This window comes from Lagenorhynchus albirostris, chromosome 13 (assembly GCF_949774975.1).
Source record: "Lagenorhynchus albirostris chromosome 13, mLagAlb1.1, whole genome shotgun sequence".
In the NCBI taxonomy this organism is placed as follows: domain Eukaryota; kingdom Metazoa; phylum Chordata; class Mammalia; order Artiodactyla; family Delphinidae; genus Lagenorhynchus; species Lagenorhynchus albirostris.
The window spans coordinates 37,004,136-37,292,493 of record NC_083107.1 but is presented as its reverse complement, the minus strand read 5'-3'; the positions used below and the strand labels follow the sequence as shown (position 1 = coordinate 37,292,493).

At 38.8% G+C, this 288,358-nt stretch overlaps 4 protein-coding genes, 1 non-coding gene and 1 pseudogene across 7 annotated transcripts; 2 read left to right on the top strand and 4 right to left on the bottom strand.

Moving 5' to 3' along the window:
• Window positions 1-34,595: 34,595 nt before the first annotated feature.
• On the bottom strand, window positions 34,596-65,985 carry FAM161A (FAM161 centrosomal protein A). Of its 2 annotated transcripts, XM_060169613.1 has the most exons (7): window positions 65,715-65,985; window positions 47,518-47,756; window positions 44,112-45,278; window positions 43,603-43,770; window positions 41,845-41,944; window positions 35,793-35,947; window positions 34,596-35,330 (listed from the first exon to the last, which is right to left on the bottom strand). In XM_060169613.1, exons 1-7 carry the CDS (start codon window positions 65,901-65,903, stop codon window positions 35,195-35,197), a joined length of 2,154 nt encoding a protein of 717 aa, XP_060025596.1. In that variant the 5' UTR covers window positions 65,904-65,985; the 3' UTR covers window positions 34,596-35,194. The 2 variants fall into 2 exon arrangements, with proteins under 2 accessions (XP_060025596.1, XP_060025597.1); XM_060169614.1 differs by lacking the exon at window positions 43,603-43,770.
• Window positions 61,693-61,799, bottom strand: LOC132532007 (U6 spliceosomal RNA). The gene has a single exon (XR_009544269.1). It is a non-coding gene; the product is annotated as a U6 spliceosomal RNA (small nuclear RNA).
• Window positions 65,986-71,988: 6,003 nt separating the features above from the next.
• Window positions 71,989-73,462, top strand: LOC132531261 (serine/arginine repetitive matrix protein 1-like; annotated as a pseudogene).
• Window positions 73,463-83,771: 10,309 nt separating this feature from the next.
• On the bottom strand, window positions 83,772-97,693 carry CCT4 (chaperonin containing TCP1 subunit 4). The gene is made up of 14 exons (XM_060168878.1): window positions 97,449-97,693; window positions 93,766-93,818; window positions 93,200-93,289; window positions 92,147-92,255; window positions 91,347-91,489; window positions 89,933-90,054; window positions 89,451-89,583; window positions 88,306-88,445; window positions 87,193-87,289; window positions 87,000-87,110; window positions 86,776-86,906; window positions 86,400-86,634; window positions 84,217-84,330; window positions 83,772-83,983 (listed from the first exon to the last, which is right to left on the bottom strand). Exons 1-14 carry the CDS (start codon window positions 97,573-97,575, stop codon window positions 83,969-83,971), a joined length of 1,620 nt encoding a protein of 539 aa, XP_060024861.1. The 5' UTR covers window positions 97,576-97,693; the 3' UTR covers window positions 83,772-83,968.
• Window positions 97,694-110,282: 12,589 nt separating this feature from the next.
• COMMD1 (copper metabolism domain containing 1) lies at window positions 110,283-261,144 on the top strand. Of its 2 annotated transcripts, XM_060168762.1 has the most exons (4): window positions 110,283-110,473; window positions 174,761-175,042; window positions 210,230-210,350; window positions 260,920-261,144. In XM_060168762.1, exons 1-3 carry the CDS (start codon window positions 110,297-110,299, stop codon window positions 210,299-210,301), a joined length of 531 nt encoding a protein of 176 aa, XP_060024745.1. In that variant the 5' UTR covers window positions 110,283-110,296; the 3' UTR covers window positions 210,302-210,350; window positions 260,920-261,144. The 2 variants fall into 2 exon arrangements, with proteins under 2 accessions (XP_060024745.1, XP_060024744.1); XM_060168761.1 differs by lacking the exon at window positions 210,230-210,350.
• Window positions 131,571-132,746, bottom strand: LOC132531177 (non-histone chromosomal protein HMG-14-like). Its single transcript, XM_060168789.1, has one exon. It carries the CDS (start codon window positions 132,651-132,653, stop codon window positions 132,348-132,350), a length of 306 nt encoding a protein of 101 aa, XP_060024772.1. The 5' UTR covers window positions 132,654-132,746; the 3' UTR covers window positions 131,571-132,347.
• Window positions 261,145-288,358: the final 27,214 nt, after the last annotated feature.

Below are 288,358 nucleotides of genomic sequence, written 5' to 3'. Positions count from 1 at the left end.
CTGACTCAAGACTACCCCCACTTCAGGTGCCAATTACAAGTCCAGGTTGCGACCTCTACTTCTGACCAACCAGCTATAAATTGACCTTCCCATGACTCCTTCCTCAGGTTCAAGAATTTGCTAGAATGGCTCCCAGAACTCAGGGAAATATTTACTTACGTTGGTTGATTTACTATGAAAGGATACACTCTGTAACAGCCACATGGAAGAGATGCATATGGCAAGGTAGGGAGAAGGGGCACAGAGTTTCCATGCCCTCTCTTTGTGCACCACCCTCCCAGAACCTCCACGTGTTCACTAACCCAGGAGCTCACCAAATCTCCTGTTTAAGAATTTTTTATAGAGCTTAATCTCTAGTCCCCCTCTCCCTTTCCTGGCAATCTGTGGTTGGGGCTGAAAGTTCCAGCCCTCTAATCACCTGGTCTTTCTGGTGACCAGCCCCATCCTGAGGCCATCTAGGAGCTCTCCCCTAAGTCTCCTCATTAGCATAAAATGTGTGCTCAAAAGGGGCACCTTCTGAGTAACAAAAGATACTATCAGTCAGGAAATTCCAAAGGTTTTAGGAGCTCTGTGTCAGGAACTGGGGACAAAGACCAAATATATGTCTTATTGTACCACAGCCTCATAAACTGGAAGTACCTCATCAATGGGAAGGTGTGGAAGGAAAGACCAGAGGATTGATTGAAAATCTGTACAAAGTAGTTAGACTTCTAGGTCTAGTTCACCATCCTTAGGACACGTAGCCAAGTTACTAGCTCACCCCTAGTCATTTCTGTGAAATACGAGGATTAGTTGGCAGAGAGTTTGAACCAGAGGAGACCCAGATTCAGGGACCTCATGTCAAGCAAAAAACCAGACTAAATGAAAGTCTCTGTACTGAATAGTGAGACCCACCCCTGCCCCTTTCCACTCTTTGCTCTCAGAGCACTGATAGCCATGTGTGTACACCCCATGAAGGAGATTTTTCTCTAAATAAATCTTGAGGTTTCAGAGGAAATAACCTCAAGGTGATATTTTGGGAGTACCCTCAACAAAATGGTTAGGTCCCTTAGCGCCCTCCCCAAGTTGACAGTAAAGTCCTTTAATTAATAAAATGCCCACATAAACAGATAGTCCAATCAACTTACCCTTTAATTATGAATGGAAAGCCAAGGATCACTAGACATTTAAAGAAAGCCTCCAAGATAAATACTGAGGTCCAAAACTATTCCTTTGAATATTTCCAGTGACTACCATTAAACCCAAAGGCTTAATTAGTCCTCATTCACCTGTTTATCTCATTTGATGCTGATCACCCACTTTTTTCACCCTTCGTCTTCATGATATAATATTCTATCCTTTCTAATTTTTTTATTTTAACATTCTTCACTCTTCTTTAACTATGATTATCTGAGCTGATGTCCTAGACTTTCTTTTTCTTTCTACCCTTCTATGAGTTCATCCAACAGGCTGTCATGTCACACGATTAAACTCTGACCAACCTTCAAGTCTCATATTTTCAGATTTTAGCTGATTTTATACCTTTTATATGCCACATGAGTAAAAAAACCAAATCCAAACAGCTTTCCAGTATCCCACTTGAATAGGTTGTAGAGTAGATGCTCTCTTCTCTGATGCCATTAGGGCTGGTTAATTAATTTTAAGTCACTAACTCAGGAAATCATTACAAAATTATATACACTGGCAGGGCCTGTTAGCTGCCTAAATAATTTTCATTCTTCCCTTCATCCTTACCAATAAAACTGAGGTTTCATTCTGCATAGGCAGTGTACTAACCAAAAGACATTTCTCAGCCTCCTCTGCAGTTAGAGCTGGTCAATGAGATATAAGTGGATTCTGTTGAGTGTGACTTCTGGGAAATAACTTTTTCATTCTTCTCCCTTTCCTCTTGCTTCCTATCTGGAATTCATTTATGATGGTCAGAGCCCTGGCAGCCATCTTATACGCCACTGGAGATGGCATAAAAGGAGCCTGATTGCTGATAACTTTGCTGCCAAACTCTCCCTATCTCAGGCCTTCCTTTCAGTGAGAAAATAAGACCTTGTGTGACTTATTACACAATAAGTGTGGATCTTGGATATTAGTAGTCAAGTGCAAATTCTAATTGACAGATGTATACTTAAACATTTTATTTTAACTTAAGATGTATGAATAATTATCTTCTAATACTTTGATGTAGGCCCAAGACTTTTTGAATTTGGGTTCTGGTTGGAGTTCCTCAGATAACCTCTATAAACCATACGCGTAACACATTGCCTATTGTTGCAAGTGTTAATTTTTTTTCATGTGAAGAACTTAAGGATACTCACAGAGCAATGAGTGTAGAATTCTAAATTTCTACAATTGTTTTCTTCGTCTTCTTTTTTTTTTGCGGTATGTGGGCCTCTCACTGCTGTGGCCTCTCCCGTTGCGGAGCACAGGCTCCAGACGTGCAGGCTCAGCAGCCATGGCTCACAGGCCCAGCCGCTCCGCGGCACGTGGGATCCTCCCAGACCGGGACACGAACCTGTGTACCCTGCATCGGCAGGCGGACTCTCAACCACTGCGCCACCAGGGAAGCCGTTTTCTTCTTTTAAACTTACTTTCATCTTTTAAACTTCTCTTGCCCTAACCTAATGTATAGTCATTGTATTAGTCTGCCTTCTGCCCCCCAAATTCATGTCTTTCTTACATGCAAAATACATTCATTCCATCCCAACAACCCCAAAAGTCTTATCTTGTTCCAGCATTAACTCTAAAATCTAAATTCCACAGTCTCATCTAAATATCATCTAACTCAGACATGGATGAGACTTGAGGTATGATTCGTCCTGAGGCAAAATTCCTCTCCAGCTGGGAACTTGACAAACCAAGCAGTCGTGTGCTTCCAAAATACAGTAGTGGGACAGTTATAAGATAGACATTCCCATTCCAAAAGGGAGAAATAGAAAAGAAGAAAGGGGAATGAGTGGTCTCAAGCAAGTCTAAAACTTAGCAAGGCAAATCCCATTAAATCTTTTTTTTAATTAAAAAAAAATGGAGATGTAATTGACATTGTATTAGTTTTAGGTGTACAACATAATGATTTGATATAAGTATATATTGTGAAATGATAACCACAATAAGTTTAGTTACCATTCATCACCACACTTAGTTACAAATTTTTTTTCCTGTGATGAGAACTTTTAAGGTCTACTTTCTTAGCAACTTTCAAATATACAATATAGTATTAACTATAGTCACCATGCTGTACATTACATCCAGGACTTATTTATAATATAACACATTATATATATAATATATAATGCATATAATATATATTATATATAATAAATATAATATATATTCCATTTACATATAATTATTATATAACTATATATAATTCCATTAGATCTTAAGGCTTGGGTCCAATGCTCTACAAGGACACCAGTCTGTGAAATCAAGGAGGAAGCAAGCTTGTATCCTGGGCTTGTGAAGGGAGTGGCAGCCCTGATGATCTCTGAACAACCTTCAGGGTCATTCTTCCCTTTTCTTGAAGGATAAAAAACATGTTTGCTGCAGCATAGCTCTTTCACCCAGGTCTGTAAAATCCAGTAAGTCCAGCAGCCTTCCTTCATTTCCTCTCGTTTTCTCTGTCCCCTTTCATTCTAACTGACCTTGTCTTTGCTGGTAGAGTCCCATCTCTATTCCTGGCTTCTGCTGAGGTGGCTGATTAAATTCATGGTTCACACCCGTATTAATCTCTTTACCAAATGGTTGTTCAGCCACACCCTTAGTGTTCTATTCAGAACAAGTTTTTTCATCTTTTGCAATATGGATAGGCTGAGAATTTTCCAAATTTTTAAGTTCTACTTCCTTTTTAACAATTCCTTATTCAATTCATATGTCTCCTTTTGAATTTCACTATTAGTAGTCAGGAGGACCCAGGCTGCACCTTCAACATTTTGTCTAGAAATCTCCTCAGCTAAATATCCAATTTCATTGTTCACAGATTCTGTCTTCCACAAAACATGAGGACACAATTCAACCAAGTTCTTTGCCACTTTACGACAGGGATTGCCTTTTCTCCATTTTTCAATAACTGTTCCTCATTTCCTTCTGAGACCTCACCAGAATGACCTTTAATGTTCAGATTTCTGTGAACATTCTGTTCATGACTATTTATATATTCTCTAAGAAAATGGAGACTTTCTTTCCAGCTCTCCTTTTTCTCTCTGAGCTCTCACTATAATCGTCTTTAATCTCTGTATTTCTACCAGCAATTCCTTCATGACAGTCCAGGCTTTTTGTAATATGTACCTCAAAACTCTTCCAGCCTCTACCCATCATCCAGTTCCAAAGCCACTTCCACATATTTAGGTATTTAGTACAAAAGCAGCAGCCCACTTCTTTGTATCAAAGTCTGTATTAGTTTGCTTGGGCTGCCATAGCACAATACTACAAACTGGGTGGCTTAACAAAAATTTATTTTCTCACTGGAGGAAATAGATCAGGCTGGAAGTCCTAGATCAGGGAACCAGCGTAGTAAGTTTCTGGTGAAAACTCTTCCTGGTGTGCAGATGGCAGCCTTTTTGCTATGTTCTCACATGGTGGGGAGAGAGAGAGAGAGAGAGAGGGAGGGAGGGAGGGAGGGAGGGAGGGAGAGAGAGAGAGAGAGAGAGAGCTCTCTGGTGTCTCTTGCTTTTCTTATAAGGACACTACTCCTACTGGATCAGGGCCCCCATCCTTATGACCTCACTGAACCTTAATTGCCTCTGTGAAAGCCCTATCTCCAAACATAGTCACATTGGTGGCTGGGGCTTCGACATACGAATTTGGTACCCCACAAACATTTGTCACCACATAAACATTTAGTTCATATAAGTTATTTTTGGTGATTCCCTTTCATTTTCATTTTCACAGAAATAATTATTTTTAGTTTATATTAGTTTCCTTTTCTGATATAAATAGAATTGTAATGTGTACTATGTGATAAGCCCTATGCTGAACCATAAGAATCCAAAGATAAGTAACACATGTTTTCTGTCCTTGAAAATATCAGTATAGTAGTATAATACTTAAAGCTGCACCCAAAGTCACAATTACTAGACATACATATCTTAACATCAAGGCCTAACTATAGTCTGTAAATAAAAATCACCAGGGTACCTGTTAAAAATGCTTATTCTCACTTTACCTCTGTGAACCTCCCTCAAAAACTTATAACCCCAGTCTAATCATGAGAAAAAGTCAGACAAATTCCAGTAGAGGTGAATGATACAATATACCTGACCAATATTCCTTAATACTGTGAAGGTCATCAAAAACAAGGCAAGTCTGAGAAAATGTCACAGCTAAGAGGACCCCAAGATGACACACCATCTAAATGTAACAAGGCATTCCAGATGGGATCCTTGAACATAAAAAGGACATTTGGTAAAAACTAAGGAAATCTGAATAAACTGTGGACTTTAGTTAATAGTAATGTAACGATATTGGCTGATTAATTGAAATGAATGTCCCATACTAATATGTTAATAATAATGGAAAATGTGTAGGGGGAAGGGTAGGATATGGGACCTATCTGTACTATTGGCTCAGTTTTTCTATAATTCTAAAACAGTTCTAAGAAATAAAGTCTATTAATTAAAAAAAGATACTCCTGTGCTTCACCCCTGGATTCAGTAATTTTAAGGAGGTGGCTGGGAATAATGGTTCTGCTCCCAATTCCAAACTGCTGGGGGGAATTTCCATACCACCATCGATTCCTGGATACCAGCTGGGTATCCTACAATTCAACTCAATTCTGAAACTACCCAGAGATAGTATCTGATCCCAGAGGTCAAGGACTCAGTTCTACAAGACTGAACACTAATTCCACCATGGTGGCTCCACCCTCATAATCCCATCTAAATGTCATTACCTCCCAAAGGCCCATCTCCAAATAACATCGCGTCGGGGATTAGAGCTTCAACATATGAAATTTGTGGGACACAAATAGTCAGCCCATAGCATCAAGCTTTCAAAATTTCCTAACTAGTACTTGAAAGAGACAAATACAGCTTGAAGGTTGAGGATGAAACATATATATTCAATTTACACTAGTGACTCACAGTCATGTAATACAGTAGTTTCTAAATATCTTCTGAATCAGAATCTCTAAGCAGATACACAGGAATCTTTAAATAAACTCATAATGTGATATGGGATCCATTAGAATCATTTTCCTTGTGAGTCTGGAAGAGAACTGAAGGAGGTTTATTTGTTGACATTCTCTTTCTTCAAGTGACCAGATGTTAAAAATATTTTTACACTTTCATTTCAAACTTTATAATAGTATTACAGAGAATAGAATGAAATTGTTGGGGTTATAATAGGTAATTTAAATTGCTTTAAATTTATAAATTTATGTTAAGTATTTACTATAGTCCTGAATAAACTGTGACAGTCACTGTAGTTACCAGAGGACAATGCTTTCTTTCCTTCTGAGCAATGTGGCATGAGGATGTGAAGCTTATAACTTCTGAAGACATTTTGCCATAAATAAGCTAACCTTATAATGAAGTTAACAGAGAAGGAAGCTAACCAGAAAAAGGGAAGGAAGTTGAGTCCATCATGACATCAAAATTCTCCTGAATCAAACTCTAAAGCTCCCTCTACCTCTGGTCTTTCCAGTTATATAAGCCTATATCTCTTTTTTTTTTTTTTTCGGTACGCAAGCCTCTCACTGTTGTGGCCTTTTCCGCTGCGGAGCACAGGCTCCGACACGCAGGCTCAGCGGCCATGGCTCACGGGCCCAGCCGCTCCGCGGCATGTGGGATCTCCCGGACCGGGGCACGAACCCGTGTCCCCTGCATCGGCAAGCGGACTCTCAACCACTGTGCCACCAGGGAAGCCCTATATCTCTTTTATTATTTATGCTAATTTGAATTTAGTTTTTGTTTCTTACAACATAAAGTTTTCTTAAGGATACAGTCCTGTCAAAGAATGCTTGTTGGCCCTCAGTATTCATTCTTCCCCTTTCAATGATAATAACTCTCAACTTCTAGGTGGGTATAGCTGCCCAGAATATAACTATATTTCCCAACTTTTCTTGTGATGAAGTGTGGCCCTATGACTATATTCTGTCCTGAGAGGTATAAACTGAAGTGCTGTGTGCAATTTTCAGGAAGTGTCCTTAAAAGAGAGGAGCCATGTGCCTTCTCCTTTACCTTCCCTTATTCCTGTGATGGCTGGAGCTGTCACAATGAGCTAATAATCATGAGATAATCATGAAGTAATCAAAGTCATGCATGGCAGAGCATCACGAAAGAAGGAACCTGAATTCCTGACACAGTGAACCACCATATCAACTTTGAACCCTTTACTTTCTACTTTATGCGAGAGCAAAATAGATATATATTATGTAGCTTACTGTTACTTTTGGTTTTGTCATTTATTGCTAAGCCAAATCCTAACTAACACTAAACCTTACATATGTTTCACCGTGTGTTCCCTTGTAAGTCAAATTCTGCGTGTGACTTAAGAATCATAAGTGAATTCCACACCAAAGTTCTGAGTTACTTGAATTTTTATGTGACATTTTTGATGGGATAAATGAGAAATACTAGCAAATGTGTTACATTGCAAACAGAAACACACACACAAAAAATGGAGGGATGAGCATGAATATATTTTTCTTCTAATACATTGAATGTTGGAGGCATAAACCCTCCAATTACTACAAGAGACAATTATGGATCCAGTAGTTCAAATTATGATATTAATACTTGTGCCCAGAAATCTCTCTGGTGGCGCAGTGGGTAAGAATCCACCTGCCAATGCACAGGACATGGGTTCAAGCCCTGGTCCAGGAAGATCCCACATGCGGTGGAGCAACTAAGCTCGTGAGCCACAACTACTGAGCCCGCGTGCCTAGAGCCCGTGCTTCTCTTGCTGCAACAAGAGAAGCCACTGCAATGAGAAGCCCGTGCACTGCAATGAAGAATAGCCCCCGCTCGCCACAACTAGAGAAAGCCTGAGAGCAGCAATGAAGACCCAGTGAAGCCAAAAATATAATAATAATAAAGGGCGTCTCAAACTCAGGGAAGAGAACCTTCCTCTCTGGTCAGAGTAGATATGCTCCCAAAACTCTGAAGTAGGACAAAACCTTTGTGTTTTTAAAAACGTCTGTTCCCCCACTGCTTAGGCCAGATACAGGCACCATCATAGGAAGTAAAGAGCAAAATGAGGTATATAAAACCCTAGCTTTCTGATCAAAGTATTGTAATAGGGAGTCCCATAGAACTGGAAAGAACCAAGGAGATTGAGTAGAGAGAGAGAGGAGCTCAGGAGAGCAGAAGTTGTTTATGACTTCTGGGCTAACCTCCAAGCTGTGCATGTGTGAATCTGACCCTCAGCATCATATCAAATGCTTTGAGAACTAAACTACAAGATAGAGCACTGCCCAGGAATTTGACTAGCTACTGGGTGGCAAACATACAGGACAGATGCAAGTAATGCTGTAACATCTTTGCAAAGACAACTGTTATTGAAATCATGACCTAGAAATTCGGCTTGGAACATACAGTCTAATCCCAGCCAGATGAATTGCCTACTAAAATAAAAATATCAACATTTTTATAGGACTCAGAGTCTCATAGCTTAGTATTCAAAATATCCAAGGTACAATCTAAAATCCAGCCTTCAAAAAACTAGGAAAATCTAAACTGGGAAAAGACAATCAAGAGACACCAATGATAAAATGACACAGATGTTGGAATAATCTGACAAAGACTTTAAAGTAGCTATTGTAAAAATATCCCAAAGACACTCTTGAAATGAATGGAAAGATAGCAAGTCTCAGCAAAGAAATAGAAGAATTCCACTTGTGGAAACTGGAGAAAAACACAATAACCAAAAAACTGAAAAACACAATAACCAAATTTAAAAGCTCACCAGATGGCTTTAAGGACAGAATGGAGATGGCAGAAGAAACAGTCAGTGACCTTGAAGGAAGAGCAATAAAAATTAATGATCTAAACAACAGAGAGAAAAAAGGATAAAAAGGATAAACCCAAAGAAACCTACACCGAGACACATCATAATCAAACTTCTTGAAACTAAAAGCAAAGAAAAGCTCTTGAAAGAGATTTTTGTCCAGAAATCCAGAAGTGTGTGTGTGTGGGGGGGTGACATGCATTATATAGGGGAACAATTATTCAAATGATGGTGGATTTTTCATTAAAAAACATAAAAGCTAGAGGAAGTCGAACATTTTTAAAGTGCTGAAAGAAAAAACAAATTCAACTCAGAATTCTATATCCAGCTAAAAAATCCGTTAGGATTAAGGTTAAAAAAAAAATTCTCAGGTAAATGAAAATGAAGAGAATTTGTTTCTAGCAGACTTGCTCTAAAAGAATTGCTAAAGCAAGTTTTTCAGGCAAAGGAAAATGATACTAAAAGGTAACTTAGAACCTTGGGAATGAAGGAAGAGCAACAGAAATGGTAGATATAAAATTACTCTTCTCCTCTTGTGTTCTTTAAAACATGTTTAATGGTTGAGAGCAAAAATTATAACAATATCTGATGGGGTTTTCATTGTATAGGGGTTTTATACATAAGACAACTACAACATACAATTGAGGTTATATGATAGTAATGTTTTTATAGTCCACTTTTAGTAGTCATGTATTGATTTTATGTAGGCAGTGAAAAGTATGTATATTATAATCCCTAGAGCAACCACTAAAAATCTGGACAAATAAATATAGTAAAAAAAATCTCAAAACATTAAAATGAAACACTAAAAAATGTACAAATAAAGAGCAAAAGAGGCAGGACAAGGGGAACAAAGGAATGAAAAACAAAGGGATCAAACAGAAAGCAAATAATAAAATGGTTGACCTAAACTTAAATATATCAGTAATTACATCACGTGTAAATGACCTATATATACCAACTTAAACACAGAGGTTGTCAAAATGGACCAAAATAAAAGTTATGACCCAACGCATGCTGTATATGAGAAACTCGTTTCAAATATGATTTAGAGATTCATTAATGAGAATGAAAGATATATTTTAAAAACTCTAATCAAAAGAAAATTGGAATGGCTTTTAGAAAAGGAAAAGCAAAATAAGCCCAAAGCAAAAAGCAAGAAGGAAAAAATAAAGATAGGAGGATAAAAATCAATTAAATTGAAAACAGAAAAATAGAGAAAATCAATAATCAAAAAGCTGTTTCTTGGGCTTCCCTGGTGGCGCAGTGGTTAAGAGTCCGCCTGCAAATGCAGGGGACACGGGTTCGTGCCCCGGTCCGGGAAGATCCCACATGCCATGGAGCAGCTAGGCCCGTGAGCCATGGCCGCTGACCTGTGTGTCTGGAGCCTGTGCTCCGCAACGGGAGAGGCCACAACAGTGAGAGGCCCACTTACCGAAAAAAAAAAAAAAATGCTGTTTCTTTGAAACAATCAATAAAATTGATAAAACTTTAGCAAGACTGACAAAAAAAGAGATGAAAGAGTCTACAGACTCTACAAACATTAAAAGGATAATAAGAGAATAATATGAACAACTCTATACACATAAACTCAACAACTTCGATGGAATGTACCAATTCCTCAAAAACCAAATACTACCAAAACTCATCCAAGAAAAAATAGAGAGGGACGAAAAAGGAACAAGCCTGAACTCATTTTATGAGAGCATCATTACCCTGATGCTAAAACCAAAGGCATTACAAGAAACGGAAACTACAGATCAATGTCCCTCATGAACTTAGACAGAAAAATCTTCAACAAAATATTTACAAATTGACTTCAGTAATATAAAAAAAGAATAATATATCATGACCAAGCAGGGTTTATTCTGGGAATGCAGGGCTGGTTCAGTATTGAAAAATTAATGTAATCTACCAACTTACTAGTCTAAAGAAGAAAAACAACATGACTGTTTAATTGAGGCAGAAAAATATTTTGAAAAAACTAAATATCAATTCATGATTTTAAAAAACCTCTCAGCAAACTAGGGATAAAAGGGACTTTCCTCAACATGATAAAGAGCATCTTCAAAAAATGTACAGCTGACATCATACTTAATAAAGAAAGGCTTACTGCTTCCCCCTAAGATCAAGAACAAGGCAAGGCTGTCTCTCTCACTACTCCTGTTCAACATCGTACTGGAAATACTAGCCAGTGGAAACAAGAAAAATAAATAAAAGGTGTACAGATTGGAAAGGAAGAAATTTGAAGATGATTGTATACAAAGAAAATCCCAAGGACTCTACCCCCCCACCAAATCTGCTAGAACTAGTAAGTGAGTTTAGCAAGGTTACAAGGTCAAGACACAAAAAAACAGTTGTATTTCTATACGTTAATAATGAATTGAAAAACCAAAAATTTAAAAATAATATTTATAATAGCTCAAAAAAGTGAAATATTTAGGTATAAATGTATCAATACATAGTCTTATTGCTCTAAAGTGGCAACTATTTTAATTTCTCTCAGTTCCATTACATAAATGATTTTAGGATCATTGAATATTTATGTTTTTATATTATATTACATTTACATTTTTCATATACATTTTCATCTAAAGTGATTGAGTCATCATATTTATCATTTTAAGGGCTGCCTAATGTTTTATCATATTGATACAGCAGCATAATATAGCAAGAAGAATGTGAGCTTTTTAAACAAGACTGAATTCAAACTCTAGTTCCCCAAATACTAGCAGTGTGACTAGAGGTAGGTAATTTTTCTCAGCCACAGTCATAGTAAAATGCCAAATTTTCAGGAGTGTTAGAGTTAATAAAGTGATATGTGTAAAATACCTGATACATGGTAGGTGCCCAACAAAGTAGCCATTATTAATACCATAATTTTAATCTTTCTCCTAATTTTAGACATTTATGATTGTTTCTTGGCAGAGTCTTTACGCTGGAGTCCAAGAATTATTATTGCTCCCTTTTTCAGGATCTTGATTTTCAGGCTTTTAAATCCCAAAACATTATGCCAATTCGTTAATAAATTGAGAAATACTTGTACTGGTTGCTTAGAATGCATTATCCTTAGTATTTTGCTGAAAGCACATTAAGTGATTCTTGCTTTCTGTTTCTTTATTTTAAACACTGTATTCCATTCCCTTCTGTTTACATCGATCATGAGTGATGTAACCTTGGTCACAAAGTATTCCAAAATCTCAATGTCAGTAGCTCATGTAGGAGGCATGGGAGCTGGGGGATAAATCATCTTATGAGTCATCCTATAGGCATAACCTCCAAGGAGGGGCTAGCAGTCCAAACAGAAAATCCCAGGAGACTCAGTGAATATGATTCCAATCGAGGAACAAGGGTAGTTAATAGAAGGGATCTTTGAGACGGAGAGCTTTCAGGTTTAGGAACAGGCCAGAGATATGGTGACAAGGAAGTCTATCCTAGTGACATAGGAAGAAACAGGTCACTGAAAGGCAACGGGGAAAAAAAATCTCTGGAGAAAGTATTGGCAAGATTTACAAGTCTGGGGTTCAAGGTCAGGCTCCAGTGTCAGCAGGGAGCCAAATTTGAAAACCAGTAACCAGGACTGAAGGTTAGTCAGGCTGATTGGCTACAACTTGAAAGAAAGCTACAGACTCTTTTTTTTTTTTAATAAATTTATTTATTTTTGGCTGCGTTGGGTCTTCTTTGCTGCCCATGGGCTTTCTACTCTTCATTGTGTTGCATGGGCTTCTCATTGCGATGGCTTCTCTTGTTGTGGAGCACGGGCTCTAGGCATGAGGGCTTCAGTAGTTGCGGCACGCAGGCTTGGTAGTTGTGGCTCATGGGCTTGGTTGCTCCATGGCATGTGGGATCTTCCCAGACCAGGGCTCGAACCTGTGTTTCCTGCATTGGCAGGCAGATTCTTAACCACTGTGCCACCAGTGAAGTCCCCAGACCCATTTTTCATAATAGCCCAGCATCTCAGTTTATCCACAGGACGGAAGTGCAGAGAGAGAAAAGAGTGCACCTCCAGGATAGGCTTGAGGATTGGGAAGGTTTTAGTTATAAAATATGCCATGAACAAGGAAATACCTCCATAACATGAATGTTATTGTGTAGTCGAATTGCAATGTAGAATTATGTTTCTGAGATTTCTTGTTCGAAATCAATACCATCTGTATCTGTCAGGATCCAGGAGACAGATGGTACTACAGACTGGGTAATTAAGGAGAGTTTAACAAAGGCAAGGTTTAGAAAAAATAAGGAGAGATGGTGTGGACCCCCGTGCCAGGAATAGCAGAGAGCTATTACTTGAAGGGGTTAGGGGAGGGAATGGTTTCTAAACCCTTGAGGGAGAACTATGTTATGAGGGCCACCTGACAGGAGTGGAAATTTGGCAGAGGGAAAGAGCCAACCTATGGCTGTGTGGTAGGGAGGGAGCCAGGAAAAATATCTCTTCTTCTCTCTCTTACCAATTTCCTACCAGTATCAGCCCCTTCCACATTGGCTGAAACCAAGTGGAAGCCAGAGGGCAATGGGGTCCAGTGATGCAGTCCATATAGGTCAGCCTCTCTGAGCATACAGTAGGCTGGAGAATGAATCTGAAGGGGAAAATAGATTATCTATGGTGTGTAAATTTTCATTAAATTTAATCAAAGTATCACTTTCCAGACCTGAGTATTTCAGCTTTTTCAACCTTTATTTTGCCTCTGTCATCAGTCACATCTTGGATTTTAGACTTCCCTTTTTGGAGGGCATATGGCCCTCTGTCTATCAAAGTCACATACCCTGTGGAAGGGTCAAAGTGTAATCATCTCAGCCTCTGAGGTGCCGTTTATTTCGATGATAGCCACAGCTGCCCCAGAAAAGGAAAGCTTGTTCCTATAAGTGGGACAAAGCCTGTAACTGGAACTCTTAACTCCTTTAAGCATGGTTGCCTGTACTTTAGTTGAAGGTATAGGCAGCCCTGCAAAGACCTTTGAGGAAACAGAAGCATAGCACTATGAGGCAGCCCTCCCCCAACTGAAGAAAGCGAGCATGTGGCAAACCTATCTGAGGGGGTTGTTATCACTCAGCCTTATTTTGCCCAACTAGGTAGAAGCTTCATTCAAATTTCCACTGGAGGGTAACTATCAGAAAAAATTAAAATCGGCCAAATGGAAGTGATACTCCATTGGCAGCTTTCTGCTGGTTTTTTTGTTTTTTCATTTTGGTTTTGTTTTTACTTTTACCTTCTTGTTTTTTAACACTTTTTGCCCTGGCAGAGTAAAAGATGTCCTTTTTTGCAAGATAAATTTTGGTATAGAGAGTTGGTCTATAAAGAATAAGCTAAGTATGTTACTAACACATTTAAATTGCTGTTACCAATGCCTTCTTTCATTAATATTAAAAACCAACAATTGTATCGTTGTAGAACAAATAATACCAGTGTGATGTAACTTCTTTATATTAATAGCCTATGTGCACATTTTCAATGAACACAGTATACAGCTTTTGTCATTCTTTTCCTTTTTTCTATGTTATGTTTGTTCTGATTACATTTATTGAAATGTAAAAATAAAAGTCAGCAGTTGATGCATAGTACATGAGAATTTAAAGAAAATCCTGAAGTGCTGCTGGTACCTCTTGAACATTTTGAGTTGTTTGAAAAAATGCCTAAGAATTTTAATTTACAAAGATAGATTAATATTACAAAGGCAGATTAGAAATACATAATCTTTAAGATACAGTCTTTCTAGTGATTTTAAGTAAGTTTAAGTAAGGGTAAATTTTTACAGTGCTTAGGAAAAGAATACATTTCTCAAATCGTAAATCAGAAAGATTTACAGCACTATTTAGTGAGTAAAAAATATTTTCATCCTTGAGTTAAACAAACTGTCCCTATTTGATTAGTCATATTTAAAATCAAAATTGTTAGATAGCTCATTGCTAGACAATGAATCTAGACTAGAACCTTTTTTGTACAAACAGTTGAATGATATCCAGAAGAAGTCATTTTATCCAGAGGACAAAAACAACATCGTCACCCTTTCCATGCTGAACATTTAATATCTTTCCCTTTTACGTACTAGCAAAGAGGCAAAGGGGGTATTTTACTTGCTGATACTAATGTATGAGTCAAGCTATATTCGAACTTTATATTATCTTCACATATTAATAAAAATCTTTAAAACTCATAGCAGATATTGTCATTTTGAAGAACATTAAATATTACGTCTTTACTTAGGTGGTTTTAAATTATACTTTCCCTGTGCACTCAAATGTTTAGCACAAATAGCTCCATGGAGATGACAAAATGCAGCTCAAACACAATTCAATTCCTTTCTTCTCCAGTATGTGTGATCTGTTTCCATGGAAATTTCATGTTGACCAGGAATTGTAAAAATACTATATGCAAACATGTCTCGGAAGCAAACATTTTTGGAGAATAATTGTGAGTTAATTTGAGTCACTCCATTAAAATTGTTCAAATAATAGAAAAGAAGACTGTTTTTTTCTTTAGCAGAGACCATTCTGCAATTTCCCTTAGCTCAATATATTAGTCTAATAGAGTTAGAGATTATAAGGACTTTAATTTGCCTTTTGATGAGAGTAAAATTAGATTTTAATGATTTAGGTAAATGTATTCATTTGAAAAAGATGACAGACATTATGAGCAAGGTATTGTTGGAGTGCTGAAAGAAATACAAAGATGTATACAACACACTATGGTATAAGATTAAGTGACTGCAGTAAAGCTGACAGTGTGCTTTGGTGTGCAGAGGAGGAGGGGAATGTTTCTAGTTAGGAAGATCAAGGAAATCTTCTTGGATGAAATGGCATTTGAACTGGATCTCGACCAATGAGAAAGTAAGGAGAGGGTCTTCCTGATGTGGGAAACCATCTGAGCAAGGGCACAGAGGTGGGAAAGCAGAGGGCATATTTGGGGAATGATAAGTCCAACTGACTGAAGTATAAATGAAACAGGGAGGTAAAATGAAAAGGTAGGCTGCAAATGAAAAGGTAGCTTTTGTAGGGCCTTGAATGCCATGCTAATTTGGATTTTATGCTCAATAGCAGTAGTGTTCATTTGGGCGATAATAATCTGTACTATCAACAACAGTTGAATATTGGGTAATGAGAAAGTAAGGAAGGGAGTAGATCGTTATTTTGAGAAGAGCGGCACTGAATGGAGTAAGAACAGCAAAACAGTTTGAAGAACTAGCAGGCTAAAAAATGGTTTGAGAGATATAGTAGCTTTAAAACATGTTCACAATTTTTTTTGAAATTCCTTTCTTTATGAGGTGGACACTCGGCAATAGAAATTAAAGCAAAAGTAAACAGATGGGACCTAATCAAACTTATAAGCTCTTGCACAGCAAAGGAAACCATGAACAAAATGAAAAGACACCCTATGGAATGGGAGAAAATATTTGCAAACGATGCGATTGACAAGGGCTTCATTTCCAAAATATACAAACAGCTCATATGACTCAATAACAACAAAAAAAACACAGTCAAAAAATGGGTAGAAGACCTAAATATACACTTCTCCAAAGAAGACATACAGGTGGCTAACAGGCACATGAAAAGATGCCCAACATCACTAATTATTAGAGAAATGAAAATCAAAACTACAAGGAGATATCAACTCACACCAGTCAGAATGGCCATCATCAAATAGTCTACAAATAATAAATGCTGGAGAGGGTGTGGAGAAAAGGGAACCCTCCTACACTGTTGGTGGGAATGTAAATTGGTGCAGCCACTGTGGAAAACAGTATGGAGTTTCCTTAAAAAACTAAAAATAGAGTTACCACATGATCTACCAATCCCATTCCTGGGCATATATCCAGAAAAGACGAATACTAATTTGGAAAGATATGTGCACCAAAATGTTCATAGCAACACTGTTTACAATAGCCAAGACATGGAAGCAACCTAAATGCCTATCGACAGATGAATGGATAAAGTAGATGTGGTGTAGATACACAATGGAATATTGCTCAACCATAAAAGAGAATGAAGTAATGCCATTTGCAGCAACATGGATGGATATAGAGATTATCATACTAAGTAAAGTAAGTCAGACAAAGACAAATATATGATATCACTTATATGTGGAATCTAAAAAATAGTACAAATGAACTTATTTACAAAACTGAAACAGACTCACAGACATAGAAAACAAACTAACGGTTACCAAAGGAGAAAGGGGCAGGGGAAGGGATAAATTAGGACTTTGGGATTAGCAGATGTATACTACCATATATAAAATAGATAAACAATAAGGATTTACTGTATAGCACAGGGAACTATATTCAATATCTTGTAATAAACAATAATGGAAAAGAATAGAAAAAAGCATATAGATATATACATATATATGTATAAACAAATAACTTTGCTGAACACCTGAAACTAACATAATATTGTAAATCAACTATACTTCAAAAAAATAAAATAAAAAAGAAGTGGAGACTAAATCTGCTCCTTTGACTGTGGGCTAGATTTAGTGACTTGATTCTAGCAAACAGAATTAGGCAGAAGTGATAGTCTGCCACTTCTGAGATTAGGTCATAAAAGGCATTGGCTTCCTTCTCAGATCTCTTACCTTCTGGGAGCGCTTGCTCTGGGGGAAGCCCCCTGGTGTGCTGTGAGGGAACTCAACCTTGGAAATGGATTCTGCAGCCCCAGCCAAGTTCTGGTTGACATCTTGATTGCAGTCTCCTGAGACGCCCAGGGCCAGAATGACCACCAGCTAAGCGGCTGATCTTATATTCCTGACCTACAGAAACTGTGAGATAATAAGTGTTTGTTGTTTTAATCTGCTAAATTTTGAGGTAATTTGTTATGCAGTAATAGATAACTGATGCAGAAGGTGTCGAAACAGGAGAGTCTTAAACATGTTTGCAGGTTGAGAAGAAGTAGCCAATGGAGACTGAGCGACTGCAGATTCCACAGGAGAGGGGAAATCATGGCTAGGTCAAATTCTGGAAGATGTACGTAGGGGAGAGGATCCTTAGGAAAGGGTGGAGAAGTTATTTTTGGAAAGGAAGAATGAGGATCAGAAAAAAATTCAGATTGGAAGGATGGAAGGTGAAATCAAGCCAGATGTCCTTGATTCCTGCAGCAAAGGGGGTCAGGTCACCCTCTGAGATGAAGGACCCTCTGGGACCAGGAGCTCCAGGAGTGTAGGAAAAATGGGAAGAGCTACTGTGAGATAGCACAAACAGAATCAGGTAGAGCAAAGAATATAATTCTCTCCAGCTGTGTGTAGCACTCTGGGAGAATAAATTGAGAAAGCAGAGAGCAGAGTTCACCTAGGATTGAAGATTGATAAGGCATATATGAAAAATCAAGTGGGCAAAGGATTCTAAGGTAATGATGTAATTACAATGGCTGGGCATAAAGTCTAGAGTGGGTACAAGGGCACGTGAAGCTATAAGGGGGTTAATGAACAGAGAATATGAAAGAGTGGGTCTTCTATAGCAACTATAACCTGTACCACACATTTCATATTTTATTCGTAAACTACTTAAATTATCATGTAACTTTTTTGGTGTGTGAGTCCCGGTGATATCATAAACTCCGAGTAGTGATCACGGTTTATGCATTTTGTACCCCCTTAGCAACTAGCACATTGCTTCTTAAGGACTCATACATTTGTGGAGTCAATGAATAAAATCATTCTAGTATTCTGTGTATTCTCTACTGAGTTTCTTCTTCCTTCACAATAAGCATCTGACTGAGGCTGAAGATCTGCTCCTTTTAGAGAGTTGAATGTGTTCCGGCCTTGTCTCTAAGGGCCAGGATTTCTGGATGCTTTTAAGAAGCATTATATAGTGATAAGAAGGGGGACAATAGCTGGTTGGCTAAAAATAATAAGCCTAATTATGCCTATGTGAAGCAACTTGAAATAAACCTTGGATGATTTCTCTTCAATCTGACAAAAATCAGAATAAAAGTGAAAAGGTTTCGGGGTAAAAAAAGAGAGATTAGCATTCTCCTGGAAAATCAGGGGAAGAAGAGGCCTCCGTGAAGAAGAATCTCACAGAAGCTTAGATCTGAAGTGGCTCCCCAGCCGTAGTGGACATTTATGTATTCTTTACCTGGTGCACTCTTCTTTCAATTGTTTTCCTGGAAACAGTAGGCTTGTTAAAGTCTGATAAAACTACTAAGAAAAAATTGCAAATAGGCTTCTAAACCACTGAACAAGGTGACTGATTGCAGTGATTCTAGGTGGTTCTTCATATCTTTACCACCTGCCCTTCTACTCACACCTCAACCCACCTTTCCCTCAGTTCAAGTTTTTCTATATCAGTTAATGAATTAACACTTTGAAATATATGGTAATAGAGCCAAGAGTTTCGGTTCAGTTTTGGAAGCCACTACCTTTGTTGATGAGTTTGTTTATGTAATTATTTGAATGTTTTATTCAAATATTGAATATTGAAAGTTAAATATTTGAATATTTATTTATTTTTATTAAAATGAGGAGAATCCAAAAATGAATGCGCTGATTCCAGTGAGAGCAAATTTAGGTTTCATATACTTAGCACAATTTAGACAAAGATGGAAATCATTTGACTACCTAAAAGGACCAGAACTTAGCCACAATCAGATGTGCATTATAAAGGAAAAGAAACCAATGAAAGAACCCTTATAGAGTGCTGGGACTAAATTACTGAAAATTGTGTCTGAAATTGAGGTATAATTAGGGATTTTATAATTATTTTTAGGTCTTATATCATGTTAGTCCTACTTTCAGCCAAATAATATTTGAGGACAAAGAAAAAACTGTCTGTATTGTATTGTTTTGTGTTCCAGGAGGCCACATGGAGGTGCCACAGAGGCTAAGGTAAGCAGAGCTGCAGGCTTCCTACCTCTGTATCGGCTTCTGCCAAAATGAAGTTCATTTTCTGATTTACATTCTGAATTCTGAAAAAGATTTCTTTCAAAGAAAGAGTTCCCATGCAACAAAAGTCTGAAAATCACTGCCCTATCCTGATACAGTGTTTATACAAGAACATATAGTGGTTCGACATTTTGGAGGGACTACTTGGCACTATCTGTTAAAATTTAAGCATTCATACTGTGTGACTCAGCAATTTTCCTCTAGCAATTGATCCTATACAAGTAATCACTCAAGGTTAAAAGGATATATGTACAGGATATTTACTGCAGCGTTGTTCATAATAGCAAAAGATTGAAAACAATGCAGATATTTATACATACGGAATTGGTTAGCATAATGATATTCGTGTATTGGGATATTACACAGTCTTTTGAAAGAATGAGATAGAAAGATGTCCAAGATATATTAAGCAGAAAAGGCAAGTTATAAAACAGTATGGTTCCATTTGTAAGTCAAATAATGTCAATAAAGAAAAGAAAACCATTACCTTGACATATGCAAATAGATAGCTATTACTTTACTTCTTAAAATTATTACTGAAATTCATAGGTTGAACTGTTTTAGTTTCTGTATCATTGGCATGATCTTTTCTTATTTAAGTACAAGGTTATCTTTATTCAACTTTGGAACTGTTTTCCATGATTGCTCTGTTTGAAATTCTAATTTCTTGTTCTGAGAAAGTGATTAATTAAACTTATAGTATGATGGGTTTTAGAGAGTGAAAAAAATAACTTATAAAGATTTTGTGTAATTTTACATGTTAAGATTCTCAGCATCAACTTATGGAATTTTGTTGCATGATGTGACAAAAAAAAAGTTGAACCCTCAAGCCCTCACAAACACAATATTTTAATCACATTCAAGAGAGTAATGATTTTTGCATGTTGGTGCAATAGGGATTTCCATAATTCAGCTTTAGAGAGCTGTTCTCTCTTCATTTTTCAGTCATGAGTTGGGTAGGCCAAAGATAACAGATTTTGCTCATACAAACATATCACAAGGAATTGTGAAATCATGAGACTTAGTTTGTTGTTGTATGTGTGATCAAGTCTTTTATGCATTAATTTTGAAGCATGGAAAAGTAAAAAGTGGATTTAACAGTGGAGAGCTTCCTTTCCTCCAGTTGACCTCAGCCTCAATACCTCCATCAGAGCAATCCACAGAAAAAAGGATGTTCAGTACACTGGATGTTTCCATAGACATGTGGGGCACAAAATGTCAGGGTAAATTTTACAAATCAATGAAACCGACAGTGCCAAAAATAAAAACAGAGAAATGAGAATTATAAATTTCTTAAGTCTCATTCCAAATCCTAACAGTGCTTTGTAAGCCCTTTAGAGACAGTCCCCTAGAAAACAGATCATGGTTTTACTTGCCTTCTTCTAAGTAGGAAAATTGCTGTCTCACTCTATACTTTGTTGATCCCCAGAGAGATCACAATGGTGAGACCATGGAAGGCATAAGGAGTGCTCATCATCTGGAAAGCAACTTAAAGCATAGGTTTTCATGCAACAGAGCTTGGGCAAATTCACAACGTCATAGACAAAGGAATGGGCTTAGCTAGGAACTTTACAAGCCAAGAGTCTGCAAGGGACGGCACAGGGGTCGCACAAGGGGCAGGGTTCTCTGTTGGACATGTCATAAGCGAGCATTCCAGTGAAGGGGCATTCTCTCTCTTCTTCTCGTGCTCTCTCTTATTCAAGACCAAAGTTGTAAACATCCTTGTCAGTGGGGTTCACACAGATTACTTGGTATCAGATTGTTTAGATGTCAACTGTCAAGAATTATCTGAGGGGGGGCTTCCTGGTGGCACAGTGGTTAAGAATCCGCCTGCCAACACAGGGGACACGAGTTCGAGCCCTGGTCCAGGAAGATCCCACATGCCACAGAGCAACTAAGCCCGTGTACCGCCACAACTACTGAACCTGCGCTCTAGAGCCCGCAAGCCACAACTACTGAGCCCACGTGCTGCAACCACTGAAGCCCACGAGCCTAGAGCCTGTGCTCCACAACAAGGGAAGCCACCACAATGAGAAGCCCGCGCCACAACAAAGAGTAGCCCCCGCTCACTGCAACTAGAGAAAGCCCGTGCACAGCAACAAAGACCCAAAGCAGCCTAAATAAATAAATTTATTTATTTTTTAAAAAAGAATTATCTGAGAGAGTCAGCTGCCTGTATCAGGACTCCTTGGGTGTCCATTGGGAAGTTGCAACCCCTCCTGATGGGAGGGAGGAAGCCACCTGTGCCAAAGAAAGGGGAATTTGGAAGAAATAGGGAGGCTGTTGGTCACAGCTGGTCCATTGTCCAGGCCACCCAGAGTGATCTCCTGGGGTCATCTGCAGACTATTCTATTTCACCCCTGGTACTGGTCTGACATCATCTTTTTACATAAAAAGACACAGAATTTAGTGCTCTGTTTTCATTAAAAATGCCTGTTTCTGCCACAATTGTTTGTTTTTATTTTTATTTTTTTTGGCCATGCGGTGGGATCTTAATTCCCCGACCAGGGATTGAACCCAGGCCATCCGTAGTGAGAACTCAGAGTTCTAACCACTGGACTGCCAGGGAATTCCCCACAATTGTTTGTAATCCTGAGAACCTTTTGTAGGCCTTTCGTTTTATGCCAATTTAAACGAAATTTAAATATTTTAAAAGTTGGCATTTAATTAAGAATTTTAAATATTCAGTGCCCTTCTGGCTTTGGCTCTGAATGGTTCTCCTTGGGGTTTTGTCACTTACTCATTGCCACCTGCTGGAGAAGAGAAGAAGTGCCGTTGAACACTTGCCTTTCCTGTAACAGACCCGGTAACCCTTCTCAGGATGCTCACTGAAGGAGGGGGGCAGTTGCCATCTGGCAACCACTGCATGGAGAGAAAAGGAAAATTGCCTTATCTTTTCAAAAGAAGTATTTTGAGATTTTAGTTATTAACAGTAAACATATTTAAAGCTTCTTAGTAATTATTTACAGGGAATGGAAAAAATTTTCTAGTTATGAGTGGAACCCAGGTTTTAAGGTAGGCTCTTTTTCTTTCTTTTAGGCATAGGATGTACTATCCAGGAAATTATAGCATTACTATACTTGGGATGCATGACAAGTAAAAGTTCAGGAAGGCTTGGAGGGGAAAGGTTAGTTGTTACTCCTGGGGGAGGGGAGGGGACCAAACCATTAAAATGAGGCATGAAAGGGAATATCCTGGTAGTCCAGTGGTTAGGATCGGCACTTTCACTGCCAGTGTGGGTTCTAAGATCCTGCAAGCCCCAAGGTGCTGCCAAAAAAAAAAAAAAAAAGGCATGAAGAGCACAACAGAATAGATGGGGTGGGCGGGAGGCTGGATAATGCCTGATCACAAGCTAATTGTAAATAAATGATATCATGTTGACTTCCTTTAAAATAATTTTTTTTTTTTTTTTTTTTGGCCACGCTGTGCAGCATGTGGGATCTTAGCTCCCCAACCAGGGATTGAACCTGCGCCCCCTTCAGTGGGAGCGTGGAGTCTTAACCACTGGACCACAAGAGAAGTCCCATTAAATATGAATTTATAAATGGCTGATCCTCTAGTTCCTTTGTAAGAACCATGGTAACTCCCATATCCAGGTCTAAACTGTATAAAAATCGTGAAAACTCCCCAGGGCTGCAGAGACTGGTTAACCTTGTTAGTGTGCTGAACCTGAGGGCCGTTGCCTCTCCTTGGCTTCCTTCTCAGCATCTTCCATGTTAAAAGACCCACCCAACAGTAAATGTTTTACTTACCTCTGCCCTTGAGTTGTAAAATAATTCTTACAAGTGAATTAATGAGAAAACAATGAAGATGATTACAAAATGCTGGCACATATGAAGCAATGATCTCCACATCACTCTACCTGGAGAGTACAGGGAATGCTCTTTCCTGTCAGCTTATCACTCTTGGTCTCCAGGACACCACGATCACCCCAGGACTGCACTGGCTGCTCCTTGTCAGCATCCTTTGCTGGCTCCTCTTCCTCTCCTTGACCTCTCAGCACTAGAGTGGGCCAGAGCTCAGGCTTCTGACCTCTTCTCTCTCCACATCCATTCCCTATGTGCTCGGATCCACGCTTACTACTTTACATACCTAGGTATATCTCCCCGACTCCCAAATGGAGTATCTCTAGCCCAGACCTCGGTTCTGAATTGCAATCTCCTATCCCACTGCTAATTCAAAATCCCTCCTTGGATTTCTCCAATAAGCAACTCAGACTTTGCATGTCCAAACCAGAGCCTTGATTCCCAGCCACCCCCATCTTAGTTTGGACTCCCCCAAAGCAGACTCTAAAACAAGGACTTAGACCAGTAGTTACCTTGGGGAGTCAGGGAGATGGGGAGATTGTTTGCAAAGATGTCCTCAACATTCTTCCCTTCCTGTGTGCCTGCAGCGTGACTTGGACATCACTCCCATGAAGAAGCGGAATTTCTTTCACCCTTTGAATCTGGCCTGGGGTTATGACTTGCTTTGACCAAAAGAGTGCATAGAAGTGACACTGTGAGACTTCTGACTCCAGGCCTCATGATGCTTTGGCGGCTTTGTGTTTCCCTTTGTGCCCTGAGAATACTACCCCGAGGACTGCCATGTGATGAGTCCCAGGCTAGCCTAGTGGAGGATGAGAGAGCATGGGGAGCAGATGAGCCCTCCCATCTGAAGCCTCTTAAATCAGCCAGCTGACAGCTAGCCTCTACCATCTATCAGCAGAGGTTCTCATAAACCATCTACCACCAGTCAAGCTGCCAGTTTTGTTGCCGCTAAGTGACCCCAGGCAAGACCAGCAGAAGAGTCACCCAGCTGAATCCAGCCCAAATTGCTAACCCACAGAATCATGAGCAAAAGTAATAGTTGTTTTAAGCCACTAAATTTTGGAGCGGTTTGTTATGCAGCAAAAGCTAATTTATGCAGGAGGTTACCCCAGGAAGTACAAGTGAGGAAACGGGGAGAAAGAAAGAGAAGGGAGAAAAGTTAACAAAGGGTGTTTTAAGGAGCAGGTCACTACTGTGGGAATTGAAGTTCCTTCGTACTGGATACCCTCTGAGGAATCTTGTAGAAGGCATCTCAGGACTGTCCCACCCAGGGAGAGAAGCTGGGTTATTTATCCAATAACTCCCTCCCCCATTTCTCACTGGTAGAGGGATTCCTGGAGTATTTAGGTCCCCAGCACTTTGGGGCTGCTCTGCAGCCAAGCTGAACAAGTTCCCCAGCAATGGAGAGGTTCCTGAGGCAGGGAAGTAGAGGGATGAGGATAAGCACGGGGTGGAAGGTGTCAGAGTGCATGGGAACTGTCCACTGCTACTTACAAGGAGGCCAGGCTCGTAAGTAAGCTCAGAAGTATGCCCAGGGGAGGCGGGACAGCGCATCAATAGCTTCTGCTAACTCCCTAAACCCATTTCTTCCTAAATCTTCCCCAGTTCAGCAAGTGGCAACTCCATCTTCTAGTGGCTCAAGTTAGAAACTTCATCCTTGGACTCATCAATTTCTTTCACACTCCACCTTAAAATCCTTTTAATGTCACCTTTAAAATATATCCAGAATCTGAGTATTTCTCATTATCCCGTCTACTATAACACTGGTCCAAGCCACCATCATCTCTCTCTTGGATTACTGGGTCATTGAAACCACCTTCACTGGTCTCCTAGGCAGCAGCCAGAGTGACCATTTCAAGCTCAAGTCCCTCTTCAGTTCTCAGCATTCCCAGAGCTCCCCATCTCATTTAGAATAAAGTACCAAAGTCCTTACTATGGCCCAGAAAGTTCCATGGAATCTGGCCCCTGCTATTTTCCTAACCTCACATCTTACAACTCTCCCTGTCTCTCATTGCTCTGGCCTCACTGGTTTCCTTGTAGTTCTTCAAAACCCCAGGCTCACTCCCACATCAGGGCCACTGTACTTGCTGTTCCTGTATCTGAGATGCCCTTCCCAGTTATCCACACACCTATAGCCCTTACTTTCTTCATGTCTTTCCTCAAGTGTCCTCTTATTGGAAAAGCCTTCCTTGACTCAAATTATGCAAATTCTCCCCAGTCACTCTTTACTGCCTTACCTTGCTTTATTTTTCTTTATTCATCAGCTGACATATAATTTTTATCACCTCCCACTAGAATGTAAGTTTTTACCACCTCCCACTAAAATGTAAGTTCCAGGAGAGCAGGGACTCTTTTTTGTTTGCTGATATGTTCTCAGTACCTAGATTAAGCTCTTGCTGACTGAATAAATTACTATGTATTATGGGGCATTCTGATTATTTTGTATGGATTATTTATAGGTTTGATCTCTGGTTAAAATAAAAGAATCAAAAGCTTCCAGTAAAACATCGCATACTTAAAGAAGAATGCTTAAATCCCATACTTTAAGAAGATGGTAGTGAAAACTCTTGAGCTATGCTCATATAAAGATTAGTGTAACAATATTAGAAAAATGTTATTCTTAGAGTCATACAGTGGAGATTGTTTATTGAAACATATTGTGCTCTATGATTATAGATCTATTCATTAATCAGTCATTCAAAAACACAGACTGAGCCTTTCCTGTATGTTGGCTGCCAGGCCAGCCCTGGGGATCAACAGTTGAAGGAAGGGACTTCCCTCGTAGCCCAGTGGTTAAGAATCTGCCTGCCGATGCAGGAAACAGTGGTTTGATACCTGGTCCGGGAAGATCCCACATGCCACGGAGCAACTAAGCCCATGCGCCACAACTACTGAGCCCGCACTCTAGAACCCGTGAGCCACAACTACTGAGCCCACGTGCCTAGAGCATGTGCTCCACAACAAGAGAAGCCACCACAATGAGAAGCCCGCGCACCGCAATGAAGAGTAGCCCCTGCTCACTGCAACTAGAGAACATCTGCGTGCCAACACAGCCAAAATTGACCCAACACAGCCAAAAATAAATAAATAAATAATGCAATAGCTTAAAAAAAGAAAGTTCTGCCTTCAAGGATCTTATTTTTATTTGCTGCTTTTAAACACTCCTCCTTTCCCCTTTTCTTAAAATTCATACTTTCCTAATGGTTCCAGAAGTGATGGCAGGTCAGAGAGCCTTCTGAGCTAGTCCAGCTACCCAGTTGGTCTGAGATAAGAAACTGGGGAAGTTAGAGAGAGGTAGAACTAACAGCAGAGCACAGAAGAACTAACAAGGAAATATTGGTTCAGAGTCTCCTTGTGAGAGAAAGAAAAACTGAGGCAAAATGCAATTTCTCTTCACTCCCATAAGAGTAAAACAAATTTACAAGATCTCATTAAAACAATGAGAGATAAACAAGTTCTGAAAATTTCTTGGTGAGTAAGGAATAACAAAGAAAATGAATTGTATGGCACTCATTATTAATTATGTATATGTATGTCCATAATGTCATTGATATGACCTTTATTTAGTGAGCTTGTTACAGAGTCCAAGCTCATACTGCTTATCCCACAACAGGCTAATAAACCAAGAGATGAGGTGCTGGGGCAAGGAGTAGTACCCTTATTCGGAAAGACAGCAGACCAAGAAGATGGTGGACTAGTGTCCCAAAGAACCATCTTACCTGACTTAGAATTCATGCACCTTTTATACTAGAAGGGGAGGGGGTGTGGCTGTTTGTTGTAAACTTCTTGGTGCTGGAATCCTTTGTTCTTGCAGCTGTCCATGTAGGCCTGGTCACAATGTTCCTATAAACTTCTAACAAGACAAATGTTATTCTCTCTTCTGCAACTTCTTACCTTGAAATGATGGAAAAAGTGTTATACCTTTAAAGGTCAGAGCCTTGAGAATGGGCTACCATTTCCAGCTATAGGCAACATTCTTTTACAAAGGTGCAGAGTCAGCATGACTAAGTACAGGCAACAGAGCACCAGGGTTAGAACTAAAGGAATAGGTCCGATACGAAGTCAGGTTTTTTCTTCTCTGTTACAGGCTGTTTTATATTAGTGAACATTTTAAAAAATGTACTTTTTTGAGCTTCCCTGGTGGCACAGTGGTTAAGAATCTGCCTGCCAATGCAGGGGACATGGGTTCGATCCCTGGTCTGGGAAGATCCCACATGCCACAGAGCAAGTAAGCCCATGCGCCACAACTACTGAGCCTGTGCTCTAGAGCCCACGCTCGGCAACAAGAGAAGCCACCACAAGGAGAAGCCTGCACACTGCAACGAAGACCCAACGCAGCCAAAAATAAAATAAATAATTTTTTTTAAATGTACTTTTTTCGGCTTCATCCTGCCATATTTTTGTTCCTGCCTCCACATTCCTCATGAAGTGTTTCAGTTTGTCAGCCACATGTTCTCTTGGCATGGTTTTCAGGAACATAACTTTTAAGGTTGGCAAAAGGATACTGTACCACACCCCATCCATCTGAACATGATTATGATGCCACAATATCACTTATTTCCATAATAAAATGTACCATGCTTCTTTTTATTAATAATTCAAGATGAACAGAAATATTGTTATTTGTTTGAGTAGAGCGCCACTGTTGTTTTTCTTTAGAATGTTAATTTCCTATCTTGCATTTCCTTCCTCACAGATAAATACAAGGAATATTTTTCTTCTTGGAAAAAGTGAGCATTCTTCAAAGACAAGTAAAAGATAGACCTCAGTGTACATGTTTAGCATAACAGGCACATGTAGTCTGTGAAAATTCAGAAATGTTACTTCTTTCCAAACTATGTTTAATGATGGGTTGCATAGAGCTCTTGAATTAGAAACTGTGTTTTCCTACATTTAATAACAACTCAAATGGCTGAGGCTTAAACAAGATAACACTGAGTCTGGAGGTTGGCAGTTTCTAGTATTATTTCTGTGGCTCAAAGGTGTGAGGGCCAAAGTTTCTCAGATTTTCCTTGGCCTTTCTCTCATGATTATAAGATGAATGCTGTGACTCTAACCATCACATTCAAGTTCCAGGAAGGATGAAGGAGGAAAAGAGAAAAGGCAAAGACCAAAAGGCCAAGCCAGCCAAATCTTTCCCTTCTAAAGACCTTTCCTGAAAACCCCATTTACTTCTCTCTGGCCAGGATGGTATCACGTGACCTCCTAGCTGCAAGGAAATTGGGAAATACAGGTTTTTGTTTTTGTTTCCAGCTGGGTATATTGCCACCTCCAGCAAAAGCAGGAAGGAAGAAAGGAAAAATAGTTGCTGGTCAAACAACTGGCAGTCTCTACCACATCCTTTTCCTGGAAAAATATTACTTTATTTCAAGATCATGTCTGCAACCCAATGGTTATTTCTTAATTATAAGATCAATAAAGAAGAACCTTTACAAAATTGCCACACTGCTGCTTTCAGTCCCTAATGGACTGAGTCATAAGTGCTGGTTTGAATTTCTCAATGCTATTATATTACTAAAGCTAGTCAGTTTTTCTTCTCTTGGGGGAATAGCTTCTAATGGAAAAATAAAAGAACTTAAGACACTACATATGCAAAACTGTAGTGGGTGGGTCTTAAGATGATTTTTTTAAAGTATATTTTCACGGCTCGTTTGTAATACAGCAGTTTTGGGGAAAAAATAACTACCCATACATTAGAAGTAAATCACCCTTATGACCACTTCAGTGCATAAGGTATAGTGATAGGAGAACTGGCTTTGAAATTAGACACACCTGTATTTGCAATATGGGTAATTAAAAAAGTCTCTGAGGGGCTTCCCTGGTGGCGCAGTGATTGAGAGTCCACCTGCCAATGCAGGGGACATGGGTTCGTGCCCGGGTCCGGGAGGATCCCACATGCTGCGGAGCGGCTGGGCCCGTGAGCCATGGCTGCTGAGCCTGCGCGTCCGGAGCCTGTGCCCCGCAACGGGAGAGGCCACAACAGTGTGAGGCCAGCGTACCGTAAAAAAAAAAAAAAAAAAAAAAAAAAGTCTCTTTAGTGACCTGCCTGTTTCTGCCCTTGCCATTTACAGACCATTCTCACCCAGCTGCAGAAAGACACTAAGTGATGTCAGATCACGTCACCCTTCTCAAAACCCCCAGTGGCTCCCCATCTCAGTCAAAGAAGCCAAAATCCTTACAATGGCCTCCAAGATCCTCTCCTTCTCTGTACCCACCTCCCCCCACCATGTCTTTCTGACCTCATTCCTGTGTCTTTTGCTCCTCTTCTCTCTCTTCCAGCCACCCTGGCCTCCTTGCTATTCCTCAAACATCTGAGCACACTTCGCCCCCCTCCCCCGCCCCACCGCCCCGTTGGAGAACTCAGCACTGGCTCTTCTCTGCCTGTAGCCCTTCCCCCCTGATATCCACAGGGCCCACCCCTCACCCTTTCAAGGCTTTTTTGAAGGTCACCTTTTCTAACAAGGTCCTTTAAATTAGCAGCACAAGCTTTCCCTCATCCCCCTTAATTTTCTGTATCAGCTGCATTTATCACCACCATCTTTTTATTTCATTTCATTTCGGTGGTAGAAGGGGGGCAAAATCTTTACTCCTAGTCCAATATTTTCTTTTAAATTATTTTTCTAAGTAATACAGTAAAAAAAAAAAATTCAAACACTTCAAAAAGTACACAGGAAAACTAAGTCTTGAGAATTTTCTGGGAAGATGGTAATGGTAGCAGTCTAGTGTTTGAATCATCCTGTATCCTCCCATTTAATGACAAGAACAAAACTCAAAACCCTCAGCTAACATCTATAATAAAATCAGGCGATACAAAGAGCCATAGATTCCAAAATGAGAAAACAAGATCCTCGTGGTGTCAGGAAAAATATGAAAGGAAGTACAGAAGCCAAAGGCAATTTTGAAGGCCCTGGGAATCCGAGAACCCTAAAACTACCATCAGGTGTTCTGAGAATTGACAATTGAGCAGGCTGTTCTGAGAACAGCAGCAGAAATCAAGACAGACTCTGCAGGCTCCAATATGCAGTTGAGTATGATGAGACTACGGAAAGGTCTGATAATGCTGAAGTGGTCTGGGGGCCCTGAAATGACCAAAGCACCCTCCTCCCAAAAAAGTCCCACCTTCCCTGGTGGTCCAGTGGTAAAGAATCCACCTTCCAATGCAGGGGAATGCAGGTTTGATACCTGGTCCAGGAACTAAGATCCCACATTGCTACGGGGCAACTAAGCCCACGCACCACGACTACTGAGCCACACACCTCAACTAGAGAGTCTGTGTGCAACACACTCCAGAGCCTGCACACCACAACTAGAGAGAGAAAACCCACACACCACAACTAGAGAGAAGGCTGCGTGCCACAATGAAAGATCCTGCGTGCTGCAATGAAGATCCCACGTACCAGAACTAATACCCGACACAGCCAAAAAATAAAAATAAATAAATAAAATAAATATTAAAAAAAAAAAAGTTCCACATTGAGGAGAAACTTCTATGAGTAGGGATAGCAGAGGCAAAGAAAATAGGAGATCCAGAAAAAAGGTGGTGGGTGAGCAACGTAGAAAATCTCAGAAAGTTCAAGACCATATTTTTAAAAAATCACATCATACAAACAACAGAGTTGAAAGCTGTTGGGGGAGGCCATCTGACCCAGGCCCTGAGAGTCCATGCACATTCTTGCTAGGTAGGCCAGAAGGCAATGTACTGACCACTCTTTAGCTGGGCCATTTTCTCAGGGTTTTGTTTGCAGCAAGCAACCTTGAGGGGTGAAGTAATGTCTTCCCCACCTCCACCCCAAATTACAGTCTTGTTCCCAAATACTATGAAAGTGGGGACTCTCCCAAGCTCAGTGTTTCCCTCCTATAACATAGCCCACTGGGTGTGAAGGCATCCATGGGGGTCCCTCTGCATCTCCCCCAAGGAACTTGGAGCCAGCACAAATGAAGAGCATGCTGACACTTCAACTACTGCTTTTACCATTAGTAACAAAGTCCTTTGTCTTTGATATAGGAGTCTCATGTCTTCTGTCAACATCCATGAAACTGTGGCATGCTAACTTGTTAACTTATAAATATGGTAAAATCCTAGACCCTGCACAGTTCTTGACAGAATCTAGAAAATCTGTCCTGGGCTGCTTCTCCCTTGTAGGAGTACAGTACAACTCATTCCACTTAAAATATGAGCAAAGAAAAAGGATCACAATTGAATCTCATTCAAAGTGTTTTTCTTCTTTGTTTCGTTTTGTTTTTTAAACAGGAGAACCAGAGAAGAATAATATCTGTTTGGACAATGAAACCATATCAGAAAAACATACCCACAAAAGGAAAGAAAACTATAGCTATCATAATACTTCAGAATTAGCTAAAAGAAAATGATAAAAACTGTAAAGGGAAATGTAAATTACAATGTGAAAAACTGAAATAAAGTGACTGAAAAAAGATTTTAAAAGAGGAGTAAAAAACCCAGGAAACATCAGAAAGAAAAAGTCATCTCAAAAATGAAGACTAGAGTGAATAAATACAACAAATAATGTCTTAAAATGAGGAAAATGTGAGAAATAGAAAAGAATTGGAGGGACCTCCCTGGTGGAGCAGTGGTTAAGAATCCACCTGCCGATGCAGGGGACACGGGTTAGAGTCCTGGTCCCGGAAGATCCCACATGCCGCAAAGCAACTAAGCCCGTGCACCACAACTACTGAGCCTGTGCTCTAGAGCCCACGAGCCACAACTACTGAGCCCGCACGTCACAACTACTGAAGCCCACGTGCCTAGAGCCCGTGCTCCGCAACAAGAGAAGCCACCACAATAAAAAGCCTGCACACTGCAACGAAGAGTGATCCCGGCTCGCTGCAACTACAGAAAGCCCGCGTGCAGCAATGAAGACCCAACGCAGCCGAAAATAAATAAATTTATTAAATAAATAAGCAACAAGGATATACTGTATAGCACAGGGAAATATAGCCATTATTTTGTAATAACTTTAAATGGAGTAGAATCTATGAAAATATTGAATCATTACATTGTATATCTGAAATGAATATAATATTGTAAATCGACTATAATTTTAAAAATAATAAATTAGTAGTAATATAAGTAGTAAATAAGTAGTTCAAATATTATTTCTAACAAAATAATATTTAAACCATTTCATATCTCACTTAAATAAAAGAATGTTTAAAGTTAAAAGTTTCTTGAGTAATATCCTGTCCTCTGACACTATCACTTGAATACCCTAGTTTACAAAGAGCCTTTCCATATACGATTACACCAGTTCTTCCTACAGCCACCCAAGATGGGTACTATTCCCATTTTTAAAGAAAACTGAAGATTGGTCCTGAAAGCAAGTCCCACACACTGCCGATGAAACTGAGAAGAAACAGAATGGGGAGTAAATCCTTAGGAAGCAAGTTACGTTTTGAACGTTACAATTTGTGGATTGTGTTTCACAGGTTCTCAATAAATTGGAAGAGAAATGTTTTTAATCCATGTGTACTCATTTTGAAGTAATTATAAGTAAAATTAAAAACCATATTCATCTACTTACTCATCCAAGTCTTTATTAAATACCTACTGTATGTACAATCCTGTGCAAAATATTAAGGAATAGAAAGATGAATTTTTAAGTTGTGCCAACTCACAAGGACTTTACAATCTAATGATAGTGACAAACAGTTTAACACAAACTTAGGAAAGGAGTTTATGAGTGGACATTTGCTCTTAATTGAGAAAAATCACCTCATGTTTTAATTTAAGGCATAAATTGCCAGTTGGAAGACACTGCTATTATATACACCTTTATTAGTTCTTCGTTTTTAAAGGTTTATTGTTTCTAGGAAAAGAGAACTCTTACCCAATCACATCTTTATGACTGGTTTGAGTTTTTAAAACAAAAATTTGCTCAAAGAGCAAAATGATGGATTCACATAATCAAATTAACGTCATGCACAGAAAGACAAGTGTGTCTGCAATAATGTGTAAAGAGTTGAGCACAACTGGGTCCCGTATTAAAGGGTCAAATCTGAATTATTCTGGAGACTTGCCTTGAAAAAGTTATTATACACAATTTCATCATATATAAAACAGGGGTGATATTTAACTCCAATTAAGGTTAAAACTCAGATGCTATAATTATTTCCACCTGTCTTAATACACAGGGTTAAAAAAACTAGTATAAAAGCTTTTCTAATAATTTATGTATCAAAAATAAATTGGAATAAAAGTAGGGATAAAAGAGAAAAAGTGATGATGGTGTGGCTAATTTAACAGTAACTCTCTCTTTGGCCTTGGAATTGCCACTTGGAGATTAATTTTTCTCCATTTTAAAATGGGCTTTGGGACTTCCCTGGCGGTCCAATGGTTAGGACTCTACCCTCCCAATGCAGGGGGCATGAGTTCAATCCCTGGTCGGGGAACTAAGATCCTGCATGCTGCACAGCGTGGCCTAAATAAATAAATAATAAAACGGACTTTGAAGCATGTGCCCTCCCTGGGTTCTGCACACCTTTCACAACTGGCTTCTGACTGGTGCAGCAGGTCTGGTGTTGCTTTAACGGTTGCAGACCAGGCTTAGAGTTTCTTTAGCAGTCCAGTCCCATCAAACTTTTAGAAGCCTTCAGGTGTATATTTAGCCACACTCAATTTGATGTTAAACTTACCCAAATAACAACTTTTCTTCCTTTTCTTTTTTATTTTTACATTTGAAAACTCTTGAGTTTTATTCGTTAGCCTCTATATTCTGACATCCTCCGTTATTTAGCTTAATGGCAGCTCCCTAAGGGCATATGAAACAATAGACTTGGATTTTTCAAAATAAAAACCAGTAACTCTCAGTGCATAAATGAATGTAAATGTGCAAGTTATCTATTTTTTCCTGTTTTATTACTTTTTAAAAATGGCTCAGATAAGAAATTTAAAATACCTAGTAAAATAAGTTTGAGGATTCATTTTGTGAGATGTACTGCAGAGAAAAAGGAGCAAGTAGTATAATTTAAAAATATTTATTGATTCATGCTTTCCAGAACTTTTTTTTCAAACCAAAGGCCAATACTCCCCTCTGCTCTCAATGCTAAGCAATTTTTTCCACCCAAAATGATAAAATTATGTATATTTTTATACCTAATCAGTTTGTGACAGCTGTGCTTCTCAAACACTTTTTAAAAATAGAAGTAAGATCAAAGTTGCAAACAGACCATATGTAGTACTTTTAAAAACTGTATAGGCAAAGCCTGACTCTAACTGAGCAAATGATCCATCAGCTGGATTCGGCCTTTTCAGGCTACACGAGGACTTTGCTCAAGAGACCTGCACGGGGCTTCCCTGGTGGCACAGTGGTTGAGAGTCCGCCTGCCGATGCAGGGGACAAGGGTTCGTGCCCCGGTGCGGGAAGATCCCACATGCCGCGGAGCGGCTGGGCCCGTGAGCCATGGCCGCTGAGCCTGCGCGTCCGGAGCAAAAAGAGACCTGCACGTTATCAGACGGGTTCCCATGGATGTCCTTAACACCACAGGCGCGGCTTCTGACACCCAATGCTGCCAACAACATCAGCGGAACAGAGAGGAGACCCTGTCGACTGATTCAGTTTTATTCTTCAACACAATTCTCTTCTCCACTCTCTTCATCAGCTTTACCTGTTTCCTTGCAAGAATCTTGGCTGTTGGTATCAGTAAGATACTTTTCTTCCCCATTCTCTCTTTCTTCTATTTTCTCTTCATTAAAGCTAGAGGAAGAAATTTATCAATCTTTCAAAGGAAAAATAATTTGGTTTAAAGGTAAACAAACCCTCTGTAATGTACGCCATCCTGCAGTTAGTCTTCCTCAAGTGTATAAGCTCCGATTTATCAAGAGAAGTCTATAAAAGTACCCATTGGGAAAGTAGATATTCTTCTGAGAAGTAATTTATTTCAAAACTTGATTGACTCAAACTTCATTTGAAAGCATGTTATTATTTTCATTATTTATGTCCGAAATTTAAATTATTTTACTTTAAAAACAAAATACTTCATCACCGTGTAATATTTTGAAGTGTCAAACATGTTAAAATGTCAGTATATCTTACAGTAGTTCACATGTATTCCATTAGGTAAAAGACCTTTTAAAATATCATAGAACAGAATTTTAGCTTTCCTGCAAGTAAGAATTTTTTCAAAGGTAAACCATTCAGACATCTTATATATGTTACCTTTCTTTATCTTCAGTGAAACTTTTCATCTCTTGATTGCTGAAGTACTCAAATATTTTTCCACTTTGGCCTTTCTTTGAAACAAACTCATCAGATATTCCTAGTGCTTTTAAGGTGTTAGAATAATGCTTTTCTGCTGCCATTCTTGCATTTTTCTATAGGAAAGACAAACCTTTTTAGATAAGAACAAAAGACTTTAAGTTTCCATTACAAATGTACGGGTTAAAAGCTCCTGTGAAAATTAAATTCAATGATCACAGTTGGTTGAAAAATATGCATACCCTCTGACCAGCAATTCCACTCCTAGGTATATGCCCAGAGAAACTCCTACATATCTGCCCAAGGAGACATACCAAAATGTTCAGAACAGTACTGTTTGTAACAACCCCAAACTGGAAACAACCTAAATATCTATCAGCAGTAGGATGGATAAATAAATTGTGACGTATTCATGTAACAGACTAAAATAAAGCAACGAAAATGAACTCTAGCTATATGCCACAACATGGACGGATCTCACAAGCAGCATACCACAAAAGAGTACACGTAGTATGATTCATTTACATAAAGTCCAAAAACAGGCAAAACTAAACTATGTTGTTTAGGGATACGTACAGCAGTGGTAAAACTGTAAAGAAAAACAAGGAAATGCTTATGTCAAAAGTTAGAAGGGTGGCTACCTCTAGGTGAGAGGCACACAGGGTTTCTGGGGTACTGGCAGTGCTCTAATGCTTTTAACCTGGGTAGTGGCCACATGAATTTTGATCTATAATTATTCTTTATACTGTTTCATGACTGTTCAAGGATATCTGAAAAAAATCAGTAAGAAAATAAGTTCCTGTGATAGTTGTCAGAGAGTTCTTTATGTGCCTACTGTAAATTTTACCCTTTACACGCCATATCTCTAATCCACCAAAGATGATAAAATCATCTATGTTGTTACCTTAATTCTGTAGAGGAAGCAAGAGATACAGCAAGAAAAACATGAATTTAGAACTGGGTTCAACTCTCCGGAATGTTACTTCCTGGCTTTGTGGGAGTTGTGATGACACTCTCATACCTAAAGCAAGTCAGTTGTCACAGTTCCTGAGGCCACAGGATTTACAGGGACATAAGATGACTGGGGTTCTCATTAGTGCCTTGGCTTTACTCCAATTTTATCTCCTATGAGTGGACATGAACTAGTATAGGGCCAAAAATCGTCATCTGGACCTCAAACTAAAGGAAAGGCCCGAGGAATGGCCCAGCCCCAATGCACCAATGGCATCCCATCCTGGAAAGGGTGTGGAAGAGCACCCAGTCTCACCCCAAATTTAACAAATAAGTAAGACACTCCCTCCACTCTTGCTGAGGTTAAGCTGTTTGCTTAAGGTCACAGGATATAGTGAGAGGGAAAACCAAGTCTCTTAATCCTTTCCTGAGTCTTCTCCACTCCACCATGCTGCTTTCTAAGTGGAAGTGGTTATCCTGGAGTTTGAAGGTAGCCTAAAGCCTGACTTCAGCAAATCAGTGTCAGATATTTTCCTAACCCAGGGATTCCAGCATAAGGAAGGACCATGGAGTCTAGTGTCCCATGGGAGAAACCAAAATGGCAAAGACTGATTACAATGGATAAAACTATCACCAGTGCATTTCCTGACATGCTAGAAAACTGAAAAAAGAAGCACTCAAACTGCTGCTAAAATGCACCCACTGTGAATAATAATAAATTTCAGAAAAGTAAGTAAAAATGCAACCAGAGGCTATGAACACAAACAGACAAGACTTGGGGAACTGAAAGGCACAGCAAAGTGAGATGAGAACTATGCCCCAAAGACTATAAAGCAGAATAAAGAAACCCCAAACGTAACCCAATGTATTAAGAAAAATATATTCTAATTTTAAGCAAATGAAATATAAAAGATTTAAATGATACTAATCAATGTTAGTGCTTGTAAGCCTTCATCTGAATTTGGCTTAAAATCCAATTTAACATCTATTCAGTTAATAAATCCTGTGATTTTCAAGAAACAGGAAAACATGGTTTGCTCTGTCCTGGATCACAGGCTTACTCTGCTAGGGGATAACTCAACAGCAGCAAGACCACAATTAACACTTATAAACGGGTAATGCATAAAGTTGTGAGTGAATTTATTAAATAACAGCTGTTAATTAGCAGCAATAGTCACTGCAAGAAAAAAAGAAGTTCTAATTTATGTTAACAAAACCAAAACAATGGTGAGTCACCCTCAGTCACCCTGTATATAGAATTTATTACCTTTTAATATTTTATATCAAGGTGAATAGTGTATAATTGTTCCTAATTGAAACAAACATTTCCCCCTTGAATTTCACAATGCAAAAGAATTGTAAAGACCATGAAATAAAAAGTAGTTAAAATAACTGTGTGGTTATTTTGTTTTTCTATCTAAGACTGCAAAAAAAACAAATTAACTTTGTTTCTTGAGGAAACCAAAATAATGAGGAATGATGAAAGTCTGTCTACAATCACTGCCCTAGTTTGAAGGGGAAAAATACTTAATTTTTATGAGCCTAAGTTTAGTTTATAGTAATTCTTTCCTTTATTTAATAATAACTGAATACTTATTTTGTGACAAGCCCTCACGGGAGGTAGAGGCTATATGGGGAAAGAGAACAGCATATGTGTGGGCCAAGGGTGGTGGAAGAAATATCAGCTATGAAACTAACCTATGTTTTCAATATTTAACATTTCTTTATGGGTTTAATTTCACACACACCACTTATTTTACCACATTTTCTCTGGTGCTTAGAAAGAGTGGGAATTCACAGCACGGTAAAACTGCTTGTTAATACTGAGGCTCATCACTAGTATTGTCAGGGTAGTGCTCTCAGCCTGGACTAATCCCAGGAAGAAACAGTTCAGTTTGGGTTCAACAAATGTTTCTTAACATCCCCTTTGTGCCATACATTGTCTTAGGTGCTAAGTGCTAGGAATACAAAGATTTGACCAACACCTTTAAAAGTAACTAGCTGAAAGAGAAGAGAGCATTGAACAGATAATTTCCACACAACATGCAGGAGCAAAGACAGAGATGCACAAAAGAGTAATAAGAGAACACAGAAGAGGACTTCCCTGGTGGCGCAGTGGTTAAGAATCTGCTTGCCAATGCAGGGGACACAGGTTCAATCCCTGGTCCAGGAAGATCCCACATTCCGCGGATCCACTAAGTCTGTGTACCACAACTACTGAGCCCACGAGCCACAACTACTGAAGCCCGCGCACCTACAGCCCGTGCTCTGCAACGAGAAGCCACCGCAATGAGAAGCCTGCGCACCACAACAAAGAGCAGCCCCTGCTCACCACAAGTAGAGAAAGCCCGCGCACAGCAACAAAGACCCAACGCAGCCAAAAATAAATAAATAAAAAGACTAAAATACTTACTTTAAAAAAAAAAAAAGGGGGCTTCCCTGGTGGCACAGTGGTTGAGAGTCCGCCTGCCGATGCAGGGGACACAGGTTCGTGCCCTGGTCTGGGAAGATCCCACATGCCGCGGAGCGGCTGGGCCCGTGAGCCATGGCCGCTGAGCCTGCGCGTCTGGAGCCTGTGCTCCACAACGGGAGAGGCCACAACAGTGAGAGACCCGCGTACCGCAAAAAAAAAAAAAAAAGCCTGCAGTTGGGAGCTGGAGATAACTACTTTGAGGCGAAAGTCAATCACTTTATGCTGAGTAACACAGAACAGCTTAAGATAATTTTTTTCCCCTAAAGTTGAAACTGAGATATGAAAAAAACCACCATCCCTTAAAATGAAAAGCATTACGTAAAATTATATCCAAATCAGTCAGTAAAGGGTTCCCATAACTTTGAGAGGCTGTAATATGTACATTTACCAATAACACACGTCCTTTGTCCTCAGTGAGTCACTGACATGGGCAGTCCTATAAGGACACTCATCTGTCCCAGACACTTGCTGGCAGGAAGCTCCAAATGTAACAGCTTGAAATTCACAACACAGCACCTGTAACCTCCAGTGATTTTGTCCATTGTTAAACCATGTCGCCCATAGGAGCCCCTCCCTCATGGACACAAAGGGGAAGATCATCTGAAATTGACAAATTTCTCTTAAGGGAAAGACTGTAAAACTGAGTATAAATCTAGTAAAATCAGAATTCATCGTCCATAGGATCAAAGTATTTTTTCTGATAAAAAGGAAGTGCTTCTCACAGACATAGAAAACAAACTTATGGTTACCAAATTGGGTGAGGAGGGATAAATTAGGAGATGGGATTAACAGATACACACTACTTTATATAAAACAGATAAACAACAAGGTCCTACTGTATAGCACAGGGAACTATATTCAATATCTTGTAATAACCTATAATGGAAAAGAATCTGAAAAAGAATATACATATACACACACATATACATATATAACTGAATCATTTTGCTATATACCAGAAACTAATACCACATTGTAAATCAACTATACTTCAATTTTTAAAAAAAGGAAGTCCTTTCGGTAATTGTAGATAAGACTAAAAATTATAGACTCACTTAAAAAAACTGATCAACAAAATGAAAAGGCAAAAATTTAAAAATGAAAAGGCAACCTACTGAATGGGAAGAAATATTTGCAAATCATCTACCTGATAAGGGGTTACTATCCAAAATACATAAAGAACTCATACAAGTGATTAGCAAAAACCAAATAATCAAATTTAAAAATGGGCAAGAGATCTGAATAGACATTTTTCCAAAGAGGATATTCAAATGACCAACAGGCACGTGAAAAGGTGCTCAACATCACTAATCATTAGGGAAATGAAATCAAAACCACACTGAGATATCACCTCATACCTGTTACAATGGCTAGTCTCAAAAAGACAAGACATAACAAATGCTGGTCAGGATGTAGAGAAAAGGGAACCCTTGTGTGCTGTTCGTGGGAAAGTAAATTGGTGCAGCCATTATGGAAAAAAGTATAGAGGTTCCTCAAAAACTTAAAAATAGAACTACTGCACAATCCAGCAATTCCACTCCCAGGTATTTATCTAAAGAAAATGAAATCACTATGTCGATTCACTGAAGCATTATAGACAATAGTTAAGACGTGGCAACAACCCAAATGGCCACCAAAAGACAAATGGATAAAGAAAATGTGATACACACACACACACACACACACACACACACACACACACACACACACAATGGAATATTATTCGGCCATAAAAAAGGAAATCCTGCCATTTGTGACAATACAGATGGACCTTGAGGGCATTATGCTAAGGGAAGTAAGTCAGACAGAGAAGGACAAATACTATATGATCTGATTTATGCGTGGAATCTAAATACACACACACACAACTCATAGAAAAGGAGATCAGATTTGTGGTTACTGGAGGAATTGGATGAAGGTGTCAAAAGGTACAAACTTCCAGTTATAAGATAAATAAGTACTGGGGGTGTGACGTACAGCATGGTGACCACAGCTAACACTGCTGTGTGGCATATTTGAAAGCTGCTAAGAGAGTAGGTCCTAAAAGTTCTCATCACAAGGAAAAATAATTTTTTTGGTAACAATACGAGGTGATAGATGTTAACTAAATGTATTGTAGTAATCATTTCCTAATATACGTATGTCATGATGCTGTATACCTTAAACTTATACCTGCTATATGTCAATTTTATCCCAAGAAAACAAACAAAAAAAAAACTGGCAGGAATAAATCTGATTCAATTAGCCATTTTGTTTCATTTTTAATTTTTCAAAGACTTCCAAAACTCACCTTAATATTTGGCCAAGTTGGTACTAGCCATTAAAAACAGGTTGTGAAACTATTATTTTGAAAATGATTGGATTAGCAGCATGTTCTTTATCAAGCTTACGAGCCTCATCAAGATTCAATGCTCAGATTTAAGCAAAACTACTTACTTGACTGATGTGATGAAGCTGTCACAGAAATAATACTATCTCAGTAAATTATATAACACATAAGAAAAATGGACCATAAAAATTAGGAGATAGAGATGTTAAAAAAAAAAGAACAAAAGCTGACAATAGCTCTCAAATTCCAACAAACACAACCTGAGCAACTCTTTCAAATAGCAGCGGCCTGTTTTTTAATTTTTCTTCTCTTTCTTCTAGTTCTCGTCGGTATTCTCTCATCCTTTCTTTTTCACTCTTTCTAAAATCAAATAAAAGGAATGGAATTTTTAAAAGAAATAAGAATTTGCACATATAACATTTAGTGTAGATGACAAATCAGAAATTAAGTCATGAGCACAGTTTATCACAATTTCTTTCCCAGACTGGTAAATTTTTATGGAATGCAGGATAAAAGTTCTAGGTTCTGAGAGCACACATTTTACATGCCGGGAACAGTCTGGGTACTTTGAGGTTCCTGAAATCTTCAAAGCATAATGGATTCAGTGGCTTCAAACTGGCCTGAGGAGATAAATGAATGCTCTCTTATCTCATTTATAAGTATTTATAAACCAAAAAAGTTTGGTCCAAATTTAGTATCTTCTCTTTAAGGAATTTCTTCTGAAAACAAGACCTTGCTCTTCTTTTTTCCCCTAAATGATATCTCGTATAGGTTGATGGCACAGTTAATTAAATGGGAGCAGGGGAGGGGAGAAATGGGGAGTATGGGAATACCACATAGAGAGGAACAGGAACCAAAATACACAAATTCACAGTAAGTATACTTACTATTTGAACCAGATCCTATAATAAATTAAATTATGCGACTTTCTCTATGTAAAATACACTAATTCTACCAAGATCATAAGACTTCATGGATTAGAAAAAATAATTATACCATAAAATGATAATTATGCTTAACTATACACAATTTAGCATTATGGAAAATCCCATTTACTTTCTAAGGATGACTAGTATAATTCTAACAAATATTTTGCTCAAGTTCATCAAATCAAGCTCCTTTTGTCAATGAATTACATTGATACACATTATAAGGAATGTATACATAACATCTGTTACAAAGGAATATAATAATTATTATACATAATATACATTTAAAAAGGAACACTCATAATTAAAAGCAAATCTAGATTTGGGGTACTTATAAATCAGATTAAAAATTAATAAATCATATTACTTACCCAGCTTTGAGGGAGATATTTTACTACTTAAACATGAACATTTTTATGTCGCAACATAAAAATGTTCCTCTGGAACACTGATTTTCAAACTTTGTACTGCAGAATTGCAGCATGTAATACATACTACTAAACCTTAACACACGTGTTAACTGACACACCACATAACTGATGTTAACATCAATGTGTTAATTTGTGCTATCAGATATCATGCAGACCTTAGAACAAAGCTCTCTGACATATCTGTTTGTTGAAGAATATTCTGAGATTACACGGCAAGCTATTAAAAAGAGCTTTATCTGTGTGAATCAAGATTTTTCTCAATATTGCACTGTGCAATAAAAAATAATATAAAGAAAAAGTTTAGATGCTGATGTAAGATTACAACTGTGAACCATGGCCACATGTTTTTCTGTTCATCAACATGGCGTCATGGTCCTGGAGTCAGTATACATGTTGGTTCTCACCACGAAGTGAGTGAGTATGAGTGTGTGTGTGTGTGTGTGTGTGTGTGTGTGTGTGTGTGTGTGTGTGTGTGTGTGTGTGTGTGTGTGTGTGTGTGTGTGTGTGTGTAAGTTAACTATAAGTAACTGATAGTAACTTGAATCCAGAAACTGAAATACTAATACTATTCTTAATTTGTTCATATATTGAGGGGTCCACTGATCCAAAAAAAGTTTGAAAACCAATGATCTGGAGGGTCAGGATTCTCTCATGATACCTGAGAGATTTTACTCTGGATTTAGACATTTGAGCTAAACTCTGATGTGAGTCATAAGCCTTAGCCCGGGTTGTCAAGAGTTTCTGCAATTCTTTCATTCTTTGCTTCTGCTTAGTTAGGATCCGATTTCTCTCTTCTTCCAACATTTTCTTTTCCTCAAGTGATCTCCTGAGGGCAACAAACTAAGGCTTAATTCACTTTAAGCCAATGAGAATGTTGTTTAGCAAAGACAACACGGGATAATTCAACGGTTGAAAACAAGGGGCAACCTTCTGAGAAGGATCTGAGTTGTAATTAGAAAATCAATAGGGTGACTGTAACCTTTTCTATCCCCAAAGATTCATAAAATGGAAAATACATTCATTTCTTAGAAGAACACCCTCTGGCAAAATGTTCTATATTATATAGTAAAATATGTTACCAGATAAAATAACGTCATAGTTTCAAATTCCCCAATACAAAATCAATGGAGCAACCACGAGTCAATCAGTGCTGTATCAGTTATTTACCTTGTGGCTTGTTCTCTTCCCCTGGAGGACACCGTGGGCATGGGAGGGTTGCAGCTACAAGGCACAGGTTTTGCATTTCTACTTCTAACTGGTGACCAGCGCCTTGGAGACAGATAAGGCCAACGTGTTTCTTTTAAATTTTCTTCATCTGCTTCAATATCTGCCAAGATTTTCTCTCTTTCAGTGGATGCATGTGAGGCTGCATGAAGGTCAGATGGTTCACAGACTGTCAGGGGTTTTGGACACTTCTGTTCTGAGTGATGTTTCTTATATCTCTCAGGAAGGTCTTCAGTATCAGCAGTCTGGCACCTAAACTTGTGTTTACACTTGGACTTTTCAGCCTGTTCAGGACACTTGGGCTTCCTTGTAGCATAACTTCTGAGAGCTGGACTACAAGGCAGAGGGGATGAATTCTGTAAAAAGTCTTGGGTTCTCTGCTGCGTCCTAATGTTTCTATAGAGCTCTTCTTCTGTTAACTTGTCATTGACAGTTGAACCATAAGTAGATCGAGGTATCGGTCTGGCTTTAAATTGGTTTGTTTTCTTTTTAGACTTAAAAAAGTCTTTCAGCTGCTTTTCCCGAATTTGCTTCTGTTCCTCCCTTGCAATAAACTTAAACGGCTTTTGAGAGGCCAAAAGAGCTTCTTTGTTTTTCTCCTTCATAGACCTCCTCCGTTCTTCATTTTGCTTGACTATATCATGATAAAGGGGGAGAAAGACGAACGCAGGAACTGGGTTGGCTCGGAATTTTTTCTTACACTCTGATTCTTCTTCTTGTTTCTTGAGCAGTTTGCGTGCCATTTCAATATCTGATTTAGATTTCATGTTCTCTTCTTTTTTCTTCTGCTCTCTAATCATCATTTGAAAAGGCTCAGGTACTGTAATCTTTGGCACCCATTCTTTTGGCTTCTTTTTTTTTTTTTCGAGTGCTGGCAAGTCAGCATCTTCAAACTGAATATAATCTTCAACAGAGAAGTTTGTCCACATGTTGTTGATGAGCTCCTTAGCATAGGTCATCATTCTGCTTTTCTCAGAATACTCTTTTTCTACATTGGGCAACTCATCTTCAGAGGAAGACACAATCAAGGAGGAAGACTGACCTAAATCAGGCTCTGAAATTGATGTCATTAATGAAACAGGATGATGGGAGCTCTTTTCTGATACAGACCTAAGTAAATGAGAAGAATAATTAGGTTACTCTTTCAGCTGCATGTGACCAAATATAAAAATTAAGAACTACATAATTTCTAAGATCAAGGCAAAATCAGTTAGAAAATAGGAGCTGGATAGGGCTTGTGAAAATTATCAATTTTTTTTTAGAACAGAGCCTGGGAGATGCCGATAAATGATCTAGTTTTACTCCCTCATTTTACAGGGCAGGAACCTAAGACAGAAGAGGCTCCTTGGGTCTAATCACTATTGAATTATCCACACATTTTCCAGAGTCACCATCTTAAAACATACATCTGATCAAATCACTCTCCTTCCTGAAACTTTCCAATGATTTGTCATTGTTACAAAGTCTAGATTATAGGGACTTCCCTGGTGGCTCAGTGGTTAAGAATCCGCCTGCCAATGCAAGGGACACGGGTTCGAGCCCTGGTCCGGGAAGATCCCATATGCCACAGAGCAACTAAGCCCATACGCGACAACTACTGAAGCCCGTGTGCCATAACTACTGAAGCCTGTGTGCCGCAACTACTGAGCCTGCGCTCTAGAGCCCACAAGTCACAACTACTGAGCCTACGTGCCACAACTACTGAAGCCCACACACCCCAGAGCCCGTACTCCACAACAAGAGAAGCCACTGCAATGAGAAGCCCGTGCACCACAACGAAGAATAGCCGCCGCTCGCTGCAACTAGAGAAAGCCTGTGCGTAGCAACGAAGACCCAATGCAGCCCCACCAAAATTTTTTAAATTGAAAAAAGAAAAGTCTAGATTTTAAAGCCCTTCAAGACTAGCCCCTGCCTTCCTTTCCAGTTTCACCTCTTGCCTCTCCCTACCCCGTCACCATTCTTAAGTGAGATCCAATCACAGGGGGCTTCCCTGGTGGCGCAGAGTGGTTAAGAATCCACCTGCCAATGCAGGGGACACGGGTTTGAGCCCTGGTCTGGGAAGACCCCACATGCCACGGAGCAACTAAGCCTGTGCGCCACAACTACTGAGCTTGCGCTCTAGAGCCCGTGAGCCGCAACTACTGAAGCTGCACACCTAGAGACTGTGCTCCAAAACAAGAGAAGCCACTGCAATGAGAAGCCTGCACACCACAATGAAGAGTAGCCCCCACTCGCCGCCACTAGCGAAAGCCCGTGCGCAGCAACAAAGACCCAATGCAGCCAAAAAAAAAATCCAACCACAGGGGACTTCCCTGGTGGTCCAGTGGTTAAGAATCTGCCTTCCAATACAGGAGGATGCGAGTTTGATCCCTGGTGGGGGAACTAAGACCCCACATGCCTCGGGGCAACTAAGCCTACGCACTGCAACTAGGGAACCCGTGCACCGCAACTACTGAGCTTGCGGGCTCTGGAGCCCTCGCGCCATACCTAGAGAAGCCCGCACACCTGCCACGAAGAAGAACCTATGTGCCACAACGGAGACCCAGCACAAGGAAAAAAAAAAGATCCAATCACAGAAGTTCCTCACACACACACGGTGATTTCTCACGGTGCCATGCTTGGCACACATGGTTCCTGCTGCCTAGAAGGCCACTCCTTGCTTCCTACATCTGCTTCAGCTATTTCTCCTTCAAGACTGAACTCAGATACGACACTCGATGTGCCTGTATCCCTCCACTGACACCCTGACATGATCAACTGCTCTTCCTCTGTCTCCATGACACTCTGTTACACCATGTTGTGTGTTTGGATCTCAGCTAGTCTTTGACCTCCTTGAGGGCATCTTGATTTTGACTCCTCGGTGCCCAGACAAGGTCTGGCACACAGGAGATGCACAATCAGAGCTGACCAACTCAAGTTTCAAAAGAAGCAAGTTTATGGCAAAAATGACTATTTTGAAAACTTAAATCGGATCTATGTCTTAGCTCTGAACCTTCTGTACTATATCTTTACTGAGCTCATATTAATCCACATATTATTTAAAAAGGGCTTTTAAAGTTAAATTTTAATATTCATCATTTGAAAATGGCCCAGACTAAATATTCTGATACATGTCTAAGAATGGTGGGTCAGACAGAAAAGAACAAAGGGCCACCAAATGACCCACAAGGCAAGAAGCCACCTAATAGGTTGATAAGCCATCAAACAATCTGAATAAAATCTCACCTCTGTATATCATTAAAAGCACAAAGGGATATTTGAAAGAAAATATTCTGAAATAATTTTGTTCTGCACTTTTAAGTATACATTTTACTTTACAGTCCACAAATAACATTATGTACAAACTTACCTGGAAGAGACACTAGCGGCTTCTTCCATGGTGATTGCTAGCTGAACTTCCTTTAAATTTAATTTATTCTGGTACATTTTCTCTAACTTTGCCATAGTTTCCATGTGGGCTGCCTTCAGCTCTTCTAGTTTCCTGAAGTACTCTTCATTAGAGTGGTAAATATCAGAAAGGTCCACAAAATCCTCACAGCTTATACGTTTTTGTTCATTTACCCCAGAAATGTTGGTGTTAAAATCAGCCTGGTAGGAGGAAAAAACCTGTTATATGATGTCTAGAATTGAAAGACAAATTAAGTTGACACTGGTTCCCAATGCTGCTTTTTAAAAAGTCCACTTAAATAGGTTATATGTTATTTGTGGACTATGTACATATAACAGATTATAAGTTACTTGTGGCCTATGCACATTTTCTCCTAATGACATTTTATTAAGAACAAGAGAGAGAGACCAAGTTGCCAGAAAATAAATGTTTAATCCATTTTATAAAGGATGGTTAGATTCCCAGATCATGTACTAACCCACACACTATAGTAGGATCAAGCCAAACCACCCTTTGTAAGGAGCCTCCTTCTGGAGGAGCTTCAAGATGGCGGAAGAGTAAGACGCGGAGATCACCTTCCTCTCCACAAATACATCCGAAATACATCTACATGTGGAACAGCTCCTACAGAACACCTACTGAACGCTGGCAGAAGACCTCAGACCGCCCAAAAGGCAAGAAACTCCCCATGTACCTGGGTAGGGCAAAAGAAAAAAGAATAAACAGAGACAAAAGGATAGGGATGGGACCTGCACCAGTGGGAGGGAGCTGTGAAGGAGGAAAGGTATCCACACACTAATAAGGCCCTTCGCGGGCGGAGACTGCGGGTGGCGGAGGGGGAAGCTTCGGAGCCACGGCGGAGAGCGCAGCAACAGGGGTGCGGAGGGCAAAGCGGAGATTCCAGCACAGAGAACCGGTGGCGACCAGCATTCACCAGCCCGAGAGGCTTGTCTGCTCACCCGCCGGGGTGGGCGGGGCTGGGAGCTGAGGCTGGGGCTTCGGAGGTCGGATCCCAGGGAGAGGACTGGGGTTGGCGGCGTGAACACAGCCTGAATGGGTTAGTGCGCCACAGCTAGCTGCAAGGGAGTCCGGGGAAAAAGTCTGGACCTGCCGAAGAGGCAAGAGAGTTTTTCTTGCCTCTTTGTTTCCTGGTGCATGAGGAGAGAGGATTAAGAGCGCAGCTTAAAGGAGCTCCAGAGACGGGCGCGAGCCACGCTCTGAGCGCAGACCCCAGAGACGGGCATGAGACGCTGAGGCTGCTGCTGCAGCCACCAAGAAGCCTGTGTGCGAGCACAGGTCACTATCCACGCCTCCCCTCCTGGGAACCTGTGCAGCCCGCCACTGCCAGGGTCCCATGATCCAGGGACAACTTCCCCGGGAGAACGCACGGCGCACCTCGGGCTGGTGCAACATCACACTGGCCTCTGCTGCCGCAGGCTCGCCCCGCACTCCGTACCCCTCCCTCCCCCCGGCCTGAGTGAGCCAGAGCCCCCAAAGCAGCTGCTTCTTTAACCCTGTCCTGTCTGAGCAAAGAACAGACGCCCTCAGGAGACCTACACGCAGAGGCGGGGCCAAATCCAAAGCTGAACCCCGGGAGCTGTGCAAACAAAGAAGAGAAAGGGAAATTTCTCCCAGCAGCCTCAGGAGCAGCGGATTAAATCTCCACAATCAACTTGATGTACCCTGCATCTGTGGAATACCTGAATAGACAACGAATCATCCCAAATTGAGGAGGTGGCCTTTGGGAGCAAAGATATATATATAGTTTAACTTTTTTCTCTTTTTGTGAGTGTGTATGTGTATGCTTCTGTGTGTGATTTTGTCTTTATAGCTTTACTTTTACCATTTGTCCTAGGGTTCCGTCTGTCCATTTTTTGTGTTTTTTTAAAATTACTTTTCAAAAATTTTTTCTTAATAATTATTTTAATAACTTTATTTTATTTTATTTTATTTCTCTCTTTCTTTCTACTTTTTCTCCCTTTTATTCTGAGCCGTATGGATGGAAGGCTCTTGGTGCTCCAGCCAGGCATCAGGGCTGTGCCTCTGAGGTGGGAGAGCCAAGTTCAGGACACTGGTCCACAAGATACCTCCCAGTTCCATGTAATATCAAATGGCAAAAATCTCCCAGAGATCTCCATCTCAACACCAAGACCCAGCTTCACTCAACGACCAGCAAGCTACAATGCTGGACACCTGATGCCAAACAACTAGCAAGACAGGAACACAACCCCATCCATTAGCAGAGAGGCTGCCTAAAATCAAAATAAGGCTACAGACACCCCAAAACACACCACCAGACGTGGACCTGCCCACCAGAAAGACAAGATCCAGCCTCATCCACCAGAACACAGGCACTAGTCCCCTCCACCAGAAAGCCTACACAACCCACTGAACCAACCTTAGCCACTGGGGACAGACACCAAAAACAACAGGAACTACGAACCTGCAGCCTGCGAGAAGGAGACCCCAAACACAGTAAGGTAAGCAAAATGAGAAGACAGAAAAATACACAGCAGATGAAGGAGCAAGGCAAAAACCCACCAGACCTAACAAATGAAGAGGAAATAGGCAGTCTACCTAAAAAAGAATTCAGAATAATGATAGTAAAGATGATCCAAAATCTTGGAAATAGAATAGAGAAATTACAAGATGTTTAACAAGGACCTAGAAGAACTAAAGAGCAAACAAACAGTGATGAACAACACAATAAATGAAATTAAAAATTCTCTAGATGGGATCGATAGCAGAATAACTGAGGCAGAAGAATGGAAAGTGACCTGGAAGATAAAATAGTGGAAATAACTACTGCAGAGCAGAATGAAGAAAAAAGAATGAAAATAATTGAAGACAGTCTTAGAGACCTCTGGGACAACATTAAATGCACCAATATTCGAATTATAGGGGTCTCAGAAGAAAAAGAGAAAAAGAAAGGGACTGAGAAAATATTTGAAGATATTATAGTTGAAAATTTCCCTAATATGGGAAATGAAATAGTTAATCAAGTCCAGGAGGCACAGAGAGTCCCATACTGGATAAACACGCCAAGACACATATTAATCAAACTATCAAAAATTAAATACAAAGAAAAAATATTAAAAGCAGCAAGCAAAAACAACAAATAACACACAAGGGAATCCCCATAAGGTTAACAGCTGATCTTTCAGCAGAAACTCTGCAAGCCAGAAGGGAGTGGCAGGACATATATAAAGTGATGAAGGAGAAAAACCTACAACCAAGATTATTCTACCCAGCAAGGATCTCATTCAGATTTCAAACTTTTTTTTTTTTTTTTTTTTTTTGCGGTAGACAGGCCTCTCACTACTATGGCCTCTCCCGTTGCAGAGCACAGGCTCCGGATGCACAGGCTCAGTGGCCATGACTCACAGGCCCAGCCGCTCCACGGCATGTGGGATCCTCCCGGACTGGGGCATGAACCCATGTCCCCTGCATCAGCAGTGGACTCCCAACCACTGTGCCACCAGGGAAGCCCCCTCATTTAGATTTGATGGAGAAATTAAAACCTTTACAGACAAGCAAAAGCTAAGAGAATTCAGCACCACCAAACCAGCTTTACAACAAATGCTAAAGGAACTTCTCTAGGAAGGAAACACAAGAGAAGGAAAACACCTACAATAACAAACCCAAAACAATTAAGAAAATGGTAATAGGAACATGCATATCGATAATTACCTTAAATGTAAATGGATTAAATTTTCCAACCAAAAGACATAGACTGGCTGAATGGATACAAAAACAAGACCCGTATATATGCTGTCTACAAGAGACCCACTTCAGACCTAGGGACACATACAGACTGAAAGTGAGGGGATGGAAAAAGATATTCCATGCAAATTGAAATCAAAAGAAACCTGGAGTGGCAATTCTCATATCTGACAAAATAGACTTTAAAACAAAGACTATTACAAGAGACAAAGAAGGACACTACATAATGATGAAGGGATTGATCCAAGAAGAAGATATAACAATTGTAAATATTTATGCACCCAACATAGGAGCACCTCAATACATAAGGCAAATACTAACGGCCATAAAAGGGGAAATCAACAGTAACACAATCATAGTAGGGGACTTTAACACCCCACTTTCACCAATGGACAGATCATCCAAAATGAAAATAAATAAGGAAACACAAGCTTTAAATGATACATTAAACAAGATGAACTTAATTGATATTTATAGGATATTCCATCCAAAAACAACAGAATACACATTCTTCTCAAGTGCTCATGGAACATTCTCCAGGATAGGTCATATCTTGGGTCACAAATCAAGCCTTGGTAAATTTAAGAAAATTGAAATCATATCAAGTATCTTTTCTGACCACAATGCTATGAGGCTAGATATCAATTACAGGAAGAAATCTGCAAAAAATACAAACACATGGAGGCTAAACAATACACTACTTAATAACCAAGAGATCACTGAAGAAATCAAAGAGGAAATCAAAAAATACCTAGAAGAAAATGACAATGAAAACACGACGACCCAAAACCTTTGGGATGCAGCAAAAGCAGTTCTAAGAGGGAAGTTTATAGCAATACAATCCTACCTTAAGAAACAAGAAACAACTCAAATAAACAACCTAACCTTACACCTAAAGCAATTAGAGAAAGAAGAACAAAAAAACTCCAAAGTTAGCAGAAGAAAAGATATCATAAAGATCAGATCAGAAATAAAAAGAAATGAAGGAAATGATAGCAAAGATCAATAAAACTAAAAGCTGGTTCTTTGAGAAGATAAACAAAATTGATAAACCATTAGCCAGACTCATCAAGAAAAACAGGGAGAAGACTCAAATCAATAGAATTAGAAATGAAAAAGGAGAAATAACAACTGACACTGCAGAAATACAAAGGATCATGAGAGATTACTACAAGCAGCTCTATGCCAATAAAATGGACAACCTGGAAGAAATGGACAAATTCTTAGAAACGTATAAACTTCCAAGACTGAATCAGGAAGAAATAGAAAATATGAACAGTCCAATCACAAGCACTGAAATTGAAACTGTGATTAAAAATCTTCCAACAAACAAAAGCCTAGGACCAGATGGATTCACAGGCGAATTTAATCAAACATTTAGAGAAGAGCTAACACCTATCCTTCTCAAACTCTTCCAAAATATAGCAGAGGGAGGAACACTCCCAAACTCATTCTACAAGGCCACCATCACCCTGATACCAAAACCAGACAAAGATGTCACAAAGAAAGAAAACTACAGGCCAATATCGCTTACGAACATAGATGCAAAAATCCTCAACAAAATACTAGCAAACAGAATCCAACAGCACATTAAAAGGATCATATACCATGATCAAGTGGGGTTTATTCCAGGAATGCAAGGATTCTTCAATATACGTAAATCAGTCAATGTGATATACCATATTAACAAATTGAAGGAGAAAAACCATATGATCATCTCAATAGACGCAGAAAAAGCTTTGACAAAATTCAACACCCATTTATGATAAAAACCCTGCAGAAAGTAGGCATAGAGGGAACTTTCCTCAACATAATAAAGGCCATATATGACAAACCCACAGCCAACATCGTCCTCAGTGGTGAAAAACTGAAACCATATCCACTAAGATCAGGAACAAGACAAGGTTGCCCACTCTCACCACCCTTATTCAACATAGTTTTGGAAGTTTTAGCCACAGCAATCAGAGAAGAAAAGGAAATAAAAGAATCCAAATCGGAAAAGAAGAAATAAAGCTGTCACTGTTTGCAAATGACATGATACTATATATAGAGAATCCTAAAGATGCTACCAGAAAACTACTTGAGCTAATCAATGAATTTGGTAAAGTTGCAGGATACAAAATTAATGCACAGCAATCTCTTGCATTCCTATACACTAATGATGAAAAATCTGAAAGAGAAATTAAGGAAACAATGCCATTTACCATTGCAACAAAAAGAATAAAATACCTAGGAATAAACCTACCTAGGGAGACAAAAGACCTGTATGCAGAAAACTATAAGACACTATAAGATGAAAGAAATTAAAGATGATACAAACAGATGGAGAGACAGACCATGTTCTTGGATTGGAAGAATCAACACTGTGAAAATGACTCTACTACCCAAAGCAATCTACAGATTCAATGCAATCCCTATCAAACTACCACTGGCATTTTTCACAGAACTAGAAGAAAAAATTACACAGTTTGTGTGGAAACACAAAAGACCCCGAATAGCCAAAGCAATCTTGAGAAAGAAAAATGGAGCTGGAGGAATCAGACTCCCTGTCTTCAGACTATGCTACAAACCTACAGTAATCAAGACAGTATGGTCCTGGCACAAAAACAGAAATATAGGTCAATGCAACAGGATACAAAGCCCAGAGATAAACCCATGCACATATGTTCACCTTATCTTTGATAAAGGAGGCAAGAATATACAGTGGAGAAAAGACAACCTCTTCAATAAGTGGTGCTGGGAAAACTGGACAGGTACATATAAAAGTATGAAATTAGAACACTCCCTAACACCATACACAAAAATAAACTCAAAATGGATTAAAGACCTAAATGTAAGGCCAGACACTATCAAACTCTCAGAGGAAAACATAGGCAGAACACTCTATGACATAAATCATAGCAAGATCCTTTTTGATCCACCTCCTAGAGAAATGGAAATAAAAACAAAAATAAACAAATGGGACCTAATGAAACTTCAAAGCTTTTGCACAGCAAAGGAAACCATAAACAAGACAAAAAGACAACCCTCAGGGGCTTCCCTGGTGGCTCAGTGGTTGAGAGTCTGCCTGCCGATGCAGGGGACGCGGGTTCGTGCCCAGGTTCGGGAGGATCCCACGTGCCACAGAGCAGTGGGCCCGTGAGCCATGGCTGCTAAGCCTGCGCGTCCAGAGCCTGTGCTTCACAATGGGAGAGGCCACAACAGTGAGAGGCCCACGTACTGCAAAAAAAAAAAAAAAAAAAAGACAACCCTCAGAATAGGAGAAAACATTTGCAAATGAAGCAATTGACAAAGAATCTCCAAAATTTACAAGGAGCTCATGCAGCTAAATATCAAAAAAACAAACAACCCAATCCAAAAATGGGCAGAAGACCTAAATAGACATTTCTCCAAAGAAGATATACAGATTGACAACAAACACATGAAAGGATGCTCAACATCATTAATCATTAGAGAAATGCAAATCAAAACTACAATGAGATATCATCTCACACCGGTCAGAATGGCCATCATCAAAAAATCTACAAATAATAAATGCTGGAGAAGGTGTGGAGAAAAGGGAACACTCTTGCACTGTTGGTGGGAATGTAAATTGATACAGCCACTATGGAGAACAGTATGGAGTTTCCTTAAAAAACTAAAAATAGAGGGCTTCCCTGGTGGCGCAGTGGTTGAGAGTCCACCTGCCGAAGCAGGGGACACGGGTTCGTGCCCCGGTCCGGCAAGATCCCGCATGCCGCGGAGCGGCTAGGCCCATGAGCCATGGCCGCTGAGCCTGCGCGTCCAGAGCCTGTGCTCCGCAATGGGAGAGGCCATAACAGTGAGAGGCCCACGTACCGCAAAACAAAACAAAACAAAACAAAACAAAAACTAAAAATAGAGCTACCATACAACCCAGCAATCCCACTACTGGGCATATACCCTGAGAAAACCATAATTCAAAAAGAGTCATGTACCAAAATGTTCATTGCAGCTCTATTTACAATAGCCAGGACATGGAAGCAACCTAAGTGTCCATCAACAGATGAATGGATAAAGAAGATGTGGCACATATGTACAATGGAATATTACTCAGCCATGAAAAGAAACGAAATTCAGTTATTTGTAGTGAGGTGGATGGACCTAGAGACTGTCATACAGAGTGAAGTAAGTCAGAAGGAGAAAAACAAATACCGTATGCTAACACATATATATGGAATCTAAGAAAAAAAAAAAAGGTCATGAAGAACCTAGGGGCAAGACGGCAATAAAGACACAGACCTACTAGAGAATGGACTTGAGGATATGGGGGGGGGAAGGGTAAGCTGTGACAAAATGAGAGTGTGGCATGGACATATATACACTACCAAACATAAAATAGATAGCTAGTGGGAAGCAGCCGCATAGCACAGGGAGATCAGCTTGGTGCTACGTGACCACCTAGAGTGGTGGGATAGGGAGGGTGGGAGGGAGGGAGACGCAAGAGGGAAGAGATATGGGAACATATGTATATGTATAACTGATTCAGTTTGTTATAAAGCAGAAACTGACACACCATTGTAAAGCAATTATACTCCAATAAAGGTGTTAAAAAAAAAAAAAAAAAAACCTCCTTCTGAGTGTAGGTTTACCTGAGATGAAGAACATAGTTCCTTGGGCTGCAAACCAAGCAACCGTAGCCCACAGGTGGGCTCTGCACTGTGGGCCCCCAGGGTGGGTGTTCCAATGGAGAGAAGAGCAGGGAACAGAAAAGTCAGGGGAATGCAAGAATGGAGGGAACAAGGTTCTCAGGGGCTCATCAAGGAGCCAGGGAAAAGCCCTCCAGGATGTCCTCAGGGGTATGGTACGGGAGGCGGGGTGGGGAGGGCGGGTACCTCAGGAGGGAGTAGGAGGGCCTGGGAGGAGGTGGGAGGGACTTCCGGAATAGCCGCTCCCGTGGGCACCAAGAGCAGTAGCTCCCACGGTGACGGGGACTGTGGGGTGACAACAGAACAAGAACACATAGGGTGGGTATTCTATATACATGCCTAGAAGGGCATGACTGATCTTTTCCCCTCATTCCTTTTGCATACCTTTCAAAGTTCTTTTAACTGAGGCAGCTAAAGAGGTAAAACCCCATATTCTCCACAAATAAAAAAAAAATTATATTTTCTCAGGTGAGAAACAACTGAAATTATTTATGATACTATGCATAAAAGGCTGCTGACCATGGCGTTAAATTTAGCTTAGTGCCTGAAATAGACTCAAAATGGAAAAAGCATATTTGCCAATGGAAAATTAGAGATCCAGTCTGATAAGACTCTAGAAAATAAATCTGAGTAGTGTCTCCCAACAGGAAAATTCAGAAGAGTCAGTTGTATATAATATTTATAGATATAATATTTTAATGGGCTAAAAACAGTGTACAGGAGGCCAGTGTTTTACCACTTGGGATAACTTAGAGAAAACGAAGGAAAACAAGTTTCCTTCAGTAGAAACAGTGTGCAGAAATTTATTTTCAAATAAATTGGAGAATTGCTTTATGAGTCATATAACTCAATTAAGAGAATTTTCTGATATCTTTTGCTGTTCCTGTATGTGTTCTTCACCATTACCTTCTTAGCTGTGGGAACAAGTACTTTGTTAATTTTGTCATTCATTCAATATTTAGAGACACCCAGCACTCAGCTAGCTGCTGAAAGATACAAATCAGATGAAAACTCCACCTTCGAGAAGCTTCCAGCTAGTTTAGGACAGGACATGTAGATAAATAATTGATAGCAGACTCTGGATGAGACAGAACTCCTGATTCCTGCCCACGAGTTGCTCCCAGCTGAGCAGGTAGACAGATGAGTGACCATGTATGTTACAATATCAGAGACCATGAGAGCTCACAGAAGGAATACCTAATTCTGACTGGGGGAAAGAAGAGACAAAATTTGCAGAGGTGAGCCAGACGGGAGACATAAGGCTGGATAAGGACAAAGTTTGCCAGAGCAGGGAAACAGTGAAAAACAGAGAAACTGAGGCACAGTGCTAGCACATTCATCATGTTACTTCATGATGATGCAACTGGCAGGTACTCTGTCCTCGGTGAGGAAACTGAGGCTCAGAGGAGTTAGGTGACCTGCCTATAGTCACACAGCTAGTAAGTAGAGCTGGGATCCAATCCCAAGTCTATTAGGCTCCAAAGACACACCACACTCCTCCCAAGGACAGGAGGGTTTTTAGCCACAGGAGGAAGGAACAGGCATGCTGTGCTCGGAGAGAGGTATATAGTCTGAGTGGGGGTGGGGAATAGGGCATATGGAGCACAAGAGGATGGGAAGCAAGGTGAAAAAGGCATGTCAAGAGCCCCAACCAAGGGACCTCCTTGGTGGTCCAGTGGTTGAGAATCTGCCTTCCAATGCAGGGGATGTGGGTTCGATCCCTGGTCGAACTAAGATCCCACATGCCATGGGGCAACTAAGCCTGGGCACCACAACTAGTGAGCCCACGTGCCACAACTACTGAGCCTGTGCTGCACTACAACTAGAGAGAAGCCCACGTGCCACAACGAAGAGCCTGTGCACTGCAACGAAAGATCCTGAGTGCTGCAACAAAGACCTGACACAGCCAAAAATAAATAAATATTTTTTAAAAAAAAGCCCAACCAAGAGTACCAAGAGTCCAGGGGGCCAAGCCACAGGCAACAGGAGCCTTAAAGGATGTGAGCAGAGGAGAGACATGGTCAGTAACACTCAGAAGGACTCTCTGGTAGCAAGTGAGGTGGAGTGAAGGGAAGCAAGGTTGGCGGCAGTTCATGGGCTACTGCAAGTGTCCGAGTTAGAGGTATTAAGGGCAGAATTAGGGAACAGCACCAGGAACACAAGAAAGGAGGCTACCTTGGGAGATTTAAGAAGCTGAATCATCAACTTGATAATAGCCTGGACTGTGGGCAAGAAATTGAAAAGGTTTCTGTTTGGAGTGCTGTATGTCTAGGTAGATGATGGGGCTTCCATTCATTAATATAGGGAATACAGGGAGGAAGAGTATTTTAGGGAAAGGAAACTAATCTCTGTTTTAGACACACTAAGTGTGAGAGGATAGTAGGGCAGCCAAATGTATAGGAAACAGGGGGGAAAATAGGTCTGGAGACGTGGTAAGAAGGCTGGGCTGCAGATGGAGATATGGGAGCCAGCAATGCACACAGAAGTGCAGGTGCATCCTTGGGTGTGGATAAGGCTGCCTGTGGGCAATGAGAGGCAAGAACCTGAGGATGGAAATGTTGGCAAACACCAGCATCTAAATAAGCAGTGACAGGAGGACTAACATGAAATGGACAGTAGTCATGAGAGATACAAAGATCTAGTTGAAACTGAGCAGAACCCTGTGGGGTCCTCCTCGGCACAGAAGTCTTTCTGTGTCCCCATTTCAAAGGGCAGATTCAAACAGTTACTAATTCGAGGAGTGAGGGAATGCAGAAACAAAGGAAAAACAGTCAAACAGTAGTGGAGGAAAGCGGAGGGTCCTGGTTCCTTCTCAAGGGATATACATAACAATCTGATACGAATCTCTGAGTTCTTCTACAGGAACTAAGACCCCCACCCAGGTGGAGGATGGTAACTTTAGGCTAAGCCTAAGCACATGGCCCCAGACTGGCTGGAACCAGAAGGCTGATGACTGAGATTCCTGGAACACCACCCTGTTACCTCCCCATCAACCAATCAGAGAAAGGTTACACACCCTGCAGCCCTCCCCCCTAATTCTGCCTATAAAAACTCTTCCCCATCAGGGGAGTTTGGGCTTTTTGAGCACAAGCCGCCTATTCTCCTTGCTTGGGGCTGCAATAAACCTTTCTCTGCTCCAAACTCCACTATTTTGGTTTGTTTGGCTTCACTGTGCATTGGGCACACAAACTTGAGTTCAGCAACAAAGTGATAAGGGTATTTAAAAAAGGGAGCTTTGGGCTTCCCTGGTGGCGCAGTGGTTGAGAGTCTGCCTGCCGATGCAGGGGACACGGGTTTGTGCCCCGGTCCGGGAAGATCCCACATGCCGCGGAGCAGCTGGGCCCGTGAGCCATGGCTGCTGAGCCTGGGCGTCCGGAGCCTGTGAGTCCGGAGCCTGTGCTTCGCAACCGCAGAGGCCACAACAGTGAGAGGCCCGCGTACCGCAAAAAAAAAAAAAAAAAAAAAAGAAGGGAGCTTTGGTTTGGTTTGAGTTTGGAAGATAAGGGGAGGCTTCCTAGAGGAGGTGATATGGGGGCTGAGTCAACGAATGGAAGAATCTGGAGGATCATGGAAAGTATTATATACGGGGAAAGAAGGAACAGGCACTCCAAAGGAAATGACGTTAGCAAAAGTGTTGGGGATGGGGGCGGTGGTAAGTGGTGGAAAGCAACGTGCACACAGCTGCAGGCTAAAAGGAAAGTAAAAATGCATAAAGCAATTTTGGGAAGCAAGCCTGGAAAGGGAAGTTACGGCAAGCAGGCGGTGGTTTCTGTTTCTTGGCTACCACTGGCTCCTGACCACTCACGCGTCACCTGGTTTCAGCCCCTTTACAACCCTTCAACGCTGAAAGGGTTTGATGAAAGTTAAGTAACTTTTCAGTTTGGAGCGTTCTCGTGGCGTGGGGAAAAGATTACAGACGTGGTGTCAGCATTCTCATTCATGCCTAGGTTCTGCACTTCTTAGCCATGTGACGTGGGCCCTAGCCTTTTGAACCTCAGCTTTACGATACATAAAGTATGTGAGCCAGGTGTTAAACTGGTGTCTCAGCTCCAAAGCCGTGCTATGTGATGCTGGGCTTGGGACTCTGCAAACCACATTTCCACTTTGCCAGCGGCTTCCCGCTAGACTCTGCTAACAGTGGGGCTACAGGGAGACTGCAAGGCTGGAGGAAGAAGCAGGGACTTATTCCTTCCTGTTAGTTCTCCATCTGCTAATCCGCTTGTACCGCCCCAGCAGGGTTCCTCGTCCATCCTGGCGGCAGGAGATCGTACTAGCAGAAGCGGCGGATTCCAGTTTGCAGTTTTTCCGAAGCTCACAGAATCAGCAAGATCACTTCAAGGGCTTACTGTTCCCTCTCCCTGCCTCCAGATATCTGAACAGCCCACCTGCTCACTCCTTCAGACCTTCACTCAAAATGTCATCTTCTCAGCAAGGCCTTCATTGACTACCCTGTTTGAAATTACAGCCCCTCCCCTGACTCACTGTCAGCCTCCCTTTGCTGCTTTCTCTCATAAGTACTCACCACCAACTGATATCTCTGCTGATTTGTGTACTGGATGCCTGCCCCCACCAAAAAGCGAGCATCACAAAAGCAAGCGTTTGTGTGCTTCGTTCAGTTGTGTCCCCAGTGCCTAGAAAAGTGCCTGGCCAATGGCAGATGCTCAATAAGTATTTGTTGGATGAGCGAATGTCCAGCTAAAACAATATTAAGTTTCTCCCAAGGGAAGAGGACAGGTATTCCCTCATAAAGACCGAATCAAAGAAATATTGGCTGCTTAAGAGTGATATCCTACTGAGTATTAAGGAAAGGGCTTATTTTCCAAAAACTACCATTGAAACACAGTGGATATTCCAAAGACTCGCTTTTAGGCAAAAGCATCCACGTGCTCTCCATTCATTCTTTTAGAACATTCCTTAAAACAAGGCCTTATAACAATCATTTTCACAGAAAGGATGAAGTTTATTTGAACCTGGAAAAACTGTTTGAAAAAGATATAGAAGGATGAGTAGCTTCTGAAGAGATGTGGCAAATGATAATTATACTTATGCACTGACTTTTGCACAGTATCCATTCCATTTCAGCTTAATACTGGTAACACTAGCCTGAACTTTTCGGATAAACTGATATCACAGTGTTTTACCCAAAACAGATAAATGGTTAGTAAGCAACTTCCAACTCTAATTTCATCTTAAATTGTCTCCACACAGAAGGAAACATTTAGTAGTTCAAATAATCTAGGCCAAGGACATTATTTTCCAAGAGCCTAAAATAGCACCCTTTCCCTTTAATTGTTGAGCTTTCTGTGGAATGTTGTTGTACATGCAGCCACTAGATTACAGGATAATCTTCCCTAGATTGGCTTGACCCAGTTAGATGATGTCTCCTTCCAACACATGTTGCTTCATTAGTAATCAGCACTCATAATTATTTGTGTTATAGTCGATCTACAATTATGGAATTTTTATTTAAAAAGTTTTTTGCATTAAAGGGATTTGTAAGGAATGAGGCAGATCTAAATGTACATAAGAGAAAAAAAGCAAGTGGCAGAACAATATGTATCTATAAAATGCTACCATGTATTAAAATATTATGTACACAGGAGACAGGAAAAAGCCCAGAATATATATCAGTTTCAAAACAGTGGCTACTGATGAGGAGGGAGGGGGGAACCAGATTTTCTTTTTGAGGGGAGAAGTGTTAAAAGGGCCTAAGCCTTATTTGTAACATTTTTTTTAACATCTTTATAAAAATATGGAACACTTCACTAATTTGCGTGTCATCCTTGCGCAGGAGCCGTGCTAATCTTCTCTGTATCGTTCCAATTTTAGTATATGTGCTGCCGAAGCAAGCACGATATAACATTTGAAATTTTAAAAGGAGAATGTGTTCATGTATTACTTCTATAATTAAAATGTAACTAAAGAAAAAGAATGTTTTGTGAATATTAATACTAAATTTAAAAATGAACAATTTCTCATGGCTGCTTGGTCTGCCTGGTACCTCCCGTGCTCCTTCTGGAAGTGGCTCTCACACTGCCCCAGAGATCCTGCCTACCTGTCCCTTGCTCTTCTACCTGCTCCCACCCCGACTCCCAACTGCCCATGATAATTCCTTTATTTCTTCAGTAAAAAAAAAAAACCGTCAGAGGGAAGTTCCCTCATCTTCCCATCTACAAAACTGCCTGCCTTTGTGCCCCTTTGCTCCTTCCCTCCTGCTTCGGGGATGAAATGTCCTTCTCTTAGCAGCATTTGCCCCTTTCCCTTAGCATTGAAACCAATGAATTGGAAACTTCCACACCCCTGCAATAATTCTTCTACCACTGTAGCTGGTCTTAATCTCTTTTGCCCCCTTTTTCTCTACCTGTTAAATGTCAAGGGTTTTAAGAGTTCTATACTAGGCCCCTTCTCTTCCTTCTCTGAAGTCTCCCCTTAAGTGACTTAATCCAGTGCTTCAAAAATGCTGAAAACTCCCAGATGGAGATTCTCCATCCCACACCCAACAGGACTACAGTTTCATAGGCCCAACTGCTTCCTACATCTTTCCACTTGGTAGTTTCACAGGTATCTCAAATTTACCATGTTCAAAACTGAAACCTTGATTCCCACCCAGCCCCTGAATCTATTCCTCCCCAAGTTACCCACAATTCAGTAAATGACGTTATCTTCTGTGCAGCTGGTCAAACCAGAAACGTGGGAATGAGCATTCTTGACTTCTTCCTTGGCCTTCACATCCAATCTAATCTAAGTCCTATGCAATCTGTCCATTTCTTGCCATCTCCCCTGGGCTCTAGGTCCAAGCCACCACTTCTGGCACCTGAATTACTGCAAAAGCCTCCTACCCAGTCTCCTTTCTTTGTCAAACCCTCCAATCATTCTCCACAAAGCCATCAGAGTCATCGTTTTAAAATGTAAATAGGAACATGTCAGATCTCTTAAAAGTCTTCAAGGACCTCTCACTGCACCTACAATAAACACTAAACTCCTTACCTTGGTCTACAAGACCCTCCTTACCTCTCCAATCTCATCCCCTCCCCTCTCCCCCTCTCTCTTCTCCAGTCCCATTGGCTTTCTTTCAGATCCTTAATCACACAAAACTCTCTCTCTTCCTATCTTTGGGCCTCTGCATATGCCACTCGCTTTGCCTGGAATGCTTTTCCCTCCCCCACTCTTCAAATGGCTGCTCTTTCTCATCAATCAGGCATTGGCTTAAATGTTAACTCACTGAAATAGGTTCCTTCCTATTTCTTTTTTTAATTATAGTAACCTGTTCATTTCTTTCCCAACATTTCCTGTCTTATAATCATTTGACTGTTCATTTTTTATTGTCTAACTTCCCCATCAGAATGGAAGCACTGTGACGACATGAGCTATGTCTGCTTCATTCACTACTGAATAGTCTGTGACTTGCACTTAATAAATGCTCAATATTTGTTGAAAAATAGAAGGCCATCCCATTAGGAAAGTCAGTGAAATTTTAACTGTGAATTATAGAATAGTGCTTTACCCATGTCATCATCAACCCCATAAAGGTCTATGAACTGTTATCTCCAACTGAGGCTAGATTCAAGAAATATGGCTTAGTGCCCTATATGGGCACAGAGTCCTGCAAGGGGTGTGCATGGAGCCAGCGGTGGGGCGGGGGTTGCTTTGGCAAACCAAAGGACTTAAAGGGGCCTACTGTGACAGTTGGTTCTCTAATCAATTTTGTGTGGTGATTCTGGTAAGCTGAGTTTACTCCATCTTATAGATGACGAAGTTGAGACAAACTAACCTTTAAAAAACCAAGGTGGAGGGACTTCCCTGGTGGTGCAGTGGTTAAGACTCTGTGCTCCCAATGCAGGGGACACGGGTTCGAGCCCTGGTCCGGGAAGATCCCACATGCTGCAGAGCAACTAAGCCCGTGCGCCACAACTACTGAGCCCATGTGCCGCAACTACTGAAACCCGCGCACCTAGAGCCTGTGCTCTGCAACAAGAGAAGACACCACGAGAAGCCCGCACACTGCAACAAAGACCCAATGCAGCCAAAATAAATAAATAAATAAAACAAATAAATAGAAGAATAAAAAACCCAAGGTGGAGACCAAGCCAAACTGTGAAGAAGGCAAAGCTTGGCTCCTGCACTCTCCTTGGCTTTTCAGTGCTTTGTCTGCCAACCCCATGTCCTCTGACCATCAGGCCTTCTACAGTGGCAGCTTACCCAGATTTGCTTTTGGATCCTTCAAGTACAGTGGTCTCAAAACAGTGTCAAACTCCAAACTTAGCTTCCTTTTTTTTTTTTTTTTTTAGTAGGACCATGCCCCTTGGAAATTAGCTCATTAAACTAACCTCTCCTAAGGTGACGTTTCTCATACAGATCTGCAGTTTACCAGGACACTCTGGAAGTATACCTGTGATTACAGAACTGACTGCTTCCTCCACCACAGCAAGCCAAAGTAGAACTTAATCTTTGCGAGAGTTGTTCAAATAACAGTCCCACTGGCAGTTGCTATTATTATTACTAATTTATACAAACTGTCCTTTAGCTATAACATACTCTCTCATTTGGTTATCATAATAGCCCAGTGAGACAAGAAAGAGAGACAGTTATTATAGTTCTTTTACAGATAAGGAAACTGAGATTGAAGGAAGTTACTTCTGAATATCAACTAGCAAATGAACAGATCCTAGCCCAGGACTCCAAATCCTTTTTCTCCATTCAAATCTTTTTCCAACATCAGTTTGCCTCCTTCGTTGGCTCCTGAAATTTGTGTTGAGGTGAAGCTTTACCATGAATGAATCTGGTCCTAGGTCACTGACCCTGGCTCATGTTCAGGGTCTCAATCTGCCTTACTCTGGATAACCTCAAGTAGTTTATCTGTTGGTAAAATACTGCCCATAAAAGGTGTTGCTACAGATTTTCTCATTAACAGTTTTAGTGTAGATTAAAGAGATTAGAATTCCAAAATATCCAGTAATTTCTATTAGCCCTAGACCACAATGATTTGAATCTGAGAAGCTTTGGACAAATGGTATTAAGAATCTTTGGGGTTAAGGAGGTTTATGTCTGCAGATTGCTAGTTAAAATTCAAGGTTCCCATCTTTTAAGTGAATAGAGCCGATGGCAGACTTGACTCTCTACCTGGTAGACAGGTGGTCACAACACATTTGACACTGAAAATTGATCAGTGAAAAAGCTGTCTCACCCCACCCTTAAGAGCCGAGTGGAAACATTGGAACCTCGGTAATTTGTTTCTCTGGAGGCTTAACTATATTTGTCTGATTTACCCAGCGAACTCTTGCTGGTTTTAAACATCATCTCTCATGTTCTGTATTAAAATGCACTAATAACCAAGACATCAAGATGACAACAAAACACACCTGACAGCACAGCTGATTCACTTGCGTTTTATGGGTTATCCTCTATGGATAGAACAGTTTTCCTCAAGTTGAAAAGAAAAAGAAAAGCAAATATCTACTCCCAACAGATGCTGGGGCATAAGGAGTAAAGTTCTGTACTTTTCACTCTCTGGAAACAGACTAACGTAAATGCTCTCCAAGAAATTTTTACAACAATCTCTTTAGTTAAAGTTAAAAGACTTTTCAACGCCTTGGTTTTGAGTATTTTCCGTGGGAGCACAGAGAACGTGGTGGGCCAGGCTCACCGGTAGGGAGGGATCTGGACAGGGCGCGCGTTTCCCAGCCCTCGCCTCACCAGCGAGGTCGCTGACCAGCCTCCAGCTGCACCCCCCGGGGCCTAGCCCCAGCCCACTTCCCGCCCCTGCATTACCGGCGCCCGCGCCAGCCCCGCTGCCTCTTCCTCCTCCTCTTCCGTCTCCTCCAAGGCCGCTGCCGCCGCCGACAGGGACTCTACGGGGTCTTTGCGTTCGTAACGGGTGACCCGCGCTCCGGTGCTGGGATTGACCGGGGTTTGGAGACTGCTGGCCGCCAGCTTCGCTGCTCGGTGCGAGGCGGCCATCACCACGCCACCGAGGCCTGAGCGCCCGCGCTGGCCCGGGGCGTGGAAGCCGGCGCGGCCGTAGGCGCCCGATGGCTCCTTGCTTGGGGAGGTGGTTACTAGGGGTCCGGTAACTAGGGACGCTACAGGTGCCGCTAGGGGCCAAAAGTCACTCAAAACCGGCGCCCGCTGCGGGAGGCCCGAAGTGGGGGCCTCCTGGATAGCGGGAATCAGTATTGAATCTTTGCTGGTTTAGAGGGCTGGTGGGCAGAATAGGGCACCTCTTCCCCTCCTTCGCGCTTCACTGCCTAAACGCAGGCTTCTCACATTATACTAATGAAACGACACGTTTTGTGAGTGAAAAAGCGCATTTTTATTCATTGAAATAACCTGTTAGGAGGAGACGGCGGCGGCAGAGGAAAGCTGGGGATGTTATCACGTTGCGGCCTCAGGACTGGAAGGTTTGCGTGCCGCTACCCAACATGGCTCCCCCGGAAGCCAGAGAATGGGAGTCCAGTACCTTCTACTCTGATTGACTTGAGAGCTAGCAGAAATCGACCAATCCGGAGGAGGCTGCTAGCTATCCCTTCTCGGCTGACCAATAAAAGCCCAGAGTTGGGTGGAGCCTGGTCCACCCACCAGTGAGTGAAAGTGCAAGTGTATGGACCGCGTGTTTGCTCCTTGGGTTGCTCAGCTTTATAGTGGTGGGGGTCGGAGGGCGAGAGCGCCCAGCAGTAGCCACAGACAAGTGTCATCTCCATCTCACCCCCATCAACATCTCCCACCTGGGATGTGGGTGCTTCAAATGACGCCTTCCCCCTACACCACGCGCCTGGAAGAGAGGCCTAGCTTTAAAATAGCAGGCGTGGTGCAGTCCAGGCACCTGATACCTAAAGCCCCTATCTCCTGAGGCTGAGGCTGCAGCAACCTTCCCCTCCCTTTCTTCAGCTTCCTCCCGCTCCCTGCCCTACAACCTGCCACCGCCACCACAAAAGTAGAGTATGCAGCGTGCGATGTCTAGAACCCTTCTCTGAGATCTGAGCCCTTTATACCAAGTCTTTCTTGTTCGCTGGTCTGGAGTGTGAGAACTTGCAAAATCCCCTATTCCCTCACCTTCTTCAGGCTGCTCTTTGTTTTGACTGAGCATTTGCTTCGACCACTGGAACAGATGCTGGCTGGATTCTGAGCAGAAGCCAGAGTTGGAAGCCCATGAGGTATGGATGCCCCAAGTGACCAGAGAAGGGACTTCCAGTCATTTGCATGCAGCTAGTTCTGTGGCTGCACGTCCCCCTCTTGGGATTCGTTTTAAGTCCGACCCAAAACCAGCAAGACAGGTCTACGTGCTGAAGCACTGCAAATGGAAGATTAGGCTACAATACGATAGAAGGAATGAGTGTGGAGGACACATTGTATGTGTTTATAGAAGAGCAGAAAAGCTTCCACTCATCAGCAGTATTCTAAATTTGCAGATATATTTTTAAAATTGTTTTAATTGAAATATAGTTGATTCACAATGTTGTGTTAGTTTCAGATGTACAGCAGTCATTCAGTTATATATACATAAATTTGCAGATATCTAATAATATAGCCTCAAAATATATACAGCAGAAATGGACAGATCTACAAGAAGAAAATGACAAATCTTACATCATCATAGGAAGAATTATTTTTGTATTGAGATGTAACATACACAGTGCAATGAATAGATCTTAAATGTATAGTTGGGAAACCTCCCTGGACGTTCAGTGGCTAAGACTCTGTGCTTCTAATGCAGGGGGCCCAGTTTGATCCCTAGTCAAGGAACTAGATCCCACATGCTGCAACTAAGAATTCACATGCCACAACTGAAGATCCCACATGCCACAAGGAAGAGCCCGTGTGCCGCACCCAGCACAGCCAAATAAATAAACATATTTTTTTTAAGTGTACAAAAAAATATATTGCTGGATGCGTTTTGACAAATGCGTACACTCATGAAATCATATTAAGAGATAGAACATTTCAGTCATCCTGGAAAAATCCCTTGTGCCTCTTCCCAGTCTGTTCCCCATTCCACATTCCCTTGACTGTTATAGAACTTCATATAAATGGAATCATACTGTATGTACTCCTTTTGCTCTTAACTTCTTTTGATCAGCATACTGTCTTTTGGGGATTCATCCATGTTGTATATATGAGTAGTCTGTTCCTTTTTAATTGCTGAATAGTATTCTTTGCTGAGATAATAGTTTTCCAATACTGGAAGAATTTTCCTCATTATTTTGTGCTATTCATAATGTAACAGTTACAGTCAAGGCATACTCTTAAATTTAATCCGTGCCATTAACATTGTCTTTATCACTTTCTTAAGTTTATTCACTCATTTATTGTTTCCATTTTTTCAGCTGTCAGTTTGGGTCCTTCAGGAAGATGATACCAGGAAGGAGTTAGAAGTGAAAGAGAGTTATTGGGGGAAGTTCCTGTGAAAGATAAAGGGACGGGAGTAGGAATGTTTTCAGGACAAGATATATTCTGACACCTTAGAAAAGAGAGGGAAAGGAGAATAATTGTATAGGTGAAGGTTGAAACTACAGTGAAGGTCTGAGAAAGTCTCAGCCAGGTAAAAAGAGAACTCCAGCACAAAGACTGTTCATAGAGGAGACATGGCCAGACCCTACCAGCCCTGCCATCTGAATCATTGGCTAGCACTCCCTCTGAAGAGCAAGTTCTCAAATGGAACACTGTGAGAAAACCCTGAAGTGCTGTGGTTGCTGGCTGTTGGCCAGTGTTATGCTGGTAAATGTTTGATGACTGGCTCTCTGGGAGAAAGTGTGTGTGTATGTGATTGTACTTATAAATTTTAGTAATATAAAGAATTGTAGCACACAACTTATAAATAAAACATACTCTTTACTGTAAATCCCTCACAATTGATTCTCCCAGAGTACTTTCATTGGTTTTTGCTGAACTCATATCTATAGCCAACCTATGGTTGCAACTGGTGAATGTAGTTCCAGCATGAATGCTGGTTGATATTTTTGTTTATATTAATGACTAAGATGAAAGTGAAACAACCAACATGTATGTCAGAATTTCACTTGTCTGCCAATGTGTGAGTAACTTTTTTTCTAGAATAAATACTTTTCTAATACTAAAAGAATTTTCCTTAAATTTTTGTGCTGTTCACAATGTGACAGCTACAGACACCACACACTAAGTTTTTTCTGTATTATTAGCATTTTCCTCATTGTTCTAAGTTTAAAAGCCAACCTGTAGCACTCGCTGATTTCCATGATGTCAGTACCCTCGCCAAGGCCAATTTCAAGTAACCAGTGTGACATCACTGAACATGAACTTGGGGAATGATGCCCAATAGGACACCATTATATAGTTTTTCCACCATACAGATAGAGTAGATGCAAATAATCTTGAGAGCCTAAGTATAAGTAAAATGTAGTAACAGAAGAGGAAGTGAAGAGTTTTGAGAAATTATCTTTGTTTTGAATATAATTTATTTAATTACAATTTAGCAAAACTTAATTTTTAATAATGGCTGTGTTTAACAAACAGTTTGCAAATACCCTGAAATTTTTACAGTCAGGTCTTTAAAGCCAGTACTAACAGGCCCCTGCACACTGCTGTGTCAATTGACTGCACTCCTCACAGCAGAGCCTGTCTTTAAAGGAGATCTAAGCAGGTCAGCTAGTTGACTGCCACATTTGCTATTGTGAATAAAGCAGCTATGAAAAGTCCTGTAAGTGTCTTTGATACATTTGTGTATACATGGAGGGATAGAAGATTTGAACAGCACAATTATAATTAGGTAACATATGTCTATTAGAAAATATATTTTTTCTAATATGTATATAAATATATTTTATATATTATAGAAATAAATTTATATAAATATATATATAACAATTGGAGAATATATATTATCTTAGGAACATTATAAAAAGAAACCACAGCACTCAGCCATAAAGCTAGCCTCAACAGACTTCAAAGCATTAATATTATACAGTTAACATTCTCTGATCACTTAATGCAATTAAGTTAGACATTAATTTTTTTTAAAAACTAGAAAAGGCTTTCAGTTTGGAAACTCTAAAATACTTCTAAAAAACAATTTATGGGTTACAGAAGGATTAATGACAGAAATTATAAAATATATAGTAAGTATATATACGTAAATTATATATGAAATAAATATATTTATTAATATATTAATATGTTCCTTAGAAACCACTTAAATGTATATTAAATAAATAGAAACCATATATTAATTATAATTAAATTTACATATTAATATACAAAATGTAATATTATATAATTATATTCATTTGTGATAGTATATTAATGTATTTAATAAAATATTTTAAGTGGTTTTTAAGCCATGTGTTAGAGTAATTTTTTGGGAGGGAGGGCTGCTCTGCATGGGCTGTGGGATCTTCGTTTCCCAACCAGGGATCAAACTGGAGCCCTCCGCAGTGAGAGCACAGAGTCCTAACCACCAGACGTCCAGGGAATGCCCTGGAGTAATTTTTTTAATGCAGAAATAGATAATTTGAACACTGGATTATCAGATAGCTTCCAAAATTCTTCAGATGACTCTAATCTTTTACAGGTTGGAGAACCAAGGCTCTAATTCTCTAGGATACCTAACTATTTGCTCAGTTCCATTTGCTCTCTGGTCCTCTGGCTCGCTGCTGTAGTAGCAAAGTAGCATCTCTTGTGCTAAAGCAATACTGCCTACACGCACAGAGGCTCTCGCCACTTACACCACTTCCAGACTCAGGTGAAGCACTGAGCTTTTGCGCTTCCCCAGCAGCTGACTGGAGGCACTGGGCAAGAATCAACGTGCTAGGATAAGCTTTGACCAATGAGAGATATGAAACTGGCAAATATATTTCTTTCCCTTCCTTTACCTGATAGACTCTTCTAAGGCAGGATGATTCTATGGAGACGTCTGGGCAAGTCACTGATGACAAGAAACCGATCTTTTTTTTTTTAAAGAAATGGCCAGCTTAGTAATTCATACCTTTGTATTTGTTTTCCATCTTTTGCTGTCTCATTTCCCTTTCTTCTACATTCTTGATGTCCTGAGATTGAATGACCCAATAAAATATTAGTAGATTTTTAAAAATAATAAAATAAAAAATAATATTACATAAAATATATATGTAACATATATTTATATAATGTATAAATTAACATATAATTTTATAATATAATTATAATACAGGTGGCTTCAAACCACTTAAAATGTATTAAATATATATATGTATGTGTGTGTGTGTGAGTGTGTGTATATATATATATATACATATATATATACATAATCTCCCATGCACCTTGGGATAGGGAGTGTTCTCAGAGCAATATGACTCCTGGATTCTTCCACAGAACAAGTGCAGGATAAGATCATTGGTTCAACAACAAACTACTGAAGTAGCTGAAATGTGCAGAATGCTTAGAAAAATAAGGCAGACATGGGAAAAATAAATTTTGAGGTTCAAAAGCCTTGGATAACAAAATGAGTTACAGAAATCCTTGGGTTTAAAGAGAATGTTATGGGACTTCCTTGGTGGTGCAGTGGTTAAGAATCCACCTGCCACTGCAGGGGACATGGGTTCGAGCCCTGGTCCAGGAAGATCCCACATGCTGCAGCAACTAAGCCCACGCACCACAACTACTGAGCCTGCGCTCTAAAGCCCATGCACCACTACTGAGTACATGCGCTGCAACTACTGAAGCCCACACGCCTAGAGCCCATGCTCCGCAACAAGAGAAGCCACTGCAATGAGAAGCCCACGCACTGCAACAAACAGTAGCCCCCGCTAGCCGCAACAATGAAAACCCAACGCAGCCAAAAATAAATTTATTTTTTAAAAAATAAAGAGAATGTTATGACTGAGTTTAGTCAACCAACTGGAAGTGAAGGGCTGAACCACGATGGAAATTATTCTTTGCATCTGAAGTGTAGTACCATCACCTTATTAGGTCACAACAGAGTGACCCAGTGTGGCTCTGGCCCAATTCTCTTGGCTGTTTTTGGAGAATCCAGGCTCTAAAATGATGCGAATCAACCAAACTGGCGTTTTGAATGAAAAAAAATTCTACAGAATTTATGGGAGAACTGTGGCCCCTCCACAAGAAAATATCGCTGGAATCCCTTTCACTTTCCTAGACCTGAAGAAAGAAGAAAGGAAACAGACAGATTGAAGAAAAATTGCCACCTATGAAAAAAGCAAGACAAAGAAAAGAGAGATAAAGAAGAAAAAGAAAGCAGTAGAGAGAAAAGGTAGAGATCTTGAAGTCTAAGAAGACTCCAGTCCAGATCTCCTACCCTAAAAGACAATCCTGCCCAGTCAGGACAGAGAGAAAGCACAATCATGTTCAGCCTTTCTCATCAAAGAACCAAGAGCCAGAGTCCTTCCTCTGCTCCAGAAAAGAACACTCCAGCACTCCCGGAACCTTCAGTACAAGTGACCACTTCTGACACTTAGTGATATCCTGAAATTTCCCCAGCCTGAAACTGTACCAAAGCTAAAGGACATTCTCTGGAAAAAAAAAAAAATTCCAAAAAACAAAAGGAATAGGAGAAGAATCAACCAAAATCTCACGCTTCTTCTCATACTTGATCTTGCTGGCGCTACAGATCCCATCAAGATCATATTCACCTAGAAGACAGCTAAGCCCAAGGAGGCAGCCATCACCTGGAGGAAGAACTCCACCAAAGCATAGACGGAGCAGATCTCCAGTGAGATGAAAAAGGCACTCATCAGCATTCTTGTCTAGGAGTAGTTCATTGTCCACTTTGTCTTGTGTCGGGTCACTGACAAAGAAGTCTCCCAAGAGGACCTTCAGCCCCCTTGAAAAACTGGTAGTGAAACAGGAGGGAAGGAGGCAGGGCACAACCTTTAACAGAACGGCATAGCCCGAGGACGTGACATAAACTGATTAGAACCAAATAGGTCCAAGATGGTGGATGAGTCGACTTCCACTAGCCCTTGAGCCTCAGTATACGCTCATTGTAACACATCAGCAAGCTAAATGACACACCCACAGGTGCCATGACAGTTCCAAGGCCAACCATAATGGTCAAAGAATGGGAGGTGGCCCAATTCCTGGAAATCCCCACCCCTTCCCCAAAATAGCTGGACCACTCCTCCCACTCATTAGCCTATGAAATTACCCACCCCTATAAAAACTGACAACCCCATACCCTGATGCCACTCTTGCCTTCTGAGATGGCCTACACTCCATCTGTGGAATGTGTTTCTCTCTAAATAAACCCACTTCTTACCTATCACTTTGTCTCTCACAGAATTCTTTCTGCAGCAAGACATCAAGAACCTGAGCTTCGTTAAGTCCTGAGACCAGGTATGTGATCTCAGTTAAAAGACCGTGGGTTCAAGTCCCGATCTGAGTTGCATGGTTTCAGCAGGTTATCTCCTTCAAGTCCTCCAAGGCAAAAGCACCAAACATCACCTACAGCAACTCTACCACCAGAAATTCATCATTCCCCAGCACCCAGCAGCAAAGCCCTACAAGAAAAAGTTGTATTTCTGTTTCTCCAGGGAGAACTTCAGGTAAAGTGACAAAAAGTGATAGAAGTGACAAAAAGTGATAAGAGTACTGAGAATAAAATAGAATACTACTCAGCCATAAAAAAGAATCTAAAAAAACCAACAAAGTAATGAATATAACAAAAAAGAAGTAGACACAGATAGAGAGAACAAACTAGTGGTTACCAGTGGGAGGAGGAGGGGCAATGTAGGGGTAGGGGAGTAGAAGATACAAGCTATTGGGTGTAAGATAGGCTCAAGGCTGTGTTACACAACATGGCGAATATAGCCAATATTTTGTAATAACTGTAAATGGAAAATAACCTTTAAAAATTGTATAAAATAGGGACTTCCCGGGTGGGCCAGTGGCTAAGACTCCATGCTCCCAGTGCAGGGGGCCCAGGTTCGATCCCTGGTCAGGGAACTAGATCCCACAAGCCGCAAATAAGAGTTCATAATAAGAATTCACATGCCACAACTAAAAGATCCCACATGCCACAACTAAGACCCGGCACAGCCAAATAAATAAATAAATATTTTTTAAAAAATTGTAGAAAATAAAACAGAAAAAGAAAGTACTGAGAAAAGAGGCTCCCTCATCTAGAAAAGTAGAGTTCTCTGAATCAGAGGACAAAGGTGGCAAAATGGCTGCTGCATTTTCTGTGCAGCAGAGACACCAAATCAGACGACAAAACCAGCTCCTCCTCAGATGATGATGGTGATGATAGACCCAGAAGTCCTACATGAGAAATGGTGAGGTAGGCAGGTAGCAATTCAGAATGCCTCTCTATCACCACAGAAGTGCCAGAAAGAGATTTTCCCTTTTAGGTAAGTCCCTCCCCACCACCCACCAGAAGGCACGGTTTTCCTTCTCTCACACCTCACTTCTCCTCAGCTCATGTAGCCCATGACACCACCATCATTAACCCCTTAACGACCATATCATTTGCAGATATTTTCTCCCATTCTCTAGGTTGTCTTTTCGTTTTGGTGGTGATTTCCTTTGCTGTGCAAAAGCTTTTAAGTTTAATTAGCCACCATTCTACTTTCTGTCTCTATGATTTTGACTACTCTAAGTGCCTCATATAAGTAGAATCATATAGTATTTGTCTTTTTTTTGTGACTGACTTATTTCACTTAGCATAATGTCCTCAAGGTTTGTTTATGTTGTGGCATATGCCAGAAATTCCTTTCTTTTAAAGGCTTAATAATAGTCCATTGTGTGTGTGTGTGTGTGTGTGTGTGTGTGTGTGTGTGTATCACATTTTGCTGATCCATTCATCCATCAGTGGACACTTGGGTTGCCTCCACATTTTAGCTATTGTGAATAATGTTGCTACGAACATGGGTGTACAAATACCTATTTGAGACCCTGCTTTCAATTCTTTTGGGTGTATACCCAGAAGTGGAATTGCTGAATCAAGTGGTAATTTAATTTTTGAGGAACTGTCATCCTGTTTTCAACAGCAGCTGTAGCATTTTACATTCCTACCAACAATACCCACGGGTTCCAGTATCTTGTTTTGTTTATCTTTTCTTTCTTTTTTTTTTTTTTTTTTTGTTGGCTGCGTTGGGTCTTTGTTGCTGCACTCAGGCTTTCTCTAATTGCTGCTAGTGGGGGCTACTCTTCATTGTGGTGCACGGGCTTCTCATTTGCAGTGACTTCTCTTGTTGCAGACCACGGGCTCTAGGCACATGGGTTTCAGTAGTTGCAGCACGTGGGCTCAGTAGTTGCGGCACACAGGGCCTAGAGCACAGGGTCAGTAGTTGTGGTGCATGGGCTTAGTTGCTCTGCGGCATGTGGGATCTTCCCGGACCAGGGATCGAATCTGTGTCCCCTGCATTGGCAGGCGGATTCTTAACCACTGCACCACGAGGGAAGTCCCTCTTTTCTTTTTTTTTGTTTTGCTGCGCCACGTGGCTTGCGAGACCTTAGTTCCCCAATCAGGGATCGAACCCATGCCCCCTGGAGTGGAAGTGCAGAGTCCTAACTGCTGGACCACCAGGGCATTCCCGTTGTTTTGTTTTTCTGATAGTAGCCATCCTAAAGGGTATGAGGTGATATCCTGTAGTTTTGATTTGCATTTCCCTAATTATTAGTGATGTTGAGCATCTTTTCATGTGCTTATTGGCCATTTGTATATCTTCTTTGAAGAAATATCTATTCAAGTTCTTTGCCCTTCTTTTTTTCTTTGCCCATTTTTAAATTGGGTTGTTTGTTATTTTGTTGTTGAGTTTTAGTAGTTCTCTCTATATATTCTAGGTACTAATCCCTATTAGATATGGGATTTGCAGATTTTTTTCCCTTTCTGTGGGTTGCTTTTTCCTCTGTTGATAGTGTCTTTTGATGTACAAAACTTTAAAATATTCATGAAGTCCAATTTGTCTATTTTTTCTTTTGTTTTCTGTGTCTTTTATGTCATATCTAAGAAGTGACATTGCCAAATCCAATATTGTGAAGATTTTGTTCTATGTTTTCTTCTAAGAGTGTTATTGTCTTAGGTCTTTGATCCACTTTCAGTTAATTTTCGTATATGGTGTTAGGTAAGGGTCTAACCTCATTCTTTTGCATGTGGACATCCACTTTTCCCAGCAGTATTTGTTGAAAAGACCAACCTTTCCACATTGAGTGGTCTTGGCTTGCTTGTCAAAACTCATTTGAACATATTTGTGTTTATTTATTCTATTTTACTGGTCTAAATGTGGGTCTTTATGCCAGTGCCACACTGTTTTGATTACCGTAGCTTGCTGTATAGCTTGAAATCAGGGTGCATAATACCTCCAGCTTTGTTCTTCTTAACATTGCTTTGGACATTCAAAGTCTTTTGTAGTTCCATACAAATTTTAGGATATTCGTTCCAGTTCTGTGAATAATGCCATTGGTATTTTGATAGGGATTACATGGAATCTGTAGATCACTTTGGATATATTGACATTTTAACAATATTCAGTCTTTGAATCCATGAACATGGGATCTTTTTCCATTTATTTGTCTTCTTTAATTTCTTTCAACAATGTTTTGTAATTTTCACTGAGCAAATCTTTCATTTCCTTGGTTAAGTTAATTTTTAAATATTTTATTTATTTTTGATGCTATTATGAATTGAATTGTTTTTGTAATTTCCTTTTCAGATTCTTGTTAGTGTATAAAAATGCAAATGATTTTTGTGTGTTGACTTTGTATCCTGTTACTTTGCTGAAATCATTAGTTCTAACAGCTTTTGTGTGTGTGTGTGTGTGTGTGTGTGTGTGTGTGTGTGTGTGTGTAATCTTTGGGGCTTTTTACATGTAAGATCATATCATCTGCAAATGTAATTTTACGTCTTCCTTTCCAATTTGTATGCCTCTCATTTCTTTATCTTGCCTAATTGCTCTGGCTAGAACGTCCATACTATGTTGAATAGAAGTGGTAAAAGTGGGCATCCTTGGCTTTTTTAAAGAAAAAGTTTTCAGTCTTTCACCATTGAGTCTGATGTTTGTTTTGGGTTTTTCATATATGGCTTTTCATTATGTTGAGGTAGTTTCCTTCTATTCCTTTTTTTTTTTATCATGAAATTGTTGTAATTTGTCAAATGCTTTTTCTGCATAAATTGAGATGATCATGTAGGTTTTTTTTTTTTTTAATTTGTTTATTTGGCTGCGTCGGGTCTTAGTTGCGTCGTGCAGGCTTAGTTGCTCTGCGGCATGTGGGATCCTAAGTTGCCTGACCAGGGCTTGAACCCGCGTCCCCTGCATTGGAAGGCGGATTCTTAACCACTGGCCCACCAGGGAAGGCCCCTCTTTTGTTTTTTTAAAAAATAAATTTATTTATTTATTTTTGGCTGCATTGTGCCTTCGTTGCTGTGTGCGGACTTCTCACTGTGGTGGCTTCTCTTGTTGCAGGGCACGGGCTCTAGGCACGCAGGCTTCAGTAGTTGTGGCATGAGGGCTCAGTAGTTGTGGCTCATGGGCTCTAGAGTGCAGGATCAGTAGTTGTGACACATGGGCTTAGTTGCTCCATGGCGTGTGGGATCTTCCCAGACCAGGGCTCGAACCCATGTTCCCTGCATTGGCAGGCAGATTCTTAACCACTGCACCACCAGGGAAGTCCCATGTAGGTGTTTTTCACTTAATTTTTTTTGCATTGATTAATTTAATGATATATTGCATTGATTAATTTTCACATGTTGAAACATTCTTGCAGTCTAGGAATAAAATTTCACTTGGTCATGGTGCATAATACTTTTACTATGCTGCTAAATTTGGTTTGCTACTAGTGAGAATTTTTGTATCATTGTTCATAAGGAATATTGGTCTGTAGTTTTCTTGTAGTGTCTTTGTCTGGCTTTGGTATCAGGGTAATGCTGGCCTTATAGAATGAATTAGAAAGTGTTCCTTCCTCTCCAATTTTTTGAAAAGTTTGAGGAGGCCTGGTATTAGTTCTTTAAATGTTTGGTTTAATTCACCAGTAAAGCCACTGGGTCGAGTCCAGGGCTTTTCTTTGTTGGGAGATTTTGATTATTGATTCAGTGTCCTTACTGGCTATAGGTATATTCAGATTTTCTGTTTCTTCATGATTTAGACTTGGTAGGTTTTGTGTTTCTAGGATTTGTCCATTCGATCCAGGTTATCTAACTTGTGAGCATACAAATTGTTCATTGTATTTTCTTATAATGCTTTTCACGTCTGGAAAATTGGTAGTAATGTCCTCACTTTCTTAGCACTGCTTTTGCTGTGTCCCATAGTTTTCGTATGTTGTGTTTTCATACGCATTCATCTCTAAGTATTTTCTAATTTCTTGTAGATTTTAGTAATTTTTTTTTCTTAATCCATCTAGCTAAAAAGTTGTTAATTTTATTCATCTTTTCCAACAAACATCTTTTAGTTTCATCAATTTTCTTTATTGTTTTCTATCCTATTTCATTTCTCTCTGTTCTAATCTTTATTTCCTTCCTTCTGCTAGCTTTGGATTTAATTTGTTCTTTTTCTATTTCTAGTTAAAGTTGTACAGTTAGGTTGTTTTGAGTTTTTATTTTTTAAAGTAAGCGTTTTATAGTTATAAATTTCCTTCTTAGCACCGCTTTTGCTGTGTCCCATAAGTTTTGGTATGTTGTGTTTTCATTTGCATTCAACTCTAGGTATTTTCTAATTTATGATTTCTTCTTTGACCCATTGGTTATTGAAAAGTGTGTTTAGTTTCCACAATTTTTTGAATTTTCCACTCTTCCCTCCGTTATTGATTTCTAACTTCATCCTGTTGTGGTCAGAGAAGATACTTCGTATGCTATCTACCTTTTAAAATCTATTGAAACGATTTGTGGCTTAACATATGGCATATCCTGAAAAATGTCCCATGTGTACTTGAGAAGAATATGTATGCTCTTATTGTGGAGCAGTGTTCTGTATGTCTGTTATATCTAGTTGGTTTATTGTGCTGTCCTCTATTTCCTTACTTTCTTGATTGTTTTGTCCATTATTGTGAGTGAGGTACTTAAGTCTCCAACTATAATTTTATATCTCCCTTCAATTGCCAGTAATGCTGCTTATGTATTTACCTTTATTGAGATCTTTATTTCTCCATACAGCCTCAAGTTACTGTCTACTGTCCTTTCACTTGCATGACTGATGATTTTTGCTTCACAGTATTTTGATGTCCTGTCATTGGGTGCATGAACATTTCTAATTGTTATATCTCCACAATGTCTTTTGTTTGACTTTTTGTAGGTTCTATTTTGTCTGTTATCAGTAGAGCCACTCCTTTCTTTTGGTTACTATGTGCGTGGAATATATTTTTTCCATCATTCCACTTTCAATATACTTGTCTTTGGATCTAGTCTTTATAGACAGCATATAGTTGGATCATGTGTTTATATCCATTCTGCCAATCTCTGTTTTGATGAGTTTAATCTATTTACATTTAATTACTGGTTAGGAGGAACTTACAACTGTCTTTTTCCTATTTCTTTTCTATATGACTTATAGGTTTTTTCATCCCTCATTTTGTGATTTACTGTCTTTTGTGTTTAGTTTTTTGTAGTGAATTGTTTAAATTCTTTTCTCACTCCCTTTTGTATATATTCTATAGTTTGTGTGTGGTTACCACGGGGATAACATTTAATATCCTAAAGTTATAACCCTCTAATTTGAATTTATAGCAGCTTAACTAACTTCAACAGCATACAAAGTTTGTAAAACTTAGACTAATTTTTTTTTTTTGCGGTCCGCGGGCCTCTCACTGTTGTGGCCTCTCCTGTTGCGGAGCACAGGCTCTGGACGCACAGGCTCAGCGGCCATGGCTCACGGGCTTAGCCGCTCCGCAGCATGTGGGATCTTCCCGGACCGGGGCACGAACCCGTGTCCCCTGCATCAGCAGGCGGGCTCTCAACCACTGCGCCACCAGGGAAGCCCCTAGACTAATTTTTTTCTTTAAATATATCACTCTCTTAAATCATATAGAAGACAAAAAGTAGAAACCGTTACAAAAACACTAGGTTTTATATTGCCCATGTAATTACCTTTGAGATCTTTATATTTCTCCATATGGCTTTGAGTTACTCTCTATTGTGCTTTCACTTGCATGACTGATTTTTTTTCGTTTTGATGCCTTCTTTTTAAAATTGAGATGTAGTTGCTATACCATATTATGTTACATGTGTACAATATAGTGATTCACAAATCTTTATAAAGGCTATACTCCATTTATAGTTATTATAAAATATTGGCTGTATTCCCCGTGTTGTACAATATACCTTTGTAGCTTATTTTATACCTAATAGTTTGTACCTCTTACTCCCCTACCTCTGTATTGCCCCCTCTTCTTCTCTCTCCCCACCGGTAACCACTGGTTTGTTCTGTGACTGTTTCTTTTTTGTTATACTCACTAGTTTGTTGTATTCTGTCGATTCCACATATAAGTGGCATCAGACAGTATGTCTTTCGGACTTATTTCACTTAGTATAATGCCAAGTCTATCCATGTTGCTGCAAATGGCAAAATTTCATCCTTTTTAAATGGCTGAGGAGTATTCCACTGTATACATATACATCTTTATCCATTCACATTACTGATGATTTTTGATTTAATACCAGACATTGTGAATTTTATATTATTGTATCCTTTAAGAGTTTTAAGCTTTGTTCAGATGCACAGGTATGTTGCTTGGGATTGGTTTGATCCTTTAAAGAAATCCTTTGCTATGAAGAGTCCACAGCAATCTTTACTCTAGGCAAATTTAGCTTCGCTACTAAGGCAGAACGCTTCTGAAGGCTCTATTCAGTCCTTGTATGTTGCAAGGTTTCTCCAATTTGGCTAATGAGAATTTAAACTATTCCTAGCCTGTTGTAAACTTCAGTCTGCTACTTTTCATTGGTTGTTCCTTGAACTCTAGTTTTACCCCCGACACAGAAATAAGTACTCAGCCAAATACTCAAGGCTACACCTCTACATGTCTGGGAACTATTTCTGTAAAGCTTCCTGTTTTCTAGTACTTCATCCCACAACTTCTAGTCAACTCAGTCTTTTGGAACTTTGATCCCTAACTCAATTCAACAAAACCGATGGAAGAAATATTAATCTGTACCACTAAAAACCTCAAGAAAACTGAAGGGGACCAAACTAAAGACACGATAGTCAAACTGTCAAAATACGAAGAATCTTTAAGTAGCAAGTGAACAATTTGAGCAAAATCCCAGTTTCACATTTGTGTCATTTCCTCAAAATAAGAAAGCAAACACAGGGACTTACTTCCCTGGTGGTCCAGTGGGTAAAACTCTGTGCTCCCAATGCACAGGGCTCGGGTTTGATTCCTGGTTGGGGAACTAGATCCCACATGCGTGCTGCAATCCTGCAACTAAAGATCCCACGTGCCACGACTAAGAACTGGCACAACCTAAATAAATAAACATTTTTTTTAAAAATTAAATGACAATTTTAAAAAAGCAAAGACAGAAAAATGAATCCATCTGAATCAAACTGCCCAATAACACACAAAACCACACACTTATACCTCAAAATACTGAGACATCAATTAACTTTTATGAGCCACATTCATCACATCAGTTATTACAACTTTGTCACGTTTCAGATAACCCTCCTTCTACTACTTTGCAATGACAGTAGCTCCTACTTCCGACAGCTACTTCTACAACTTGAGCTGTTTCCAAGTGGCATATTTAATATACTATGCAGTTGTTAACCATTTTAGCATCTGTAAAACTGTTTTATCAGGTTCCTTTTGCGTTGCTGATTAAGTTTTGGGGTTGCGCCTCAACCGCATTTCTGTAAGCCGTGATTTCTATTGCACCATTTTGCACACCATGATTTTTAGTTATACATGTTACAGAACTGACTTTATGGCAATATGCCGAAGTAGTTAAATTTAGGTGGAGGGTATACGGTGTTCATACTATTCTTTGAACTTCACTGTACTAAATTTTTTTCATTTTAATGAAAAGCTGAGGGTGGGAATTCCCTAGTGGTCCAGTGGTTAGAACTTGGGTGCTTTCACTGCCTAGGTCCGGGGTTCAATCCCTGGTCAGGGAACTAACATCCTGCAAGCCTTGCTGCGTGTGGCCAAAAAAAAAAAAAAAGAAAAGAAAAGAAAAACTGAGGGTGAGGAATAAATAGCACTCAAGAGGAAAAAGGTATGCAAAACTTTTGCCTCATTAGGATAGTCATCCTTCCTCATTGTTAAAAGCATACCTTTTAAATATTTAACAGGATACATTTCCCCTTCATTACTTTAGAATTATTTAACTGTATCAAACAACTATTTTGAATTTTGTCATTTGGGCTTCCCTTTCCTAAAACATAACTTATTTTATAAACTGTTGTAAAACCCGAGTCAAACCCTAAATAGTTAGTGGCTTAATTTATATCAAACTTAACAGAATAAATGACTAGGAAACGTTTGTCTCGTTAGAGTTCCCTTTACAAGGCTTTAAATATAAACTACTCATATATTTAGATACATAGGTATACCCTAAGACACAGACACACGTAAGGATACTGAATAACTCAATTAAAAGTTACAATATAAATAATTTTGGTTAAAATATTTTCACTTAAGAGTATTTAGGATAGGGCTTCCCTGGTGGCACAGTGGTTAAGAATCCACCTGCCAATGCAGGGGACACAGGTTCGATCCCTGGTCTGGGAAGATCCCACATGCTACGGAGCAACTAACCCCACGCGCCACAACTAATGAGCTTGCATTCTACAGCCTGTGAGCCACAACTACTGAAGCCCACATGCTCAGAGCCCGTGCTCCGCAACCAGAAGCCACCACAATTAGAAGCCCGTGCACCACGACGAAGAGTAGCCCCCACTCGCTGCAACTAGAGGAAGCCTGCGTGCAGCAACGAAGACCCAACGCAGCCAAAAATAAAAGTATTTAGTATATACGTAATTCAGTTGTTTTATGGTAGCTATAAAATGTTTTTAACAGCAAGCTCCTAATACCCACTAAAATGATAATCATTGAATTATTAAATTCCAGACTATCCAAAGAGTTATCTGAATTTACCATTTACCAAATTAGTCATTTTAATTAACTACCGGAGTTGTCAGACACAACCAAGCTTCAGGCTGGTCTGCTGAAGTTCTTTCTCCAGATGTGAAGGAGCTCCCCCCAGCTGCTTTCATAACACTTTTGTGAAATACACAAAAGAAAGGTGGTTGAGTGTGATACCAGATTACAGAGGCCCAATTTGTGGTCCACCTTAAGGGTTTGGCCTTCCTCCAAAGGCAATCAGAAGTCATGAAAGCTTTTATAAAGGAGTGCCTGACAAGCTTAAAAAGATCACTAGCTATATATATAGTGTATGCAGAATTGACTGGAAGGTGGCTAAAGCAAGGATGGACACTAGTTAGATTTTACACCACTCATGGTGCAAGACAATGCTTGTTGATCAGGGTAGAGGCAATAAAGATGTTTTAAACCACTGGAAAAAGACTTACTAGTTATGAATCCTTCTTGTACAAGTAAGATCTGCTTCATTTTTATTTTTAGAAGGAATCCCAATTAACACAACAGTGGTTATTCTTGGAGAAAGGGATTGGCACGAGAAAGACTTTCATTTTTCACTTTTCTTCTGTATTGTTAACTTTTCAAACAGCATATATATTATTGTAAGCAGGGATTTATCAGGGTGATGAGCATACTGGGCCATTTTTCCTTCTCAATACTTCTGTTAAAAAACTAACCGAAAACTTAAAAGTACCCAGGATTAAGCCCGTAAGGAAGTTAACAGGTAAGTGCGAAGTCTTCTTTCCCTTCCTATACAGATTTCTCAAGAGGATCAGAGGTAACAGAGGTTGTGAGGGCAGGGCAGTGGGGGTAATGCAGGAGCGCAATCAATTAATCTGCCCTTTGAAACCATATTTTTAATGTTTTCATCAAACTGTGTCAATACAATTTGAAGCAAATGCCAGCTGGAAAACCAGGCCCAGAAATTCATAAAGGAAACAATCTTCCAAACAACAAGGAATGCCAAGGTGCTCTTCCACTCCAGCTGCACTATTAGTGGCCATGATGGTACCAGTCAGCCAGTGTTATCCATGTTACCGACTGTTTACCTGAAAAGAGAAAAACTTAGATTTCAAAACCTGTAAGGACAGAATTTTAAGGATGGAAGATGTTTAAGGTGGTTATCCAAATCTCCCCATTTTTATAGGTGAAAAAAGACTAGAAGTATGAACTGTTTTCACCCAGACTAGCAAACTAACAACATTTACTGCCCCCCACCCCAACTCTTCAAAAATATGCCTTTCTGACCTTGTAGGGAAATTCACGACCTGTATATACTTACCACATCATCAATTTTCAGAATGCTCCGGACAGTTTCAGTTGCTAGAGTCAGTGCACTGACTGAAACCAGCAGAGGCTGGACAACCAGTTCCTCCAGTATGTTGGAAATACCACCCTGCAAACCAGTACAAGTTGCTTTTAGTGTTTGTAACTGATCCGTATCACCAACTACAGTTACCAGTAAACCTCAAGGCCTCTCAAACTTAGTTTTCCCTTAGTCTAGTCAAGAGTCAGATACTCTCTACTAAGCTCTTCTCTACACTGTAGCTTGTATTTCAACTAAAATTTGGAAAAATTGAATTCCAAGCCTAACTCCAAAACAACTCCTTATAAGCATCTTTTAGTTAAAAATACCCTGGCAAAGGGCCTTCCCTGGTGGCACAGGGGTTAAGAATCTGCCTGCCATTGCAGGGAACATGGGTTCAATCCCTGGTCCAGAAAGATCCCACATGCCGGCCCGTGCACTACAACTACTGAGCCTGCGCTCTAGAGCCTGTGAACCACAACTACTGAGCCCACGTGCTGCAACTGCTCAGGCCCGCGCACCTAGAACCCATGCTCTGCAATGAAAAGCCACCACAATGAGCCCGCGCACTGCAACAAAGAATAGCCTTCACTCGCCACAACTAGAGAAAGCCCACGTGCAGCAATGAAGACCCAACACAGCCAAAAATAAGTAAGTAAAAAATAGGGGCTTCCCTGGTGGCGCAGTGGTTGAGAATCTGCCTGCTAATGCAGGGGACACGGGTTCAAGCCCTGGTCTGGGAGGATCCCACATGCTGCGGAGCAACTGGGCCCGTGAGCCACAACTACTGAGCACGCGCGTCTGGAGCCTGTGCTCCTTAACAGGAGAGGCCGCGATAGTGAGAGGCCCGCGCACCGCGATGAAGAGTGGCCACCACTTGCCACAACTAGAGAAAGCCCTCGCACAGAAACGAAGACCCAACACAGCAAAAATAAATAAACTCCTACCCCCAACATCTTAAAAAAAAAATTTATTAAAATATAAAAAAATAAAGAGTATCCTGGCAAAAATTACGTAGATGATCATAGTTATTAAGAATTATGAGATTTGTTTGCTGTACACCTGAATCACAATATTATAAATCAACTATATTTCAGTTAAAGAAAAAAGTTATAAGATTTTAAATTATCTGATTCCCAATTCTGAATTTGGACATGTCTGCTCTATACCCTGCTTTTACTTCATTCTCACTTCCCACTTTTAGATTCCTACTGCCACTATCCTAGTCACCTTTATTCTAGGATTACTGGTGATGGTCGTAACAGGTGAACCTATCTCCATTCTTCCCTCCTTAAAATACTCTTTTCAGCACCTTAGCCTCTTGGTTAAAAAAACTTTAGAGGCTCCCAACTACTGGAATTAAAACACAAAAAAACACAAACACCCATGCCTGTCTCAACAACTTAAAGGACTCCTCATTCTAGCTTTTATCTGATCTTTCCAATCTTAAAGTCCACTGTATGACCATCATATAACCTCTGCTCTAGACAAAATGAGTAACTTCTTGGTCCCTCTTACCTGTAAACCACTGCTTCCCCATCTGAAACTTTTTCATTCCCTACCAACCAAGGCTGCAGCTTCATGAAACTTTCCCTAACCAGGTAGTGCCCTCCTTTGAGTTCTGTAACCATTCCAAAAATATCATCTTGGATTGTCAATTTTTTTCCATTACATATTATTTGTCATCTCGATAAAAGGAGACATAAAACATTAATACAAAAGGGGAAATTATTATTGTTCTATGTGTTTACCCTATACAACTACACTAGGCTGGTGCTCACAACAGCAGCAATGGTTGACTACACACCAGGCATCTTTGTAAGAACTTTCTAATTAGTAATCCATTTAATCCTCACAGGCCTATGAGGGAACTATTAATAGTCCCTGTTTTTACAACCAAGAAAACTGAAGCACAGACTACGTAACTTGTTAAAAATTGTACAACCATTAGATGGCAGACTTAATGAACAATACTTCTCACTTAAGGCATAATCTTCATTCTCACTAGATGGCATACATTAATTAACCTGCAGGTCTTATACTTAAATCCAAGGTTAACTCTATTTTTGATTACAAAGCCTTTCATTTGACAATTATGAAGCTTTTAGTATTTTATAATAATCAACATTTTCTGCAGTAACTAAAGATTAAATTATTACCTTTCGGACATTAATGCCTGTAGTTTTTTCTCCTTGGGCATGCCTGTTTCTTAGTTCTGTTACTGTAGAAATGGGATTCAGGCCAGCATTTTCAGCTAGTGTAGATGGAATGACCTCCATAGCATCTGCAAAAGCACGAACGCAGTAGGATTCCATACCACTCAATGTTCGTGAGTATTCAGTTAACCGCAGGGCCAGTTCTATTTCTGGAGCACCACCGCCTGCAATAAGAGCCCTGAAATTCACAAATATATTTTTAGCTTATTTTATCCAACAGAAAGCTATTTTTTAAAAGTAATAACTTAGTATTTATACCTTAATAATAAAAATACCCAAGTTTTTATGTTCAAAATGTTACACAGTAATTTAATATTACCTCTTCTTCACTAAACAGCGAATAACACATAGGGCATCATGAATGGAACGCTCAGCTTCTTCAATCACCAATTTGTTAGAACCACGAACAACGATTGTAACTGTTTTTCCAGGGCTTGCACAGCCTGTAATCTTTAGTAAACAAACTCCTAATTAGGTATTTGAAGGATTAAAACAAATAAAAAAAAAACCAGGCAAATAGAAGCTTAATTTTAATATTGCTACCTTGATCAGTTTGCCAGAACCATTTAAGCTGACTTCCTCAGCTAACTCAGCCGATCCCAGCATGTCAGCAGTGAACTGGTCAATATGAGCAACTGGTTTGGTTCCAATAGTCTGAGAAAAATAGTGGTATACACAAATTGAGAAGTCTGAATAGTGAACATTTTCACACATACAGATACTAAGAATATTTTACCTTACAAATGAATTCAATATCTTCTCTTTCAATATCCTTAACCACCATAATCTTCATTTTGTTCAGGAAATGTAATGCAAGATCACTAAGAGCATCTCTAAAATACAAAATCAGTGATTATGTCAATACTAGGTTAGAAAAAAACTTTGCTGTTCAACTCCTTTTTTACGGTTTTAGTAATTTTACTGTTGTTTAAATAGCCAATGATTTAAAAAATTATTTGTGAAGGAAGATGCTTTAAACAGCTTACCAAGTTTATGACCTCAAAATTCTTAAATAAGATTTCTAATGAATATTTAAAACATATCCCAACGACACCATTTGTAAAACACACAATAAAAATTATTTTTCTTAATACTAAATAAGTATAACTGATAATCGATGCTTTATGAATTTAGAAATTAAGTATGATGTAATTCAAGACTCCACAAATTTATACACTTTTACACAAATTACCTGCAATGATCCTCCTGACAACCCTTGATACTAAAGGGCAGATATTACTATCCTTGTTTTACAAATAAGCACACTGAGCTTTGAGAACAGTTTATTCAAGGTTACTAGCTATTACATAACTTGTATTTAGAACCAGGTATTCCAACTCTTCATCAAGGTTTCTATATCAAGAGCATCCATAATACTTTCTGGCATAACATATTAATATAGTACATGAGAATATGTCTACCTATTACAAGAAAACACTGAAAACACACAAAAAAGGGATCAGTTCAAACTTTGGAGAATTCTTCCAATCCATGGACTATCCAGCATTCCCCCCAAAAGAACTTCTAAAATTTCAAGGCAAGCTATTGCATGGACCTTTAAATAAATGCCTCTAAAATTTTAGCTAGCTAATTAATTTTAGACTAAAGTTAGGTTTTTACTTGAGAGTGAGGATCTTGGTCTAGAAGGATAATATATCCCACATTTAAATGATCATAACAGGAAGAGAACTCACTTTAGATCATTTACCAGAATACAACAATATCCTAAAATGCAGATTCATTCCAGATTTCTAGTGGTTTACCCACCTCGAATGTTTCTTAAAAAATTGCTAGAAGGGATCCAAAATCAATTATCATTAAGAGGTGAACAAAATAAATAGCCCCACACCTTAGAATAGACTTCTGTATGAGAAGAACATTACATCCTGTTTTCTTAATTTGCTTCACTAAATTTAGAATATAGGCTCTCTCCTCTCGAAGTACTCGGTCCATCTGGACGTAGTCAGAAACTACTATTTGATTGTCCATCTGTTCAGAAAAAGGACGTATTAATAATTTGCATTTTAAGAGTCCTTAAGCAAAAAAGTGAGACTTTTAATGAAAATATTATGTATAGTATAAATTCAACCAAAATCATACAAGAAATTATAGACACGCACAGAAAAAATTCAGAAAAAGGAGTATACACAAAACTTAACTCAGGTTTTTTACTTTCATCTATACAAATTGCTGTCTTATTTTTTACAAGTACATTTTTGATGATCATAAAACATAAGAATGATTATCCTATTTCGTGAATGTCAGTTCTTTTCATATGAATTTACGCATTACTGAAATATCAATAATTTCAGTTGCAACCTTTTTACTCTATGAATTGTTAAAAAAACTGGTATGCTGAAAGGAACTACGAAGGACAAATACTGTTATACAAAGACCTACAAAACAGCGTTTTTATGTGGGTTAAAATCTGGGAAACAAACGACTCAACAGGAAACTTGTATGCCAACACAATGTAAAATGAGAGCAAACCTGAATGAGATGACAAAGATCAACCACTCCTTCAGGGGATGGTACTTATGACTGATAGATATGGGAATAATAAAAAATGGTGGTTTTCGGAGTGTGGGTAATAAACTGGTTTTAAAATTCCATTGTGCAAACATAAAGACAAAAGATCTGCCTGCTAGGGAAGGATGGGTAAAGGTTTCTGTTCTCAGAAAGCTAGAAAGAATCTGGAAAGTCCATTTATACTATCACTTTCACATAACCTATTTTTATTGTTTCATAGACATCCCTATCATTATTTGTCTTCATTTGTGAAGTGAATGCTCAATTTCAGTAAATAGCCAACTGAGATTATAGATTTATCATGTGTGGCATCCAACATTTTCTACTTTTATCTAAATTTTACTAATTATTTTTAGATCCTTGCTTTTTATCACTGGTATGAGCATTTTCTATTTTTATAAAAAGAAAAATTTCATTATTAAAAAGTCAAACACCTAAGGAATCATTTCATTTGGTTTTACTTACATCTGTTTTGGGAGCAGATAAGCAGAACTGAATAAGCCCAATCTTAGCCTTTTCAACCCTGGTTATACCAGAATTTGCCACCTTTTGAGTAAGAACCAGACCTTCCACCAACTCACAGTCATCAATTGTCCCACTAAGAAAAAAGAAAACGAAATAGTTATGAAGGGGCGGAAGTCTTCAAGTTAAATAGATTGCTAACAGATTAAAAATCATCAGTCTGATAAAATGTGCTTCAGCCTCACTCACATTTATTAGTGCCCCATTCCTGAACCTCTCCAATCACACCACTGCCCTGCCATCATTAGGGAATATAAATAAATTCTTGAAATTCCCACATTAACACAAGTTGTCATGAAAACAAAACAACCAAATGTATGTGACTTTCACCTATGTACTTTTCATTTAACTTATTTATTTTTGGCAAGAGCTTATGTTTACTTTCAAAATTAATTTTTATTAAAGTTATAATTAGAGATGCTTACCCAAGTTTCTTAACTATTTTAACATCTCTAAGATCTACACTAGTAGCTGTGGCTGGGTCAATCACTTTCATCACTGCATTTACAGTCATTGGAGAAAGGAGACTTGAATATTGAGAGACAACCTAGAATTATTAAAAAAGAAAATAAAGTCAGTGTCGTAACACAAAAAGTCCTAGTTTTTTAATGATAAAGGTATTCAAGAAGTAATCTCAATCATTTTTTTGGCTGGGGTGGAGAGCATATGAGAAAACATTCCATATAAACTGTCTTTTCCACTCAGGTTTGTCAGTCACCATATAAAAACATATGCCTGTGTTCCTCTTTTATTAATATAGTAGTCAGGACTGACTAGATTACTAGTAATTCTACAGGAAATCCAAAAGAACAAGTTAATTTTCTGCTGAGGTTTCCTATCTAAAATGAATTTATGATCAGATGTTATATATGTGCACCCCTATTACTGAGGGGCTGACAAAAATAGCTAATGGTTAACATTTATTGAGCACGTATTATATGTCAGGCAGTGGTTTTAGCACTGTACATTCATATATTCATTCAACCTTCAGACGAAAAACCTGAAACAGCTTAATTAAGTGGAGCCAGCATTAAACCCAAGCAGTCTAGGTTCTATGACCAATGCTTGTAACCACTATGATATTCTGTTTATATTAGTTCTGGGGACATTTATCAATAATATTACTTAATATCACTAATACTATCTAGCTTTCCACTTAATATATAAATAATGCTGATGAAAAGGAAAAAGAATGGGGTGGGGGTGTGACACACAACATAACAGAAAACAAGTGACATGAGTTCCCAAGAAATTTAAACTTACATCACTTCTTTAAGTTTGGTAAGAAAAGCAGCATAGATATTAGTAAGAGATGGACCATGATGGGCAGCCCTATCTTGGGTTCAAATCACAGCTCTACCTCTTATTAGTGGGTCTTGGGTAAGTTATATAACTTCACTAGACCTCTTTTCCCATCTGTAAAATGAAGATACTACAACTTACCTGAAAGCCTTGAAGGAGTAAATTTTACTTGAACTAATTCAGTTACACAAATTAGCTACCTAGTCACTCTTGAGAGTTAACATTTATGAACTGTACAGCATCAAAAATCACAGTGTAGGGACTTCCCTGGTGGCGCAGTGGTTAACTGAGCCCACGTGCTGCAACTATTGAAGCCTACGCGCCTAGAGCCCGCGCTCCTCAACAAGAGAAGCCACCGTAATAAGAAGCCCGCGCACTGCAATGAAGAGTAGCCCCTGCTCGCCGCAACTAGAGAAAGCCAGCAGGCAGCAATGACAACCCAACGCAAAATAAATAAATAAAAATAAAAATCACAGTTGTGCTTCTTAATGAACCTTAAACTGTAATTTTACAATGATCCCATAGTGCTTGTCTCACCTTTGAGTTCAATGAAGTGGCTGCACTATTTAACAAAGTTTCTCTGTCACTCAGTTCCACAGGTCGAGACATGTCAGTCAAGATTTCAATACCCTTTTCCAAAGCCTTCTGGAATGACTCAGAAATGATGGTGGGATGAATCCCTGCCATTTGTGAAAGGTGAGTTATTTAATTGTAACAGATAAACTTCATATTTGATATGACTTAAAATTTCTCTGTTCATTAAAATTTCAAAGTAGTCATAAATTTTAAATTAATCTTAAATAATAATGGTTTGAATAACCTTAACCACTAATATGTCTAATATTTTTTAAATTTCCATTTAATTTGGAATAGATCAATTACATACTCCTATGATATTTAAGACTAAAACCGATTTTTCACTTTTCAAAACCCTACAAATCTACATAATAATTAGAATAAGTGACTGGTGAGTCACTATGACATTTAGGCACCATTTACCAAAGCAGGAACCCATACTTTTTCTCCTAAATCACAGTTCTCATTTATATCTCAAGTTTAGTACACCACCAACCAGTCATTTTTGAAAAGGAAAATTTTATCAAGTTCCATTCAAAAGGAAACCTAGCCAAAACAAAAACAAATAAGAACAACACCCCCCAAAACCAAACCCAGAAGCAAAAAGAAAAAAATTTCTAATTCATATGGTAAATATACCAAAATTTAATCTAAAAATTCCTGCTTAAAAAATTCTGCTCCAAATTAAGTTGTAAATCTCATATTACGTAATATTTTTTTGCCTTTATTCAGTAATAAAGCATGTCCTATGTTCTACCCACCTTTCTGAAGAAGCTTGGTACAGGAATCTAAGAGAGAGCCAGCAATAATGACCACTGACGTCGTGCCATCTCCTGCTTCTATATCCTGAGCCTTAGATAGCTCCACCAGCTAAGTGAACAGAACATGTCAAATTGCTCAATGAGAACTATGAGAACCCAGTAACATCTAATTCAAATATAACATCAATGACCTTCACCATGAGGTTCACATATAGAATTTGATTATTATCAAAACTGTAAGATTCAATATACTTGACTTCTGATTCGCTGTCCACCTTGGTCTCATTTAAAAATGACGACCTATATAGTTGTGGCATGCAAAATTCTACTTACATACTTTCTAACAAGCTATATTATGATTTCCAGTTCAGACTAAGGGTTGTAAATTTTTTCTTCCCAGTACTTAAGAGAACTATGGGTACCCTGTAGACTCAGAAGCTATGAAATGCAACATTCAGATCAGAGAATATTGTCAGTTTGAAATCCCTGGCCAAGTTTATCTAAACTGACCCTGCATGAAGCATAGTCTGATTCATTTTCAGTCATCTTTAACTAATTAAAAGAGACTTTTTAACAGATAGGAACTTCTAAGGAATTTGTTTTTGCTGAAATGGTGACTTCTCACTTGACACTGCAATCACTATTATGATCTGTAGTTGAATTAGAAACTGTTTTTAAAAATAAATGTCAGTGCAAGTTTAAACACAAGATTTATTTTGCAAACAATTAAAATGATTTTGCTCTCTTTCAGTTAACACCCATTGAACTAATAATTTGTACAATTTCATGTTTTTCTCCCTTCCTCATATGTGTGGCACACTGCTGTGAACAAAGACAAGGAGTCATGTTTTATTACAACTTGCAATGGAGAATATAATGCTAGACATACAATGTATCCTAAAAATATGCCTGTTTAGCATATAAAAGGAAAAATTTTCACCATGTTTTAAGCAATATCATGTGATCAAATAAGAAAAATTTAACTGTTTACCAAATATCAAACAATACACTTAAAAAACCCCCACAAAACCCTCACCTAAAAATTATACTTACCATTCTGGCTGCTGGATGTAACACCTGCATTTGTTTCAGAATGGTGGCACCATCATTTGTAATGGTCACATCACCTTTTCCATCTTGAATCTACAAAGTTTGGTTTTTTTAAAAGAAAGTTATATTTCAAAAATTTTGTTTTCTTCATCCAGTATTGATGTGAAATCCTAAAAGCTCTACTAATTTGAACACTTCTTGTACAGAAGTTAACTTATGTTTGCATAGTGCTTAACTTCAAATTGTTTTCCCTTACATTGGTATAATGATTTAAGAATACACACTAATATTCCAGCTTTGCAAATGAAATAGCTGGGTTTTTTCCTACTTAAAAGTGAAGGAACTGAGACACCAAAAAAGGGATAGAAACGGTATTATAAAGAATAATTATCATAAATAAAATATGAATTATAGTTAGGTCCCATTCATCCCAAAGTAATCTATCCCTTTCTGAACTCTCAAAGCCTTTCTAACACTTTACTTTTTAAACAGCACATCTTAACCCTCTATAGAGCGCTTGCAGTATGAACAGCAGCACTCAGTAAGTAATGAATGATTGAGCCTTTCACCATTTTATCCATTCCTTTCGGTCCAAGGCTTGTTCTAATAGCATCAGCAACGGCTGTAAACAGAAAAAAAAAATAAATCAACACCCTTTAAAGAGCATTTTTACCCTCAAATAATCATTTTGGACTTATTAGAATATGGTGGACAATTCACCATGTTCACTAAAGAAAATTCAATGTCTAATAATAATCTACCGGAAACAGTAATTATTTTACTCCTTTAATTATACAACGCTTCACTTTTTGTTGATAAAATCACTATACATAGCACTTGTACTCTGCATGTGGTAAAATAAATTTTGAGGGTTCACCTAATCTTCCTTTAAGTATCAAAATGGTATAACCTACTTATGCGCTCTGAATGAGGACTATATTATTTTCTCCATTCCTTAAAACAGGCCGCGATAATAGGACAACTATATAATTTGCTTATTTGTTTACTCTGTCTCTCCCAACTATAGTATAATTTCTGAGGGCAAAGACTTTTGTTTACTAATGTGAAGCTGGTATATGGATGGACCACAGTTTAAAAAACAGTAACAAAAACCCTCTTTGAACCCAAAACCAAATCAAACAAAAACCCCACAAAAAAACAAAACCTCAAAACCTTAACTAAATCTAAAATCATAGTATTTTTAAAAATTTTTATTTATTTAAAAAATTTTGGCCACACTGTGTGGCATGCAGGATCTTAGTTGTCTGAGCAGGGATTGAACCTGCGCTCCCTGCAGTGGGAGCACAGAATCTTAACCACTGGACCATCAGGGAAGCCCCTAAAATCACAGTCTTTAGACATCATTACTATGTTATGAACCATCTCTGGACATATAGTCTACCACTCCATTCTTCTTATTACTTGTCCACGAGCATGTTTCTATTTTATTGATCCACTTATTATTTTCTAAGAGAAATTGTAATTGATGTACTTGATCCCCTTTACTGCGACAGGTCCAGGACAAACGATTAAATCTCCCCACCCTTTTTTTAAAAAAGATTTAATTTTATTTATTTTTGGCTACTTTGGGTTTTCATCGCTGCGCGTGGGGTTCTCTAGTTGTGGCGAGCGGGCACCACACTTTGTTGTGGTGTGCGGGCTTCTTGTTGTGGTGGCTTCTCTTTGTTGCGGCGCATGGGCTCTAGGTACGTGGGCTCAGTAGCTGTGGCACGCAGGCTTAGTTGCTCTGCAGCATGTAGGATCTTCCCAGACCAGGGATTCAACCCATGTCCCCTGCACTGGCAGGTGGATTCTTAACCACTGCACCACCAGGAAAGTCTGCCTTCCCCTTTCTCATATACCATTTCACCCCATATACAAAGGGCTAAGATAGTGCCCTATTATTGTATACTCCACAACTAGCATAATGCTTCCCCTTCATTGTATAAACAACGCATAATCTGGACTTCCCTGGTGGTGCAGTGGTAAAGAAGCCCGCACACCCTAGAGCCTGCTCACCGCAACTACTGAAGCCCGCGCGCCTAGAGCTCGTGCTCTGCAACAAAGACAAGCCACCGCAATGAGAAGCCTGCTCAATGCAATGACGAGTAGCCCTGGCTCGCTGCAACTAGAGAAAAGCCAGAAAAGCCTGCGCACAGCAACGAAGACCTAATGCATCCAGAACAAAAAATAATAGTAATAATTTAAAAAAAACCATAATCTTAAAGAGGGTAAGAGAAAATATTTGGTATAGTTTAAGAACTATATTCTACTTAATTATTTCATAATTTGGGGCTGCATTTCCTAATTATTCAGCCATCCTTACCCTTTCAGGTGATTTTAGCAAACCCACATGGCCACAATTCTACAAGCAGACCAATTCATTTTAAGAATGCGCCCTTATATTCATCTATGTGAAGACTCTAGAAAGACACATTGTGCAAAAAATAAAAAAAATTCTAGACTGATTACCCCTCTGAAAGTGTTTGAAGTTTAACACACTGTGTAGCAGTACACAATTATATGTTAAATGACTTGTGCTGAATAGTACTAAACGACCACTACTACTTTTGTGTGTGTGGTTTTGATATCATCAACCAATGGTACTTAATATACTTTTTGGTTATTAGCAAAATAAAAAACTGGCTCCATGAATTACGCTAAAGATGCATCTGGCAAAACCTTTTCTCAACCAGTTTGTAGGGTTTTGCCTGACTTGGACAGACTACGAGTGGCCCTTAGTTCCACAAGCTCTCCTCACTTAAGATGTAAGGGTCATGTTTATAGGTAAATAGATGGCCTTTTCTTCCTATATGCATACCTCCCTCGTTCAGTTTTAATTCTCTGTGCACTGATGTTTCAAAAGCTACCAAAGTAAACGTCCCATCTTGTATCCTCCTTGTTTGTTGAAAATCTACCATATTATATAGCATTCTTGCCCACCCCCCTCCAACAGCCCCAGAATTTATCTAACATCTTGTTTCTACTGTAATAAATCTAAGTTTCAACTATGCTCCCTAGATAACTATCCACCAACTTTTATTTCCAGGTAAATATTCTCTCTTGAACTTCCAAATGACTCCTAAATTTACCCATCTGGTCATTCTGACCTCCTCAACTCATTTAGGCTCAAACGAGAACCTATTCTTTCTTCTTCCACCATCCTCCCTTCAGCGCACCTGCTTCTTTCAGCAGCAGCATCACACCCTCAGTCACCTAGACAAATAACCTCAAATATTTGTAAGGCTGTACTTTGTATACATCTGGCTCTTCATATGCTTTCTCATTTAATCCTCACAGCAACCCTCCAAGTTAGGTACTATCTCACTACACTTAAGAACAATCTGTAGCTGCGCGAGTTGTTTTAAAACCCTTTCCAAGACACCAGGCCCTTCCAGATTCGGACCGACTTTACCTTTCCCATCTCACCTCTCATTTCTTCATGCACCTTATGCTCTAACCCGAATGAAATACTCACTGTAGCAAATACACATAACGGCAAGATCTCTAAGCATTTGTTCTCACTTTTCCTTCCAGACTCTTCCACCTCAACCCGACTTAATCCTTAATCTTAATCCTCACAACTCCCTTTCTGAAAAAAAGGGCAACTTTCCCTCCCCGATTTTATAAGTAAGGAAACCTTGGTTAAAGGTCACAAAGCCACGAAGTAACGTAACTGAATGAAACCCAGGACTTCTTAAATTCCACCAAAGGCCAAACTGTTTTCTATTTGCTCGTTGCACGTGCAGAGAGGACATCAAAGCACAATGCGGCCTCATAATTATTCTCAAACAAGAGGGGTCGGTTGGTTCCCCACATCCCAGTACAATGGGCCCCGCCCCAATCTAAGGCGCAGAGAGTGTACCCGAATTCGTTTCAATAGCTGTACCGAAAGAAGCTTTTTAGTAAGAACAAGAAAACTGAAAAGTATTGTTCAAACATTCTACCAGTGGACCGCTGCATGCGGGCCTCGGCCTCTTTCTTAAATAGGATGAATGAATGCAGCACGGCCCGGCAAGAAAAATTATGGGCGTCTAAGACGCAGAATAGGGCAAGTCCAAAGGCCTCCATACTCGGGGTCGGAAATCATGGGCAGAGAACAGACAGGAGGATCCCTGCACTGAGCTTATTCTATGGGAGGCCCACAGGGGATCATCCGAAGGAACAGAAAACGAATCATGCCCATCCAAGACTGGGAGTGAGAATGCACAGCTAAGCCCGGAGGGCCACGGCTTAGGCCGGGCAGCGATACCTTTGGCCGCGGAGATGTTGCTGAAGCGGATCTGGGCCGGCTTATCGCGGTCCTGATAGGCGCTCTTCCCGCGGCCGCCGGCAGCCCCGGCGGGCGGCCCGCTCCGGGTGACTATGTTTTCCGGCATGGCAAGCTTGGACGGGTCTGCGTGAGCTCTGGAAGGACGGATGGACGCGGATTCCGGCTGGCCCGGGACTAACGGTAAGCACCCACCGCCTTCTCGAAGCTTCCGGAAAACTACGCCGGCGCCGGGAGGAGGAGGCGGGGAAAGGGGCCTCCCTGGAGGCCCGGCGCCGCCGTGACGTAGAAGGCTGCCCGCTGCATGCCGGGTACGGGGGTCGCGCCGCGGATCTTGGGGCTGTTGGGAGCTGTTGGCCTGCGGCCTAGTGGGCAGTGGGCGGGCTCCTGGGAGGCAAAAAGGACCACCTGCGATTGAATAAGGCTGGAGTTGGGACATCTCATCTCCTTGGCCCTGAGGTCCCTTCTGTTAACTCAAGCTGGACCTGTCCGCTACGTGTTGTAGCAGCCGGGAGTTACTCCTGGGTGGGTGGGGCAGGGCTGAGTTGGTTTTTACTGGCGGTAGACGTGTATTTTATTCAGTTTTATATATTTTGAAAGCGAGTTGGAAGAGAGGTTGGAAGGGGTGACTTCTTTCCCCCCCTTTCTTGTTTTAATTGAGGTATAGTTGATTTACAACATTGTATTAGTCTCCGGTGTACAACTCAGTGATTAAAAATTTTCATGGATTATACTCCGTTTAAAGTTATTATAGGGAATTCCCTGGTGTTCCAGTGGTTAGGACGCAGTGCTTCCACTTGAGGGGGCACGGGTTACATCCCTATTCTGGGAACTGAGAACCTGCAAGCCGTGTGGCGCAGACCAAAAAAACAAAAAAACTAATTATAAAATATTGACTATATTTCCTGGGCTGTACAATACATATATCCCTGTAGCTTATTTATCTTATATGTCCTAGCTTCTGCCTCTTAATCCCCTATCCCTGTTTTGCCTCTCCCACCCTTCCCTGTCTCCACTGGTAAACACTAGTTTTTTTTTTTTTTTTAAATATTTATTTATTTATTTTTGGCTGTGTTGGGTCTTCGTTTCTGTGCGAGGGCTTTCTCTAGTTGCAGCAAGCGGGGGCCACTCTTCGCGGTGCGCGGGCCTCTCACTATCGCGGCCTCTCTTGTTGAGGAGCACAGGCTCCAGACGCTCAGGCTCAGTAGTTGTGGCTCACGGGCCTAGTTGCTCCGCGGCATGTGGGATCTTCCCAGACCAGGGCTCAAACCCGTGTCCCCTGCATTGGCAGGGAGATTCTCAACCACTGCGCCACCAGGGAAGCCCACTAGTTTTTTAAAATTGTGTTATCTGTGAGTCTGTTTTTCTTGTTATATTCATTCATTTGTTTCAGTTTTTAGATTCTACATATAAATGATAACATATAGTATTTGTCTTTCTCTGACTCGTTTCACTTAGCATAATATCCTCTAGGTCCAATGCATGTTGTTGCAGATGGCAGAATTTCATTCTTTCTATGGCTGGGTAGTATTCCATTGTGTGTATATACCACATCTTCTTAATCCATTCATCTGTTGATGGACACTTACGTTGCTTCCATATATATATATATTTTTAAAGAACATTTATTTTATTTTATTTTATTTTATTTTGGCTATGTTGGGTCTTCGTTGCTGCACGCGGGCTTTCTCTAGTTGCGGGAGCTGGGGCTACTCTTCATTGCGGTGCGCCGGCTTCCATTGCGGTGGCTTCTCTTGTTGCGGAGCACGGGCTCTAGGTGCGCGGGCTTCTGGGCGTCCCTAGTTGTGGCTCATGGGCTCTAGAGCGCAGACTCAGTAGTTGTGGCGCACCTTGTTTGCTCCGCGGCATATGGGATCTTCCCGGACCAGGGCTCGAGCCTGTGTCCCCTGCATTGGCAGGCGGATTCTTAAGCACTGTGCCACCAGGGAAGCCCGATATCTTGACTAATGTAAATAATGCTGCTATGAACATTGGGGTGCATGTATCTTTTGGAATTAGTGTTTTCATTTTCTTCAGATACATGCGGAGAAGTAGAATTGCTGAGTCATGTTGTAGTTCTATTCTTTTGAGAAACCTCAATGCAGTCTTCCACAGTGGCTGCACCAATTTACATTCCCACCAACATGCCTGCCAATATTTGTATTTTTGATGCTAGCCATTCTGACAGGTGTGAGGTGATACCTCATTGTGGGGTTTTTTTGGGGTTTTTTTGCGGTACGCGGGCCTCTTACTGTTGTGGCCTCTCCCGTTGCGGAGCACAAGCTCCGGACGCCTAGGCTCAGCGGCCATGGTTCATGGGTCCAGCCACTCCGCGGCATGTGGGATCTTCCCGGACCGGGGCACGAACCCGTATCTCCTGCATTGGCAGGCGGACTCTCAACCACTGCGCCACCAGGGAAGCCCTCATTGTGGTTTTGATTTGCATTTCTCTGATGATTTGCTATGTTGAGCATCTTTTCACAAGAAGAATGTCCTCTATTCAGGTCTTCCGCCCATTTTTTAATTGGGTTACTTTTTTTTTTTTGGTACTGAATTGTATGAGCCGTTTATATTATAATTTTTGATATTAACCCCATATTGGTCATATCATATCATTTGCAAATATTTTCTTCCGTTCAATAGATCGTCTTTTCATTTTGTCAATGGCTTCCTTTGCTGTGCAAAAAAGCTTTTAAGTTTAATTAGGTCCCATTTGTTTATTTTTGCTTTTGTTTCCTTGTGACTGCTTTTCTTTGATTTAGATGTTGGAGTTGGTTGTTGAATATTGATTGATACTAGGTGGTAGTTAGAAATTTAAATATACACTGGTTAAATACCAGAGAATCTTAAAAGTTTTGGACCTGTGATTGCCTACCAAATCAGGACTGCCTGTCCAGTTAGTACAGTGCCTTAGTTTTACAGTATTTTCTCCTGCATAACATAGCCACTGACTCTTAGGGAGCCTGAACATTTTCATAACAATCATTTAGTTCAGTTATGTGCTAGTTGCAGTGCTAAACCCTTTACACGTTTCATCTCATTTAATACTCTCAACAATCCTATGAAGTAGGTGTCTATCTTTTTTGGTAGGAGATAAGGGAACAAAGCACAGAGAGAACTGAAGCCCAAGGTAAACCTGTAAATAGATGGAAGAAGTATTCCAATAGAGCAACGACTTCAGAGGTCATGAGCTAAACTGCTGGGCTTTTTTTACTTCTATATTTTAATATGAAAATAACGCAGGTGAGGTTCTTTCGATATTTGTTCACAAATAGTTACTTAGCATCCATAAAATGATGGATGCCTGGGATAAGTTCAAGGACAATTGTTCATAGTACTTAATCCTGTGATCTTTAGGAGCTTATACACTCACTCAGGTTACTGGCCGTAGAAGATGAAGCTTCTTAGGTGCTCTGAGATCCGTAAGTCTAGGGCTGATTTCTCTTTAAAGGAGCAGATTACTTCTATGCAGCCCACAAACATGCTATGATTATTTGTTAAAACAACTGGTGTAGTATGATGGAAACAAGTGTGATGATGATGGAAATAGCATTAATTTGGGGGCTCAAAGTTCTGGCTTGAGTTCCACTTCTGCTATGTATTAACTATGTAATCTTGGGTGAGTCATTTAAGTTCTTTGGGTCTCATTTTCCTCATCTATAAAATAGGAGAGTTGAATTAGATGGCTTCTAAAGGCTTATTAAACTACTAGTTTTATTAGTGTGAGGAATAGACCTGTCAGCCAGAAAGGACAAAGCAGAATTTGGAAGATGCCATTATTGGCTTTTGGGGACAGTCTCCATAGGTATGACAATTGCTTTAATTAGCTGAGAGGTTTCAAGTTATAAATACATATTTTTCTTTTTCTGTGACAACTGATATTGGAATTATTTTTCTTCCTAGGATTAAGCAATAATAAATGCTGAACATTTGATTGCTTAAAAGTATTGGTGTACACTAATTCTCTATTAGAATGGAATTTCAATAAGTATTAAAACATACAACTTTTGTAGGATACTTTATAGATACAAAGCACTGTTGCTAGTGAAGGATAGACATGTTGGAAAAATTCCTATTGTATCAGATCCAAGCACAGTTAAGACATATGTGGGAATGTTGGCAATAACAGTAGCCTTATAGAAGTTCTCTAATGATTTGTAAAATAGTTTTTATAAAACAATAATATTTGGCCAACCATCCAATTGAGGGTTCTCCTCTCTAGGATGGATGCTGAACCATGTGCTAAGCCCTCAATAATAAGACCAAGCCAGGCACCATTTTGGATTGGAAAAGGAGGCAGGAATGTGTTTAACTTTTCTCTCTTAGGTTTTCACTCCATCTCAAAGACATTTTTTTTTTTTTTTTTTGCGGTATGCGGGCCTCTCACTGTTGTGGCCTCTCCCGTTGCGGAGCACAGGCTCCGGACACGCAGGCTCAGTGGCCATGGCTCACGGGCCCAGCTGCTCCGCGGCATGTGGGATCCTCCCGGACCGGGGCACGAACCTGCGTCCCCTGCATCGGCAGGCGGACTCTCAACCACTGCACCACCAGGGAAGCCCCTCAAAGACAATTTTTAATTGTTATTTTTTATCCATATTTCTTCTCTTCCAAATCAGTTTATGTTGTTGAGACCACCATTAAGCTCTGTTTTCCTAAACCGTATTGTTTGCATCATTCTTTTTAAAAGTTTGGCTTGCAATATGTTAACATGAAGCAGGGGCCTGTTTTCCTTAAATACATTTTGATTTTTCTAATTTTCTCTGAAAGGTTTCTAGTTCACATTTTTATCACTTTGTAACCCTCCCAGTTATAAGATTTCTATCTGAAAATGGGAGAAGGAAAAACCAAAGGGGGGTGCTGGAAAACGTAGAAGTTTTGTGATCTATTATAAGTAAACAAGTAACCAGATGTCCTATCTAAAAACAGAAATGAACTAATATTTAATTATTGTAGTACTATCCAGAGCCATAGAAGTTGCAAATTTGTGGACAAAATTGATGACTGTTATTTTGGAGGTCTAGGGTGTGGAGGGACACAACACAAAAAGAGAGGCAGCAGACACTAGATACCTCCTGATGGAACACGAAACAAGCTGAACCTGAGTCTAATCAAGTTCCTAGATCTAACTACTAATTTACAGATTTGTAGGACATATAAGGATAGAAGAATATATTTTAAAAAAATGATATCATGAGGGTATAATCAATAAAATCTAAATTGTGGGAAACTCAGTAGGACAAATGATCTACAAATGAATTGCAAGAAAATGAAAACAAAAAACAATGAAGTTGGAAGGGGAACCTATAGGTAATTGCATTTGGCTGGCTAATCAACTACTTAAATATTCAGACAAACAGTTAAAAAATGTGAAGTTTGTAAGACTATCAGAAATTTGAATACTGATTGATATTCAATGATTGATTATTAAGAAAATATTTTTTCATTAGAATATGGAAAAATGTATTGTGGTGTTTTTAAGAGCTTTTAAGAGAAGCATACTGAAATATTTACAGATAAACTACTATGATATCTGGGATTTTCCAAATAAAAGAGAAGGGTGAAGTGGATGGGAGTAGAAAGGAAACAAGATAGGCAGTGTGTTGGTATTCTTTGAAGTTGGTGATGGGGACATGGGAGCTCATTATACTATTGTTTTTACTTTTTATGTGTTTGAAATTTTCCATGAGAAAATGTTTTTTAAAAATGTTTGGCTGTTCAAAAAGAAAACAAGACTAGATTTCTCCATGTATTTTCCATCTTTCTAAATTCAATCCCATTTAAATCTTTGAGTCTGAATTTGAATTAAAAATACTTTAAAATGCAGAATGAGAGTTTTGTTCTGTGGCAGTTTCATTCCAAATGCTTGCTGTGATAGTTATCTTGATTAACACAGCTCATTAAAGGATAAAATAACACACAAGATACATAGAGAGGTAGCCCACAAATAAATGAGCACCCGTATGCTCTGAACCATCATCTACTCTGTCACCTAAACCAGAAACCTGGGAGTCATTCCTTTCCTTCTCCCCTCATCCAAACTCTGCTAATTTTACCTCCTTTATGTCAAAAATCCATCTCATATTCTCCATCCTAAGTGCAGCTCCCTTAGATCAGACCCACATCATCATCAATTTGATTACTGTGATAGTCTAGCTTTTGGCCTCCCTTGCTCCTTCCGTTCGTTGCCACACCACTACCACAAAGCTCAAATCTGATCTTGTTATTACTCTTCTGCTTAAAACCTTTCAGTGACTCTTCAAGGACCAGATATAAAAATCAGCATTACATGGAAACTTTCCATCTCTATGACTGAGGCCCTGTCTATCTTTCCAGGTTTATTATCCTAGGATCCTGGTTCCACTTTGCTAGTGTAGGGGCGGAAGCTATATCTTTTTCTTTCTACCCTTCTAGGTGCTTGGCTGGGGCTCTGTAACAAAAGATAGATAACAGAAAAGCATACAGATTTATTTAATGTAAGTTTTATGTGGCAGGAGAGCCTTGATAAGGAAATTAAGACTTTGAAGAAGTGGTTAAAACTGAGTGTTGCTGTGATTTGATGAAGAGTGGAAAGTTGTGGGAAAATGTGATGGGACAAAAGGGTATGAGCTAAGGGTAGTCAACTGGGAAAACTTAGTAAAGCCTGTTCTTCTCTCTGTCTTTGGAGGTAAGAATGCTCTGGGTATAGGGAGGGTACCTCTCACATGAGGGTCTTATGACCTGCTTCAAGGAGAAGGGGGAAGTCAGAGAGTCCTTGCACCTGTCGTTTCTCAGGTTCCTTCAAATATTCAGTGTGCCAAGATGCCATATTTTGGGGTAGTGTGTCCTGAATCCTACCATTACACTATGAGGTTCCTAGTGTACCTCAACACACCACTATGTTTTGTGCTTGCATGTATAGGGACGTGCTATTTCACCCGCATCATACCTGGCTATTCACATTAAGCCTTTCTTTGGCTGATTCAAACTGAGTTAATAATTATTTTCTTTCTTTCTCCACCAATTCTGATAGCTACTTCTAGGCACTAAGTAGTAACAACCCTTAGTTCATTGCATTTAAATAATTTATTGATACAGAGGAGGAAAAAATAATTTTCCCTCCCACTTTTCTGTTCTGGCTGGGACCCCTGTATCAAAAGACAGATTAATGAGAAAAACAGAGGTTTATTAACGTGTATACCTCATGTATACATGTGACATACCCAGGGAAAAATGAGTAACTCAAAGCAGTGGCTTAGAACTCCTGTTTATATACCATCTTCAGCCAAAGACAAAGGAAAGGACCATGTCCAGGAGCTCATTTATGGAGAGATGACAGGGAAAAGCATGGTAAACAAGAGTAAGTTATCGCAGATTTAAGTCGGTGCATTCTCCATTGATAAGGGTCTAAAGTTGTCTTCTGGGATTGGTTTTTGTACTTTCTGGTAGACAGGGAAGGAGGGACACCTTTGAAAATGTATGTCCTGTTTTTAGGTGAATAGGAGAAGGGCTGTGAGCTTTCCTTGTATCTGCTTATTCTCAGTTGCCTTCAGCTCAAAAGAATCCTTATGCCAACGTGGTATATTTTGGGGTGGCATATTCTGCTACCCTTCATTTACATATTATTTTCCTTTACCAGAATGTAAGATTTTAGAGCAGAGTGTCTTATTCATTCTGTATCCCCTGGAGCCTAGCAGAATGATTGGCACAAAGCTCTCAACCAATATCTGTTGAGTGGAGAGTGAATGGAGATTAAAGTAGAACTGGAAAAGGCAGAGGAGAGACAGGGAGCAAGGAGAGTTTATTGCAAAACTTAGGGGCCCCTGTATTTCCACATTATTTCAGTTCACATTTTAAATTTTAACATTTTGCAGAGCTGGAAAATCTTATAAAAACATGTATTGCTGGCCTGAGACCAAACAGCCTGTAAGCCATAATAGGAGCAGTTTAATAGCGGAAGCGACTAGTTGCTTAATGAGACTTAGAATGGGAACCTATCTGACCACAATGAAAAGGAAACCTGTTTAGCAGAAGGGCCGCTAGTTAGATGCTTATAATTTCCTTTGAGCCAAGGCTCAGGGTATTTTCCTTGCTGTTGTCTCACAGCAATTAGGCAATTCTTTTAATAGGCCTGCGTCCAGGTTTATCATCTGCGAAACAGGTTGTGTTTTGAAATTTAATAAAATAAAGCTTGTGCTTTGATCCTTTTGTTTGAAACGCATTCTAAAAATGCGGCTGTTACCAGCCTTGAACAGTTACATTGGCAATAGCAGCCCCTGGTGGCACAGGGATGATTTTTTTTATTGGTCATCTTGGTGTTTTGGAACTTGTAGGCTCAAGCAGGCCCTGTGTTAAAAAACAAAATTCAACTGAGTAAATTTTAAAGATTTTACTGGCTTTATTCAGTGATTCATGAATCAGGCAACATCCAATCTAGCAAGTAGAAAGTAGCTCCAAGGAGCTGTACAAAATGAAAGACTTTTATAGACAGAAGGGAGTGGGAACATGGAAGTTACACTAGACAAAAAAGAAGGTTGGTTATTACAAGAGGTCACCTTCGTTTAGCGGATGGCAGGGATCTATCAGTTTACCTAACTGGTGTTGATTAGGAGATTCCCAGTTGGTAATTAAGTCTCAGTTTGGTGATGTGGAGCCTAGCGTAAGTGACTCCATTTTGGGCCTCCTTCCTTATTTTTAACAAGTGATATACATTGGAATAAAAGTTGAATAATGATAGTGATATGCAGAATTTCCCCCTGCTTCTAATAAAAGAGCAAAAGAGCAATCTATTTATTGTAAGGATTAATTAGAACTGGGAGTACTAAGAGAGAGTTCTTAGAACCAATGGAAAACTAGCAGGCTTACAGAAACTTCAGAGGGGTAAATTAACCCCTAGATATTGTAGACTACATTTGGTGTGTACTTGCATTTTGGGGAGAAAATATCTGAGGCCTCTATAAGATTCTGAAAGCATCTAATTTTATCAAAATGGTTATGAAACACTATGTAAGGTGTGTGGCTTTTCTCAGTAATGCAGAACACATGTTCTTTAAAGCTTTTCATTAAAAGAATTCTGATTTTAGGACACACATCTTTTTTTAAAACTGAAATACAGTTGATTTACAGTATTGTGTTAGTTTCAGGTATATAACAAAGTGATTCAGATATATATATATTTTTTCCAGATTATTTTCTATTATAGGTTATTATGAGATATTGAATATGGTTCCCTGTGCTATACAGTAAATCTTTGTTGCTTATCTATTTTATGTATAGTAGTTTGTACCTGTTAATCGCATATTCCTAATTTATCTCTCCCTTCCTTTCCTCTTTGGTAACCATAAGTTTGTTTTCTATGTCTGTGGGTCTGTTTCTGTTTTGTATATAAGTTCATTTGTATCATTTTTTTTTTTTTAGATTCACATATAAGCAATACCATATGATATTTGTCTTTCTCTGTCTGGCTTACTTAGTATGATATTCTCTAGGTCCATCCGTGTTGTTGTAAATGGCAATATTTCATTTTTTATGGCTGAGTAATATTCCATTATTCCAATAATATTCCAATATGTGTGTCTGTATACATATATATGTATATACATATATGTATGTATATATACCACATCTCCTTAAACCAATTGTCTGTTGATGGGCACTTTATTTATTTTTATTGGCTGTGCAGTGCGGCTTATGGGATCTCACTCAGTTCCCCCACCAGGGATTGAACCCAGGCCATGTCAGTGAAAGCCCGGAATCCTAACCACTAGGCCACCAGGCAACTCCTGATGGGAACTTTATCTTTTCATTAAATAACTTTTTATTACAACAATATTATATGTACACTGTAGACATTTAGAAAAATCAGGTAAGCAGAAAGAAGCAAATAAAAGCCATCTGCTCAGAGATATACTTCATAACCATGTTGGTAAATAACTTTCCAGACTTTTTTTAGGCGGGTTGATAGATTCAACTATATAAACCTAAGGAACACATTGCAATGTAAGTGACAAACATTAGTATTACTAATGTGTAAAGAGATGTTAGAAATCACTGAAGTGACAAACCTCTGTAGAAGGTGGACAAGGAAATGGGAAGAAATACAAGCAGTCAATAACTATATATAAAAAAGTCCTCACGTCGGTCTTCCCTGGCGGTGCAGTGGTTGAGAGTCCGCCTGCCGATGCAGGGGATACGGGTTCGTGCCCTGGTCCAGGAGGATCCCACATGCCGCAGAGCGGCTGGGCCCGTGAGCCATGGCCGCTGAGCCTGCGCGTCCGGAGCCTGTGCTCCGCAACGGGAGAGGCCACAACAGTGAGAGGCCCGCGTACCGCAAAAAAAAAAAAAAAAAAAAAAAAACAGTCCTCACGTAAAGGTGGTTGTTTAAAACAAGACAGCAGGCCCCAAATGGAGTCACTTATGCTAAACCAGTCCCACATCACCAAACCGAGAATTACAGTTTCACCTTTCCCAGAAATGGAATCTTAAACCAGCCAATCAGGAACCGCCTAATCAGCACTAGTTAAGTAATCTGCCTGATAGATCCCTGACGTCCCCTAAAGGAAGGTGACCTTGTAATAACCAACCTGCTTTTTTGTTTTGAGGTACAACTTCCTTATTCTCACTCCCTTCTGCCTATAAGTCTTTCATTTTGTACAGCTCCTTGGAGCACCTTTCTAGCTGAGATTGAATGCTTCCCTATTCATGAATTGTTGAATAAAGCCAATAAGACCTTTACAATTTACAAAGTTGAATTTTGTTTTTTTAACAGTTCAAAAGGTACAAATTCCATTTTTAAATAAGTCCTGGGGATGTAATGTACAGCATGTTAATTATAGTTAATAATAGTGTATTGTCTTTTTTTTTTTTGGCCGAGCTGTGTGGCTTGTGGGATCTTAGTTCCCCAAGGCCCTCGCAGTGAAAGCGAGGAGTCCTAACCACCGGACCGCCAGGGAATTCCTGAAAGTTGCTAAGAGAGTTAATCTTAAAAGCTGTCACCACAAGGAAAAAAAAATGTAGCTGTGTGGTGATGGATGTTAACTAGACTTATTGTAGCGATCATTTTGCAATATATACAAATATGGAATCATTATGCTGTACACTTGAAACTAACATAACGTTATATTGTCAATTATATAAATAAAAAAATTCACTCTCAAAATTTAAGAAATACATATTAAAACAATAAGATAGTATTTCTCATGTATCAGATAGCAAAGATTCTAAAGAATAATGCCAGTCAGTGTTAGTAAGGTTTCATGGAAATAAATGAGTACAGTCTTTCTGGTGGGTAATTTGGAAGTCATGTACTTAATAGTGCTTCCTATCCACTCACCACCCTTATTTTACTTTTTCCCTTACATGGACCATTCTCTGCAACTCCTGCAGGCACAGGATGTATTAACAGGATTAATTAATTAACAGGATGTATAGTTTATCTCTAGGTTTGTTTTTCTTGGAGTTCTGAAATCATCTCTGAATTTGCTTTTTAGAAAATTAATTCCTTTAGGGAAAGAACTATCTTATATCTTTTCTAGTATAAAGAATACCTCCTGACTTCAGGCAAATGCTGGATAAATATTAGTTAAAGTAGTCTAGATCAGTGATTCTCAGCAGCGTGGCACTACTTCGAAAGGGGTATTTCAGTTGTCACAATAATGGAGGGGGAGGAATGGCCGGGGCTGGACAGGCACCAAGAATACAAGACATCTTGCCATGCAGGGGACATTCGTATAGGTGAAAAACCTACCTGTTTATTATCGTCTGAGCCTGAAACGTAACATTTATACATTGAAATGCATATATTATAACTTTCTTTCCTTTTATTTTTATCCTAAATTACAGTTAGGTCATTATATTGATTTTTAAATTGTGATATAATTCACATACTGTGAAGTTCATTTTCTTTTAAAGTGTACAATTCAGTGGATTTAGTATATTCACAAAGTTGTACAATCATAGCCACTATCTAATTCTAGAACACTTTCATCATCCCCAAAAGAAACCCATTAACAGTCACTCTCCATTCCCCACTCCTCCAGTTGCTGGCAACCATTAATCTACTTTCTGTGTATATAGATTTGACTGTTCTGCACATTTCATATCAATGGGATCATACAATATCTGGCCCTTTCTGTTTGTCTTCTTTCACTTAGCATGTTTTTAAGGCTCATCCATGTTGCAGCATGTATCAGTAACTCATTCCTTTTTATTGGTGAATAATATATTGATTTTTGGAAATTATATGGGTAAGAAGTTATATTATCTATGCACTTTATTTTAGGATAGTAAAGAAAGTGTTAACAAAATATATGTTATAGAAAGGAACATTGGATCAGAGCCACTAATCTAGCTGGAAAGACAACACACATGTATGTAAAAAGGCAATTAACAACCCAAAAAAACATATTACCAGGGTATAGTTAAATTTTTCGTGGACAAAGGTGCACAGGTAAGGATTAGGCAGAGGTCAGATTTGAGTGATAGATGCTATTCAGTTAATGGATTGGCAAAGCTTGCAGTGAGATACAGCCATCCGAAAGTTAAACTGCCACCCGCATAGGATGCTACTCCGTCTAAAGTAATCTCCATTGAGCAATTTTTTTCTTCGACAAGCCGCTGGAGTGATGAAGGAAATAAGCGGAAGCAAAGTGAGCGGTATGGAACTTAATGGATTGATAGCTCCGCGGTGGCAAACCTAAGGGTTGGGTTTTGCAGAGCTGGGAGGGGCCAACACCGACCCCTGCTGGAACTCCGCCGCCACTTTCCTCTCGCGCCTTTGTCCAGCTGTTTAGGCCCATATCGGCTGCCGTGGCGGGGCCACGCTCAGCTGTTGGGGGGCGGGGCCTCCGCCAACTATGGCGGGCGAGCTTGAGGGCGTTAAGCCGCTGAGCGGGTTGCTGAGCGGCCTGGCTCAGGACGCTTTCCATGGGCACCCGGGCATCACAGAGGAGCTGTTGCGGAGTCAGCTCTATCCGGAGGTGCCACCTGAGGAGTTCCGCCCCTTTATGGCGAAGATGAAGGGGATTCTTAAGGTACCGCTACTCCCTGCAGCCTCCGCCGCGGAGTCGAATCTCTTCCCCGCCGCCCTCCGACTCGTCACCCCAGAAGCTGAAAGGCTCCCCTCCTCAGACCTCCGCTCCAGGGGCTCCACGTTACGCTCCTTCAGATCCCCTGCACTCGCTCTGTCCCTTTTCTCACTTTCTTAGGGCTCCCCGCAGCAGTGCTGACCGACACCCACCGGAGAAAACTTGGGTTTTGTCTCCAGACACTTCTCTCTTGTGTAGGTTACGATTTCGAGTTGCCTCGGCGGATCTGTGCGCTCCATACTTTTTAAAATTAAGAGCGATCAAGCTATCAGCTTTCACAGGCCGTGGAAGTGTTCAAGAATGTTAAAGTGATCATGTGTATGCCGGGATAAGGGGTGGGTTAGCCGGAGTGAACCCCAGCCAAAGCAGTCCACTGTATGGTTAAGAGAGCACGTTCACCAGCTTGAAGTCAAAGAGTAGCTCAGCCTGTCCAATAGAAATGTAATGAGAGCCAGACATGCAATTTTTACAATTTCTAGTAGCCACATTAAAAAAGTAAAAAGAAAAAAGTGAAATTAATTTTAACATTTTGTTTAACCTAGTATATCCAAAGTATTATCTCTTCACGTGTAATCAATATACAAAATATTAATGAGATTTTTAGATTATTTTTTTCACTAAGTCTTTGAAATCTGGTGAGTATTTTACACTTAAAGCACATGTCAGTTTGGACTAGTCACATTCCAAGTGCTCAACAGTCACTTGTGGCTAATGGCTACCATATTGGACAACACTGGTTTAGACTAAGAACTAGTGATAGGACTGAATCTAGTAATTAAGTGTACTCTAGAGATAACCTGTAAAAATTATTTTTGTGGGCCTCCTATGTGTTAGGAACTCTGTTAGACATGTTATATTTTATTTAATTTGTTTCTTGCAAAAACCTTATGTGGTGTACACCCATTTTAAAGATTAGGAAACAGGCTCAAGGAGTCTAAGCATTTAGCCTAAGCATTACACTTTGATTAAAGTCAGTGTTGATATTTCATCTGTTATCCGTTTGCAGTTACTGTGTTTCAAAATTGCTTATGATACCTTAAAAAGGCAGTTATTTATTTTTTTTAAAGATTTTGTTGTTATGGACCATTTTTAAAGTCTTTATTGAATTTGTTACAATATATGTATATTTTTACATCTTTATTGGAGTATAATTGCTTTACAATGCTGTGTTAGTTCCTGCTATATAACAAAGTGAATCAACTATATGTATACATATATCCCCATATCCCCTCCGTCTTGAACCTCCCCCTCATCCTCCCTATTCCACCCCTCTAGTTGGTCACAAAGCACCGAGCTGATCTCCCTGTGCTATGCGGCTACTTCCCACTGGCTATTTTACATTTGGTAGTGTATATATGTCCATGTCACTCTCTCACTTTGTCCCAGCTTCCCCTTCCCCCCAGCCCCCCACCCCCTAGTACTCAAGTCCATTCTTTACGTCTGTGTCTTTATTCCTGTCCTGCCCCTAGGTTCATCAGAACCATTTTTTTTTTAGATTCCATATATATGTGTTAGCATACAGTATTTGTTTTTCTCTTTCTGACTTACTTCACTCTGTCTGACAGATTCTAGGTCCGTCCACCTCACTACAAATAACTCATGTGCCACATCTACTTTATCCATTCATCCGTCAGTGGACACTTAGGTTGCTTCCATGTCCTGGCTATTGTAAATAGTGCTGCAGTGAACATTGTAGTACATGTCTCTTTTTGAATTATGGTTATGAATTTGTTACAATATTGCTTCTGTTTTATGTTTTGGTTTTTTGTCCACGAGGCATGTGGGATCTTAGCTCCTAACCAGGGATTGAACCCTCACCCCCTGCATTAGAAGGTGAAGTCTTAACCACTGGACCACCAGGGAAGTCCCCTATGTTTCTCTTTTCAAAACTGCTTTTGCTTAGAGGATTTGAATCTGGACAAAAGAAACAAAGCAATTATTTCACAGAAAGTAAATGGATTGTCTCATAGAAATGTAAGGAGTAATATCTCATATGTGATTCTAGACATTCTAAGTAATTTTAGTTGATATCATAAATCACTAGTGAATACCTTGTATTTCTATCTATCTAATATTACCCTTTGAGTGGTCAGAAAAGGTTTCCTAGAGAATTTGACATCTTACCTGAGTTTCTGAAGTGTTTGCTAGGTCTACAGGGGATGAGGATAAGGGACTGCAGGCCAAAAAGTAAGAACAGCACTTGTGTAGGCAGTGTCTTAGGATTTCTAAATATTGGGGGCTACTTCTCTCTAGGTGGCCCGTATTTTGATTCTTTTGTTTTGTTATGAGATAAAAATTGCAGTATACTGCGAGAAAAGATTGTCTAGAAACTCTCTGTCTTATTTTCTTTAAAATACATTGCTAAATAATATATAGGTCTTGCTCTCACTATTCTCAGTCCTCTGCCCGAGGCTAGAATACTTAAGTTTTCTGAGTGGTTTTTGAGTAGCATGGTGCTTTTGGTATTGGGAGTAGAATAGAAGATTTGCCTGTGCCTGGCAGCACAGCTTCTGCACAGCTGCTGGTCTGAGGTACCAAGGGAAATAGCCTTTGATTGTTTGACTTAAGGCTGAAACTATGGGCTCAAGATAACATCTAGTTCCAATCTTCGTTTACCTTATAAGCAACACTGAGGGATAAAACATCTCTCTAATTCTTATGGAAACATAAAAAGCAAACATGATTTTTAAACAAAAAGCAGAGATGGAATGTCTAGCTGCAATAAAAGAGAACATACACAAATAAACATGATGCAAGGATGCTGTAGCATTTGGAAATAGAGGTCTGAGTGGACTACTGTGGACAGAAAAGAGATATTAGTTCCTTCTGGCAGATGGAGATGCCATTTTTGTTGGGTTTTTTCCCCCCAATAATTAATTATTTATTTAAAGCTGCATTGGGTCTTTGTTGCTGCATGCAGGCTTTCTCTAGTTGCGGCGAGCGGGGGCTACGCTTCGTTGCAGTGCGCGGGCTTCTCGCTGCGGTGGCTTCTCTTGTTGCGGGGCACGGGCTCTAGGCACGTCGGCTTCAGTATTTGTGGTGCGCAGGCTCAGTAGTTGTGGCTCGCGGGCTCTAGAGCACAGGCTCAGTAGTTGTGGAGCACGGGCTTAGTTGCTCCGTGATATGTGGGATCTTCCCGGACCAGGGCTCGAACCCGTGTTCCCTGCATTGGCAGGCAGATTCTTAACCACTGCGCCACGAGGGAAGCCCCGTTTTTGTTGTGTTTGAAGAACGTGTAGAGTATTTTAGACTGAAATGAAGGGCAGCCACATAGGGCATTTAGGCTAAGAATATAGCTGAGGTGGGGCAGGAAAATGTGGAGCAGCTTCAAGAAATGGTGAATAGCTCAACTTGACCAATGCATGGCCATACCCAATGTAGAGTATTGGTGTAGGAGGCAAGAAAAAGTGAACCAACTTTTTTATTCCTACTAACCTTTACTCCTGCATTTTTAGCAGGGTATTTTTTTCCCTTCAATTAAAAAAATTTTGGTAAAGTACATAAAACATAAAATTTATCACCTTAACCATTTTAAAGTATGCAGTTCATTGGTATTAAATACATTCATAGTATTGTGCATCCATCACAACCATCTGTATCTATAACTCTTTTCATCTTGTAAAACTGAAACTCTGTACCATTAAACAGTGACTCCCTATAAACCACTCCCCCACCCTTCTACTTTCTGTCTCTATGATTTTGACTACTCTAAGTATCTCATATAGGTGGAATCATACAGTATTTGTCTTTATGGTGACTGTCTTATTTCATTCAGCATAATGTCTTTAAGGTTCATCCATGTTGTGGTATATGTCAGAAATTCCTTACTTTTTAAGGCTGAATAATAGTCCATTGTATGTATATACCACATTTTGCTTATCCATTCACCTGTCAGTGGACACTTGGGTTGCTTCCTTGTTTTAGCTATTGTGAATAATGTTGCTATGAACATGGGTGTACAAATACTGCTTTGAAACCCTGCTTTCAATTCTTTTGGGTATATACCCAGAAGTGGGAATGCTGGATCATATGGTAATTCTGTTTTTAATTTTTTGAGGAACTGCCATTCTGTTTTCAACAGCAGCTGTGTCATTTTACATTCCCACCAACAGTGTACAAGAATTCCAATTTCTTCACATCCTTACCAGTTATTTTCTGTGTGTGTGTGTGTGTGTGTATGTGTGTGTGTTTTGATAGTAGTCATACTAATGAGTATGAAGTGAGCAGGGTATGTGTTTTTACGTATTGATGAGAGCACAGGTCAAAACAGTTTTTTCTTTTGTCTTTGGAGTCTCAACAATCTTGAATTCAACATGCAGGCTAGAATAAAAGCAGTGAGAAAAATACTAAAGAAAAAAATGTAGGAGTCTAAGCAGAGGGAAAAAAACTGAGGATAAAAATGGAGTAGTACCTCAATTGTCATTTGGTGGCCATACCTTTCAATCATCTATAGAACATCAAGTTCTATAAAGAGAGTGAAAATGAAAAGGGACAACAGGGATAGGAGGAAAGGGAAGGAGGGATGTGTAACTCCCGGCAGGGAATGGGCAGTGGGTACACATTAATAATCTCCTTATTGCCAGCTGCCTGCATTCATTTATTCATAGCCCGTGTTTCAGGTTCAGGTGCTTCCTGAGCTGTAGCCTTTCCCTCTAATCTTCACGTTCCTTGCCTGGGTGTAGTGTACTGATTGCTCACATTTGTACTGGTTCCTGTTTTCCACTTGAACTGGAGCTTTTCTACCTTACTTGGCTGGGATATTGACCCTCTGTAGCTTTGCCTGTTGATCACAAAAGGACAAACCCTTCATCTGCTCGTAGATACGTGAAGCTAACTGTTCACTTGCTTTAGTTTTATTTTTTGGTATCTCCTGTGAAGCAGTGAAATCAGTGAATTGAGAGTGGTGTGTTTAGTTAGGGAAATGACATCCTATATAAATACTCTGCCTTTAAAAAAAATTTATTATTTAGTCTGTGCCAGGTTTTAGTTGGGGCACGCGTGACCTTTAGTTGCGGGATCACGGCATGTGGGATCTTTAGCTGCGGCATGAAGGATCTTTAGTTGTGGCATGTGGGCTCTTTTTAGTTGTGGCATGCATGTGGAATCTAATTCCCCAACCAGGGATCGAACCCAGGCCCCCTGCATTGGGAGCTGGGAGTCTTACCCACTGGTCCACCAGGGAAGTCCTACTCTGCCGTTTTTAGCTAATTATTTTTTTGCTCACATTTGTAATTTCAACTTCTCATAGATATGTGTTTGCATACTCTCTATTTCTTGCTCCTGCTGTTAACCTTGTGGGTATGCTCCTTAATTCTAGTTTACTAGAATTCTAGAGAAGGATCTTTAACTATGAAGCTGGATCACAGTTTGTACACTTATGTTCTGTATTCACTACTGCCCTCTGTTGGTGATGATATTATATTTCATCACTGAAATCTCATGTTAAACAAAAAAATTTTTTAAAAATATTTATTTATTTATTTAGGCTCCGCCGGGTCTTAGTTGTGGCATGCAGGCTCTTTAGTTGCAACATGCATGTGGGATCTAGTTCCCCGACCAGGGTTCGAACTCGGGCCCCTGTATTGGGAGCGCAAAGTCTTACCTACTGGACCACTAGGGAAGTCCCTAAACAAAAATTTTTGATGAAAATTCTATTGAATTTTTTGGGTCTATTGTTGATATAATTCTTTATTCAGTTCTGTCAATCAAATGTTAATTTTTCCATTTCTCTTTCCCTCTATAATTTTTTTTTCCTTTTTTAAAAAATTTATTTTATTTATCTTACTTTTGGCTGCATTGGGTCCTTGTTGCTGGCACGCAGGCTTTTTCTAGTTGCAGTGAGCAGGGGCTACTCTTCGTTGCAGTGCGCGGGCTTCTTATTGCGGTGGCTTCTCTTGTTGTGGAACACAGGCTCTAGGTGCACAGGCTTCAGTAGTTGTGGCTTGCGGGCTCTAGAGCACAGGCTCAGTAGTTGTGGCACACGGGCTTAGTTGCTCCGCAGCATGTGGGATCTTCCCAGACCAGGGATCGAACCCATGGATTCTTAACCAGTGCGCCACTAGGGAAGCCCTCCTTTTTCTTTTTAATTGAACTATAGTTGATTTACAATATATGTTTCAGGTATATAGCATAGCAATTCAATATTTTTATAGATTATGCTCCATTTAAAGTTAGTACAAAATAATGGCTGTATTTCCCTGTGCTGTATAATCTATCCTTGTTGCTTATTTATTTTATACTATTTTCTCTATAATTTAAAATTTTAAAATGTTTAGATCTTATTTTATTTATTTATATTTATTTATTATTTATTTATTTAGGCTGTGCCGGGTCTTAGTTGCAGCACGCGGGATCTTCATTGCAGTGTGCGGGATCTTTAGTTGCAACATGTGAACTCTTAGTTGCAGCATGCATGTGGGATCTAGTTCCCTGACCAGGGATTGAACCCGGGCCCCCTGCATTGGGAGCGTGGAGTCTTACCCACTGGACCACCAGGGAAGTCCCTAGATCCTGTTTTAGAAGTCTACAAATACATGTGACAGCCTATGGATTGGCCTTCCTATTCCACTTCTGCCTCCTAGTCTATTCTCAGCACAGCTACCAGTGAACCTCTTTTTTCCCCCAACTTTATTGAGATATAATTGACAAATAAACCAGTGATCTTTTTAAAACATACATCATACCTACTAACTCTCGTGCTTTCAACCATTCCATATTCATGGCTTCACCTCAAACTTCAAATAAGATCCAGTCCTTTTACCATAGCCTTCAAGTCCTTGTGATCTCCCCCTTACCTGTTTCTCTGATCTCATTGTCTTATTCCAGCCATACTAATCTTGTCTTTATTTAAACCTGGTAGGTGCTTTCTGAATTTCTTTAGGACCTTTGCAGGTAGTTGTCCATATGCCTGCAGTGCTCTTCCCCCAGATATTCACATGGATTGTTCATTTACTTCATTCATTTTCTACTTAAAAGTGATTTCCTATGAGGTCTTCCCTGATCTATACAAAGAGCCTCACCCTTCCTCCCCACTCTTTTTGCCCTGCTTTGCTTATCTTCATACTTAGCACTAACTGAAGTTATGTACTTATTAGCTTGTTTATTTGTTGACTCCCCTATTATAATGTAAGCATTAAGAAGGCAAGACTTTATTATTATTTTTTCCTTTTTTATCACTAACACCTAAAACTGTTTCTGGCATGTGATATGCACTTAGTAAAAATCTGTAGAAAATGTGAATGAATGGATAGTGCTTAAATGTGGAGATTGCCATTGAAAAGGTAAGCACAGAGAGAAAACCGACACTACTTCTGCATGGGGAGAGCTGGAAGGTATAATACTCTGGAAGGTATAATCAGGGGTCAGCGAACTATGGCCCCTGGGAGAATCTGGCCTGCAATCCGTTTTTTATAAATACATTTTTATTGGAACATGGCCACATGCTCATTTATTTTCATCTTGCCTATGACAGCTTTCACCACTATAATAACAGAGTTGAGTGGTTGTGACAAAGATCTTGTGGCCTTCAAAGCCTAAGATATTTACTGTCTGAACCTTTACACAAAAAGTTTGCCGACCCCTGTTTCAGAATGTTCTTAAATTCATAATGTTTGGTATTTGCAAACAACATTGTATGTAAATTATAAGTTGGTTACTTCACTCAAATCTAAAATAGGAATATTTAGGAAATAGGGATTTGCTCTTATGTCCTCTTGAGGAATTTCACTAGTTTGTTCTTTATGCTCATGAGGTTTGTGGTAAATAAAAAATAAGCTTTGGGCTTCCCTGGTGGCGCAGTGGTTGAGAGTCCGCCTGCCGATGCAGGGGACGCGGGTTCGTGCCCCGGTCCGGGAAGATCCCACATGCCGCGGAGCGGCTGGGCCCGTGAGCCATGGCCGCTGAGCCTGCGCGTCCGGAGCCTGTGCTCCGCAACGGGAGAGGCCACAGCAGTGAGAGGCCCGCGTACCGCAAAAAAAAAAAAAAAAAAGCTTTAATAATTCTGTAGTACTCAGTGTGTGTTCTTGGTAAAACATGGTTATAATTTGAACTTGGAATTTTTCTTCATATTCAGAGGATGTAAAATTTGTGTTTATTAATATAATTTAAAATAATATAAAATTTAATGTAAACTTGAGAATCGAGTTTTTACTGTCAACATATGAAAACTGGTTTAAATTTATTTGAGAAAATAATATCAGTAACATATATTAAGATTTAAAGTAGTAAAAGACTAAGAAATATTTGTATTTTATTTATTTTATTTATTTTAAATACTTATTTTAGGGCTTCCCTGGTGGCGCAGCGGTTGAGAGTCCGCCTGCCGATGCAGGGGACACGGGTTCGTGCCCCGGTCCGGGAGGATCCCACATGACGCGGAGCGGCTGGGCCCGTGAGCCATGGCCGCTGAGGCTGCGCGTCCGGAGCCTGTGCTCTGCAACGGGAGAGGCCACGACAGTGAGAGGCCCGCATACCACACACACAAAAAAATTTATTTATTTATATTTGGCTGCATTGGGTCTTCATTGCTCCGCTCGGGCTTTCTCTAGTTGTGGCGAGTGGGGGCTACTCTTCATTGTGGTGCGTGGGCTTCTCATTGCAGTGGCTTCTCTTGTTGTGGAGCACGGGCTCTAGGCACGTGGGCTTCAGTGGTTGTGGCATGCGGTCTCAATAGTTGTGGCTCATGGGCTCTAGAGCGCAGGCTCAGTAGTTGTGCACGGACTTAGTTGCTTCGCAGCATGTGGGATCTTCCTGGACCAAGGATTGAACCCATGTCCCCTGCATTGGCAGGAGGATTCTTAAGCACTGCATCACCACAGAAGTCCTGAAATATTTGTATTTTAAATACCTGGTTTTGTCTCTTCTCTTGAAGCTATGAAAATTTATAATTTTTTTGAGAATTAGATTGACTGGAAAGGAAAGACCTGTGGTAATACAGTTTTTGTATATCTTATAATGGGGATAGGTCATGTGACGTATGCTGGATTTAATTTAATTTTTAATTTTGCAAACGTTCAGCTACCTATATGCTTTCTCTTAATAATTTGTATTGTAAATATTATTTAACTTTATTAAAGAAAGTATAGAAATTTGAAATGTGTAAAAACACACACTATCATCTGCTGACATGACCATTATTAATATTTTTGTACATTTATTCATCCAACAAATATTTATTAAGCATACATATTTTTTTAATGGAGAGTAGACTTTTTTTTTTTCCCGGTACGCGGGCCTCTCACTGTTGTGGCCTCTCCCGCTGCGGAGCATAGGCTCTGGACGCGCAGGCTGAGCGGCCATGGCTCACAGGCCCAGCCGCTCAGCGGCATGTGGGATCTTCCTGGACCAGGGCACGAACCCGTGTCCCCTGCATCGGCAGGCAGACTCTCAACCACTGCGCCACCAGGGAAGCCCGAGAGTAGACTTTTTTAATTGGTATTTTCACCATTGTGTTTAGTGTGTTCATTTAATTTAGAGCCGGTAAGCAAGTCCACGAAAGGAACGTCACCAACTAAATGGTTTACGTTACTCCTCCAGTGTAGTAAAATTTTCAATACATCTTGGTTGTCCTTTTTACAAATCTTCCAGAACCTCACGAAGTGCTTGGCCCGTGGTGGGCAGTAGTAAATCCATCTTCATTAAGCAGCAACTATTAAAAAATAATTGAAATTCTGTTAGAGGTACTAATTGAAGATATTCTATATTTACTTCACCTGACTCCTAAAACGTAAAATAAAAGACAGCGTACAGATACTTAGGCCTGTGTAACAGTGAAGAAAACTCAGCTTGGAAAGAGTTGGTCGTTGGCCAACAAGAAATTTCAACAAATTTAGACTTGATGGGATTCAGTGGCCTCTGGGAGATGGGGGGTGGGGTGGGTGCCCTACCCGGGCACCACCTGGCTTCCCTAAGCATCTTTTTTTTTTTTTTCCCCCTAAGCATCTTAATTATATACCATGCACTATGCTTGGGATAGTGCAATAAACATCACAGCTGTAGTCCCTGCCCCAGTGGATCAGATAGCTCCAGGAGAATATAGGCATTAAGCTAATGGTTAGGGGTATTTGGAAAAGGCAGTCACAGAGTACTCTGTGTCAACTTAAGTAAATTATAGGCAGTTTAGAGTAGCTCCTAGCCCACTTGACAGCGTGAACAAAGAAAGAGAAAAGGGGGGAAAAGTCCTACTTTTTAAAATTTTTTGGCTGCATTGGGTCTTAGTTGCGGCATGTGGGCTCTTCGTTGTGGTGTGCACGCTCCTTTCTAGTTGTGGCACATGGGGTCCAGAGTGCGTGGGCTCTGTAGTTGCGGCTCTCTGGCTCTCTAGTTGTGGCACGTGGGCTTAGTTGCCCCGCGGTATGTGGGATCTTAGTTCCCCGACCAGGGATTGAACTGGCATCCCCTTCATTGCAAGATGGATTCTTAACCATTGGAAAACCAGGGAAGTCCCAGTCTTACTTTTTAGATATAGTGGACTAAAAAGAAAAGATAGAAACAGCACAGAACTAACTACCCCTAGTTGTGTAGCCCTGGTCCCAAGGTTGAGGTTTCTCATGAATATGGCTGATGAAAGTCATGATAATGTCTTTCCTGGATGAGTATATGGCTGCTCTGGGATCTAATTTTCAGTTTGTTGCCTTGATCTTTGGGACCGTATTGGCTGTCAGAGTGTCTCTTGACCAGACCAAGATGTGTGCTGTAGTAGCTCCATCTTCTCACTGGGGCTCAGCTTACTTACTGTGCCTCTTCTCAGATCCTGAAGCATGTTCTCAAGTAGCTCCTTAAGAAAGGATATATGAGAGGTAATTTCTTTCTTTTTAAGTCATAAAAGATATATTTATTCTAGTCTCACACTTAATTGCTAGTTTGGCTGAGAAGATATTTCTAGGTTGTGAATAATTGAGTCACAGTTTTGAAGGCATTGTTTCACTGAATGTGACTTGTCTTTTTCTCTCTCTGGAAGCTTTTAGGATTTTCTCTTTGTCCTTTATTTCCTCGAATGTCACTCATGTATGATTTTCATTTCATTCTTTGGGCTACTGTGTGCCCTTTCAATCTGGAGACTCATGACCCTTTAGTTCTGGGAAAAGTTGTATTTCTACTTTATTTTCTTTTTTCTTTAATTGAAGTATAGTTGTTTTACAATGTTGTGTTAATTTCTGCTGTACAGCAAAGTGACACAGTTATACATACATATATGTGTGTGTGTATATATATATATATATACATTCTTTTTTTAAATAAATTTATTTATTTTATTTTTAGCTGCTTTGGGTCTTCGTTGCTGCGTGCGGGCTTTCTCTAGCTGTGGTGAGCTGGGGCTACTCTTCATTGCGGTGTGCGTGCTTCTCATTGTGGTGCCTTCTCTTGTTGCAGAGCATGGGCTCTAGGTGCGCAGGCTTCAGTAGTTGTGGCACATGGGCCCAGTAGTTGCGACTCATGGGCTCTAGAGTGCAGGCTCATAGTTGTGGCGCACGGGCTTAGCTGCTCTGCAGCATGTGGGATCTTCCTGGACGAGGGCTCGAACCCGTGTCCTGTGCATTGACAGGTGGATTCTTAACCACTGCGCCACCAGGGAAGCCCTACATTCTCTTTTATATTCTTTTCCATTATGGTTTATCCCAGGACATTGAATATAGTTCCCTGTGCTATACAGTAGGACCTTGGTATCCACCCATTCTATATGTAATAGTTTGCATCTACTAACCCCAAACTCCCAGTCCATCCCTCCCCCCTCCCCTCCCCTTTGCCAACCACAAGTCTGTTCCCTATGAGTGTGTTTCTGCTTCATAGATAGGTTCATTTGTGTCATGTTAGATGCTACATATAAGTGATATCATATGGTATTTGTCTTTCTCTTTCTGACTTACTTCACTTAGTATGATAATCTCTAGTTGCATCCATGTTGATGCAAATGGCATTATTTTGTTCTTTTTTTATGGCTGAGTAGTATTCCGTTGTATCATATCTTCTTCATGTACCATATTTTCTTTATCTATTCATCTATCAGTGGACATTTAGGTTGGTTATTTTCTTATCTCTTTTTTTCTCTATTCTCTTTCTAGCACTCATTTTTCAAATGTTAGACCTTCTAGACTGAATCCTCAAATTTTCTTTTATTTTCTCTATTTTCCATTTATTTGTTTTTTCTTCTACTGTTTGGTAGACTTCTCAACTTTGCCTTCTAGCCTTTTCTTTTTCGGCTGCACCACACATCATATAGGATCTTAGTTCCCCTGCCAGGGATTGAACCCACACCCCCCGCAGTGGAAGCGTGGAGTCTTAACCACTGGACCGCCAGGGAAGTCCCCTTTCTAGCCTTTTAATTGAACTTTTCATTAGATCATGTTTTTAATTTCCAAGAGTTTTGTTTTGATATGGACAATATCCTATATTTAGCCAATGTAGGAAAGGAAGTTTTTCCTTGACTGTCTTGGGATTCCTGGCCAGGTCTGAAATTTAAACTGACAAAGACAGATTGACAGGAGAGAAGTGTACAAATTTTTTTAAAAATAAATTTATTTAATTAATTTATTATTTTTGGCTGCCTTCGTTGCTGCGTGTGGGCTTTCTCTAGTTGCGGTGAGCGGGGGCTACTCTTCATTGCGGTGCACGGGCTTTTCATTGCAGTGGCTTCTCTTGTTGCAGAGCATGGGCTCTAGGTGCGTGGGCTTCCGTAGCTGTGGCCTGTGGGCTCTAGAGCACAGGCTGAGTAGTTGTGGTGCACGGGCTTAATTGCTCCGTGGCATGTGGAATCTTCCCGGACCAGGGCTAGAACCCGTATCCCCTGCATTGGCAGGCAGATTCTTAACCACTGCGCCACCAGGGAAGCCCCGAGAAGTGTCCAAATTTGTTTAATATAAGTTTTATGTGACAAGGGAGCCTTCAGAAGGAAATGAAAACCCAAAGAAACAGACCTGAGTATTTTATGATATATTTGGTGAAGAGTGGACAGTTCATGGAGAAATAGGATAGGTTAAGGAATATGAAGTAATTGTAGTAAACTGAGGGAATTTAGCAAGGCCTGTTTGTAGGCTGCTTCTTGGCATTCCTTTGTTTTGCGAGATAAGAATGGACGTTCCATTCCTCTGTGTATAGTGAGGGCACCTCTCACATGAGGGTTTTATGACCTATTTTGGGGAGAAGGTTGGTGAGGAGGTCAGGGTGACTTTCCTCCTCTTCCTTTTCTTAAATTACTTCACCTTAAGATATTCAATATGCCAAGGTGCCATAATTTGGGGTAGAATGTCCACAACCTCATCACCACCAGCCTCTCCTCTCTTTTTTAAAATACAAGGAGGAGGGGCTTCCCTGGTGAGGCAGTGGTTGAGAGTCCGCCTGCCGATGCAGGGGACACGGGTTCGTGCTCCGGTCCGGGAGGATCCCACATGCTGCGGAGTGGCTGGGCCCGTGAGCCATGGCCGCTGAGCCTGCGCATCCGGAGCCTGTGCTCCGCAACGGGAGAGGCCACAACAGTGAGAGGCCCACGTACTGCAAAAAACAAAAAAAAAACAAAAACAAGGGGGAGCATACAATACATAATTTTCTGCATTTGGCTTTTAAAAAATTTGACTATATTTCTGAATATGTATTTTTTTCTTCTGGCTGTGTTAGGTCTTCGCTGCTGCGCACAGACTTTCTCTAGTGGCAGTGAGCGTGGGCTACTCTTTGTTGCGGTGAGCGGGCATCTCATTGCGGTGGCTTCTCTTATTGTGGAGCACAGGATCTAGGCATGCAGTAGTTGCAGCACACTGGCTCAGTAGTTGCGACACACGGGCCCTAGAGTGCGTGGGCTTCAGTAGTTGTGGCGCATGGGCTCAGTAGTTGCAGTGTGAGGGCTCTAGGCTGTGTGGGCTTCAGTAGTTGTGGTGCAGGCTTCAGTAATTGTGGCTCGTAGGCTCCAGAGCGCAGGCTCAGTAGTTGTGGTGCATGGGTTTATTTGCACCACAGCATCTGGGATTTTCCTGGACCAGGGCTCGAACCCGTGTCCCCTGCATTGGCAGGCGGATTCTTAACCAGTGTGCCACCAGGGAAGCCCCAGTAACCTGGAAACTTCTGTGGAAAGTACATATGGTAAAAGCAGAGGCTTAAAGTGAATTTGGTATCAAGTTTACAAAATGACTCGAGGTCACTTCCCATTAGTGATTTTGTTATTGTTGTCAAAGAATGGTTTTACCAGCTTTTCTTTTGAAATTTCTCTTGTGGCATATATGCAGTGGAAAAGCCAGTTGTGAAAAAGCCATAATGCTTTTAAATATTGAGCTTTCTTGTCTCTGAAGTAGAGTTTTTGGATTTATTATAGAATGATAAAAAATTTTACTGTGTAAGATATTTTAAAATCTGGTATTGGCCTTTCTTTACAAATGAAGAAAAGTATGTAAAGTAGTATCTTTTTGATACTTGAGTCAGTTTAAGAACAAACTTCACCTGTATACGTTTTGGACAGTAAATATTAAGTAATAAGAAATTAACTTGAGTATAAAAAATGGATGCAAAATATCTGGTCGTAAAATGTTTAGATCAGGAGACATGAATAGGATAGACTGAAAACATTTGACTTATTCTATCATATTTTCAGGATTCATTTGTCTTCTGTCTTAACTATAAGCAGTAATTCTCTTTTTCTACTTTAGATGGCAGTAGAATATTGGCTTGCTAGTAACACTGGTAAGATATGTTGGAAACAACGTAATGTTTAAAATGTTCTTTCTCTTGAATTGTTCTGGTTCAGAAAACAAAGTTGGCCACTCAACAATAAGAATTTCTTATCCAAAAGAAGTCTAAATATTTTGTTTGATATACTGAATTTAGTAATATCATTTTCTGGAAAACTTAAAGCTTTGTAAACAGATTCCTTTTGCTATAGTTCTTTAGGTTTTGTGTAAGTAAATTTTACTAATTTCATTGATGATTTTTAAAAATTTAATTTTATTTTTATAATATATTTTTAACTGAGATATAGTTGATGTACAGTATTATATAAGTTACAGGTGTACAACATAGTGATTCACAATTTTTAAAGGTTATACTCTATTTATAGTTATAAAATATTGGCTATATTCCCTGTGTTGTACAATATATCCTGTAACTTTATTTATTTTATACATAATAGTTTGTACCTATTAATCCCCAACCCCTATCTTGCCCCTCCCTCACTTTTGGGAATTAAGATAATAACTCATGAGATGTACTCCTACTTCTCTGAAGGACTGGCAAACAACTATTTGATGTTATATTTTTTATGTCACTGGACATCACATGATAAAGCAGCAACTGCACATTACCAGCTAGAATTTGCAGATTATGTGAATAGGCTCAAATGACCTGTAATGAGGTGTTCTGTAAGTTTTTTTCCTTTCTTTCTTCGTTTAGAGTAAAATGCGTATTAATTGAAGACCTTTTTTTGGTTCTCCTATCTCAAAGCAACTATTCTAGGTCTGAAAACTTGACTTGGGTTGAAGGAGTTCCTGGGTAGGAATATTTTTAAAGAAAATTTCTATCTTTGATTTACCTATCAAATACAGTCAGTCCTACTTATTCATGGCTTCTGCATCAGAGGATACAGAAGGACAACTGTACTATGCCATTTCATATAAGAGACTTGAGCATCTGTGATCTGTGGACACCAAGGGACAACTGTATTTATTGAGTCCCTAATGTGCTATACCCTGCTCTGTACACAAAGGTGAATGTAGTAGTCCATGTCTTAAAGAATCCTGTATTATATGGTAAATGCCTTAAGAAAGGCATAAATAATGTGTTCTGCTAGAATGGATCCTAGTTTATAATCCTTATAAACTACAGAAATATAAAAAGTCAGGGGGTTTTGGTCATAATAAAACACCTACTTCTTTTGGCTTTGTTTTAACTTAGAATGTAATTTTTATAAATTTTAACTTCCTTTAAGGTTCATCTTTAATAAAAATTTATGTTTCAACTAGTTCCTTTTTTAAAAAAGAAAGCCATATGATACTAAATTGTAGAAATTTTGGTATGGGTTGTGTTATGTGTGCTGTATGTATGATTAAATTTAATGTTTTTATATGCCAATATGGGATTATCTCTGAAAGATACTGTTCTCTGTCATGACATCTGATTTCTTCCACAATTTTCTATAGAGTTCTTCCTCCCTCCCTTCCTTCCTTCCTCCCTCCCTTCCTTCCTTCCTCCCTCCCTTCCTTCCTTCCTCCCTCCCTTCCTTCCTTCCTTCCTCCCTCCCTCCCCCTCCCCCCTCCCTCCCCCTCCCTCCCTCCCCCCTTCCCCTCCCTCCCTCCCCCTCCCCCCTCCTTCCTCCCTCCCTCCCTTCCTCCCTCCCTCCCTTCCTTCCTTCCTTCCTTCCTTCCTTCCTTCCTTCCTTCCTTCCTTTCAGCTGTGACAGGTCTTAGTTGGGATCTTCGTTGCCATGCACGGACTCTTCATTGCAGTGCGCGGGATTCTCTCTAATTGTGGCATGTGGGGTCCAGGGCGTGTGGGCTCTGTAGTTGAGGTACACGAGCTCAGTAGTTGTGGCTCACGGGCTTAGTTTCCCCGTGGCATGTGGGATCTTAGTTCCCTGACCAGGGATCGAACCCGCCTCCCCTGCATTGGAAGGCGGATTCTTTACCACTGGACCACCAGGGAAGTCCCTATAGACCTATTTCTATACAAAGAAGCTACCATTTATGAAATCCTTAAATTTCCGATATGTTTTTCCTGAGCATATATTACATAGCATATATTATATTTGATTATTAAGAAATAATCAAACATTTACAAATCATTTATCATTTATTTAAAATATGTTTGTTTATTCAGACAAACATTTATTGAGGACCTGCTATGTCCCAGGTCCTGTGCCTGGCACTGGAAATATGAATGAACCAAACTGACAATTTTCCTGCTTCCTGAACCTTACACTGAAGAGGGGCTGTGATTTCCTGACAGTAAACAAGAATATGTGCATAAAGGAATGGTGGCAGAAAATGTATTCATTTTTTATGTACTTCCTCCCCTTCACCTCTAATAATCTTTTTTGATCCATTAAAGTCAATGACAGACACTTCCCTGGGATAATGAATCTTAAATCATTAGTATCTTTGATTTTCTTTTAAGAAAACCATTAGATTTTATTTAAAATCAAGGTGATAGATGTTAACATATTAATCTTATATAAATTTCATGTTTAGAACGAAATCTCCTAGTATGTTATTTTTTTACCATCCAGATTTGCTTGGTATATAATAAATTTCTTGGTATAGAGATATAAAGTGACTTAATTTTTCTATTGAGGACTCCACTCCTATACATATATCATACATGAGATGTACTCTTCTTTAGATCTCTTTAATTATCTGTCCCTAAAGTCAGTGGACCTTTGTATCTTTTCTGGCTTTTCAGCTAGTTCCCTAGAAAGAACACTTAAATTTTATTTTCAGACACTTGTTAATTGAATATAGCATACATAAAGAAAGGTATACAAATCACATGTGTGCAGCTTAATGAATTTTCACAAACTGAACATACCCATATAACCAGCACCCTGATCAAGAAACCAAATACTACTAGCACTCTGGAGCCCTCCTTATGCCCTCTTCCTGTCACTAGGCACCCACCTCCAAGGGAAGCACTTTCCTAACTTGTAATACCATAGTTTAGTTTTGCCTGTTTGTGAACTTTATATAAATGGAATCTTATAGTACATACTCTTGTGTCTGGTTTCTTTCACTCAACATGTTTATGAGATTCAGCATTATTGCATATAGTTGTAGAGTCATTCATTCTTATTGCTGTAGAGGAGGGGTCAGTAAACGATGCCCCATAGGCTAAATCTGGTCTCCTGCCTCTTTTTGTATAGCCAGTGAGCTAAGAATAGTTTCTACTTTTTTTAATGGTTTAAGAAAAAGAATTTTTTTGTGGCACACGAAAATTATATGAAATTCAAGTTTCAGTGTCCATAATAAAGTGTATGGTTGCTTTTGCTCTACAAGGGCAGCATTAAGTAATTGCAATAGAGATGGGATGATTGGCAAAGCCTAAAATACTTACTGTCTGCCCTTTATAGGAAAAATTTGCCAACTCCTGCTGAATACACCAGTGTTTGAATATATCACAATATGCTTATCCATTCTACTGTTGTTAGGGATTTGAGAAGTTTCTAGTTTTTGCCTTATTATGGAGAGAAGATACTACTTTTCTTTTTATAAGTTTAATTATTTATTTTATTTTTATTTTTGGCTGTGTTGGGTCTTTGTTGCTGCATGCGGGCTTTCTCTAGCTGCGGCGAGCGGGGGCCACTCTCCTTTGCGGTGGGCAGGCTTCTCATTGCGGTGGCTTCTCTTGTTGCGGAGCACAGGCTCTGGGCTCATGGGCCTCAGCAGTTGTGGCTGCTGGCTCTAGAGCCCAGGCTCAGGAGTTGTGGCGCACGGGCTTAGTTGCTCCGCGGCATGTGGGATCTTCCCAGACCAGGGTTCGAACCCGTGTTCGATGCATTGGCAAGCGGATTCTTAACCACTGCACCACCAGGGAAGTCCCTGAGTTGTATTTCTCTTGAACACCTATATAACTGAGATGTGCTCTGCTTTGAAGCTGCAAATAATTAAATATGTTTGTATATTCTTTTCCTCAACTTTTATAACTCTGTTATCTCTCATCGTGCATTTTACAGCCTTTCCAATAGTTCTTTAATGGTCTTATGACCTAGTATAGCTAGTGCAGTATTTATCTTTTCTCTCGTTCTTTTTCAATTTTATTTAATTTATTTTTTTATATAGCAGGTTCTTATTAATTATCTATTTTATACATATTAGTGTATATATGGCAATCCCAATTTCCCAATTCATCCCACCACCACCACCACTCCCGCCATTCTCCCCCACTTAGTGTCCATATGTTTGTTCTCTACATCTGTATCTCTATTTCTGCCCTGCAAACAGGTTCATCTGTACCATTTTCCTAGGTTCCACATACATGCATTAATTTATGATATTTGTTTTTCTCTTTCTGACTTACTTTACTCTGTATGACAGTCTCTAGGTCCATCCACGTCTCAACAAATGACTCAATTTCGTTCCTTTTTATGGCTGAGTAATATTCCATTGTATATACGTACCACATCTTCTTTATCCATTTGTCTGTCAATGGGCATTTAGGTTTCTTCCATGATCTGGCTATTGTAAATAATACTGCAATGAACATTGGGGTGCATGTGTCTTTTTGAATTATGGTTTTCTCTGGGTATATGCCCAGTAGTGGGATTGCTGGGTCATATGGTAGTTCTATTTGTAGTTTTTTAAGGAACCTCCATACTGTTCTCCAAAGTGGCTATATCAATTTACATTCCCACCAGCAGTGCAAGAGGGGTCTCCTTTCTCCACACCCTCTCCAGCATTTGTTGTTCGTAGATTTTCTGATGATGCCCATTCTAACTGGTGTGAGGTGATACCTCACTGTAGTTTTGGTTTGCATTTCTCTAATAATTAGTGATTTTGAGCAGCTTTTCATGTGCCTCTTGGCCATCTGTATGTCTTCTTTGGAGAAATGTCTATTTAGGTCTTCTGCCCATTTTTGGATTGGGTTGTTTGTTTTTTTAGTATTGAGCTGCATGAGTTGTTTATATATTTTGCAGATTAATCTTTGTTGATTCGTTTGCAAATATTTTCTCCCATTCTGAGGGCTGTCTTTTCGTCTTGTTTGTAGTTTCCTTTGCTTTGCAAAAGCTTTTAAGTTTCATTAGGTCCCATCTGTTTATTTTTGTTTTTATTTCCATTACTCTAGGAGGTGGATCAAAAAAGATCTTGCTGTGGTTTATGTCAAAGAGTGTTCTACCTATGCTTTCCTCTAAGAGTTTTATAGTGTCTGGTCTTACATTTAGGTCTCTAAGCCATTTTGAGTTTATTTTTGTGTATGGTGTTAGGGTGTGTTCTAATTTCATTCTTTTACATGTAGCTGTCCAGTTTTCCCAGCACCACTTACTGAAGAGACTGTCTTTTCTCCATTGTATATCCTTGCCTCCTTTGTCATAGATTAGTTGACCATAGGTGTGTGGCTTTATCTCTGGGCTTTCTATCCTGTTCCATTGATCTATATTTCTTTTTTTTGTGCCAGTACCATATTGTCTTTATTACTGTAGCTTTGTAGTATAGTATTAGGTCAGGGAGTCTGATTCCTGCAGCTCCACTTTTTTCCCTCAAGAATGCTTTGGCAAAAAAAAAAAAAAAGAATGCTTTGCCTATTTGGGGTCTTTTTTTTTTTTTTTTTTTTGCTGTATGCGGGCCTCTCACTGCTGTGGCCTCTCTCGCTGCGGAGCACAGGTTCTGGACGCGCAGGCCCAGCGGCCATGGCACACAGGCCCAGCTGCTCTGCGGCATGTGGGATCCCCCCCGGACTAGGGCACGAACCCGTGTCCCCTGCATCGGCAGGCGGACTCTCAACCACTGCGCCACCAGGGAAGCCATGTTGGACGATTTTTAATCACAGTTTCGATTTCATTACTTGTGATTGGTCTGTTCATATTTTCTGTTTCTTCCTGGTTCAGTCTTGGAAGGTTATTCCTTTCTAAGAATTCGTCCATTTCTTCCAGGTTGTCCATTTTATTAGTATAGAGTTGCTTGTAGTAGTCTCTTATGATCCTTCGTATTTCTGCAGTGTCAGTTGTAATTTCTCCTTTTTCATTTCTAACTTCATTGATTTGAGTCCTCTCCCTTTTTTTTCTTGATGAGTCTGGTTAAAGGTTTATCAATTTTATCTTCTCAAAGAACCAGCTTTTATTTCATTGATTTATGCTATTGTTTTCTTCATTTATATTTCCTTTATTTCTGCTCTGATCTTTATGATTTCTTTCCTTCTACTAACTTTGGGTTTTGTTTGTTCTTCTTTCTCTAGTTGCTTAGGTGTAAGGTTAGGTTGTTTATTTGAGATTTTTCTTGTTTCTTGAGGTAGGCTTATATTGCTATAAATTTCCCTCTTAGAACTGCTTTTGCTGCATCTCATAGGTTTTGGATCATTGTGTTTTGTTTTTTTGTTTTGTTTTGGTTTTTTTCTTTCATAATTGAGATTTTATTGGTTGTTTTGAGGATCAGTACACAGACACTTCAATTTGTACACAATTCTCAACATACGTACCAAAAACCTAAAAAATCATGTAGTTGTGATTCTTTTCTGAACAGTTATTCCAGTGACTTTCCAGCTTAAAATTTGGGGGCAAATTTTCCTTCACAGGATATCAAGTACCAATATCTTCAAATATTGATATGCTGTTACATCGTAAGTCCCACTAATTCACAATTTAATATCACATACACTACATACTCAAATTGTCAATCGTTCACAGCACATTAACAGTTACTAGAAGAACTGGACTACCACGACCAAAGATGTTACAGAGTGCACAAAACTCTGCCCAGGAGAGCCAAGATCAAGGGGTGAGTGGTTTGCTTTAGGAAACAGTTCTACCAAAAACAACGTGGGAAGAGAAGTAATTTAAAGTGTTTAAGACATTAAATGCGCAACTGACTGCAAACTGCCATGTAGTATGCTTTGTATTATAGGATATAAAAGCTACCCTCCATCTGTGGAATGTTAAGCTGACACCCAAGACAATCAAAGCCTCCCATATTCAATATCCCACTATTTTCTGGTTGTACCAAAAAATAAACAACCAGCAAATGATTTCACCTCTTAAAAAAAAGCATTTACACTTAAAAAATGGGATGAAGTGGGATTCCTTCCTTTTTAAAAATGTTTCTAGAGCTACTAAAAAACTTGCATTTACAAAATAGTTGATAAAAATATTCCTCTGGATTGTACAAGAAGGGAAACAGGGACCACTGATAGGACCAGGTGTGTGATATTAATCAGACTTGGCTTCTTTCTCTCCTGCTTCATCAGAAGCTGGGCTCTCCTCATTTTTAGTTTCTCCATTTTCTGCAGGTAAGTCTTCTTTAGTCTCTTGGTTAGCCACTTCAGCCTGCTTTCCCTTTGCTCCCCTTTTCCCTTTTGTTTGCACTTTTTTGTCGGAAGATTTATCCTTTCCTGCCGCCTTTTTTGGCTTCGTTTCCACTTTTGCAGGAACCAGTTTAGCTGACAACCTCGCCGATCTCCTCTTGGGCTCCTCCTTCGCCGCCCCCTCGGCGGAGCTGACCTTCCTCTTGGGCATCGTCGCGGCAGGGCGGGCGCGTGCCGGGTGCCTGCGGGCCGCGGCGCGCCGAGAACCTTCGCGAACCTGGGCTGCCTGGCTGCTGCCACTCCTCCCGCCCGAGCTGCTGGGACCCCGATCATTGTGTTTTCGTTTTAATTTTGTCTAGGTATTTTTTGATTTCTTCAGTGATCTCTTGGCTTTTTAGTAATGAATTGTTTAGCCTCCTTGTGTTTGTGTTTTCTACATTTTTTCCCCTGTAATTGATTTCTAATCTCATAGTGTTATGGTCGGAAAAGATGCTTGATATGATTTCACTTTTCTTAAATTTACTGAGTCTTGATTTGTGACCCAAGATGTGATCTATCCTGGAGAATGTTCTGTGTGCATTTGAGAAGGAAGTGTAATCTGCTGCTTTTGGATGGAATGTCCTATAAATATCAATTAAATCTAAATCTATCTGGTCTATTGTGTCATTTAAAGCTTGTGTTTCCTTATTAATTTTCTGTTTGGATGATCTGTCCACTTGTGTAAGTGAGGTGTTAAAGTCCCCCACTATTATTGTGTTACTGTTGATTTCCTCTTTTATAGCTGTTAGCAGTTGCCTTTTGTATAGAGGTGCTCCTGTGTTGGGTGCATATATATTTATAATTGTTATATCTTCTTCTTGGGTTGATCCCTGGATCATTATGTAGTGTCCTTCCTTGTCTCTTGTAACATTCTTTATTTTAAAGTCTATTTTATCTGATATGAGTGTTGCCACTCCAGCTATCTTTTGATTTCCATTTGCATGGAATATCTTTTTCCATCCCCTCACTTTTCAGTCTGTATGTGTCCCTAGGTCTGAAGTGGGTCTCTTGTAGACAGCATATATATGGGTCTTGTTTTTGTATCCATTCAGCGAGCCTGTGTCTTTTGGTTGGAGCAATTAATCCATTCACATGTAAGGTAATTATCGATATGTATGTTCCTATTACCATTTTCTCAATTGTTATGGGTTTGTTTTTGGAGGTCCTTTTCTTCTCTTGTGTTTCCCACTTAGAGATATTCCTTTAGCATTTGTTGTAGAACTGGTTTGGTGGTGCTCAATTCTCTTAGCTTTTGCTTGTCTGTAAAGCTTTTGATTTCTCTGTTGAATCTGAATGAGATCCTTGCCGGGTAGAGGAATCTTGGTTGTAGGTCCTTCCCTTTCATCACTTTAAATATGTCCTGCCACTCCCTTCTGGCTTGTAGAGTTTCTGCTGAGAAATCAGCTGTTAACTTTATGGGAGTTCCCTTGTATGTTATTTGTCATTTTTCCCTTGCTGCTTTCAGTAATTTTTCTTTGTCTTTAATTTTTTCCGATTTGATTACTGTGTGTCTTGGCATGTTTCTCCTTGGGTTCATCCTGTATGGGACTCTCTGTGCTTCCTGGACTTGGGTGGCTATTTCCTTTCCCATGTTAGGGAAGTTTTCGACTATAATCTCTTCAGATATTTTCTCAGGTCCTTTCTCTCTCTCTTCTCCTTCTGGGACCCCTATAAGGCAAATGTTGTTGTGTTTAATGTTGTCCCAGAGGTCTCTTAGGCTGTTTTCATTTCTTTTCATTCTTTTTTCTTTATTCTGTTCCACAGCAGTGAATTCCACCATTCTGTCTTCCAGGTCACTTATCTGTTCTTCTGCCTCAGTCATTCTGCTATTGATTCCTTCTAGTGTATTTTTCATTTCAGTTATTGTATTGTTTATCTCTGTTTGCTCTTTAATCCTTCTAGGTGTTTGTTCTTTAATTCTTCTAGGTCTTTGTTTAACATTTCTTGCATCCTGATCTTTGTCTCCATTCTTTCTCCGAGGTCCTGGATCATCTTCACTATAATTATTTCTGAATTCTTTTTCTGGGAAGTTACCTATGTCCACTTCATTTAGTTGTTTTTCTGGGGTTTTATCTTGTTCCTTCATCTGGTACAAAGTCCTCTGCCTTTTCATTTTGTCTATATTTCTGTGAATGTGGTTTTCCTTCCACAGACTGCAGAATTGTAGTTTTTCTTGCTTCTGCTGTCTGTCCTCTAGTGGATGAGGCTATCTAAGAGGCTTGTGCAAGCTTCTGATGGAAGGGACTCATGGTGGGTAGAGCTGGGTGTTGCTCTGGTGGGCAGAGCTCAGTAAAACTGTTATCCACTTGTCTGCTGATGGGTGGGGCTGGGCTCCCTCATTGTTGGTTGTTTGACCTGAGGCGACCCAGCACTGGAGCCTTTGCTTCTCTTTGGTGGGCTAATGGCGGACTCTGGGAGGGCTCACACCAAGGAGTACGTCCCAGAACTTCTGCTGCCAGTGTCCTTGTCCCCACAGTGAGCCACAGCCACCCCCTGCCTCTGCAGGTGGCCCTCCAACACTAGCAGGTAGGTCTGGTTCAGTCTCCTATGGGGTCACTGCTCCTTCCCCTGGGTCCCAATGTACACACTATTTTGTGTGTGTCCTCCAAGAGTGGAGTCTCTGTTTCCCCCAGTCCTGTTGAATTCCAGCAATCAAATCCCTCTAGCCTTCAAAGTCTGGCTCTCTAGGAATTCCTTCTCCTGTTGCCGGACCCCCAGGTTGAGAAGCCTGACGTGGGGCTCAGGACCTTCACTCCAGTGGGTGGACTTCTGTGGTATAAGTGTTCTCCAGTTTGTGAGTCACCCACCCAGCAGCTATAGGATTTGATTTTACTGTGATTGCCCCCCTCCTATCTTTTCATTGCGGCTTCTCCTCTGTCTTTGGATGTGGGGATCTTTTTTGGTGAGTTCCAGTGTCTTCCTGTCGATGATTGTTCAGCAGTTAGCTGTGACTCCAGTGCTCTCGCAAGAGGGAGTGAGTGCATGTCCTTCTACTCCACCATCTTGAACCTATCTCTTTTCTCTTGTTCTTATTTTTCCTTTATTATTAAGTCATTTATATTTCCACAGGGTCAGGACTGTGTCTCCTATTGCAGACCTATGAACTTCATCTGGTAGTGGGGCTCTGGTTATAATAAAAGTTGACCTCTAAGCAATTCTCTTTCTTTCTTTCTTTCTTTCTTTTTTTTTTTTTGGCTGCATTGGGTCTTTGTTGCTGCGCACGGGCTTTTTCTAGTTGCAGTGAGCAAGGGCTACTGTTTGTTGTGGTGCACAGGCTTCTCATTGTGGTGGCTTCTCTTGTTGCAAGCACAGGCTTAGGCATGCAGGCTTCAGTAGTTGCAGCACGTGAGCTCAGCAGTTGCGGCACGCGGGCCCTAGAGCGTGCGGGCTTCAGTAGATGTGGCACGCGGGCTCAGTAGTTGTGTCTCACGGGCTCTGGAGCGCAGGTTCAGTAGTTGTTGTGCACAGGCTTAGTTACTCTGTGGCACGTGGGATCTTCCTGGACCAGGGATCGAACCTGTGTTTGATGCATTGGCAGGTGGATTCTTAATCACTGCACCACCAGGGAAGTCCCACAGTATTTTTTTTTACATAAATATTAATTTGTACAGTATTTTTTTACAAAAATATTAATTTAAGCACTTGGTTTGGATACTACACTAATCATGTGCTCTTTCCCAAGAGAAGGCTTTATGGTCTGTCAAGAGAAAGGGAAGAAGGGGTATTTTTTAAATTTTGTAATTGCTTCTGGAGACTTTCCCACACTTACATCCCTGAGCTGGCCACAAAATGTTCTTTTTGAAAAGGCAAAATTCTTTCTCCATGAAGTTAGAGGCTAATGTCTTGTTTGGAGTGTTTAATAGGAGGAAACTTCCATTGTACCTCATCATGGATTTTTTTTTTTTCCCACTTGCTGACAGAGACAGAAGTCTTACCCCAAACGGGAAAAACATAGAAGATGAGTAAGTTATTGGGTAAAAGTAACTTGGCAGAATGAAAGCCAGTTAGTAACCATGAACTTCTAGTAGTAAAGAGTGTAATTTGGAAGCACCCTGAACATTAGATGCTCTCCTTGCGGCATAAATAGCCACTTAACAACAGATCCAAATCACTCTTTGCTTCTCCGTTGAATAGAGGAAGTCCTCAGCCTAAAAGATTTTTAGTAGAGAAAATCCTGGGTTTACTCAGAAATATATTTTCTATCTTTAATTATAATACTCGAGATAAACATTTGTAATCGTTTAAAATGTGTTAAATTCTTGAGTTTAGTCATTTATAGAAGCATTAAAGTGTTACGTAAATATATCCAGTTGGTCATTGTTTCTTAGTATTAAATCAACCTAGCCTTATTTTGAGGGGAGGGATGATTGATGAGTTTGCTTTACCTTTCTTTACCTACCTGATTTGTGTGTGTGTGTGTGTGTGTGTGTGTGCGCACGCGCACACATTTTTGTTTTTCTTTTATTGAATGAAAGATTCAATTCTGTAGTTCTTTTTTTAAAATTAATTAATTAATTTATTTTTGGCTGTGTTGGGTCTTCGTTTCTGTGTGAGGGCTTTCTCTAGTTGCAGCGAGCAGGGGCCACTCTTCATCACGGTGCACGGGCCTCTCACTGTCGCGGCCTCTCTTGTTGCGGAGCACAGGCTCTAGACGCGCAGGCTCAGTAGTTGTGGCTCACGGGCCCAGTTGCTCTGCGGCATGTGGGATCTTCCCAGACCAGGGCTCGAACCCGTGTCCCTGCATTGGCAGGCAGATTCTCAACCACTGTGCCACCAGGGAAGCCCTGTAATTCTATAGTTCTTTACAGTTTTCAAAAGTTTCACACACGATTTCATATAATCCCATAATACCCCCTTTTTTTCCCCACTACCCTAATTTTGCTCCTTCTCCCCCACATCACTGGTAACAACTAGTTTATTCTCTGTATTTGTGAATCTGCTTCTTTTTTGTTTTATTCACTAGTTTGTTCTATTTTTTAGATTCCACATATAAGTGATATCATACAGTATTTGTCTTTCTCTGTCTGACTTATTTCACTTAGCATGATGCCCTCCAAGTCCATCTGTGTTGCTGTAAATGGCAAAATTTCATTCTTTTTTATGGCTGAGTGGTATTGCAGTGTATGTGTGTGTGTGTGTATACACACACACATATGTATATACCACATCTTCTTTATCCATTCATCTGTTGGTGGGCACTTAGGTTCCATACCTTGCCAATTATAAATAATGCTGCTGTGAACATTGGTTTACTTACCTGTTTTGCATGAATTTTTTTCATCTTGGTATCTAAGAAGCTGTCCAAAATTGGCAGTGCTACTGCTTCCTTTGTTTCTTTTATTAACTTACTATGTTTTCTTCATTATATAGGTACAAACTGGAAAATTAGGTTTTTTTGAACCCTTATTTAACTTTACAATTTTTTTCTTATAATGTGTTCTGTAGAGTGTTTGGACTTGAAAATTATATTTGTTACCACTTTAATAACAGACTGCACAAGAAGAAATGTAGGAGATAATAATTAGGTTTATAGCCTTTAAAAAATATATTATTTATTTATTTGATTTTGCCGGGTCTTTGTTGTGGCAGGTGGGCTCCTTAGTTGTGGCATGCGAACTCTTAGTTTCGGCATGCATGTGGTAACTAGTTCCCTGACCAGGGATTGAACCTGGGCCTCCTGCATTGGGAGTGTGGAATCTTATCCACTGCGCCACCAGAGAAGTCCCTATAGCCTTTTTTTTTTTTTTAGTTTTTTTGGTGGTACGCGGGCCTCTCACTGTTGTGGCCTCTCCTGTTGCGGAGCACAGGCTCCGGACGCGCAGGCTCAGCGGCCATGGCTCATGGGCCCAGCCGCTCTGCGGCATGTGGGATCTTCCGGACCGGGGCACGAACCCGTGTCCCCTGCATCGGCAGGCGGACTCTCAACCACTGTGCCACCAGGGAAGCCCAAAGGGAATTTATTTATTTTTTTGCAGTACGTGGGCCTCTCACTGTTGTGGCCTCTCCCGTTGTGGAGCACAGGCTCTGGACGCGCAGGTTCAGCGACCATGGCTCACGGGCCCAGCCGCTCCGCGGCATGTGGGATCTTCCCGGACCGGGGCACGAACCCGTGTCCCGTGCATCGGCAGGCGGACTCTCAACCACTGCGCTACCAGGGAAGCCCTCCTATAGCCTTTTTAATACAGAAAATGACCAGGTCTTGGCTTATAATGTTTCATATTATGACATTAGAAAACTTGGTAATTTTTGGTGTTTAACAATGACATGGGATTATTTTTTTGGAGGAATCTGGGCCAATGCAGGAAGTATTCTAAAGATTTGCCCTGAAGACAGAATCTTAAATTCTTAGTCTGTTTTTTTGGTTCTGTTTCCCTCCTATTTTTTGTAGCTTTGTGGCTATTTTATTATCTTTCAAAAGTTTGTGAAGTTTAATTTTTTCCCCTTTTGCAGTTTTATGCAACTTGAATTTGATTAAAATAAATGTGGAGCAATTCCAGAGATACTATTAACTATAATTACTTTTAAAGATCCCGTATAGACATCTGGCCAAAGATTGTATATTACCTATGTAGGAGAAGGTTAAGGTGGGGGTAAACATCTGTTTGGAGGAAAATGATTAGAATCAAATTCATAGAATCACTATTGACTTTGCATGATTTCTGAATTAACCATCAATTTGTTCCAGAATCACTAAAATTGTAGATCTTTTTGTTGAGTAACAGTGTAATTTAATATAATCCTAATATAATGTTCTGAAATTAGACTAGGGTAATATAGAAAGCAGCAAATTGCTTCCAAGATATCTAGCCTCAAGAGATCTTTGCAGAAGCAGATACTAGGCTGTTCTTTCAGGCATTTAGAATATTAAGATTTGAAAGCTGGCTTGATTAGTGGATTTGAAACAGAAAACACCACTTTGCATAGAATATCTGTCAAGATTTTTTCATTATTAAATTGTAAACCCTTTAACACTCCATCAGGTTAGTCATAGTCATTAATTTTCTCTGACTAGGTAGGTAGAGTGGATGACAGGTAATGCAGAATTGAAGTATTTATTTTAATCAGAATTGAAGTGTTTATTTATTTTATTTTAATCCCCTGATGCAGGGGACATGGGTTTGTGCCCCGGTCCAGGAAGATCCCACATGCTGCGGAGCGGCTAGGTCCGTGAGCCATGGCTGCTGAGCCTGTGTGTCCGGAGCCTGTGCTCCGCAACGGGAGAGGCCACAACAGTGAGAGACCCGCGTACCGCCAAAAAAAAAAAAAATTAATGGGGGGACTTCCTGGTGGCTCAGTGGTTAAGAATCTGCCTGCCAATGCAGGGGACACGAGTTTGAGCCCTGATCTGGGAAGAACCCACATGCCGTGTAGCAACTAAGCCTGTGCGTCACAACTACTGAGCCTGCGCCCTAGAGCCCGAGAGCCACAACTACTGAAGCCCACATGCCTAGAGCCAGTGCTCCACAACAAGAGATGCCACCACAATGAGAAGCCCACGCACCACAACGAAGAGTAACCCCCACTTGCTGCAACTAGAGAAAAAAGTCCACGTGCAGCAATGAAGACCCAACGCAGCCAAAAATAAATTAAAAAATAAAAAAAAATTAATGGGTATAAATCTGGAAGTATTGGGCCTGAGTCATTGGTTTGGATCAGGCTCTAATTGGGGCAAGCCATTAGAATTGCTTTTAGTTTCCACTATGTCTTAGCCTGCTTTGGCTGCCATAACAAAATACCATAAACTGGGAGGCTTAAACAATAGAAATTTATTTCTCACAGTTCTGGAGCCTGGGAAGTCTAAGATCAAGGTGCCAGCAAGGTAGGTTTCATTCTGAGTCCTTTTTTGGCTTATGGGCACTGCCATTTCACTGTGTGCTCACATAAACTGTTCTTTGTGCATGCATGCAGGGAGAGAGAGGATAAACTCTCTGGTGTCTTGTCTTATAAAGGCACTAATTCCATTATGAGGGCCCTACCCTCATCACCTCATCTAACCTTAATTACCTCCCAAAGGCCCCATCTGCAGATTATTGCATTGGAGGTTAGGGCTTCAACATATGAATTTAGGGGAGCCATAAATTGTTATTCATGTTTGAAGAGGAAATTAATCTTCATGCTTACCATTTAGTTTATGTATAAACTGCTTCTTGAGAAATTAATAGCCATCAGAATCTTTTAGCTAATGAATTTGACATTTTCAGATTCACATAATCAAAACCTGTGGAATGTCCTCATTCTGAAGTCTACCAAATCCAAGTTGTTTTTTGCACAGGGAGAGCAAGCAGTAAACAGAACGGGAGTTGGACATGTGTTTGAGTGGCGATACTGGCTTGTTCTTATCTTTTGATTAAAGAAGTAGGTAACAGCGTCCGCTCTGGCGAAACAACTCTGTCTCCTGTTCCCCTTAGAAAACAAGACTGAGGGACTTCCCTGGGGGCTCAATGGTTAAGAATCCGCCTGCCAATGCAGGGGTCATGGGTTCGAGCCCTGGTCTGGGAAGATCCCACATCCCGCAGAGCAACTAAGCCCATGTGCCACAACCACTGAGCCTGCGCTCTAGAACCCAAGAGCCACAACTACTGAAGCCCACGCACCTAGGGCCCGTGCTCTGCAACAAGAGAAGCCACTGCAGTGAGAAGCCCGCATACCACAACGAAGAGTAGCCCCCGCTTGCTGCAGCTAGAGGAAGAAAAAGCCCGTGTGCAGCAACAAAGACCCAATGCAGCCAAAAAAAAACAGAGACTAAAATTTTTCTTTTGACCACATATGTCTTCTAATATGAAAACGTGCATTTAATTTTCTTTATAGTAGCTAAGATCACTGAAACACAGTACTGTTACTTTTTAAAAAATGTAAATAGATTTAATTTTTTAGAGCAGTTTTAAGTTTACAGCAGAAAGTACAGAGAGTTCTCATATACTTCCTGCTCCCACATAGGCACAGCCTCCTCTATTCTCCATATCCCCTCCAGAATGGTACATTTGTTACAATAGGTGAACCTACACTGGCACATCATTATCACCCAGAGACCATAGTTTACATTAGGGCTCACTTGTTCATCTCTCCCTCCCTCTTCTCCTTGGCAACCACTGTTTTAAAATTTTATTTATTTATTTATTTTTGTCTCCATGGTTTTACCTTTTCTAGAATGTCTTATAATTGGAATCATAGAGTGTATAGCCTTTTCAGATTGGCTTCTTTCACTTAGTAATATTCATTTAAGTTTCCTCCATGTCTTTTCACGGCTTGAAAGCTCATTTCTTTTTTGTATTGAATAATATTGCATTGTGTGGATGTGCCACAGTTTATCCATTCAGCTGCTGAAGGACATATTTGTTGCTTCCAAGTTTTGGCAATTATGAATAAAGCTACTATAAATATCCTTGTGCAGTTTTCTGTGTGGACATAAGTTTTCAGCTCATTTGGGTAAATACCAAGGAGTGCAGTTGCTGGATCGTATGGTTAAAAGTATGTTTTTTGTTTGTTTGTTTGTTTGTTTTGGAGTATGTTTGGTATTATAAGAAACGCCAAACTGTCTTTCAGAGAGGCTGTAGTATTTTGCATTCCCAACAGCAATGACTGAAATTTTACATCACTTCACATCTTTGCCAGCATTTGGTGTGTCAGTGTTCTGGATTTTGTCCATTGTAATGGGTGCATTGCTGTTACTTTTTGATTTGGTGGTTTGTTTCTGAAAATTCTAGGGACTGCTTGATTGTGTGAAAGTGTTATTAAATATGTTTCATGACAGACAATATATCAGAATAGAATCTAATTGCGATTGCCAAAGAGTCTTAAGTGTCTAAATGTTTACTTTGCTTTAGTATATATTTATACTCTGACTATAACTAGAATCACAAATCATATATGCATATAAAGAAGAGCTAGAAGGAAACTTTATAAATTTATTTATTTTATTTATTTTTATTTTTGGCTGCGTTGGGTCTCTGTTGCTGCACGTGGGCTTTCTGTAGTTGCGGCGAGCGGGGGCTACTCTTCGTTGCCGGCCTTTTCTTGTTGTGGAGCATGGGCTCTAGGCACGTGGGTTACAGTAGTTGTGGCACTCAGGCTCAGTAGTTGTGGCTCGCAGGCTCTAGAGTGCAGGCTCAGTAGTTGTGGCGCACGGGCTTAGTTGCTCCAAGGCATGTGGGATCTTCACGGACCAGGGCTCAAACCCATGTCCCCTGCATTGGCAGATGGATTCTTAACCACTGCGCCACCAGGGAAGCCCAGGAGGGCTTTTCTTAAACTGAAGGTCAATGTAGCCATTGTCTGTATTGGAGACCTTGAGTATTTCACTTTACTACTGGGGATTCCAGTATCCAGGTTGGTACGAGACAGCATCATAACATGCTGACACAGCTACAGTCGGAGCCCCGGCCAGGCCACCCTCATGCCGACAGCTCCAGGATGTGTGTTAAATTTTTAATATTTGAGTTGATTTTAGTTATAATCCAGGCCTTTTGTTGCGTCTTTGTGACATTTGTTTTTGTTAGGTACACATTTATAAAATCTTTTCTTAAACTTGGTCATTTTTTTCTTTATGTTTGATTATATTCCATAAATATGGCAATTTGATAAGAAGTAGAATGTGGGCTACCATGAATTTTAATGACTTTGTATATTTAAAACATTAATGATTCTTAAAATACCTAAAATACCATACCCATGGGTCGGTAATTCAGATTGCTAAATGACTTCTCACCTTAAAATTCTTAAATTCCACTCTTACATGTATTCTGTTAGGTTCCTTTGAAACTTGACAAATGTTCTCCTTGATTATGTTTTTCTTCAAACAAAGCAAAAATAAGACTTGAAAACAAATTATATCAGCAGCAAACAAAATATATAACAAATTATATATCACTTATGTGCTAAGTCATGTTGCAAGAGAAAAAGATTCAAAATTTAAAATAAAGATTTTGCTTTTATAAGAACTGCATTGCAGGAGGTAGGGAGGGGAGTGCTCACCAGTTAGATGGTGAGGATTGCCGTCTCATTTTCTTAGTACATCAAAATTATATTTTTCTTTTTTATAAGAGACCTGTTTTGTGTGGGGAGAGGAGAGGAGAGTGGACTGACTTATCAGCAGGGAGGAGAGTTCTCATGGTGCACAGGTAGGAAAGAGAAGACTTGAATCTCAGGTAGACGACATGAGATCTCATGATACTCAACCTTGAAGAGGGATATAGATGGAGCCAGTAGTCATAAATGTTAGCAAACTTCAGAAAGACTGTTCGTTAGGCATACTGATAACAAACATTTGAAAGTGGACATTGTGTTTGTCCAGGAAAATGTTTGGATTTATCATTTGATTCTTTTTCTCTAACCATTGAAATAAAATGTTGCCTTATTGTGGAGAACCTGATTTCTTCATGTAAATCAGGGAATCCTAAAGCTTGTCCCACAGAATATCAGTACCTCAGGTTATTTTTTTGGAAGAAAAAAAGCATTTAGTGATCAATTAGAAGTGGAAAATGCCACATACTAGATTTCTTTCTTGGAAATGGGTGTTAACATATTAAAGACACAAAGACATTCTGCACAGAGAAACATGTTTGACTTTCTTTGACTTAGGGTTTCTCAAACGTATTCAGTCCATGGAAGCTCTTCTCCCTGACCCCCCACATCATAGCAACCGTAATAGTTTTCTGTGGAACAGGTGGTCTATAATAGTTAACACTTACATAGTTCTTACTATATGCCAGGCACTGTTTTAAGTGCTTTACATATATAAATTTGTTAATCTCTGCTGTGCCTCTATCTTCTTTTTTCCTCCACCCCAAGTACTAGTGGCTCACAAACTGTGATCCATGGAACAAGAGACAGTGTAGCACAAGAAGCTGAGGGCCCGGACTTGGAGCCTTGACTGGGTTAGAATCCTAGTTGATTAAATCCCATTTACGGCTTGTGATCTTGAGCCAGTCACTTAATCTGTGCTTCAGTTTTTTTTAAAGATAGAAACAAAACTTTGAGTTATTATGAAAATATTCAAACGTAAGAAAAGTAGAGAATAGTAACCCTTCACCTAATTTATCAATTGTTAATATTTTTAAATATTTTCTTTCCTTTTTTTTTTCTGGAGTACTTTAAAGTATATGCCATGATATTTCACTTTAACTTTAGTGTGTGTCTCTAAACTACATAACACAATATGATTATACGACCAACACAAGTAACAATAATTCCTTAATATTCACTGGTCCCCTAATTGCCCCCAGAAATGTCTTTTATTGCTGGTTTATTCAAACCAGGATCTGATCATAGACCACAACATTGCATTTGGTTGTTATATCTGTAAGGAAAATCAGAAGTAGAGATGAGGTTGAGGGAGTCATTTTTGGATTTTAGTAATGAAGTAGGACATAGATTCCCTGTAGAGACTGAGGGGTAGGAAGGAGGATTTGGAGTCTGGAGAGGCTAGAAAAGACTTGGGATAAATATAGTCAGAGGTGGAGAAATAGACGTTAGGTAGCTTTAGTGGATGAGAATGCCTAGCAACAGAAGCATGGAGAGTCAATAATGGATACCACCTTAATCAAATGATCAAACTCAGCATCGTCAATAGACAAATTGACAGCTCTGCCTCATATATGCTATTTCTGCCCCAAAATCATAAACCTACTCTAATGAGTAATTTTGCAAAACAACCACCCTAGACTCTTCAGAAAGTCTGGAGAGACAGAATCATTGTGGGTCATCTTGGAGACTGGCTACTTACTATAAGGAGGAACAAGTTTTCTAAGTAAAGAAAACCATTTATTGGGACATTCAAGTGAATATTCTAGTGGGCTTGAATATAAGGAATATGGAGTTTAGAAAAGATCAAGATTGGGAGTTGTCGTGATAATGATGATGATAGTACTGTTAAAATGTAATTTTCCAAAAAAGTCAAATTGTTACCCTCCTACAAAAACAAAAATGAACACACGTTAAAGAATTAATTTTACTCATATTATGTGAGACAACCAGGCAGATACAACCCATTCAAAGGAAGAATCAAAGCAGCACAAATTAATGTGATGTAAAGGCATGGTATGAATTGTAAATTGAGACTAGGCAAAACTAGATTTTTTCCCCACTCCCCTAGGAAGGAGGGGGGATGTCAATTAAATTACTATTTGACAGGACATAATTTACATATCTATCAGTAGTATACCACTTATGAAGAGTTGCTAAGTAGCTCCAAGTCATTTAACTGGACTAGAATCTGATAGCCTGGAAAAGTGTGCTATAGAGGATACATAGGATATTTTGTTCCGAGTTCCTCATTTAATCCTCACTACAATCCAGCAGGGGAGATAATCTTATCTCTATACCAGAAATGACAAAATTGAGGCTTAGAGTGGATGACTGACTTGCCCAAGATCTTACTTAGGGAAGTGGAAAGAGTTAGTACTGAACACAGGTTATTTTGACTCCTTAATCTGTAGTTTTAATCACACATAACAGATATAAAAATGGAACTATGTAGATAAACAGGAGGAAACCACTAGTTTCCTGCGCTGTGTTCTAAAGGAGTTGGAGAAAAGATGGGGTTGTAGAGGATATCACAACCAGAAGCACCTTGAGCCAGAGCATTGAGATGTAAAAGATCCTGGGATATTTGGGGAACAATAAGTACAAAGAAATGTCAGCAATTCCCATCTTCCTGCTTAAAAGAAGAAATCATTCTGTTGGTTACTGAAAATGAGGTTTGGACCATTTTAGTGAGTTTGTGCATTTTAGGAGACAGTTTATTACTCTGGAAATAATAGGATTTAGGAGGCAGAAAGACTTCAGTTAAAATTCCCAGTATTACAGTTTACTAGTTAAGTTGGGTGAGTTGCTTAATCTTTCTGAGCCTCAGTTTCTTCATATACAGAATAAGAAAAATATTTATAATTCAGCTAGAATTAGTAATATAATATATGTGATACTATATGTAAAACTCCTAAATGGTGCTTGGCATATGGTTTGTATTTAATAATCATAGCTATTATTATATTAAAATCCTGATATGTGGTAAAGTGTTAATTCTCTTTACTCCTTCAGAAAAGTCATTTACTTCAGGGATCTGTATTTAGATCCAGTGGATACAGAATATATTACAAGGGTCCTCCACAGCTAAAAGAAGAGACCAGTTACAGAGTTAGTGTTTTTTAAATTAAACATAAACATTTGCATAAGTAATGTACAAGTAAGACTTTCCTCTTTATAAAGTTAGGTTTTAGTTATTTGTCTTTGAGAGTCATGTCCATTTGCAGTGGAATAAGCTTTTAGACACAATGATAACAGTCTTGTAAGAAGCTAAGTCATATGCAGCTGGGGGCTTTTTAATATCTTTTTTCAATATCCTAAAGTGCTAACTAAAATTTTCAGTTTTGGAAAAGGAATTTGTCATGTATTGGCTTTTTCACGGATACCACCTTATCTATATAAGCGTGACTACATGTTATTAAAATTCCAGATGGCTGCTACTGGAGTTCAAGAAAAATAGGAGTTATAGAGGAAACCAGCCAACTCCCAGGACAGTCCTCTTTACATGGCAGAATTTGGAGAGTGACTAGGATTCAGCATTGATGCTATACAGACGCTTTCTCTTTTGTCCTGGCATTCAGAACTGGTCAGTCTCTCAGAGGACAATCTAAGTAAACTTCTAAGAGACTGCTATATAATCCAGAAAGCTTTTTTTTTTTTTGTCATCTTATGGTTTAGCTCACCTCTTCATTGACCAAAATATTCGTATCCATCATTCAAGACACTTCTGTCTAAGAGGTGTTACCTGGAGACTTAAGTTATCTACAGAGTTAATAATTGGTTCGTTGCTTTAATTAGGGCAGAGAGAGTTGAGGGGGTGTGTGCCTTTAGGGTTCTTTGGAGAAGAACGAAGTTTCAAGTATGCTAAGGGTGTAGGAGACTTGATCAACAACTGGATAAATTCCAGAAGTCTTGGTGAAAAGCATTGTTAAGTTAGGAAAGGCAACCTGGGGAATTAAAATTTTGGGAAGATATGTGCCAAAGGAACTTGGCATATGGGGATGTAGCTGAACACTGCAGGATTTCTATCCCAGTTGTGTCTAAGACCCTTGAAAGACCCCATGGTCTTTATCGTCAAGCTCTCTGGCTTGAACAACAGGGGTACTCAAGCACTTGATAAATGAATAACTAAACGTTTAAATTTATAATGTAGATAAGTGAAATACTCATAGCTTTGGGGTCTTTGTTTTGTCAGATACCCCTCTTTTTGTCGTTCTGTTCTATGTCAATATCTTGGGGTCTACTGGTAGAGTTCCAGAGGCAGACTACATGTCTGGATCCCCAAAATTAGCCTCTTCGTTTTCCTGGAATAAAGCCCTAGATTTCAGTGTGAATAATCACATTTGATTATGTTGTTATTTTCAAGTTCAAGTTTAGTAGATTATAAATAAAACAAATCATCCCTTTAACAGCACCTTTCTCCATTTGTTGATGATTTAAAATTTTCTTTTATCCATTATATATAGAAACTCCAGGTAACCTGTGTGTTTCTCTTACTATTTAACTTTGGGAATTTGACATTGATGGGAATTAAAACCACCCTTTCAGCAAACCCTGCCAACTTTGGAGTCCTTGTCCTCTTTTTCAAATTGGCTACAAATCTCTCTTTCTTTCTCTAATGACATCTTTAATTCTTCTCTGACAGTAATGTCTACATCTTGAAAGGTCTTTGGATAAAATGTATATGAAGGCCACAAGTGGATTTCTATAAAACAGTACTCTTATTCCTGGCATTTCCTTCCTGTTATTTCGGTTGTCTGAATGACCAGGAGATTCAGATACCACCCATGTTTTACAGACCCTTCAATAGTAAAATAGGCAGCTATATTCCATGCATGGAGCACAAGTGAGACAGACAAATAAAAGACCTATTGGCTTTCTGTTCTCTGCTCCCTTTTCAGTCCTTAGTTCACCATAAACTTTGCAGAGATTGGCACTACGTCTAAGGAGCAAAGAAAAACAAGGGAACAAACGTTCATTTTTCTTTTTTGGTATAATACTAAAATACCTAAGTCCTGTTTAAACATCAACTACATGTAAAAACAAAATGAATTTGAGATGTGTTTGTGTGTGTGTGTGTGTGTGTGCATGCGTGTGGCACGTGGAAGGAAGCAGAGAATGAAAAATAAGTTTTATTTATTAGTAGGCTTATCCCCTAGGTGGGACAGTTGGGAAAGCTGCCCTGGAGGGACCATGGGAGTGATGCTTTATGAAGAGAGAATCGGGGGATGCCCATACCACACACCCTAAATGAGTTTTGCCTCAGGCTTGTGCCCTTCTGGGCTATCAGCATGAAGCAATAAGATTGTAAATAAAATCTGTTTTTCTCTTTTAAAAGGCTTTACAAGTTCGTGTTGTGGATTGAAATTTTCAGTTAAAGGAGAAGGCTAAAGATATGAAATTGAGAACTAGACAAAATGGATGACAAATGGCTAGGGTAGTGAAGCATTCACTGGTTTGTCAGTGAGGCTTTATAAATTAGTGAAGCGCCCACTAGAACCGAATATTACTCTCCAGGGTGTTCGTTGTCTTCAGAGTGTTGAGGTTATGTTTATTAACTAGATATTAAGAATATCTTTTCTGTTTCATTGCTTTTATTTTTAAATTTTATTCCTGTTTCATTGCTTGATGTTGCTGAAAGAAAACTTTTCCAACTTGGGTCCAGTGGTTGCTGCCTACAGATTGTGACAGTAGACAGATTAAGAGGAGAAAAGACAAAGTTTCTTTAAGCTTGCATGGTATACATGAGGGAGAGTGCTCAATAGCCAGTGATAAAAGGTTTATATATCAAATTTAACAAGGGTGGTGGTGGTCAGTTCAGGGCTTCAGTGGGAAGGTATGGAATGTTCTATTGGGCTTTTAAAATAAATTTTATGTGTTTATTTATTTTTGGCTGTGTTGGGTCTTCGTTGCTGCACGTGGGCTTTCTCTAGCTGTGGCGAGCAGGAGCTCCTCTTCGTTGTGGTGCGTGGGCTTCTCATTGCAGTGGCTTCTCTTGCGGTGGAGCACGGGCTCTAGTCATGCAGGCTTCAGTAGTTGTGGCTCATGAGCTCAGTAGTTGTGGCTTGTGGGCTCTAGAGCGCAGGCTCAGTAGTTGTGGCACACGGGCTTAGTTGCTCCCCGGCATGTGGGATCTTCCCGGACCAGGGATCGAACCTGCGTCCCCTGCATTGGCAGGCAGATTCTTAACCACTGTGCCACCAGGGAAGTCCTGGGTTGTAGTTTTCTATTGAAAAATATTTCTCTCTGCAATCATAAAATTTCTTTCTACAGTCACCCCCATTTTGATCAATTATAGCAAAGTAAGATTATCATTATTTATAAAATAAGTCTAATATAATTAAATTTGGCCTAATTATTTACATAAAGGCAGCAAGAATGATAACTGACCACATAGACCTTTTCAATTTTTCTTTGCTGGACTTAAAACTCTCTTGAGGCCAGAAAGCCAAGCCAAGAACTCACCACCAGACTTCACCTGCAGTAATTTATCAGTTTGGGTGAATTCCTCTCTTCTTGAGGTCCCCTAAATGTCTTAAAGTTCCTGAGCTTGCCACCAGTGACCTTCCTTAGTCACCTGCAAGGCTGGTAACCTGTAAGTTAAGTTCCAGGCTAACTTCCAAGAGGGATTTGTAAACATTGGCTCTTTATATCAACCATATAGTTCCTTAAAAATGTCTGGTCATATCTAATTCTATGCACATCATTCTCAAATGTGGCATTTCAGTCCAAGCCGTGATAATATAACCAATGTTTCCAATTGTGTCCTGATACAAAGAGAACTTATGAGAATACTGTATTGCCATGAAAATAAGAATATGAAATAAGAGTTTCCAAAATCTAGAGGGTTCAGGCAGGGAGAAAAAGATATATGTTTTATTTTTGTTTACAAAGGTATAATCTATGAAGTTGTTTGAGTTATAGATAGCTTAAGAGAAGAGAGAAAGGGGGTACATTATCTCCAGAAAATAGAACGTTAAAGAACCAGCAATGTTCCAAACAAAGAAAGAAAAAAACTATTAAAATCATAATTATTCTTCATCAGTTGATTCAGTCACATGTAATTAATTCTCTTTCTGCTTGATCTTGGGTTATCAATTTTATGAATCCATCAGCCTCTTCCCTAGAGTTCTGGACTCCTTGCTCAGTCCAGTGGTATGACCATGAAGTTATTTAAGCAATGCCATCAGAAGCTTGTATCTCAGATTACTTGTCATAGTCCTCTCTATGGGTCTCTAAAACAGTCCCTTTGTTGAAGATGAAGCATTCTGGTTTGTAGCTGATTGTAAGAGCTTTCAAGAAAGCATGAGAGTAAGACAATAACTATTTGTGAATGACAAAATACTTAAAATGGCCGTGGTTAAAGATCTGATGAGAGTTCATTATAAAAATAATACAATTGATGAGAAATTTGGTTTCTGTGACATAGCACATTTTAAGATAATAACTGGAATTATGATTCATAACATTGTATCAGGACATATCAAAGACTTCAGGGGCACTGACAAATTTCTAGGAACTGTGTATATTGGATTGCCAAAAAGTTCATTCGGGTTTTTCCATAACATATGGAAAAACCCAAACAAACCTTCTGGCCAACCCAATAATTTCTGAAGTACTTATATTAATAACATTTACTCATACAAATATAATCTAGGAAAGGTTAAGCATCACTTCTTATTTGACAGTGTTTCCCATGCAGTTTAACGTGTCAAATAAACTTAATTATCTCAAACATCTCTCTTTTTAAAAGATGAAAGAACAGATCCTTTGAGATTTTCAAGATCAAGATTTTATTTAGTATTTCATTTGGGGAAGGCAGAATATCAAAAGTTGTCAAAATGTCAAAAGGTTTGAACACTTGATTAAATACATCACAGGTCACTTTTTAAAAAAGGAAGACTCAGTTCTCTTAAATAAAGACATGGTAAAGCACCATAAATTATTCCAGTGGACACAGAATTTTTGTTTTCTTAGGTGGGTTACTTAAAAGGTAAAGAAAAATCTGTTACAGCTTCTTAAGAGCAGACCAATAGTCCAATAATCTTTGTTCCTTTAAGAGAGAAAAGAACCTAGTTCTAGTTGCATGTGTACACTATTGATATTAAAGCTCATTTTAGGACTTCCTTGGTGGCACAGTGGTTAAGAATCCGCCTGCCAATGCAGGGGACATAGGTTCAATCCCTGGTCCAGGAAGATCCCACATGCTGCGGAGCAATCAAGCCCATGTGCCACAACTACTGAGCCTGTGCTCTAGAGCCTGTGAGCCACAACTACTGAGCCCGCAAGCTGCAACTACTGAAGCCTGTGCACCTAGATCCTGCATGCTGCAACAAGAGAAGCCACCGCAATGAGAAGCCTGCACACTGCAATGAAGACCCAACGCAGCCAAAAATAAATTAATTTAAATAAATAAAGCTCATTTTAAAACCTTATAATAAATCCATTCAATCTTAACTACCTTCACCACATGAGATAAATTTCTCTCACTCTTTGTTTTCCCCACAGACCCTTTACAACTTTTCTATATCAGTTCACCTTTTTGTCCTTTCACTTTCCTCTTTCTCTGGAACAATCTTTAAGCGACCTCCAAACAACTACTTTAGGACAAAATTACTCATTCCTTTTCCCCCTCAATAAAAACGTATCCTACATTCCTTGAATACTTTTCATACAGAGATGTTTCCCTTAACGCTTATTTGCTTCTAGTAGTTTTGGTTACATATAAATGATAATTAAAAAAAATTTTATTTATTTATTTGGCTGCGTTGGGTCTTAGTTGCAGCACGCAGGATCTTGTTTGTGGCATGCAGGGTCTTTCGTTGTGGCATGTGGGCTTCTCTCTAGATGTGGCGTGTGGGCTCTAGACCACGTGGGCTCAGTAGTTGCAGTGTGTGTGCTAGCTAGTTGTGGTGCACAGGCTCTGCATTGTGGTGCAGGCTTCTTTCTAGTTGTGGCGCGCAGGCTTCAGTGTGCACGGGCTCATAGTTGCAGCACGTGGGCTCTCTAGTTGTGTCATGCAGGCTCTAGAGCATGCAGTCTTAGTTGATCTGTGGCATGTGGGATCTTAGTTCCCCAACAAGGGATTGAACCCATGTCCCCTGCGTTGGAAGGCAGATCCTTGACCTGAACCACCAGGGAAGTCCGAAAATGATGATAGTTTTTTTTTTTTAATTTTATTTTATTTACTTTTTTACACAGCACATTCTTAATAGTTATCCTTTTTTTTTTTTCTTTGCGGTACGTGGGCCTCTCACTGCTGTGGCCTTTCTGTTGCAGAGCACAGGCTCCGGACGCGAGGCTCAGTGGCCATGGCTCACGGGCCCAGCCGCTCCGCGGCATGTGGGATCTTCCTGGACCGGGGCACGAACCCACGCCCCCTGCATCGGCAGGCGGACTCTAAACCACTGCGCCACCAGGGAAGCCCCATTAGTTATCCATTTCATGCACATTAGTGTATATATATCGATCCCAATCTCCCAGTTCATCACAGCACCCCCCCACCCCCCCACCGCTTTCCCCCCTTGGTGTCCATACGTTTGTTCTCTACATCTGTGTCTCAATTTCTGCCCTGCAAACAGGTTCATCTGTACCATTTTTCTAGGTTCCACATATATGCGTTAATATATGATACCTGTTTTTCTCTTTCTGACTTACTTCACTCTGTATGACAGTCTCTAGATTCATCCACGTCTCTACAAATGACCCAATTTTGTTCCTTTTTATGGCTGAGTAATATTCCATTGTATATAGGTACCACATTTTCTTTATCCATTCATCTGTCTGTGGGCATTTAGGTTTCTTCCATGATCTGGCTATTGTAAATACTACTGCAATGAACATTGGGGTGCATGTGTCTTTTTGAATTATGGTTTTCTCTGGGTATATGCCCAGTAGTGGGATTGCTGGGTCATATGGTAGTTCTATTTGTAGTTTTTTAAGGAACCTCCATACTGTTCTCCATAGTGGCTGTATCAATTTACATTCCCACCAACAGTGCAAGAGGGTTCTCTTTTCTCCACACCCTCTCCAGCATTTGTTGTTTATAGATTTTCTGATGATGTCCATTCTAACTGGTGTGAGGTGATACCTATTTGTAGTTTTGATTTGCATTTCTCTAATAATCAGTGATGTTGAGCAGCTTTTCATGTGCTTCTTGGCCATCTGTATGTCTCCTTTGGAGAAATGTCTATTTAGGTCTTCTGCCCATTTTTGGATTGGGTTGTTTGTTTTTTTAATATTGAGCTGCATGAGCTGTTTATATATTTTGGAGATTAATCCTTTGTCCGTTGATTCATTGCAAATATTTTCTCCCATTCTAAGGGTTGTCTTTTCATCTTGTTTGTAGTTTCCTTTGCTTTGCAAAAGCTTTTAAGTTTCATTAGGTCCCATTTGTTTATTTTTGTTTTTATTTCCATTACTCTAGGAGGTGGATCAAAAAAGATCTTGCTGTGATTTATGTCAAAGAGTGTTCTTCCTATGTTTTCCTCTAAGAGTTTTATAGTGTCAGGTCTTACATTTAGGTCTCTAAGCCATTTTGAATTTATTTTTGTGTATGGTGTTAGGGTGTGTTCTAATTTCATTCTTTTACATGTAGCTGTCCAGTTTTCCCAGCACCACTTATTGAAGAGACTGTCTTTTCTCCATTGTGAATCCTTGCCTCCTTCATCATAGATTAGTTGACCACAGGTACGTGGGTTTATCTCTGGGCTTTGTATCCTGTTGCATTGATCTGTATTTCTGCTTTTGTTCCAGTACCATATTGTCTTGATTACTGTAGCTTTGTATTATAGTCTGAAGTCAGGGAGTCTGATTCCTCCAGGTCCATTTATTTCCCTCAAGACTGCTTTGGCTATTTGGGGTCTTTTGTGTCTCCATACAGATTTTAAGATTTTTTGTTCTAGTTCCATAAAAAATGCCGTTGGTAATTGGATAGGGATTGTATTGAATCTGTAGATTGCTTTGGGTAGTATAGTCATTTTCACAATATTGATTTTTCCAATCCAAGAACATGGTATATCTGTCCATCTGTTTGTATCATCTTTAATTTCTTTCATCAGTGTCTTATAGTTTTCTGCATACAGGTCTTTTGTCTCCCTTGGTAGGTTTATTCCTAGGTATTTTATTCTTTTTGTTGCAATGGTAAATGGGAGTGTGTCCTTAATTTCTCTTTCAGATTTTTCATCATTAGTGTGTAGGAATGCAAGAGATTTCTGTGCATTAATTTTGTATCCTGCAACTTTACCAAATTCGTTGATTAGCTCTAGTAGTTTTCTGGTGGCATCGTTAGGATTCTCTATGTATAGTATCATGTCATCTGCAAACAGTGACAGTTTTACTTCTTTTCCAATTTGTATTCCTTTTATTTCTTTTTCTTCTCTGATTGCTGTGGCTAGGACTTCTAAAGCTATGTTGAATAGGAGTGGTGAGAGTGGACATCCTTGTCTTGTTCCTGATCTTAGAGGAAATGCGTTCAGTTTTTCACCATTGAGAATGATGTTTGCTGTGTGTTTGTCATATATGGCCTTTATTATGTTGAGGTAGGTTTCCTCTATGCCCACTTTCTGGAGAGTTTTAATCATAAATGGGTGTTGAATTTGTCAAAAGCGTTTTCTGCATCTATTGAGATGATCATATGGTTTTTATTCTCCAAAATGATGATAATTTTTAACCATTAGTAACCTTTATAGAGAAAACTAGTTAGTAGACAACAGAATTGCCTGTCATATACTAGCATTTTGTAGCAGATTAGCACATTTGATGAATATATTATCTCATAACTTCTAGACATATATGTTTCTTCATAGTGTACCTTCTCAGTGTGACAAGAGCATGTTTATTTAGACATAAATATCTTTAGTCTCTTTGTAAGAATAAGAAAACAAAACTATATGCACTTAAACTTATATTCAGTAATAATGTTTCAATGTTTTATCTTATTTAGGAATGACCCACATATTCAATAAATATCTATTATTTAACATAGTATAACTTGAAGTTTCAAGTTACCAAAAAGATTTGGGAAAGTACCTCAAAGCAGTCACATTTTAAAATACAGTTATTGTTGAAATAAAGTTTGTCAGAATAATGATTCGATTTGATTAAAATCAAACCTGTAAATTTTATAATCTTAAGCATCTAGTAAATATAATATTGGCTTATTTGACTAGTAAGTCCAAGTAGAATAAAATGTACGTCTGCATTAAACTTAATGCTGACAAGTTTGAGGACCTTCCTGTTTTATTAAACCAACAATACTAAAGTTTTGTTATTTACCAAATCACATTATTTTCAAATCACGTGAACTTGAAAAATATTTTGGTTAGTTCCTATATTTCTGAGAGTTTTAGGAATATTTACAGTAAGTCCCCTACATACAAATAAGTTCCGTTCCGAGAGCGCGTTCATCATAAGTCCAATTTGTTCGTAAGTCCAACAAAGTTAGCCTAGGTACCTCACTGACACAATTGGCTATATAGTACAGTATAGTATAGTATATACTATATATACTATATAGTATATATATAGTACTATACAGTATAGTATAGTACAGTATAGTATAGTAAAGTATAATACTTTTTGCACAAATAATACGTAAAGAACAAACAAAAAATAAACATTTTAATCTTACAGTTCAGTACCTTGAAAAGTACAGTAGTACAGTATAACAGCTGGCATACAGGGGCTGGCATTGAGTGAACAGGGACGAAGAGTTACTGACTGGAGCAGGGAGAGGAGTTGGGAGATGGTAGAGCTGAAGGATCGTCAGCAATAGGAGACGGAGGGCAAGCTGCAGTTTCACTCATGCCTGACGTTGATGACACAGGTTCTGGTTCCTTGCTGGATTCAATTCTATCTGCCCTCTTGAAAAAAATCATCCAGTGATCATAGATGACATGGTAGCAACGGATTGCATTCTGAATTGCTCCTGCAACCTTCGTGTATTATTCTTCGTTCGGGTCCTGTGCCTCAAAAACTAATGGTGCCTCCTCAAATAAAGAAAATCCCCTTGCCATATCCTGCGTCGTGAATCTCTTCAGTTCTTTAGTTACTTCTTCTTCCTATTGTCGCTCCACTCTCAATTATTTTCACTTTTGTTTCCCTCGTTATTGCTTGGCGCTTCTTAGAAGTACCAGCTACATCACTGCTACTTTTACACTTGCTTCCGGACATCCTGGGCTTGAAATAAAGGTACTACTATCTTTACTGTACTACTGTACTCTATACAGTACTGTACAGCAAAGTACACAAAAGCACAACCACTTGTAGAGGATGCACACACGTGACAGTGTACTCCAGACATGCGAACTAACTTATGTGATTGGACCTTTTTATCTAAGTGGTTGCTTTTGTGTGTTCCTTGAGTCCTTAGAGGGAGTCGGCAGGGGTCTGGAATTCCAATGACTGTAGGAAGTTGAGGGGCTGGAGTGCAATGGGGAAGACTTAGAGGAGCCAGCTTGGGAAATCTTAAGTTTTTCCAAAGGAGCCTTGAAAGTTCTAAATTGTTCTTAGTAAAATCATGTCAACAAGGGACAAAGTAGAGTTAGTGCCATAGTGGCAGAGCGTATAGTCAGCAAGGGTTTGAGAAGGAGGATTTCAGTTGACTAAGTTCCCATGACAGGAGCAGGATCAAGTAGGGAGAACAGAGAGGCCTTGAAACAAAAATCCAAGAACTTGCAGCCTGAGAAAACAGAGGCTTCGAAGCAAAGAACAGAGAGGCCTTGAAACCAAAGCCAGGAATAACTTCCAGCCCAAGGTGTACTTTAAAAAAAGAAGCCTGGGACCCTAACCCATCTTCAGAGAATATGCTAATTCAAAATGTGACTCAAACCGTATGCCTTTTTATGGCTTAGGCATGGATCCAAGAGATATCTGTCCCAAAAGCTACAGAAGTGACATGTCTATTTAAATCTTTTACCCATTTTAAAATTCAGTCATTTTGTGTTATTAGTGAGTTATAAGAACTTTTTAAAAATATATTCTGGATACAAGTTTGTTATCAGAAATATGATTGGCAAGTATTTTCTCCCAGTCTGTGGCTTGTCATTTAGGTGTCTTTTGAACTACAAAAGTATTTGATTTGGATAAAGACCAGCTTATGAATTTGTTTCTTTATGGGTTATACTTTAGCTGTTGTATTAAAGAGCTGTTTGCATAATCAAAAGTTCTCAAAGATGTTCTCTTCTGTTTTTTTCCAAGAAGTTTTACAATTTTAAGTTTTACATTTTTGTATATGATCCGTTTTGAGTTAATTTTTGTGTATTTGTGAGTTAATGTTCTCATACATTCTCAGTGGAGGACAGAATTGGTTCTTTAAGAATGAACCAATTTTTTATGTATAAAGCAGAGATCTATAGTACATAAACAGATAAACAGGATATTTGTGGCATTAAAATTTTTTGAGGGTAGGGCACAATTAAGTTTAAAATGTCTAGAGGCACTTCTTAGGAATGTGATAATGAAAACTTAAGGAACATAGTCTAAATTAAACTTTATGCATGTGGGTGCACAGTTATCCCAGCCCCATTTGTTGAAAAGACTATCCTTTTTGCATTGAATTGCCTTTTCACCTTTGTTGAAAATCAATTGACCATGAATATAACGGTTTATTTTTGAACTCTCAATTTTGTTCCACAGATCTGTGTCAGATAACTTGGTTTTAAGATCACATATAATAGGTAGAATAATTTTTCAGGTGCTTTAAAAATTACAACCTCAAGATTATTTCCTTATAATTTTTATGTGAAAGAAATGCATAATTTTTCATTGAAGGAAAATGCATGTTTATATTTTTCCCCAAGTAAAAATTTGGATCTAAAATTTTTATTTCATTGTGAAGTGGATGGGAAAAGATGGCTTTCAAAAATTTTAGTTCAAATATATTTTGCAAGGTCAGGGAACTATTTGATTTTTCTTTAAGAATGAAATTATTTAGATTTATTCCAAACACCTGTTTGTTTAACTCAAAACATTAAAGAACAAGCAATGTTTCAAACAAAAAGTCATAAAATATAATCATTCTCATCAGTTCACTAAATCCCATGTTACTAATTCTTATTCTGCATGAGTCCTGTTTTTCCATTAGAGTTCTGGAAATTCTTATCCATTTCAGTGGTGTGATTTTAAAGTTATCAAAACCTGTATTCTAGAGTACTTGTCAGTCCTTTCCATGAATCTTTCTGAAGATGAAGTACTTTTGCAAATGTATCAGAGTTAAATAGTAAGTGTCTAAAAATGACAAAAGACTTTAAAAAATGGCCATGGTTAAAGATCTGATGGACTTTTAATAAGAAAACTTAGTTATTTCTGTGACACAGCAATTTAAGATAGGGACTTCCCTGGTGGTCCAGTGGTAAAGAATCTGCCTTCCAATGCAGGGGATGTGGGTTCGATCCCTGATCAAGGAACTAAGATCCCGCATGCCGCGGGGCAGTTAAGCCTGTGTGCCACAACTACTGAGCTCTCGGGTCTCAACGAGATAGCCTGCATACCACAAACTCCAGGACCCCTGCGCTCTGGACCTTGCCCACCACAACTACAGAGCCCATGTGCCCTGGTGCCCATATGCCACAACTAGAGAGAGAAAACCCACATGCCACAGCTAGAGGGAAGCCCGCATGCCACAACAAAGAGCTCATCCTGCAGCAAAAGATCCTGCATGCCTCAACAAAGACCCTGCATGTCACAACTAAGACCCGATGCAGCCAAAAAAAAAAAAAAAAATTATTTTTTAAGATAATAATTGGACAACAAGGATATTGACAAATTCTATGATCTTCAAACAGTTTTTGGAATACCTGTATTAGTAACATATGTCCGCACACATATAATCTAAAAGGCTTATCATCCATCTGGCAGAGATGAAAGACTTGTGTATTGAAAAACTACAAGACATTAATGAAAGCAATAGAAGAAAACAATTAAATGGAAAGATAACCCGTACTATTGACTGGAAGAATTAATATTGTTAAAATGTCCATACTACCTACATCTACAAATTCAATGCAGTCCCTATCAAAATTCCAATGGTATTTTTCACAGAAATAGAGTTAACAATCCTAAAATTTGTATGGAACCACAAAAGACCCTGAGTAGCCAAAGCAGTCTTGAGAAAGAACAACAAAGGTGGAGGCATCACACTGCCTGATTAATTTAAACTATATTACAAAGCTATAGTAATTAAAATAGTATGGTTTTGGCATAAAAACAGACACATAGATCAATGGAACAGAATAGAGAGTCCACAAATAAACCCAAACATATATGATCAATTAATTTACCACAAAGGAGGCTAGAATATACAATGAGGAAAGTACAGTTTCTTCCATAAATGGTATTGGGAAAATTGGACAGCCAGATGCAAAAGAAGGAAACTGGATCACTATCTTACACCACACACAAAAATTAACTCAAAATGGATTAAAGACTTGAACATAAGACCTGAAACCATAAAAATCCTAGAAGAAAACATAAGCGGTAAGCTCCTTGACATAGGTCTTGGCCATAATATTTTGAATCTGACACCAGAAGCAAAAGCAACAAAAGCAAAAATAAGTAAGTGGGACTACATTAAAGTAAAATGCTTCTTCACGGCAAAGGAAACCATCAACAAAATGAAAATGCCACCTACTGAATGGGAGGAAATAATTGCAAATCATATTTCTGATAAGGGGCTAATATCCAAAATATGCAAAGCATTTATACAACTCAGTAGCAAAACAACAAAGTCATGCCTATGTAATGAAACCCCAATAAAAACTGGAATTTTTACCCTGGGTGTGTTTTTCTGGCAAACAATACTCTGTGTATTGTTATACATTAATGTGCCAGGAGGGTGATGCATCCTGACCCTCTGGGGAGAGGACATGGAAACTTTGCATTCAGGACCCTCTCAGACTTTGCCCTATGCATATCTTATTTTGGCTGATCCTGATTTATGTACTTTTTTGCTATAATAATACTGTAATTGTAAGTGTAGTGTTTTTCTGAGTTTTGCGGCTTGTTCTGCTAAATTATTGAGCTTAACGGGGTAGTTGGAACCCCAAATTTATAGCCACTTGGTCATAAGTATGGGTGGCTTGGAATCCCTCAGCTCCATGGCTGCTTTCTGAGGTGGTATCCTCTTTGTGAAGGATTTTGCCCTAACTTATGAAGACTGGCTCAACTCTGGGTCATTCATGTCCCAATTGCATTGCAGGGTCGATGGTGGAAGGGGACTAGGTAGCCCATCATTCAGTAAGTAGACCTACACTTTATTTCCCAGTTTTCAGAATGAATCCCTTACCTTGAGCTGTGCCTCGAGTCCTTGAGTCCAGAGCCCTCTAGTTTAACTCTGTAGAATGGAAACCCACAGTCTTTCACCAGGGGAAGTGATGGGGTAGTAGTTGGGTTAAGTAAGCAGATTTTCAACCAGTTCTTTGGTTTCCAACTTCTCTTTCACTCAGAAGTACCTAGTGCTTTCCATTTCTTTGTCTTTCTGGAGTTCTACAGTGGGAATTGCTTCTTAGCTGTACCAGAGAAATCTATATACCCAGAAGTCCTAACACTCGTTTCTTACTATTTTCTATTATTTCTGCCATCTTCTTTGTTATATTTTTCAGTTTTGTGTTTGTGATAAACAATTGAGAGATTGAGTAGTTTTTCTATACCTATTATTACCTGAATTTTATTTTTTTAGCTAGTTGACTTTAGAGTGTTTGATATATAAATAACTGTTTTGTGAATATTTAGAATAGCAGGTGTATTTATTTTGCTATAGATGAATATAATTAAAAATTCTAAAATTAATGTGGTCAGGTTTTTATTAATATGGAAGCATAAACATGGAAATAAAATTTCATGTAAAATGTGCTGAATTATTTTTAATTTCTGTAATTTCAAGCTGACAATTTCTGATAAATTACATATCTTATTTAATGGAGAAGACTATCTAGATTAGCAGTGTGATTTATCTTCTAGGCCTAGCTACCAAGTGGACTATTTCAAAAACCAGAGCCGAAACTACTTCAATAGAGAAAATTGTAGATGTGATCAGTAGTCTCCCTACTAAACTGTAAACATAGTGTGAGCATGTATTTCAACATGGTGTCGAGTTTTGTGAACAGGAATAGGAGCTTCAAAGTTCAGCTACCCTTCTCACATGAGACTCCTTTGCCTTTTTTTCCCTCAGTATTTTATTTTTTTTGCTTTAAAAAAAACTTTTCTAAGAATTTTCAAACATACAAAAGGGTAAATAAGTATTTACCTTATTGAAATATCAAGGTTTGATATCCTTAAGGAAACAAGTTCCATGAAGCTGCCCTGAAAATTCTGAGAAGTTGGGTAGGTATGCTTACTAGCTAAGCATACCTCCGAGAACACGATTAAAATTTGTTAGAGCACATGCCAAGTAAACTATGAAAAACCTAACAAACTTTATCTTAGGTATTGGCATATCCCAATGATCTGTACTGTTCTAGGGTGTGATGGCTTAGGAGTGAATATGATTTGAACCTAATACATTTTTAGAGGGTATCAAATTCAGAACCAGGCAGATCCATCTCCTGACCCTAAACATGGTCCTAAAGTAAATCGCTTGAGGAAATTGTATCCCAAAGATTACAGGTGGGGAATTTTGAAGTGTTTCCATATTTCATTGGAGATCAAAGAAGCCTAACTAAAAGAATTGTGGGCTGACTTATATGATAGCTTCTTTTTGAAAGGGCTATTTTATCTTGAAGATTATGCGTTTGGAGGAACTAAGGTGATTGGCAGTGGAAAGAATCAGAACATGTGAAATTCCTTAAAAATTTATTGACTTAAATAACTTTGTGTTAACACATAATTAAAAAAAAACCCTTTACACTTAAAAAAAAATATGTTAGAGCACAATGACTAATTGCTGTATACCAAAGACTTCCCAATTGTTTGAAGCTGTTTCTATTTATTTATTTATTTATTGTTTAGAGGCTGTTTTTAAATTGTTGATGTTCAAGCTTCAGTTTTCACTGGTGTGCTGCTACCTGATATTAATATATTTAACCAGATTCATCACTCTGTTAGAGTGTATACTTCTATTTTTTCTCACTCTCACCTAGCTTTCTATCACCAGATTTTGGGCTTGGTTAACTTTTCACCTGTCTGCCCTTAATTGGATGTTAAAGCAGCCAGGAAACTGGAAAGTTCCTGGCATAGTGACTGTTACATAGTAGTTGTGTAAGTCACTGAACTTTGGAATGTGTCCAGAGGTACTCTAGGTGAGTCTGTCATTGGCTAAATTTTTGTCTTATGAAACCAAATTAATTTCTTTTTTAATGTGTAAATTTGTTAAATTAGAATGCAGAATATGGCAGTAGTACTCAACAGATACGCTAGTCATTGCGTATTAAATCTAGTAATGGGAAATATGAATTTGCGTTTGAAACATGATTTGATTGCACTTCTGTGTTTACCTGTGCCAAATGAAACATGGTTGTATTTTGTTTACAAAGACTCCAGCAACTTCCCAGGCATGGAGACATCAGATAAACAGAGACTTTATTATTTTACCACAGGTGGCAATAAACAGGACTAATTACACAGATGTGAGAGGAATAAATTCTCCTATCCACTCCATAGCTCTTCTTTTTGCTGAAGTTTCCTTCTATTGGTAATTTTCAATTCTGAATTGTGTAAGTTGAGAAATTCAAATGATTATAGCTTTTTTTTTTCCTGTAAGAAGGACCAGGCATAGACAACAGTGATTTATAAAATTTGCTGTCAACTTGAAATATTTTCCTTTCTCCCCAGTGAAAAGTAATAGCATTTTTCTCTTTTCTTAATTTTAGCTTTGACTTAATCTTTCCAAGTTGTCCATAGCCAGCACCTTATTTTCTTCTTGGTAACCTTTTTTTCCCCTGTTTAAATGTAGCCAGGATTTTTATTATAGTGGAAATGGGACCAATTAGCTATTAGTTGTTGAAGTCTGATATGAGATGAGTGTTTTTACTTTAAAATGCAGCTGACCTAAATTGCAAAAACAATAGAATCCTCAACACCAGTGCTTCTTAAATGATGTCTGTTGAGGACCAGATTTGTAGTGTGTGTGTGTGTGTGTGTGTGTGTGTTGTGTTTTTAGAATTTTCAGTCTCTCACCAAAAATACATAAAAATATAAGGTTCAATTATTTTGTTAGAATAATCAACATAAAAATACCGTGACATTGCCACAAAAGTTTCTGAATGTTTACTCTCAGTCTCTACAGCCACCTCATAGTGGACTTGTAATGAAGTTTGTGGACTGGCATTGATCTGCAGACTGTACTTTGGGTAGTACTGCTCTAGATTTCCTGGCAAATGAGGAAAGCCAAGGATGCTGCATTGTGCTTTTGGTTACACACCAGATTGTATGCTCTTCAAAGTCATGTTCATGTTATTCATCTTTTTTGAGAGCTTAGGACAGGGCCTGATAGGAAGGTGGTTGAAACTCGGTGATGAAGAAGATTATATGGTGATAACAAGTGGAGTCAAAACTGAGTGGGCTAGAACAAATTCTGCAAATACTCAAAACTGAATTGTGAAGTAGTAACATAGGAGGGTTTCCATATCAGATTATCTACTTTTTCTTCAGGGGTAAAATAGGCCTTACAAAAATTTTCTAATAAAGTACATTCAATCCTGAATGGAATTGAGAGCCAGCTTTCATCATTTTGGTCTACTTTAAGAATACAAAAGCTAAAAAAAAAAAAAATACAAAAGCTCACACTACCTATTATATAAAATAGATAAACAACAAGGATTTACTCTATAGCACAGGGAGCTATATTCAATATCTTGTAATAACCTATAATGAGAAGTGAAAAAAATGCAGATGTATACATATATATATAAAACCAAATTGCTTTGCTGTAACCTGAAACTAACGCAATATTGTAAATCAACTATACTTCAAAAAAATAAAAAAGAATACAAAAGCTGAGTTATGCCAAAGATAGTTTATAGGAGGGAATAAAGCTTTGGAAATTTAGCAAGTTTGAACCACTTCAAATTACCATTTTTGTAAGTCAAAAACAGTTGCACACTGGCAATTTTGTGTAGCTCAGTGTATAGATACAGCAACATGGAATGTTAATACTGGGGGCGGAGTACATAGACATCATTTAGCAAATCCCCTTCATTTAATTTTAGGGAAACTAAAGCCCAGAGAAATGTTTCAAACAGAAAAACCATTTTCTAACTGTAAGTACAGTAAACCAGATATTACGAATTTACTGAAGGTAGATAAAAGGCAAAACTGAGTTGCGGGACTTCCCAGGTGGTCCAGTGGTTAAGACTCTGTGCTTCCAATGCAGGGGGACTGGGTTCGATCCCTGGTTAGGGAACTGGATCCCACATGCATGCCGCAACGAAGATCCTGCACACAAGCCACAATGAAGATCCCGTGTGCGGCAACTAAGACCCAGCACAGCCAAATAAATTAAAACAACAACAACAAAAAAAACCACACAAAAACTGAGTTGCTTTTCTTTTGGACTATTTCTGCTTATGTTTTGGACTATGTTCTACTTAAAATAATATCATAAGCAATTTCAAGGGAAATATTTAATTTTTTAAAACAAGAAAACTGAGGACTTCCTTGGTGGGGCAGTGGATAAGACTCCACGCTCCCAGTGCAGGGGGCCCGGGTTTTATCCCTGGCCAGGGAACTAGATCCCACATGCATGCTGCAACTGAGGGTTCTCATGCCACAACTAAGGAGCCCGCCTGCCACAACTAAGACCTGGTGCAACCAAATAAATAAAATAAATAAATAAATACAAATAAAAAAAAAAAACAAGAAAACCTTTAAGAGCATTAGAAAACACTAGTTTACCTAAACCATTTTTTGGACAGTTTCACTTGCTTTAGCTCATCATATGATTTTTTATTCCAAGAGGCTATAGAAGTGCAACTAAGATCTTTTGACCTGGTATTTGATCTTTAATTGTGTAAATATATATTTTTGTCAGAAAATATTCTGGTGAAATAAATCAGAAGAAAAAACATTCTCTTTATTACCCTTTACTAACAAGCTAATATTAATAGTCACTAGAGGCAAATTGCTTTTGCTTTCTCAAGGTCTTAATTTCATTGTATTGACAGCTGGTAGCATTCTGTAGTTTATAGGCTTAACTAAGGGAATGTGTGCACATTATGGCATAGCATATTCTTGGAACCTTCACAGAACTGTTGACAAGTAAAGATTTGTTTTTGGTTACCATGAGTAGTTTCTATGGGGGTTGAACTATTGTTAGTTCTTGGTTTGCCTCTATGCTTGTCAGTCTGTTTTCTTCAGAAATGAAGAATTTAAATCTGCATGATGTGTTCCAGTTCACTTACTAATGGAAATTAGGGAAGTGAATAACTTTCTGAAATTCTTAATTACTGTTCCCATTAAGGGGTTGGAGAAGCAAATATTTATATCTCATGCATTATCTTGCTTAATTCCTAATCATTCTTTCTCCTTGGATATAACTTACTCACTAAAGAAATAGCTATCTATTAAAACAACTGCCTTGGCATATTCCAGCAATATTTTTTTTCTTACAATATTAAAAACCCCACATATAATATAACTAGAAAAAAACAGTTATTTCCAAGCAGGATGAGATTGATGGTAAGTATATTATTTGTGGATGAGAATTTTCTGCTTGTTTTTTTTTTAATTATATATATATGAGTTACTAGCAATACTGACCATGATAAAGAATATTTCTTACAATTAAACTTTGTTTCTTTCTTGGAAAAATAGAATTACCTAAATTCAAGGTCATCTTATATTTGAGTCAATAAGATACTTATCCTAGAAGTTTATTATTTATCTTTGACAGTATTTTATTGAGTTGATTAAAAAGAGCTACAAATTATTAGATTGCATTGATTTATCACTTATATTTGATACACTCTTAAGAAATAGTACTTTTGGGTTGTTGAAATTATGTCCCCAGTATTTATTCTTGGTCATAAGAACCAACATTTTTCACATTAATTTATATTTATTATATTAAACTAGCAAGTTTGCTTTCCTCTTTTGATATGGAGTAAAATTAGAGAGATTAATGATTCTTGTATGGTAGTTCTATTTTTAATTTTTTGAGGAATCTCCATACTGTTTTTCATAGCGACTGCACCCATTTATATTCCCACTAACAGTGCATGAGGGTTCCCTTTTCTCCATGTCCTTGCCAACGTTTATTATTCGTTGACTTTTGATAATAGCCATTCTGACAGCTGTGAGGTGATATCTTATTGTGGCTTTGATTTGCATTTCCCTGATGATTAGTGATGTTGAGCATCTTTTCATGTGTCTGTTGGCCATCTGTATGTCTTTGGCAAAATGTCTGTTTAGGGGGCTTCCCTGGTGGCGCAGTGGTTGAGAGTCTGCCAGCCGATGCAGGGGACACGTGTTCGTGCCCCGGTCCGGGAAGATCCCACATGCCGCGGAGCGGCTGGGCCCGTGAGCCATGGCCGCTGAGGCTGCGCGTCCGGAGCCTGTGCTCCGCAACGGGAGAGGCCACGACAGTGAGAGGCCCGCGTTAAAAAAAAAAAAAAAAAAGTATGTTTAGTCTTTTGCCCATTAAAAAAATTTTTTTTTGATATTGAGTTGTATGAATTCTTTGTATATTTTGGATATTAACTGCTTACCAGATATATGTTTGAAAACACCTTCTCCCATTCAGTAGGTGGCCTTTTAGAACAAATTTTAGAATTATTTGTTCTAGTTCTGTGAAAAATACTGTTGTTGTTGTTGTTGTTTTGGCTGTGTTGGGTCTTTGTTGCTGCTCACAGGCTTTCTCTAGTTGCGGCGAGCGGGGGCTACTCTTCATTGTGGTGCACGGGCTTATTGCAGTGGCTTCTCTTGTTGTGGAGCACGGGCTCTAGAGTGTGCGGACTTCAGTAGTTGTGGTGTGTGGGCTCAGTAGTTGTGGCACACGGGCTCTAGAGCGCAGGCTCAGTAGTTGTTGCGCATGGGTTTAGTTGCGCCACGGCATGTGGGATCTTCCCAGACCAGGGCTCGAACCCGTGTCCCTTGCATTGGCAGGCGGATTCTTAACCACTGCGCCACCAGGGAAGTCCCTGCTGTTGGTATTTTGGTAGGTATTGCATTGCATCTTAAATTGCCTTGGGTAATATGGTCATTTTAGCAATGTTAATTCTTCCAACTTGTGAGCACAGTATATCTTTCCACTTGTCTGTGTTGTCTTTGGTTTCTTTCATTAGTGTCATAGTTTTCTGAGTACAGGTCATTTACTTCCTTAGTTAGATTTGTTCCTAGGTGTCTTATTCTTCTGTAAATGATATTATTATTTTTAAAATTTCTCTTCTGATAGTTCTCTGTTAGTGTATAGAAATGCAACAGATTTCTGTATGCTAATTTTGTATCCTGCAACTTACTGAATTAAGTTATTAGTTCTAATAGTTTTTTGGTGGTATCTTTAGGATTTTCTATATATAGTATATCATCTGCAAATGGTGACAGTTTTACTTCTTCCCTTCTAATTCGGATTCCTTTTATTTTTTTTTCTCGTTTGATTTCTGTGGCTGGGACTTCCAGTACAATGTTGAATAACAGTGACGAGAGTGGGCATCCTTGTCTTGTTCCTGATCTTAGAGGAAATGCTTTCAGCTTTTCACCGTTGAGTATAATGTTGGCTGCAGGTTTGTCACATGTGACTTTTATTATGGTGAGGTATGTTCCCTCTGTACCCACTTTGTTGAGAGTTTTTATCATAAATCGATGTTGAATTTTGTCAAAAGCTTTTTATGCATCTATTGAGATGATCATAGGATTTTTATTCTCCAATTTGTTAATGTGGTGTATCACATTAATTGATTTTCAGATTTGAACCATACTTGCATCCCTGGGTTAAATCCCACTTGATCATGATGTATGATCCTTTAAACATATTGTTGAATTTGGTTTGCTAATATTTGTTGAGAATTTTTGCATCTATGTTTATCAGTGATACTGGCCTGTAATTTTCTCTTTTTTTGCAGTGTCTTTGTCTGGTTTTGTATCAGGATGATGCTGGCCTCAGAGAATGAGTTCAGAATCATTCCTTCCTCTTCAATCTATTTTGGAATAGTTTGAAGATAGGCATTAACTCTTTAAACGTTTAGTAGATTTCACTTATGAAGGCTTCTGGTCCTAGACTTTAGTTTATTGGAAGTTTTTTTGCTTGTTTTGTTTTTTAATTACTGATTCAATTTCATTACTGGTAATTGGTCTGTACATATTTTATGTTTTTTCCTAATTCAGTCTTGGGAGATTATACATTTCTAGGATTTTATCCATTTTTTCTAAGTTGTTCATTTTATTGGTATATACTTGCTTGTTGTAATCTCTTATGATCCTTTGTAACTTCTCCTTGTTCATTTCTGATTTTATTTATTTAGGCCCTCTCTCTTTTTTTTCCTGATGAGTCTGGCTAAAGGTTTATCAATTTTGTATATCTTTTCAAAGAACCAGCTCCTAGTTTCACTGATCTTTTTGTTTTTGTTTTGTTTTGTTTTACTCTCTATTTCATTTATTTCTGCTCTGATCTTTATTATTTTTTTCTTTTTTGGATATTTTAAAACATTATTGACCTACACAGAAGAATTCCAAATAATTTATATAGATACTTTGCCTCCAAGGAGGTGGAGCGTAACTTCCTATTCTTTAAGTGTGGGCTGCTCATGGTGACTTCCCAACAAAGAGTAGATTATAGAAAAGGGGGAGAAAAGATTTATTTTACAGTGGAGAAACCTGAAAAACACTACCTCAGCTAGTTTTCATTAGCAGTAGTAAGCCATGTTGATAGCATGTACCCTTGATGTGGTATGATGAGAATGGCAGTTCACCTCTGGTCTTTCTCCCAAAACCTATAACCCCAGTCTAACCGTGAGAAAAACATGAGGCATATCCAAACTGAGGGACATTCTACAAAGTACCTGACCAGTATTCCTCAAAACTGTCAAGGTTATCAAAAACAAGAAAAGTTTGAGAAACTGTCATAGCCGAGGGAAACTTAAGGAGACATGATGACTAAATGTAGTGTAACTTGGATGGGATCCTGGAACATAAAAAGCACATTAGGTAAAAACTAAGGAAATATGAATAACATATAGACTATGGTTAATAATAGTGTTATCCATATTGATTCACTAATTGTCACAAGTGTGACTTTACTAATGTAAGATGTTAATAACCTAGGAAATTGAGTGTGTGGTATATTGAATCTGTACTATCTTCATAAGTTTTCTGTACATCTGTTCTAAAGTTAGTTTTATTAAAAACATTAAAAAAATTGTAGATACTACTAGAGCCCTCTATATGCCTCTCAGATTTCATTCTCCTTGTCCTTTGAAGTAACCTCTGGCCTGCATTAGGTGTTTATCAATCTCATGCATAATTTTACATTTTTACTACATACGTATTTTAAATTTATAGTATTTTTTATCTTATAATATTTTATATAAATAGTATCATACTTTATATATTTGTGTGCAGTTGTCTTTTTTGTTATTGTTGTTCGGCATTATGTGTTTGTGCTTCTCCATGTTGATAGATATAATTCTAATTCATTTACTGTGTGTTAGTCCATGGTTTGAATGTCACTAACCATTTTTGTTTTTGTTGTTCCAGACATTGGAGTTGATTGTAATTTGTTACTATTACCAACATTGTTGCAATAACCATTCCTGCATAGGACTCCTAGTGCATAGGTATAAGAGTTCCTCTAAGTTTTTTCCATTGCAGAAGAGTTGCTGAGTTCTAGAATATGTACATCTTAAATTTTGACAGATAATGCAAAATTGCTCTTCAAAAATGTTCTGTTCCCACAACAGTATATGAGAATTGTTGGTGAGGAAGTAAAGAAACAGTTTTTAATATTGTGGGGCATTTTACTTTTTGCCAGTTTAATGGAAGGGAAATGGTATTAGTTTACATTTTCTTTATTATTAGTTATGTTGAGCATATTTTTATTGATTGATTTATTATTAAATTTCCCTTTCTATGAATAGTCTGCTCATATTTTTGGTCAAATTTTTAGCTGTTAGGTTTTTTTGATTTCAAGGAGTTCTTTATATATTCTGCATACTACTCTTCTGTCAGTTATATACTTTACAAAATCTCAGTATTTCATTTGAATTTGTAACTTTAAAAAATGGTATCTTTTTTGTAAGAAGTTATTTTTTGCTTTTTAAAAACATTGAGTATAATTTATATGATAGTACTTAAGTATTCAGTTTGAGTTTTTGAGAAATGTATATACCTGTGTAATCCACACTTCTATCATCATCTTATCATCCTATCATCACCACAGAAAGTTCCCTCATTCCTCTTCCCAGTCAGCCCCACCTCTGCCTTAGGTACCACTTTTCTGGTTTCTGTTATCATAGATTAGTTTTGCTTGTTCTAGAACATAACATAAACTGAATCACACAGTATATACTCGATGTATCTAACTTTTAAAATTCAGCATAATATCTAAAATTTATGCATGTTTTTGTATCTATCACTAGTTTTTGGGTTTTTTTTTTAATATACTTTATTTTAAGAACGGTTTTTGGTTTACAGAAGAATTGAATGGAAAGTGCAGAGAGTTAACATATACTCCCTTGCTCTCTGCTCCCAAGCAATTTCCCCTATTATGAACATCTTACATTAGTGTGGTACATTTGTTACAGTTGAGGAGCCTGTGTTGATTACATTATTAACTAAAATCCACGGTTTACGTTAGAATTCACTCTTTGTCTTGTACATTCTGTTTGTATATTCTTTCTACACAAATGTTTAGTTATGTGTGTCCACCATTTAGTATCAGATTTTGTACACTATACAGAATTGTTTCACTGCCTAAAAAATCCCTTGTGTTCCACCTATTCATCTCTCCCTTCCTCCCTCTGAACTCCTGGCAACCACTGATCTTTTTACTGTCTCCATAGTTTTGGCTTTTCCAGAATGTCATATAGTTGGAATTGCCATGATCAAACACTCACACAGTCCATATTCTAGGGAATAGGACATAGACCCTTAACTCTTTGTGGGAGAAGGGTCAAAGAATTTTGGAGCCAAGTTTTAAAATAACCATATTCTATATTATATCTACATATTATAAATGGGGAAATTGAGGTACAACAAGACTAAATGACTTTCCCAAGATCAAGTGAGTACAGTACTAGTTTTTTTTGGGGGGGATTCCAGATTTCATGCTCATCCAACTATTCACTCATTCATTATATATTTGCTGATCACCTACTATATGCCAGTCACTGTGCGAGGCTCCAGGGGTTAAATATTAAACAAGAGAGGCAAGGTCTCTGCCCTCTTAAAGAACTTATATTTAGAGCAAGAAATAGGCCTGATGTAGGTTTCTTTTTTTAATTAAGATTTTTATTTAGAGATAATTGTAGATTCACATGCAGCTATAAGAAATAATACAAAGAGATACCATTGTATTTTTTATTGATTCCCCCTAACGATAACGTACTGCAAAACTGTAGTATAATATCACAACCACTATATTAACATCGGTACAGTCAAGATACAGAGCTTTCCATCACCACTAAGATCCCTCATATTGCAGTTTTATAGCCACATCTACTTTCCTCCCACCCACCCTTGCTCCTTCCTTTTTTTTTCCCCTTTAAACAACTGATAATCAATTTATTAAAATAGTTGATTTAAGCATCTGCAGTAGTGATTCAGCCTCGACTCCCGGCTAAATACTGATGGAAGTAATCTGCTTAACAATCTCAGAAAGACTGTTCAAGTCAATGAGTTTCTTGTATATCCTCATCTGAAAAAGAGACCAAATCTTTCAGCAGGAGTTTTTCTTGTGGTGATTCTCAGACATATATAGATGTGTTGTTTTGGTAGTTCAGAAATCAAAATGTGAATGGTATTGCCACTGGTAATGAGATTTTCCAAAATGCTCAACAACTTATTTGTAAAGTTCTGACCAAACTAAAATATTGATACAAGCTGTATTAGTTGCATTCCTGGAAAATTTAGAGCTTATTAAAACTGTGCCAAAAAATATTTTTTTATGTAAAAAGAAAAAGATTAATTTCTAGGCCCAGGTAATCATGAACAGGTTCCACATAATGTTAGATGGGACATTGCCAAGTCATGTAGGACATGTGTCAGTTTGTTTTGTAGGATGTTCTTGAGCAGGGGTTGGCAAACTACATCCTGCAGGACACACTATTTTTGTATAGCCCATTAGCTAAGAATGGTTTTTACATTTTTAAAGAGTTGAGCAAGTAAAAAGAAGAATATGTTACAGAGACGGTAACACCTTTTTTGGATGAATTGACCCCAGTTCAAGATATTATTGACTGGAACCCAACCAAAATAACTTCTGTCACAAGTGAAGTTAAATCAGAATAGATTTCTTTTTTTTTTTTTTTTGCGGTACGTGGGCCCCTCACTGTTATGGCCTCTCCTGTTGCGGAGCACAGGCTCCGGACGCGCAGGCTCAGCGGCCATGGCTCACGGGCCTAGCTGCTCCACGGCATGTGGGTTCTTCCCGGACCAGGGCATGAACCCGTGTCCCCTGCATTGGCAGGCGGACTCTCAACCACTGTGCCACCAGGGAAGCCCCAGAATAGATTTCTTAATATGCTTTGAGGAAAAGAATGATACACATCACCTGTGTTGTGATGTGATAGTGTGAAGCAAAGTGCCGGTAGAAATAATTTTATTTAATTATAATATATTATACAAATTAATGTTTCTATTGAGTGGCATAGCCAGAGATTTTGGGTCCTCCTACCCAAAACCTGGTAAATAGGCAGATATTCAGTAAACATTTGTTGAATTGTAATGTGATGTAATGTGAAATATCTTTAATCTATGTTGTTTAATCTATGTTGTAATATTTATCGTACAACTTTTTCATATTAATGGAGGAATGAAAGACAGCATGTTTGTCTTTCAGCCTCCCTTCCACCTATTCTACCTATACTCCACCTGTACACTGTCTACCTTTACATTCCTCTGTTCTCACTGCTACTGCTCAAGTGTAGGCAGGACTCTTGGTTCCAAATGATAGGAATACAGCTTACACTATCCTGAATAGTAAACGGGAGTTTTTGGTGCCTACAGGTGGAAAAGATGTCGAGATAACATACAGAGTTGAAGAAAGGTCTGCAGGAACCAAGGCCTTGGGGATTACAGAACAGGGTATCACTCCATTAGAACCCACTCTCATCTCTGCTTGGCTTCATTCTATTTTATTGCAATCAGGCTTTTGCCAAAAGATCAAAGATGTCTGTCTGCAGCCCTCCAGTCTCATGTTCTTCTGGTACCATGACCTCAGGAGACAAGACCACTTCTCCTCCTAAATTGGGAGATTAATTTGGATCAATCATTGTGCCCAGAGAAAGGAGGTACTATGATAGTTTGGTTTGGAGCTCATATCAATCCTCATGTCCAGGCAGGGGAAAGCTTGTTCGGAGACCAAATCATTAACCATCACTGACCTATTCAGGGCTCCATTGCCCCAGCCCTTTGATGATTTCCTGCTTCAGTTTAGCTGCTTACTGTTCTCAGAACAGCAATGGCAATTAAGGTTTGAAAATTTATGGAAAAGAATAAAGTAGTATACAGTTACAGAGTAGTATTATTGGATATTGTAGTATTATTGGCTGTTTGGTTGAAGATGGGCTATAAAACTAAACTAATTCATTCACTTAACAAAATTTACTTAGTACTTCGTATGGACAAGGCATTACCCAGTTATAGTATATCAAACCAAGCCTGGCTATGAGGCACTGTGAAATTATGTAAGATTTCATCAGAGCACTAATTCATTTTATTCTCTTGTTTTATTATTTTTACATTTTAACTTTATTTATATTTTATTATTTCCTCATCATGGAACTGGATATTTATAGATTCTAGTTATTGATAGAGAATTCGAGTGACACGGATTTTTTTTTTTTTTTGGCCATGTCACGGGGCTTGTGGGATCTTAGTTCCCCTACTGTGGATTGAACCTGGGCCCTAGGCAGTGAGAGCATGGAGTCCTGTCCACTGGATCGCCAGGGAATTTCCAGCGTGTAATTTTTCACAATAGCTTTTCTGATATTCAGTATTTTCAAAGGGAATATTTTTGTATTTATGAAGTGCTTATTCTCATTACTGTCTTTTGATGACCCTTTTTGAAAGCTTATTCAGTGATTAAGAATCACTCAAAATGTGATCTGTAGTTAAGATGCATCTTTTTCTAGTTATCTAGCAAATTCATATCTGTTATTTTTTCTGTCATTATAGTCTATTGCATCTGCAGACATGGATTTCAACCAGCTGGAAGCATTCTTGACTGCTCAAACCAAAAAGCAAGGCGGGATCACATCTGACCAAGCTGCTGTCATTTCGAAATTCTGGAAGAGCCATAAGACAAAAATCCGAGAGAGCCTCATGAACCAGAGCCGCTGGGACAGTGGGCTTCGGGGCTTGAGCTGGAGAGTTGATGGCAAATCGCAGTCAAGACACTCAGCTCAAATGCACACTCCTGTTGCCATAATGGAGCTGGAAATAGGGAAAAGTGGACAGGTGAGTTCAATTTCAATTTCCCTTTGTAAACTGTATTTTTCCATTACGTATTAGCCATACATTCAGAATGATTTTATGTAACAGTCTTTGTTTGCAGAGATAATGATAACACGAAAAGATTCTGGTTTTCAGAATCCCTTTTCAAAGATAGAATCATCTGAAAGTTTGGATATTCCCAACTGTGGATAGAGTCTGAAAACCAGCCTCCGGCAGCTATCTCAAAAGAACAAAGTGGGTCAATAAGGTGATTGCACAGAAGTTGGCCACTGTTCCCTTTTGGTTAGATCTGAGTTCGTGGCGTTTGGTCAGAATCTCCAAGGCAATGATAAAGACGCTAAGTAAAGACAAGGAATTGAGATTAAACAACATAGAACAAACCTATCTCACAAAACTCATCTTTATAGGCATTCAGGTATAGGAGGCAATGTATTTTTTTAATATAAATTTATTTATTTTTATTTATTTATTTTTGGCTGCATTGGCTCTTCACTGCTGCGTGCGGGCTTTTTCTAATTGTGGTGAGCGGGGGCTACTCTTCGTTGCGTTGTGCGGGCTTCTCATTGCGGTGGCTTCTCTTGTTGTGGAGCACGGGCTCTAGGCATGCGGGCTTCAGTAGTTGTGGCTCGCAGGCTCAGTGGCTCTGCGGCATGTGGGATCTTCCTGGGCCAGGGCTCAAACCTGTGTCCCATGCACTGGCAGGTGGACTCTTAACCACTGCACCACCAGGGAAGTCCCAGCATTGTATTTTAATTACAACATTGTGTTGTTCCTAAAGACCCTAAAGTATACTATTTCTGTCCTTGAGCCTACAAATTGTTTTTAATTGATCCTGATTATTTACAAAACAGTACTGCTTTCCTTGCAGTTTCCAATGTCATTATAGTGGACATCTACATGGTTCTTCTTTGAAGTCTTCAGTTTGTACTCCAGATGACTGCCAGATCAGACTTTTAATGACCTGGTATATGTCTTTTGGGGAAAAAAAAGCAGCAACTTGTAATTAGGAAGAGAAAACCCAGATCACTGAATTAGCTAACCAGATTTATTTTCAGATAAATAATCAAATAAGTGGTTCTATTACATCCTATAATAGAAATTTATATCTTTTCTTCTAATAATGAGTGCATTTTTTTAGCTGGCAGGTTTCCTCACATAATCCCTTCTTGAGTTGCTTAGGGTTTTTCCAGTATTTGTAGTTCCCTAATGACTTTAATTTTAATTTAAAAGATAATTCCTTTTAAAAAATTGTTCTTTTTCAAAATATATTTTGAGGAACTTTTATTCAGTTATTTTACAGTAGTGCTTAATAGCCTTTACTGACTTTGGTTTCTCTGATCCTAAAGTCCATTTTCTTAACCACTGTGTTATACAGCCTTCCTCCTATTATTCCTAGACCAAAAATCTGACAGAAGGTGCAGAAAGTATTCTTGGATATCTAAGTTTCACCAGCCATTTTTATAGGCTGTTCATTTTTTATTCTGGCAGTAGTGATTTTGTCAAGTATTTATCATTTGGGCAGGAATATGAAAACATACATATCTACTTTGACTTTCCTAGAAAACTATTATAGTATTTCTTTAACTCAATATTTTCCTAATATTTCTTGAACTGGGGTTTATAATGTGCCTTTTGATTTTAGTAACTTATATACCATCTGAATATATTGGGTACTGACACAGGAATTTTAAAAATCTATTTTTTTACGGTATGCGGGCCTCTCACTGCCGTGGCCTCTCCCGTGGTGGAGCACAGGCCCCGGACGCGCAGGCCCAGCGGCCACGGCCCACAGGCCCAGCCGCCCCGCGGCACGTGGGACCCTCCTGGACCAGGGCACGGACCCGCATCCCCCGCATCGGCAGGCGGACCCCCAACCACTGCGCCACCAGAAAAGCCCTTAAATATCTATTTTTAAGTTCCTATGGTTTTTCTTTCATTTTTTTAGCTAAAGTAACAAGGAAAAACATTTTTTTTAGAACAGTAGAATGTGTTTTTGTCAATCAGTAAATCTAAACATCACTACACATGATTTTTTAGCTAGCTTCAGGAACATTTCATGATTACTTAGAACAAGTTGGTAAACTTTTTTTGAGAGGACAGATATTTTATGCTTGACAGCTCTACAGTTTCTGTCACAAGTACTCATCATTCTTGGTGCAGCTCAAAAGCAGCCACAGACAGTATATAAACAGATGGGCACTCCTATCTTTCTAGAAGGTTTACCTATTTCAATAGAATCAATAGGTCTTAGAAGTCAGAGAGTCCTTAAGTACTCATCTAAGGTGAATTACATAGGTGAGGTAGTATATCCTCATTTACCAGAGAAGGTGTATGTGACAGAGAAGTGACTTGCTTCAGACATAGCTGATAAGTGGTAAAGTGAGAACTAAAATGGGGATCGGGGCTTCCCTGGTGGCGCAGTGGTTGGGAATCTGCCTGCCAATGCAGGGGACACGGGTTTGAGCCCTGGCCCAGGAAGATACCACATGCCGCAGAGTAACTAAGCCCATGCGCCACAGCTACTGAGTCTGTGCTCTAGAGCCCGCGAGCCACAACTACTGAAGCCCGCATGCCTAGAGTCTGTGCTCTGCAACAAGAGAAGCCACCACAGTGGGAGGCCCATCAACCGCAACGAAGAGTAGCCCCCGCTCTCTGCAACTAGAGAAAGCCCGAGTGCAGCAACAAAGACCCAATGCAACCATAAATAAATAAACAAACAAACAAATAAATAAATAATAAAATTAAATTAAATTAAAAAAAATAAAATGGGGATCACCAGACTTAGTTTTTCCAAAAACCATTGATACCAACATCTAGGAGCTTTTGTTAGCTTCTCACAATAGTCTATGCCAAGAAAACATGTTGGTTATAAAACATGTTGGTTATACAGTGTGGTAATCATGAGTGTTGATAGGAATATCACTCAGCAATAAGAAGGAAAGAACTTTTGATATACGCAACAAAATGGTTGAATCTCAAAATCATTTGCTGAGTGAAGTAAGCCAGATAAAAACTTTTTTTAACATAATGTATGATTCTACTCATATAAAATCCTAGAAAATGCAACGTAATCTATAGTGACAGAAAGCAGATGCCTGGGCATAAGAGTAGAAGGAGGGATAGATTAGATTACAGAGGGGGGTGTGAAAATTTTTAAGTGTGAAAAAAATGTTTATGTTCATTGTGGTAGCTGTTTTATGGATGTAAATATATGTATGTCAAAACTTATGAAATTGCATGCTTTAGATATGCAGTTTATTGTACATTACTTATACTTCAAAGTTGTGAAGAAAATGGTCACTGTGAAAATGATTGAAAATGCACTTTAACCCACAAAATCCTTTGAACGCAAATGTATTCTTAAATCAAGAAAAGTTGTAAAGAAAGTAAACTGTAATAGAACCTAGGCTGGCAGTAAAATAAATATACAACCCAGATCCTACCGGAAATGTTTTTGTGAGGCCTGGATCCTTGGTTAGTACTGCTGTCAGCTTCTAGGTGAATGTTATTTATGAAATACTCTACTAAATCAACTTACCAGTTTTTAGAACACGTATAGGCAACAAAGGCAAAGTTATTTTTACACTGCTGTCATTGGATGAGCTTGTGAGAGAATTAATGATTCTAGGATATTAAGAGGTTGCTTCTAAGAAGAATGACCAAGGTTTTTGAACTCTGGGGTGTGTGTGTCCATGTACCCCAACAACTAAATTACTGTCTTCAATTTATGTCATTTTAAATCAGTGGTTCTCAATCATGGCTACACATAAGAATCACTTTTGGAGCTTTAAAAATTTTCATGCTCTGGACATACTTCAGACCAATTAAGTAAGAATCTGTGGGGATGGGACCTGGGCATCAGTATTCTTTAAAACTGGTGATTTAAAAAAAAAACAAGGGTGGGGGGACTTACCTGGTGTTTCAGTGGTTAAGACTCCATGCTTCTACTGCAGGGGACATGGGTTCGATCCCTGGTCGGGGAACTAAGATCCTACATGCCACGCAGCGTGGCCAAAAAAAAAAAGAACACAACAACTAAAAACTGGTGATTTCAGTATTCATCCAAGGTTGAGAACCACTATGTTAAAGGTGCCAACTACTCTGATTTGAAATGTTAATATAGCTTGGTATTAAATTTTTACAGTGAGAATTCAGTATATGTTGGCATATTACTTCTACTTGCCATAATTTGTGAAGTGCTTGGGGACTATTTATTCAGACACTAGATGTGGTACGTTTTTTCTGTCTTTCCCTCTCTATTTAAATTTCTCTCTCCTGCTCAGTTTGTCTGCATTACTTCTTTCTTTGGTCCAAAAAGTGCATTTGACAATTGGCAGCCAAGTGCATGCATTAACCTTTTTTTCTTATTAACCACAATATATAATGCCTTTGGGATATGAGGAAGCCAAAGTAATAGAGAAGTAACTAAGGCAGTATATATTTATGGAAATATGTAAAGCTAGAGAAAATGACTATGCACTAGTGACCTCAATTCCTTTCTTGTAGTGAATGTTTTTCTTCAACAGAAATACAATTTTTGCAAGAATAAAACATGAATTCTGTTATAAAAGTACACAGAAAACTCTGCGGTGAACATTTCATGTCCAAAGGGAAGAACATCAGTGTTTTACTCGTATAATTGAGATCCTTTCATATTTGATCATAAATCACTGAGGGACCTAATCCTTGAGGACTGTTGGAATCTGGCATGTGTCTTTAGGAAAGTTTTATTGTTCTGCTTACTTCATTAATACCACTGTTTTCCTTTCCTGGAACTTAAATAGAAATTTTCATAGAGTGTGTTCTTTTTTTAAACAGTAACTTTTGGGGAGATAATTTATATGCTTAGTAGAGTCTCATACATGGTTATTTCTCTTTTTTTGAGACTGAATTTTGGCATTTTATAAAGACGTGTTGGTTTTTCTTTTGTGACTTCCTGTTTTTCAAAACCAGTAAGATGTTTTGTGAGGAAACATTTAGCCACAGCTTCTGTGCTAAACCATTTAGTAGTAAATTATTTCTTCTTTCTTCTGCTGAATTGTTCTTTCATAAGCATTTAGAGATTCCCTGCCTGTAGAGATCCTGAAATATAAATCTCTTTTTCTTTATTGTCTTTTTTATTTTTATTTTTTTTAGTATTTATTTATTTTGGCTGCACTGGTCTTAGTTGCGGCACACAGGATCTTTAATTGTGGCATGCAAACTCTTAGTTGCGGCATGCATATGGGATCTAGTTCCCCAACCAGGGATCGAACCCAGGCCCCCTGCATTGGGAGTGCAGAGTCTTAACCACTGGACCACCAGGGAAGTCCATATTGTCTTTTTAAAACAATGAATAATGTTATTGCCTTTTCTAGTCTCACGTTTTAGTGTACCAGAACTCTTCTAGTTTGGGGTTGTGTTTTCAGCAGACACAGGGAAGAAGATAGAATCTACCTTTACTGATATAATTTTTTTCTGGCCAACTCATCATATGCTCAATTCTGTCATTTTCAAGCAGTTAGATAAGAGAATATCACATATCAAGAGACTATATGCAATGGTTAAAAAAAAAAAGAGTATATACAATGGTAGACACACTCTGATTTCTAGGATCAAGACAGGTTAGGCTCTGGAGTAAAAGGCTAGCATTTTGTCCAAAACATAGGTAAACATCTAATCTCAAAAGAAAGTAATCACTTATTTTTAATTTCCACAATTCCTTCTACAACAAGGTACACTGATCTCCTTGTATAATTCTGGTGGTAAGGAATAAGAACCTGCTAAAACCTATGATTAATAATCAGTTTATGCTGAGCTCTCTTACGTATAGCATTGTAGCTTCATAAGCCGGAGCAGAGCCACCACAACTCCCTGCTTTGTGTCATAGAAGAAGGAAAATTTAAAGCACATTCTCTTTCTCATGCCCTTTCTCTCTTACATACATACATACATTTATATGTGTACCAATATATGGGAAAGTTTGTAAAGATGGGATATAGAGAGTAAATAAAATGCCATTTTATTTTATTAACACTTACCATTTTGAGATCATGTTGCTTTATTCTCAATAGCTATGGAGGAAAGTTTAGATAATCTTATTTGGTTATACACGCTGTAATGCTTGGTCTATTTCTGATAATTCTTGTTTTTAAGGTTGGATTTTCACTTTTAACAATGTAATAAAGGAAAGCCTCCAGAGAAATCAGTCAAGCTAATCTAATAAACAAACCACCCTTTGTCAGTACGGATTGATGAAATTTAACAGCTTGAGGATGCTTAAATCAGTTTAGAATACTTTTTTAAAAATATTTATTTATTTATTTGGTTGCACTGGTTCTTAGTTGCTGCAGGCGGACTCCTAAGCTGCGGCATGCAAACTCTTAGTTGCGGCATGAATGTGGGATCTAGTTCCCTGACTAGGGATTGAACCCAGGCCCCCTGCATTGGGAGTGCGGAGTCCTAGCCACTGCGCCACCAGGGAAGTCCCACTTATTTTTTAAATAAAGGAATTTTCCATTTTATATCAGGTTTTGAACATTGAGTTTATTTAAACTTTAATTCTGAATGGGTCAACCCATTTTTGTAGCTCAAAGTTGTGTTTCATAATAGTTTGTTTTCTAAAGTCGTGGTCCTAAACTTAGAGTTCCAAGATACAATTTGTAGAAGGACAGTGCCTAAAGTCTATAACAACACAGAAAATAAATAGAATAAAAAATTTGGTCCTCCTCGAAAGCCATTGTGATTTTCATTGTGTTCATTTTTGCTAAAAAACAAACATGGAGATCCACAACTTAATATTTAAATTCTGACTAACTCTGAATTAGCTATTTACAAAAAATACCTTGTACAGAAGGAAATGTTTTACAAAAGAGAAAAAGATGCTAAAAAACTTTCAACGTTACTAATTAGAATGAATATTTCATAACAGAGAATAGGTAATAGCCAGTGGGGAAAAAAATGTAAGTGGTCATCTAGTTTTGAAACAATTAAAATCAGAACTTTTCAGTAGTTGATAATTTACCCATTAAAAAGTAGACATTTGGGGGTATGTTTTATGTAAGAATTGTGTAATAATAAGTGGTACTTAATATTTTTGATGTATTAAGATTAGAATGCTCTACTATTAATGTGCTTGGTTTTCTTAACCAAGCCTCTGTTCAAAAATTTATATAACGATTTTGCATTTATTTTGGTCTTAAATTACAGCCTTTTGAGACTTGATCCATGAGTCAACATTTGACATACTTGACTACTCTTTTCTTTGAAATACTTGTCTTCCATGACACATTTGCCTAATTTTCCCCCTAATTTTCTAGTCCGTTCCTTTTTTTTCCCTTTTCATATCTCTTTTTTTTGCTGGTTCTTTCTCATTCACCCCACTTCTCAATGTTGGAGTGTCCCTGGGCTTAAGTCTTTGGTCCTGTTTTCTTCCCTATCTCCAACACACTTCCTAGGTGATCTCATTTAGTTTTTTGTTTGTTTTAATTAATTTATTTTTGGCTACATTGGGTCTTCATTGCTGCGTGCGGGCTTTCTCTAGTTACGGCAGGTGGGGGCTACTCTTTGTTGCGGTGCGTGGGCTTCTCATTGCGGTGGCTTCTCTTGTAGTGGAGCACAGGCTCTAGGTGCGTGGGCTTCAGTAGCTGTGGCTCTTGGGTTCTAGAGCGCAGGCTCAGTAGTTGTGGCACACGGGCTTTATTGCTCTGCGGCATGTCCAGGGCTTGAACCTGTGCCCCCTGCATCGGGAGGCGGATTCTTAACCACTGCGCCACCAGGGAAGTCCCAGTTCTATGGATTTAAATACTTCTATAGCCTAACAACTCCCAAATTTATATCTCTAAACTGGATTTCTCCCTTAAATTCCAGGTATATACTTATGACATACTTGAGAACTCTATTTAAATGTGAAAAAGTTATCAAAAAATTGAATATGCCCCAGACTAAGTTCCTTCTTTGCCTCCCATATTTGTTCCTCCTATATTTTTTATCATCTCTGTCAGTGGTACCTCCATTCTTCCGGTTCATATCCTCTTTTTCTCATGCCCACATCTAGTCCATCATCAAATCTTGTTGGGTTTAATTTGATTACTTTTCACTACTCCCCTCTACTCTGTTCAGATTACCATTACTTCTCTCCTAGATTATAATAACATCCTCCTAACTGACCTCTCTGCATCTGCTCTTTAGCCTATTCTCAACACACAGCAGTGTGTCAACAGAGTGACTGTGTTAAAGCCTAAATCAGTTAATGTATTCATGGCTCTCATCTCACTCTAGGGGCTTCATTTCACAGTCAGATTAATAGCTTTCTCCCTTGCTCAGTCTGCTATAGCTAGACCCATGCTGATTGCTGATTCATGGATCATGCTAAGCGTGCTCCCTCTTTAGGGTCTGTGCATTTGCTGTTCCCTCTCTCTGGATTGGTCTTCACTCAGATATTTGTAGAGTTAGCCTTTTCACTTTCCTGAGGTCTTTTTAAAAAAATTCATCTTCTCGGGGGCTTCCCTGGTGGCGCAGTGGTGGAGAGTCCGCCTGCCGATGCCGGGGACATGGGTTTGTGCCCCGGTTCGGGAAGATCCCACATGCCGTGGAGCGGCCGGGCCCGTGAGCCATGGCTGCTGGGCCTGCGTGTCCGGAGCCTGTGTTCTGCAACGGGAGAGGCCACAACAGTGAGAGGCCCGCGTACCGGAAAAAAAAAAAAAAAAAAATTCATCTTCTCAATAATGCTTTCACTGACCACCTCTCTAAAAGTTCAGTCCTCCACTTTCTGCTTTAATTTTTGAAAATTTATTGAGCTATAATTTCCATACAATAAACTGTATCCATTTGAAGTGTCCAATTTGATTAATTTTGGCTGGTATATACACTTGTGAAACCACCATGGCAGTCAAGTGACAGAATGTGTTCATCATCCCTTAAAAGTCTCCTTCTTCCCCTGTACAATCCATCTCTCTCCAGCACAGTTCCTAGACAACCACTGATCTACCTTTTATCATCATAGATTAGTTTTTTCTGCTTTGTTTTTTCTTCTTGGCACTTATTACTATCTACCATGCTGTGTATTTTATTGTAATTATTAATCTTGTCTGTGCTCCACATTAGCATGTAATGGGGTGAGGATTATTGCTGTTTTGTTCACAGCTGTATTCTCAAAGTCTAGGATGCTGCTTGGCACATGATATTCAGGAAATAGTTGTTGAACGAATAAATGAATCATATAATTCACTATTTTACTAAGCATCTACCATGTATCATGCACTGTGTAGGTGTTGAGGATGTATCAGTGAACAATATGGCCAAGTCTCTTATCCTAAGGAGCTGACAGTAAACAAAAAACAGTAGTAATTAGTGTAAGAAAGTGTATCAGAGACTGAAGAGCCTTATCAAAGCTCAGAAGACGAAATGGCTCTCTTTACCCAGTAAGCTGAGGAAGGCAGCTCTAAGGAGGTACATTTGCATTTGGTTTCTCTGATTTCAACTCTGATTCAGAGTTAAATGTCATGAACTAAGAAAAACAAAAAAGTTGGTACAGGTAGTATGACTTCTCTAGAGTTTATGAACATAACCCTTGTGTTTAGCACATAGGTGTGACCTTTGGCACTGGATTAGTACAGGTTGTCCTTCCCTTTCTCCCTTCCTCCCTTCCTTTCCTTCCTTCCTTCCTTCCTTCCTTCCTTCCTTCCTTCCTTTCTTCCCTTCTTTCCTCCCTTCCTCCTCCCTCTCTCCCTCTCTCTTTCTTTCTCTCCTCTCTTTCTTCCTCCCTCCCTCCTTCCTTCCCTCCCTCTCCCCCTCTCTCCTTCCCTCCCTCTCCCTCCCTCCCTTCCTCTCTTCCTCTCTCTTTCTTTCTCCTCCCTCCCTCCCTTCTTTCCTTCCTCCTCTTCCTACTTGTTGGTTTTCCAGTTTCTTAAACCACAGGTGGTAACAGGTACCAAGAAGTAAATTGGCAGAAAAATCATTGTAAGCAAAAACAAGACTCATTTACTACAGTGGTTCTCAGCATCACTGGGCATCAGACTCACTGGAGATTTAAAAAATTATTTAAAAGCCTTTAAAAAAGGGCTTTTGCTTTCGTTTGAGAGAGGGAAGTCTTCTCTAAGGAGGCAAGCTGATCTGAGAGCACAAAATACATGCAGAGGGAACAGCAAAGGCAAGAAGTTGGCCTTGGTAGGAAATCTGAATTTTTATTCTAAGTATAATAGGAAACCATTGGAGGGCTTCGTACAAGGGACTGATGCAATGTGATTTATGTCCTCATAGGATCCCTGATTCATGTGTGAAGGATGAATAATATAATCAAGAGTGAAGCCATGATACTGAGAACTCATTAAAAAAAATCACTATGGTTGGAACTGTTTTTTTGCACGTTAAAAGCTATTCTCTTTTGCTTACAAATCTCTGTGTGGTAGTAGTTAGGTAAAACGGGATCTCAAGGTAAAAACAGAAAAACCCCAAAACTTAATCCTTCATTCTGTTAGCAAGGTTAGGTATACAGAATGAACAGAGCCAAAATTAATACTCCACTTCAAAATGGCGTTACGTGGACTTCTGACAATCTTCATTCCATATTTTTACCTCTTTTCCACAATTATGACAATCTTCTTCCTTTTTAAATTTTATTGTAACATGTTTCAAAATTTGGCAAGCCCAGGGCCTTCCCTGGTGACGCAGTGGTTAAGAATCTGCCTGCCAATGCAGGGGACACGTGTTCAATCCCTGGTCTGGGAAGATCCCACATGCCACGGAGCAACTAAGCCCGTGCGCCACAACTACTGAGCCTGCACTCTGGAGCTCGTGTGCCACAACTACTGAAGCCCACACACCTAGAGCCCGTGCTCCGCAGCAAGAGAAACCACTGCAATGAGAGAAACCCATGCACCGCAAGGAAGAGTAGCCCCCGCTCGCCGCAACTAGAGAAAGCCCACACACAGCAATGCAGCCAAAAATAAATAAATACAATAAATTAAAAAAAAAATGGCACGCCCAGAGATAATACAAACCATTATTGTGCCAAAAGGGAAAAAAGTGAAGCCAAGAGAACGCTTAGAGGGCACTATGGTACTGGTCCAGGTAATATAATATTAGCCAGGAAGATGGAGATAATTTTAACAGTCAATGTGGAGAGAAGTGAGCAGATAGAAGAAACATTTTAATGTATTGTAGATGAGTTGCTTTGGGATGGGTTGGAAGGGATGTAGAAAGTGAAAGAAAGTGAGGAAGTGGGGATAACTTTTTTGCATGAATATGTTAGTGTAAATTGGTAACTCTAGTCTTTGTTTAACAGTCTTATTGGTAAATTGGCCATCTAATACACAACTTAAGTTTTTCCCCAGCCCTTCCCACTGGGGAAAAAAGTAAATCAAAAGAAATTAACATTTGGCAGTTAAGAAAATGCTTTTGTGCTGAAGTAATTTTATTAAAAAACCCCCAGTTTATGAAAGATGCGTTTGAGATTATTGAGCTTAAATTTTACCTAACAGGCTTTAAAAAAAGTCATTGTTTCTTATGATGTACCCTTTTCTGTATGTATATTATGCTTCAATATAAAGATTTAAAGAGGTAGAGATATGAGTGTTTGCAAACTCGTTGCACCTGTGAGAACAGGGCTTTAGCACAGCTGAAGTCCTTGGCTTCTGACTAATATCCTGCCAATAGGCAGCCCCTGGTGTTGGACTTCTTTCAGATTGTTACCATTCAGGCTCTTTGGTTCTATTCTTGTGGACAGTTGGGGTGCTTGAGAGGAAGCCAGGAAACCAAGCCTTAAGAGGATTTGGAAACAATTTTTGTGCTAAACTCAGGGTAACAGTGTATCCTGCCCAGAAATGTTGAAACTGCTTGTGTTTGTGTAGTATTTGTGTACTGGCTGGTGGGCTGTGGGCTTCATTCCATGTATGCTGCTGCTCTACTGCCAAGATGAAGGCCTCTGACCCAAGCCCATTCTTAGCACTTTTTTTTATTATGTAAACTATACATACATAAAATTTACCATTTAACCGTTTTTAAGTGTATAGTTCAGTGGTATTAAGTATATTCACAGTGTTGTGTAACCATCACCACTCTCTATGTCTAGAACTTTTTTATTATCCCAAACAGGAACTCTGCACCCATTAAACAATAACTCCCCATTGTCACCTCTCTCTGGCCCCTGGTAATCTCTGTCTACCTTCTGTGTCTTTGAATTTGCCTGTTCTACTAAGGTACCTCATGTAAGTGGAATCACACAATAATTGCCCTTTTGTGTCTGGCTTACTTTGCTTTGCATAATGTCTTAAGATTCATCCATTTTGTAGCATTGTCTCAGAATTTCAGTGCTTTTTTTTTTTTTTTTTTTTTGTGGTACGCGGGCCTCTCACTGCTGTGGCCTCTCCTGTTGTGGAGCACAGGCTCCGGATGCGCAGGCTCAGCGGCCATGGCTCACGGGCCCAGCCGCTCTGCGGCACGTGGGATCCTCCCGGACTGGGGCACGAACCCGTGCCCCCCGGCACTGGCAGGCGGACCCCCAACCACTGTGACACCGGGGAAGTCCTCAGTGCTTTTTAAGGCTGAATAATATTTCACTGTATGTATATTCCACACTTTATCCATTAATCTGTTGATGGACATTTGAGTTGTTTCCATCTTTTGTTTTTTGTGAATAATGTTACTGTGGACATGGTGTACAAATATCAGTTTGAGTCCCTGCATAGGGTGTATACCCAGGAGTAGAATTGTGAGAGCATATGGTAATTTTATGTTTAAGTTTTTGAGGAACTGCAAAACTGTTTTCCACAGTGGCTGCAACCACTTTATATCCTTTTCAGCAATGTGTGAGGGTTCTAATTTCTGCACATCCTCATCAGCATCTGTTATTTCCTTCCTTCCTTTTTTTTTTTAAATTGCCATCCTAATGGATATGAACATTCCCTAATTATTAGTGATGTTGAGCATCTTTTCATGTGATTATTAGTAATTTGTGTATCTTCTTTGGAAAAATGTCTACTCAAGTCGTTTGCCCGCTTTTTAATCTGGTTGTTTGTTGTTGTTGAGTTATAGGAGTTCTTTATATATTCTGGATATCAATCACTTATCAGATATATGATTTACAAATATTCTCTTGCATTCTACGGGTTGTCTTTTCACTCTCTAGATAATATCCTTGGATGCACAAAAAATTTTAATTTTGATGTAGTCTAGTATATCTATTTATTCTTCAGTTTCCTGTGCTTTTAGTGTCATGACCAAGAAATAATTACCAAATCCAGTGTCATGAAACTTTTCCCCTGTTTTCTTCTAAGAGTTTTATAGTTTTAGCTCTTATGTTTAGGTCTTTGATCCATTTTGATTTAATTTTTATGTATGGTGTAAGGCCTTTCTTAACACTTCTGAATGGATTTTTTTTTTTTTTTTTTTTTGCGGTACGCAGGCCTCTCGCTGCTGTGGCCTCTCCCGTTGCGGAGCACAGGCTCCGGACGCGCAGGCCCAGAGGACATGGCTCACTGGCCCAGCCGCTCCGCGGCATGTGGGATCCTCCCGGACCGGGGCACGAACCCGCGTCCCCTGCATCGGCAGGCAGACTCTCAACCACTGCGCCACCAGGGAAGCCCCCTGAATGGATTTTTTAAAAATGATTTCTCAGTTGAGGGAACAGAAGGTGGGACATTTGAATTTAGAAGCTAAGTTTCAGTTTTATCATGTTTCTGAACTTTCTAGATAGCTCTGTCTGTAATTAAAGAGAGCTCAGTATTATCACCCAAGTTACAGGTGGCACTTAATAATGAGTGGTAGTCACTAGGAATGAGCTCAGATTAACTGCCAAATAAGTTCAACATCCTTTTCATTGTCAGGGTTATTAACTTAAGTAGATTAGAGGAAGTCAATAATAGTGGAAGTATATCTGAATTTTAATAAGTCATTTAATAGTCTGTGGTTATAGTAGAGAAACAAGAACTGAATTATGATGATAAAGCTCATGTGTGCATAGCTAATTGAGTGGTGACATCCAAACAACATTGATCACAAAGTGAGTTTGGGACTTCCCTGGTGGTGCAGTGGTTAAGAATCCACCTGCCAATGCAGGGGACATGGGTTTGAGCCCTGGTCCAGGAAGATCCCACAGGCTGCGGAGCAACTAAGCCCGTGCACCAGAACTACTGAGCCTGCACTCTAGAGCCCGCGAGCCACAAGTACTGAGCCCGCATGCCACAACTACTGAAGCCTGCGTGCCTAGAGCCCATGCTCCATGACAAGAGAAGCCACCGCAATGAGCAGCCCACACACTGCAACGAAGAGTAGCCCCTGCTCCCGCAACTAGAGAAAGCCCGTGCGCAGCAACAAAGACCCAACACAGCCAAAAATAAATAAAAATAAAAAAATTAAACAAAAAACAAAGTGAGTTTGACCAGTTATCCTATGATAGATAACTCCCCCTCACACATTCCCTTAGTCTAGAAAAAACAGCTTAGCCCTCTAGGAATAGAATTTAAGGTTTCCATGCTCTATCACCTATTTATATTGTACAGTCCTGCCAAGAGGAACTGTATTTTCCATACATGCATATCCTTTTCTGTTGCTACTTGGAATGTTCTTTATCCATCCCCATTTTCACTTGGTTAAATTCTCTCTCTTCTTTAGAGTTCATATTACTGATTATCTCTGCCATGAATTCCTCCCTAGTTATCTCAGCTGGATCAGATAATCTGAATTCTCAGGATATTTGAACCTTTCTTTGGCATTTCATACAATTTAGATTTAAAATGAAAAACAAAGCACCTACATTAGTGTCTAACTTAAGCAAAAAAAAAGGAGATTAGCAGGTTATGTACTTAGGAAGCCCAAAAGTGGTTCTTGGCTTCAGATACCTCTTGGCTCTCTCTGACTCTGTTCATGTCATTCTGTAAACAAACTTACTCCCTGTGGAGGTAAAATGATGGCTGTCAAGCCCAGACTTACCTTTTCAGCTTTGCAATACCAGTGGAAAGAGGTACTTCTCTCTTCCCAACGTATATATATTGACTAAAGGCTGAAATTCTTATTTACCCTGCTTAGGTCACATAGCTACCCATGGAGAAGTCACTGTTTACAGGAATTAGGGTAATTGAAACTTGCAGTATTTGCCCAGCTCTTTAACCAGGGGTAAGGTAAGGTACAGATTGACAGCTGATACTACAGGGAATAGGTGAGGAGTAGTTTCCCAAAGGAATTAGGTATATTGGACAAACAAAACCAGTGTATGTCCACTACAGTGCCTTGTTAGTTTATGCCTTCAAGAAGCCGATATATATATATGTGTGTGTGTGTGTATATATATATATATATATATGTATGTATGTATTTTTTTGGCTGCACTGTGCAGCATGTTAGTTCCCCGACCAGGGATCAAACGCATGCGTGGGAGTCCTAACCACTGGACCACCAGGGGATTCCCAAGAAGCCTACAATTTATCATTAATATATGTATCCCTTACAGCCTCAAATATTAAAGTAGGTGTTTGATAAATTTTTGGATGAATTGATAAGGGAGAGAATCCATGTGTTAGTTATCTGCTGCTGCATAACAAATTACCCTGGATATTAGGGGCTTAAAAAACAACCAACATTTATTATCTCACATAGGAATTGCGATAGGAATTTGGGAGCAGCTTAGGTAAGTGATTCTAGCTTAGGGTCCCCCATGAGTTGCACTAGGTGTCGGCCAAGGTGTAGCCATCCCACGGCTTGACTGGGACTGGAGGATCTGCCTCCAGGCTCACTCATGGCTGTCGGAAGAGGCCTGAATTCCTTTCTTGTTGTTGGCCACTAAGTAACATAGCAACTGGTTTTTTCCACAGTGGATGACCCAAGAGAGAAAAAGTAAGCAGGAAGCCACAGTGCCTTGTATGACCTAGTCTCTGACTTAAACACCATTACTTATGCTTTAAAAAAAAAAAAAAAAAAAAGTAAATATATGTCACAGTTTATTTTCGCTGGGAAATAATGAGGGATAGAGCAGTATATCAAGTATGAAATTAATGAAGTTAGCTCTTGTTGTCTTGTTATTGTATGTTTTAGTTTTCATCTGTTTAGCAAATACCTGCTGAGTGTTAAATATCAGAATAACTATAGCTATTATTTATTATATCCTCACCGTGTTCCAGGTACTGTTCTAAACATATTTTATGCATTGACTCAGTTCTCTTACCAACTCTCTGAAATAGGTATGATTTTTTTTTTCTGGCTTTAGGTTAACTTTATTTTTGAATAATTTTAGATTTATACAGATGTTGCAAAGATACTACGAGTTCCCTTATACTCATCCAGTTTTCCCTGTTAACATTTTACATTATCATGGTATATGTGTAAAAATAAGAAACTAACACTGATATATTGTTACTAACTAAACTACAGATTTTATTTGTATTTCACTAGTTTTTCCGTTTATTTTTCCTCTCTATTCTAGGATCCAATCCAGAGTACCACTGAATTGCTAAATAAACTAAATTGCATTTCTCCCCAGTTTCCTCTAATCTGTGACGGTCTCTCATCTTTCCTTCTTTTTCATGACCATAACAGTCTTGAAGAGTACTGACTAGATATCCTGTATAATTTCCCTCAATCTGGGCTTGTTTGTTGTTTTTCTCATGGTTAGACTGGGGTTGTGGGTTTTGGAAAAGAATTCAACAGAGGTGAAGTGCCTTTCTTGTCACACCATATTAGGGGATAAATGCAGTACACATGGCATCACTGTTGATGTTAATCTTTATCACATGTTAAGGTAGTAGCATTTACCAGGTTTTTCCATTGTAAAGTTAATATTTTTCCCTTTCCCTACTCTATTCTTTGCAAGTCACTTTTTTTTTTCTTATTGTTAGAAGTGAGTCACACTCCAGGGGAGGGGAATTAGGCTCTACCTTTTGAGGGAGGTGTCAAAGAATTTGTGAACATATTTCAAACCACCACAGTTCACTCTCTAGCCAAAATTATTGACACTCCTCACACCTGTAAAATACACTCACCCTCTCCCAATATCCTGCAAAAGTCTCTCCTTTATAGCATCAGCTTATAGTCCAGGATGTTGTCATCTAAATCAAATCTAGGTTTGGATGAGGCTTCTTAGACGTAGTTCCTTAATTTTAGCCCTTTGGGTCCATTGCCTCTCTGTCTGAAGACCTGTGAAACTAAGGAGGCAAATTATCTGCTCTGCAAACACCCAAAATGCAATGGTTGAGTAAGAAGAAGGTAACCACTATAGGTACTCTTGTTCAAGGAGAGGGAAGATGTTGGCACAAAGGTGTCATTACTTCATACCACTTCTAAAATTCGTAGGGCATAGGCTGGTAATTCCTTGATTAGAATTTAAAGTCTGGGAGTAACTCTCCATGGCTCTTAGCGCCATCTCTTGGGCTTTTACTTCTACACTCTGCATTCTCTTTCCTTTTCTATGAAAGGTAGCCTGCATTTGCAGCTGTGTAGTTTCTTCTACCTATTTCCTGCTTGTAGATGTTTGGACACCTAAAGGACTCTTCATTTTGTACTCTTTCTGCTCCTTTCAGTCCAGATGGGTGATTTTTCTGCCTGTATAATTCTCTTAACAACTTTATGGCACTCCTGTAAATCTTATTTGAGCTCACTCCATTAGGTAAAAGCCACACCTAAAACTCTCTATGTGAGATAAGCCATTTTCTGTTTTAGGATTCTGCTAATGGCTTTTAGCATGTTAGAAACTCTAGTGTTTGATTAAAAGACTCTGTGAGTCATACTTTTTAAATCTTTAGAAGATCTTTTGTCTAACTGAATAGTACTCAGAGTTACCATCTTAGAGCTTTCTGAGGCTGTAACAAAGAATTTTATAGCTCTACTCTCAGCCTTGTCTTTTGGACCATGTATTCTTGGCAATGCCTTGGATTTGAACTTTTCTTGGAAGCCATTTCTTACTTTAATATTGTTTGCATCTGGAAAGACCGAGAATCTTCAAAACCAACAAGTTCTGGCTCCTTTTGTTAAACCATTCTTGAGATGTTTATTAGGAATTTGGAAATTTGGGTCTGGGTTTCAGTGGTGTAGACTTGGCAAAAAGAAAGGTCTAGGAGTCATGAGCATTTATTCAGTGGCCATGGAATTTAAGAAGTTATTGAGGAGCAGAATGAAGGCCAAGAGCAGAACTTTGAGAATTGTGGACCTTTAGTGGGCAAGTGAATAAAGAGTGTGAGGGAGGCAGGCTGGGAGGGAGTCAGTGATGGATTGGAGAAATGAAGAGTACAAGATTGGAGAAGTATTGGCGATAGCACTGCCTCACTTACTTTACATGCTGAATTCAGTGGAAAGTTTCCATTTTCCTCTTCATATAAACTCTTTGAGTCAAGGAGATCAGTACCTTTATATCATAAAGTTTATGACATTAGCCTTTCTATTAAGCTGAAGGATGAAAACACCACCATGGAAGCAAAGTTGAAGAACATATCTATATAGCTTGCCCTCTGTGGCCATAAAGTGTGAGTGTAGAAATAACTCCTGTAGAAAAGAATGCTAGGGACTTCCCTGGTGGTCCAGTTGTTAAGAATCTGCCTTCCAACGCAGGGGATGCAGGTTTAATACCTGGTCGGGGAACTAAGATTCCACATGCTGTGGGGCAACTAAGCCCGCACGCTGCAACTACAGAGCCTGTGTGCTCTGGAGCACGCATGCCACAACTAGAGAAGCCCATGCTCTGCAACTAGAGAGAAGCCTGCAATAAAGAGCTCGCGTGCCACACCGAAGACCCAGCGCAGCAAAAAAAGAAAAAAAGAAAAGAAAAGACTGCTATATGCTTAAAGGCATTCATACTTTAAAAAACTATAGGTTGGGGCTTCCCTGGTGGCACAGTGGTTGAGAGTCTGCCTGCCGATGCAGGGGACACGGGTTCGTGCCCCGGACCGGGAGGATCCCACATGCTGCGGAGCGGCTAGGCCGGTGAGCCATGGCCGCTGAGCCTGCGTGGCCGCTGAGCCTGCGTGTCCGGAGCCCGTGCTCCGCAACGGGAGAGGCCACAACAGTGAGAGGCCCGCATACAGCAAAAAAACAAAAAAAAAACAAAAAAAACACAAAACAACCCTATAGGTTGTCTTTTTTGTTGTTGAGTTTTAAGAGTTCTTTATATATTCTTTTTTTAAAAAATTTGTTTGATTAATTTATTTTTGGCTGCGTTGGGTCTTCGTTACTGCGCACAGGCTTTCTCTAGTTGCGATGAGCAGGGGCTACTCTTTGTTGTGGTGCACAGGCTTCTTATTGCGGTGGCTTCTCTTGTCACGGAGCCTGGGCTCTAGGTGCATGGGCTTCAGTAGTTGCAGCACGCAGCCTTAGTAGTTGTGGCTTGCAGGCTCTAGAGCACAGGCTCAGTAGTTGTGGCACATGGGCTTAGTTTCTCTGTGGCATGTGGGATCTTCCCAGACCAGGGCTGAAACCTGTGTCCCCTGCATTGGCAGGCGGATTCTTAACCACTGTGCCACCAGGGAAGTCCCTATAAATTCTTGATATTAAACTCTTATCAAATATATGATTCAAATATTTTCTCCTATTCTATATGATGTCTTTTCATGTACTTGGTAAGGCCCTTTGATGCACAGAAGTTTTAAATTTTTATGAAGTCCAGTTTATCTGTTTTTTCTTTTGTTGTTCATGCTTTTAATATGAAGTCTAAGAATCCATTGCCAAATCTGAGTCATAAAGATTTACCCCTATTTAGGTTAAGAGAAATAGGTCAGTGTAAGTATTTAGGTCATTGATCCATCTTGAGTTAATTTTTATATATGGAGTGAGGTAGGGGTTGAATGAATTTTTGTTTTTGACGTTATATTTTCTTTAGACATTATATTTTAGAGTGAAAGAACCCCATCCTATAATGTAGTTTTTAATTCTTCTATGAGACTCTAAGCAAGTTGCTAATTCATAATTTTTGAAATTTTTTTTGCTTTTTTTTTAACCTTTTGAATATTGATAACAAAGGAGGATAGCTGTAGAAACTGTAAGTTAGATATTCTAAGATCAGTCTTCTAATGTTATTTATACCAAGTGCTTCCTTTTCCTTTACATGAAGTGGGGACCAGTGTAAGCTGAGTTACTTGGTGAACAAATTATGAGGGTAAAGTATTTTTAGCAGTCTGTTTAAATATTTTTTTAGAATGTGTTTTAATTCTAGTTTCACATTTTTATTTGCTTTTAACAATTGAGTATGTGAGTACTTCTGAATAACATGATTCTTGTAAATTCATACTTTACACTCTTGCTGCTCTAGTGGAAATGATAATAGTAATAAAAAAACAGAAACTCAAAAGGCTTAGCCACATTAATAAATGATAAACTTGTCTGTGAACCTGAAATGGAATCAAAGAGCAAAGTGATGAATGAGTTTAAAACTGTGGGTCTTCAGTCTCCACAGTAAGTGTTGGTAGCTGAGTTTGATTCCTGTGCAGTCAAAGGAAGGAAATGCATTTCACATATACCATTTATAAAAACTTTAAAAAAATATCCAGATCACTTAAAAGATATGCATGGGGTGGTAAATAGTAGGTACCTCTGAGGAGTGAAGAGAGGAAAATGAGATAAGGGAAAAAAACAGTGGCACAGCGTAAACATTTATTACTTAAAAGATATCCAAAAACAAAAAGAAAATTTGAGTGTGTGTGTGTTGTGGGGAAGAAGGGGTACTCATAGGAATTTAGCCTAAGGAAGCAACCTGAGATTCTACAAATATTTATTTATGTAAATATTATGGTATTTATGTGATGGAAAATTAGAAACAACTGAATGTCTAATAATAGGTGAATGAATGGGGACCAGTGAGGGAGAATAAGTGAATAACCATACAAATGTTTAGATCCACTCTATGAAATACTCTACAATCACTATTTTTAAAAAAATCAATGTTTTTACAGATTATTTAATGATATTAGAAAATGAGATAATGTTCAGTGTGGGGAGAAAAAAGCAAAATACAGAACTGTATGTATAGTATATGCAGTAAAATGCAAATTAAAAAAAATTTTTTTATTCTTGTAAAATATATATAACATAAAATCCACATTTTAAAAAATTTATTTATTTTAGTAAAAAAATTTTTTTTGGCTACGTTGGGTCTTCATTGCTGCGAGTGGGCTTTCTCTAGTTGTGGCGAGTGGGGGCTACTCTTCATTGTGGTGCACGGGCTTCTCATTGCGGTGGCTTCTCTTGTTGCAGAGCACGGGCTCTAGGTGTGAGGGCTTCAGTAGTTGCAGCATGTGGGCTCAGTAGTTGTGGCACACAGGCTTAGTTGCTCCATGGCATGTGGGATCTTCCCAGACCAGGGCTTAAACCCGTGTCCCCTGCATTGGCAGGTGGATTCTTAACCACGGTGCCACCAGGGAAGTCCATAAAATCCACTTTTAATGACATCTAGTACATTCACAGTGTGCAACCATCATAATCCAAATTTTAGAAATATATATTTACTTGCATAGGAAAAAACACCCCCCCACCAAAATATACAAGAAGTGTTCTCAGAGATTATTTTTATGTGTTGGAGATATCTGTATTTCTTATTCTTCATCGATTTTAGTATTTTCCACATTTTCACGTGCTTTGTTTGTTTGTTTTCCTATTCCTAAAGAGTCATTCTAAGCTTGAAAGTAGTAATGTTTATTTCTTTTATTTTTACTCATTAAAATGAAATGTTTATTTTCTTTGTTTACTTTGAAATGTCATACAAACGGCTGAAGGGCTTGAATGATTCATTTTTGGCATATGTCCAAGAAAATGCTATACTGCATCAGGTTAATAATAAGGAAAAAGGTTAATTAAGAAATTGAATGAGGTTTAAAATTAAACTCTTTGATAATGTTTTAGGTTCTTTCTCATTATTGGACACCATTCTAGAATGTTAAGATCATTATTTCATTTAGGATTTAAAATTTATTAATAAATATTTGTGTTAATATTTTCTGGTCAAAAATGCTCTCCATATATATTTTAAACCATAATTAGCAGTATTTGGGTAATGAAGTTGTAGAAGAAATCTTTGCACTGTGTTTGGATTTAAATCTGCTAGAGACAATATTTTATTTTACTTGCAATCTGCACAAGAAAAAGCTAGACCTAGGTAGGATCTTTTTCAACTAAAGGAAATATGTACAAGCTTTTTAGTGTTAATTATAAGCCTAGTGAATTTCTTTATAGTATATGTGATTGTGCTCTATAGATAAGTAAATTATACCTGTATCTTTTCTGTTGATGGTTACATTCCAGGGAGGTTAAATAGGAATTTTGTATTGAACCTGTCGGGAAGAACTTTAAAGTTATCTATGAATATCTCAGAGAATCTTGCTTTTTCAGGACCTGTATAAATTCAAATTTAAACAAGACCTTTCCCCACCTGTCTAGTCTCTTAAGAGTGTTCTTTGTTTATAGGCTCCTGTAAGTATGTAATGTGATGTTACCTTATCTAACTAATGTGAGTTACCTTATCAGCATGGTATTTTGAAAATTCAGAATATTTACCATAATATTATTTTCTACCCAAACTTATCTAATACCATTCTGACCTGTAATTTCTTTTCCTCTCAACCAAGTGTAGACTGCAAAAAAACACACAGCATGAGAGCTGTGAGTTCAGTTTTATTTGGGGACTTACTGAGGACTGTAGCCTGGGAGACAGCCTCTCAGATAGCTCTGAGGAACTGCTCTGAAGAGGTAGCAGGGGAGGTCAGTAGATATATGATTTTGGTGAAGGGAGTGCAAGCAATCAAGCACACATCTCGTTAGAAGTTTGCTGCTAGTTACAAGGAACGGGTGTCTCTGTTAATGATTTTAGTGCTCTTCTAGGTATACGATGCAAAAAATTGGATTCATAAAATTTTCTCCTGAAAATATCTATCTGAAGACCTGTTCTGCCAGTTTTTCCCACAGCACAGAGTGCCTCATTCCTCATCTCCACCTTGAGCTCCTTTTAGGGTGTGTAAAAGGTTGGCATCCGCAGTGGCTAGTGACTTAATTCTTGAAAAACCAGATGGCAAGTGACATTTTTTAGTTGATGGTAGAAGAGGGTGCTAGGCCAATAATAATAAAAAAAGATATCGTTTGCTTTCTGACAGGTAAGCAAAAGCCCAGTGGTGATGTACTGTTCTTATCCCTACTTTGCACATAGGAAAACTTGGGCATGGAGAGGTGACGTAACTTGCCCAGGATCACAGAACTAACTAGTAGAAGATAGAACTAGAATTCAGACACAGGCCTGTTTGAGTTCAATCAGACCTTATGTTATAACTCAGCAACCCATCTAGTTACCTGTTGCTGTGATTGGTGCTCTCCCTCACTGTTAGCCACTTAGGGCTAGTCTCTCTTGGGGGTATACCTCACCCTTTGATGCCAAGGCCCCTCTGTTTCCTAAGGAGGTGATGTTGTCATGAAAGGTATAGGGGAAAGATGGTAGATTCTGGGTCCTACCATTCCTGGACTTAAATTCCACCTCTGATACTTACTGGCCAAGTCACTTAACCATTATGGTCCTCAGCTTTCTCATTCATAAAATGGGCACAGTAACATATTCTTTTAAATGTTATTTTGAAGGTTAAAGATAATATATATTATGTGTATGAATATATAAGGTATATAATATGTATATATTTCGTGATGCCTGTCACACTTAAAAAATAACTAAATGGGGCTTCCCTGGTGGCACAGTGGTTAAGAATCCGCCTGCCAATGCTGGAGACACAGGTTCGAGCCCTGGTCCGGGAAGATCCCACATGCCGTGGAGCTTAGGCCCGTGTGCCACAACTACTGAGCCTGTGTTCTAGAACCCGCGAGCCACAACTACTGAGCCCGTGTGCCGCAACTACTGAAGCCCGTGCACCTAGAACCTGTTCTCCGCAACAAGAGAAGCCACCGCAATGAGAAGCCTGCATACCGCAACGAAGAGTAGCCCTCACTCGCCACAGCTAGAGAAAGCCCACGCGCAGCAATGAAGATCCAACACAGCCAAAAATAAATAAATTAAATAAATTAAAAAAAAAAAACTAAATGGTTAAAGAAAAAGATTCATTCTTTGTACAACTTATCTACTATCATTGTCACCTATAATTCCTTTAATTTTAGTCAAAATTCTTTTTTGAGGATTCTAATGATCTCTTTTGCTACTTATTTTGGTACCACCTGGTTTTGTGTATACTCTAATCCTTTTTTATTTCTTTAATGATAAACCACTATCTTAGTACTATTATGATATCATGTGCCATTAATTTGTAGTTTTCTCAAAAGTCACTAGCCTAAAACCTTAAATCCCCATCATTGATAGAGTGTAGTCTGGTGGTTTCATTCTTTTTTTTTTTTTTGGGGGTACGCGGGCCTCTCACTGCTGTGGCCTCTTCCGTTGAGGAGCACAGGCTCGGGTCGCGCAGGCTCAGCGACCATGGCTCACGGGCCCAGCCGCTCCGCGGCATGTGGGATCTTCCCGGACCAGGGCATGAACCTATGTGCCCTGCATCGGCAGGCGGACTCTCAACCACTGCGCCACCAGGGAAGCCCTGGTGGTTTCATTCTTAATATGTCTAATTATATCATGGATAAATTCTGAATTATGTGGGCTATAGGAGCAGCATCCTACATTTCCAGCTCATGTTTCTCTTCTGGCTGGTACAAAATGAAGAGCTATAAGGTTTTATAAAGCCATGGTTCTAATATTTGCCATCTCTATAGTAATTTGATCTAGTGAATTGACTATGTTATTGCTAATTCTTTAGAAGAGCATAGGTAAGAATTCTACTAAGAATGGTTGTTTTATTCTTAGTAACATACCCTGTATAGGATTGTTTTTACTTTTTTTTTTTTGTCATGTGTGTCATGTCAGGTAAAAGTTACTGGCAACATGGGAACACCTCCTATAGAATCATGTTGGAATATGGGCATTGCTGTGCATATTTTGGAGACATGTAAATTTTTAGCATAATTTTGTGACAGAAAAGAACAGTAATGTCTTCAAGTCCTGTGTCTTAATTTAAAAATGAGTAGTAGTAGCAACTAATTTGGGTCCCTAATTTTGATAGTTCATGTTAGCCTGTTTTGGACATGAAAGCAAACAGCAATTTCGAAAATCTTCACTTTAGAATACTTTAGAGACCTAGTGACAATGCCAGCGTATTCAGAAAGAATGGAGTAGGAACTAAGAGTCACCAGGGAGAGTTCTGCTGCCCAGATGACTCCAGTTATGGTTTTATATAAGAATCTTTGCAGAGACAATCTTTCCAGTATGATCACTCCTACATCGGTCTGCTCTAAGGTCTTATTTTTCCAGTGGAAAGCGAAGGGAAGTCGTTTTCAGAAAGAAGAGAGACGATAGCTTTCTCTGAAATTTACAGGGGCTTAATCTCCAATTTTGACACACTTTAATGTTTGGTAATAATTTATCAGATATTTACTTTAAAAAATTATCTTTCAAAGCTTTATGTAAACTGTAAATGTGTATCTTTTATAATTCAAGAATCCAGTAGTTTTATTAGCCCCATTATTTTGATTGATTTTTTTTTTCAGTTGACTGATAAAGCTATTTAGTTTTCATCAAAATCTTCAATTGGATTATTGTTGAAGCAAATTCCAAAAATCATCTGTAAAAACCATATGTCTCTTTACATGTATAACCACAATACTATTATCACATCTGAAAAAAATTAACAATTGTATCTTAACATCATCAATGGTCTAATGTTAAAACTTCCCCAACTGTATAACTTATTAAAAGTTTTTTGTTCTAGTCCACACACTGTCTATGATTCATACGATTCTTAAGTCTCATTTACTCTGTATATCCCCATCATGATTTTCTCCCTTGCAATTTTACTAGTTTATGAAATTAGGTCATTTGTCCTGTAGAGTTTCCCAAGTTCTGGATTTTGCTGATTGTATTACCATGAAGTTCTTAATTTAGCCTGTTTCTCTGACCCCTATATTTCCCATTAGACCTAGAGAAGGGTTTCTCAGTCTCCCACTACTGCTGTTTTGTGCTGGATAATTTTTTGTTGTGGGAAGTTGTCCTGTGCATTGCATGTTGTTTAGCCACCTTGTTGGTCTCTAGCCACTAGATCCCAATCATACCTCCCTTGCTTCCCCAGTGTGACAACCAAAATGGCTCTGCACATTAACAAATGCCCCAGGGGCAAAAATCGCCCCTTGTGGAGAACCACTATCTATGATATTGTTGGCAAAAATCCTTTATATGTGATGGTGGTGTTTTCCCCCTTTTCTGAGCACCACTTTTAATCTCCTTTGTCACATACATATTCTCTTAACATACTATATACTTAAAATATTTCCTGATACTATAGTAGCCTTAGTTTTGACCTTTAACATTTATTTGAGCATATTATATGCTGACATCCAAAATATATTATTTTGCCATTTATTTTGAGCTTTAGAAAGAACCAATATATTCTACAATTTGATAAAAATACACAGTTACAATATACAAGGTGACTATGTATCCTCTTAAATTATTTTCTTTTATGGTCAGATGATTCTCCTTATTTTAATCTTATTTTAATCTCCTTATCTTAAAGTACCAGTTATTTAAAAAGGGATAATACTTACTGTCATTAGGTAGATTTCCAAATGATTAATAAAAGCATGTACACAGGCTAAGTATACCTTTGAGGTTTTGTGAAACATTTTCTCAATTCTTCAGCTCCTGGCCACATTGGTCAGTGCCTCACTACTCTTTTCACTTTTTTGGCAATTGACCTTGGTCTCTTGACCTCTTAATTGACTTCTTTTCATCTTTTATAGTATGAGAACTTGCTTGCTCCAGTATAAAAGCATCACATCCCCTTACTAATTTATCTGCCTTCTTTTTGCCTTTATTTTCCTCTCAGGAGCTCCACTTAGTCTGACATTATACCTGCCAGCCCCAGCTCAGATTAGGTTGCCTTCACTTTTAGGCTTCTTTCTTTACCCCCCTCTGTAAATCATCACAGTAGTTAGACATAATATCCCTGATTCTAGTGAACCAGGCCTCTATATGATATAAAACAAAATATAATTAAGTTCTAAATAAATGCTACTGTGTTTAATGAATACTTTTTCTTTTCCAATCAAGTTTACCTGGAAACTCAAATGCATTCAGTAGATACTGTTTCATATTTGATCCTTTAAGCACTCAACTCTGTTACTGAAGGTCATAGATATTTTTTCCATCCCAATATTAGCTTGACTTATAGCATGTTAAGAAGCATAATCCTTGGGACTTCCCTGGTGGTGCAGTGGTTTAGAATCCACCTGCCAGTGCAGGGGACACAGGTTCGAGCCCTGGTCTGGGAACATCCCACATGCCGCGGAGCAGCTACGCCCGTGCGCCACAACTACTGAGCCTGCGCTCTAGAGCCTGTGAGCCACAACTACTGAGCCCGCGTGCCACAACTACTGAAGCCCGCACGCCTAGAGCCCGTGCTCCGCAACAAGAGAAGCCACCACAATGAGAAGCCCTTGCACTGCCGCAACTAGAGAAAGCCGGCGCACAGCAATAAAGACCGAACACAGCCAAAAATAAAATTAATTAATTGAAAAAAATCTTGGTAATAAAGAAGCATAATTCTCATTGGTAGGTTACAAACCAAAGCACACTACTTGTCCCTAAATGTGCTTCACCAGTGAAAGTTGTTGGTAATTGAAATTTATTAACATATCTGTTTTTCCATTTTACTTCAAACTGAAGAGCCAGGGTATCATCTTTCACTGGGTTCATCTTTTCTCTGGGAACCTATTGCCATTTATGTTAAACTAAATTTTGTTTGGTTACTTACTTTAGTGATGCCACACTTGCATTGAATTTTATTTTCAAAGACCTTCAATCTGTGATTTTTGGTGACTTAAAAATGGTTTTGCATTCTGAGAAAGAGTTAGAATTTGATCTCTAATTGAATCATGAAGAAAAGGCTTGTATGGTGGGATTCTGGTGACCTTTACTTAGATTTTCTGTGTTTGAAATAGATAGAAACTGAATTGTTTTAGCTTCCTTTACATTTGCATTTGAGGGACTTCCCTGGTGGTCCAGCGGTTAAGACTCCACGCTCCCAATGCACGGGGCCCGGGTTTGATCCTGGTCAGGGAAGTAGATCCCGCATGCTGCAACTAAGACCCAGTGCAGCCAAATAAATAAATATATATATATATATATATATATTTTTTTTTTTTTTTAATTTGCTTTTGAGAACATCTGCTATCACATTGACAGCAACACTTAGTTGATTATTGTTTCTGTGAAACGGCCTTTTCTACTACATGGTCAACCTTTCCTTTATAGTCTTCTGGCACTTTAGTTTGTGTAACACAGTCTAACAATCATCAATACATGTCCCTTTATACTTTGCAAGTTCTTCTACCATATGGTTTCTTATTTTTATAGTTGAATTTAATTTCTTTTTGAGTACAGGAACTGTCTGATATATATTTTACACTGAACATATAGAAAATACTCAGAATATGCCTGTGATTGATTGTCAAATGATTATAAACTGCCCGATTTTGTGAATTGTTCTTAGGAAGAATTACTTCAAATTTGATTGTGCTAGAAACCACTGACTCATAGGAGTTAAAAGCCATATATCTGTTTTTCGAAGCCCAAACTATGTTCTTTGAAATTGAGAATTGTTTACTTTAGTGGAACCTAATCCACTCATATAGACTTCCCCTTGCTGCTCTTTTTCTACTGGTTTAACCTCTTTAAAACAGGGCAGAAATAAAAGTATGTTACCTTAAATTTCATTTTTGGATTCCTGGGCCATTTATGACTACTCTGTATTTAGTTACTATTTTTTACTAACTTTAAGTTAGTAAATTACATGAATATTACAGGAGCTGATTTACTTCCCTGATTCTTTGAAAGCAAGAATATCTGGTATAAGGAGTAATTTACCAGAGATGAGTGAAGAAACTATAGTTCTTAGATGATTTCTGCTGATAGGATTTGCTTTAATTACACTTCTACTCACCTTTCTCCTCTTGCTTTAGCTCACATGGGTAATCTGTAGCACAGGCAAGAAGAAAACAAAGTCATCTCCCAGTATGCTGTCCTTTTCAGAAGACCACATAGTCTTTAAATTATCATGCGTTACAATTTCAGGATATATGTTTAGGTACAACAGCTAGTTTATTTGATATAATGTGTTTGGTGGTGAGAAAGTAGTGGAGCTGATATTGGCTTCTCTGGAGCTGATACAAGGGTTATTGGTTTGTTGTGGTTTTTTTTTTTCTGACCTTGTATGATTTAAACTTTGAGATCAGCTCTGACTTTCCTGATGCTTTTTGTAGTTGCAGTCTCTCATTGTTTGGTGGTTTTATATTTGTTCTATCAATCATCTTCATCCTGGTTCTCTTCCGAATTTAAGGTTTATTTTGAAAGGTAAGTTAAGTTTGAGGTTTGCTCTCTATTTGGCACTTGGGATTAATAAACTTGGCCTGCTAGTTGATAACTGCTCTAACCCTGGAAAGTTTGTGCTGGTATTTTAAGAAATAATACTTCTTTGATTTATGAGCCTTGTGTGTGCCTCTGACAATAGTCCTTTTGCAGAGCATACTGAGTTATTATATAATGGTTACTCACGTGGGTGTGGACTAGAAGTTTATGCTGTACTTTGCACTCTCAAGTCCATTCATTTATGCCTAAAAATCAAGTGCTGTTGCCTCTGCTTCTACTTCAGGTGTCAGTCCATCAACAGTGTATGCTGTTCACCATTTATATTTCAGAAACTGCTGGTAAATCTTGAAATAATCCTTTACTCTGGCCAGCTGTTCTTCCATTTTAGTGTTCCTAGAGTCTGCAGCAGTTTTGGAGAGGCTTGGCTGACTTTTTGGCACTGCCCCACCCCGTTCCACCCCATTTAACTAGAATAGCTTATAATTTCCATTTAAGATTTTAGTTAAATTTTATTTGAAGAAAGGTGGCTATATTTAACGTTGGAAACAAATGACTTAACTAGTGTCTTTATGTCAGCATTGTAAATGAGGTGACAGTATTGCCAAAGAATGAAATGCTCCTCCTTTCTTCCTGTTATATCACACAATATCATGGGAGTAGTTCAGTAATTAGTAAACTCTATGTATTCATTATCTTTGGAACGGTACATATCAGATGTAACTTTTACTTTTACTCCCATCAATATATGTTTGTGGTAACTGTGAAAAGTGTTATTAGTCTTGTTCATATTTAGATTAGATTAACTTTATGGATTTCCCATAGGGAATGAGTCAGAAATATGAACTTTGATGGTGGTGTTTTATGCTGTGTTTTGTTGTTGTTGGTTTTTTTTTGAGTCATGATGATCCCCAGAAGTGCCTCAAAGTCCATCATGGGGGAGGAAAGGTGGAGCATAGGTGTACCGGGCTCTGGCCCCAGTATCCACTTCAGTCAGAGCAGGTGCAATTTTACCTATTGAATTAGTGGGGTTCCAGATTAGTAGAAAGACCTAGGAGTTAGGAAACCTAGGTACCAGTTCTGGCTATCCATTAACTAGTTTTGTAGTGTTAGGAAAGTCACTTAACATATCTTTCTCAGTTTTTCATATGTAAAATAGAACTAATTCTGTCTAACTGATAGAGTTGTTTTCAGATAGTGGTTTTTAAAACTGATGAATCAAAAAGTATAATAAAGATATTGTTATTAATAGTTGTAATTCCCAATAACTGAGAAATCCAAAATGGTTTTGAATTTTGCTGTAGAATTTATCATAATAATAGCTATGGTTTTTTCCCCTAATTTTCTGTGATCTAGGGCATTGTTATTTCTTCTTCTTTTTTTAAAAATAAGTTTTATTGGTAGCCTTCCTTAAAACTTGATTTCTAATGGAAGCCAATGACTTTATAAACAAAAAGGTATGTATATTTATTTTTAAATTTTTATATTAATTTTATTCCACTGTTTCTAATAACATAAATAGATAAATGAAGCTTAGCTTGGAGAAAATTTTAACTGTCTCTGCATTCCCAAGAGAAATCAAGTCTGGGATGCTTGCATTAATTTCCAGTCTTTGAAGGGCCAGAAAACTGCGCCTGAAATTGGGTTAGCACATTTCTGAAACTGCTGTTACAGTTACTCTGCTTAGTTGGGTTGGGTGCTATTTCCTTTCTTCTTTCCTTGAAGCAGTGAATACAAGCTTCATGTTTTCTTTAGGAAACCATCCCAAGCCTGTAAATTTATTTAAATGCCACAGCTTGTGAAATCACGGGGACATGCATAAAGAATAGATCTTATTCAGAAAAGGCTCAGTAGTTGTGTTCCAGCCTTAAAGAGAACAAGTCTATGCTCTTCTCTTTTACCTGATGGAGTATTAGAATGGCCTCTTGTTAAAGGAGTTGATTAGCTAATTTGATTCAGAAAGAAGTGAGAATAACATTGTAGGGTTAGGTGGTGCTGGCTGATTTTCTAGCTCTTGCACAGCATATGCATTTTAAATGTCGGAGGGATTAACCTGTTCCTTGCATCATACCAACAGAATGGGATAGCCCAGCTTACAATTTTGAGCAAAGCTGGCCAGTTTCTGCTGGTTGTTATGGATATATGGGAAAGCACAGTCCTATCTGACAAAGGAATGTATCTGCCTATGGGGTATTAAATGTGAGATATGCCAGAATGGTAGTATGTCCTATCTTCTGGAAGTTAACAAAATAAAATATCTGAAAAGATATGTTCTTTTTCCTTATTTAAAACTCTTTCTGCTGAACAAAAAAGAAGTCCTTAGAACCAGCAATTCCAAAGGAATTAAGGAATTTTTAACTGGTCGGGTATTTTCTGGCATAGTAACATGCAATTTTATTGATCAAAAGTCTTCCTGGGAAAAATATAGCAATTCCATAATAATTCTAATAATAGTCACTTGTTGAGTGCCTCTTATGTGCCAGTTCTTAAAATATTATTTTAAGGTACATAAATGAGGAAAAAGGTTTAGCGGTGTTGAACAATGTACTCAAGGTCATACAACTCAAGTAGGAGGGTTAGAGGGTTGAGCACAATTTTCCCTGGCTGTAAAACTCATTCTCTTTCCCTAACCATGCTGTTTCTCAGTGAAGAAACATTCATGAAATCTCTCTGTTAGTTTTCAGAGTATACTTTTCCTTTATGATAATTTATGTCAAGTGAATCCTACTTTAGTTTTATTTTTCATGGTGAAATTAGATACAATATACCTAAAAATTAAAATCCAAAAGACTAAATGAAAGTTAAGTTTGGACTCCTTGGGATTATATATTACCAACATTGATTAGTACACCTCTATCAGCTTGCTTTTTGTTTGTGTTATGTTCTTTAGTACAGAATTTTTCCTTGACCATTGATCACCATTTTCCTCTTCACACTGCTGTACTCCCTACTCCTAAGAGATTGTGGGGATCTTTTAGGTCCACACTACCAGAAACTTTGTTCTTCCTTCAGGTATTCATGACTAATATAGGGATGCAATATTACATTTAGTCAGCAGGTGCCATCATCTAACATCATGTGCTTCAGCCTGAAACTTCTTCCATTCATGGCTTTAGTTTATTTTAAATGAATCCATTTCTACTTTCTGGATCAACAATTTTGGATCTTTGTTTTGTTTATAATGAAAAATACTTCTAGTTTTCTTTGCTTGATAAATTACATTTGTAAAGTTGATGTATTTTCTGCTGTCTGTTTTATTAATAAAAGAAATTGAGTAATAACTGCGCTGTTTTTATGTATATTATATGCTGACACTGAGGTAATGGTGCTACTGGTAAAAACAACCCTTTGATGAAGGTATCAGGCTAGTTCATGCTTTTACCTTCCAAAGGTGTTTACGAGAAATTGAAATACCTCGTTTTATTTTTAAGGCCAAACAATACTTCAAACCTATTTTTCTGTGCAAATTTAGACACTTGAGAAGATTGTCAAGTATCTTCTAACTTTGGAGTAAGGAACACTGAGTGTACAGTCTTTCACCCACTAAACACACATTGTTTTATTCAAAGAGGCTAAGCCCTATCATCATCTTGAGATTTGTCAGTGAGTCAGAGCCTTTGGAAATAACCAGCTAAGGCGGTGATTCTGGGTATGGCTTTAGGCAAAGGAAATAGCTTATACCTTGGCCCTTGGCTGGTTGGAGATTAAATAAGAATAGCAGTCATGTTCACTAAGGATGTCTCTACTTAATAATGGCTAGGTGATCTAAGGTGTCTCTTTAAATTCTCAGACTTGAGTTCACTGCCTTATTTCATATTTCTTTATTAGATGCCTTCTCTTCAGTTCCCTCTCTCTCTCTCTGTCTCTGTCTCTCTCTCTCTCTCTCTCCCTCTCCATATATATATCTATACATATATATGTATATATCTATACACAGAAAAAAATATATATTTATTTTTTAAGAACCAAATCTCTTTAAAATCGGTTTTCAATCCCACAAGGAAAGGTTTAAAATTTTTGTTGTTGTTGTCATTTAGTGGTATCTCATATGCAGAAAGTACGTCCGTATTTGCTCTGTCCTTACGTGTAAATTTGAGTTAACTTGAACTTTACTTCTGGAAGTTAGGTCCAACTAAGTCTGCCCGCCAAATGATTGGGAACAGTGGCAGAATAGACTTTTCTGTAGTGTTCTACTTCCTGCTTGGATACAAAGCTATTCAGGATGAACCTGAAACAAAGACGGCAAACTGGTATAAGAGAGAAGGTGAAGGAGTACTATTCTTCATATGAATAGCAAGGAGGAAGCTTAGGTGCTTACCCTGGGAAACTTAACCTAACCAATTCCTTTTCATCCTTCATGTCTCAAATGTTCCTTGATTGTGGAGATTTTTCCTTGACTTCCCTGTCTTAGTCCCCCCTATTACATACCTTCCATAGCTTTTCCTTTTCCCTTGTTACAATACCTTATCCCAGTTGTAGTTGCTTGTTTAACTATCCATCTCACGAGATTGTAAGGGCCATGAAAGTAGGAATTAGCTATTCTTATTGCTTGTTGAGTCACAGGTGCTTATGATAATATCAGGCATAGTGATGCCAAATATAAACTTGTTGCATTAATGAGCAAATGAATGGTCAAATGTTATGAGAGACTAATAATTCTGGGTGAGGACTTGCCTAACTCATTCTCCCCAGAGTTTTAGTTCTCTAAATTAAGAACTCCCCTCTAAAATCTTTGAACTACCTTGTCTAAGTAGAGGTAGAGAGAAGAACATTAAGGATGAATATGGAGTAAGTTAGTTGTTTTAAGGGAGGTCCTATATAATTTTACCAGGTGGGCAGTAACTTATTTTTTAATAACCACAGGTGCATTTGTTTCTAAATTTATTGTTCTGGCCTTTTGGGGTATGTGTATTTTATCTTTCTACTTCTTCCTGGTTAGGCTCTATATAAATTTTCTCTTGGATATTCATGTCAGCTTATGATTTTTGTCTGAGCGTTCATTGGTTTGATTTATAAAAGGGATTATAGATACATAGGTTTTTACCATAGTAACTACTGGAGGGTACATTTGTGTGGGGGTAGAGCCTGAAAGATGGGGAATAAAATAATTATTTGAATGACCCTTTAAACCTTGCCTTAAATAATAAGCGTTATTGTTCATAATAGCTCTGTATCACTCACTGTATCATTTAGGAATATTTGTTTTATCATTTGTAGAATGTTTTTGTGTCTCTAGGGGGAAGGGGTCATCAAAATGTTTTCCACAGAAAAACCGTGATCCTTAAGGAGTAAAGTTTTGTTCTTTGCTGTTTTATGGCCTTCCTGCCGCTAACTTGCTGGTGTTCTTTTTGCTTTTTGCCTTCCCCCTTGTTTGTATTAAATATACCAATAATTAAATCCCAAAATTATTGCAAATTTTGGCAGCAAATTTGTAATCCATTTGTTTATTCTTTTCCTGCATTGTGATTAATCAAGACTAGATTTTAATTTGTAGATTTACTTGAACTTGTGGGATTTACTTGAATTTGTGGCTTACGTAACAAACTTTCACTCTCTCCAGTTAATCTTTGTAAGATGTCATTTTGAAGGGAGAGGTATTTATCTTATATCTGATAGCCTTCTAATCTACCTCTTGGTTCATCTCTTACTTTTGTTATTTGTTGATTTCATCCTACTTTGATCCTTTTAACTGATTTCTATGTTGGCCTCTTTTTAAAACTACCAATTTAAATTGGAAATTAGGCACAGGATTTAGAAATGTGAAAGTCGCTCTTTAATGTAGTTTGTTTGCATAGTGCCTTCCCTGGTTCTGTAAGTGTCTTATTTGTCTTCTTGGCATCTTTTTCTCAAAGGGTGAACAAGTACTGTGGACTAGCAGCCAGTGTCAAGGAAAAGCGAAAAGAAGTAACAGAACAGGACTTTAGGGACCAGGGTTCTATTCCTTCTCCTATCAACTATCAAAGAAATAGTCTGGTGAGAATTGGCTTCTGCTCATTTATATGTAGGATCTCCAAGGAACAGGCTTCTAACCATGAGAAGAATGGCCTGTTTTCTCCCTGTATAAACTATTAGGGGCCTTCTGTCATCACATTCACGTTAATTTAATCGGTAATACAGACATTTGGGGAACTGGGATTATTAGTATTGTTTTTATAGAAGAAGAAAATGAGTCCTGGATAAGTCATATAACTTCATTCTATTTCAGCTATCCTTTAGCAAGTGCTAAATGTATAGCTAAATCTGTGCTGCACAAATATGTTACACAGAATTTGATCTGGATAAGGAGATAAGACAGGCACTTATGTATGCAATTCTGACCAATAAAGTTTATGATAATGTGATCTGAAGGACTGTGGACAAAAATGCTAGGCAACTCAAAGTCAAGGGAAAAGAGTTCATGAAAAGGTGATATGAGTTGGATTCCAAAAAAAGGTAGGATTTATCCAGAGTCCCTTGGCTTTTAACAGAGCTGGGGTTTGTTGTCCATTATGGTATTCATTACATGCCATAACTTTTTGCCTGAAAATTAAAATTAGTGTAGAACTCACCATGAAACATTCCTTGAAGAAGTTAAGCAAAGAGAAGAGCTTAGACATACTACCTCTTGGCTTGATCCTCAAAACAGTTCATTTTCTTTGCAATGAATCTTGACAACATGATTCAAAGAATTTAGCAGATGACAGTTTTAAGGAAAGAAACTTGATTGATTTCTTTTTTCTCTTTCTCTCCAATTCATGATTTACAAAACCTTCATTTTTTCAAATGTTTACCTCTCTACCATAACTATAGCACTAGAGTAGGTGAGTAGGTGAACTAATACATGACTTACAAAGATAGGACTAGGCAAGTGACATTCTTGTGAAGCAAATAAAGTGTTTGGTCTCTCTGTATTATCTTTGGATACAGGTTAGAGGTAGTTACTGCCACCACCACCCTCAACTCTGGAAATAAGCCAGAGTTTCTTGCTTGAGATAGACATTAAGAAACATTCATTCAGTTTTACTGGACACCAAAAAGTATTCAAGAGGGTTAAAATATACAGTCCCTACTCTCAGGTTCTTTATAATCTGGTTGGACAGACAGAAATGAAGAATATAACCTAAGGCTATGTATTGTTAGTACTTTACATTTCATAAGCACTTTTCTCACATATTCTGTTTTAAGAGATTCTCAGAATCACCCTACAAGCTGCCCAGTTGACAGACTAGAAGCTATATGATTTAAGTTACTTGGATAAGAAACTAAATTTCACCACGTACTTGAATTGCTAAGATGTATGGTATGGACAATAAATACTAAAGGTCATGGAGGAATGAGAGAAACCATTGTCCATCAGTAGATTTTAGGCAGTTCACAAACTCCCTCACATTTTATGGTAAAGTTTGTATGCAAGTGCATTTTTCTAGGAAGAGGGTTCATAGTTTTCATCAGATTTTCCCCCCTTTTTTTCAATTGATGTATAATTGCCATTTATTTCATCAGGTTTTGAAAGCGAGTCTGTGGCTCCAAAAAAAAGTTTAAAAACTACTTGTCTAGAGTATTTGGCAAACACTTAGAGAGTGAGGCCTTAGATGAATTTTGAACAATAAGCCAAGCGAAGAGAGAGCAATCTGAACAGAAAAGTGACAGCACCTAAAATTTCTTCTATTTTCTCCAAATAGTGCCCTGAGCTGCTAGATCTTCAGCACAGATTCCTGATGAGGTTTACTTTCTTGTGCTAATTTTCCTACTTCCCTTTGCTATCCCCCATGTTCCAAGAGTGTACAGGTAATTGGTTTGGATATAGTGGTTACATCATAGGTCTTAGTAATTAATTTTAGATATGATTTAACTAGTAGAAGTTTTTTTTAGGTAAAATGGGTGAGAGAAATACATCTAAGCAATGACAGTACACGTAGTAGAAATCATGATAGTTTATTCTGAAAATTGAATAATAATTGACTGCCCAATACGAAGGGTAGAATATCTATATATTTTAGCTCATTTAACAAACATTGTTACACACGACATGGGCCAGAAACTGCTGTGAATACAATAGCCAGAAAAAAACAGACCTAGCCCTTGTTCTTATAGAGGTTTAAAACCAGATTTCGCAAATGTGTCTATAACTTATGAACTCAATTATACTCTTAGATTTGTCTTTATGGGAAAATCCCAAATAAGATCATTGATATTGAGAGGACCCCTTTCTGATGGTTGTTCTCTTCCTAGATCAGTGGTTCTCATCAGGGCTTGCAGGGAAAGGGTTGCCTCCAGAGTACATTTGGCAATGTCAGGAAACATTTTTGGTTGTTGCAGCTGGGGAGATACTACTGATATTTAGTACATAGAAGCCAGGGTTGCTGTTAAATCTCCTACAATGCACAGGACAGTCTCCACAACAAAGAATTATTCAGCCCAAACTGTCAACAGTGCCAAGATTGAGAAACCCTGCCCTAGATGGACGTTTCAAAGTAACTGAATGAAATTGCCTTCATAGGCAGAGTCAGGACTTACTCAGGCATTTCAATACTGTAATGTCATGCCACCCTAAGGTTCTAGTGTTTCCTCATTAATGAGTTTCAGGCTTTATTTAAAGACTCCTTGATGTACTCATATTCTGCCTTTGGTTCATTTCAGTGAGTATGGTTAAAGTAGTAGGGGATGGTGGCTTGGGTTTGAAGTTTGGAACTATGCTTTCTTTTAAAAAATTACCCAAACTGTAGTGGTATGATTAATATATTCCTATTATTATCTCTTATTGTCAGTATTTACTGAATTACATGACTATATCTAATAGGTAAATCCCAGAACATGATCATTATAGATTAACAGATAGGAAGGACTTAGAAAGGAATCAACATAGGTGTTTATTTCTAGGTGAATACTCTAGAACAGTGCTTCACTAGCTTAATGTGCCCCTAGAAATCTTACTAAGATGTAGCCTCAGTACATCTGAGGTGAGGCCTGAGATACTGCATTTCTGTCAAGCTTCTGGGTGGGAAGGCTAGGTGAAGCATTAGATCATAGCACAAAATAAGTATGCTTAAAGTATCACTATTCTCCAACCAAAGAGAAGAGTAAAAGGCTTTTTCTGCTTTTAACTTATTTTTAATTTTCACTTTCTGGTTTTAATAGTGATAAAATTAATGTCGGAGAACATTTGAAAAACAGAAAAAAAAAAGGGAAATCTCTAGTACTAATCTCTACCACCCCAGTAAAGTTACTATATTTTGTGCATTTTCTTTCTGTTATTTTATCTTAAGGGCTTTAAAATATATATCCTTAAATACAATATATGCATTATACAATTCTGTATCTACTTTTGTTGAAAAAAAGAAGAAAAAAATTCCCCTTATTTGTTTTCTCATTTTCTTTGTCCTCTCTACTACTGCATTTTATTGTTCAGCTTTGAATAATTTAGTTTAGGGAAGAATTTATCACTTAGGAAGAGGCCTGCTGAGAGGGATAAAGGATCACATGCCTTGCTGTAAAGACTTCATTTTGTAAGCTGACTTATTTCATGTTACAGTTAAAAATATATTTCTCATCATTGGGAAAAACAAACTTGAGAAAATTCTGTTCCTTTAAATTTGGTTTTCCTTCTCCTTGGAGAATGCATAACTGATATTCTGGAACTTGACCTAGGCAAGGAACATGTCATTGCTATTTGAAATTGAACAGTTTTTTTCTTACGAAACTAACATTTATTTCTCATAATTGGAAGCTCAGTGATAAATGTGAGATTAAAGTACAGGCATACGTTGATATATGCAGGTACTGAAAGTCTGTGAGTGAGTTGAATATTTGTGATTGTGAATCTTATTTTCTACTTACAGATCTTCCTCGACTTACAATGGGGTTATGTCCCAGTAACTTACAACCCATCCATCGTTAAGTTGAAAATATCATAAATCAAAAATCATTTAATGCACCTAACCTACCTAACATCATAGCTTAGCCTAGCCTACCTTAGAAGTGCTTCAGAACACTTACATTAGCCTACAGTTGGGCAAAATCATCTAATACAAAACCTGTTTTATAGTAAGTGTTGAATATCTCAGTATTTTATTGAAAGTGAAAAACAGAATGGTTGTCTGGGTACAGAATGGTTGTGAATGTATTGATTGCTTACCCTTGTGATTGTGTGGCTGACTGGAAGCTGTGGCTCTCTGCCTGGTCCAAGAAAAGATCAAAATTCAAAATTCGAAGTACAGTTGCTCTTGAATGCAGATCTCTTTGCAGCATTTTAAGGCTGAAAAATCGTGAGTCGAACCATTGTTAAGTCTGGGACCGTCTTTACATATTAGTGCCCTCTAAAGAGAAGATTGTAAATAAATTTACAGGTTGTTAGAGAAAATTACCCTTTGCTCTATGCTTTTGATGCAGCTTATTTGTCTTATCACCTACTCACCTTAGTTAGGCATATACTCTGGACTTTTTGGTTATCTTAAAAGTCCGTTTAACTTTTAAGCCGCCTGAGGTCTCTGAAGTTTTAGTGAACCATGTGCACTTCTCCAGCTCAACCCATAATTTGTAGAAAGCATCAATTTAAAAAAAAATGTAGTCATTTTATAGTTGATTCAGAACTTTTATTGCTGTGCTGAAAAGTTTACCATTTTTTCATATTGCATCATAATTGTCAATCTAAGTGATTTATAACAAACTTTCTTCTGCTCTCTTTGATCTTTCAAGCCTCTTGATACTTTTTTGTTTTGTTTTGTTTTGTTGTGGCCATTTGGCATGTGGGATCTTAGTTCCCCAACCAGGGCTTGAACCTGGGCTCCCAGCAGTGAAAGCAATGAGTCCCAACCATTGGACTGCCTGGGAATTCCTGATAATTTAAGTTAACAGATTTCTGAGAGTGATTATATAACGTATCCCATTGGTTATTTGGCCCTGTTAATGCTGTTGAGAGTGACACGTTTACAGATCTTCTCAGGTGTGACTCTTTTAGGAATGGATTTTTTAAGTCTTCTATATTTATATCATAATTGGTTCCACTTGGGCCTCCCAGAATTGGTTGAAAGCAACGCTGTAAATAGTCCAAAGGTTTTTAAAGCCATACGTTCAGTAAAGCATGTTAATGGTTCAGTAAGCTCATGTACTCTGTCAAGTCATCAACATGATTAGCCTTCATAGCAACTATCAGCATTCTGTGAATATGCCAAAGACTTAGCTGATCCACTCAGCTGAGTTCACTCTTTAAAAGACTCTTATTTATGCCATACAAACAACCCTTCAGACCTGCCTCACTATATTGGAGGAATAGTAATTAAAAGTTCCTCATCTCCTTTCTCAAAGAATGTATCATCCTCTTCCAGTCTGCTTTAGAGGGATGACCCTCCGACTGAATCAAAAGGAATCTCTTCACCATCCTATTTTGCTTTACTTATTGAATTTGTTAGGATTAAGTTCAGCTGTCAGTCACAAAGATCCAAATTAACAAAGACTTTAAAAAGATACGAGTTTATTTCTCTTTTATGTGAAAGCCCAGAGTTGTTTCTGTTCCACACAGCCTTCAGAGTTCCAGACTTTTCCATCAGATGGCTCTATTGTTCCTTGGGTGTAATCCTTGTCCTTGTGTCTGAAGAGGCCATTTTTTAAAAAATTTAATTTTATTTATTTTTTTATACAGCAGGTTCTTATTAGTTATCCATTTTATACATATTAGTATATATATGTCAATCCCAATCTCCCAATTCATCCCCCCACCACCACCCCCCACCACCACTTTTCCCCCTTGGTGTCCATATGTTTGTTCTCTACACTTGTTTCTCTATTTCTGCCCTGCAAACCAGTTCATCTGTACCATTTTTCTAGATTCCACATATGTGTGTTAATATATGATATTTGTTTTTCTCTTTCTGACTTACTTCACTCTGTATGACAGTTTCTACATCCATCCCTGTCTCTACAAATGACCCAATTTCGTTCCTTTTTATGGCTGAGTAATATTCCATTGTATATATGTAGCACATCTTCTGTATCCATTCATCTGTTGATGGGCATTTGGGTTGCTTCCATGACCTGGCTATTGTAAATAGTGCTGCAATGAACATTGGGGTGCATGTGTCTTTTTGAATTATGGTTTTCTCTGGGTATATGCCCAGTAGTGGGATTGCTGGGTCATATGGTAGTTCTATTTGTAGTTTTTTAAGGAACCTCCATACTGTTCTCCATGGTGGCTGTATCAATTTACATTCCCACCAACAGTGCAAGAGGGTTCCCTTTTCTCCACACCCTCTCCAGTGTTTGTTGTTTGTAGATTTTCTGATGATGCCCATTCTAACTGGTGTGAGGTGATACCTCATTGTAGTTTTGGTTTGCATTTCTCTAATAATCAGTGATGTTGAGCAGCTTTTCATGTGCTTCTTGGCCATCTTTATGTCTCCTTTGGAGAGATGTCTATTTAGGTCTTCTGCCCATTTCTGGATTGGGTTGTTTGTTTTTTTAATATTGAGCTGCATGAGCTGTTTATATATTTTGGAGATTAATCCTTTGTCCATTGATTCGTTTGCAAATATTTTCTTCCATTCTGAGGGTTGTCTTTTCATCTTGTTGGTAGTTTCCTTTGCTGTGCAAAAGCTTTTAAGTTTCATTAGGTCCCACTTGTTTATTTTTGTTTTTATTTCCATAACTCTAGGAGGTGGATCAAAAAAGATCTTGCTGTGATATATGTCAGAGTATTCTTCCTATGTTTTCCTCTAAGAGTTTTATAGTGTCCAGTCTTACATTTAGGTCTCAAATCCATTTTGAGTTTATTTTGGTGTATGGTGTTAGGGAGTGTTCTAATTTCATTCTTTTACATGTAGCTGTCCAGTTTTTCCAGCACCATTTATTGAAGAGACTGTCTTTTCTCCATTGTATATCTTTACCTCCTTTGTCATAGATTAGTTGACCATAGGTGTGTGGGTTTATCTCTGGGCTTTCTATTCTGTTCCATTGATCTATATTCCTGTTTTTGTTCCAGTACCATATTGTCTTGATTACTGTAGCTTTGTAGTATAGTATGAAGTCAGGGAGTCTGATTCTTCCAGCTCTGTTTTTTTCCCTCAAGACTGCTTTGGTTATTTGGGGTCTTTTGTGTCTCCATACAAATTTTAAGATTTTTTGTTCCAGTTCTGTAAAAAATGCCACTGGTAATTTTATGGGGATGGCACTGAATCTGTAGATTGCTTTGGGTACTATAGGCATTTTCACAATATTGATTCTTCCAATCCAGGAACATGGTATATCTGTCCATCTGTTTGTATCATCTTTAATATCTTTCATCAGTGTCTTATAGTTTTCTGCATACGGGTCTTTTGTCTCCCTAGGTAGGTTTATTCCTAGGTATTTTATTCTTTTTGTTGCAATGGTAAATGGGAGTGTTTAATTTCTTTTTCTGATTTTTCATTGCTGGTGTATGGGAATGCCAGAGATTTCTGTGCATTAATTTTGTATCCTGCAACCTTACCAAATTCATTGATAACTTCTGGTAGTTTTCTGGTAGCATCTTTAGGATTTTCTTTGTATAGTATCATGTCATCTGCAAACAGTGACAGTTTTACTTCTTCTTTTCCAATTTGTTTTCTTTTTATTTCTTTTTCTTCTCTGATTGCCATGGCTAGGACTTCCAAAGCTATGTTGAATAAGAGTGGCGAGAGTGGACATCCTTGTCTTGTTCCTGATCTTAGAGGAAATGCTTTCAGTTTTTCATCATTGAGTATGATGCTTGCTGTGGATTTGTCATATATGGCCTTTATTATGTTGAGGTAGGTTCCCTCTATGCCCATTTTCTGGAGAGTTTTTATCATAAATGGGTGTTGAATTTGTCAGAAGCTTTTTCTGCATCTCTTGAGATGATCATATGGTTTTTATTCCTTAATTTGTTAATGTGGTGTATCACATTGATTGATATGCATATATTGAAGAATTCTTGCATCCCTGGGATAAATCTCACTTGATCATGGTGTATGATCCTTTTAATATGTTGTTGGATTCTGTTTGCTAGTATTTTGTTCAGGATTTTTGCATCTGTATTCATCAGTGATATTGGTCTATAATTTTCTTTTTTTGTGATATCTTTTTCTGGTTTTGGTATCAGGGTGATGGTGGCTTCATAGAATGAATTTGGGAGTGTTTCTCCCTCTGCAATTTTTTGGAAGAGTTTGAGAAGGATGGGTGTTAGCTCTTCTCTAAATGTTTGATAGAATTCACCTGTGAAGCCATTTCGTCCTAGACTTTTGTTGGACGATTTTTAATTATGGTTTCCATTTCATTACTTGTGATAGGTCTGTTTATATTTTCTAATTCTTCCTGGCTCAGTCTTAGAAAATCGTACCTTTCCAAGAATTTGTCCATTTCTTCGTGTTTGTCCATACATATAGTTGTTTGTAGTAGTCTCTTATAATTCTTTATATTTCTGCAGTGTCAGTTGTGATTTCTCCTTTTTCATTTCTAATTTTACTGATTTGAGACCTCTCCCTTTTTTTCTTGATGAGTCTGGCTAAGGGTTTATCAATTTCGTTTATCTTCTCAAAGAACCAGCTTTTAGTTTTATTGATCTTTGCTATTTTCTTCATTTCTGTTTCATTTATTTCTGCTCTGATCTTTATGATTTCTTTCCTTCTACTGACTTCGGGTTTTCTTTGTTCTTCTTTCTCTAGTTGTTTTAAGTACAGGGTTAGATTGTTTGAGATTTTTCTTGTTTCTTGAGGTGAGATTGAATTGCTATAAACTCAGCTCTCAGAACTGCTTTTGCTGCATCCCGTAGGTTTTGGGTCGTCATGTTTTCATTGTCATTTGTTTCTATGTATTTTTTAAAAAATAAATTTATTTATTTATTTTTGGCTGCATTGGGTCTTTGCTGCTGCGCACGGGATTTTCTTTCGTTGGGGGGAGCCAGGGGTACTCTTCTTTGCGGTGTGCAGGCTTCTCATTGCAGTGGCTTCTCTTGTTGTGGAGCACGGGCTCTAGGCGTGTGGGCTTTGGTAGTTGTGGCATGCAGGCTCAGTAGTTGTGGCTTGCGGGCTCTAGAGCACAGGCTCAGTAGTTGTGGTGTGTGGGCTTAGTTGCCCTGTGCCATGTGGGATCTTCCCGGACCAGGGCTTGAACCCATGTCCCCTGCATTGGCAGGTGGATTCTTAACCACTGTGCCACCAGGGAAGCCCTCTATGTATTTTTAAATTTCTTCTTTGATTTCTTCAGTGATATCTTGGTTATTTAGTAGCACACTGTTTAGCCTCCATGTATTTTTACAGTTTTTTTCCTGTAATTGATGTCCAATCTCATAGCGTTATGGTCAGAAAAGGTGCTTGATATGACTTCAGTTTTCTTAAATTTTCTGAGGCTTGATTTGTGACCCAAGATGTGATCTATCCTGGAGAATGTTCCATGTGCACTTGAGAAGAACGTGTATTCTGCCCCTTTTGGGTGGAATGTTCTATAAGTATCAATTAAATCTATCTGATCTGTTGTGTCATTTAAAGCTTGTGTTTCCTTATTTATTTTCTGTTTGGGTGATCTGTCCATTGGTGTAAGTGGGGTGTTAAAGTCCTCTACTAATATTGTGTTACTCTCGATTTCTCCTTTCATGGTTGTTACCATTTGCCTTATGTATTGAGGTGCTCCTATGTTGGGTTCATAAATATTTATAATTGTTATATCTTCTTCTTGGTTTGATCCTTTGATCATTATGTAGTGTCCTTCCCTATGTCTTGTAACAGTCTTTATTTTAAAGTCTATTTTATCTGATACGAGTATTGCTACTCCAACTTTCTTTTCATTTCTATTTGCATGGAATATCTTTTTCCATCCTTTCACTTTCAGTCTGTATTTGTCACTAGGTCTGAAGTGGGTTGGGTCTCTTGTAGACAGCTTATATATGGGTCTTGTTTTTGTATCCATTGAGTCAGTCTGTGTCTTTTGGTTGGGGCATTTAATCCATTTTACCTTCAAGGTTATTATTGATATGTATGTTCGTATTACCATTTTCTTAATTGTTTTGGGTTTGTTTTTGTGGGTCTTTTCCTTCTCTTGTGTTTCCTGCCTAGAGAAGTTTCTTTAGCATTCGTTGTAAAGCTGGTTTGGTGGTGCTAAATTCTCTTAGCTTTTGCTTGTGTGAAAAGTTTTTGATTTCTCAGTGAAATCTGAATGAGGTCCTTGCTGGGTAGAGTAATCTTGGTTGTAGGTTTTTCTCTTTCATCACTTTAAGTATATCTTGCCACTCCCTTCTGGCCTGCAGAGTTTCTGCTGAAAAATCAGCTGATAACCTTATGGGGAGTCCTTTGTATGTTATTTTTTGTTTTTCCCTTGCTGCTTTTAATATTTTTCTTTGAATTTAATTTTTATTAGTTTGATTAATATGTGTCTTGGTGTGATTTTCCTCGGGTTTATCCTGTACGGGATTCTCTGTGCTTCCTGGACTTGGGTGACTATTTCCTTTCCTATGTTAGGGAAGTTTTTGACTCTAATCTCTTCAAATATTTTCTCAGACCCTTTCTTTTTCTCTTCTTCTTCTGGGACTCCTATAATTCAAATGTTCGTGTGTTTAGTGTTGTCCCAGAGGTCTCAGAGATTGTCTTCAATTCCTTTCATTCTTTTTTCTTTACTCTGCTCCTTGGCAGTTATTTCCACCATTTTGTCTTCCAGCTCACTTATTCGTTCTTCTGCCTCAGTTATTTTGTTATTGATTCCTTCTAGTGTATTTTTCATTTCAGTTATTGTGTTGTTCATCTCTGTTTGTTCTTTAGTTCTTCTAGATCTTTGTTAAACATTTCTTGTATCTTCTCAGTCCGTGCCTCCATTCTATTTCCGAGATTCTGTGTCATCTTTACTGTTGTTACTCTGAATTCTTTTTCAGGTAGGTTGCCTATTTCCTCTTCATTTAATTAGTCTTGTATATTTTTACCTTGCTCCTTCATCTGTGACATATTTTTTTGCCATCTCATTTTTTTTTTTTTTTATGAGTGGGATTGTGTTCCTGTCTTACTGGTTGTTTGGCCTGAGGCTTCCAACACGAGTTTGTCATCTGTTGGGTAGAGCTGGGTCTTGGTGCTGAGATGAGGACCTCCGTGAGACCTCACTCTGATGATTATTCCCTGAGGTCTGAGGTTCTCTGTTAGTCTAGTGTTAGTCTAGTCTAGCAGGAGCTTCAGCCCAACCCCTGGCTCAGGAACCAAGATCCCACAAGCCGTGTGGGGCAGCAAAAAAAAAAGAAAAAAAAATTGAGAGAGAACAATAACAAAGTAAAAAATAAAATTAGACTAGGAAACTAACAGGTATGTTAGAAAGAATATAAAAATAAAAATATAGATGAATCAACAACTGGGCGGGTGGGAGGTCTTGGCTGTAGAGGGTGGGACTTAAGGAAGGGTGAGGTTTGGGTGGTGGGTGGGGCCTATGCTTAGGACCCACAGGGCTGGAAAAGGCCCTGGGGGCTGTTGGGGGTGTGTGGCTTAGGCTCAACAGAACAGAAGGGGTCCAGGCATGCCCCCCACCACTGGTCTCAGAGGGTGGGGGACCTCACCTGGGAACCCAGCAGGCTCCCTAGGCTCGAGTGGGCAGGGCAAATGCCCTCCGCTCCTCTCCTGCTCCTCCCAGAGGGCCCCTCCCCACCTGCCTCTCCTGTTCTCCCCTCAGCCTCCTTCCTATGCCCCCAGGACCAATGCGGCCAGGGAGGATGGAGGGCCTTGGAGGGCAGGGGACTAGCCTGGGAGCTCAGCAGGCTCCCCAGCCCAAGTGGGCAGGGCAAATGCCCTCCACTCCTCTCCCTCTCCCTCTGGAGGGCCCCTCCCGCCTGCCTCTCCTGATCTCCCCAGCCTCAAGGGGTGCTGATCCTGTCTGGCCTCCACTTCTTCTCCCGCCTCAGTTCCCCCACATCCTACCAGTTCACTTGGGGGTTCCTCCCATCTTCTTGGGTGTCAGGGTCCCCTACCAGCGGCCAGCAGGTGCCCTAGTTGTGGAGAGATGCTAACTCGGTTTCTTCCCACACCGCCATCTTGACTCTGCCCGCAACAAAAATTTTCATAATTTGTATTTTCATTATTACTCTGTTCAAAATGCTTTCTAATTAACCTGGCGGGGTTTTATGCGTTTTTTTGACCCATGGTTTATTTTAAAATATTATGTTTAATTTCCAAATAACTTGGGTTGTTCTAGGCATCATGTTAATAGTTACTGTTCAATTTGATTGTGTTGAGAGAAAATATTCTGTATAAGTTTTCAATAAATTCTTTTGAGATTTATTGAGATTTATCTTCTGACTTACCATTTGATCTATATTGTTTAATAGACCATGCACACTTGAAAAGAGTACATAGTATTGAATTGTTGGGTGTAGTACTTTACAAACATCAATTAGATTATGTTGGTTAATAGGCCTGTTCACATTATCTATGTTCCTACTGATTTTTTTGTCTAGTTATTATTTCAGTTACCATGAGAAAGGTGTTAAATTTGTAATCATAGTTGGAGATTTTTAAAAGATCTATTTCTCCCTTTAATTTTCTAAAATTTTCTTCTTGTAAGTTGCAGCTCTGTACCAGGTCTATACACATTTAAGATTATATCTTTGTGATGAATTATCCATTTTATCATTATGAAATACTACTCTTTATCTTTGGTAATACTCTGTATTGAAGTCTATTTTATCTGATAATAATATAGCCACTCTAGCCTATTTAATATCTTTTTCTAAGCATTGCTTTCAACCTGAGTTCATATGTGAAATGCATCTATTGTAGGTAATGTTTAGTTTAGTTTAGTCTTGCTTTTGAAGTACTTTGCCCATTTATGTTTAGTGTAAATCTTAATATTGTTAGATTTAGTCTGCTGTTTTGCTTTCTTTCCCAGTTTATTCCATCATAGGTTTGTGTTTTTTTGTTTGTTTGTTTTAATTCCTATTTATCCTTTCTGACCTTTTTGACTTGACACATTTTTTTGAGAATTCTATTTTAATTTCTCAATTGGCTTTTTTTTTTTTTTTTTTGTGGTATGCGGGCCTCTCACTGCTCTGGTCTCTCCCATTGCGGAGCACAGGCTCCGGACGCACAGGCTCAACGGCCTGGCTCACGGGTGCAGCCGCTCCGCGGCATGTGGGATCCTCCTGGACCGGGGCATGAACCCGTGTCCCCTGCATTGGCAGGCAGACTCTCAACCACTGTGCCACCAGGGAAGGCCTCTCAATTGGCTTTTTAGCTATATCTCTTTATAGAGTTTCACTAGAGATTGCATTGTACATCCTTAACTTTTCACAGTATACTTAAAATTAAAACTGTAGCATTTTGTGTAAAATATAAGATTCTTAAAACTATCAAATTCTGTTGATGTTACATCTTTTAAGTAATACTTGTCATAGCTTTTTATTTTTATGTCTTAAACCCCATATTTCAATTATAATTTTTGCTTTAAATAATCATATCCATTTTTAAGAAATTAAGAGAGAATAAAACATGGCCTTATATACTTAGCCATATTTTTACCACTTCCACTGCTTTTTGGCTCTTTTAAAATTTATTTTTATTATTTTTAAGTTCCACTGATTTATTTTCTTATGTCTGTGCAAATAATGCAGTGTTTAACATCTTTTTTTTGTGTGTGTGTGGTACGCGGGCCCCTCACCGCTGCGGCCCCTCCCGTTGTGAGCACAGGCTCCAGACATGCAGGCCCAGCGGCCATGGCTTACGGGCCCAGCCGCTCTGCAACATGTGGGATCCTCCCGGACCGGGGCATGAACCCACGTCCCCCGCATCAGCAGGTGGACTCTCAACCACTGCGCCACCAGGGAAGCCCTAACATCTTATTTTTATTTTTTTAAATTTATTTATTTTATTGAACTATTCATTTCTTTTTGAATATCTGTTTCTCCATCTGGTTTTGTTTCTCATCAGTTTGAAGAATTTCCTATAGCATTTCTTACTGTGCAGGTATGTTGGGAATGAGTTTGCTTAGTTTTCATTTATCTGAAAATATGTTTATTTCATCTTTTGTCTTGATGGATATTTTTGCTGAATTTGAAATTCTGTGTTTTTCTTTCAGGACTTTACATATATTGTTCCACTGTTTTCTGGTTTCCATTGTTTCCAGTCTAACATTAGTTATCATGTGTATTATTCTGTGTGTAATGTGCCATTTTTAATTGGCTGCTTTCAAGATTTTCTGTTTATTAAAGTTTGCCTTTCAGCAGTTTGAATATGACGTGCCTCGGTATGGGTTTCTTTGTATTTATCTTCCTTGCTATTTATTGTTCTTCTCAAATTTGTACATTTATGTCTTCTATCAAATTTGGGAAACTTTTGGCTATTATGTATTTCAAGTCCCTTTTTTGCCTCACTGCCTCTCACTCCCCACTTTTTCTTATGGAAGTCCAGTTACACATATCATGAATCTTTTATTTTTTAATTAAAAAAATTTTTTTAAATTTTATTTTTTATTTTTGGCTGCGTTGGGTCTTCATTGCACACGGGCTTTCACTAGTTGCGGCAAGCAGGGGTTACTCTTCATTGCGGCACCTGGGCTTCTCATTGCGGTGGCTTCTCTTGTTGTGGAGCATGGACTCTAGGCACTTGGGCTTCAGCAGTTGCAGCATGCAGGCTCAGTAGTTGCAGCACATGGGCCCTAGAGCTCAGGCTCAGTAGTTATCGCACACAGGCTTAGTTGCTCCACGGCATGTGGGATCTTCCTGGACCAGGCATGAACCCGTGTCCTGTCCATTGGCAGGAGAATTCTTAACCACTGTGCCACCAGGGAAGTCCCACATATCTTGAATGTTTTAACATTGTCCCACCTGTTCCTCGGGCTCTGTTCTTCCCAACCCCCCCCTTCAGTCTTTTTTCTTTATTCTTCAAACTGCATAATTTCTGTCTGTCTTCAATTTCAGTGACTCTTCTGTTATCTCCAGTCTTGTTTTTCCTATTTATTGAATTTTTTACTTCAGGTATTATATTTTTTAGTTTTAAAATTTTCATTTGGTTATTTTATAGTTTCTGTTTCTTTGCCAGTATTTCCTATCTGTGCATTTAGTTCAAACATCTTTGTCTTTACATCTTTAAATATGGGTATCATAGCTATATTTGCTAATTCCTACAACTGGGTCATTTCAGGTTTAGTCTCTATCCATTTAAGTATATGTCACATTTTCCTGTTTTTTCATATGTTTAATAATCTCATGTTGTATAATAGACATTATGAATAATGCATTGTAGATACTGTGGGTTCTGCTATGATCCTCTGAGGAATGTTGATTTTTTTGTTTGTGTTCTCCAGCAATTAACTTGGCTGAATCCAACACTGAACTGCAGTGGATAGCTGCTGAAACTTCTGTTCAGATCTTTTAGCTTTATCTGGGCTGCTTAGAATATGTCCCAAGCATGCAGAGTTTACTTGTCCAAAGTCAGATATTTCAGTAAAGTTCATATACAGAATATGGAGTTTCTTCACTGTGTCTCTCTCTCTCTTTCTCTTTTTTTTTTTAAAGGATTTTTTGTTAATTTTTGGATGTTGTGATAGCCTCAAACTCTGTCTTCTTCGTTCCTCAAGCCAGAAATAGTGCAGATTTCAGAATTTTAGCTGTCAACCCAACACTCAGTGGGGCCTGTCCTCAGTAAAAAGTTGTTTAAATTTAAAACGAGGGCAGAGGGGCAGCAAACTCTCTCAGCCAGTGCCATTCCTAGATGTTGACTCTCCAGCAATTTCTGTCTGCTCTCGTTTTTCTTTGCCTTCAGATATTTTTTGTTTTTGTTATTTTGTTTTGTCCAGTATTTATAATTCTCGTCTGTGGGATGGTAGGTTAAATACAAGTTACTCCACCATTAGTGGAAGTAGAACATTTTTGTTTGGTTTAAAGAAGAAGAAGAAAAAGAAAGAGTCACCTCAAGCTGTTTTTAGAAAAGAGCATGGGGAAAGAGGCCTTCAAACAGTGACTTAAGGTTCTTCTCTTTGGCCATTCTAGACATCAGGGCCATTCTAGACATCGGGGACATAGTTTTACTGATATTTTATATCCATTATTAAAAATTTGAAATAAGAAAGCAACATCATATAGGGGGAAACCCTTAGTGTCGGTGGCGTGTCAAGAGACCTAATCTGTAGTCTAGCTCTTGCATTGGTTTTCTATTATTCCAAAATTAATTTTTTATTTACTTCAAAAAACTGAGAAACAAATGTCTCTATTCATCTATACAGTATTTCAAGTTTTATCAGTATCCTAATTTGGCCTTGCCTATATCTTCTAGTGTTGTGGGATGTGTTTTTTAAATGTTGTATGCAACTAATGTTAGTATTTGGAACATCTTTTTGAGTCCATAGAATTTGAGTTGTGAGAATAGAAAAGTAACATAGCTTAGTGAAAAATAAAAAATAGTACTTAATGGAAAATAGAGACTACTCCTTGAACAAGGAGAAAAGTAGAACAGCATGCTAGTTGCTTATAGTCTCACCTTTCTAAACACACATTTAGATACTCTATTAATATCAGTAAAAGTCATCTCTGTATAATTAATTCTTAAACTTAAATTACTTGAGTCTCATTAAAGGTCAACAGAAAAAATATTGCAGTTTATTTTTAGATTTTTCTGGTCCTATAGAGTCTATGAATTTATGAGACTTGTTAAGGTCTTCAAACGTTATCCTGGTGGAGTGCTATTAAAAACACATCTGCTACTTGTATTATTGTGTCATCATCACCTAGTAGTAAAAGAATACATTGCCTACCAGCTGTACTCAATTTACAAGACAGAGCAACAAGTAACAAAGGCACACTTGTTTAACCAGCTGTTGTTGAGTAAAGATGAAACTATTAAACACATCACCCCTGGACCATCCCTGAATAATAAGCTATTCTAATTGAGATCTGCACTGCAAGTTGTTTTTCCAGTAGCAAGCATACACTTGTATAAATTTCCTCTATATCTTCTTGTGTCTGGTGGCATGTGTTTATGAGGAAAAATCTCTAGCTACTAAAATGTTTTAGAATCTGTCAGTTTTCACATTTATATGATTCTTTGCTTTTCATTGTGGAGTTTTTTCCTATTCTTACAACTCAAATTCTCTGGACTCAAAAGTTTGTTTCAAATACTAACATGAGTTGCATCTAACATTATACAAAGTTTTTCCTTCAAAAGAGTAAAGGAAATCTAGCGATGAGGAATTTAAATCTTAAATATTTTCTATTCATAATGAAATAATGAATACGGGGTCGGTCCTGCTGAAGAGCTCTGATAGGCCCATAATACTGAGTTGGAAGGCCACTGAAGACCATTTTGGAGCAGAAGAATACACATATTTGAATAAATTGTTTGCTGTGACAACAACATCGGGTTGTTACAGAGTTAGTGAACTCTAAACAATGTGTCTCCATTTACTCAGTGTGCTGTGCTGACTAAAGAATAAAGATGAATTGCTGTGTTTCTTGCCTCTCAAGAACTGTGAAGAGTCTGAGATTTTACCCTACTTGTAAGCTAACAGACAAATCTGCCACCGTGTTATGAATGCTGGCAGATTCCTGGGTCAAAGACAAAGGACTTTATTACTCCTGGTGGTGGTGGTAGTGGTGGTAGTAGTGGTAGTAGTAGTAGTAGTAGTCAGAACACCAGCATTTGCACTATTTGCCCAAGCCTCAGTTTTACTAGAGTGACGCAAAGAGGGTCGGTGAACCCTGCCTGGGTGGAGACATTATCATACTAGACAATAAACAAACCTACCCTCTGATCCACAGGGTGACTGTCTATCTTCCAAAGCTGCTTGTTATACTAATGTTTTTGAAAAGATAGTTTGGAACAAATAACAGTCAGTGCTTCAGCTCACAAAACATCCAGAAATGTGAGAGACCTATGGAAAATTGTTGCCCAATGGTGTCCTCTAAGATTTTCTTTTAAAACATAATATTATGTGGGTGAACCAATAAAAAACCACATGAATAAGTTTTTTTCCTTTTAAAGTATTATTTGATCAATACCTTCTATCAATACAGCACATTTAAAGCCTATTCACATCTATTATTGTCTTATTCTTACAATCTCTCTATGAAGTTAGTAGAGCAAAGGAAGTCAACATTTAAGAGATGAGAAATTGACACCAGTATATTAGCTGCAAAAGTATTCTGATTGCCAATTACACATTATTTACTAAGTAACCTACTAATGAAAGTCTCTACAATCTTCACATATTTCTTGGTCATTTAGTCTGATTTGAAGCTTGACATAAAAATCAAAAATTTTTTTTTTTTTTTGCGGTATGCGGGCCTCTCACTGTTGTGGCCTCTCCCGTTGCGGAGCACAGGCTCCGGACGCGCAGGCTCAGCGGCCATGGCTCACGGGCCCAGCCACTCTGCGGCATGTGGGATCTTGCCGGACTGGGGCACGAACCCGTGTCCCCTGCATCGGCAGGCGGACTCTCAACCACTGCGCCACCAGGGAAGCCCGACATAAAAATCAAAAAATTTTTAACAACCATAAACCAAGTATCACCTCATTTTCTTACTGAGAGATGTTAAATCTTTCTTAATTTTATTTATATGTGCCTAGCACATAGGAGGTGCTCAAAAAAATATTTCTTAAATGATTGAATGAATGAACAAGACAGCTTTTCTTATAGTAAGACCAAAATATCAGGTTTCAGAGCACAGGACTATATTCCTTAAAGCAATGTTACTACATTAACTACTCTAAATATTTTTGGGTACAGGATTTGGCCTACATGCTTGCTAGAATTTTCTATACACACACATGTTAAGAACCTCTTTGGTATAAATTCTGACATCACTATAGGCATTTTTAGTATTTTCCTTTGAAATTAGAGGAATCACTTTAATTTAGTGATTATATTTTCATTCCTAGAAATTCTTTTTGTCTCTTTTTCAAGTCTGTCTGGTCATTTAAAATGATATGTTGTTCTTCATTCTGTATCTTATGATTCCATTTTGTGACATTCTTGAAGGTCTGAATTCTGCAGTTTTTCTGCTTACTGTCACTCGTGGTGAATGTATTAGTCAGTGTTCTCCAGAGCAACAGAACCAATAGGATAATATATAGATATATAGATAAGGGGAAATTCATTATAGGCATTGGCTTACACAATTATGGAGGCCTAGAAGCCCCATGATCTGCCATCTGCAAGCTGCAGAACCAGGAAAGCCTGTGGTATAAAAATTTAGTCCAAGTCCAAAGACCCGAGAACCAGGGGAGCCAGTGGTATTATTCCCAGTCTGAGGCTAAAGGCTTAAGAACTAGGAGCTGCCATGTCCAAGGGCAGAAGAAGGATGTCCCAGCTCAAGAAGAAAGAGAATTATCCCTTCCTCCTCCTGTTTGTACTGTTGGGCCCTCAGTGGATTAGATGATACCCGCCACCATGTTGAGGGCAGATCTTTACTCGTTCTACCCATTCAAATGCTAATATATTCTGGAAACACCCTCACAAACACAACCAGAAATAATGTCTTCCAGCTATCTGGGCATCCCTTAGCCCAGTCAAGCTGACACATAAAATTAACCATTGCAGTGACTTTTCTCTTCTTGTGTTTTATAATCTAGGGTTGAGATCTCATGTAATCTCTTTCTTCCCTTCTCTTAACGGAAAGAAGATTTTTTGCCTTATTCACCCTTTGCTGAGGAGGAAGAGCTCTGAAGGTTGCAACTTTATTCAGGAGTCTCAGTTTCCTCTTCGCTTCATATGGACCTAAGGCTTTATCTTCTGTTTTGGCTGATCATAAAAATCACTGATTTTCAGCTCCCTCTTTGTATTTCGCCCTCTTGCTTTTTTGTGAGCTTATCTATTTATTTAAAAGGATATGTATTATATTTACCTAACATTTTTACCTATCTTTTAAGGGAGATTTTATGTCTTTTAAGTGAGATTGTCCACTGTGTTCTCAGAAACTCAACTTGCTAGTTACTTTAACCCATATAGTATTATTGAAGTTACTCTACACTGGATGGATGCAAATATATAATTCAGAGGGGCACAATCAGCCTTATTATATCAATATTTGTCATTGTAAAAATATATGCTATTTTTACAAGGCAAGTAGGTGATGAAGCTTGAAATACTATCAGTAGGATGCAGAGATTCAAAATATATGAATCAATAAAATACCTAGGAATAAACCTGCCTAAGGAGGCAAAAGAACTGTACTCCTAAAACTATAAGACACTGATGAAAAAAGTTGAAGATAACACAAACAGATGGAAAGATGTACCGTGTTCTTGGATTTGAAGAATCAGTATTGTTAAAATGAGCTTACTACCCCAGGCAATCTACATATTCAGAGCAGTCCCTATCAAAATACCAATGACATTTTTCACAGAACTAGAACAAATAATTTTAAAATTTATGTGGAACCATAGAAGACCCCAAATAGCCAAAGCAGTCTTGAGAAGGAAGAACAGAAATGAAGTAATCACCTCTCTGACTTCAGACTATACTACAAAGCTACAGTAATCAAAACAGTGTGGTACTGGATTTCCCTGGTGGTGCAGTGGTTAAGAATCTGCCTGCCAATGCAGGGATCGAACAGTGTGGGTTCAGTCCCTGGTCTGGGAAGATCCCACATGCCGTGGAGCAACTGTGCCCGCGAACCACAACTACTGAGCCTGTGCGCCACAACTACTGAAGACCGTGCGCTCTAGGGCCCATGTGCCGCAACTACTGAGCCTGCATGCCGCAACTACTGAAGCCCACGCACCTAGAGCCTGTGCTCTGCAACAAGAGAAGCCACCGCAATGAGAAGCCTGCACATTGCAATGAAGAGTAGCCCCTGCTTGCTGCAACTAGAGAAAAGCCCGTGTGCAGCAACAAAGACCCAGTGCAGCCAAAAAAAAAAACAGTATGGTACTAGCACAAAAACAGACACATGGATCAATGGAACAGGATAGAGAGCCCAGAAATAAACCCACACACTTATGGTCAGTTAATCTGTGACAAAGGAGGTAAGAATATACAATGGAGAAGAGACAATGTCTTCAATAAGTGGTACTGGGAAAACTGGACAGCTGCATGTAAAAGACTGAAATTAGAACTTTCTGTAACACCATATACAAAAATAAACTCAAAATGGATTAAATACCTAAATGTAAGACTGGATACTATAAAACTGCTAGATGAAAACATAGGCAGAACACTCTTTGACATGAATTGTAGTAAGTTTTTTTTTGGATCCATCTCCTAAAGTAAAGGAAGTGAAAGCAAAAATAAACAAATGGGACCTAATTAAACTTAAAATCTTTTGCACAGCAAAAACCCATCAACAAAACAAAAAGACAAGCTACCGAATGGGAGAAAATATTTGCAAATGATATGACTGATAAGGGATTAATATCCAACATATATAAATAGCTCATACAACTCAACATCAAAAAAAAAAACCTGATTTAAAAATGGTCAAAACTGATAGACATTTTTCCAAAGAGGAAATGCAGATGGCTAACAGGCACATGAAATTATGCTCAATGTTGCTAATCATCAGGGAAATGCAAATCAGAACCACGGTGAGATAGTACCTCACATCAGTCCAAATGGCCATCATCAAAAAATCTACAAACAATAAATGATGGAGAGGGTGTGGAGAAAAGGGAACCCTCCTACATTGTTGGTGGGAATGTAAATTGGTACAGCCACTATGGAGAACAGTATGGAGGTTACTTAAGAAACAAAAAGTAAAGCTACCATATGATCCAGCAGTCCCGCTCCTGGGCATATATCTGGAGAAAACCATAATTCAAAAGGATGCATGCACCAATAGTGTTCATTGCAGCACTATTTACAATAGCCAGGATATGGAAGCAACCTAAATGTCCATCAACAGAGGAATGGATAAAGAAGATGTGGCACATATATATGGGGTGAATTGGGAGATTTGGATTTTACATATATACACTACTATATATAAAATAGATAACTAATGAGAACCTACTGTATAGCACAGGGAGCTCTGCTCAGTGCTCTGTGATAACCTAGATGGGAAGAAAATCTAAAAAAGAGAGGATATATGTCTATGTATAACTGATTCACTTTGCTGTACAGCAGAAACTAACACAACATTGTAAAGCAACTATACACCAATATTAATTTAAAAAATAAAAAAATAAAATGGGAAAAAAATTTTTTTAAGATACATGTATCCCAATGTTAATAGCAGCATTATTTACATTACTCAAGCTATGGAAGCAATCTAAGTCTCCATCAACAGATAAATGGATAAAGAAGATGTGGTATATATATATATATATATATATAACAGAATACTACTCAGCCATAAAAGAACAAAATTTTGCCATTTGCAGTAGCATGGATGGACCTGGAGGGCATTATGCTAAGAGAAATAAGTCAGAGAAAAACGAATACTGTATGATATCACTTATATGTGGAATCTAAAAAACACAATGAACTAGTGAATATAACAAAAGCAGACTCACAGATATAGAGAACAAACTAGTGGTTACCTGTGGGGAGATGGTGGGAAAGGGGCAATATAGGGGTGAAGGAATAGGAGGTACAAACTATTGGGTGTAAGATAGGCTCAAGGATGTATTTACAACACAGGGAATATAGCCAGTATTTTGTAATAACTGTAAATGGAAAGTAACCTTTAAAATTGTATAAAAATTAAAAAAATTTTTTTTAAATATATGAATCAAGGGGGCTTCCCTGGTGGCACAGTGGTTGAGAATCCATCTGCCAATGCAGGGGACATAGGTTCAAGCCCTGGTCCATGCTGTGGAACAACTAAACCCGTGTGCCACAACTACTGAGTCTGTGCTCTAGAGCCCTCGAGCCACAACTACTGAAGCCCGTGGGCCTAGAGCCCATGCTCCGCAACAAGAGAAACCACCACGATTAGAAGTCCGCACACTGCAATGAAGAGTCACCCCTACTCACTGCAACTAGAGAAAGCCCCTGCGCAGCAGCAAAGACCCAGTGCAGCCAAAAATAAAATAAATAAATTTTTTAAAAATTAAAAAAATATATGTATATATATGAGTCAAAACTGATTATGTCACTCCAGGCTACCATGACCCAGAAATTTACAATAGTGACATTTTGTATGCACTTACTTTAAGAGGAACCTGGAATTTAATTGTTATTTTTATTTCAAATACTCTTTCAAGAGTAGTATTTTTCAGGTAATGAAGATATGTTTATTTTAACTGTTAATTTGTTTTTAATAAAAGTCCCCTGAGTAAAACTTTTGATAGATTATAGCTCAAGGGAAAAATTAACCTGGATGTTTCTGTATAATTGAGGAGAAACTATTTAACTGGAAAATTCTTTGTGATGATTTAAATTCTGTAATGCAGTTTGATTATTAAATTAGAATTAGAAAAGCTGTGAAAGAAAATAAGAGAAATAAGAATGGGAAATAGCTAGTCACTATGGAGGGAGTATGTGACAAACCCTGTGGGTTGGTGTGGTGGTTGGGTCTTCCCAATTACCACTCTAGAAGTACAGCAGAATTAGCAAGGATATTTCCCACTCAATTTTATCTGGTTATAGGCAGTGAAACTGACATTATTCCGACTTAATTTGAATTTACTAAGCCTTGTCCCCATTGTTTTTTGAAAGATAAAGTTGGAGGGAGGACAACTGGATTCACTGAATTATCATTTCTAATCTCACAATTACTTCCTGAAACTACGAGTAGAAAAAAACTCACCACCCCACCCTCTCTTTTTTCTTTACTGTTGTTGTGCTCTAACTCTTAAGGTGATCTTTGTTTAGCGTTTCAATACTTATACTATAGTTTGAGGGAGGAGAAGAGGGCAAAATATCTGTATGAAAGTGATTATGAAAATGCCTAAATTCTCAGAGGACAGTGAGGGGAAATTTTGACTACAGTTGCTTCATTCCTATAGTGACTGATCAGGGATGCAAATCAAGACTAAATTTATACAGTTTTGATAGGCTGTTTGTTATTGCTAAAGTCCTAGGTTCAAGTTTTAATATTCAGTTGTGGAGAAAAGGATGGAAATTCATGAGTACTTAAAATTAGACTCCTAAATGAAAAATTAGAAAAAAATATTTTAGTTGTGTGGCCCACTTAAGGCATTTTTGTTTGTTTTCTCACTTGACCTTCACTAATCCCATGTAATAGGTACCATTATCCCCAAGCCACATGGAGTCTTCAGTTCATTGTTGATAGGACTTGTACTAGAATTAATTTCTATTGATTCTTAGTCCCATATTCTATTTATAGTTTGCTGCTTACTGTCTCAAATCCTAGTTAATGATGAAACACACTGATCATAATGTAGACATCAAATTGAAGTCATTTAGTTTGTGGTCCTAGATTAGAAAGACCAGAAGTAGACTCCCATATACATGGTCAATTGATTTCAGCAAAAATGCAAAGGTATTTAATGGGGAAAGGGTAGTCTTTTTAAGAAACAGGAGCAAAGAAACATTTGGAATTAAAAGTGACTCCCAGAAGTTAGTGCAAGTATAGTGGTTAGCTCCAAGGGGAAGATTAGAGAATGCAATAGGGAAGGGGGGATACAGCGGTTTCAAATATGTTGACATTGTGTTAATTTTTCAGCTGCATCATTGGGTACCATGTGTATTTATTATTCTTAGAGCCCTACATACATGTTGTATTAATTCTTTAGTACATGACTAAATCATTAAGAAATGAAATTTAATTAACTTTGAAAGGACACTAAAGACATTTTTGGAAAATAGGACAACCACTGTCAAAATCAGTCAGTCCCACTTTATTAAAGTTTTTGTTTAGAGCTGTAATACTTAGGATTTAGGAAAAAAATGGCTTTGCATAACACAGGACAGATATTTTATATTCTGGCTTTATTTTTACTTTTTCTGGTATTAACATGATATTAACTCTGTGTATTTTTGGACTGTGCAGAACAAGAACAGAGGCAGATATGGGAGATTGGAAGGTTTTCAGCAAGACAGGCAAAATAATTTAACAATCTGATAGTAAATGATATACGATAGAAGGTGAGCCTTCATCAATTAAGGCCAAGGAGCTTATTTGGCTTTAGAAAATAATTAGAGCTCAGGTTGTGTTTGTTAGGAGTAGAAACTCAGGTGGGAGGCCTGCCTGTGAAGGGGAAGGGGGCTGGTGGGAGTGGTGGGAAAGGCAAAGATTTAAAGTTGAATGAAAATAAATAATCATACATATTGCTGGGGCCTGAAAGACAAACTCACTGGTTGCACTTCTTTCTGGCAGACTTATGACAAGTTTTCAAGGGGGAATAAATGTCAGTTTTCTATTTTGTTTTAAGAAAGGGATAATTTCCAATTTGACTTTGTCTTCTTAACGTAACATTTGGTACTTGCTTTGCTAATATTATCACTTGTGGCTGAAATACAAGGTCTTGAGTTTAGGCTATAATTGAGTTTAGGCTCCTGATTATTCCTGAGACTAGAATTCTCTCTGGCACCAGCAATTTAGATCTATCAAAATGTGTTAATAGTGTTAAATCTTACAATTAAAGGATATACTCTTATAATACTGCAGTATTCAATTCTGATGTTAACCACCCAAAGTTAGTGCAGATCCCCCAGTTAAAGGCATGGTCCTCCAACAGACTGCCCTCACTTCAGACTCTGGTTGCAAGTTTGGGTGTCCCAGAACATCCACACTTTTGACCAACTGGATGCAAATATAGAAGCTTCCTGCAGCCCCCCCTCAGGTTTGATAATTAGCTAGAAAAACTCACAGAACTCAGGAAAGTTATGATTTCAATTTAATTATAAAGGATACAAATCAGAACCAGCCAAATGAAGAGATACATAGGGTAAAGTCTAAGAGGGTTCCAAACACAGAACTTTCATGCCCTCTCCCCTTGGAATCTGAATTCATCTCCCTCCTAGCACACTGATATGTTCATCAACCAGGAATCTCAACTGAGCTTCTGTGTCCAGAGTTTTTGTTGAGGTCACATTACTGAGCCATGATTGATTGTATCATTGGTCACATAATTGAACTCAATCTCCAGCCCTCCTGCCCTCACCAGATGTTGGGTTGATATTAAGTGGCTCAGAGTCAACCCTCTGATCACATGGTTGGTCTTTCCTGCTTGGTCTGACCCCATCCTGAATCATCTTTTTAGTATAAGCTATCTAGGGGCCCACAGTGAGTCACCTCTTCAGTGTAAACTATCAGAGGCCACCCTGAATAACAAGACATTCCTATCAGTGGGGAAATCCCAAGGGTCTAGATGCTGTCTCAGGAACCAGGCACAAAGACCTGTAAAATCTGTATTATACAACACTCTTGATCCAGAGAGTTAAATGGTATTCAAGGCTTTTGCTGTCTATTTCTGGTATTTTCTATCAACAATAGTATCTAATTTGTCTTCTCTATTTTGTCTCTTATCATTTTCTCAGCACAGGAAAACTAAGAACCAAGTAATGAAACCAAAAGCATTACACCCCACTCTCACCAAGTCTTTGAATCTTCTAGCAAGGGAACTAATATGCAGCTTCTCCCTTCCCTCTGAGCCATTAAGGCATAGATTGCAAATTGGTGACTTACAGTTTTTAGCAGATATTATATTGGTGCATCCTTCAAAATTTTTTTAAATTACATGCCAATGTTTTAAAAAAACACTGGAGAGTTCACATTAATGTGAACTTTCTGACTCATCTTAAAATTAAGAAATACAGGGCTTCCCTGGTGGCGCAGTGGTTGAGAGTCCGCCTGCCGATGCACGGGACACGGGGACACGGGTTCGTGCCCCGGTCCGGGAAGATCCCACCTGCTACAGAGCGGCTGGGCCCGTGAGCCATGGCCGCTGAGCCTGCGCGTCTGGAGCCTGTGCTCCGCAACGGGAGAGGCCACAACAGTGAGAGGCCCGCGTACCGCAAAAAAAAAAAAAAATTAAGAAATACATATCACTGGCCTGTGTTCCTACATAGCAATATTTGGCTGCAGTCCCCTTTAAAAAGCAGTTTAGAAATCTCAACAATTTAACACAATCCTTACCCCCTTCCCCAATCCCCCTACCTCCATTGTGCAACTTGATCTTTAAGGAATCTCTGAGTTAAAAAGAAAAAAAAGTCCAGAGCCCTTTGTTTATGCCATCTCAGTTAATTCTGGATATAATCAGGTGAGGTAAGCATTGTAACTCCCATTTTGTAGTTGAACAAAATGAAACTGGCTAAATGAATTTTCCACATAAATTTCCCAAGGCTTCATAATACATGGAAGAGCTAGAATTCATATCCTGTTCTTTATTGGTTATAGTTCTGCTCACCTGGCCTCATACTTGTGACTCCTAGCCCATTCTTAAAGGCAGGTTCTATGTCTTCTTTTTAAATAAATTTATTTATTTATTTATGGCTGCATTGGATTTTTGTTGCTGCATGCGGACTTTTCTCTAGTTGCGGTGAGCGGGGGCTACTCTTCCTTGTGGTGCGCAGGCTTCTCATTGTGGTGGCTTCTCTTGTTGCGGATCATGGGCTCTAGACGCACGGGCTTCAGTAGTTGTGGCTCACGGGCTCCAGAGTGCAGGCTTAGTAGTTGTGGCACATGGGCTTAGTTGCTCTGCGGCATGTGGGATCTTCCCAGACCAGTACGCGAACCCATGTCTCCTGCATTGGCAGGTGGATTCTAAACCACTGCGCCACCAGGGAAGCCCAGGTTCTATGTCTTACTCTTACCCCATACACATTTGCCTGTAAGCGTAGTGGGCATTCCATAAATGTTTGTTGATTTCAATTGGATTTTTTGGGGCAGAATTGAAATATTTGACAACTAATTTGATGTTAGCCACAAGAAAAAGGAAGTTGTCAAAGGAGACCATGGGAATTTGAGGTTGGGACTGGAAGGGTAATGATGCTATTTGGAGAAATAAAAGAAAACAGGGTGAAGAGAAAATTTGAGAGAGAAAATGACTAGTGTATTTTGAGTAATTTCTGTGTGTCAGGCATTGTGCTTATGTCTTTACATGCATTATCTTATTTAGACATAGTAACAAGCCTTTGCTGAAGGAACTACTCATATCTGCATATTACAGGGGAGAAAACAGGCTTGGAGTATTTAAGTAATTTACCCATAATCTCATAGCTAGTAAGTGGTAGAATTAGGATTTCAAACCAGGATTCTGTGACATCAGAATTCATTTGGGGGCACATATTAGATTTAAGGCACTAGCCCGAAGGCTTTGTGGCAATGCCTAGCATATAGTTGGAAATATAGGAACTGTGCTCAGGAGATGTTTCAGGGCAAAATTATTAATCTGAAAGTAATCTGCAGAGGTGATTGTCGTGGCAATGTGTTGGTTCACATTTACCCAGAGAGGGAGTAAGGAGATAAGAAATCAAAAGCCAGAAAATAGAGGAACATCTGTTTACTGGGTGAGAAGAAGAGTTAAGATCTTTTTTACCTTTGGAGAATAAAAATAATTTTGCATGTACTGTTTGCTAAGAATAATTCGTATGAGGCAAGTTCAGTTTCATGTTGTTTAAACACTAGCTAGCCATACATATTTAATTTGGTTTAAGATGGGAAAAATATCCATTGTTCCAATTTTGTAATAAAATTACAAAATTTTGGGGCTTCCCTGGTGGCTCAGTGGTTGAGAATCCGCCTGCCGATGCAGGGGACACGGGTTCGTGCCCCGATCCGGGAAGATCCCACATGCGGCGGAGCGGCTGGGCCCGTGAGCCATGGCCGCTGGGCCTGCGCATCCACAACGGGAGAGGCCACAACAGTGAGAGGCCCGCGTACCGCAAAAAAATAAATAAAATAAAATAAAATTACAAAAATTTTTAACTTTGTTAGGTATACTTGTTAGAGTTAATATTATAAAAGAAATAGTGAATTTTAAAAATTGACATATAATTGACATATAACATGTAAATTTACAGGTATAACATGTTGATTTGTTATGTTTATATATTATAATATGATTCCCATTGTAGCGCTAATTAGCACCTCTATCACATCACATAATTATCATTTCTTTTTAGTAGTTGGAATAATTGTCTCTTAGCAAGCTGTATTTCCTCTCCTCTCCCCTTCTCTACCCTTCCCTTCCCTTCCCTTTCCTTTCCTTTTCCTTCCTAAGCCAGTGCTCTTGTAGAATGTCTCACTTTCTAGATATCTTACTGTTGATACTTCCTTATGTGTCATTTACCTTGTTCTTTTTGTTCCTGTAAAATGATAATTAAGTCTAGAGATTTGATTAGATTTAGACTGGATATTTTTGTCAAGTTCATAGGTGAGTTTTTAAACAGAAATTTTTCTCAAAGGGAGGAATGAGGGACGATTTTTAGGGTGTAGAGTGTTGTGGAGGGAAAGGTGCAGCCAAAAAGGAGGGAGTGACAGAATAGTCCCAGGTACTGGAGACAAAGAGGTTTTTAGTTTTCATGAAGCCATTCTTATCTGTTGTTCATTCATTAGTGGACACATTGCCCTCAAAGTATTCAGTTTGATTGGCTACTGAAATTCTGACTTTTAAAATTTAATTAAATCTCTCTTTATTCTCTCCTAAATAAAGCAAAATTTAAAACTTGAATGGTTTCTGGATTTGTTTTGTTTTTCTTTATAGGATCAGCTCTAAACACAGCTTCCATTGTCATAAGTCAGGAGAGCAGGTAGCTTATGCAGTGACCTCCTAATTCATTATTAAAATATTCAGTTTTATGACACCTCAGAAAGGCTCATTTTATCTTTTTTGTAACTAGTTGAAAGTATACCACTATCAGTTGTTTTCTAAATGGTTTTCTTTTCTTTAGATGGCAGCCATTATTTTTATATGCATGTCTTGTCTGACTAGTATTCTTTTAAGTGTTCTGCATAGGCTCTATAATTGTTGTAACTGGCCTAAATCTGTAATAGATCAGATAAGCGAAAACTTATATCTAAAGTATTTTTAAAATTTTTATAGCCTTATCCAAGCACAGACTTTAGGCAAACCTGAAGTAGGAAAAATGACATCAGAATAATCCCACTGATCATTGATAATTAAGGCCTTTGATCTGTGCAGTTCAGAAAACTACAAGAACATTATCTCATAACTCTCAAATGTTCTCTGAAGTAGGAAGGCAATTACTATTACCCTAATTTACAGATGTCTTTAAAAGGTTAGAGAGCTGTTCCACGTGGAGCTAAAGGCAAAAGTAGGGATGAATTGTAAAAACTTTCTTAGTCTTACTAGACCACTCTGAGTCCACAATTGTTCTTTTCAGAGGTATAAAGATTATTATAATGTAGTTTGAAATTTTTTCTAGTCAAAAAATAAAAGGCTGAAATGAAAATTTTAGTCTGGTCTGGTTAGTGCATTTCATACTCAACCAAACATTTCTGGGATGCTTAATAAATAGTTAAGGATGGTCCCTCTTATCAAAACTATTTAAGACATTACAAAGAACAATGGACACACTATCATTTATTATTTATCACCTAAATGTTTTCAGTGTGAATAACATTTTGTTCTTAAACGTTCTCCAGGGCTAGATAGTATATCTAGCATTGAAAACCTATTTGGGGAGATTATTAATATTATTAACTTTTGAATAAAGAAATTTCTACATATGAATGTGTATTATTCTTACTTTAAACATATTTCTGTCACTCATTTCCTGTTTCAGTTAATGGCATCACCATCCTACTTACATACCAGGCTGGAAGTATTAGTGATCTTCATTACTTTTCTCTCCCTTACCTCCAATCCATTTGGTTACCTAGTCCTGTATGTCTACAGTTTTTTGTGTACCCATCTATCCATTTATTCCCATGGGCACTGCCTGAGATGACGCCCTCTTCACCTGATCTCTAATCTTTTGCCTCTCTAGTATTTCACACTGCTTCCTGAAATATACGCCTGACCATTTCACTGCTCTTGAATGGCTTTCATTCCTAATGGAATTAGGCATTGAGTCCTAATGCCTTACTGTGAAATCTCATCATGGCTGTATCCCATCCTGACTCTTCTTCCATCAGACTAGACTTTAAAACTTTATACAGAAACTCTGCACTATTTTTGTACTTTTGCTGTTCCTTCTACTTCGAAATATCCCTGTTTCTTCCTGTAGAAATCCTAAACACATGCCATTTTCTTCATGAATCTCTTTAATTATTCCAGTCAGATTTAATATCCCTCTTGTATATACATTCATAATACCTGGGCTAAACCTTTTTCTTTTACATCCTTGACATTTTATTTTGAATTGTAGTTCATTGTGTATATACATTTCTTTCGTACGATCATGACTTGTTGTCAGTGGAGACTATATAGAACACAGTCACACCTTAATAACTTTGCATGTAGTAGTAGTCTTAGCTTTCAACTTTTACTGGAATTTTATAATTGATTGAGCAAGTCAGTTTCATGAATTGATTCATCTTCCTACTGCAACTAAAAAAATGACTAGAAAGAATAATTTTGTTTCATAGGTGGTAAAAACTCAGGAAAAAGTTGCTATCTTTGGATGTGTTTCCTGAAATCAGCAATGTAGATAGAAATGGATTCTTCTATTGTCTGTAGTAAACTATTCTAAACATTTAAAAATTTTAAGTATGTGTTCTACCTGTATTCTTTCCTATGAAACTGTTGTAGGACATTAATAAAGGCTGACAGAATTCAAAACTTCCCTTAGTTTGTTCCATTCTTCTAGCCTTCCCACCAGCTGCTCTTTATAATTTAGAAGTGCCTGCTCTGTGTCAGGCACAATTCTAGGTGCTAGAGATACAGCTGTAAACAAACGTAGTTTGTTTTCTAGTTTCAGGAAACAGTCATGTAAAGAAAGCAAATATATACAGTATAGCAGATTAAGAATTGTACAAAATACTAAGAAATACAGAAAATCTATTTCTATATGATTGTCAGAGTCTGGGCTAAATTGCTTGCTTTGAGTTTAAATATCTATTTAAATCCTTGCTTGTCTATCACATTCCTTGCCTATGCTAATTTTGTTTAGGGTTTGTATTGAATATTTTAGGTTCCAAATTACATAGCAATATATAAATATTAAACCTAAATAGAACTTATTAAACTTAGATATAATTTTGAAGTGAATGTTATTCATGCTAAATAATATATAAGTTCTTAGAAAATCATAAAAATCAAATTTTTAAAATTTTAATAATTTTTCAGCATTAGGGCATTATATTTAAATGCTAATTTAAAAAACTTTAGAAAATGAACCATCATTTTTCACTTGTGTGAAACTAAGTTTTTTTTACATATATGGTAGTTTGCTTAAATCAGGGTATACACAGGCATCATATTTAGTCAAATGAACAATTTATTTCCATCGGGTACCAGTTAATCTTACATGTTTGCTAATCTTAAATGACTATCACATCACTTGGCTTTAAAAGTTCTCTGTGCTCTCCCTAGGGTAGCTTATTTCCTGCTCTTCCCAAGCTATAGCAAAAAATGTCTATCATTGCCTGTGCTACCCTGCCAACTGACCTAAGAGAAACTCCTTTCCCTATAGTCCTTGCTACGTGAGTAGTAAACCATGCCAGCTTTTTATCCCTACCCACTGATCCCCAGTTAATTAGATCAGAGGGAACCCTGAACAATGATTGCTCATCCATAGTCTAAACAGGTATTTGTGACATGGTTTGATGTAACCGGCTCTGCTCAGGCAGAGCCTATGGTTTTGGGTTGAGATAGATTCTTTTCAGGATTTTCAACTTATTGATGTAGGGAAGCTGCCAGATGGTGATGAGCATTGTAGCTGAGAGGTCACATAGAGCTTGCATTAGACTAGTAATTATGTGGATCATGTGTATATTGCAGAATTGGTTTTCTGGGAAGAAGAGACTAGAACTAAGGTGTTGGGGGGGTGGTTGGGGGGTGCACATGTGTCTGTGTGCGAGTTTGCATGTATGTGAGCGAGAATAATAACGGTTCCTGATGGTTTCATAAGCCCTGAAAGGCCCAGCCTGGCCTCCTCACTGTCCTACAGACCTACCATGCTCATTCCCAACTCTGTGCATTTGCCTAAGTTAGTCTCCCTATCTTTGGTCTTTCTTGAATAGTACCACCAGGTTAGTGTTCCTTAAAATCTCCTGATAATGATATTTATCGGGCCAAAAATCATTAATGGTTTCTGTATTACCTTTGTGATAAAGTTTAAGTTCCTTAGTTATGTATATATGATCTTTTTACTCTGCTTCCTAAGATGTTTTGTCTAAAAGAACAAAGCCCATTTAGTTTGGTATTTTAGTGTAACAGGTCATGGTGAAAGTCCATAGCTCTATTCTTTTGGTCATTTGTCTCTAGGAACTTTACTGAGAATATCAGTTAGACTGAGAGCCCCATAGTCATTTGTTGCAGAAGAAAAGAGAAATGGCTCTCTGGTTGAAACATGAGCTGCCAGAGGCATGTCTCTACATTTTGAATGTAGGTGAATAGTGGTGCATTCAGGGGCTACTGCCCCTGGTGGAAGAATTTTATGAGTCCAGCCTTCCCTATCCAGCTTCTTGCCAGTCGACAGGCAGTCTGTCTGATGCTTAACCTGACAATGTTGCCAAACTGTCCAGTAACCCTTTCTTTGAGTTTTAAATTCTAAATGTTTTTATTGATCAGAAAGAAATAGCCCTTTAGAGATCATTTAAGTTTTGCTTTGAAAGCCCTGACCACCACAGTGCCAACAGAATTGACTTATAGTGTGGTTGGTTAAACTGGCATTCGTTTGGGAATTTTTCAGAACTCCAAGTTTTATGGGTCAGCATTCAGCCTTATCCTCTAATTTGAAAAAGATGTGAAGAATAGCAACATATAACTCTTGGCAAGATACAAAATGCAATGATTTCCCCTCCTTATCATGGCCTTTATCTTTTAAAGGTTATCTATTAAAATCTTAACTCTTTACTCTAGAATTCAAGGTCTCTCACAATTTTTTCCCATCTGCATTCCATTCCTTCTCTAAAGGAATTCTCTTTTTTAGCTAAGCAAGTCTATCCATTCTCCTTCCTCCCCACAACATGCCAGGCATATTTCTCCCTCAGTGTCTTTGCACATAACGTTTGCCTAGCCTTAAATATCCTCTCTCCTATCTCTAGCTTGCAAGGCCCAGCATAATATTTACTTCCTCAAATCAAAATAATATAAATTATATATCAGCATCAATAAATACTTTAAAAATAAATGACTCCTCTTTTCACTGACAGAAGGCATATGCACTGTGAATTTATAGTTATCCTAGGTGACTGAGCATTTTGCAAATAAAAATTTCAGGGGTGTCACGCAAAAATGAAGTTTCTAGAAATTTTGAAATAACAAAGATTGGTCAACACCGGGCCCACTTTTCTACAAATAAGAGGTTGGAGCTGAGAAATTATTATCCCTTTAAATGATACTTGTATTCACCACTTTAATCCCACCACTCCTTACTCTCTCCCCATATTGCCCCAGCCTGCTTTGGGTCTCTACTTGGCCCTCTGCCCCATAGGCAATTGAATTTAAGATGATGGCTATGGAGATACCCAAGGAAAATGAAAGGATAGTCTTCTAAGAAGAAAGGAGAGATTATCAAGGTCTTTGATAGTCTCTGTCTTAACAGCTAGGAAGGTCACTTCATATTTACCTCCTACCTCCTAATTGACAATAATCAGCGAAAATAACTCAGAAAGTAAGGATATTTAATCATGGGAAAGTTACCAAGAAATGAAATACCTTTCAGAAAGTAATGTTCTGACCTTAGCTCAGAATAGGGAGTAATCACTAAGAAGGCTGTCTGAGGGGGCTTCCCTGGTGGCGCAGTGGTTGAGAATCTGCCTGCTAATGCAGGGAACATGGGTTTGAGCCCTGGTCTGGGAGGATCCCATATGCCACGGAGCAACTAGGCCCATGAGCCACAACTACTGAGCCTGCGTGTCTGGAGCGTGTGCTCCGCAAAAAGAGAGGCCGCGATGAAGAGCGGCCCCCGCTTGCCACAACTAGAGAAAGCCCTCGCACAGAAACGAAGACCCAACACAGCAAAAATAAATAAACTTTTTATTAAAAAAAAAAAGAAGAAGGCTGTCTAAGACTTGACATCACTTTTAGGATCCATTTGCTCCAAAGGGTGAGCCCTTTGGGACAATAGAATGGAAGCAAAGCTTTCAAAACAGCTAATATACCGGAGGTAGGGATTCATTTTGGCCTTAAGTGTAGTTACTGTCCCTTTTCTCATCTGCCTTCCTATAAACATTTTGATTAGGCAATAATAGTTGGTATTTGTCCAATGTTTTAAATAAGTTCTTTTATTATGTTGCCTCATTTAAATTTCCTAAAACCCCTACAAAGTGGGATACAATGGATGAAGAACGTCAGGCTCCGGGAGTTTAACTGAATTACCTAAGTTCACATGAATATTAAGTGATAGAATTGGAAGTAGATCCTAGATCTTGAGATTTCTGGTCTTGTGCTCTGTAATTTTATACTGTCTGGGTCTTCATTATCTTCCTATGAATGATCTCATCCTGCTTTTGTATGTGTTACCAAAGGACGGGGCAATGACGCTAAGTCCGTAGCAAGGAGACAGTGATGTGAGAAATGAATTTTACTGAGACAGCCTCTTATAATTTATTCAGTCTTCTTTACCTCCTTGAGTAAACTACCTGGAAAGTGGCTAACGGTTTTCTCAGAACGTCAAAAGTCTTTTTCTTTTTTTTGACCATACCACACGGCTCGTAGGATCTTAGTTCCCTGACCAGGGATTGAACCCAGGCCCTTGTTAGTGAAAGCACAGAGTCCTAACCACTAGACCCCCAGGGAATTCCTGAATGTCAGAAGTCTTGATCTACATGTCTACTATAGATCAAAAATATTGATCTACATGATCTAGTGAAATTGCCTTTTAAATTGTTTTAATTTATGGCCTTTTTTTCCTGTTAGAATGTTAGCTTCTCAAGGGCAGAGACTCCATCTTGCTTACCACTGAATCCTCAGTGTTTAGAACTATACCTAGCAGATATAAGACAGTCAATAAGTATCTCATGCCTAATTCACTGACTTAGTGTTTTAATGTCTTTACATTGAGAACCTGCTGCCCCCAGTCAAATGTTGGTTGTTTTTCTGAAATCCACTTTTTCCTTTAGGTCTGACATGGGTGGTCAGCCCTGTGAAGGAGTGTGGACATTGACCTAGAGCAGCTTGGAGTTGAAACAATTATGTTTATGTGATAAAAGTCTCTGAGTCACATGGCAAATGGGTTTTTCTTTGTATACCTTTTCTCTCAATGCTGCTTGTATTTGATCCTTTGTAGCCATCAATACTTTCAAGCCCCTTCAGTTCTGAAGTGTCCTGTGTTGTCTGTCTATACCATGAAGTGGGAGAGGTTGGGAAGCATTGCTTTATTGGATTACAAGCAGAGTCTAAGATTCTGGACTTCAGCAAGAGGTCTTCTACATGGTAAGAGTTTTGTGATAATGCAGGCGAGGGAAATACACAGACATGTTTGTAACAGAGCATCAGCAAGTCTGCTGTTTCCAAGAACAGAAAGCACAAAAATCCAGATTCTGAAAGGTTAAGAAGGGCTTACTGTTTAGTCCTGAGACTTCGCCAGTTTCTTCATGGTTGAGCCTAGCCTTTTCTAATTCCTAATGTTTGAATCCATTGGGTGGTCTTGTTTAATAAAGACTACTATTAAGAAGGGAAGAGAGGGCAAATAGTGTGCCTGATCCTTGCAGGGAGAAAAAAAGTATGTTGAAAGAGCACAGAGCTCTCAGGATGTTAAGTAACACTGTACTTTGGGCTTGTCATAGCCTGAAGCAGTTGGTGCTGTTTCCCAATGTGAGCTCTTTTTTGTTTCACCAGGACAATGTTAGGTCCCAGGAGTCTTTCACGTGACTGTTTGTCACTATTAAGAGCCAAGTGCCTGTTCTGAAGAAAACAGAGCTGTAGTTAAAGTGTTCAGGAGAACTCCTTTTGAAGTGTCAGGGGACAGGATGTGTGTAACAGGGTAGGAAGAGAGGCTAACATTTATTGAGAGTCTGTTTCACACAAGACAGTGCTGGGTACTTGCATATGTGCTATCTTATTTAATCTTTATAACAGTCCTATAAGATTAATTCTATTTTTCCATTTTCTAGATTTGGAAACCAAAACTTAAGAAAATTAGATGACTTTCCCAATGTTACACAGCTTTTAATAGTGGAGCCATATCTAAATCTGAATTGTCTTAACTCTCAAACCAATGATTTTTTCCCCTTCATGATATTGCTTTGGATTCCATGTATGATGATGGAGAAGTCTCATTTCTTGATCTTCCTATAGAGGGAGAGGGAAACAGTATAAAATAGTGGAATTTACATGCATTTACATATTCCTTTCTAACCTTAACTTTCAAAATGTTTTAAATATACTGAACTTTTAAACATAATACTGAGTAAGGTCTTAATGGGTGATGCAGTGGAGTGGCTGAGAAGTACTTTTCTCCCTAAATTTAAAGATGTTTGCAAAAGTATATATTACTTTCTGGAAATTTCCAATTATGAGCCATTAGGTCCTAAAGAACAGAGGTTAATAGTGACCTTCAGGGTATAGCATCATCATTGTCATATGTTTAGACTTAACTCCGGTTGAGAATTCCCATTTCTAAAACAGTTCATTTTAATCTAAGTATTTCTTGAAGGCAGACTCAGACTTAGGGCCTCTGTCCTATAAATGACAGAATTACTGGAAGTTCTGTCTTAAAGTTCATACTATATATTTTTACTCTTCATTGATGAAAATAAAGACTTCGCATTAAAATTTTCTTTTGAGACTTCCCTGGCGGTCCAGTGGTTAGACTTCACGCTTCCACTGCAGGGGCCGTGGATTTGATCCCTGGTCGGGGAGCTAAGATCCCACATGCCATGCGGTACCGTCAAAAGAAAATAGATAAATAAAATAAAATTTTATTTTATCTTTTCATACTACAGATGTAAACCCTCATTTCGGCACAATAATGAGAACCTAATTTTCCGTTTGCTTTGCTAGAGGCCCCTCCTCACAGATTGAAATGTGGGGCACAGAAATTTACTTGTTTGTTTCATTTTATTTTTCTTCCCCCTAGGGATCATTTGACTTTCATTTGAAGTTCTAATTGACATAGGGGGAAAAACAGAAAAATGGTGAAATATTTGAGATAGTAACATAGAAAAATACCAATTAAATTCGATTCCAAATCTCAAAAGTGGATTTGTATTTCTGTACTTTGAAGAATTGGTTCAGCTACTATAATCTTTTTTTGTTGTTTTGTTTTAATCTCTGACATAGAGTGATTTAACATAAATAGAATAATTTTATCGGTGTCTTCTAAGAGAAGGTGGGGAGAATGAGATTATTGTACTAAAACAATAGATTGGAAATGCTCTGCACACAAGCTCCCTTGTCCTCTTGCTATGGGCAAGGGAATTACGGAAGTGAAGTAAGAATGGTATGTTAACTGTGGGCTTCCAGATTTTTCAGTGTTATTGTTGAAGATTAAAATTTGACTATAAGAAAATTGCTTGATTTGGCTGTTCTCTTTTTTCTTAGAACTGACAGTAATGAGTTGACAGGAAGGGATAGGCTTTGCACCTGAGCTCCTGACCCTGCTTTTAGTCATGGTATTCATTAGCACTCCCCTAAACAAGTTCACATTCTTGGCAGCTCTAACCTGGAGTCAATAGAGATGCTGCTTAATCAACCAATATTATTTTAATGTTGCTGGGGTATGAGATACTGTGGTAAAATCAGAGAATGTAAGATACAGTTTACCCCACCCCATCTGTGGTAAGTTGCCTTGGATGCATTATCTCATTAATTCTTCACAGCAACACTATCCCTTAAATCTGTTAAAAATCATCATTTTACAGATTAGGAATTTAAAACTTAGCCAGCCACACAGCTAGAAATAGTGAAGTTTTAATTTAGGTTTGGATTTAAGCTTGTATGACTTCAGAACCCATGTTCACTAATCACTGGGGGTAGGAACTAGGGAATAGATAGGCATTTGCACGTATATAGAATCTCATTATGAGGAAACATCAGACAAACCCAAGTTAACATTCTGTAAAATAACTAACATATTCTTCAAAAATGTCAAGATCAAGAAACACAAGACAGGTTGACTGAGAAACTATTCTAGATTAAAGGAGACTAAAGATGCATGACATCTAAATGCAATCAATGTGTGATTGTGGGTTTGATTTGGAAGCAGGAAAAAAAAACTTCATAAAGGACATTACTGAGGTATTTGATAAAATTTGAATGTAGACTGGGTTAGATAGTAGTGTTTATCAATATTATATAACCGTGACTATATACGAAAATGTCTTGTCTTTAGGAAATATACACTAAAATTTTTAGGATAAAAGGGCATGACATTCCCTATTTACTCTCACGTGGTTGTGAGAGAGAGGGAATGACAAAGAAAATGTGGCAAAGTATAAATAATTGAATAAATGGTGAATCTGGGGAAAGAGTATAGGAGAGTCATATTTTTGTCATTTTTTTGTATACTTGAAATGATGTAATGAAAAATTTTAAATGCCTTATATTCTATAAATGTGGCTAAAATTCTTCAGAAACCTTCAAAACACAACTGGGGCCAGGAGATGAGGACCATATTCTATTCATGCTTCCTCCATTGGCAAAGAACTTGCCAAACCAAGTTGAGGAGGTAAACATAGACTGTTATTTTGAAGGGGAAACATAAGTCATACTGTCAAGATGTTTTTCTTATATCTCCTTTGGGGACATACCTCTCTTTTCTTCAAAATAGTTCATTGTTTTCGCTGATATTTTTGTCCCATTTCTTTGGCCCCTCTTAGATAGTTCATATTTCTGACTTACTGACATAATCTTGGATAGAGTGCTAAATATGTTCTTTTTAACAAAAGAATAAACTACAAAGTAGAGTAAACACTATTTTTACTAATTATTTATGTTCGTTTATTTTTATCTTAAACAGTGTATATGCCGTCTACATTCTCTCAGTTTTAGGTGGTTTTTAGTCAAGCCTTGATTACATATGAGTGAACTATGCTGTTTCGGGCATTATCAGGGGCACGCTTTTCCTTCAGCCCACCCAGTCCTGTTTACCCTTGCCTTGGCCAGAGAACAGATGTGGGCAAAATATGAAGGATGTTAAAGGTTTAAACTCATAATTTAATATATTTTTCTCTTTTTCCCAATACTTTTTCATTCGCTTTCCTTTTTAAAAAAATTGAGATATGACATATAACATTATATCAGTTTCAGATGTACAACATAATGATTTGTTATTTTTATATATTGCAAAATGATCATATTTATCTTTTTGTTTTCCGAAAGGGCTTTTAAATGCTGATGTGATTTTTTTCAAGATGAATAATTTGGTGTTCCTGGGTTAGATAACAAGGCAGAACTGGGAATTCCTTCTGATTATAGATGGAAAGAACTCCAGGGTTAAGCAGGTATTTTGGTTCTACTGGCTGTGATCTGGGAGAAGGAGTCTCAGTCAAGGAGGTCCACACGTTAGTCAATAGAACAACAAAAGCAAATGTCACCTCCCACTTCTGGTGATCGGGACAAGTAACTATATATACTGTTGAATCCTCCCTCCCTCCCCCTGCTGCCACACACACACAGAAAGAGAGAGGGACTAAAAGGCCATCTTGCTTCAGAATAAGAACTCAGTCTCTTTATAATATGTCTCTGCATAGTAACTTTGGGTTATCGTACTATCAACACTCAGCTTTCCTTTGAGTCTGTTAAAGTTAACTTAATCATAGATCATAGACTAACTTTCACATGTGGGTACTTAGTGACTATAAATAATGGTGTTTATGTTATTATATATGAATGTGAGTCAGGATTGTGAAATGGTTAAGTGCTTGGACTCTGAAGCCAGACAGACCTGGGTTTAAAACTGGCTCTGCCACTTATTACCTGTGTGGCCTTAAACAAGTTGCTCATCTTTCCTTATCTGTAAAATGGGATAAAGTTCTCCTCACCAATGTGAAATAATACATGTAAAGCACTTAGTGTTATGCCTGGCATTTTTATATCTTTGATAAATGTTAGCCATTGTTAGTTATCATTGCTATTAATATTATTATCATTAGTGTAATATCAGTATCCGCTTACATTTGCTAATGTCTTCAGATTTATCACACTTTTCCCATAATCTCTCCTACTCCTGCCTTCCAGGCTGACTTCTTTTTAATTGAGACATTTCATTTTTTAGGTGTTTCATTTTCCCCCAGGGTTCAGAGATGATCCTTGTATCCCCCTCAATCTCTTCTATTCCCTCCACTACTTCCAAAGCCTGCTGAATGAATGGTGACAAAGTAAGAAATTCTCTTTCTTCGCCAGTTAGGACCTGACTACCTGTTCTGTCTTTTGCAAAGGGCTGAACTTTTAATCCTAGTTTCTAGAACTGTGGGCAATATTAAGCAAATGAGGCCTTACTTTCTTTTCCTCCATAAATTGGATCAGAAGTATATCAAAACCCATAATATCCATTGCATTATCTGAAGAAGTCTTCCTGCTGAATATAGCTAAAAAGATGTGATTTTGGGTCAGATGGACAAAGTCTGTCACTTCTACAGTTGTTCGAAGTACCTTACCTTTGGCTTGGTCTCTACTTAGTTACAGGGTCGTTCTAAGGATCAGATGAGGTAGGTCATGCATGTGAAAGGGCTTTCTAAACTGTAAAACACCATGTTAATATGACGGATGATTATTGTGTATGAACAAAGGCCCCAGCAACCTATGTGATGCCAGAATTCAACCCTAGACAATAAAGATGCAATCTCCTCTCTTTCTGCCACCTCCAGAAGTTTTCAGTAAGCTATTTAAGCTAGAGAGGCTAGTGACTAACTTCATGCAATGACCACAAATCCTTTCTTCTTCCCTCATCCCCATATTCTCTTACAGAATGTTACGCCAGATTCTGAGTCAGTCTTCAGAGCTGGACTTTGGGATACAGCGTGGCAAGCAAGGTACTTAATAGGATCTAGGAGTGAGGATTAGGAAAGATTTCTTTTGTGCCATTTTCCAACCCCCTTCCTGGCAGCCCCTATTGATTAAATGACATTTCAAAGTCGAGTTCAGTAAGGATGAGGCCAGATATGGCTTCTGCCAAACTGGGCTGGCAGATCTGAGCAGTCAGCAGATAGCTTGTGTGTGTGTGTGTGTTTCTTGTTTCTGGATTATTAGAAATTCTTTTCTGTACGATATGAACAGCAAATCTAGACTCGTGTGAGATCATCATCATCATCATCATCATAACCGCACTTAGGGGATGCCTGATAACACAGTACACTCCAAGCACTGGGGATTATTATGAACTGAATTGTGTCCCCCACAAATTCAAATGTTAAAATGAAGGTTCCAACGTCCAGTGCCTCAGAGTGTTACTGTATTTGGAGTTAGTTGGAAATCCGACAAAATTAATCCCCATTCTCCACAACATTGCCAAAAAAAAAAAAAAAAAAAAATTCAGCCAAAACTTCTTCTCCCTAAATCAGCGTTTTCTGAATTCAAACGTCCTCTTATCCTTAGTCATTTCAGCCTTTGCCCTCCTTACATAAAGAAGGGCCAAGGGAAATGCTGCTTTATAACTATGCCTATTTCTTCTTAATTGTACTATCATGAATGACTTAAAAGAAACCACATTGAGAAAGCTGGGAATAGATAGATGGTGCTATTGGCAGAGCAATGGCATTAGCCTCTAATTAGACGTCCTCTAGTTGTCTTCTTCCCCTGCCAAGGATTTTGTCATTCATTGCCACACTCTTGTCTTTTTATTGGACATATTAAGGTGTTTCCCCCATTTTAATCTCTAGGTTATCAAGAACCCCTTAGAAAGCAAGTGCCATTGCATACTTTGTTCCTGCCTAACTAATGGTATTGCTTAAATGAGCTACTCTGGATAAGGTGGGGTTTTTTGTTTGTTTTTTAATCTTCTCTATTCCTTTCATGTAAATATATTTTAGTTTGTTTGTCAAAGTTGTTTGCAAATGAGTTTGCTCTGGAATGTACCTCATCAGGAATGATGAAGGGCCCCAATGTGAACTTCAAACTAAAATTAGCAACACTCTTTCTCATGTGCTAAAGAGTTTTGTCATTTGGTTTCTCTAAAATTTAAGTGAAATTTCTCCTTCCTTCAGTGTGATTTGCCTTTTCAGCTGTCTAGCAGTTGTTGCTCTGATTCTTTGTCCATTGTCACGTGGAAACTAGTTCTACTTAGCCAAAATTCTGTATTATTTCCTAAAGATCAAACCACAGCACCTAAAACTAGTTTTTTACCCAAATATTTTTCAGCCACAGTTTTTCAAAATAGAGAAAATCTTAACAGCTGAATATTAAATCCAGCTGAAAATGAAAAGTTGTAAAATGAAGTAGAGCACAATATTTTGTAGAAATCAGCCAATGATCTAATTGTATTGAGCTTTTAGTGTTTATATAACTTGGCTCCATTTTATTTTCCTTTTTGGGTATTTCTAAAATACTAAATGTGTAAGTCTTGATGCTTATATAAATCAGTACAAAATCGGGTATTTCTAATTAGTTCCCATTCTACTCTGTTAAATCTACACTAATCAGGTTTGAAAGTGTCCATATTGAGGGTCAGATGTAGGTGTTAGTGGGCAATGGATTGAATCAAAGAGCTGGGAATTCTGGGCTTCATGTAAGTGGGGCTAGTCTCTGGGTTTCTTTTGGTTTGAGTGGTAAAATGAAGATTGATGTGGTACCTTTACCTTTCACTATACACTGAAGAGGAGCAGATATGTGTCAGCCTGCTTTGAAATCTTTGGAGGAAGAAGAATAGTGATAGTCTTGGTTTAGCAGTACAGAATTTGGCCAATGAAAGAACCACTCATTCTTGCAAGGTCAAAACTATTTTCTCCCTTTCAGAAACAAGTCAGGTTGCCTGGGCCAAAATACATTTTCCTTTTGACCACACATTGGCAGGACAGGCATGTCCAGTTTTCTTCTAGGTCATAGCTCTAGATTTTTTCCAGCTAAGAAATATTCAACCAAAAGAATCTCAGGGTCCTGTTCTTGGCCTATTCCCACTTTCTCTCTTCTTAGAAATTCAAACAACTTTGAGTGGACAGTGTTCTTGGGATCTCATTGCCTTGTTGGGTCACAGGCCCTGAGCCTGCAGATGAAAATGAAAGCACCCCAGCAGAAGGATGTGTGTGTGTTTGTGTGTGTGTAAATTCAGCCTTTGGATTTCATTGAGATTGTCTTGCTAATGCCCCTTTATAAGGTTCACTAGGTTTTCCTGGTGCCTAGTGACCCGGGTGATCAGGTGATTAGAAAGGCACGGAGAGTATGGATCTGGGATCTGACTAGCTTAAGATACTTCATCTATGGATCTGTGCATCTGATATGGGTTATGTGATAAGGAGAAGGATTTGCCTTTGGTATTTTCCTACTTTTATGTTTTATGCCCTACCTATTCATCCCATTTCCCCCAGTCCCTCTTAATAGTAGGTACCCTATGATTTAGGGCAGGCTACTTGGGTTCATCCTTTCTGGAGGAAAATAAATCTCTTGATTTAAGTTGTAGAAAGCTGTTAATGACTTTTTTGTATTACCTCTCCTGGGAGTATTTCTGTTTTAAAGACATTATCTAGGCTGAGAACAGTAGTCCTGGTTACTAAAGGAAGGGAAATATTTGGGATAAGAAGAACTTTCTGGCTTAAATTGCTACCATATGGGTATGATTTTCAAAAGTAGTTATGTGAAGTCACAGTTAAAGTTCCTCTAATTTCCTTTTCTATAAAACTTTTTGCAGAGCTGCTGTGATTTAGTCATACTAACCAGTTTAAATTTCACTTCCTTTTCCCATCTTGTAGAAATACTTAAAAGATGGACCAAAAAGGAGGAGGAAGTCAAGCAGCAGAGACCCAGATAATAGGTTTCTGAATAATGAAGATCTGATGTTATTTTATTTAAAATTTTTGCCACTTTATATAAAACCTGTGTGCGCCACTTGGAAAGTTGAAGTTCGGTGCCTCAGATTTGTTTAGCAGTAACTTATATCTGTGGTAGATCTGAAACTCCCTGATACCTAATGTCTGTTTTCTCCCTTGAGTTTCTAGTTAGCTGATTAAAAATTCATGTTTTCTCATAAAGTTTATCTTTTAATGTAATAAGAATTTGTGAGAGTCGGGACTTTTTAATTTTTTTAAGCACTTTAAACTCCTATTGTCAGGTTGTCCTCACAAAAGTGTTTTGAAATGCCTGAATGACATCACCAGAAAACTCAGTAATTGTTATCCAGTGATGGTTAATGCTTTTATACTACACTGGTAATACTCTCTCTTCTTCTAGGAGATTGCAGGAATATGGATAAATACTTCCTCTAGAAGCTGCTCCAGCTCTGAAAGTACCATGTCTTAGTCCCACATATGGTCTTAGCACATTATGGACATCTGTTGAGTTTTGGGGTGAATCATTTTAATTTAGTTGCTTGGTCATTAAGTTTCAGTCGTAGCTTCCAAAAGAGTCTGATTTTAGTATTTTCTGATCTTCAGTAGCATAATTTGCTTCGTGATTTACAGTATAATTTTTTTTTCCCTTTTGGAAAATTGCTTTATCATGCTTTTTACACAGTAGATGTAGGACTTGTCAGCTATTATATTTGAAATGAGGATTTCCTCAGGATTAAAAATGGCCTGAGTAAGGACCATTGGTTGTAATTATGTATTGCTAAAAATGTTCATTGAAAGATTAAAAAACATTATAAATCACAAGTTTTCTTTTGGAAAGTATTGTTTTAAGCTACAGCATAAGCTATCCATTGCTTTAGATATAGGGTATAAGAACAGGTTGTAGAGATGAGGCCATGTGTCTGGTATCAAGACCCTTGATGCAAATTCTTCATGAAATGTCATCTCACACGGTTGTTGTTACTATTATTCTTTTTCTTCTTTTTTAATATCAAAATGCTGTTATAATTTTAATATCAAATGATAGAAAAAATTAAATACTGGTTCTGGTTCATACTATCATATTTATCACTTAGAGGGCAGCCTTTCTGCCAACTTAGTCATGATAAAAATTCTTGCTGTGCTCATCTTTGGAGTTTGTATTTGGTGATTATGTACTTTCACAGTCTGAAGAAACTCCTGTTTATACTGAAATAGTGATTGAGGCCAGAAGTAAAGTAGGAAATAAAGAAATGATACCCTTACATAGAAAATACTGGAAATGGCAGAGGAGAAGGAGTTGGGGGTAAGAGAATAAATGTCCTGACCTCTGTCTTCTCTTGTCAGAACCCAACTGTAAGCCAGAGAACAAAGGAATGACAATCTTATAGGACCTGGAACAAGGCAGAGAAAGGTGGAGAATGGCTATGAAAAGACAAGTAGAGAATAATCAGCACAGTTTTCAGGGAACTATAACATTTTAATTTTGGATAAGTGGTCCCTTATGAAGTAACTTGGAGGATTCTTTGCCAAGAGAAGCTATTTTGAGGTCTCCTGAAAGAGTTAGGAGCAGTATTGGTATAATTCTGAGAAAGCTGCAGTAAGTATGGGATTGAGTGGCGAACACAGATTTACTCATGAAGCTGTTTTAAACTTTTCTTGTGGGCAATGTTCAAAGCCTTTGGGTATCTTATTTATTATGTAATTGATCTTCAGGACACTATTGCCAATTTTGACCTTTGCCATACATTCTCTTTCTCTCTCCAGAAGACACAGAGTGGCAGAGCTGCAGCTCAGAGGGTTAATTTAAGTTTAGGAAAGGACAGCCCAAACAGAAGGATAGGCTTCATGGCTAAAAGTTTGTGCTCAGCCAAGAGTCCCTTTGTGTCAATAAATGAAGCCAAAAGAAGAATTGGAATAGCCTTATGAAAGCTGGTCACCTGTATGTGGCCTTCTGAATCAGTATTGGTTAGCAGGATCCTAAGGCATCCTTTGGCACTCTCATCCTCCATCCCCCAACTTTAGAATTTTTAAGAGGCCACAACATGTTAGAATTTGCCAAAGTTGTATTCTAATCTAAATATGACCAATAATTTGGGGATAAAGCTTTATGGAAACTGCATGGGAAATAATACAGAAGATAGGCTATAAGATTTCTATTTTTTCTTATGTTCAGTTTATTCTAAATGGTTCTATTTAGGTATTTATTAAGTCATAGTCCTTTTTATTTTCTATCTTTAGCATTTTGTCACTGTAGTATTGTTTTGCCAAAGAATTGGTCAGGGTATGCTTCTGGACCTAGATAAGGAAGTCATTTAAATGGACAGTACACACAGAGAGGTTATTTAATAGTATGTAGATGGAGAAACCAAACATTTGCTTAATAACAGCCTTCAAATTTTATATAAAATAATAATCAATTATACTCTCTGACCCTGTTGGGAAACAAGTTTAAGCTAAACCATTAAAGATTTAGGTTTGACAAGTAAGAGTTTCCTGAAGAATGTCAGAGTGGTTACCTGGGAAAGGAGTTCCTTAGGAACATGTAAGATGTCCTTCCCTAGAAGTCATTAAAAGCTAGCTAGGAAAAAAAAAAAAAAAAAGCTAGCTAGTTTTTTTTTTGTTGTTAGTTTGGAGAGGGTGGCCTCTCAAAGGTCTCTTCTTAGGATTTTATGAATGTTTAGCTTTTGTACTTGGAAAGAATATTTGAATATTTTACCTTTGCTTTCTTTTCTAATTTGGAATAGTTACTTAAACCCTTGAATTTAGTACACTGCCATACTCACTGTGATCACAAAGTACATATTCTTAATAATGATGCACCTGCTTTTTCACCTGATAACCATTTTCTGGCTCTATCCCATGATGTATCTGAACTCTGCTAAGAAGCAGGTTCTAACTCTTGACTCAGATATTTAAGTACAGGAATTTAGTCTTATCATCGCTCAGTATGACCAGATCAAGATGGGTGACTTTGAGAAAAAAATCAAGTGTTTCAGATTGCTCTTGTACTTTCTGCGTCTGGCTTGAAAAGCATCACCTGCATTTCTAAAGATATTTTCAAGTGTTTTAGATGTATTTTCTGTAGGGCACCCCAGCCAAATGCAAAATTTGAACAAAGCTCCACCTGTTAAGCCCCAGTTTAAAGGCCCCTGAATTCCTGATAAAAAAAATATATATATATATATATATATATATTTTTTTTTTTTTTTTTTGGCGGTACACGGGCCTCTCACTGCTGTGGCCTCTCCCGTTGCGGAGCACAGGCTCCGGACGCGCAGGCTCAGCGGCCATGGCTCACGGGACCAGCCGCTCCGCGGCATGTGGGATCTTCCCGGACCGGGGCACGAACCCGTGTCCCCTACGTCGGCAGGCGGACTCTCAACCACTGCGCCACCAGGGAAGCCCCTGATAAAATATTTTGATGACATAACTAGATGAAGCTAGGCCTTGATAATATAGTTTCAGGTAAACTGTTTCTTCAAGAGTAATGTATGGTTACATGTGTCTTTCTAAGACTGTTAGTGTGCATTGTTTCCAGGGGAGAGAGTTGAAGGTTGGGAGTGTGTGGAAAATATTTGTTTAACTTTGGACTCTGTTTAGCCTGTTTTTTCTCTCTAGTATTTGATTCCCCTTAAAAGTAAACCAAGCTTCATTAATACTTAGAGGTCCAATCAAAGATAATTTGAATACTGAAACTTATAACCAATTAATGACCTTCAGTCAAAAAAGACCCTGGCTATTTATTAATAAACTTTGCTCAGGTTTTCCTATCTCTATGCACATCGTCCTTGATAGGCTCTTCCCATATAAATGGAAATCGAGGTGATTTATTATTGTAACTGACTGTATCTCACTGAGGTGAAACATGGATTACCTCATCTTTTCTGCCAGTTTCTTAAATGTATATGTTAGACTCTGGTAATTATTAGTTTCTAGACCATTGTTCCAAAGGCCAAATATTTTTAAATGTTTTAAAGTTGGGCTAAAGAGCTCAATAAAACTGAATGAAGAATAAGAGGCTTTCAAATCTGAGACCTGTTCTTAATTTAGCCAAGTGAAGTACCTAATTTGCCATACATTTGCTCTTATTTCCAAAAGGAGATAACCCTGCCTGTAGCTCAAACACAGGAGCATCTTTCTTTTTTTTAATTGGTTTTTGCTTTCGACTAAATGAAAACCTGGCAGTTTCTAAGCTCACATATGAGACTATACCCCTTTCCTATTTAAATACATGTTTGAGGAAAAAGTTCCTTGTAGCCAGGGAAAGCTGCTTTTCCTCCCTTTGAAAGACTCTCATCTGAGAGGCCCCTTCTTCCCCCTCTGTACTTGTTTCTCCTGGGTGATGTTCAGTGCCATCAGTATAGACACAGCACAGCAGCTCACCAACAGCAAAGGTACTTTTACAAAGTCAGATCCTGAAGGTTCTTCTAGCTGATGACAGAGTGACTCCCTCCCTCTGAAGATGCTTATTGGTCTTCCTTTGCCTGCCACTTTGAATGGGGGTGGGGAATGCCATGTATTTAGAAAGGAAAATATAGAGAAAAGAACATTGATCTGGTGACTGTGCCATCAACAAACAGGGATAATAGGCATGTCATTTAACATGCCTGGGGCCTCAATTTCATAACCTGAAAAACAAGGTAAGTTGGGTTATATGGTCTCTAAGAATTCATACTGCTCTAAAATTACATGGTTATTGTTCTTTGGGATCTTGAATATGGTCACTCTTAAAATCCTATACTTTTGGGCTTCCCTGGTGGCGCAGTGGTTGAGAGTCCGCCTGCCGATGCAGGGGACATTGGTTCGTGCCCCGGTCCGGGAAGATCCCACATGCCGTGGAGCGGCTGGGCCCGTGAGCCATGGCCGCTGAGCCTGTGCACCCGGAGCCTGTGCTCCGCAACGAGAGAGGCCACAACAGTGAGAGGCCTGCGTACCGCAAAACAAAAACAAAAAAAAAAAACAAAAAACAAAAAAACCTATACTTTTCCCTTGTCTCTCAAGACAGTGTGGACCTAGCATTTGTCCAGTGTTACATGAAATTTCTGTCACCACACTTTAAAGGCCTTTTCCTTTGATTTCTACCTAATTTGGGGTTGATTGATCCTAACAGTTATTGAGAGGAATGTTTTTGAGGGAAATCTTGGGAGAGTTGGCTTGTAGCAAGTGGAAAGGCCTCAGAAATGTTTAAGGCTGTTTCAAGATCTGGTTATCTTTCAATTATCTGGTTGATGTTTCCCAAGCAACTTGTTCACAGCTTGTCACAATTTCTAGTATAACCACTAAATCCAAGGTAGCCCAATTCCGAGGCAAACACAGAGCCAATCTAAATCCTCCTTCCATTGTTTTTATTACAGGGTGCTATGGAGACAGCATGGACTTTGGAGTCAGCCAGAGCTGGGAGTTCACAATCTGACTCTGTCTTTTTCTGATTTTGTGATACAGGTTAACCTCCCTGTGTCTTAGAGTCATCATCTATAAAACAGCAATACTTAAGTACTTACCTTAAAAATTGTTATGGGATTAAATGTGATGACAGACAAGAAGAGCTTCTCATGTGCCTCTTAAAGAGAACACCAGACATTTGTATACCTCTTTAGCATTTATGAAACACCTCATAGAAGTAGTTTCATTTAGGGTGTTGTGTGGATAAAATATCATTTAGGTATTGAGGCCTGAGTCAGGCTTGCTGGGTAGGGGCCCTGGGCTTTGGAGCTAGGTCACACCAGATCCAGAGCCTTGGCTATCTTGAGGGTCTTGTCTAAAATATCCTTTTATATCTTCCAGGAATCTGAATTTCTGTGTTTGGAGTTTGATGAGGTCAAGGTCACCGAAGTCCTGAAGAAGCTCTCAGAGGTAGAAGAAAGTATCAGCACACTGATGCAGCCAGCCTAGCTGAAGATGGAGCTGTTGAAGCAAAGGTGTTCATGATCCCTCCCCAGGGACCTGCTTTTTTAAAAAAAAAAAAAATCTTATTCCCCCAATAGTATTAAATCCTCAAGTTCAAATCTTGCCTGCCTCAGCTTACTGCGATTTCTTTCTCTCTTCCTTTCATTTACTCTTATAGTTGATCTACTGCAGACGTTCTTATACTTCAGCATACAGAGGCACTCAGAAAAGCATTTTTTTTAAAAAAAGGCCTTAAGGACCTTATCCACAGAGACTTGGATTCAGTAGGACTGGGGTGGGATCAGCTTTAGAAACCCTTGCTATGGTGGCTTATTCCTGGGTAGGCTTATAGGAATTTATACATGATAAATCATGTATAAATTTGGTCAAGGCTGACCAAATATGGCCTGAGCTGAGGCCTAGAGGAGCCTGCCTAACCTAGAAGAGGTTTACTGACCTTAGTAAGACATGAGATGCTTCTGGAACTGATTGAGGCATTTGTATTAGTTCTGCTTAAATCTTGGGGGGTCTGGTTTGATCTGAGCTACTGAGAAACTTGGGCTTTTCTGGAACCTAGAACTAAATTGGCCTTATCATAAAGGGTCTCCCTTCACTTATCTCAAGTCAGGATTGTGGGAAGGGAAAATGTCTCTTGAAGTGATGTGAGGTCTTTACCTCAGAAAATTTTACCTAAGTCATCAAATAAAACTTTTTCAAGACAATTTCTTCAAGAAAACTAGCATAAAAACTAGGTCCTGGGAATTCCCTGGTGGCGTGGTGGTTAAGGATCTGCCTGCCAACGCGGGGGACATGGGTTCAAGCCCTGGTCCGGGAAGATCCCACATGCCGTGGAGCAACTAAGCCCGTGTGCCACAACTACTGAGCCTGCGCTCTGGAGCCCGCGAGCCACAACTACTGAGCCTGTGAGCCACAGCTACTCAAGCCCGCGCCCCTAGAGCCCTTGCTCTGCAACAAAGAGAAGCCACTGCCATGAGAAGCCTGTGCACTGCAACAAAGAATAGTCCCCGCTTGCCGCAACTAGAGAAAGCCCGCGTGCAGCAACGAACACCCAACGTACCCAATAAATAAATAAACAAACAAACTAGGTCCTGGTAGAGAAGTTATACCAAACACCAAGAATATTCTAAGAGGAGGAACTGTCAACTAGTACATTGAGGCTATGGTCCTTGTTGAACAGGTTTTGTCATCTGACACTGATAACATTTAGAAACTTCAGTTGCCTTTGGGATGTAATGTGTCCCAAAAATGTAGTGCTCTTGGTCTGTGGTTACAGCATATGTCAGTTCTAATGAGTTTATTCCAGGGCAGTAATAATTCCTCTTCTGTTAAGCATTTTCTCCTAAATCAGTTTAAAGACATTTTAGGAGCTTTTCCAAAACCCAAGCAGAAAATTTGGCTTCCTCCCTGATTAAAACCATCCCAGCAGTTAGCAGACAATAACCAGAAAGTTTTAAATGTAGCCCCTGTGGACCCTTCAGAAAACATCTTGAAACAGTATGGTAAATAGATTCAGAAAAGGCGCGTGGTTTGGCGAAAGAACTATTAAAACTTGCTTTCTGTTCTCAGGGCTACTGTCACGTGATCCAGGAGAATTTAGATAATGTCTCCTGCTGTAAAATGGAGGAAAAGAATATCTCATCAGATAATGGGATTCCAGATGTCACTGAAAGGAAGAACTGTAGCTACCATGTTAGTATTGAGTCACATTTCCAATGAAAGTCTATGGAGGCCTGAAGGAACAGTCCATGGGCCCACAGGGAGAGGGCATCATTGTTGTGGTTTGAAGCTCTATTTAGGTCATTCTGTGAAAGTAATAGCCACAAAAGTGGACATGGGCTTTTTTATTATATCCCCAAACCCTAGGTCATTGGTAAAACTGTGAATGCATACTGAATTTTTCAGAATAATGATAATAATAATAAAAGAAACTGGTTGCTGAAGGTGGGCCCCATATTTAACACTAAACACTTTTGAATGCAGGTGGTTTCAGACAGGGTGTGTTTGCATGTGTTTTATGTTTACTGGTGATTTTTTACTTTCTGATTGCCAAGGGAGTATTATGTTTATTATAGTCTATTGTGAAAATATAGTACTCACTAAGAAGAGTTAAATGACCCATCAACCTAATATACAGAGATAACAAAAAGAAGACTAGGACTAGAAGAAGAGTTGACTTTCCCTGAATAAATTCCTGGAAGTGGAGCACATGGGTTTTTTGGGTTTTTTTATTATTATTATTATTGAGGTATAGTTGATGTACAGAGCACACAGTTTTTAAGACTTTGATAAACATTACAAATTGCTCTCCAAAAAGGTTAATATCAGTTTGTATTACCTCTAAGAAAGTATGCGACTAAATCATTCCCTTTCTTGCCTATTGGATATTATCTGCTTTTTGTATTTTCTGGTACTGACCTGTTTTTGTAAATTTTTGCAAAGGGCACTTACTTATACTAGGACACCTTCCTGGGGATGGGGCAAGCATGGAGAAAGGACCAGGAAAGGAGAAAACTGGCATAAGGGTCCCAGCAGACCCCACTAGGTTTCCTACCTCTATAACCCTAGGTTAAAACCACTTTATTTTGAGTTCAGGAAATGTGGAGCAAAATAAAAATAATCCTCAGCCTGAATTGGGCCTTGTAGAAATTGTCCCTGCTTAAACCATAAGCACTGTAATTTTAGTCTGTTTAGAAACAGTACAGACAAGCCAAACATTGCTTTCAAAATAAAGTCAGAAAGAATCTCCAGACTTCAGCAGTTTCATGTTGATAGGGAGCAAAGGATTTGGCCTTATTCTCAGGACTGCCTTTTCTTGGAAGCTCTGGTTCCTATCAGCTTCATCAGTGGAGGCTTAAATTCGACTATTATAGCCTCCTCTTTCCTTTATATAACCTCTCTTCCCCCAGTCTTGCTTTAACGATGATTCAAAAGGAATTGCAGCATTTTAAAGTTTAGTTTAACTTAGTCTTTCCCAAGTGCAAGCAGGTGGTGAAAAGCAAACGATCACATTGAGTATCTGAAATCTTAAATAGCTGACATTGTGTCAAGCTAGTAATTATTGAAGTTCTTTTTTTAGACCTGAGTGAAAATTTGGAAAACAGAATATAATAGAAATTAAAGGAAAATAAATGTTAAACAGATGTTAGAAAATATTGTTTTCTGAAGTACACAATAAATATCTAGACCAGTGAAGGGACAAGGATATAGAAGGAGGCCTTCTGGAGTCAGATCAGAAATGGTTTGATACTTTTCTAAAAGAACAGGATGCTGGAAAAGATGGGCCTTTGTGAGACAGTCGCCACCTTATAATTCTTAACTGTCCAACTTCCCAGCCAAGGTTTTCAAATATTTTAGATGGTGATTTAGCCAGCAGAAGGGAAAACGTAAATAGAACATAATTAGTTTGCATTTAACTCTAATTGCAAAGTGTACAGTTTTTTACCTCAAAATTTGAGAAATAGCAATTTTTATCTAAGTGCAGTCAGTTCTCCCTTATCTGGGGACGGCCATAAACGTCTCTTACCACGTCACAACTACATGCCGTGCTCACTAGCTTATGTTGCAAAAGGAACCTGCCTCGGCCTGTTTCCTGTCAGATAAATGGTGCCAACCAACATAATTCACAAGTTTAGTACATATATTATCAGAATAAAATACTAAGCCTGTACATGAGAAGATAGTAAAATACGGGTATTTACATCTTTTACTCACCAAGCACTGTAAGTAGGCCTTTTGTTTCTCTTTTACCTGCTCTTGGCTAGTTTTCTGTTTCTTACTAGTGTTAGGGTTTCAAGTTCTGTTGATTTACAGGATGGAGGTGGGGGAGAAATGGGAAGGGGGGAAATATAGGTTTGATTGCACAGTGGAATAAGAGATTAAACTACTAGCTTAAAGGAATTTAGGCTGAATAATGAAAATAGTTAAAATCCTTAATGCTGCTATTATACTGTTTTTACATTAAAGAAATAAAAATAAATTGGGGAATTTTATATGATTCATATTCTGGCTATTTTTAGAACCATGGCTAAAATTTGGCACTGATCTCCAAATGACCGATTTGGAGGCTTTTGTAGAAGCTATTTTATCATCTTGTCAAAATGGGGAAACATCTGGAGAGACAGGGCAGAGGACTTGTACAAGGCCATCGTCAGGAAGAGACCTTAAGGTACTGTCTTCCATCTCTATGTTCTACCTGCCAGACTCACCAAAAGAATAAAATGTGCTTGTAGAAAATACCTATGTCTTAGCTCATTGTGTTTAGATGATGATAATTTTTCCAGTGATGATTTTTCTTTGGAGATATGACCTTGAGGGCTGTGAGGTCCAGTGTCACTTGCAACCTGCATCCACATTAGACCTGTCTCTGTGCTGAGGCTGCTAATGTCCTTTGTAGAGCCTGATGCTATTTCTTATTACCTTGGCTTCACTCAGTGCCACCCATCTCTAGGACAATGTGCAAGATGAGTCTGCTGCCACATGGGGCTTCCTGGCTGTCCACAGTACCCAGACAGGCAGCAGATTATCCTTATCCTTGCTGGACAACCATGACCCAAGCTTACTAAATACAACATAACTCTTGTTCATTAATTCATTATAATAATGTCTATAGTGAATTCTGTAGCAGCCACTTCCTCACTGTTACGGTTTTCTCAACATGGTCTACCCACAGTGCAGTAGAAGAGAAGTCAGATTTTTTTTTTTTTACATTTTAATTATAAAAGTAACACATGTTGGGAATTCCCTGGCTGTCCAGTGGTTAGGACTCCATGCTTTCACTGCAAGGGGCACAGGTTCAATCCCTGGTCAGGAAACTAAGATCCCATAAGCCACATGGTGCAGCCAAAAAAAAAAAAAAAAAGTAACACGTGCTCATTAAAAATTATTAAAGATTATTTAATTTTTAAATCAGTATAGAATTGTATAGAATCAGTCTTCCTTGCCTTTTGCTTTCAAAAAAAGTCTCTCTCCCCTGAAGTAGTTGCTGTTAACAGTCTGGAAGGTGTGTTTCCTTCCAGACACTTTCTAGGCACATCAAAGTAAGGGGGTATATACATACATACATACACACACATATACTATATCTATATCCATATATATGTTGATATAGTTATATGTTCAAGTATACCTTCAAAGCATCATTTTAGTGGTCCTTAACTTTTGGATGATACTTTATGTCTTAAAGAATCCAATGAAAGCTATGGTTTCTCTTTCCCAGAAAAAAGACATGCACATATTCACTGAATTTTTCATTCAGTGTCAGGAGTTTCATGAATTCCCAGAAAGCAATCTGCCACCACCTCTACCAATCCCCTAAGGTTTATGGAGCCAGGGGCAACCAAGAAAATAACAACAATTTGTAGTGGATTTGGAGAGGATTATTATTTACAGCAGAAACCTAATGAATCCGTATACTCAGGGTGCTCTTAGTTGAATTTTCTGGTCAACAGAGTTTATCACAAAATCTTTTTTAGTTACAAAACTTTGAATTAAAAACATTATAAAAAGTCTCAGTTCACTCGCCTCTGTGACAGACAAGGATCCCTCAGTACTCCATTCTCATCCCTTTGTGCCTGCTGAACTTTCACAACTGCCATCACAGCGCCTAAGCATTTTAGTACACCTCTTTGTCTGCACATCTGTCTCCCCCCACCCCTCTCCCCACCCCATGGCTGTGAACTCCTTAAGGAGAGGGACCTTATCTCATCATCTTTGTATGCTTCCCCCTCCCCCTGCCTACAAAAGTCTCCACAATTGTGCATGAGATGAATGAGCATCAGAGGTGTGATGATTGAGTTGAGTATTAATCAAATCCAGTGGTTCCATTTACTAGGGAAAAAGAAAGCATTGGAGTCAGAGAGATGTAGGTTTCAATCACAGCTCTGCACAGGCCTGACTGTGGGACCTCAGGCGAGTTTAGTTTTCTCATCTGAAAAATAGGGCTGATTTTTTTTTTTAAGGGATGATAAATCGAATTCACAGGATTAGATACTATAGGATAAATAGGATTTAGGAGATAGTCTAAAAGACATCTTTTAGAGACCCAAGGGCTCTTTGCCCGGGTCAAATCCTGGCTCTTTTATTTACAAGTTGTGCAAACTAGGGCAACTTATTTAACATCTCTTTGCCTCAGTTTCTTCATTTGTAAAAATGAGATGATAATACAATAATACCTACCTCAGTTGGCATACTAGGAGAATAAAATGAGTTAATATGTAGAAAGCACCTGGGATAATGTCTGCACAGAGTTGGCACATATAAATGTTTGCTGTTGCTATTTTTATTATCATTATTACTACTGTTAGGAACTGTCTTCTTAGGAAGCTAAAACCAGTAACCATGAAGCAGTTTACAAGCATTTCAGGTCAGTGGTCAATTAAGTGCTAAATTGAATGGTACAAACACAATTGCTATGAGAGTTTCAGCAAAGAAAAAGGTCAGAGGGGGCTGGAGTCATCTGGAAAGGTTTATAAGCCAAAGCTTTTTAAAATCAGGTGAACTCGTGAAGATAGAGGGGTATGTTTTTGGATCTGGAGGTGGAAAGGGAACACGTTTCCAGGAATGGGTAGGGTCACTTCTTTTCATGGAAGGGGCCTGCCTTTTCTCTTGGTGGATGTTTACAATTCCGAATCTTATCTGGCTCACAATCTGGGGCTCAGGTTCTAGGTGATGAGTTGTCATAAATGGAGAGCTGAGAAAAGGGAGACTAATGCAGTTGTGTTCCTGTGGAAGACAATCAAACAAAGCTAAACGTAGCTGGAGTCAGAGAATCTGTGACTACTAGCAGACTCAGGACTGTGCAACTAACAAACCCCAAGGCTTACTCCCTCCCTGAGGAGGTGAGGCCACAAGCAGTTACTGTAGCATGCCTGGTGGAACTCTGGGCCCATTCTGGCTCGATTGAGAAGGAAGGTGAAGTCTGTTGTTCTTTCAAGGGTTGCTTACCTGCCTCCTGAAGAGAATCCCCAGGGCCTAGATTCTGGAAAGGGAAGGGAAAGCAACGAGAAATAAAAAACAACCTTTGTCTTGTTAGCCCATGAGATTCACGTTCATGCCCTGCAAGCACTTTGCAGGAAGGAATGAGTGGGTTTTTTTGGCTGCGTTGGGTCTTTGTTGCTGCGCGCGGGCTTTCTCTAGTTGTGGTGAGCAGGAGCTACTCTTCGTTGCGGTGCGCAGGCTTCTCATTGCAGTGGCTTCTCTTGTTGTGGAGCATGGGCTCTAGGCATGTGGGCTTCAGTAGTTGTGGTATGTGGGCTCAGAAGTTGTGGCTCACGGTCTCTAGAGCGCAGGCTTAGTAGTTGTGGCGCATGGGCTTAGTTGCTCTGCGGCATGTGGGATCTTCCCAGACCAGGGCTTGAACCCATGTCCCCTGCATTGGCAGGCAGATTCTTAACCATTGTGCCACCAAGGAAGCCCAGAATGAGTGTTCTTTAAAAAAAATTCATTCCTACCTGCTCTTTCCCACAAAGCAGAGTTCATTTGTGGCGACTTAACGGGGGTGAAGGTTGTTACTCTGTAAAACTGAACTTTGCCCAGAGAATTTGTATTTGCTGTCAACCAACAGCCAAAGAATGGCCCAGGAAGGCAGATGGGCCAGGTAACATTCACTGTCCCCTGGAGCCCCACCCTAACCTGGAGTGGCCGGCCCAGGTAGGGGCTAGAGGTGAGGTGCCAAATCCTCTGGGCACTGAAGGTCCACCTGGCTTTGGACCTCATAGACCAAGGAGGTGCCTTTCCCCAGATCCCCTCTGAGGTGGAAGAAAGCAAATCACTTCATAAATTACTTACTGTATGATCCATTAAACCATAGATGTAACCATTTGCTGGTTAGTGTACCACCACTTTAAATATGGTCTATAGGGAATTTAGAGAAAAATCTTTTCCCCCAGTATCAGGAAGTAAGTTTAATAAATAAGTAAGTAAATAATAACTAACCAGATAATTTGAGTAGAGGAGTATCCAGTGGGCAAGTTATCAGACCCACCCAATTCCCTTGCTGAGACAGATGGGAAAAAGCTGATCCTTCTTTGCATCTATGCTTATGTATGTAACTTTAGTAAATGGGGAAGAGTAAGGCAAAAGTTTAACAAACAGTCCCCTTTCCTCTCCCTGTACACATAGGGAGCTGTTGAATAAAAAGCCAAGGGAATTTGATTCTGAAGTTCCCTGAAGAGCTGGAGAAATCTCCTCACGGGGGACCTGACCCTGGGAGAATCAACTTGCAGGCCCTGTGGGAAAGCAGCCGGAGAATCACTGCTGGAGAGGTGAGACCCAGCTAGTCCCTATTGACCTGCATGAGCCCCCGGAGAGAAGTGGTTGCTGCATAACAGCAGGGCCATTCTTTGTAGATGGAACACTACACCTAGTTTTGTACCTGGAAGCTTAGCCAATTAATAAGCCACTTAACTGTGGTTTGTTAAGAAGCTGGTTTGGGGAGAGACGAGGGTTTAAACTCTTATCCTTTCCTTCCATTTTATCTTATCCTTGTCCTGGAAAAGGACTGAAGATTGCTGGTGACTTGTTCCATTTCTTACCCTTATTTTGCCAGGTGCTAAATCACCCAGTCAGTCAGCATTAAGCACATGCTTCCAGCTAAGTTTTTTGAGAGATTAAAAATGTTTCAACTGTCAAAAGTATCACCATAGTCTTAGGAAAAATCAGGACTTTTGTAGGATTTCTGTGCTTTCATAGTTTTTTTGTTTTTTTCAGTTTTTTTAAATTATAAGTACAAAGAAGGGAGGAGACTCATAATCTTTTTACAGGGACTGTTAAGGGTCTTAATCAGGCCTGATATCCCACAAAGTTTCCAGGGTGCCCTGTGGGAGGAGTATAGGGCTGCCCAAGAGGCCGAGGCCACTGGAAGAGGGATTGATTATATTTCAGGGTTAAGAGGGTACCTCCCGTTCCAGGAGCTCAGAACATGGACCTTGGCCTTTTGGGTGGAAGTGTATGGACATTTCTGTCTTCAAGGAGCTGTTTTGGTTTGGTTTTAACTTTATGCAAATAATACATGGATACATTGTCCTTGAGAAGCATTTAAACCTTATAATTAAGGCTAAAGTCCTCTATGACCAATACCGTCCATCCTGGTTTCTTCCTCCTCTTCCTCAGCAATAATCTCTGTGATCACTTTGAGTGTATCTCCTTCCATGGTTTTTTTATGATTTTTACCTACCTGCATATATGGCCATATTTACAGTACTGTTTTATGTATTCCTGTAACACAAGTGCAATCACACTGTATGTATTATCCTGCAAATTGCTTTTTTCCCTCAACAGCATGTTTTGGAACTTTTCTAAATTAGTACTACAGAGACCAACAACCCACCAAACTGATATAGAGAATATTTCAAAGTGGAAGCATCTGAACTACAGAAGATGCTGAAAGAAATCTCATTAGAACTTCCCTTATCTGATCAGAACAGAGCTCTACTAGAGCCAGCTGCCAGCACTCTCCCCCCATCACCCTTACGGCTCAAATTAGGGAGGCTGACCTTGGGCACCGAGACATCCCCCCAAAATTGTGTAAACACATCTCACCAGAGCCTTCCATCCTTTGAAGCCCAAAGCCCCTCCCCTCCTATTAACCTGGTATATAAACCTTTACTCCTAGCTATTCTGGGAGCTACTCTAGAGTAGTACAGGGAGTACTATGGGGTGGTCCTGCATTCATAATATTAATACATTTTTCTCCTGTTAATTTGTGTGTTGTCAGTTCATGTGCATCGCACTCCCCTCAGTCAGACCTAAGTTGGTAGAGAAGTTTTTCCTCCCAAAAGTTTATATAAATTTACCTCACTAATTTCAACTGCTGCATAGTATTATAGAGAGACAATAGGTTTGGATTTTGTTTTTCTTTAATTCCCTATCAATGGATTTTTAGGTTGTTTCCAGTTTTTCCCCATGGCAAACAATACTGCAGTGAATATACTTGCACATGCCTCCCTATATACATGTGCAAATATATCTTAGAAAACAGGAATTGCTATATCATGGGTTATACGCTTTTTAGATTCTAGACACTGGCAAATAGACTGGAGTACAATAAATGTTTAACAGCCAGTCTCCCATAAAAGGAGGTAGGGGCTAATTTGTAGCATTTGTCCTATTTCCATTGTGTGAGTTCTCCCACCATGGCCAATTTCAAACTACTAATATTCATTACTGAACTTGGACTTGGGACGAGTTATACACCGTTAGCTCTTGCAAGCTGGTACGAACTGGCTCCAGCACAGTTCGAGAATTCCTCAAACTCAGGATGGAGATAGATACCGGCAAATAGCCCTCCGAAGTAGCCCAACCAACTTGTACTTTCGCAAGCAGTGTATGAACCTGTCTTGATAATATTACAGTTTTTTGCAAATATGAGTCAAAAAACGATACCTCATTTTGCCTTGCATATTCCCAGTCATCAATGAGGTTGAGCATCTTTTCACATTTTATCAGTATTTCCTGCTCTGTGAAATGGTCCATATCCTTTGCCTGTTTATTTTTTCTTGTTGTTGTTTTACTTATTCATCTTTTTCTTACTGATTTGTTGGAGCCCTTGATGTAGTCTGAAAATATATTGTCCTTCAAGTAGTTTTCAATCTATTTTAGAGAATAAAATTGGAGGAATATTCCCAAATTCTATTGAGTACCTACTATATGAACATACCCATCAAGGACTGGGACTGAGAAAAGTACACATGATGTACATCAAATTCTGTGTGTACTTGTGTACCATTGTGGTAGGGTCAGTTGAACACACATGTGCATACCACTAGTACTAATAACAAGTAATTACTGTGAAAAATACATAAATTGTATTTTGGCTCAGTCAGGCTATTTGTTGTATTTTTCATAAGCATATTATCGATCATTTCTCTTGGGGTCACTTAGGTCACTGGACTTTTTTCCTGAAGGAATATATATACCAGCACTTCTTATTCACACTGAAGTCTCTTGTGAGTCTTCCTGTGAGGTCTCATCCTCATCTTTTCACTGTTGGCCCTGATCTGAAAAGGTGGAGTGCTTTTCTCTCCAGGCTATTCTTCCCTGAAAATGACTGGCTGCCCCAGCAGCTTGCTGTCTTCTGGGATGAATTAAGAACTACAGTTTTGCCCGGGAGGAACCAAGATGGCGGAGTAGAAGGACGTGCTCTCACTCCCTCTTGTGAGAACACCAGAATCACAACTAGCTGCTGGACAATCATCGACAGGAAGACACTGGAAATCACCAAAAAGGATACCCCACATCCAAAGACAAAAGGGAAGCCACAATGAGATGGTAGGAGGGGACCAATCACAGTAAAATCATATCCCATCACTGCTGGGTGGGTGACTCACAGACTGGAGAACACTTATACCAGAGAAGTCCACCCACTGGAGTGAAGGTTCTGAGCCCCACATCAGGCTTCCCAACCTGGGAGTCCAGCAACGGGAGGAGAAATTCCTAGAGAATCAGACTTTGAAGCCTAGTGGGATTTGATTGCAGGACTTAGACAGGACTGGGGGAAACAGAGACTCCACTCTTGGAGGGCACACACAAAGTGTGTGCATTGGGACCCAGGGGAAGGAGCAGTGACCCCAGGGGAGACTGAACCAGACCTACCTGCTAGTGTTGGAGGGTCTCCTGCAGAGGCAGGGGGTGTCTGTGGCTCACCATGGGGACAAGGAAACTGGCAGCAGAAGTTCTGGGACGTACTCCTTGGCATGAGCCCTCCCAGAGTCTGTCATTAGCCTCACCAAAGAGCCCAGGTAGGCTCCAGTGTTGGGGTGCCTCAGACCAAACAACCAACAGGGAGGGAACCCAGCCCCACCCATCAGTGGTCAAGGAGATTAAAGTTTTACTGAGCTCTGCCCAGCAGGGCAACAGTCAGCTGTACCCACCACCAGTCCCTCCCATCAGGAAACTTTCACAAGCCTCTTAGATAGCCTCATCCACCAGAGGGCAGACAGCAGAAGCAAAAAGAACTACAATCCTGCAGCCAGTGGATCAAAAACCACATTCACAGAAAGATAGACAAGATGAAAAGGCAGAGGGCTATGTACCAGATGAAGGAACAAAATAAAACCCCAGAAAAACAACTAAATGAAGTGGAGATAGGCAACCTTCCAGAAAAAGAATTCAGAATAGTGATAGTGAAGATGATCCAGGACCTCGGAAAAAGAATGGAGGCAAAGATCGAGAAGGTGCAAGAAATGTTTAACAACAACCTAGAAGACTTAAAGAACAAACAGAGATGAACAATACAATAACTGAAATGAAAACTACACTAGAAGGAATCAATAGCAGAATAACTGAGGTAGAAGAATGGATAAGTGACCTGGAAGACAGAATGGTGTGGAATTCACTGCTGCAGAACACAATAAAGAAAAATGAATGAAAAGAAATGAAGACAGCCTAAGAAACCTCTGAGACAACATTAAACGCAACAACATTCACATTGTAGGGGTCCCAGAAGGAGAAGAGAGAGAGAAAGGACCCGAGAAAATATTTGAAGAGATTATAGTTGAAAACTTCCCTAACATGGGAAAGGAAATAGCCACCCAAGTCCAGGAAGCACAGCGAGTCCCATACAGGATAAACCCAAGGAGAAACAGGCCGAGACACATAGTAATCAAATTGGCAAAAATTAAAGACAAAGAAAAATTATTGAAGGCAGCAAGGGAAAAATGACAACATACAAGGGAACTCCCATAAGGTTAACAGCTGATTTCTCAGCAGAAACTCTACAAGCCAGAAGGGAGTGGCATGATATACTTAAAGTGTGGAAAGGGAAGAACCTACAACTAAGATTCCTCTACCCGACAAGGATCTCATTCAGATTCGATGGAGAAATCAAAAGCTTTACAGACAATCAAAAGCTAAGAGAATTCAGCACCACCAAACCACCTCTACGATAAATGCTACAGGAACTTCTGTAAGTGGGAAACACAAGAGAAGAAAAGGACCTACAAAAACAAACCCAAAACAATTAAGAAAATGGTCACATTAACATACATACCAATAATTACCTTAAATGTGAATGGATTAAATGCTCCAACCAAAAGACACAGGCTTGCGGAGTGGATACAAAAACAAGACCCATATATATACTGTCTGCAAGAGACCCACTTCAGACCTAGGGACACATTCAGGCTGAAAGTGAGGGTATGGAAAAAGATATTCCATGCAAATGGAAGTCAAAAGAAAGCTGGAATAGCAACACTCATATCAGATAAAATAGACTTTAAAATAAAGAATGTTACAAGAGACAAGGAAGGACACTACATAATGATAAAGGGATCAACCCAAGAAGAAGATATAACAATTATAAATATATATGCACCCAACGTAGGAGCACCTCAATACATAAGGCAACTGCTATAAAAGAGGAAATCGACAGTAACACAATAATAGTGGGGGACTTTAACACCTCACTTACACCAATGGACAGATCATCCAAAATGAAAATAAATAAGGAAACAGAAGCTTTAAATAACACAATAGACCAGATAGATTTCATTGATATTTAAAGGACATTCCATCCAAAAACAGCAGATTACACTTTCTTCTCAAGTGCACATGGAACATTCTCCAGGATAGATCACATCTTGTGTCACAAATCAAACGTCAGTAAATTTAAGAAAATTGAAATCATATCAAGCATCTTTTCTGACCACAACGCTATGAGATTAGAAATCAATTACAGGGAAAAAAACGTAAAAAACAAACACATGGAGGCTAAACAATCCATTACTAAATAACCAAGAGATCACTGAAGAAATCAAAGAGGAAATCAAAAAATACCTAGAGACAAATGACAATGAAAACACGATGATCCAAAACCTATGGGATGCAGCAAAAGCAATTCTAAGAGGGAAGTTTATAGCTATACAAGCCTACCTCAAGAAACAAGAAAAATCTCAAATAAACAATCTAATCTTACACCTAAAGGAACTAGAGAAAGAAGAACAAACAAAATGCAAAGTTAGCAGAAGGAAAGAAATCATAAAGATCAGAGCAGAAATAAATGAAATAAAAACAAAGAAAACAGTAGCAAAGATCAATAAAACTAAATGCTGGTTCTTTGAGAAGATAAACAAAATTGATAAATCATTAGCCAGACTCATCAAGAAAAAGAGGGAGAGGACTCAAATCAATAAAATTAGAAATGAAAAAGGAGAAGTTACGACAGACACCACAGAAATACAAAGCATCCTAAGAGACTACTACAAGTAACTCTATGCCAATAAAATGGACAACCTGGAAGAAATGGACAAATTCTTAGGTATAACCTTCCAGGACTGAACCAGGAAGAAATAGAAAATATGAACAGACCAATCACAAGTAATGAAATTTAAAATGTGATTAAAAATCTTCCAACAAAAGTCCAGGACCAGATGGCTTCACAGGTGAATTCTATCAAACATTTAGAGATGAGCTAACACCCATCCTTCTCAAACTCTTCCAAAAAATTGCAGAGGAAGGAACACTCCCAAACTTATTCTATGAGGCCACCATCACCCTGATACCAAAACCAGACAAAGATACTACAAAAAAAGAAAATTACAGACCAATATCACTGATGAATATAGATGCAAAAATCCTCAACAAAATACTAGCAAACAGAATCCAACAACACAGTAAAAGGATCATACACCATGATCAAGTGTGATTTATCCCAGGGATGCAAGGATTCTTCTATATATGCAAATCAATCAAAGTGATACACCATATTAACATTGAAGAATAAAAACCATATGATCATCTCAATAGATGCAGAAAAAGCTTTTGACAAAATTCAACACGCTTTTATGATAAAAGCTCTCCAGAAAGTGGGCATAGAGGGAACCTACCTCAACATAATAAAGGCCATATACGACAAACCCACAGCAAACGTCATTCTCAATGGTGAAAAACTGAAAGCATTTCCTCTAAGATCAGGAACAAGACAAGGATGTCCACTCTCATCACTGTTATTCAATATAGTTTTGGAAGTCGTAGCCACGGCAATCAGAGAAGAAAGAGAAAGAAAAGGAATACAAATTGGAAGAGAAGAAGTAAAACTGTCAGTGTTTGCAGATGACATGATACTATACATAGAGAATCCTAAAGATGCCACCAGAAAACTACTAGAGCTAATCAGTGAATTTGGTAAAGTTGCAGGATACAAAATTAATGCATGGATATCTCTGGCATTCCTATACACTAATGATGAAAAATCTGAAAGAGAAATTAAGGACACTCTCCCATTTACCACTGCAACAAAAAGAATAAAATACCTAGGAATAAACCTACCTAGGGAGACAAAAGACATGTATGCAGAAAACTATAAGACACTGATGAAAGAAATTAAAGATGATACAAATAGATGGAGAGATATACCATGTTCTTAGATTGGAAGAATCAACATTGTGAGAATGACTCTACTACCCAAAGCAATCTACAGATTCAATGCAATCTGTATCAAACTACCAATGGCATTTTTCACAGAACTAGAACAAAAAATTTCACAATTTGTTTGGAAACACAAAAGACCCCGAATAGCCAAAGCAGTGTTGAGGGAAAAAAATGGAGCTGGAGGAATCAGACTCCCTGACTTCAGACTATAATACAAAGCTACAGTAATCAAGACAATATGGTACTGGCACAAAAACAGAAACATAGATCAATGGAACAAGATAGAAAGTCCAGAGATAAACCCACGCACCTATGGTCAACTAATCTATGACAAAGGAGGTAAGGATGTACAATGGAGAAAAGACAGTCTCTTCAATAAGTGGTGCTGGGAAAACTGGACAGGTACATGTAAAAGAATGAAATTAGAACACTCCCTAACACCATACACAAAAATAAACTCAAAATGGATTCGAGACCTAAATGTAAGACCTGACACTATAAAACTCTTAGAGGAAAACATAGGAAGAACACTCTTTGACATAAATCACACAAGATCTTTTTTGATCCACCTCCTAGAGTAATGGAAATAAAAACAAAAATAAACAAATGGGACCTAATGAAACTTAAAAGCTTTTGCAGAGCAAAGGAAACTACCAACAAGAGGAAAAGACAGCCCTAAGAATGGGAGAAAATATTTGCAAACGAATCAAAGGACAAAGGATTAATCTCCAAAATATATTACAGCTCATGCAGCTCAATGTTAAAGAAACAATCCAATCCAAAAATGGGCAGAAGACCTAAATAGATATCTCTGCAAATAAGACATACAGATGGCGAAGAAGCACATGAGAAGCTGCTCAACATCACTAATTATTAGAGAAATGCAAATCAAAGGCACAGTGAGGTATCACCTCACACCATTTAGAATGGGCATCATTAGAAAATCTACAAACAACAAATGCCAGAGAGGGAGTGGAGAAAATGGAGCCCTCTTGCAGTGTTCGTGGGAATGTAAACTGATACAGCCACTATGGAGAACAGTATGGAGATTCCTTAAAAAACTAAAAATGGAATTACCATATTATCCAGCAATCCCACTACTGGGCATATACCCAGAGAAAACCATAATTCAAAAAGACACACGCACCCCAGTGTTCATTGCAGCACTATTTACAACAGCCAGGTCATGGAAGCAACCTAAATGCCCATTGACAGATGAATGGATAAAGATGTGGTACATATATACAATGGAATATTACTCAGCCATAAAAAGGAACGAAATTGGGTCATTTGTTGAGACGTGGATGGATCTAGAGACTGTCATACAGAGTGAAGTAAGTCAGAGAAAAACAAATATCGTATATTAACACATGTATGTGGAACCTAGAAAAATGGTACAGATGAACCAATTTGCAGGGCAGAAGTTGAGACACAGATGTAGAGAACAAACTTATGCACAGCAAGGGGGAAAGCCGTGGGGGGGTGGGGATGGTGGTGTGATGAATTGGGCATTTGGAATTGACATGTATACACTGATGTGTATAAAATTGATGACCAATAAGAACCTGCTGTATAAAAAAATAAATAAAATAAAATTCAAAAATTAAAGAAAATAAATAATTTACCTTGTAGGGTAACATAAGCTCTTCAAATTAACTGTGTGCACAAATAGTAAAGCTTTCTGAACAATATACGTCTTATATAAACTTATAAGGGTGACTTTTGTACACTATTTTATGCTTTATTTTATGCATTGAAACATTTTTTCAGTTTTATCTCAAAAAAAATAAAGAATTCAATCACCCCAACCAAAAAAAAAAAAAAAAAAGGAACTACAGTTTTTCTCTGTGATGGACTGTTCCCATAATCCCTCAAATGCAGGATGCAGGAGATGGCCTGTTTTTACAAAGGCAGGGCTGTGGAGAAGAAAACAATAGAGGTGTCATCTGAGATGGGAGTGGTTATCTGCCAAATGCAGTTATGACTGCTTATAATTTGCTGCTCAGAGAGATTTCATACTTGAACCATATATCAAAAGTTTTAAGTTGAAAACATATTGAAATGGTACCAGGTGGTAGCGCAGATGTTAGGGAGGGAAACTCTTGAATCCCCAGTTTTCCTGACATTCTTGACCTTCCTCCTTCCCCCAGTACCATGCCCAGTACTGGTTTTAGTGAATTCTGAACGAGGATCTTGATTCTCTGAATTCGCACTTAACTGGAAATGGTAGCTTTGGTAATATGTTAGAGCAGCAAGTAGTTCTTAACCAGGGATGGACATCAGAATCCCCTGGGGAATATCTATTAACATGCCAAGTCTGCTGAATCAGAGTCTGGGTGGAGGGCAGGCATGTGTATTTGGTGTAAGTTCTTGAATAATTTTTTTTAATTGAAGTATAGTTGATTTACAGTATCATACACAGTTGTAAATATCAGGTGCACAGCACAGTGATTCAGCTTTATGTATGTATGTGTGTGTGTGTGTGTATATATATACACACACACACATATACACATACACACATACATATATATATGAATTTTCAGATTCTTTTCCCTTACAGCTTATTACAAAATATTGAGTATAGTTCACCATGCTATACAGTAGATCCTTGTTAGTTATCTATTTTATATAAAGTAATGTGTATATGTTAATCCCATCCTCCTAATTTATCCACCCGCTCTTCTCCTTTGGTAACCATAAGTTTGTGTTCTATGTCTGTGAGTCTATTTCTGTTTTGTAAATGAGTTCGTTTGTATCTTTTTTTTTTTTTCCAGATTCCACATGTAAGTGATATCATATGATATTTGTCTTTCTCTGTCTGGCTTACTTCACTTAGTAAAATAATCTCTAGTTCCATCCTTGTTGCCACAAATGGCATTATTTCATTCTTTTTTATGGCTGAGCAGTATTCCATCGTGTATATATACCACATCTTTATCCATTCATCTGTTGATGGACATTTAGTTTTCTTCCATGTCTTGGCTATTGTAAATAGTGCTGCTATGAACATTGGGGTCCATGTAGCATTTTGAATTATAGTTTTCTCCGGATATATGCCCAGGAGTGGGATTGCAGGATCATATGGTAACTCTAGTTTTTAAGGAACCTCCATCGTGTTCTCCACAGTGACCGTACCAATTTACATTCCCACCAACAATATAGGAGGGTTCCTTTTTCTCCACACCCTCTCCAGCATTTATCATTTGTAGACTTTTTGATGATGGCCATTCTGACCAGAGTGATGTGATACCTCATTATAGTTTTGATTTGCATTTCTCTAATAATTAGCAATGTTGAGCATCTTTTTATGTGTTTTTTGGCCATTTGTATGTTTTCCCTGGAGAAATGTCTATTTAGATCTTCTACCCATTTTCTGATTGGGTCGTTTGTCTTTTTGATATTGAGCTGTATGAGCTGTTTGTATATTTTGGAAATTAATCCCTTGGAATAACTCTGATGTGCCCTCATGACTAGGAACAACTATTCTATACTAGTGCCTTTCTGTGGCAAGATTGGTACAGACATTCAGAGTAAGTGTTAGAAACATTTATAGCAATGTCTGTTGAATGTAATAAGAAGGTTGAGCTTATACAGGCATACCTGGTAGATTCTACAGGTTTTGTTCCAGACCACCACAATAAAGTGAATACCACAATAAAACAAATACCACAATAAAACAAATACCACATTAAAGCGAATCACACAAATTTTTTGTTTCCCAGTGCATATAAAGGTTATGTTTGCATTATACTGTAGTCTAAGTGTGCAATAGCCTTATGTCTAAAAAAAAAGTATATAAAAATAGGACACGGGGAGGGGGAAGGGTAAGCTGGGACGAAGTGAGAGAGTGGCATGGACTTATATATACTACCAAATGTGAAATAGATAGCTAATGGGAAGCAGCTGCAGAGCACAGGGAGATCATCTTGGTGCTTTGTGACCACCTAGTGGGGTGGGATAGGGAGGGCGGGAGGCAGACGCAAGAGGGAGGAGATATGGGGATGTATGTATTTGTATAGCTGATTCACTTTGTTATAAAGCAGAAACTAACACACCATTGTAAAGCAATTATACTCCAATAAAGATATTAAAAAAGATACTTTATTGATAAAAAAAAATGCTAACCATTGTCTGACAGCACAAGGTTTCCACAAACCTTCAATTTGTAAAAGTAGCAGTATCTGTGAAGTGCAATAAAACAAGGTATGCCTGTATCGTGCATATCTTTAATTTCATTTTGTGTTTTACAAAATTATGTATCTTAAAAAATTATCAGGCTGTGATAGATTGGAAATTTTATAAATTTTCTGGTTTGGCAGTTTTCTGATCTTAGGTGAGTAAGTCTCAATGACCCCTCTGGTAGGTCGTTGAGAGGATTAGCAGTAATGAATGTACCTAAAGCACTTAGCACAGTGCCCGACATTAATAGAAGTTAATAGGATTCCTTCACGGAACAGTTCCTAACAAAACTATCTTCCAGTTGGCTGTTGAAGAACCCAGAATCATCGAGTGTTGTGAGTGAATCTTTTTATTCAGGCTCATGCATCATATTCTAACCAACCTAGAGTACATGGCATGGCAGAGATTTGAGTGCCTTTATAAACCATTCAACCATGAGTAAGGGGGCTTAGTGGCCATGGCACTTAATAGGCCAACCCCTGGCTAGCAGATCTTCCCCCAGTCTCCTTCCTGTCTCCTCTCATATTCCCCTTCCCCATAGTACTTTTCTCTGTTTCTTCCCCCAAAGATCCCAACTGCTTTTATTTCTTAAAAAGCACAGTCATTTTCTGTTCCTGAAGGAGCATGGGGGGTAGAAATTTCTGGCCACTGTGGTCTGGCCTCCTGTTCAAGCGTCTAAAAATAACCAGACTGTTCATACTGGGCCAATTAACCTCCTGCTGGCATTGGTGCTATGTCCTTATTGTGCTAAAAGAGTATCTGTTCCTTCTTTTGACTTATTACAAAAAGCCCCTTTCTCTTACCTTCATCTTGGTAGATATCAGTATCATTATTATTGGGGGCAGTGTTGCATGGTGGTTAAATATAGGTACTTTGAAGCCAGGAACTTTGGACTGAATTCTGACTCTGCTCCTTGTTAGCTGTGTTGCTTAGGGAAAACATAATTTTTAAAAATTATCGTAATTAATATTAGAAGCAATAATATCAGGGCTATTTATTCTAGTGGAGAATGAGTTTGAGCCCTAGCCTAACTTGAATATTCAAGAAGGTGAAATGTAGTAAAAGGCTTTAACAGGCCATCTTTTCTTCCGGGATTCCACAGTTCTTTTGGATGACAGCACAGATCACTGGTTTGGTCTGACTAATTCTGAACTTCTCTTGTTAGGGTTTTTAAATTTAAGTAATGTGATTTAAAATTCCTCTGTGATTGGGACTTCCCTCGTGGTCCAGTGGTTAAGACTCCACGCTTCCACTGCAGGGGCCGCATGTTCGCTCCCTGGTTGGGGAACTAAGATCCCACGTGCCACGCAGCCCAAAAAATAATCATCATGATAAAATAAATAAATAAATGTGAAAAGAAACAGGTGAAATTAGTTTTAAAAAAAATTCCTCTGGGGCTTCCCTGGTGGTGCAGTGGTTGAGAGTCCACCTGCCGATGCAGGGGACACGGGTTCGTGCCCCGGTCCAGGAAGATCTCACGTGCCGCGGAACGGCTGGGCCCGTGAGCCATGGCCGCTGAGCCTGCATGTCCGGAGCCTGTGCTCCGCAACGGGAGAGGCCACAACAGTGAGAGGCCCGCGTACTGAAAAATAAATAAATAAATAAATAAATAATTCCTCTGTGATTTAAAAGTTACTTCCTGTAAACCAGAAGTCTAGAATCTTGATTAGCTCAGATTAAAAATTGTATCAAGAATACTTCCATTTTCTTTCTTTTTTTTTTAAATTGGAATATTGTTGCTTTAACACTCCTGTGTCAGTTTCTGCTGTACAGCAAAGTGAATCAGCCATACGTATACATATATCCCCTCTTTTTTTGGATTTCCTTCCCATTTAGGTCAGCACAGAGCACTGAGCAGAATTCCCTGTGCTATACAGTAGGTTCTCATTAGTTACCTATTTTATCTACCGTTTTCTTGAGCCTAACTTCCTACAGAGATTTAATTCTAGCAACTAATTAGATGTTTGCTTCTCCATCTTTCTTCTGTTTATCTCCACTGACTTGTTCACCCTTCAGGCCTAAGCTCAGACAACACTCTCTCAGGAAAGTTGCCTCTGAGCCTGCAAGTCAAGCACATGGACCCCTTTTCTGGCTTCACCGGAGAGGATTGTACCTGGCTGCCCCACCAATTGGTGAACTTCTTATAGCCTACCTCCCACTGCCCTGTCTCCCCCTGACTTTCACCTCCTTGGTACCTGCCCATCCTTCAGTCCTCAGATCAAATGGTATACCCCCTGTGGAAGCGTTCCCCATTATACAGAGCCATATTCTCCTGTGCTTTTTCTTTAATAGCATTTATCACAAGTCATTTAAAAAAATTTTTTTTTCATGAATGTCTGTCTCACTTAGACTATAAACTCCTTGGAGGCGGGACCATGTTTGCATTTGCTTACTGCTGTGTCCCCATCACCTAGCATGGTACCTTGCTCCCTGTAGCAGTTACTAAATATTTATTGGCTAATACAGGATGCTATTTCATTCATTCATCTCCTTTAGGACAAACTGTCTTATTGGTATTTGTGGCCTCCACAGGCCACGGGTATACAAGCTCTTTATGGTATGAGAGAGAAAGGCAGGAAAATAGGTCTGCATTGAGGCAAACAAGGTGGAAAAATAGGTCTCTATCACCTGTGAACTATTCTTATCAAAAGTTAAACCTGAACCTAATCAAGCCTTTAGGTCTAACTCCTATTTCACAGGAAATAAAGAGATAGAATATTTGATAACACCATGAGGAAGCAATCAAATCCAGAAATTTTAATTCTGCAAGACAACTGGCCTGGACAAAAAAGGTCATGAAAAGAAAAAGATGGGATGATTCTAAATTGAAAGATTAAACAGGCATAATATACAAATGCATTATATAATCCTTGATTGGCTCCTCATTGGTAAAAGGCAATTACAAAAGATATTTTAACTACAATTTGAGAAGTTGGAATATGGACTCTATATTAGATGATACTTCGGAATTGTTGTTACTTTTCTTAAGTATCTTATGTAGAAAAATGTCCTTATTCTTAAAAGATATATGATAAAATATTTAGGGTGAAGTGTCATGATGTCTACGACTTAGACAAATGATTCAGCAAGAATAAAATACGTGTATAGATAAAGCAAATTTGAGCAAATATTCACAGTCACTTGAATTTGGGTGAAAGGTATACAGATGGTCACTGTAGAAGGTTTTTTGTTTGTTTATGGTTTTTGGATTGAGGGAGTCAGGTTTAATTTACATTGGTATAGAGTAAAATTCAAAAATTTTAAATTTACATCATGTAAAGTTTTATTACTTTTGACAAACACATGTACTTGTGTAACTACTATCATGATCAAGATCTAGAATATTTCTACTGCCTTCAAAACTCTCCCTTGACTCTTCATAGTCATCCCCTCATCCTACCCCCAACACTTGACAACACTGATCTGTCCTCCATCCCTGTAGTTTTGTCTTTTCCAGAATATGATATAAATGCCTTTTAAGTCTTGCTTCTGTAACTTAGTGTAATAGTTTCCTAGGGTTGCTGTAACGGAGTACCACAAACTAGGTGGCTTAAAACAACAGAAATTTATTATCTCACAGTTCTGGATGCTAGAATTCCAAAATCAGTTTGTCAGAAGGTCCATGCTCTCTGCATGGCTCTTGGAGAGAATCTTTTCATGACTTTCTCTTAGTTTCTGGTGTCACCAGCAATCCTTGGCATTCTATATCTTGCAACTGTGTAACTCCAATCTCTGCCTATGACATTGCATGGTGTTCTCCCTGTCTGTTGCCTGTCATTGCATTAGTTCTCCCTGTCTGTCTTTTATAAGGACACCAGTCATATTTGAATAAGGGCCCACCCTATTCAAGCATGACCTCATCTTAACTGATTACATCTGCAAAGACCCTATTTCTAAATAAAGTCACGTTTTGAGATTTTGGGGGTTAGGAGTTCATATTTTTTGGAGGGGAGATACAATTGAACCCATGACACTTAGTATAATGCATTTGAGATTCATCCATGTTTTCACATGTTTCAGGAGTTATCCCATTGTACGAATGTACCACACTTCTTTTTATTGAAGTACAGTTGATTTACAATATTATATTAGTTTCAGGTATACAGCATAGTGATTCAATATTTTTATAGAGTATACTCCCTTTAAAGTTATTATAGAATAATTGCTATATTTCCCTGTGCTGTACAATATATCCTTGTTCCGTATCTGTTTTATACATAGTAAGTAGTTTGTATCTCTTAATCCCTTACCCATCTCTTGCCCTTCCTCCCTTCTCTCTGCCAACTGGTAACCACTAGTTAGTTTTCTATATCTGTGAGTTTGTTTCTGTTTTGTTATGTACATTCATTTGTTTCATTTTTTTAGATTCCACATGTAAGTAATAACATACAGTATTTGTCTTCCTCTGACTTATTTCACTAAGCATAATACTCTCTATGTCCATCCATGTTGTTGCAAATAGCAGAATTTCATTTTTTACAGCTCTAATATTTCATTGTATATATATACCACATATTCTTTGTCCATTCATCTCTTGATGGACACTTGGGTTGCCTCTGTATCTTGGCTACTGTAAATAATGCTGCTATGAACATTGGGGTGCATATATCTTTTTGAATTAATGTTTTAAAAATATATACCCAAGAATGGAATTGCTGTATCGTATGGTAGTTCTAGTTTTAGTTTTTTGAGGAACCTTCATACTGTTTACCATAGTGGCTGCACCAATTTACAGTCCCACCAACAGTGCACAAGAGTTCCCCTTTATCCACATCCTCACCAACATTTGTTATTTGTAGGCTTTTTGATGATAGCCATTCAGACAGGTGTGAAGTGATAGCTCATTATAGTTTTGATTTGCATTTCTCTAATGATTAGCAATGTTGAACATCTTTTCATGTGCCTGTTAGCCATCCGTATGTCTTCTTTGGAAAAGAAGACCTATTCAGTTCTTCTGCCCACTTTTTTTTTTTTTTTGCCCATTTTTTGATCAGGTTGGTTTTTTTTTTTTTTTGATATTGAGTTGTATGAGCTGTTTGTATATTTGGTGAATGACATATACTCTGAAAACTATAAAACATTTTGAAAGAAATTGAAGATGATACAAAGAAATGGAAAGATATCCCATGCTCTTGGATTGGAAGAATTAATATTGTTAAAACGTCCATACTACCCAAAGCAATCTACAGATTTAATGCAATCCCTATCAAAATGCCCATGACATTTTTTCACAGAACTAGAAGAAATAATGTTAAAATTTATGTGGGACCATAAAAGATCACAAATTGCCAAAGCAATCTTGAGAAAAAAAGAACAAAGCTGGAGATATCATGCTCCCTGACTTCAGACTATATTACAAAGCTACAGTAATCAAAACAGCATGGTACTTGTCCCAAAACAGACACACTGATCAACGGAACAGAATAGAAAGCCCAGAAATAAACCCATGTACCTATGGCCAATTAATCTATGACGAAGGAGGCAAGAATATACAATGGAGAAAAGACAGTCTCTTCAACAAGTGGTGCTAGGAAAACTGGACAGCTACATGTTAAAGAATTAGATTAGAACATTTCCTCACCATGTGCAAAAATAAATTCAAATGGGTTAAAGACCTAAATGTAAGACCTGAAACCATAAAACTCCTAGAAGAGAGCATAGGCAGAACACTCTTTGACATAAATCATAGCAATATTATTTTGGATCTGTCTTCTAAGGCAAAGGAAATAAAAGCAAAAATAAACAAATGGAACCTAATTAAACTTAAAAGCTTTTGACAGCAAAGGAAACCATTGACAAAACGAAAAGACAATGTGCTGAATGGGAGAAAATATTTGCAAATGACATGACTGATAAGGGATTAATATTCAAAATATATAGACAGCTCATACAACTCAATATCAGAAAAACAAACAACCTGAGTAAAAAAAGGGTATACCACATATTGTTTGTGCATTTATCAGCTGAAGGACATTTGGATTGTTTACATTGTTAGGCAATTATGAAGAAACACTATGAATATAATTTATATTTATACAACACTATAATTATGAACATAGGGCTTCCCTGGTGGCGCAGTGGTTCAGAGTCCGCCTGCTGATGCAGGGGACACGAGTTCATGCCCCGGTCCAGGAGGATCCCACATGCCGTGGAGCGGCTGGGCCCGTGAGCCATGGCTGCTGAGCCTGCACGTCTGGAGCCCCACAACGGGAGAGGCCACAACAGTGAGAGGCCCGCGTACTACAAAAAAAAAAAAAAATTATGAACATAACACTAAATATAACACTATAATTATGAATAAATACTGCTACTATAGACATTTGCATATGGATTTTTGGGTGAACAGAAATTTTCACTTCTCTTGGGTAAATATTGAGGAGTGGGATGTTTAATTCTATGAGAAACTGCCAAACTTTTCCAAAGTGGTGGTACCATTTTCCATTCCCATCAACAATATAGTCCTCCACGTTTTCATCAGCACTTGACATTGTTAGTCAAATGGCCGATTACAGCCATTTTAATGCATATGTAGTGGTATTTCATTGTGGTTTTAGTTTGCAATTCCCTAATGACTTATGATATTAAGCATCTTTTCACATGCTTATTTGCCATTTGTATACCTTCTTTGGTGAAGTATCTGTTCAAATATTTTGCCCATTTTTAGTAGGTTATTTGTTGTGTGAGCTCTCTGTGTATTCTGAATACAAGTCCTTTATCAGATATGTGTTTTTTAAATATTTTCTCCCAATCTGTGGCTTGTCTTTTCTTTTTAATAGTGTCTTTCAAAGAGCAAAGCTTTTAATTTTGATGAAGTCCAGTTTATTTTTATGGGTTGCTCTTTTGATGCCATTGTACATGTTTTTCAGCCCTTCTGTGAGTTTGAGATTTTCTTTTATTTTTTTCTGCTTTTTTGGGGGGGGGCATGCTGCTGAAGAAATGAAACGTTTCATAGTAAAAAGTTGGGAGGAAAAAGAAGGCAGAGACAGCTATTTTTTAAAAAAGCAAGCAATTATTAAAAGGCAAACAATAAAAGGTAAAGTCCTTTTTTAAAAACTCCATTCTGGCTCCTTTTCACCCTTTAGTCTTCTGCAGATGCAGTCCCCTTCAAACCTTCTGTTTCTTCTTCAGTTCCTTGTTTAATCAATCTCAGAGAACAAGAGAGAGCAGGAGTGAGAGACACAGAGGGAAATGTGATTCTGGAACATTCCAGAGTTCATGATGGGGAGTTTTGGACTAGAGTGGTAGTGATCCAGACTCCTCAGCCTCAGCAACTGGAGTTAATTTTGGCTGTGAAATGAACACCCAGCTCTTACTAAAAGCAGACTCTGAGACTGCAGAGGGATAGACAGTTCTGCTGGTCTCTGGGGTCTGACTTGGTGCTGCCTCAATTACTGATGAACCTCAGGCAGTTGGCAGGCCTCCGTGCCTCAGCCAGACCTGGTGAAGACGCTTGCTGAAGCTGCAGTCTGGACCTGCAGTCTGAGGTAGTCCTCAGTATGGCAGGTAACATCTTGTTGCATGTAGAAGTCCTCCAAAACCAGAAGACAAGCAAAGGGAATTCCAGCCTCTGAACTGGCTTCCTCTCCTCCTGCTTCCCAGCTGTCTTCCTGCTGTACACACCTCTGTCATCTCTCCTGGGCAGAGGTTTGTCCATCCCATCCTATTCAGAGACTGTTGGTATCTCCCTCACACCATCCCCTCTATGATGCTTTGAAGTTGGTTTGAAGGGACAATAAGAACCTAGGACAGACTCCCTGTAGGATCTTTCAAG

Excerpts from the sequence above, each read along its gene's own strand:
- FAM161A (XM_060169613.1), bottom strand. The coding sequence starts at position 65,903 with ATGGCCGCCTCGCACCGAGCAGCGAAGCTGGCGGCCAGCAGTCTCCAA. Across the intron at positions 45,279-47,517 it reads GCCGCTAGTGTCTCTTCCAG|GTCTGTATCAGAAAAGAGCT; the intron begins GTAAGTTTGTAC and ends TCATTTACTTAG. Across the intron at positions 35,331-35,792 it reads TTCACTGAAGATAAAGAAAG|CTTTAATGAAGAGAAAATAG; the intron begins GTAACATATATA and ends TTCTTCCTCTAG.
- CCT4 (XM_060168878.1), bottom strand. The coding sequence starts at position 97,575 with ATGCCGGAAAACATAGTCACCCGGAGCGGGCCGCCCGCCGGGGCTGCC. Across the intron at positions 90,055-91,346 it reads CCACTTCATTGAACTCAAAG|GTTGTCTCTCAATATTCAAG; the intron begins GTGAGACAAGCA and ends TAATAATTCTAG. Across the intron at positions 84,331-86,399 it reads CAGGCATTAATGTCCGAAAG|GGTGGTATTTCCAACATACT; the intron begins GTAATAATTTAA and ends ACTGGTTTGCAG.
- COMMD1 (XM_060168761.1), top strand. The coding sequence starts at position 110,297 with ATGGCGGGCGAGCTTGAGGGCGTTAAGCCGCTGAGCGGGTTGCTGAGC. Across the intron at positions 110,474-174,760 it reads AGATGAAGGGGATTCTTAAG|TCTATTGCATCTGCAGACAT; the intron begins GTACCGCTACTC and ends CTGTCATTATAG. Across the intron at positions 175,043-260,919 it reads AAATAGGGAAAAGTGGACAG|GAATCTGAATTTCTGTGTTT; the intron begins GTGAGTTCAATT and ends TATATCTTCCAG.
- LOC132531177 (XM_060168789.1), bottom strand. The coding sequence starts at position 132,653 with ATGCCCAAGAGGAAGGTCAGCTCCGCCGAGGGGGCGGCGAAGGAGGAG.